At 40.0% G+C, this 288,358-nt stretch overlaps 3 protein-coding genes and 1 pseudogene across 18 annotated transcripts in view; all 4 read right to left on the bottom strand.

Annotated features, from left to right (window-relative positions):
- Positions 1–310: 310 nt before the first annotated feature.
- Positions 311–130,764, bottom strand: YAP1 (Yes1 associated transcriptional regulator). 13 transcript variants are annotated; one of them, XM_054725454.1, is made up of 9 exons: positions 129,950–130,764; positions 126,932–127,182; positions 68,062–68,177; positions 43,495–43,614; positions 23,177–23,370; positions 20,796–20,843; positions 9,431–9,561; positions 5,880–5,992; positions 311–4,113 (listed from the first exon to the last, which is right to left on the bottom strand). In XM_054725454.1, the coding sequence occupies exons 1-9, from the start codon at positions 130,268–130,270 to the stop codon at positions 3,875–3,877; spliced, it is 1,533 nt and encodes a 510-aa protein (XP_054581429.1). In that variant the 5' UTR covers positions 130,271–130,764; the 3' UTR covers positions 311–3,874. The 13 variants fall into 13 exon arrangements, with proteins under 13 accessions (XP_054581429.1, XP_054581432.1, XP_054581430.1 ...); XM_054725457.1 differs by having other exon boundaries at positions 23,189–23,370; positions 43,501–43,614; positions 129,950–130,763; XM_054725455.1 differs by having other exon boundaries at positions 43,501–43,614; positions 129,950–130,763.
- A 22,175-nt stretch (positions 130,765–152,939) lies between these two features.
- Positions 152,940–197,668, bottom strand: CFAP300 (cilia and flagella associated protein 300). Its single transcript, XM_054725468.1, has 7 exons — positions 197,265–197,668; positions 196,964–197,045; positions 185,494–185,566; positions 176,905–177,071; positions 173,103–173,275; positions 153,941–154,007; positions 152,940–153,115 (listed from the first exon to the last, which is right to left on the bottom strand). Exons 1-7 carry the CDS (start codon positions 197,372–197,374, stop codon positions 152,987–152,989), a joined length of 801 nt encoding a protein of 266 aa, XP_054581443.1. The 5' UTR covers positions 197,375–197,668; the 3' UTR covers positions 152,940–152,986.
- Positions 197,669–204,422: 6,754 nt separating this feature from the next.
- Positions 204,423–204,598, bottom strand: LOC114234361 (U4 spliceosomal RNA; annotated as a pseudogene).
- Positions 204,599–249,414: 44,816 nt separating this feature from the next.
- CEP126 (centrosomal protein 126) overlaps positions 249,415–288,358 on the bottom strand; it is a 75,040-nt gene continuing 36,096 nt past the window's right edge. Inside the window, exons 5-11 of one of the 4 annotated variants that reach the window (XM_028157009.2) lie at positions 284,181–284,370; positions 278,749–280,867; positions 269,605–269,717; positions 266,997–267,072; positions 262,891–263,100; positions 257,114–257,178; positions 249,415–249,527 (exon numbers count right to left, since the gene is read on the bottom strand). In XM_028157009.2, coding sequence (XP_028012810.2) covers positions 249,465–249,527; positions 257,114–257,178; positions 262,891–263,100; positions 266,997–267,072; positions 269,605–269,717; positions 278,749–280,867; positions 284,181–284,370 — 2,836 coding nt within the window. In that variant the 3' untranslated portion in view covers positions 249,415–249,464. Of the gene's footprint in view, positions 249,528–257,113; positions 257,179–262,890; positions 263,101–265,296; positions 265,307–266,996; positions 267,073–267,695; positions 267,921–269,604; positions 269,718–278,748; positions 280,868–284,180; positions 284,371–288,358 lie in introns of those variants that run through there. The other 3 variants (XR_008557987.1, XM_028157010.2, XM_054725480.1) reach the window with 3 other exon arrangements.

Here is a 288,358-nt window from a genome sequence, read left to right on the forward strand (position 1 = left end):
TGTTTCTTCTGTGCTGTTACATGTAGCAAAGCTACTAAGAATGAAGGTGGCAATTCTGCTTACACACTACCATTGATGGGGATGGTCTACATGACGAGTGCAGAGCAGAAAGCTCAGAGAATTCAATCTGTATTTCACAAGTTCAAATGACAAGCTTACCTTACGTTCACCTCTGTACCAGTTACTACTGGAATCACCTTTTATATTTTTATCACCAAAAAAATAATGGACTTCCAATATACTTGTTATATTGGAAGTCCATTAAGAAGCCAAAAAGTTTAAATATATTAATTGTTAAAAACAACAAAAGTAGAGTTTAAAGAATATATTTGAACCACATAAACAAACAAAAAGGTATTACATAAGAAAAAATAATGTAACAATTTATGTAAGTACCTAACATATGATAAGCATGCTCTTACATCTAAAACGAAAAAGGTAACATTGGTACTATATATATATATTTGACAAGTGTGCATTAAAGAATTCTCTAGTATAAAACATTTAAAATGTGGAGGATACTTTTTCAAGATACAGAAACAATTGTTAAGATAGACACACCCACAATTCTTATAAAAACATGCTGGCTGAAGATAAAATTCATCTGAGCACTCACTTCTCAGATGTGCAAAAGCTATGAAGTTGTTAATCACTGGATATTGGCTTCCACTTTGCACGGTTTAAGTTTCAACACTGATTGGTATGAATTATGAATTACACAATTAATTACTGTTACTTTCAGTGTTTTTGTCAAAGTTCCATACAGAATGCATCTATTTAATATGAATACTTAAAACAGCAACATTATTTATTTATAAAAGTCATTTCCTTTGTTCTTTTTTTTTTTCTTTCAAAAAAGGCACTATATTTAGAAAATAGTTATTATAGAAAATAGTGCTTTGGAAAATGTGAAACACTAAATCAATGTGCTCCATCAACCATAAGTAGATCTTAGCCCTAATTGAAAAGAACACAAATGTAAAAAGCTGATAAAATTTAAAGATTATAAAAACTGGTTTATTGTAAAAGCATTTCAAGAATACCCAGTTAAAAATCTTATCCCAATGCCACCCATAACAACCAAGAAGCAGTTAAACACTTTTACATTAGGAACAAGGACATAAAACAAGAAAGACCATACTGAGGCTGTGAAAGAGAAAGGACTCAGGTCTCCCTCAGGTCAGTGCAGAGGGAGACAAGGTCAGAGCTCTGTGCCTGTCTCGGACCACAGTGCTGCCATGACATTGAGGTATCACTGGGCAAATGAAAGTCGAGGGGAAATGAAGAACTCCATAGTCTCATTTTGTGGGTGCACTTAAGTGATTGAAATTTTAGGAACAGCTGCCTTCAATGACAGCAAGATGCAAGATAAAGTCCTTACTGAAGAAAAAGGTTATAAAGTTCTCTATCAAAGTCCCACTAAGTCTTCACAACCCCCTCCCCGCCCCTCCCTTACCTAGAGCTACTCTGCTGATATATAAGATACGATCTTGACTTGCCGCTTACTAGCAAACTGTAGGCACTCCTTCCAAATAGCTTTATTTTCTACACATTAAAAACCCAACATGCTATATCATCCATATACTCAATTATGCATTCTAAGTAGAATTTCATTATTGCTCTAAAAAAAAAAATCAATGTATTTGCACAGTGGCCACTTTCCCCCAGACTTATTTCAAGATTTAATCTTTCTGGTGTTTTCTTAATAAAAAGCCTTAGAGTCAATTATTATGAGTGATTGACCTATTAATCCTTATATACAACACAGAGATTGCATTGTTTTTGAGCACTGAAAATACTTAATACGAAACTTCCAACTTTTGTACTTCTCTAAACTGAAGGGTCAAATACTTATGTTTTGTAATTAGAAAAAAAACAACAAAAAACTATCTTCCCAAGCTGAGGCTTTTCATAACAGGTTTAGCCAGGAAAAGAGATTTTATGCCTGTTATAAACCCTTGAAAATAAGGGTTTCTCTAGGAACACTGAAAGACCCTTAATCACAGAGGTGCTAGCTGGTGCCACTATAATTCACACCCAACTATTCCTTCATAGCTTATACTGAAGAGTGGATTCATGCTCATTTTTTTCCTTTAAAAAATACTCTTTGGAAACCATTATTACTCCTGTAGACACATACTCTAGTAATATCTCTTCCTGTAAAAATAAAAGTATACTCACGATTATCACTATTTCTTTGCTAAAGTCAACTACCAATATACATTTGTTAATCTGACTACTTTATCAGCTAAGGCATGACCGTACAGTATGATACTGTCCAGGGTCAATTATCAGTATACAGAAGTAGGAGCAAGTCTTATATGAATAGTCTTGTAGGCAATATTTCAATGTAGTTAATGATCATTAACAAATGACAACTAAAATAACTAGAATTTACTTCCAAAACTAAGGTGAAGGTAAAACTTCCAAAACTAAAGGCAGGTGCATGACCACATAAAGCTTACTTCTGTCATGTACATTATGAACCTACTCAGTGATTGCCCATCAAGACTTAAAATTAGTCCAAGGGAGTAAGAAGGGGAAAATATAGCCATTTCCTGTTTGCTACTTTCAAATTCATCAGATAATATTCACTGTGTGCCCGGAGGGCATTATCCTTAAGGCATTATCCACAACAACAGCCTTTCTAGAACATGAAACTTCCTCAAACATCTGTAGACTGCCCCAACCAGATTTAAACTACCTGTGAAATATAAACTATCAGTCATGTATTCTAAATGCATATATTCAAAACTACCACTTTAAAATAAATTGGAAAGTAGGGAAACCTAAAAAAAAAAAAAAAAAATACATTCTGCTATCACACTATCATATAAAATTATAAGTGTGTCAGGGTGTGTATGTGTATATGTATGTGTGTATATAGATATATGCATATATATCTATATACACACACACACACACACACACATATGTATATATATGTAGAGAGCAGATAATCAAGATTTAAATAAAAATGTAAAAAATCAGGAAATGTAGATTTTACCAAAGAAACTATAATAACCATCCCAGCTACAACTATAAACAGATTCACTACTATGGTCATTTGCCTCGGTTCCAGGAAAAAACACACACCCACAAAAACAAAAAAACAAAAACAAAAACCCAATCAACCAAAACAAAACGAACCCACAATAAAAAACCCATCAAAACCTATACTAGAGTATGTGGCAATAATTAATATATTTCTATGGAAATTGTCTCATGCCTTATAAGCTCCTAAAATAAAATCAAAGTCACTAAGTGACTAATGATATAGCACTAGGAGGAAAAAACAAACAAAACAAAACAAAACCCACTGAAAGTAAAACAGTCTTCAGCCTTGGTTTCAGCTCTCTCTCCAAATCATCATTAAGTACTTAATATCAGACACAACATATTTGGTTTATCAGACCAGTAAGTCATGTTTTTCCACTGGCCAAAAGCAGCTGAAGAAATAATTGCTTAAACAAACTAAATGTGGTGACATGAAGCATCTGACTTCCAGGTCTGTCTATTTAGTTAAAATAATGGGTGAACATCTAACTGGGCAAAAGGAATGGCATCCATCATCAAAACAGGTTCACTTCCCCTAGCCCCCAAAACAAACAGTAGTTATAATAGCAAAAGAAACACAAAGTTTTGTGGCTTTTTTTGATTCTTTAGGGCCAACTATGAAAGAGGTCAGCAATATAGTAACAGCAGCAATGGACAAGGAAGAGCAAAATAGTGGATGAAAGAATCTTGCTGGACGTTTGTTCATCTTTTCTGTATTAGCCAGGAGATCGCAACTGGCTTATTTGGAAATTTCTGGTATGTGTGTCTTATCTCCTTAGATCCTTCACAGATTTAGAATTCAGTCTACCTGAGGGCTCTATAACCATGTAAGGAAGCTTTCTTTATCTAGCTTGGTGGCAGCCAAAACGGACTCCATGTCATTTAGGATGTCAGAACTCAGAGCTTCCTGCAGACTTGGCATCAATTCCTCTCCTTCTATGTTCATTCCATCTCCCTCCAGTGTTCCAAGGTCCACATTTGTCCCAGGAATGGCTTCAAGGTAGTCTGGAAAACGATTCTGCTGTGAGGGCAGCGTGCTTTGGTTGATCGTATCACCTAGTTGGAACAGAGAAAGAGACAGAATAAGGTTCGCGGAAAAGATAAGAACAGAGCTGTATCATGTGAGAGCACACAGAAATGCATAAAGAAAAGCACTCCTGACTGACCTGAAATGATGCACAGCTTATTTTAGACCAAACAACTCATAAATAACAATGCCAAGATTGCTTCTGCTTAAACATTTGTCCACACATTTAACCAACAATTTGACTGCTTGCGTATCACTATGTGCTGAGCACTAAAGGAGGGGGAGAGCTATGATAAAAGTAAAAATCCCCTGAAAAACTATATATAGCAAGGAAGAGGGAGCAAGCACACCACGCAAGAGCGTCACCACCTGATTCTCTTCCAGATAGCACACCAGCGTAAGAGGAAATAGGAAAATGAATGGTACAGTCCCATCTTTCCCTAAATACACTTTGGGAAACACTAAAATAAAAGGACTGGATGAAAACTCTATTCCACTCTTGGAGATTCACATTTCATAATACAGCAAAGCAAGTCTCCCAAGAAGTCCTTGAATAAATAAATCCTCCTTGCTTTGCTTCTGGGTTTCCCAAATTTGCCTGGCCACAAAACCCTTTTAGGGGGCACATGACAAAGTTAACATTCCTTAGAGCTCCAATTTTCAGAAAAGTTAACAGGAACCATTAAGTGTTATAGTGACTTGGAGAAAAGACAAATGGGGACCAGGAGTAAGGAATGTGTTTGAATGAGAGGGTCTGAAATGACTCCTAAGGACGACTGAAGATTTAGATAAGCTGAGACAAAGGGGGACAGGGGATTCTAGGAAGCGTCACCGCCATGAGCTGGATGAGCACAGGCTTTTACAAAAGACTGGCCAAACACTGTCAGCTGAGAACCCGCCAGCTGGAGAATGGCTGCACGTTCCTGCCAGTTCCTGCCCTCTGACAGTTGCCAAGTCCAGGGCAACCAGGTGAGCCACAGGAGAAAGGGTTCCTCGATGACTCTGTGAGGCAGGTATTTCTCAGCACCTGCAAGACTCCTGTAACTATTCTAACAATAAAGTAGGTGAACCCCATCACCAAGCCTTCCCCACTTGGTTTCCTGAGCCCCGTAACACCTAAGTTGGACCAAAAGCCCTCAGAGAAAAGAGAGAGGCAGACACTGAATCACATATAGAAATCTCTCTTCAAAATTACAACTATAAATCTCCATTAAGAGAGAATTCTAATAAGGTCCTGAATTCCCCTGCCAACTATTCACTATTTTAAATGCTAAAATAAGTCATGTCTTTGCCCTAGCAGGTTTAGCTCGGTGGATAGAGCGTTGGCCTGCAGACCTGACGGTCAGAGTTTCGATTTGGGTCAAGGGCACCTTCCTCAGCTGCAGGCTCCTCACCGGCCTGAGCCCTGGTCAGGCCTTGTGCATGAGGCAACCAATCGATGTGTTTCTTTCACATCGATAACCAATCGATGTGTTTCTTTCACATCGATGTTTCTCTCTGTCTTTCCCTCTCTCTAAAATCAATGCAAAAATATCCTCAGGTAAGGGTTAAAAAATAAATAAAACAAGTCATGTCCTCATTTTGTTCAAATAGAGCTAAGATTCCATCACATTTAAAAACTGAGAAAAGACTTAAATTACAAATTGCCATAGAAGAAGGCACAATTTGAATTGAAGTTGATAGAATTTTAATGGCTTTCTTCTGAATAATCGTTGCTCATAGCTTATTAGCCCTGATGATAAAATGATGGTACTTGCCTGGCAGTCAATTCTTCAGAGGGATAAGGAATACCAACCTGTATCCATTTCATCAACACTGTTCAAGAAGTCATCTGGGGTTCGAGGGACACTGTAGCTGCTCATGCTCAGTCCACTGTCTGTACTCTCATCTCGAGAGTGATAGGTGCCACTACAAAGAGAGTTAAAGACCAATACAAAAATTAAAATGATTTCAAGTAAAAATAAACACCTGCTGAGCACTAACAGGATTCTCAAAGAGGATTAGTGAAAATTGCTGCTCTCCAACATCTGAAACCAGCTCCCTCCCTTCAGGGCCCATGTACAGCCCTTGGTCAGTGTAGTGAAATAGAAAAGGTCATCCTAATCGAAGCTGCAGTTCTAAGGGGCCAAGATTTCTCTTAAATGTCTGGGCCTGATGGTTATAGGGAATAAAAAAGATCTATTCAGTTCCCAGCTGACAGAAATTCTCTGTCTAGGTCTTCTCTTTGTAATTCCATTTTGAATTTGGGAGATCCACATACTTATTTCAAGGTCTCCATTCCCCAAATAGTGGTAGCACAGGTGTAGGTGGCAACACAGACTTTAGGTGGGCGGTGAGACATGTCTGTACTAGAATCACATTAAACTCCCAGTTCTTCTGCAGAGAGTTTAAGCCAAGGGGGAAAAAATCAATGCAAAAATAAAGAACCAGAATTCCTGTTTGGACTAGACCAGAAGAGATAAGTCACTGCCGATTCTATAAGAACTCCCATAGCTTGATCTTCTTGCTTCTGTTTAGAGGGGAAAACCCAAATGCCTCAGAAGCTAGTGGCTCTGCAGACAGCAGCTGGCATTGACTGTAAAATGTGGGATTCTACCAAATCTAGGACATTTTATGGCAAAGTGTGAAATAAAGGCAACTGTTGTTCATGGGTCTGTGACCATGATGTAAACTTTAACTTACCTCACAGCTTGGACATGTAAGCAGCTATTTAGTTTACACAAATGTTAAAAAACAAACACAGTCCCAGACGGTTTGGCTCAGTGGATAGAGCATCGGCCCATGGACCAAAGGGTCCCGGGTTCGATTCTGGTCAAGGGCACGTACCTCAGTTGCAGGCTCCTCCCTGGCCTGGGCCCTGGTTGGGGCTTATGCAGGAGGCAACCAATTGATGTGTTTCTCTCACATCAATGTTTCTCTCTTCTACTCTCTCTAAAAATCAATGGGAAAATATCCTTGGGTGAGAATTAACAAAAACAAACCAACTAACAAATAAAAACAACAACTAAGCTTTATAAAGGAGCTTTAATAGTTGCTCAAGGTTGAAAGCTCGGTTCCCCCAAATTTCTTCCCCCACTCTGTATATTGTGACCACTGGTTTGCTCTAACGCTTCTGCCAGATTTCGGCAAGATTCAAAAGCCTCACACAGACCCAAGAAAACACAATTTTGCCTCTGAGATCATTTGTATACAATGCAGCCGCACAGGAGAAGGCCTTAGGATGTGGTTTGTTTTTATTTTGCCTGCCCTGATCCAGGACAAGGCCTGATCCTAGTTGTCACTGTTCCCACTGCTAAGCATGGGCACACACCAAACTCTCTGGACTCTGCTATGGAACAGCTGGACTTACACAGTTGTGCAGCTCTCTCCAAGCCACAGGGAAGCACATGGCATTCCTGAGGATGGAGTTACAGAGCCACTTCCCTGACAAGGAGATGCTTGCTCCCTGCAGAACCCCATCGCCATGCCATAAACATACATGAGCATCTGCTACTACAACAGGCATTAGACTAGGCTCAGATGCAGAGGAGGTTAAAAGCAATAACCACCACCACCGGGTGCTTTCTGAGAGGCTCACACTTCAGGGCGGGAGATGAGCAAATAAAAACAGGAATGAATCACACAAATGAATAGAACAAAGAGGAGGGAGCTTAAAAAGTACAGTGGGAAGGTTTCGTGGACAGGACACCTTGGCCCTGAAGGCTCTCAGGGTAAAAGGGAGATAAGGGGATGTTGCACCACTGCTAAGAGTCAACTCCATGGCAAGTTAGGGAAGTGTTTAGAGCTTAAGAAATCTGTATGAACTGAGTAACAGGCAATGGGGAAACCACCATAAGTTTTTGACAGAGAAATGGTATAGTCAGCTGCGTGTTTTAGAAATGGGGGTAGAGGCACTATAGAGTGGACACAGCATTTTGCCTTTGGACTAATATCACTGACGATCTGCCACGCTGAGATCTGTACCAGAAATCACAATCTCCAACCGCAGCCCAGCTTTCAGAGGTTTTAAGAAAGAATCTTCACCAGTGACTAAGAAAGATATATATTCTGTCCATTTTTCTAAATAGCCTAATTTTATCTCTGGATCAATACAGGCCTTCAATAGATGGGTACTGGAATTATACTGATCTGAAATTTCCCTTGTGGGGGGAACAAATATTCTGTGGCTATGACCTTTCTTAACTAGCTTCAGTTGAAGTTCAGAACTATAGTCTTATATAAATACACTCAGTTTTTGGCAGAACTTTAAACTGTAAGTGTCAACGTGAGGTTAAAACACTGCTGAATGAGGTGAATGTTTTGTTACATAACTAGCACATTAAATTCCTGTGTATTTCATGTAGGCCTGTTCTATATTTAGCAGTCTTTCTACCCATGTTTTTGTATCCCACCCCACCTTCCCTGAAATTAAATTTACTTAATAAACTCCCCCAAAATAAAATAAAGTAGACTATATGTTGTCAAAAGAGCAAAGTTTGTTTTTCTTAAGATCATAACGTTTTCAACTCAGTTGGTGAGAACTGAATGAGTAGCATAATAGCTTTCCTAAACTAAGGGACCTGTAAGTCTCTTAAAACTTGTGTTGTTTAAAATTAGTTAAAAAAAAAAAAAAAATCAAAAGCACAAAGACCAGAAAGTATTTGTTCCTTAACTTTAAAAACGAAAACTCTAAAATATCTTTTAACTTAAAAGAATGAACTCTAGTCCAATCTTAATTTTAAATGGTTTTCTAGGCAACAAATACGACCTGTTCCAGCTTGCAGTTTTCGACTAGGCACTATACATAACATCACAGGCTTCCTGATCACAGGCTGGTGGTAACCCACTCCTTTGACTGCATTTCAAATGCTGCCTTAAATATTAATGCATTTTTTAAAAAGCACAATTTACATTTTATCTCCTTTATGAGCACAAGGCCTTGCAGTGCTGCTGCGTGAAGCACTCAGGGTGAACACTTATGTGGAAAATTCCTTCCAATCTTCCTTATAGTGCAGCCTACAGCCCTAAGCAGGTTTAAGATGCAGTTCATTTGCTTTCATAGAAAGGCATTCACATGTTTCTCCACGATTCTGTAATTTTAAGTAAGGGTTAGTCAACAGTATAGGCAGGAGCAACACATGACTGTGAATTAAGTATCCCCTCTACAAGTCTGAACAGCTCACTTCCTCTCTCAGGAGCCAGCTTTTAATCCTCGTTTTATTATACCTGCCATTTATGGAAAGATTCCTTTACAACTATGATTTTTGGCCCACACAGATGTTCAAACAGCTTATTACAAGTACTAAGGAGAATAATCTCAAAGCTATGATCTTTTTCAGATACTGGCCAGTAGTAACTCTCACCAACCTGTTCAGAAAGGGATCTGAGCTATTGGTCGTCATTGTTCTCAATTCCTGAGACATCCCAGGAGAAGACACTGGATTCTGAGTCCCACCATCCGGCTCCAGTGTTGGTAACTGGCTCCGGAGAGCTAATTCCTAGAAAAAAACAAACACAAACAGAATCAGTCTACAGATGAACAAATTTATTGTTAGGTTAAAAAAATACAATGCACATTAGGGTAACCATGTGCATATAAATTAAAGTATTAACATCTATTTTAAAGTAAGTTTCCCAGTCAGAAAGACCAAGTTCTTCTATCCATTTCAGGTGGATATGGATTAAAAATTAAATCATATAAATTGAAAGTTTTTCTAGTTTTATTAACCCCAAAACATATGTACCTTATTACCCAATTTCACTGTTATGTTCCTTACTTTGGCAGACACTCCCAAATCCTTCCTTGGGGTAGGATGGCAAATCTGGTCTTTTAAAAGGTAATTCTTCTTATGTGCATTTTTACTCATTAACCTTCAATATGGTTTTGTGTGTTTTGCATCAGTAATAAAAATAAAGTCAGAAGAACACTTCGTAATTTATTGTAAGACACCCTCTCCACGCCTCCTGTACTGTTTTACACTTTGTATCAGGTGTCTCTCTTTTTTATTTTTTTGTTAATCCTCACCTGAGGATATTTTTCCACTGGTTTTTACAGAGTGGAGGGAGGGGTAGAGACAGAGAGAGAAACATGATGTGAGAGAGACACATTGATTGGTTACCTTCTATACTCGCCAGGGATCAAGCCTGCAACCCAGGTCCGTGCCCTTGACCGGAATCAAACCCGGTATCCACGGAGCCAAACCAGCTGGGGCTGGGTGTCTCATTGTGATTTCAGGTTTTTCTGTCTTAAACAGGGGCACCAAACAACAGAATGCCACCTGGAACCTGAGCCAAAGCTATGGGTCACCACCCTGAGGCTCCAGGCCTGCCTCAACAGCCTCCAAGCATCCCAGCCCCTGCCCAGGACCGTGGGCTAGTTTACCGCTGCTCTGTCCCTTTTCTCACTTGAGTTTCCACGGTGCCTCCCAAGCTCTTACAAGCATTATCTCTACTGGAGAATTTGCTTTCTCTCCCTTCAACTTTTTTGTTTTGGCTTGAAGTATGGCTTTTTATCACAAAGGACCTGCTCTCCCCGGCAGCCTTCCTGAGCTCAGAGCCAAGCCTGCACGGAGGCACCTGCCCACCGAGCACCTGCCCACCATCTCCAGCCCCGCATGCCCTCCGTTGTCACTGGGTCCTGAGGTGGCAGAGATATTCTGAGCTCTGCACCATCACTTCTAAACTATGAATTCTTCCTCATGCAAAAACCACCTTTTTAAATTCAGGTTTATGCCTTTTGTGATGTAGCATCCCTCAAAACGGGTTTTCTTAACCACAGAATCATGACAGAATAAAGAGGGCCTCTGAACTTGGATGGAGGAAATAAAATTACACATTTTCACTAACTTCTGACTGAAACGTAGCATTTCCTTTAATTACAAATATAGGCAACAGACAGTAGTATTTAGCATATTGTCTTTTCATCAATAGAAGGCATTTTTATATTACGCTGTAGCTGTGTCAAGTATGTTGAAATACCATTCACCTCATTACCATTTCAATGTTCTGGTACATACGAGACATAACGCTCTATCATTAGGTGGATGACTCACTCACTCACTCAACATGACAGCTTCTTGACCTTCGGATTTCAATGATCATCATCTCCACCTACCTCAACCATCCACTTGCACAGCTAAGACCTTGCTATTTAAATGAAGCCTACTACTAAAACCTTTAGTCATGTTTGGTTCACTTCACTGCAACTGCATCCGTCACCCCAGACTTGTCAACATCCGTGCACAAAACCTAGATCCCTATCATGGACGTTTCTGGGTCTCTAAATTGCAATGCTACTGACCCCTTCACCATTATTCATTCATTCCCTCAGTCATGCACTGGAACTGGCTTAGAAATCCTACCCCCCCACACCCCTTGGGGAAATCTTACATGCACTCATCCCACTCACTGGGACCGTGATTTTCTTGCCACCCAGTTCCTGCATGATGTGGTTCCTACTCTACCAGAACTACAGACCTACGACCTCAGGACTCCAGTATCTTCTCTCTACCACTATTCTAGTGTACAGGCTTCCTTTCAGTTCTTTTTTATTTTCCTTTTTAAAAAAATTGAGGTATAATTGACATATAATATTATATTAGTTTCAAGTGTGAACATAATGATACAATATTTGCTTACACTGTGAAATAATCACCACAATAAGTCTAGTTACCAGCCGTACCCATACATAGTTACCAATATTTTCTTTTTCTTGTGATGAAGACTTTTAAATACAGTTTTATTGATTTCAGAGAGGGAGAGGGAGAGACAGACAGAAACATCAGTGAGAGAATCAGTGATTGGCTGCCTCCTGTATGCCCCACACTGAGGATTGAGTCTATAACCCAGGCATGTACCCTGACCGGGAATTGAATCATAACCTTCGGGTTCAAAGGCTGCCACTCAACCACTGAGCCACGCCAGCTGGGCATAATGAAGATTTATAAGATTTACTCTTGGCAACTTTCAAACTTATAATACAGTATTATTAACTATAATCACCATGCTGTACATTATACCCCCACAACTTATTTTAAAACTAGAATTTAGGCCCTAGTATGTTTGGCTCAGTGGATAGAGCATTGGCCCACAGACTGAAGGGTCCAGGAATCGATTCCGGTCAAGTGCACATACCTTGGTTGCTGGCTTGATCCCTGGCCCTGGTTGGGCAATGCAGGAGGCAACCAATTTATGTGTCTCTCCCACATCAATGTTTTTCTCTCTGTCTCTCCCCCTCCCTTTTACTCGCTCTAAAAATCAATGGAAAAATATCCTTCGGTGAGGATTAAAAAAAAAAATTAAAAACATACTGGAATTTTGTACCTTTTGACTCCTTTCACACAGTTAACCCACCCTCCACCCCACCACTCTGGCAAGCACCAATCTGTTTTCTTAATCTGTAAACTTGGTTTTTCATTTTGTTTTTTTAGATTCTACTTATAGGTGGAATTTAACAGTATTTGGCTTTCTCTGACTTATTTCACTTAGCATAATGCCATCAAGATCCATCCATGATGTCATAAATGGAAAGATTCTATTCTTTTTTATGAATGAACTAGAGGCCCGGTGCATGAAATTTGTGCACAGGGGGAGGGTGGGGGGGGGGGCAGGAAGGGAGGGTGTGTCCCTCAGCCCAGCCTGCACTCTCTCCAATCTGGGACATCCCTCTCACAATCCAGGACTGCTGGCTCCCAACTGCTCGCCTGCCTGCCTTCCTGATTGCCCCTAACCACTCCCCTGCCAGCCTGATTGATGCCTAACTGCTCCCCTGCCAGCCTGATTGCCCCTAACTGCCCTCCCCTGAAGGCCTGGTCCCCCCTAACTGCCCTCCTCTGCAGGCCGGTCCCCCCAACTGCCCTCCCCTGCAGGCCTGGTCCCCCCCAACTGCTCTCCCCTGCAGGCCTGGGTCCCCCCCAACTGCCCTTCCCTGCAGGCCTGGTCGCCCCCAGCTTCCCTCCTCTGCCTGCCTGGTCACCCCTAACTGCCCTCCCCTACAGACTTGATTGCCCCCAACTGCCCTCCCTCCTAACTGCCCTCCCCTGCTGGCCATCTTGTGTATTGGAATGATGGTCAATTTGCATATTATTCTTTTATTAGATAGGATAGAGGCCTGGTGCATGGGTGGCGGCTGGCTGGTTTGCCCTGAAGGGTGTCCCGGATCAGGGTGGGGGTTCCCTTGGGGCGTGGGGTGGCCTGGGCGAGGGGCCTGTGGTGGTTTCAGGCTGGCCACACCCCCGGCGACCCAAGTGGAAGCCCTGGTATCTGGGATTTATTTATCTTCTGTAATTGAAACTTTGTAGCCTTGAGCAGAGGCCAGGGCTGGCCAGGGTGGGCAGGAAGCTTGGCTTCCTCCATCACCAGGGGCACCCCAAGCCTCCTGCTCTCTCCAGCTCCGTGGCTGCTGCCATTTTTGTTGAGATTTATTTATCTTCTATAATTGAAACTTTGTAGCCTTGAGCGGAGGCCAGGGCTGGCAGGAAGCTTGGCTTCATTTGCCGGGGCAACCTAAGCCTCCTGCTTGCTCCAGCTCTGTGGCCGGCCGCCATCTTGGTTGGATTAATTTGCGTACTCACTCCTGATTGGCTGGTGGGCGTAGCTTGGTGTAGCGGAGTGATGGCTAATTTGCATGTTACTCTTTTATTAGTGTAGATAGTATTCTATTGTACACATACATATACCACATCTTTATTCATGGATAGACACTTAGGTTGTTTCCATATCCTGGCTATTATGAATAATGTTGCAATGAACATGAGGGTGCAAATTATCTTTTCAAATTTGTGATTAAAAAATTTTTAAATGATTTATTTCTTAAATTTATTGAGGTGACATTGGTTAATAAAATTATGTAGGCCACTTTGCTTGTTCAAAGCTGTCAAAGCTTTACTTTCTGCTGCCTTTAACAATCAAATTTCTGTTGTCAGCAGACACTGCAGAACCAACTTACCCAAATTTACCAAGAAAGGTAATTTAGAGATGCAAATAAGAAGGGAAAGCATTCCAAGTTGCCTAACAAGATATCCAACTCCCTGAAGGGCTATGGAACATACTTTTCATCAAATCTATACTTGAGCCATGCATGACTAAGAGTAACTAACCTAGGGATTCATCTGTACTGAACTTGAAAGGCTCAAGGAAAAAACGCCACTTTATTTTTACTGGTGGTGGTAGGAGGGTATTGGCATCATCAATCAAACAGGGAACAATTTGGCATGCAAATACAATGTTATAAGGCCAATGTTAAGAAATTAATATATACAGATTATAAAAACCATATTTCAAGGTATAAATATTCAACTCACTTTTGACACTTCTAGTTTATAGCAAAAAGTGTTGATTAGATGCCCTTAGTAATTTTCTGAACAGCTTGAGGTATAAATTGATGTATAATAACTTACACACATGTTACCCCAAAAAGGATACATTCTTATATAGCTCAGTATTTGTTAACAACAAAATAGCTTTATATAATGAAAGTTGACTTGTAGTCCCCTTCCCAAGTCATTAATTCTTATGTTAATATTTTCACCTGCTGTGAATATGATTTATTTCACAGGATTCAATAAAGATAATCAATTTCTGTTGCTATTTTAAAGAAATTGTCAAAAATGGGAAAGGGAAACTTCTGTATTTAGATAGGAAAACAAGCCAACCTTTCCCCTCCTTCTTAGTCTATGACTTTGGAATTCAAAAACAGTTAACTTCTACTTCCCACATAAACAGACACACACACACACACACACACACACACACCGCCCATAAAAGTTAGTTTTAAAAGGCAGATCTTAGAAGTGAAATGGAAATTTGGAGAAGTGTCTTACTATATATGCTTTACCTACTCAGATTTTGTAGGAGTAAGCATGGAATCAGAGCTGGCTGAAAGAGTTCTTCTGTAGCTGACCTTTTCCAGTAGGAAGAAATTGCAGATTTTCTTGGGAGTGAGCTTTATTTGTAACCAAGGATTATAAAGATGAACGAGAACACGCATATAAAATTAAGAATTTTAGAAGTAAAATATTGAAAATTAGTTTCAGAGCTGTAGAGACATTTTGCTAGTGACTCCAGAGAAAAGTAATTATTTTAATGTGGATAAGTATGAAATGAACTTGCATAATCTGAATTTTTTGATCAAAAATGTATTTCATATAAACTTTTCCCATTATACTGCATTAAAAAGTAAGCCTGTATGTATTTATATATATGTAAAATAAGCCCATTTTATTGCAATAAAGTACATTATATCAAAACAGATTCTGGATGAATATGAACATTATTTTGTAATTGGGTAAATCTGGCCTGGCTGTTTAAAAATAAGCCTCTGGGACATAACTGGATTGTCTACAAAAACTGATTTCAGCTGAAACATGTTATGTTGAAAGTTACGTTCATCTCTAACGAGGTTTTTTATCCTGAACAAATGCCTAAAATTAGAATACTGAGCTAAAAATATGTTTGTTAAGCTTCTCTTTTCCCCAAGGTAGTTAGAAAAAATAGTTTGTTAGACTCAAAAATGGAGAAGTAAGCAAGTTGATAGGAAATTTGGCCAAAATCTAATCATGCTTCTGTATTTCAAAGGTCAAATAGCTTTTCTGGAGTAGTATTTGACTTTTTGTAAGTGAAGCAAGTATTTTTAGCTCATTTTATTCTGTAATAATGCAAAAATGTGGTGGCTTTTCCCATTGAGCTTGTAAATCTTTGCTAATTTGGGACGCACTTAGTCAGAGCTCTCTGCTCTAAGTAAAACCAATGGTTCCAGCTGGGTCTGGAGGGAACTTTCCAGGATGGTTGATAAAGAAAAGCACGTTTGCCTGCTTTACAGAGCAGACTTCTATGGACTCAGGACCTAGCCATAAGCCACTGACCTTTTTCATACTGCCCTTGTTTCATTTAAAGAGTGGTATTACTTCCCATATAGTAAAAAGACACTTTAAGATAGTATAACTGTTAGTTATAGTATTTTGGCGCCATATAAAATGGATGTTTTGGTTCATATCATTTAGAAAATGAGAAAAGCAATAGAAATAGTCAGTAGTCTAGGAACATTTAGAATGTGTCTAGGTTATTAAGTTCTTTGGGTATCTAAGATAAATGAAAGCATCTAACTACACAAAGTCACATAATTCAGAACCACCCAAATGGATAAAATAATTGTAGTATATCCCTATAATGGAATGCTAGTTAGCAATAAAAAGGAATGGACTATAAATACAACATGAATGAGTCTCAAAATAATAATGCTAGGTGAAAAAGTTATTATTCCACTGCCAGAAAATTTGAAAAATACAATGTCAACTTTACTTTCTTAAATCATTTTGTCTTTAGCAAATTCTAAGCTATGTAATAGTATATCCATTTTTAAATAGTACAAGGCACATAAATGAAGGTCCTCTCCACCCCATAATCAAAGGAAGATTACTTTAGTAAACTAGAAATCCAAATTTAGAAATGGAGAATAACTCTAAAAATATACATTTTATAAATAGCTTGGCTTAGTGATAGAAGTTTATGTTGACAATTCCAAAAATAGAGGGGGGAAAAAGCCATTTCTTCAACTATGCAAGATAGGCCCCATTTTCCAACACAACTCTCAACAGTCAAAGATATTTCATTATGTTTGAAGTTATTAAAATGTTTAGGCAAGGTTTAGAATGTTTTTTAAAAAAACATTACATTTAAAAAATATTTTTAAAATTTATTTCAGAGAGGAAGGGATAGGGAAAGAGAGAGATAGAAACATCAATGATGAGAATCACTGATCGGCTGCCTCTTGCACACCCCACACTGGAGATCGAGCCCACAACCCCGACATAAGCCCTGACCAGAATCCAACTGTGACCTCCTGGTTCATAGGTCGATGCTCGACCACTGATCCATGCCAGCCAGGCTGCTTTATGTTTTTTAATGTTGTGCCTTTACCAAAATATCTTCAACTTCAAAAACATTTCTGACTAAAAAGTGTGTATATATGGATTTGGGGATAGTTATAACTGTAGATAATCCTAACTTCTGAAAAGTAATATCCAAAATAGATTTACAGTTTGGTGTGCCCAGCATTATCTTGAGGTTCACACTCTTTCCGACAGAGCTCTGGAGTTAGGTCTTTTGTAATTTGTATTACTTAGTAAAGTAATAGAAGTCATTATAGCATTCTTCAAATGATGGGATCTTAATGAAAAAAAAAAAAAAAGTAACCTATTAGCATATGCAAGGTGTGAGGCTAAATCTCCCTGACCCCTTTTACACAAAGAATGTCAACATGCCCATTAAAAATAAAATATAAAATATTCACAGGAAAATACATAAATGAATCTATGGTTTATGTTCAATATTAGGACTTTGAAAAGAAGCGAGATAATCTTAGAAGTAGGAGAAGTGTTCATTGGATTCTGAAACAGCTTTTCCAGCATCTATTGACAAGAAAGACAGTGGGGTGGGGTGGGGGAGTGCCAAATTCTTTGCTATTAGGGGGACAAAAGGTTGATTGCTATTTTTTCACAGGGCTGAACAGTATTATTTTAGTCCAATTGACTAAAACTATGGACATCTGAACTTCTTTACCATTGTGGGTAATGGTGTAGTACATACAATATCTTCAACAATAATACTGCGGGTTTTATCACTCATTAAACCCATGACTGACCCTGATGTATATTTATTACTACTCGTAAGAAATGGCAAACACAACATTCTTTAGTTGCAAAAACATTTATAGCTATAATTTCTATGAAGATTAAAGCAATTATTTACTCACAAAAAAAGGTATCTAATTACAACAGTCATATCTATTTCCTGGGCAGTTTCAAGAATCCAGATGAAGCAACTTGGGGATGAGTCTTGACCTATGTCTTATAAGGCTACAAGGAGAATCTTAATTGGTAAGAGGAAGAAAAGCTCCCGGCAGAATCGTGGTAACAATACAGGAGGGTACACTTAGCAGAAGAAGAGCAATTGGCTTAACCAGGCTACTGACCACAGACCATGAGCCAGGTTGCAGAGTTTACATTGATCTCACAGGTATTAGGAACCACATTCTTAAGCACAAGAAAAGTTAAAAACTCTCATACACAGGGCAGACTATCTTCCCTTAAAATGTTTTTTTAAAAGGCCTTGAAACAGAAGCTGGGATGCATTCCTTTACAAAGAAGCAATTCATGTATTAGAAAAAGACATATCTAGAAAATTAAGCATTACGTGCTCAATCTTACAGAGCAAAGACAATGTTTGTAGCTTTCAAGTTTTTTCTGAGAATAAAAATTGCTTTTGAAAAATAAAATAATGAATAATCAAAATGAAACTAACAATTTTAAGCTCTCTGAGGTCAAGTTTCTCTCAAATTCTCCAAATAAATTAAGGTGATCATGTCCATATTTAACTAAGAAGATATACTACTGCCTTTAAAGTTAAGGTGTCTTAATTTTTCAGAATTCTGTGTTAACCTTAACTATACTGACATTAGTTTACCTGACCAGAGAATCCTATAATATAGACATGTTTTGTTAATCTTATTAGAAAGTACTTCAAGGAAGCCTTTGAAATGAGTGATTTGTAAACATTTTGAAATTTGGTACCTTCCCATATCCCAAAGCATGTGAGGTGTCTATATATATAAAAGGCTAATATGCAAATTGTCCCCTTGGGAGTTCAATCACTTGCTATGACAGGCGCTGACCACCAGCGGGTGGTGCGGGATGAAGGAAGGCCCCGGCCAGCAGCCAGCAGCCGGGGAAGTGAGGCCCCGGTTGGCAGCTGGAAGGCCCCGATTGGCCCTGATCACTGGCCAGGCCTAAGGGACCCTACCTGTGTATGAATTTCATACACCGGGCCTCTAGTAGGATTATAAAATAATGACACCAATTTCACGTTACTTGTTAACTCACCTGCACTAATTTGTATTAGAATAGTAAAAAATAAACTTTGGACAACAGAGCCTAACGCTCTTCCTGACTTTCTTGATTACCCTGCTGACCCTTATCTAAAGCCATCTTCACTAAAAACATGACCCTTCTTTGTGAAATCTTTCCTGACGTCTACCTTAAGGTCATTTACAAAATATGTAGGATGAGAAAAACACAAATGCTTGCTTGACACAAACACTACCAGATTCAACATTTTCACAATTGTGCCAGGTAAATACACTGACAACTAAAACTTATATAACAAATCAATATCTTATTTTCCAGCATATGCAAAGTTGATTTTTTTTAAAAAATGTATCTTTTGTAGGTTGCTTGCTCTTAGACAAATCTAAGAAATCAACTCTGCATTTTTAATACCATATAAATTGAATATAATTCTTATTACTTACAAGGCTCACCTTTTCTAAAGTTTTAGTAGTAAAAAAGTAACTAAGAACTCCTGGTAAGAATTTTAATAAGAGTTATGATTTACTTATACTCAAGTTTGATATAAAAACTTAGAAGTACTTTGTTGATCAGATTTGAGGTTTAAAATCTCAGATTGGAAAAAAGAAAAACAATTTCCCCAAACACTTTGGCATAGAAGACTTTTGGTTCAAATTTGAGTTAATTTCTGATCCTATGTTAGTTTCCACTTCATTTAGCACAAATAGAAGTCTTGTTTCAGAAACACTTCAGAGAAAAAGCAAGAGAAAAATGTCTTCACCACATAAAGACCCAATGCTACGTGCTCTTTCCAGACAAGTGTGGTGTCAGTGGCCCTCATCGCAAGAATGCATGTGCTCTCTGCTTTAGCAAAGACAACGTCTATGAGTTATTCCCTAACTTGATCTATTGATTAAAGGAGGCATTAATGAGATAAAGAACAGAGTTTCTTCCCTCACAAAGTTAACTGGTCTCTATGAAGACAACATCTGACTTTATCAGCACAGTGCCCTAAATGGACAAGTTAACAGTATCCAAAATGAGTGACATTCTGCCGACTCCCACTTCCACAGCTGATTCTAACACAATGCACTTAGCCTAATGCAAGAGAGCTACATATCATCTGAGGGGTTTCATGGTTGCTTCTGCCCACCTGAGAAAAGTGCAATGACCCTCTACCTCCCAATTCCTTCAAACCCTAGGAACCCTGAACACAGAGAATCCCTTTGGTTTCAGGAATGAGTTTCTGCCCACGAGTCAGATAAGTAGCTGTGCCAGAAGAAAGTATGGCCACAGTCTTTCCCTCTAAGTAAGATACCTTCACAACCAGTGCTCCCTGGGGTTCATCAAGGAAAAATGTGCTGATAAAAGCCAACAAAGAAACTCAAAACACTCCCTGGGGAAGATCCTTCTCTTCTAGTGATTTTGATATTGTTCCTTTGGAATGTTCACTAGAAAGAATTTTTCCTTTTCTAACAGTATCATTATGACTATTAATAAACTTTCCTATAGTAGCCTCCCCAAGTCAATATTCCTGTTGTTACTTTTCAAATTATCAATTTAATACTTTTTAAAGCTACACAATATAAAAATTAGGCAGACTTCAAGACTGATAGAATGTACACTGGAGACATAATACATTTCAAATGTGGACTAAAAGAAGACCTCTATGGAATAAAAATGAATACTAGCAGCAATACGGGAGGAGCAGGAAGGGAACAGATAGTAGACTTTCTGGGAAGAGCAACATTAACTGAAGCATCTTGCTAGAAAGACAGCTCGAAGTTACACTGTGGGCTACTCTTCAGTGAGGACAGCCCTGGGAGCACAAGTTTCTCTCTTTCCTAATATCTTTGTCATTTTTAATGCTAAAACATCAGATAAGAGCCTACCTGACATTTTGGAGAATTTGCTGTGCTGGGATTGATATTCCGCATTGCCTAAGAGTAAAAAATAAGATGGATAAAAATTACTTCAAGCCACATGGTTTGGCTATGTAGGCCGACTTACAAATTGTATCCAGACACATCACCATCGCACAGAATTCCCAAGCTAGCCCGAAGCAGCAGACTGAGGAAGACAGGAGCCAACGGAGTCACCACACAAACAAACTGAAACCTCTCAAGCATTGCACAGCATTGAGGACAGGACAGCAAGACTAGGTGTCAGGACCCAGATCAGATTTGCTATTGGTCAGGTAGGTTCTTTGCTTCTGAGTATTAGGTGAAGCAGGAAAAATATAATTTGATGTTTTAGTGATAAGAGAAACTGTCAATGGAAGAAGTTCACAGGAAGCCAAAAGACTTAAGACATACGTTATTTATGCCGATTGCTAAAAAACAAAAACACCCTAAAAATATAGACTATTAGTATAAGAATAGAGCAGTTCTGTCATTTCAATGCAAGAAAAGATAACGCAGTTGGAAGTAAAGAAGAAACAGAGCAAGAAGTTACCCAAGAAGTTACCTTCCAAGGAAATGAAGCTATTCTGCCAGGACCCATCACCCAGAGTAAAAGTGAAAATAGAAAAATTCTTTGGAAGGAAGCGTTTTACAAGGAGCAGCATTCTGCCCACCAAAATACCACCAAAAAGACACCAAAAACAAGCCAGGCTGGTCTATAGCATACACCAAAATGACGAATAGCCCATTTCTAGACTTTTATATATAAAAATTATAAACAGTAAGACTTTGACATAAGTAATTAAATCACTTTCTTAACAAGATTCCTTGGTTTTCAGAGTCTCCCATTCATATGTGAAACTAAGACTTGTATTTACTTAGACCATCTAGTACTCAGTAACAACAAAATAAAAAGCAAGCATGAAGAAAGGCTGGGTAAAGGGTACTCTTAAATTACTTTATTTCTCCTAATAGGTACATGATGGCTCTACCTTGTTCTGATGATAAAGTGTTATTTAAATGAGAAATCTTTCCTTTAGAGTAATTTATTAGAAAGTCATTAGAGATACAGTAAACGGGTTAATATGCTTCCTGTCCCCACCTTCTTAATGGCAGATGAAGAAATATTTCTTGCAAGACCACTTCCTGACACCACCTGCTGGCACAGACTCTCCTACCCTCTGGGGCCCACCTTGGTGCCAGCCACACTATCATTACACTGAGAGATTACTGACAGCGCAAACAGTTTAAAGGTGAGTCTTTCTGGGATTTCATGGCTTATTTTAATTCCTCAGCTTCCAGGTCCTCAAATCCCAAATCAGAGTTCAATTTAGTTCATGCATTTCCATTAACACTCCAGTGACACTTTTTAAATATAGCCCTCATTACAAAAAAAAAGTACCTTGTTTAAACGCCCACTTCCTGTAACAGACATGTAGAATATTATTTTTTAATATCTATACTTAGCATGCTATGATTTAGGTGGGGGAGGGAGAGTATGGACACATGTATTTAATGTTTATAAACAGAGTGTCTCTGAAAAAAAACACAAAAAAAACCACACACACAAGCAAGAAACTGACAGCTTTTACCGTTTATACACTTATTTTTATTACCCCCAAAATTTATATAAAACTTAAAAAATAAACTGCTTTGATAAGATCACACCCCCATTATCTAGACTTTATCCCTCTCAATCAAGATAAAGTAAATATTGGTTTTTAGATGAGGGATTATCCATTCTTATGGACCAACAGTACTTTCTGAAAGAAAACTAATGGAAAGGTCATAAATGATTTTAAGATCTCTAATGTCCTTTCCTTCCCAACATAAAAAAAACAAAAAAAAAAACACCCCATAAGCAGGTAATTTTTACAGAATTTTGGCACCTTCCAAACTTAGGATAACGTGTATTATGTTTTAAAAATCTTAGATTAAACAATACTGAAAGATAGTTGTCATATGAGAAATATCCTGGAGTACTTCCCCAGATCAATAACTCATTTAAAGTAAAAGGTGTTCTTCCCTAAGTGGTGTCCCCGAGTTCCCCGTCAGTGAATGTGTGGAAGTAATCTGCAGCAGCACAGTGATCTACAATTCCGTGGACGTGTGAAGAAGCACCTTCGCTTCCTTCAATTTTCGCGTGGCTGCAATGACCATAGCCCGAACCTTTCTTTGTGATCTGGTTTTACATGTTACAGTCCATGTGATCAAAGCCCAGTCAAGAAACTAAACTAAGACAAGGACAGAGCTGGATAGAGTGTTTCTGTGTCACTCTAGTTTTAGAGACACATTCCTCTAACTAAAAAATGAAATACATCCAACTTCAAGTAGGAAAACAGACCCCAAAAAGTGGAAGGCTGGTTTCTAACCTGAGGCCTCACCTGCCGAAGCAGTTCTTGCTGCTTCAGTCGCAGTCTCTCTTTCTCCATCTGCAGTTGCTGCAGCCGCATCTGTTGCTGCTGGTTAGAGTTGCCGCCACCCAGGACTCCTCCCTGAGGGCTCTGTGGAGCCAGGGGTGGTGGCTGTTTCACTGGAGCACTTTGACTGATTCTCTGGTTCATGGCTGAAATGAAACAAAAGATGCGTCCTAAAAAACTAGCAAAGGAAAGATATTTATTCAAAGCAACTGGGAATACTTAACTGAGGATATTAGTTCTTTTCTGTAGTAAATCTGGAAATAACCTAAAAACCCATCGGTAGTGAAATGGTTATGTTGTTTATTACTGCTGTTAGTCATGTTGTTACAAGCTGCGAGGCAGCCACAGAGAAAAGAAACAAGGGGCCGCTCCAACGGGCAATGAATGACAAGGAGCAGTCTAGGACACATGAAGTTAAAAGCAAAGTGCAGAGCAGAGAGTATAAAAAACAGGGGGGGAAATGTACACTACATGCCTATCCAGAGAATATGAATTGAACAGCAGCCAAGAAACAACCAATACATGTTGGCTCTGGAGCTGGGAAACTGTCTGACTAAAGAACTGAGTAGAAGAGAGACATTTTTGGTAACTTTTTGAAGTTTGAATGGTATGACTGCATTGCTTATTACAAAACAGAAATACATATTTAATTTAAAAATACATCTCCCGCGCTGGCCAGGTAGCTCAGTTGGTTAGAGCATCTTCTATATATGCCAAGGTTGTGGGTTCGATCCTTGGTCAGGGCACATACAAGAAACAACTAATGAATGCATAAAAAGTGGAACAAATCGACGTTTCCCTCTCTCTCTCAAATCAAAAAAACCCCCAAAACTAAAAAACCATAAACATCACCCAAAGCAAGTGAGACAAAAGATTCTGAGCAGTAAAGCCCATCAAAATTATCCTTGCCCCAGGTGGAGTGTTGTCCCATACACCATAAAGGTTGCAGTTTCAACCCTTGGTGAGGGCACATACAGAAAGCAACTGATGTTTCTCTCTCTCTTCCTTCCTCTCTGTCAAAAGTCAATAAACATATCCTCAAGTGAGGATTAAAAAATATTACCAATCTGTAATACATCCTAAAATATATAACTCCTAGAGGCACGATGCACGAAATTTGTGCAAGGGGCTTGGCCCTTGCAGCCCCAGCTTCATCCGGGAGGTCGTCCGGAAGGATGTCCAGAAGGTTGTTCAGCTGTCCAGTCTAATTAGCATATTATGCTTTTATTATTATCCTATATAATAAAAGGCTAATATGCAAATCGACCAAATAGCAGAACGACCGGTTGCTATGACACACACTGACCACCAGGGGGCAGATGCTCAATGCAGGAGCTGTCCCCTGGTGATCAGTGTGCTCTGACAGGGGGAGTGCTGCTCAGCCAGAAGCCAGGCTCATGGATGGCTAGCGCAGCAGCAGTGGTGGAAGCCTCTCCCTTCTTGCCTCTGCAGCATCCCCTGAGGGCTCCCAGATTGTGAGAGGGTGCAGTCCGGGCTGCAGGACCCCGCCCCCGCCAAATGCACGAATTTCGTGCACCGGGCCTCTAGTAGACCATATAAAACCCCAATATGCAAATCGACTGAACCATGGAATGACAGGTCGCTATGATGCTCACTGACCACCAGGGGGCAGATGCTCAACATAGGAGCTGCCCCAGCCCCCAACTGGCAGCGGCGGCAGGGGGCGGGGCAGCGCCAGGCTAGTCAAGGTGGGTGCGAGCAGGGGCCCCGACCACCCCGCCGGTCATCCCACAGATCGACCCTGATCGCCAGCCAGGCCTAGCGACCCTACCTGTGCATGAATTTTGTGCACCGGGCCTCTAGTACATCTATAATAAAGTATATTACAATGATCTGATGCATGCTAAAAATAAAATAAGCCTACAAACATCTGGGTGGCAGAGATCTGTCTCATTCAGCACCATGATACCCCCAATACAGCCAAGTAGTCACAATTTTTTTAGTTGAACCTACATTACACCATCTAACAATTAGAAATGGACTGGATTCTTATGCTAGTGAGTTTTAGTCACTGATACAACCACACTGTGAATTGTGGTAATCTCGGTAAGCAGATGCAAGTTTTATTATGTGAAAATGTTAAGAACGATGTACCACCTTTTCAGACATTAAAATTAAATTAAAAAATTTTTTAGCCTTTATTGTTGAGAGTATTACAGATGTCCCTCTTTCTTTCCCAATAGTCCCCCTCCACCTGGTTCCCGCCTCACCCTAGGCATTCACCGCTCTATTATCTGTGTCCATAGGTAATGCATATATGCAGAAGACCTTTGGTTAATCTCTTCCTGGCCCCCTTTCCTTTAAGACTTGTCAGTGTGTTCCATGTTTCCATGCCTCTGATTCTATTTTATTTATCAGTTTATTTTGTTCATTACATTTTTTGTTTAGATTTTTAGGTTCAATTGCTGATAGATATGTATTGCCATTTTATTGTTCATATTTAAAAATTACATTTTACTGATTTCAGAGAAGAGAGGGGGTAGAGAGAGAGAGAAACATCAATGATAAGAGAGAATCATTGATTGGCTGCCTCCTGCGTGCCCCCTATTGAGGATCGAGCCCACAATCCAGGCATGTGCCCTTGTGACTGGAATCGAATCTGGGACACTTCAGTCCGCAGGCTGACATTCTACCCACTGAGCCAAACCAGCTAGGGATATATATATATATATATATATATATATATATATATATATATATTTTATCATTTTCTTCTTCTTCCTCTTCTTAAAGAATACCCTTCAACATTTCATATAATACTGATTTGGTGATGAACTTCTTTAGCTTTTTCTTATCTGTGAAGCTCTTCATCTGATCTTCGATTCTAAATGAGAGCTTTGCTGGGTAGAGTAATCTTGGTTATAGGTCCTTGCTTTTCATCACTTTCAATATTTCTTGCCACTCCCTTCTGGCCTGCAAAGTTTCTGTTGAGAAATCAGCTGGTCATATGGGTGCTCCTTGTAGATGACTAATGGCTTTTCTTTTGCTGCTTTTAAGATTCTTTGTCTTTGCCCTAGCCGGTGTGGCTCAGTGGATGGAGCGTTGGCCTGCGGACTGAAGGGTCCCAGGTTCGATTCCGGTCAAGGGCATGTACCTTGGTTGCGGGCACATCCCCGGTGTGGGCACATCCCCAGGAGGCAGCTTGTACCTTGGTTGCGGGCACATCCCCAGGAGGCAGCTGATCAATGTTTCTCTCTCACCCATGTTTCTAACTCTCTATCCCTCTCCCTTCCTTCCTCTCTGTAAAAAATCAATAAAATATTAAAAAAAAAAATTCTTTGTCTTTAACCCTTGGCATTTTAATTATGATGTGTCTTGGTATGGGTCTCTTTAGGTTTCTCTTGTTTGGGACTCTCTATGCTTCCTGCACCTGTAAGTCTATCTTTCACCAGGTAGGAAAAGTTTTCTGTCATTTCTTCAAATAAGTTTTCAATATCTTGCTCTCTCTCTTCTCTTTTTGGTATCCCCATAATGCGAATGTTGGTACACTTGAAGTTGTCCCAGAGGCTCCTTACGCTATCTTCATATTTTTGGATTCTTCTTTTCTTTTTGCTCTTCTGATTGGGTGTTTTTTGCTTCCTCATATAACAAATCATTTATTTGAGTCTCGGAATCCTCTACTCTATTGCTGAATTCCTGTAAATTATTCTTTATTTCAGCTCCACAGAAGCCACTTGGTAAACACTACGTCTTTCTCCTCAGTCTTTCCCAGAGTCCGTTATGAACAATAAGAACTGTCTTACCTCAGGACTTTTCCATTTGATATTTCTCACCGGACTGTAATTTTTTATTTACAAATTTGTGTATACACTCTCTTAGACTGGAGTGCCACAGGAGTGAGGAAATAACCACATATATACAGTAAGTCCTCAGGTTACGTTGGAGATCTGTTCCTATGGCGTGACGTAACGCGATTTTCGCCGTAAGTCAGAACCAAGCTACATAAGCACCTACGTCACTCACAAGGAGCACATACACAGCAGTAATGAAGTGAAACAGTAAAAAAAAAAGTGAAAGATAGATAACAATTCCTGAACTTTACTCGTGGTAAATAAATAATAAAAAACATAAAGCACATATGTACATATGTCGAAATGATGGAACTTTTATTTAAAATAAATAAATGGGAGATGGCAACGTAACCACGAAACGACGTACATCAAGTCCGACATAACCCAAGGACTGCCTGAATCCTTAATGCCTAGCACACGGTCTGGCACAGAGTTTGTGCTAAAAAACCACTAAAATGTTCCTAAGTTGAGTATTCACCGAGGCAGAAATTTAACTATTTAAGACACAACAATACAGAAATCCTACCCATTTCCCTTTAGACTGACCAACTCTTTTGAGTCCAGCAAGACAGTAAGAACCAAGGATACTAGAAGAAAAATTATAGAGCAACCTCCCTCAGATGCCTTAGTTAAAATTCAACCTACTGATTCATAAAAGTTTCCCATTTTTTTGAGTCATTTTTTTGTCCTTCAGATATTTCTTTTGGTGTAAATAGTAAGATCACTGTGATTAAAAGTCACCTGAAATAATGCCTCTCTGGGTGACTCAGCCAACAACTCTATATGTGGTTCACTTGAGTTTGCTTTTGAATTTTAGAGACTTATTTTCCTTCCCACCCACCATCCTCCCACCCCCAAGAGATAACTGTTACCATTTTGCTTATTAAATAGAAAAAGGCAAAGTGGAGTCAAGTATTCATAGGATACTAGCTGTGTATTTGCTTAGATTTTTAAGAATAGAATAATATATATATGTGAGTTCACTCCAAAGCAATATATAGAGGTTTTCCCATTTTCTTTTTTAAACAGTTGATTAGTGTTCCATCCAACCAATCCTCTATTAGGTCTTCACTATCACTAAAGAGTACCATACAAAAGAAGCTCAGACATAAATATTTTGTATTTCTACTACTGTATCTTTGGGGTAGAGTCCTAGATTGGAGAGATTGCTGAGTCACTGGTTAAAAACTAAGTAACATTGCCAAGTCACCCCCCTCTTCCCCGTACACACAGAGGTTGTACTCTGTTGTAGCTCTATAAGTAATATATGAAGACTATCTTTTTATCCATCACAGCCTTATAAAACTTTTGGATTTTTACCATTCTGAAAGATGAGAAATGGTTTCATAATATTTTGCTTTGCCTTATTATAGAAGCTTGGTCACCTTCCACATTTTAAAGGGCCACTTGCATTTTTATATGAATTGTTTATCTTTTCCTTTTTTAGACAACCTTTATATACCAGGGATAAAAAAAAAAACCAACAACACACATTTGTCATATATAAGTAAAAAATAATTTCCCTCAGCTTATTATATCTTTTTAGTTTATTTTTCCCTTAAGTTTATTTTTTAAGTTCATCAATATATTTTGAAATTTGAGCTATAGTTTCTCCACTCCCAGGTGAAAGAGGAATTCATCAATCTTTAAATTAAAAACTATATGGTTCCACTTTATAAAATGTAATTCTTTGGCAATTAGCCCTGCCCTGGCTTACTGCTGCTTTGTGTAGTTTTATTTTTCTGACCTACAGAGATTGTGACCCCAGTTATGTCTTTTTGGTTATCTCCTTCAAATATTTTGTCTGGCAGAACAGAGAAGCATGTCAAAATATGACAGACATACTGCTCCATACTGTTCAAAGCCTTAATCTTTTATGTGGAAAAAAGGCCAGACTTATTTATGAAATGTCTTTACAAAGAACAAATTGCTAAAACTTTCATAACTATGGTTTATAGTTTAGTATTTTAGAGGGGAATACATAGGAAAAAAGCCAAAAAAATTGAGAGCTAACATTTGTCAGGCACCAATCAATAATCTCATTCAATACAATTGCTTGTATCTATCTACCAGTCACCAACATTAGACGCACAACTGACAGGCATCATAGTATGATATAAAAAACACAGCCTGTAGAGTCAAACAAACCACAACTAGAATTGAGTACACCAATTTAGTAATTCATCTAATTTTCGGTTTCCTCAACTGCAGGGGTGGGCAAAAGTAGGCTTACAGTTGTGAATATGCAAAGCAGAGTTTATTCTTGTATTATTTAATTATTGAATAATTTTCCATGAACCTACTTTTGCCAACCCTTGGATAGCAAGGGATATTAACATTTCCCTTTTGGAGTCATGGTGGGGATTAAGTAATATATGTAAGGCATCCTATATAACAAAAGACTAATATGCAAATTGACTGAACGGCAGAATGACTGGTCGCTATGATGCATACTGACCACCAGGAGGCAGACACTCAATGCAGGAGCTGCCCCCTGGTGGTCAGTGTGCTCCCACACGGGGAGTGCTGCTCATCCAGAAGCTGGGCTCAAAGCTGGTGAGCGCAGTGGCAGTTGGCGGAAGCCTCCCCACCTCCGCAGCAGCGCTAAGAACGTCTGACTGCCAGCTTAGGCCCACTCCCCTCAACTGCTGGGGAGCGGGCCTAAGCCGTCAGTCAGATATCCCACGAGGGCTCCCGGACTGCAAGAAGGCGCAGGCCAGGCTGAGGGACACCGCCCCCCCCCCCCCCACCGTGCACGAATTTTGTCCACCGGGCCTTCTGTCCTGAATATAGTAGATACTCTACAAATGTTAGTCTCCTCCCTTCTCCAGAATAGTTCTTCTTAAACTTTAAGATTAGTATGCCTACAGATAATCATCCTGGCTTGAATTCCCTAGCTCCCTTCCCCTCTTCCCACTTTACCATGCAACTCATTGTTTCAAAGTATTCTATGATTCACAAAGATATGTATAACATATCTCCTAGAAGATCTAACTGGAAAAAAATGGGTGGTGGAGATTGAGCCTTAGCTCAACCCCCTTAGGAATCCTTCTCTTTTGATGAAACATGTTCCTGGCATTCCAGGACATTCAACATATTTCCCCAGAGAGATGTTTTCTACATTGTGCTATGTCAAGTTTGATAATATGAATTAAATATGAATCAGGGGCTGATCTGAGAATCTACCACATACATTGAATGTCTCATAGATTGAGGCCTAGAGCAAAAAAATATATTGGGGGGGGAAAATGTTTCCACTTGTAAGCAATTAAATATATAAAAACTTACAAAATAACTGCTAGGAAATAGCTCATTAGTAAGTTGAGGATTGTTGGAATTGTAAAACATGATTTCAAAACAGGTTCTAGATCTACACACTCTCAAACATTTCATGTCTTAAACATTTTCAGCTTTCCCACTAGGTTTTTATTAAGTAATACAGCATTTAATAAGTTAATAAAAGTCATATATATTCCTTGTGAAATCTAACTGGACAATAACAAAACTGCATGAAGACAAAGAGGTAAATGTCCTCTGCTTCCCACCATAAGCAGTAATCATTAATGACAATGATCACATAATGAAGCGGTTGGTAAAATCTGGTGCAAATCTAAGCTTATCGGGCGATTCAAAACCACATAAAAGGAAACACAGGACATTACAAGATGGAGGAGGAACAACTCTGCAGAATTAAACAGAAATTTCCACAAAATATGCAACAGAAACAGCCTCTCTGGCTGATAATGGTGAGCACTTTAAGTTGTGTTTACCTACATGCTGTTACCTATGGATACAAGCAGTGCCCAGGTTTCCATATAAAGAGCTCACTTAAACGACCAATTCAAACAGCCTGTTTATCTCCTGAGCAGACGTATCCCTCTCCGGAAGCACCCTGCTCTTTACCTTCTGAGTGTCTCCAGCCTTCCCACAAAGCGCAGAGCGGGGCACCCACGGGGGTGCAGACCTCACACGCAGGCATGAAACAAGACAGGCTTTGTTTCCTGGGGGAGGGGAGGGGAGGGCAGCCAGAAAGAACAGCATCACCCACCTCTTCCCCTCCATGATCAAGTGCTGAAATCCCAATGTTTCCAGTTTTAATAACATTTCTAAAAGGTAAAGAGAAAAAAAAAATCCCTCAAGTATGAGAGAATTTTTTAAATTTCCATATGCTTTGTTTTAAAGTTCAGATTCTGTGCTGCCTGGACTATGAAATAGGAACTGTTTCAAGTTTTACTTAACAAATCAATCCTGACAGCTTTATGGTAGCAAACCATCCACTCAGCAATTACTGAAAAATAAGAGACCACCTTTCTCAACAACAAAGGAGGTCATCACCATGGGTCTCTTCTAAAACTTCACTCTAAACATCTGAGTTTTGAAACTTCAGACAATTTTCACATTTATATAATTTGTAACCTCAAATGTGGAATACTGCAAAGAACTACAGATCTGGTAATCCACTAGTATAAACTTTGGGATAAGAAATTAAATCCTGGTCACCTCATTAAGTATAAATTTAAAATTAGAAATAATTTTTGAACTTTTAAAACATTATCTTATAACAAATCTCCCACAACAAAAGAAAGCATTTTTTTACTGTCTAATACAGTGATTTTCAACCTTTTTCATCTCATGGCAAAAATTACTAAAATTCTACTGCACACCAAAAAATGTGGTTTTTTTGGTCAATCTCACAAAAAAATAGGTAGAATTTTTATTCATCCCTACCAATGTCTATTGTTGTGCTGGCTGTTATAATTCTTTTACTTGACAATCTAAGGGAAAATAGGTCAGTGCTTCTGACTAAATAGTCAGGTATGGCATGCTTTAAAAATTCTTGTGGCACACCGGTCGCTGGTCTATGTTATCAAGTCTCAGACACTGCATTTTAACATATTAACATGGCTATATTAGTTTATTCATAACATTTAGAAACAAATTTTAGATTTTCCCATACCTACAAGGGTACTTAAGACTATAAAATAAGTAGACTTGTTAAAAGAAATGAAAGCTTTTCTAAAAACACAAACTATATAGACCATCTATCAGTCTTAAAATAGTAAAAAAAATAAAATAAAATAAAAAAGCACCTACTACTAGCTAAGTATTTACTACATGATCTAAGGGACTATATCATCAACTATCTGGATAACTTATATACATATTTAGATATAAAATGATGGTTTTCCAGTAAAAGTTCTTACTATTTGATTCACAATAAAAATCTCTCTCTTACAAAAGGAGCAAAAGATCAATGTGTAAAAGATGTTTACCAACATTTGATAAAGCTATATATTTAAATGACAATACCATGCCCAAGAATGATTTTTTAAATAATACATTTACTGAGACTGAGATATTTCACATACTATAAAATTCACTTTTGTTTTTATGTATCCATAGACTCCTATAATCTTCATCATTGTCTAATTTCTGAACATTCTTATCACCCTAAAAAGAACCCCATATCCTTAGCAGTACAACTCCAATTTCCCCTGCCCCAGTCCCTGGCAACCACTAATTACTTTGTTTCTATGGATTTGCCTATTTGGACATGTTATAAGTGGAATAAAACAATATATGGCCTTCTGTGACTGGCTTGTTTCACAGAGCACAACGTTTTCAAGATTCATCCATGTTGTGGTATCAGCATTTCATTCCTTTTTAATGCCAAATAACATTTCATTTTATGGATATACCACGTTTTGTTAGACCATTCATAGATTGATGGTCATTTGTGTTTTTACTTTTTGCTGTTATGAATAATGCTGCTATGAATATTCACGTACAGGTTTTTGTGTAGACATGTTTCAATTTTTTGGCATATATATCTAGGGATGGAATTTGCTGGTATTGCTATGTTTAACTTTTTGAGGAACTGCCAAATCATTTTCCAAAGTGGCTGCATCCTTTTTCTATACCATCAGCAATGTATGAGGGTTCTAGTTTCTTCACAGTCTAGTCAACACTTGTTATTGTCTCTTTGATTTTAGCCATCCCACTGGGAATAAAGTGGTACAGTATCTTGTTTTGTTTTGCATTATGTGGTAACCTAATCCTAACCTCCTCTATGACTTTAAGTCTTGTCACATTTTGCACTTCTCTCCCTTCCGAAGCACCAACCTCCAGGGCCCTAAAATTGGGTTAAAAGTACAGCAGGTCCTTGAATAACCAATGTCATTTTGTTACACTGTTGATGAGATGCCGTAGAAACTTAACTCTTGTTTATATCAATTAGCCTATCCATGACTTACTTATCTAAATTCTTTAAATTCTTGAAAAAATATAAATAACATCATTATTTCGGTCAATTTCTTCTTTCTTCAATTCTCTATCAAAAGACTGGCGTGAAAATTCATTATAATGGTATTTCTTCAAACAATACAATTATGGATAGAGCTTAAAAAAAAATTCAAGAGAACATTTTCTCCTCATCACCTCATTAAGCATTTTGGGGCAGGACTCAGGGGTTGCTAAATGAGGTGATGAGGAGAAGGGAGAAAGTGTTCTAACTAGCTTTCAAGCTCTCTCTGTCCCCAGAGTACAGCCATGTTTTCCCCTGTACTATGAAAATAAAGTTTAAAGACTAGTTTGGAGAGAAAGTTCAGATAATGAGACTACTGGTCTAAGAAGAGGTATTTATTATATTTTAAAATAAACCTGCCATCATGAATTCATGTTAGATTAGTGAGTAAACAGTTCCATTAATAACAGCTTTATTTATGACTACATGTAATCTATTACTATTAATGCTTTCATAGTAAGTTATAATTTAGAAGAGATGCATATCTTCGTTTTTACAGATAAGCACAAAAATGGTCCTTTTTTTACAGCTAGAGCATGACTGGCTCTCTCTCATCCTTTCATGTCCCTCTTTGAAATAGCCTTCCCTCACCACACATGCTCCAGCAGTTTCCCTCCAGCCCACATTATTCCCTTACAAGACACCTTGCTTATTATCCTTCATTGTATTTAACACATTTTTTAAATGATTTATTTGTTTGGTAGCGTGCAACCCCCTCCCTGATGGCTAGTTTAGTGCCTGGTACACAAATGGCACTCACATGTTTGTTGAGTGAGTAAATAAGTACTGAAATAGTTTCTATCCTTAGTAGGATACTATTAGTAATGCACAGGAGAATCTCCAAGTTGAAGCAAATCCAGAATGAGTTCTAAAATGACCTCAGCAACCAGGGTAGCAGAACAAAATGAGTCTAAAACAAAACAAAAAATATGAGCCGGTCTACTCCCAGCAGAAATCTATTTGACTTAACTCTCGGGAAGTCTATAAATGGCTTTCTCTGCTTCTTGCATCCGAATCTCTGGGTTGCCACCAAAGTGGCATCACCAAATGGTACTTCAGCACATTTTATAAGATACTTGCTATTAAATATATTTTGCAACTTGTTTTTAAAAGAAAACTATGTTAAGGTTTTAGTAACACAAATAAACCATTAATGTAAATGATCATTCAGTGACTTTGGTGATCTTACCCTTTTAGGTTTAAAAAAATTCTATATGAATAAATTTTATAAACAAATACAAAAATATTTCTTTGTTATACAATTGCTTGCATCAATGAACCATTGTCAAGTAGAAACTAGATATTAATTTAACTTCATTAACATATCTACTCACCCTAGGCAATTAGTGGAGAGATTGCTTACCACGATTGATAAACTATTTTTGCACCATCCTCCTGAATTTAATAAAATAAAAAGAATAAACCTCAAGTGTTAAACTAATTTTGATATTCTATAATCTTAAGCAATAAAATATTCATTTTGGTAAGTGCCTGTTTTACAAGTTAAAAAAAATGTAGAGAGCAACAATTAAAAATAATCTCTAAAAGTATGTTTTAAATCTGGCTTCAAGTAAGCCCATTCATTGCCTAGAACTATACTTCAAATCAGCTTACACCAGGCTATTATGCAACTATATAGAGCGTACCAAAACACACCATCTTTAAGGCAGTCAAGCTGAACTGTAAGCATGTCTAAACTCCTATGTGCTTCCTTCCGAGAGTTTGAGAGCACAGATAAACTATTCCAGCCAGCTCTGCCCTTCCCCCATCAGATGTTTGCCTGGGCATACTCACCATGTGATAAGGCTTATCTTTAGATTAAAGGTTGCAAGATTTCCCTGTCTCCTCTTCAAAAGTAATTCCCAGCTGCGACCAGAGAACCAAAAGCTAAACTTAAAATGGTACAATAAGTAGTTCAAAAGTATCTCTGAAACCTCAATGAACTCAAATCCGTAGACTATTGAGAAGTAACTTCAAGCCAGGATCCAAAGCAGTCACTGAAGAATTCATAATTTAGCATATTGTATTAAATTAAGGACTGGAAATATCCTTAAAAGCATCCAGTATAATCCAGTCACATTTTACAGATGAGTCCAATTAAATCAAGAGAAGTCAGGTATCTTTCTGAATAAGCTGGTTAGTAGGAGAACTTGAGTGTCTAACTCCCAATTGAGTAGGTAAATTTTTCTACATCATGGTTTAATTCTTTTGAATTCAGTACATTACGAGGTGAGCAAAAGTAGGTATACAGTCGTTCTTATGAAAAATAACAATAAATAATAATACAAGAATAAACTCTTTCAAGTACTCACAACTGTAAACCCACTTTTGCCCCACCCTGTATATAACTACCATGTAGAAAACAGGATGCTAGTTAACTTCTAACTGTAAATGTAAAAAAATAGATTTTTGGAGGGGGCACAAAATAAAATGCCAGGTCAAAGAAATGCCCTAACTATTTTTCTCATTAGATAATGTACATTTAGAACACTATTTGAACGGCATTCAGAGAAGAGTGAACTGTGAACTGGTACAGTACTCAGAACTTTTAACACATGAAAAAAATGGAGAAATCACACTTAGAAAAGAATTTTTGGGATTAGAACTATATCCACAAATTTGAAGGGAAGTGAATTTCTGGGTAATAAAGGAGCACATATGTTCTGGTCATCAGAAGTTCCCTTAAGTAGAATGAACTGCCTTATAATGTGGTAAGCTCCCAGTCAAGGAAGAGGTCAAAGCTGAGGTTGGAAGACAATCTCTTAAAACTATGATAGAGGTAAGGCATCACAGTCTGCTCTAATCACACACCGTATAATTCTCTTTTGTAATTAGAAACTCATTATTTTTGAGTAATATCCTCAAGATGAGTCACAATATAGTATATAAGTAAATACATTAACCAGTCATCTTTTTCCATCTGAAATTTCCATATATTAGTATTGGTGAGTTGGGTGTATTTCTGAAATATTAACTAAGTTTAATTTCTTAAAATGTCTAGGTACAAAAGATCAAGTTCAGATTTTAGTTTTGTCACTTAACTATATAACCTTGGATTGGTCATAATTTCCCTAGATCTTAGAGGAGCTCGGATTTGGGGCAATATTCTCTACTTCTCCCAGCATTAAAAAAAAACGCACACACACGAAAACATTATCGGGGAGTCACAATGACTGGCTGGCACTACAGCGTTTAGTGGGCCAGGGATGCTGACTGTCCTGCAGTGCCCAGGATACACCCCTCCTCTTTTGAGAAACACTGATTAGAGGAATTATAAATTCCTCTTCAGGGCCAAATTTTGTGAGGTTTTTCTGTTAAAAATGTTTAGTTAGCAACAGCTCTTCTTACCTAAATCATAGTGAAACATCTCCCCCCCAATCCTCCTGCATTGTAAGTAGTTAATAATATAGTCCACAACCAAATACTGTACTGACAATAACTAGGAAAGATTATAAGAGGGTAAGGAAAACAAAAAAACACAAAACACCCTTGTTTTTAATGCATGGATATTAAGAAATTTACTTTAATAAAATTCAAATGATTAGATGTTGACATTCTATCTACACAAGGCTCCATTAATAGAGTTACAAGTTTAATTCCTATAGCCTTTAGTGTTTTTCTTTTCCACACCTCTAACAGAACAGACTTAGATATTTAATGGTCATTAGGAGCACTTTCATCAAAAGTAAAATATTACTCATAACAACTATCAGAAATATTTGGTCTTGAAGAGATAGGTTAATGAATGCCTAAACAGTTAAAAATTATAATAAACCTCTAGTTATTTATGGAAAATATTTAATTTTGATAAGATATGCTGAACAACTTTTGGGTTTAGAACTTAAATTATATATAGACATATATTTACTTATACATATACATATATTTACTATATATTCTAATTTCATTTCTTAATATTTTAGGAAACAATCTCTCTCTCTCTCTCTCTCTCTCACACACACACACGCAGACCCACACAGAACATATGAAGTTTGAGGAAATTAAAACAAAGGACCAAAATCAACATCTGGATTTTAATCACCTTTGACATTTCCATGAACAGAATTTCTAGGCACAGAATTGTTATTAGGAATTAAAGGATATTTTGTTTTTGCCATACTAGATTGTTCATTACTTCCTTTAAAATGCAAAAGATATGCTTTTAGTCTAAACTCTGGTTCCAATATTTTATTTACACCAAAAATGTCTTTATCCCAGTGGTATTATCAGTACTTATTTCCAGAAACAGAGATTGCTAACACTATTAATGTCATTTTATATAGACAACCGGAACAACAACATTACATTAAAGATCAGTTCATTGACTATCAGTGTTTTGGAGTAGATCTTTTATTCTGAAGAACAGAAATTCTAATATTTTTGTGTTTTCATTAGCGCTTTTACTGAAAAATATTCATGACTATATCATAAAAAACAGTAATTCTACAACATACAAGGAAATGTTTATATCTGAGACTCCATGTTTACAAGTATAAAATCTCTAGGAAAAGAGTGTTTATATGAAATAATGTAATGGCCTGCATAATACTTAAGCATCAATTTTTTTAATACAAGTTTAAAAACATTCCTAATATAATTCCTTAAAAACAAACAACAAAAACCACAAAAAAACAAGCAAACAAAAAGCCCTCCTTTTTCACCCAAAGCCAGTAAGTATCAGTGAGTCCTTATTGCCACTTTATGATTTGTTATTAATTACTAATAAATTCTCTAAAATAATATAAATGTTGAAGATAATATTGGTTTTAAATGTTAAACAAGAAAATCAGATTAAAAAGAACCAATCCAGTCTCCTTTAAATAATCAGGGGTAGCACAGATACATAGCTAAAAAGAGGTAGAGAATAAATCAAAATCTGGTTTACCAACTTCTAGTCCAATTCCTTTTCCACTTGATAGCCAATATTCAGTTAAAGCTGCAGAAAAGGAGACTAATGGTGAGGAAAAGTGAATTCCAAAATCAGAATCAGTCCTGGAAGACCCCAAGGCTTCCCATATCAACCTTACTGATGTGCTCAAAATTCCTTTTACTTGACTTCTCTTAAATTTCCTTGCAGCTAAATGCCTAGGGTTTCTACCCATGCATAAGGCTTAGCCCTCCTGGCAAGATAATGCAGAGAATGATCACTCTAAATAGACAAATGGACCTTATTTGGGGAGATGTATTTCCTATTAAGTCACCAGCTTCATATTTTGCTTTTTTATAAAATTTCTGACTTGCTGAGAGTGAAATGAGAGCAAGGACAACTTCAATAGAGGGGTAACGTTTACCTATGATAAAGAAATTTCTCCCTGTTGTCTACTGGCTCTCCTATGGGTGTGACCCTCTCCTAGAGAATATTACTTTTAAAATTCTAATAAAATTTAAAATTTTTAACAAAAAATAAAAATAACCAATCCACAAGTTACTATTTAATTTCCTGAGATATATGGATTATTAACTTCATGTGAAATATGAAGAACTGATCAATTGTTCCAACATAATCTAAAGCATCTGATAAAGAATCCTAACTAATAAGAGTAATATGCAAATTGACTGTCACTCCAACACACAAGATGGCCGCCACCACGTGGTCAAAGATGGCTGCCTCCATATGGACACAAGATGGCTGGCAGGTGAGGACAGTTATGGGCAATCAGACCTGCAGGGGAGGGCAGTTGGGGGGTACCAGGCTGGCAGGGGAGGGCAGTTGGGGGGACCAGGCCTGCAGAGGAGGGCAGTTGGGGGGGACCCAGGCCTGCAGGGGAGGGCAGTTGGGGGGGGACCAGGCCTTCAGGGGAGGGCAGTTGGGAGCAACCAGACCAGCAGGGGAGGGCAGTTGGGGGTGACCAAGTCAGGAGGGGAGGGCTGTTAGGGGTAACCTGGCCTGCATGGGAGGGCAGTTGGGGGCAACCAGGCCGGCAGGGGGGGCAGTCAGGCATCGATCAGGCTGGCAGGGAGTGGTTAGGGGGTGATCAGGCTGGCAGGCAAAAGTGGTTAGGGGCAATCAGGCAGGCAGGCAGGCAAGCAGCTGGGAGCCAGCAGTCCTGGATTGTGAGAGGGATCGGGCCTAAATGGGCAGTCGGACATCCCTCGAGGGATCCCAGATTGGAGAGGGTGCAGGCTGGGCTGAGGGACACACACATATCCTGTGCACTAATTTCGTGCACCGGGACTCTAGTCCTATCTAATAAAAGAGTAATATGCAAATTGACCATCACTCCAACACACAAGATGGCTGCCCCCATGTGGACAGATTGCCGCCACAACATGGCCAGCAGGGGAGGGCAATTGTGGGCGATCAGGCCAGCAGGGGAGGGCAGTTGGGAGGGACCAGGCCTGCAAAAGAGGGCGGTTGGGGGCGATCAAGCCTGCAGGGGAGGGCAGTTAAGCCGGCAGATGAGGGAAGTTGGGGGCGACCGGGCCTGCAGGGAAGGGCAGTTCGGGGGGGGGGACCCAGGCCTGCAGGGGAGAACAGTTGGGGGGGACCAGGCCTGCAGGGGAGGGCAGTTAGGGTCAATCAGGCCTTCAAAGAAGCAGGCATCAATTAGGCTGGCAGGGGAGTGGTTAGTGGGTGATCAGGCTGGCAGGCAGAAGTGGTTAGGGGCAATCAGGAAGGCAGGCAGGCGAGCAGTTGGGAGCCAGCAGTCCTGGATTGTGAGAGGGATCCCAGATTGGAGAGGGTGCAGGCTGGGCTGAGGGACACACCTCCCGTGCACAAATTTTGTGCACTGAGCCTCTAATGGTAGAAATATAAAAGAGACCAGTATTTGAAGGAGCCGAGTCAATTCATCTGGCCAAACATATCATAAGGTACAGATGACAGTGGATGAAGGAGGAAAACATATAATTAGCTTAATAAAAAATTATGATAATACATGTAAAGGGTTTTTCGGTTGGCTGGGATGCTTGTTCCCCTTACTTTTCCTTGTCCAGTATTAGACATTTTCTGTTCCTAATTGGTCTTATTGGTTTAGTATTGTTACTTTTGTTCCTGATATGTAAATGTTATACTAGATGCAGAAAAACAAAACTTGACAAACAGCAAAAAGACTCGGATCATGGTGGTTCAAAAATTAGAAATGATCCGAATACTTTTTAACAAGGACATATAGGATTTGACTGCCTCCCATTTACCTGTCCTTTTTGAATAATAATAATTTCATCTTAAATGCCATCTAAGGTTATGGTCTTGTCCCATCCCCAGTGGTCCACCTGTTCAGCAAGACATGTTGACACTGAGACATCCTAGGAATGAGCCTTCCTAGCACCAGGACTCCATTATCCAACCAAAAGGTTGGTCATCAATGCATTCTTTGGATTGATTTATGACCAAAAGGGGGATGTGTGGACGAAAGGGGCCACATGCTGACCTGACAAGCTCAGGGGAAGCCTGCATGGCAGTCTTACAAACTCAGAAACCTAAAGTAACCATAAAGGATGGTCTGAAATTAAAACTTTAACTAAAAGCAGTTATGGTGGGCAGTTACATCCTAGGCTGGTATCTTCACTGACAAGGTCAACCTTTACCTTAACTGAGCCTATCTTAACTGAGATGTCTTTTTGCATCTATGATAACATACCCTTGAAGTGTCTGGGTAACTTGTAACTTCCCTTTTTCTGGACCCCCTGGGGCACAACCAAAAGTGCTGGGTGCCAGGACAGATACTACAAATTCCTTCATTATCCTATTAATTATTCCTGCACCCATCTAAGTATGTGTCCATCATTTTACTTTTTATCCAATCCCAGGAGTTTCCCAGCTTTGCTTTATCCCACCTCCTTAATCTATCACCAATGAATTTCATGTAACCCACCTACGTCCCTCCTTTGATTGCAATGTATAAATACAGATGTAAACCGCCATTCTCTGGAGCATTATCTCAATTCATTGAGGTTCTGCTTCCAGGCATAGTCAACAGTTTGGCTCAAATAAACACACAAAATTCTTTACAGGTTTAAAAAAAAAAAAAAAGCCACAGGTCAACTTAATTTAAGCTAAGAATTGGCAAATAGTTTAATACAGATTTGGGGTATATAGGAAAGCAAACTCCCAAACCATAAAACAATATCGTACTATTTGTTTGTGTCTGCATGGCTCAAAAGGTCAGAAAGGGGATAGTTTATATTTTTTTGGCAGAGATAAAACACACTCCACTATAGAACCTCAGATTTCAAGGAAAACTCCTTCAAATTCAGCAGCTAACAGCTTGTCTCTATTCCCTGTCACTCTAGATAAGAAAAACCCACACTTTTTTTTCTTTCCTGCCCCCTTCCAGTTATACTTGAGCTCTCTTGACTGAAAAGGTCTGGAACAGATTAAAAGTTGGACTACAAAATAAAAAGCTTTTGGCATGTTGTCAAGCCTGTCTGGAATACACATACACAGTGGGCCCAAAAAGGGAAACTAAAGGCACTAAGATAATTTTATGAAACTCTTTTTGGCATATCTAACTGTATGATTGTGTGTACGTATGTGTTGGAGGTAGGGAAGAAGCATTTTTTTTTATACTTTCTCTGATTAAAACAAAAGACTATGCTGTGTGTGTAATTAATGGATCTACTTTAAGCTCACAGCCAAGTTGTTTTATTTCACTGTTTAACTGAAAATACTTTAAAAAACAACTTTGTTCCAATTTCTGATTCTGCAGTTAGCTAAGAGTTAATCATCATCTTTCATAACTGTATGTTGGGGATGGGGTGGAGGGTAAAAAAAACCCCACAGTACCATTTTATAAAGTTTCCAAAATGTGGACAAGTTGAATTCATTAAAGATGATTTAAGGAAACATGGCTGCTATCGTTCCAGTCCATACAAATGGCAACATTTATTAAATTCTCTACCTTACTCGGTTTCCTGTTTCAACCACAAGGGCTTATTCAAGTATTAAACAGAATCTGAAGTTGCAAATTATTAACATGCCACGTAACTTTTTTAACACCCAAGTAGGTCTTGAAGCTCATGAGGGTAGCATTTAAGGCAAGCCGGATATCTGTCAAAATGACAGTCTCTGCCCTGATCCCACCTCTGACATTACTTGAATAGGGGGTGCAATCCACAAAGCTGACCAGTTTAGGGCAAACCCCAATGTTGGGGTTGCTTAAAGGTATACATAAAGACATAGGAGAACAGTTCATAACATTCCTGACAGGGAAGTTAATTTTACCCAACCAGCTCCGGGCTGTTCACCGCCCCTCCAACCCCCCATTGTGTTTTGATGGCATTCACAGAGTTAATTCCTCTTTCCCATAAGGGCCCCACAGTTGTTGTTAGGTCAACCCCTGTAAAGCTTCAAAGGTTCTGTGTCCCCTCAGTCTGACCTACTTGGTGATCTACACATTGTTTTCATTTAGCTGCATTCAGTCCAAGACAAAAACTTCGAAACCACAATGATCTGCTGCTTTTGAGAGTCATTTTTCCATGGCTTTGGAAAAATATCTCAGAAACCTAACTGAAGAAACTGAAAACAGTGACAAAAACAATTGGATGAAAAGGCAAGAAAGCGCTTATACTATTATCAAAATGTACACATTTGGGAGAGAAGTTTTCCTTTGTGCAAATTAGTGCTCCTGTCATGTGACTTGGAGAGGAATATGGCTTTGCTTTTTGTTTCCTAAATGTAAAACAAAGGACCATTACTTACAAAAAAAAAAAAAGAAAGAAAAAGCCAGAAGCGAAGGGAAAAATGCTGTCATTGGTCTTATTTCTAGGGCAACAGGGTATCCCAACCCCTCATTTATGATAGAAAAGATTACAATACTCAGGCCACAAAATGATACTGATTACTCTCTGAAATTAGGCATAAGCAGACACCAGGTCACTGACAAAATCTGGCATCTCAGATTTTAGATGCAGTAAGATAGCCTGATTATTACTGTAGAAAGATAATTTTAAACAAATCACTGTCTCCCAAAAATGTGAAAGGAACAATGATTCTAGTTAGTCAGCCACCACAACATTCCCTCAATCCCCTAAAAAGCTTAGACCTGAATTTCTCAAGTTTAAAGTGAAAGGTATAAAATAGTACTGGAAAACTTGGGTGAGCAGTCATTTTTTAGTACTATAAAGCAGTGCAATTTTATTTAAATGTACCTTCCCAAATTCACATACAAAAAATTATAATCAAAAATATCTAGAAAGGTTTTGAGATGAACCTTTACCAAAACGAGGGTCAAGCCTTGGGTCTAGCCAAGAGGTGGTCTTGTTCTTATGGTTTATATAGTAAATTTCTCCATCCTGAGTCATGGCTTGTTCCCATCCATCAGGAAGAGTACCTATAAATACAGAAAAAAAATCATGGTTGGTTTTTATTTGGTGCACCTAAAAAAAGTGGGAGGAGTACTAATTAAAAAAGAAAATACATCTTGAATAAAACAATTCATTAAAACAACCTATATAGCAGATTCTTCTCCACTAAAAAGAAACTACCAAATAATAAAATCTACATCCCCAAAGACACAGGTGGGAAAAAAAAATTAGATTTTCAAAAAAATCCCTTTGGAAGGCACAACCCAAATAATTATTATTACTGTTAATACAAGACACAGAGTGTTATAGCTCAGGTACTACCTGCCCAATCCAGTTTTGTGACAGTACCTCCCTAGGGACTCCAAGGTTCTTTTTAGCAAGGAATACATGTGAGTGTTTTCAGAACATCTTAAATATTATAAACAGTCTGTTTAACATAAAGCACACTTTAGATAAGCCTGCCAAGCTTCATTTATTTCCATTATTTATGTGATGGGCTCACACCAAGGAAACTATAATAGAGAAAACTATAGTTTTTTTTTTTTTTTAAAAGCTTATTTTTAAGCAGCTCAAAAGTTGCTCCGAGGTGAGAGTTGTGGTTGGGAGTTTAAGTTTGTCAGTTTTGAAACAGGGTAGGTTAAGTGCTAAAACTGTTGGAAGGCAAATTTCTCAGAAGCAGCTGTGGAGTGAGTAAAAACGTCTGGGAGATAAGACTAAAGAACACAGCCAATCTAAGATTATTTTATCTTTGTGAGGGTATGGAAGCTAGACAATTGCTTTTGGTACGTAATGGTATGAAAAAAGCTATTAAACTACTAAATTCAAGCATATTTCCTCCTCAATTCCTTTTCCCCCCAAAGCTACTAAACTACTAAATTCAAGCATATTTCCTCCTCAATTCCTTTTTCCCCCTTCCACTTTCCTTCCCCACCAGGCGTCTGGAGAGGAGTGTAAATTGGAAATAGAGTAAATGCCTAATTTTTTTTCTATCAATGGACCCACATGAATTGAGTGCTTATTGTGTGCCGGTTGCTGTTCTAAATACATTAACTCATTTAATCCTTACAACAACCAATGACATAAACAGCAGTATTATCTACATTTTAATGAGGAAACTGAGGCACAGAGTGGTTCAATCTGGTACACCTCACAAAGCTAGTTAGTGTTAAAGTGATACTCAAACCCAGCAGCCTAATTCCTGAGCTGTTGTTCTTTATAACTACACTAGTGGCCCGATGCATGGATTCGTGCACATTGCAAGAAAATTAGAAGAAATATTTTAATATCACTATTCACCCTTTCTCTATAATACAAGTGTCAGAGATTAAAGAAAATTAATAAAATGTATATGAAAATATATAAATTGATTAATAAGCAATAACATGATATAACAATAAAGATATAAAAACAACAAAAACATGATATAAAAATGACATTGATAAAAATAATGACTGATAAATTGATTAAACTTATTCTAATATCTCCCTGAATACCGCATTAAGAGTAAAAACACTTTCGGAGTGCTTGACTAATTTCCCTTGTGATGAAGTATTTACAAGTTTAACGTCACACGCTCTTCAACTTTGATGGCTTGGTTCTTATTGAATAGAGAAGATTCCAACACGAGTAATTATTATTATTGTTGGGAGATTCCACATTATGTGTTTAACAATTCTTCGTGGAGAAAACACCAAAAGGGCAGGAATAAAGTATCAGGTAGACTGTTCACAGTGAGCTTCAGAGAACCAGAATGATATTACATTGTGCCAATAGTTGGTCTTCAGATATATTCTGTCGATGATGCCGCTTTCTTTCACCTTCAGAATGTCAACAAAAACAACCAAATTCACGATCGACAATGACAGATCAAAACACATGCGACTGGAGTCAGCAAGAGCTTTATATGCATCGCGCATGCACGAGTCAACGTTTATTTTTAAATTGCCAGGGCACGTCATATGTACCAGCCAGTTGGTTGGTCGTACGGTCGATCACTTAGCTTTATATATATATATATATATAGATTTCTTTTTATTCATGTCCCACATCTAAGACCATGGTTCTTGTGCAAAAACACAGTTCCTTCTTTCTACATTGATAGTCCAAGACAGACTTATGAGTGATGCTGAATAATTAACTTTGGTAAAACAGACTATTCATAGAAGCCCATGGGACCCAAAGCCCTAATTCTGGACCTGTTTCATATGTATCAGGAACAGACCCATTTGTTACTAGACTGTTATCAAAAGATTTGCTTTGACGAGGGGCAAAATCCAGTTAGGAAACACAGACGCGTGAAATCCTAGAGAAGCCACTGGCGGAAGACAAGACCCGCCCCCAGGCCCGGATGTAGAGTTCTGTACATAATGCTAACCATGCCCAGAGTTGGAATTTGCTGAAAGACATCCCTTGTTTACTAAAAGGTGAATAAAAGCAAACGTGTCTTACACGTTCAAATAAAACCACTTTTCTCAGTAGCTTTCACTCTGGGTTCTATTTGCCCGCAAGAAGGTAGAACCTCCCAAACTGACTACTAGTGGTTTGTTACCACTTTTAATTATGAAGATGGCTCAAATGCAAAATCTTTTGAAAAGAAGTAATTAAAATTCTAAGTTCCTAAAATATGCTGATGAACAAGTCACTGGATGCTTTTGGAAGCCTCAACTCAATTCCAGTAGACATCATTACAGCCTCCAAACCTGACTGAATACATGGTGATTCTCTACCTTTTTAAAAAATGCCATCACCCCTATCTGCTCACCCACTCCAGCCTGTAGATGCACTTACATTCTCTCTGATCTGTTTTCTAGTCCATCTCTAAGAACTCAGCCATCAATAGATAGCAGCTCTTTTACCTTACCCTATACAGCTTCCTTCCTTGGCACCTGAGTTCTCAGCTCCTGCCCCATCCCAGTGTCTTCTATCCAACACCACCACGGTTTTCTTCTTATAATATTACCTAATCAACTTTTATACGTCACTCAATGCCTTTAAAAACATTTCCCTTGCTCTCTCCCATTAAAAGGAAAAATGCCAGCTGGATTCATTTTTCTTAGTAAGTCTTCACACACCCAATTCCCACCACCACTCCAACTTATCCCAAAATTATGGCACCTCCTTGTATGTACTGCTGTGGTTATCACAGTCTGCCCTGCCCCTTATGAATGTACTCATCTTGCAAGAGAAAGAGCTCAAGTGTCACCATTTCAATTTAGTCCTCCCTGATTACCTCACACAAAATTATTACTTTCCTCTTCTACTCTGTATTAACATTTAACAGATAACACAGTAATTACTTGTTTACATGTCTGTCCTCCTGGCAATGACCAAGTCACTCATATTTTAAGTTGTAGGCTAGTATCTGAGTAATTGCTCAATAAATATTTAATGGAAGAATGAATGTCCTGCCTTGCAATACTCAGAACTTTCTATAAATGAGCTTAAAATCATGTAGTACAGCCGAAACCAGTTTGGCTCAGTGGATAGAGTGTCAGCCTGCGGAATGAAAGGTCCCAGGTTTGATTCCGATCAAGGGCAAGTACCTTGGTTGCGGGCACATCCCCAGTAGGGGGTGTGCAAGAGGCAGCTGATCGATGTTACTCTCTCATTGATGTTTCTAACTCTCTATCTCTCTCCCTTCCTCTCTGTAAGAAATCAATAAAAAATATTAAAAAAAAATCATGTAGTACATATACTATTTTCAATTAATGTTTATGAACAGAATATGTGAATGTTATTAATCCAGTACCTTTACTCCTTAAACTCTGTGTTCATAAATGTATTCATTTTTACAACATGTAAATTTAAAAAATGTTAAAAATTGCAGAAATGCACAATAAAAAAAGCAAAAATGTCTTACAGTTTACTCCCTGGGGGGAAACTAAGCAGCTTCAATTTTGTGATAGGTTCTGGATTTTTTTTTGTGCACATTCCACAACATATGCACACCCATTGACGTCATGCTCTACCTGTACCATACTGCTTTATGCACTTGAGATAGTATGGGCATCTCTTCTTCATAGAACACATAGGTCTCTCATTCTTTTTAATGGTTTTATAGATCTTAACTGTATGGAGATATTAGAATTCATTTATCCCTTTCCACAGTATTGGATATCAGAGTTGTTTCTAAATTTTTTTGCTGTTATAGTAGTGCAAGGCACAACTCCTGGGGGTACCGAGGGCAGCAGCACCTCTATCACTCCTGGCTCCATTACTACCATCCACAATGGTGACATTATCACATCTAAATCTTCCAAATGGCTCTCTAAGCTAGGCACTGTTCTTATCCCTAACATACAGATGGAGCACAGGGACTCAGAGAGGTCACTTGCCCAAGGAGAGAAAAGATTTGATACAGAGCTTCTGATTTTAAACCAAAGAATACACTGCTTCCCAAAGATATAAATACATTTCTAAAATCTTATGCATTAAATTCAAAGTGGAATAGTGACTTTATCCCTTTATACACAAGTTTAAATCATTAAATATTTATATGTCATATATCAAGTATTTATCACATACAAACCAGTAAGTATTTAGTATTTTACTAAAATTAGAGGACTTTAAGTCCTGGCCCTGTGGCTCAGTTGGTGGGAGAGTCATCCCGTATACCAAAAGTTGGCGGGCTTGATCCCTGGTTGGGCGCATACGGGAGGCAACCGATAGATGTTTCTCAGTTGGTTGGAGAGTCATCCCGTATACCAAAAGTTGGCGGGCTTGATCCCTGGTTGGGTGCATACGGGAGGCAACCAATAGATGTTTCTCTATCACATCAATATCTCTGCCTCTTTCCCTTCTCCTCCCTTTCCTCTCTCCAAAAATCAATAAACATATCCTTGGGTCAGAATTTAAAAAAAATTAAACTCAGGAAATTTATTACCAATACTACTTTTATAGACCATAAACAATAAAAAACAAACCTCTAAATGCATTCATTTTAGAAATGAAGATGGAAAGACAAGCCCAGTACAAATAAACAGTGTAGTAATTGCTGCCCATTTCCCACATTTCTAACTGAAGAATTAAATTATATGCATATAAAATAGATTACCATACAATTAATTTTATAATCACTCACATTTAAAGCAAAATATATATGCTAAACAGAAAAGAATGCTTTATATATTCATTTATGCCTTTCATTTACCACTCTGGCAAAAATACAAAGTGGGCAAAAGTAGGTTTGGTTGTAATACAAGTAAATAATACAATAATTAATAAATTACAAGAATAAATTTTTTTATACCCACAACTATAAACCAACTTTTGCCCACCCGTGTATAATGTTATGTGGAAAGAAAGGTTCAAAATTGGATGTTTTCTCTATATAAAAGGAAACGTATGGACAAAAGGCAAAAGAATAAATAAGATTACTATTTAACAGCTTTGAACCACAAATGAATCCTTAGTATTAGAAAAAGGAAACTAAAAAGAAATCTTCAACCTTAAATGTGAATTAAGTAAAATACAGATCTGGGCTTTATTTATTAGGGGAAAATTAAAAAAAAAAATTTAAACAGTCCTTAGAAATTCAATGACTAAATTAACATGTTAAACTAAGGTAACTGTTGAATAACCATGAAAAGCAGGAAAAGCAAGAATTTTCTGAATTGGGCTGGAGTTAGAATGGAGTGAGGTCAGTAAGTTCAAGGGGGAATGCTGGGCTTCCCACAAAACTAAATTTATAAGAGGAGACATCACAGGGATTGATGCCTTTGAGTTCAATCTATATCCTGATGTTAGTGCATCATAAATATAATTTCTCCGATATGGAGTATATAAAATGAAGCAAATGTAAGTAGCAACTTTTTATTTACAAAAGATGGTCTAAAACAGTGGCTCTTAAACTTAAGTATCAGAAACACGTGGAAGGCTTGTTAAAACAGATACCCCAACTGAATTTCTAATTCAGTCAGTAGGTTAGGGGTTGGGCCTGAGTATTCTAAGATGCTGCTGCTGCTGGCCTAAGGAGCTCACTCTGAGAACACTGACCAAAAATACCAACTTAATATTCTCTAGCTGGTAACAGAACTGTTTTTGAATCTACCTAACTTACAGTGTTTTCTTCCAGGCTAGACTGTGAAATATCTGAACACAGGAGTATATATTATGCATTTTTCTGTTTTATTGTCTAGTAGAGTGCCTACTACTCAGAAAGGGTGGATTATAATAAATGTTGGCTGAAATAAATGCAATCAAAATGAAATTCAATTAAAATCCTTTATTTATTTATGTTTATGAAACAAACTAATCTGTTTTATTCTTTTCTTGTAAATTCAGTTTCTCTATTATTTGGTACCACTTAAACAGAAGGCATCGGATATAGCAAATCCTTTTCATTCAGGAAATATTTATTGAGCCCCTACTATATTCAAGCACCTATTTAGGCCCTTTAGATAGCAATAGCAAAATAGTGCCCGTTTCATGGAACTTATGTCCTAGCCAGTAAGACAAACAGATACATACAATACAACATTAGCTAAGGATAAGTGCAGTAAAAAGGGGGGGAAAGCAGCATGAATGCAAAGAATAAAAATATTTAAAACCAGTCTTTAGAAATGTGGACCTAGAATGGGTGCACTGAGAATGGGACCTTAAAGCTAAGAGCCAACACAATCCAAGTCCAAGGATGTGATGATCTGGGGCATGAGCATTCTAGTCAGGTGAAACACTGAGGCCAGTATGGAGTGGACAGATACAAGGAATGAGGTACAGTGGTCCATTTTGTTTTCATCATTCAAACTCGATCAGAAAAGAATGGGTAATACCTAAAGGGAATTGCCAATACTAAAGGGCAATACCAATTTCTCCAAACTCATGGACAAGTCAAAGCAGGCAATAAACATTTTCATCCCATATCACATCCACACACACTAAAGGTAGGCCTTTAGAAATGGGAAATATATGGGAGTTTTTCCAGGCTGGAATATCGTGCCTGGCCACCACGTATCAAAGTCTTTTTGGGAAAGAGGAAGAAATAAAAAATAGGCTCTGAATAAAGTAGGCAGTGAGAGCCTGGCCGGCATGGTTCAGTGGTTGAGTGTCAACCTATGAGCCAGGAGGGCACGGTTGGATTTCCTGTCAGGGCACATGCCCGGGTTTCAGGCTCGATCCCCAGTAAGGGGTGTACAGGAGGCAGCCAATTGATGATTCTCTCTCATCATTAATGTATCTATCTCTCTTTCCCTCTCTGAAATCAATATATATATATATATATATATATATATATATATTTTAAAACACAGAAGGTAGTAAGAAAGAGGTCAGCATTTCAATGAGATGTAAGAGGGAAAGACATCTGAATTAGGATAAGCAAGAGTGGTATGCTATAACTAAAGCAATTCGTAAATCAGAATTACCTATTCTTGAAAAAATAAATTTTTATATAGGATTTACTACTACTGGTTGTATAACTTATCTACTAAAGAAAATACTAACTTCCTGCACTATTTATTATTTATCTTTATTGTTTAAAGTATTACAGATGTTCCTCCCCTTCCCCCACTGATTCCGGCAATATTTTAAAAACAAATAAAATACTCCAGGTCATAACAGTGAAGGTGACTCAACTTCCTGCTCTTGCCTAAGGACACTCTTGCATTAGTAATGACTAATAACCATCTGCAATATCTAATCAAACAAGAAAGTCTCGATTACACCACAAGTTAGATGATCAATCTCTCTCTCTCACCTGTCCCACAATTCAGGAATAAAGAAGTCACCTTCGGGACGCTGAAAGTTTACTAAACACACTGTGATGAGTGGTTCAAAGTATAGGATTATGAAGTGGTTTCCTTAGAATGCAATGAGCTGGAAAAATAGATGCAATGATCTTGTGAAGGTATCTAATTCTGATCAATTTCAGTTTTTTTGACATTCTGGTCTCTTGGTATTTATGCTGATTCATAAACTGTCCTTACTATACGCAAGACAATGTTCGAAGGTCTTTGTAAACAAATATTAACTTATTTAACAGCCCCATGGCTCAGGAACTATTATTATCCTCACTTTACAGATGAGGAAACCAAGGCACAGAAAAGCTGCCCAAGATTACTTTCCCAGGGTATTAAGTGGCAGAGTTGGAATTCAACCCTAGACAGATCTAGTTCTCCAGAAACCATGTTCTTAAAGTACCACACTGCAAATATGACAAACATTAGTCAAAAGTAGTGTTTTTAAAAATGTTTTCTCTTCCTAGAACTTTCATGAAATCCCATAGCTTCAGTCATGATTCCTACATCTTTAATGCTTCTCACAGCGTCAACAATCGTCTTTCTTCTCTACCTACCTAGACATCACAAAGTATGTCCAATATTTTAGTGGATCATACTTCAAAATAGCAATTGCATCTGTTCCTCAAATAAAACTTTAACGTGGACTTGCACATTTTCATGACTAATTTTTAACAGCAGTCCCCAAATTGGTCTTAATCAATTGCAAATTAAACATTGTAAGTGTGGCAAGATCATCTTGCCGCACCTCCTCTGAGAAAGTAGCTCTCTGACTTAGGGCTCTCCAGAGCCCACAGGAAAAAATTTTCAGATCTTTATTGGGTCATTCAAGGTCCTCTATAGTCAGGCATTACATAGACCTGCGTAGGTCCTGAAAGCATTCATTACTATTATTCAAACCCCTCCTCAGGACTCTGTCTTCTTTTGGTCCTTCAAACTTCTCCTCGCCTCTCTCTAGGACTTCCCTGCAGGAAATCTACCCACCCTTCTTGCTTTGCTAACTTCTACTCATCCCTCCCCAATGTGAATGCCACTTCCTCAAGAGGGCTTTGCCTAAAGTAATTTAGTAATTCATTCCATGTTAGTTCTCCCACCTGCATGGCTTGTTCACTCCTGTGTGTCCAGTACAGGCACTTTACTGCACTTCACGTTACTGGACTTCACAGATGTGTTGTTGGGTTTGTTGTTGTTTTTTTTTTACAAATTGAAGGCAAGGCCCTAGACCAGCAAATAGATTAGGACTTGCTTTACTGAAACACACCTCACTGCAGTGGTGTGGAACCAAACACATAGTATATCCAAGGTCTGCCTGTACTTAGCAGTGTCATGGACTTTTACCTCCACAGACATCCCCAATGCACCCCAGCCCCAGACTGTCTCCTCCTGGCCTCCACTGTTTCTACCCACTGAACTTCAATTCTATTCTCATGGTACTTCTGTGTAGCTTTTCTCAACTCTATCCTACCAGTAAAACTCTTCTCCACCTGTCAACTGAAATTGCACTTTTGATTTTTTTGGATGCTTACTGCAGATTGTCTTTGTTTTTCCACACTGAGTTAAATATATAGACCAGGTAGTATTATAGGAAGAATTTATCATTCTGCCCTAGAATAGAGAAAAAGAGTTCTTTTATTTCAAGAATGGAAATATTCAATTTCGCAAGGTTGCTCAGGACAAAATGGCAACATTAGAAACTATCACCAGCTCAGATTGTGATACTTTGATCTGAAGAATTATGCTTTTCAAAATATCATATATAGAAACAAAAATATATTCAACCCTGACTCCTAAATGCTGTCATGTACAACAATTAAATATTATTGTCACCAAGCATGGGACAAGTGTGTATAAATGCATTTATTGAAGAAAAGCAGTTTATAAAACCTGCTTCGGAGTGATGGCCAGCTCATCCCCTCTCCCGCACCTTGAGTTCAGGTGTTCTCCCATGTCTTAGGTAGCTAGAAGATTCTTCTGCCAAACTACTAGAACATGCTGATGAGCCAAAACTCCCTGTAGACCACAATGAACAGTGTAGCAGATGAAGATTACTCTGGCCCATACATATGAGGGCTTTAGGTGGGTATCCTGGCACTGCTACTTAACTGCACTCTGCTCACTAGCATACTGTGCCCCCAACCACTGTGCTCATGTCCCCTTCATAGCAGATGCTTCACTGTACCCTAATCATTTACCTACACACATATATCCACCCCCCAAATCAGGCTCTAAGGCTTGCAATAAGCACCTTGACTTGTTTTGTCTTGGTATCTCTGGAGCTCAGCACTGCTACCAAATACAACCAAAGTTTGTTGAGCTGAAATAATGAAGAAATTAGCCCACCTGGCATGGCTCAACGGTTGAGCATCAACCTATGAACCAGGAGGTCATGGTTCAATTCCGGGTCAGGCACATGCCCTGGTTGCAGGCTTGATCCCCAGTGTGGGACTTGCGGTCGGCAGCCGATCAGTGCTTCTCTCTCATCATTCATGTTTCTATCTCTCTCTCCCTCTCCCTTCTTCTCTGAAATCAATAAAAATACATTTTTTAAAAATAATGAAGAAATATGTGGCAAGAATACTGATTGATCTTGGTCTAGTCACAATCTTTCAGATCCTCAGTTTGTGCTTTTATAAATCACAATTTTTTTTTTAAGTTTCTAAAATTTTATAGGATTTTAATATTAAACTAGAGGCCATTGCAGGAAGATTCGTGCAATAGGCCTTCCTTCCCCTGGCTGCTGGCACTGGTTTTCCTCCGGCACCAGGGACCCAGGCCTTCGCTCCGGCTGCAGCAGAGAAGCCAAGCCTCTTCAGTTTTCAGTCTTCGCTCTGCACATGCAAATTAACCCAACATCTTTGTTGGGTTAATTTGCATACTCACTCCTGACTGGCTGGAGGGTGTAGCGGAGGTATGGTCAATTTGCATATCTCTTTTATTAGTGTAGATAAGCTCTCATTAAATGATAAAGTGATTCACATGTATTGGGCACTTAGAAAGGTTATTTCAACAGAGAATAGGAATAAAGTAAAAATAGGAATAGTAAAGTGATCATTAACGTTTGTATGGGTTTAAATTTAGCATTCTAGAGTTTTCTATCTGTGCAGTCCATGAACCAGCAGTATCAGCACCATGTGAAAACTTATTAGAAATGCAGATTTCTCAGGTTCCACCCCAGACTAATTAACCAGAATCTGCATTTTACAAATCCCCAGGCTATTCCTCCACACATCACAAATTGAGAATCACTGACCTAGAATACAGAAAACTAATAAGGTTCACTTGTTTTATTAAACTCCTTTATAGAACTACCTACCATTAATTCAATCTTTACCAATATAGCAAAAGACCATTCAATAGATTACTTGGTTAAAAAAAGATCACCTTTGATACATTAAATTAAATATAATTTTAGCCTTATTTTAAACTCTAGCATAGTTAAAGAGAAAACTGTAAAAGGTTTAGATTCAGACAGACCTTGGTTCAAAGCTTGGATCCATTATTTATTAGCCTTCTAACCTTGAGCAAACTCCTTAATCTGCTTGATGCTCACTTTCCTTGTCTAGAAAATGGAGATGAACACTCAAATTAATTGTTGAGAGGGTTAAAGTAGAAAGTGCTTGACGTAGGGCAGGCCTTACAGTAGGTACTTTTTTATTTTTATTTTTTTAAAATCCTCACCTGAGGATATTTTTTCCATTATTTTTAGAAAAAGTGGAAGGGAGGGAGGGAGGAAGGGAGGGAGAGAAAGGAAAGAGAGAGAAACATTGATGTAAGAGATACACATTAATTGGTTGCCTCCTGCACGTACCCTGACTGAGGCCGGGGATCAAACCTACAGCCCAGGTACGTGCCCTTGACCGGGAATCAAACTCATGACCATCCAGTGTGGAAGCTGATGCCCTAACCACTGACCCATGCTGGCCAGGACCAGTAGGCACTTTTTTAAAAAGTCCGTTGCCTACTCTTTCCTGGAATAGTTCTGCCATTTTGTTGCAATAACATATTTAACTTACAAAACTCGTATATAAGAAGGCAGGTTTGTGAGAAAATATACCCGGGCCTCAAACATGAAATGATCAGCTAATAAAAACAGAGAATCATAGAAGGTTTTCCCTTCCATAAAAAAAGGACTCTAGAGAAGATTCATATTTTTAATGGTCTCCCAAATTTTTCAGGATAAAATGCAAATTTCTTAGTTGATCACACAAAAATTTTTTGTGCATATCTTCAGTCTCATCTTTCCACCATTCCACTAGTCATACAGTGATGGGGGTTTCAGACCTCAGTGATCTCTCACATACTGACTGTTCCCTTTCCCTCAGCAAATTTAACTCCTATTTATCTATTAAAATTCAGATCCTGAATCCAAACCACTTCTCACCACTTCCATCTCCACCACACTGGTCCATCCTTTCCCGAGTTATTGCAACAGCCCTCTAATTTCCCTACTTTTATTTTATTTTTTAAAAATATTTTTATTGATTTCAGAGAGGAAAGGGAGGGATAGAAACATCAATGATGAGAGGGAATCATTAATTGGCTGCCTCCTGCACACCCCCTACTGGGGATTCGAGCCTGCAACCCAGGCATATGCCCTGACTGGGAATCGAACTGGTGACCTCTTGGTTCCTGGGTTGATGCTCAACTGCCAAACTACACCAGACTGGGCTAATCTCCCCACTTTAAAAAAAACAACTAACTCAGATTATATCACTTCTGTGTTCAAAACGTACAAGTCCCCGTGTCATATGGTTTCCGAGCTACCTTTCACCAACTCTGTTCTAGTTGCAGTGGACTCTTTGCTATTCCCCAAACATGCCTCAGCACCTTTGAATGGCCTGTTGTGTTATGTATGACACATTCCTCCCCTTTCCCCCAGATATCTGCATGATAGTTCATTCAGATCTCTGCTCGAAAGACATCAATTACAGAGGCCTTCACTGGAGAATCTATCTAAAATATCTCCCTTTAACAAGTTAGGTTTATTTTCCTCTTCCCATTTTAACTATCTGACACATATATTTGTTTATATTCTGTATTCTTAGGATTTAGAATAGTGCCTAGCATATATTAAGTATTCAATATTTGTTGAAGAAATAAATAATCCTTTGGCTTTTTAAAGATGTCTTCTCTACTCTCCTGACTATTGATTCACATGTTCATCTATTTCCTCAGCACTTGGTACATATGTCTGTCATAACATTTAGTGTTATAATTATATGGAAAAACTGTTTTAACTTGACTCTTCAATGCCCCTGGCATACAATGCATAGTAACAAAGCAGGCATTTTTGTGAAACCAATGTTTTAGAAAGGAAATGATTCAATTGTCTCAAGATGAAACTATGAGACTTTGTGAAAAATCATTTTCCTGTTTGTCTGTTACAGCTGAATGAACTTCCTAGAGAAAAAGGCCAAGTATAAGCTCTGAGAACTTTCTAATACACAACTCTTCAGACTTTCTTCAGTGCAACTTGATACTTCTTGATTTTAAGTTAATAGCTTAGAATTTCAGTAAATACATTTATAAAAGATTAGCTTTCTGTTAAGCTCATTTAGGCTTTAGAATGTGCAAACACAGCAATGACCTTTTGTTAAAATTTTAACCTAAAAGAAGTTTTACTACCTTCTTACCTTATTGAGATCAAAAGAAAATATTATTTTGGAGAATTCTTGTCTATTGTTACAGGATTTTTTTCATTGCACTGATGCTGCCTATATATGGTAGTCTATGGATATCATTTTTAAAGAATTAGCATCTTAATCTTTCACACAAATATTCTTCTTATGAGTCATAGTTATTGTAGCAATAGAGAAACTAGAAGGATTTAGAAATCAGTGGGGAAGACAAAAATAATATTCCAACATTTATCAAGAAAAGAAATAAAATAGGCATTTATTTGGTCCATAAATGTAAATAATTTGTAATCTCTTTCTCATCCTCTCTACTCCAAAGCAAAATTTGCAAAATTCTACAAATAATCACAGAAAAAAAGTTGAATGGGGACAGTTCTATTTTTAAGCATCACTATCTAAGAGGGCTGGTGGCAATGCTACTAATATATGAAACATTTTTTCTTTATACTCTTTAAATAATGTCTAAGTTAGTTTGTTGGTTAAAATAAAAGAAGTTTATAACCTTTCTTCATTAGGTTCAGATATTTACACTAAAACCTTAGTAACTTTCAGAATTCAAATGAACTTACCAAATAATTACTTCAAATACTTCTAATAAATTTCTAAAAATATTTATTCTTTAAGGTCATTCTATATATCTTTTCTTATGTTAGAATATAATTTCTAAAATAAGCTAAAAGGGCATGTTATAATCAAGCAAATAATAATCTGAAATAAGCAAGCAAATAACTAAGTATATGAACATCATACTCCCTAACACATTTGACATTTAAATAATTATTTTAGACATTATAATTCTCAAATTGAAATGATCTTTTCAAAAATGGAACAGCATAAAAAATACTGCTATGAAGCTACTGAAAAACCAAGTAACTTTATACATCCACCTTTCAATTAATTTGGGTTTCTTCATTAAAGGAATGAAAAATGTAATAGATTGTACAAGCCAATTGTTTTCCTGTATATTAAGAGGAGGAGAGGTGCTTATTTTAGAAGCCCAGCTGAACAGACTCAGCATAAGAATAGCAATTTATCAGCCAACAACTATTGTTCCATTTGCCAAATGTTGCTGCTTTGCCCAGGTAATCTGAGTTTTTTTTAATCCTCACCAGAGGATATTTTTCCATTGATTTTTTAGAGAGTAGAAGGGGAATAGGAGGGGTAGAGAGAGACACATCAACGTGAGAGAGGCACATCGACTGGCTGCTTCCCACACACAAGCCTGCAAATGAGGTATGTGCCCTTGACCAGGAATGGAACCCACAACCTTTCAGTCCTCGGGCCAATGCTCTAACCACTGAGCAACCGGCCAGGACTGAGTTTTAATATTATTTAGAAAATATTAAGTTAAAAATCATGACCAAATCACTTAACATCAAGTGATCCCCAGCCCGGCTGGTGTGGCTCAGTAGTTGAGAGCTGACCCATGAACCAGGAGGACACAGTTCAATTCCCGGTCAGGGCATATACTGGGGCTGTGGGCTCAATCCCCAGTTGGGGGCATGTAAGAGGCAGCCGATTGATGATTATCTCTCATCATTAATGCTTCTGTCTCTCCCTCTCCCTTCCTCTCTCTGAAAACAATAAAAACTTTTTTTTAAAGTGATCCCCAGTGGAGAGGGCATGAAATGCTCTCATAATCAGAATAAAACAGGCCATTAGCTGCCCTGACATGAGTGGCATGCTTCATTAAGCAGCAAAGTCAAGAATCCATCAATATTAGAAGTTGCCACTTAGTTTATGAAATACTTCAGAAGAACTACAGTACTAAAGAAGATATAATAATTGCAAGCTAACGTCATTTGCAACTTGATTGGGCATTCTCACTGAACTATTTTTTTCCATTTCACAAATAAATATTTTTATTTTCATAGTCCTTACATTTTATTTACAACTTTTATTAAAATGAAATGTGCTGGTGGTATTTTTAAGCAACAAAAATGGTTCTTGTTTCCGTATTACTAATCATTTTTCAGAAACTTAATCATCAAACAAATTAAGAGAAACTATATAAAACAACCGAATTTCTTAAGAATTAGTTATGCCCAGCTGGTGTGGCTCAGAGGTTGAGCATCGACCTATGAACCAGAAGGTCAGGGTTCAATCCTGGTGAGGGCATATGCCGGGGTTTCAGGCTCAATCCCCAGTGTGGGGCATACAGGAGGCAAGCTGATGAATGATTCTCTCATCATTAATGTTTCTATCTCTCTCTCCCTCTTCCTTTCTCTCTGAAATCAAGAATTTAAAAAAAAAAAAAATAATAATTAGTTATATTAATTCTAGATTATTATGCTTTTGCTTTTTACTATTATCCCCTTTCCTTTGGCTACCTTTTCGTAATTTATCTAAATTTCCAAATGAGAAAAAGGAAACCAATTTTGGTTGAAAAAAGATATTTAGGATAAGGAGCTTGAGAGTAACTAATAAATACAAGTCTCTTACTGCTTGGCTGGAATGGCTCAGTTGGTTGAGTATCATCCCGTTCACCGAATAATTGCCTGTTTGATTCCCAGTCAGGGCACATACCCGGGTTGTGGGTTTGATAATGGTCTGGGAACATATGGAAGGCAACTGATGTCTGCCTCTCTCTCTTCTCAGTGTCCTTGGATGAAAAAACTCATTAAAAAAAAAAATACAGTCTCTTACTACATTCATTGCTCTCATGTTGGGCTTTGTTATAATTTTATTCCTGTAAGTACTGTTGATATATTTCAGTAGAGCCTCATTCTATATACTCTGACTTCAGATTGACAATTTCTATTTTATAATATTCAAGAACTTTTAGAATAATCAAAAACATCTTGACTCATGTAAATTCATGTAAATGTAGCCCTAAAGACAGTGTACAAATAGATTTTAAAATTATCCTATATAATAAAAGGCTAATATGCAAATACACTGAATGGTGGAACAACCAAAACAACCGAACAAATGGTTGCTATGATGTGCGCTGACCACCAGGGGGCATGTGAGGAACATGGTGGGCATGGCTGTGGCGGGAGGGTGGAGCAGGTGAGGGGGGGGCACCAGACCAAGGCACCAGTTGCTGTCATTGGGGCGAGCCTCTGGTGGTTACTGAAAAGTCTTTGCTTCTGCGCACCATGGTCACGACCGGTGCTTGCACCTGCTGCCGGCGCCAGCCCCACTTGCACCCACAGCTGGCACCGGAGCGGCTGCTCGCACCCGCTGCCCGTGCCTGGCACCAGTCCCAATCACTCAGCACCACCACGGGTGCAAGAAGCGGCTGCCGGCCCTGATCACCCTGAGGGCTTCTCCACCTCCCTCTGCTCCTGATGGGCAATCGGCGCAGCAGCCGCTGCTTGCACCCGCTGACATTCGTACCGCTGCTGACACTGGCCCCAATCACTCTGCACCATCAGCATGTGGGAGCAGTGGTGGCGGGAGCGGGGCCACGGGGGGAGGGGCTGGGTGGGGATGCGGAGGATGGACCAAGACCCACTCCTGTGCCTACCGCAGCCTCGTGGCCCACAGTTCTTTTCAAGGTGCACGAATTCGTGCACTGGGCTCCTAGTTTTAAATAAACAGTGGCTACCAGTTCATACAAACTGATTAAATTGTAAACTATCAAATCAGATCAGTTACTTATCTACTGTATATGCAATATATTATACCAAGCATTGTAAATTGTTAATAAGTTCTAACTATGTGCCAATTACCTTAAATAGTGTCATGTAATCTTCACAATAGCCCTGTAAGTTCAGTGTAATATTATTGTTATCCCCATTTTCCAGGTGAAGAAACTGAGGTACAGTTAGGAAGAGTAAGTGTAATTTGTCCAAAAATTTTATAGGCAGTAAGTGACAAATGTGGGATTCAAATCCATGCCCACCAGACTCTCAGAACCCTTGATCTTATCCCCTATTCTTGATTCCATTTCAGTTTACTCCAAAAATGAAAAGTAGAACTTCAAAGTTTGTGAACTATAACACATGAAGTAGGAATTATCAAATTCCTAAAACCTGCTGTCAACTTTCCAACTTCTCACACATCCTTATCCTTTATTGTGCTTTTTAAAGTGAAAAACCCTATACTTTTGTCATTTTTACTTTTCACATCTATTCTGTCATTTTCCCTGGTAAAAAATTCTCTTTCCCATCAGGTCTTCTGTGCTGACAGAGATTACACAAAGCAGGAGTAATACAGCAGGAAACATGAAGGCAGTTCTGCACTACTCTGGCTTCCTCAGCATTTCATCCACTGCAATGAAAGTGTTTAGCACATTCCTCTAACGTGTATCATCTGTCTGCATCAAGAAAGCATTTTCTACACCCACCTTGGGGTATTTCCTAGGGATCCCATGCAGGTTTATCGGGAAATCTGAAAGTGCTACATTGGTAGGATTTGGGCCTTGATTTTAAAAAATGACTTTAAAACATAAATATAATGAATCCTTTAAAATGTACAGTAATAATGACCTTTGACTTTAGACTATTATCAAAGTTACATTTTTAAAAAGCATACATAACTGGGTTAATTGATTTTGCTTAATTTAAATCAAGTAAAAGAGCTTGTGATTTTTAATTTTCCTAAACACTCTTTGGTGTCAAGTTATTTTTGAATTATCACAGAGTATACTTTCCTGACTTTATTGTTGCTTTAAGATTCAGCAATCTTGTGGGTCACTGTTAACAAGCTACTACTAAAAAACTTAATATCTTCATATAAATAAATCTGGTTAAAGGAGAAATACCACTTTTCTATCCCCAAGTCCTTATTTTCTAATGTCTAACAAAAATCACTAATATTTAACTAACAGTCAGTATGTAGATCTATTTTACATAGACCCACGCATACATCAAAAGGCTGTTAAATCAATACTCTATAAGCATTAACACTTAAAAAAATTTTTTTAAATATATTTTTATTGATTTCAGAGAGGAAGGGAGAGGGAGAGAGAGATAGAAACATCAATGATGAGAGAGAATCATTGATCGGCTGCCTCTGGCATGCCCCCAACCGGGAATGGAGCCCACAACCCAGGCATGTGCCCTTGAAAGGAATTGAACCCGGGACCCTTCAGTCTGCAGCCGATGCTCTATCCACTGAGTCAAACTGGCTAGGGCAAGCATAACACATTTAATAGAACTTCTAAAGGGAAATCATCTCAAATAATTTAATAAAATAGGGTTTATACACATATCATTACATATTTTAATGGAAAGTAAAATAGAACCATTATCTTACTGAATTATTCAAAATTCCTTCTATTTAATTTTCTTTCAAATTCTTTTCACAAAGTTTAGTCATTTATTTGACAATAAAATGGACAGAGAATATAAATTAATCGTCTTTAAAGGATCTAGTTAAGTCTTGTCTCTAGAATCCTTTCCAGTGCACCTTTATTTGTACTTACTAGTAGAATTGGGGCAATCACAAACTACAGGTCTCCAGTCCAGCAATAAAATCCATCCTTTCAACCTCTTGTCTTAAAAAATGGCTAATAAAACCAAAGTATACTGATTATTTTGGCTAAACAGAATTATCAGACTGAATAAAAGAAATAGGATTTCTTAAAATCTTAGATTTGGAGTAAAACTTGAGAGATCATTCAGTCGAGCCAAACATTAAAAAGTAGGTCTGGAGAGTCTACAGAAAAATGACAGTATTTTATTCCTATGACATTCATTCGAAAGCATTTCAACACCATGTAGAAATCTATTATTTATTTTTAAATTTAAATGTTTACTGAAATGAAAGACAACAATCTCATGCATGTAATTCAGAGTAAAATGAGGTATTTACTATATCGATCTTATCAATAGCCTCAACTTGATTTGGTAGTTAAGCCATTTGTATTTGTGAACATACTTAGAATCCACACTTGAATTTTCACATATACTTAATTTAACACCTTACTCTCATTTTAAAACTTTTGCTGACTCATTTTCTTTTTTACACTGTTTCAGTTTTATTTTTTAAAAACCTTTTTGGTTTCACTAAACCTTTAATGGTTTTATTGATTTCAGAAAGAGAGGAAGAGGAGGGAGAGAGAAACATCGATGGATTGCCTCCTAAGCACCCGACCCAAATGTGCCCTACCTGGATGGAATCGACTGGTAACCTTTTGGTGAATGGGACAATGTTCAACCGAGTCACACAGGCCAGGGCTCTTCCTTTCCTAACTGATCATACTGTCTGACCTTCCCATTAAAGAAAATGACCTCTAGTGTCCTTGTTAAATATTCTTTCTTCTTTAAGGTACAGGGCCCATTTTATCATACACAAAATCTCTTTAAGCAAACAACATCCCCACACCCATCACCTTCTGTAGAAAGAGTTCTCCAGTATGTCTACTGATATTTTAAAACTAAAGTCCTGGTGCCTGAAATTCGTGCATGGCGGGGGGGGTGGAGTGCCCTAGGCCTAGCCTGCACCCTATCCAATCCGGGACCCCTTGGGGGATGTCCAACAGCCAGTTTAGGCCCAGCAGTCGGACATCCCTCTCACAATCCGGGACTGCTGGCTCCTAACTGCTCACCTGCCTGCCTGCCTGATCGCACCTGCCCCCGCCCCCTGCCAGTATGATCACCCCTAACCACCTCTGCCTGCCAGCCTGATTGCCCCTAACTGCCCCCCTGCCGGCCTGGTTGCCCCCAACTGCCCCCCCCCCGACAGCCTGGTCGCGCCCAACTGCCCCCTGCTGGCCTGGTCACCCCCAACTGGCCCCTGCTGGCCTGGTCACCCCCAACTCCCCCCCACCGGCCTGGTTGCCCCAACTGCCCCCCCGCCAGCCTGGTCGCCCCCAACTGTCCCCCCTAGCCAGCCTGGTCGCCCCCAACTGCCCCCCCCCCCTGACAGCCTGGTCGCGCCCAACTGCCCTGCTGGCCTGGTCACCCCCAACTGCACCCCCCACCGGCCTGGTCGCCCCCACTGCCCCAACAGCCAGCCTGGTCGCCCCCAACTGCCCCCCTGCCGGCCTGGTCACCCCCAACTGCCCCCTTGCTGGCCTGGTCACCCCATGCAGCCTGCTGTCCGGTTGTTACTGTTACTGTGACGGCATCCCGGGTAATTGGCATATTCCTCTATTATTAGTATAGATAGTGCCTCCAGTGCATTAACAGATCCTATATCCCATCTGTTTTCTGAGGCTTTACTCTCTATCACTTATCCTAACCCTAGTCACATGCAGACTAAGAGCACCATCTCTGGAACCCCACTACCAGAGTTTGAATCCTGGCCTCTACCATTTAAAAGTTGTGTTATTTGGGGAAAGTTACTCAAGTTTTCTCATATATAAAGTGAGCCTAACAACAACACTTAACTTAAATAGCCATTATGAGAATTAAATGAGATAGTACAAAATAAACTTAGAATGCCGGGCATATAAATACGCTTATTATTTAATTAGAGGCCCGGTGCACGAAATTCATGCACTGGGGGGGGGGGGGGGCGCGCGGGTGGAGGGGGTCCCTCAGCCTGGCCTGCACCCTCTAGCAGTCCAGGACCCCTCGCTCCTTACTGATCGGCTCACTGCTCCTTAGTGCTGCCGTGGAGGCAGGAGAAGCTCCTACTACCGCCGCTGTGCTCACTAACCATGAGCCTGGCTTCTGGCTGAGCAGCGCTCTCCCCTGTGGGAGCGCAATGACCACCAGGGGGCAGCTCCTGCATTGAGCGTCTGTCCCCTGGTGGCCAGTGCACGTCATAGTGACCAGTCGTTCCTCTGTTCGATTTGCATATTACCCTTTTATTATATAGAATTTAAAAGCCCAAGTGACCGTTACAACTGGTCGACTAAACGACCAGTTGCTATGATGCGCACTGACCACCAGGGGGCAGACGCTCAACACAGCAGCTTCCCCCTGGTTGTCAGTGCACTCCCATAGCCAACCTCCCGCGGTCCCTCCCCCCTGCCGGCTGGCCCCAATTGGCCCCGATCACCGGCTAGGCTGAGGATCCCCACCCGTGCACGAATTCGTGCACCGGTCCTCTAGTCAGGTATATAAATGTCTAATCACTCTATTGTACACTTGAAACTAATATAACATTGTATGCCATCTGTAAATAAATTAATTTTTAAAAATGCACCTGTTAAGCATGCCTACTAATTTATATGCAGTATATAATAAACACATTTCATATTTTACAATTAAAATTTAGAGCTGAAATAAAATATACAAATATTCTAAAACCAATTTGATATATACTTTTGATTTTTAACATGAATTTGATTACAGATTTCCATTTCCATTGACCATTACTGTTAGAAAATTTAATAAAAAAACAACAACAACACACCAATGTTCCAAAAGAATAATAATTAATCATTCTAGATGCAAAATGCCTACTCTTCCAGTAGGAGAGTAGGAGTTATTTGTTACTAATTTCTTAGGTATAATTTTAGATGGAACGTGACAAAAATGAATAATCTCAATCATCTTCTTTGAACTATAACTACAAGGCAGTTTTTACAACTTGTATTTGGAAATCTGATAATTAAAAAGAAAAGCTGCCAAGTAAAAATATTAGTCAATAAATACTTGCATAATTTTTGCTTTTAAATTTTTAAAATTTAAATTAAATGTCACACATAAAACAGATTCTGAGAATAAGTAAATTAATTCTTATTAAAATAAATTAAAATGGAAGATTTAAGGAATGAATCTTATTTCAAGAGTTTATATAAACAAAGTTTATAGTAAGAAAATCTCATTCACAAACCCTGTCTACATTTACATTTTCAGATTTTAACTCTTTTTAAAATATATATATTTTTATTGATTTTAGAGAGGAAGGGAGAGGGAGAGAAATAGAAACATCACTGATGAGAGAGAATCACTGATCAGCTGCCTCCTGCATGCCCTACACTGGGGATCGAGTCCACAACCTGGGCATGTGCCCCAACAAGAATCGAACCGTGATCTCCTGGTTCATAGGTCGACACTCAACCACTGAGCCAGGCTGGCTGGGCTGTTTTTTTTAACTCATTAAAAACGTGTTTAACCCACCAAAAGAAGGGGAGAGTGTGACAGAACGGTAAAAACATTCTAGCACACTGGCATCATCTTCAGGGGCAAAGACATTTCAAATTCTTCACACTCTCAAGTCAAGGAATCCTCCTGGTCAACCAACTGCACCACCCTCCCCACTTCCATCAATCCCTTTCCAAAGGCTGCTGCTGCTAAGAAAATCTATAGTGCAGCTATAATATTATGTTGGTCAGTTTGTTGGATAGGGAAGATGTATGAGCTATGAAGAAGAAAGCCTTGATGAAGGCAAGAACTGCCAATTACTGTTGCCATCTGTGCCTTAAACCAGGGCACTAAGCAAAGGGGACAAAGTGTGGGAGGCAGAGGAGTGGTCAGAAATCCAGCTCAAATGCCTCAGTCCCTGATGCCAGGCATGGGGTTGCATCTGCCCAGAGGAAGGGCCACCTTTTTCTAATACGCACAAAGATGCATAATGGAGTAGCTATGAACTTGGGCCCATATAACAGAGAAGAAAAAAACTAACAGTATCTAATTTACTAGGTTAGAAGGAAATAAGCCTTTACTTACTTCCTACTATCTATACTAATAAAAGGGTAATATGCTAATTAAACCATATGACTTCCTTCTGGACAAAGCTATTGTGGTGGGGGCTGAGGCAGAGGTGGTTAGGGGCGATCAGGCCAGCAGGAGAGGGCAGTTGGGGCCCATGAGGCCAGCCGGGGAGGGCAGTTGGGGGCCATGAGGCTGGCAGGTGAGCTGTTAGGCGGCGATCCGGTAGGCAGGAAAGTGGTTAGGAGCCAGCAGTCATGGACTTCGAGAGGGATGTCTGATTGCCGGTTTAGGATGGGACCTAAACCAGCAGTCAGACATTCCCCAAGGAGTCCTGGATTGGAGAGGGTGCAGCCGGGCTGAGGGACCCCCCCCCCCCCGCACTGTGCACAAATTTCGTGCACTGGGCCTCTAGAGTGTTGTAATAAAAGCTTTATATGTATTGTATCATTTCCTTTAATAACTTCCTCTCTATAAGAAGGGGCAATGTCATTCCTCATTATGGAAATGAGAAAAACAGCAGATTTAAGTAACTTGCCAAATAAAAGGCAAAAAAAACGAAACTAAGATTTATACTCAGATTTATCTCCTATGAAAAAGATGGAAACATGCTCAATAACACGTACTAGACCTAAGAAAAATGCCTTGGGGTTTATAAGTTTCTATCGTCCAGTTAATCTCAAGATAGAATATCTGCTTTAAAAGGTAGGGCGTTAGGAACACCATAGCTTGGTTTCCAATCCAAACCACAAAAGGAAGGGGGAAACCTTCAACTTTAAGACCACAGTCACAAACATGTCAAAGTTAACAAATACAGGAATTTGAGATACTCCAGAATTAAAACTTTAAAATCTGTTGCCTTTTAGACATCAGCCCCTTTATGTATAGAGGCCCAGTGCATGAATTTGTGCATGGATGGGTCTGGCCAGCCCAGTCCCAATTGGGGCCTGACTGGGGCCAGGCAGGCTTGGGGGCGGCTGCAGGCGATTGGCCAGTGGGCCCCGTCCCCGATTGGGGTTGAGGGGCCAATCTGGGGTGGGGCTGACCAGGAAGAGTGGCTGCGGGCGGATCAGGGTGGTGGGGGCCCATCGGTGTGGGGGCTGCAGGAGGTTGGCCGGCCAGCCCCACCTCCTATTGGGGTGGGAGGTGTGATCAGGGGTGGGACCAGATGGGGAGGGGGGAGGAAGTGGTTGCAGGCCTATGGTGGTGGGGTGTGGCTGGCCAGGGGGAAGGGCGGGGGGGGGGGGGGGGGCGGTGTTTGGCCAGCCGGCCCCGCCCTTGATCAGGGTGGGAGAGTCTGATCAGGGGCCGCAGGAGTTTGGCTGGCCAGCTGCACCCTCTGATCAGGCGGTTCACTGGCCACAGTGGGCTTCATAGCAACTGGTTGTTATGATGTTAATGGCTTTTTATATATATAGATGGCTAAACAATGCTTTGGCATATAGTATGTTACCTTGAAATAAGTAAGTCTCCCCTGTGAAACTAGATAGAAAATAACCATCACCTAGGATCCAGTTTTCTTAGAAGAATAATTACTGTTTTCCACAGAAAGTTTTACCAATGCACAAGCATTATTCAGTGTGATCTAATTACAGCGTCTCACTCACCTGAGGCCGAGTTCATCATATTCTGCTGCACTGGTGGACTTGTGGGGGCTGTAACATTTATCTGGGTGAGCATAGCCTTCCTGGGATCCTGCCATGTTGTTGTCTGATCGATGTGACTGAGATAAAAAACAACAACACACCAGTGCATTAGATAACAAATACCAGGTCCTAAAAAACAACAATCCCACTTATCAAAATAGGGTACATTACATGGGCTAATAGGCAAAGATTCTAAACTAGCTCTGCAAAAGCATATATCATGACATCTCACTGCTCCTACCGTTCCTCTGCAACCTTTTTTATCCTTGTATCACTCAACTTTCACTTCTTAGATCTTACAAGTGCAGGATTGGAAAAAATCTATGCCTGAAACTTAAAGTGAAAGGAAACCATTTCACTTTGTAGACAATTATTACCCACTTCTAATTTAAACATAAAATGTCATTTATAAAGTAATAACCTGTAACAGTGGTCATATGACTAAAATCCAACATTTTCAAGGGACTCATCCACGTTTCTTTCCTAAGCTAAGAATGCCAATTAATTTTTAGACCTAAAACCTTTTAGGTAAAACACAAAGATATTAAGTCTTATTGTAATATATATCAAAGCCAAAAATAAATTAAAACATCGTATGTAAATTAAAACATCATTAGATTTCTTCACCTATAAAACTGGGATGAAACCTAAAGATTCCATGAAATATAATACTCCAAGGCATTTGGCACAGTATTTGGTAAATGAGCATTCAATAAATATTAGTTTCCTTCTTCTAGCAAATGTTTCAGTGAAACAACTAAAAATACTACACACATGAAACTACTGTTATCCTGGAAACCCGCCCCCCCCCCCCAAAAAAAAAAAAAAACAAAAACAGAGAAGTACTCGAAAGAAGTATGCAGGGTTCTCTTCTGTGTAATTTATAAAAGCAAAAACTTGAAAGCCAGCTAGCATCTAATGATTGGGATTGGTAAAACAAATATTGTTTAATACAACAGATTATAATGCAGCTATTGAAAATATTTTAGAATATTTAATAACATGGAAACTATTCATACAGCTTTTTAAATTAGTCTGTAAAACAGTACATATAGCATGAGGCTTATTGTTTAAATATATGTGTGTAGTGAAAACATATGGGAAGGATAGTCATCAAAATGTAGCAGTGTTTATTTCTAGATGACAAAATTACAGAACTCTGCTTTGCTAGGTTTTCCTATTATTAAACAACTATGAACTCTTATTATTTTTGAAACTGGTCAGGGGAGAATGGCTAGAAATAAGGCATTTTTAAAAAGTAACCCTCCCAAATCGTTTTTTGTATGGGTTCTCTCTTCTTGAATAATCCCATGACAAATTCCCATGTAAATGGTTAGGAAATGACACTCTTTCATTTACTTTCCTGACTTGGAATTAGGACGCTATCTTCATCAATAACATTATCAATAGCACAATAAAAAAGAATCATAGACTCTGGCTGGAATGGACCAAAAATATTATCTACTGGAGATATGAAAATTCCTTTAGGTCCTAAGCAGGCAGGAAGGGGATGAAATCAGGGAGATAACAATATGGGAGATGTGTACACTCAGGAATAAGATTGATACCTGTCAATTTAGCACTTCCTTTTGTCCACTGGTCACACATGCTTTTTAGCAGTAGCACTAGCATTTGTTCAGGTCTAGACAATACATGCAAAACCTTATTCAAGTCTTGCTATGTAAGCACCTCATTCCAAAAGATCGAGCCCTTATCAAGCCCAGTAAGAACTTATTCCTCTTCCTTTTCAATTCTCCATATGAGCTGCCATACAAATTAAACCATAAAATGTTCTCTAGATCTATAGTGTTTCCTTCTCCTGCTTATAGATGATAAGCAATACATATGTGGTAATTAATATAGTAATGCTCAAGGAAAGAAATTTAAAATCCACAAAATTCAGAGAAATGTTTCTCACTGCCCCTTAGGGGCTCTTAAATTTCAATGAACCTTATGCCACTGCCTATTCTTTGTCTCCAGTACTTTTAAAAATCCCTAATATCTGTGAGTGGTAAAGAAGAAGAGGGAGGTGTACTACAAGCAAGTTTATGATCTGAATGCTGAAGATTTTTGAGCTGGGTTTCTCGAAAAACTAACCAGGTATAGAAATCATATTAATCTACACAAATAAAAGAGAAAGATGCAAATTGACCGCACCTTCATGACATCCACCAGCCAATCAGGAGTGAGTATGCAAATTAACCCAACAAAGATGGCAGGTTAATTTGCATACACAGGCGCCGAGCGGCCAGGGGCAGGATGCAGGCATTCCACACCACCCCAATCGCTCCAGGCCTCTGGGCAGCGTGGGAAGGCGGAAAGGTGGCTTCGGGCCGGAGCAAAGGCGGTGCCGGCATCCAGGGGAAGGAAGGCCCATTCTTACACGAATCTTCGCGCATCGAGCCTCTAGGTTATTTATAACTAGACTGAACTCCATCCGAGTTAGGAAGACCCCTTCTGAATCACACGCGACTTCCCAAATTTTGGAGCCATCCCATAAAGCTGTTCTTAAGGCTTCTTTCTCATTTAAATAAATTAGGGTTTTTAATATAATGCATAGTATACAGTGAATGTATAGTTTTACTGCTCTCGAAAGATCAATCACTTTGCTGAAATGATATAAGTACAAATGGTAAAATTCCTCCTCCTGAAAAAGCTGTTGAACCTCACTAAGCTAAGAGTCTCCTAGGACAGTGGTCGGCAAACTGCGGCTCGTGAGCCACATGCGGCTCTTTGGCCCCTTGAGTGTGGCTCTTCCACAAAATACCATGTGCAGGCGTGCATGTACAGTGCAATTGAAACTTCGTGGCCCATGTGCAGAATTTGGTTTTTGGCTCTCAAAAGAAATTTCAATCGTTGTACTGTTGATATCTGGCTCTGTTGACTAATGAGTTTGCCAACCACTGTCCTAGGAGAAACCAAGATGGCGGCATAGGTAAACACCTGAAATTGCGGCCTTGCACAACAACTTCAAAACTACAACTAGATGGATGGGGGTGTCAGAAACAGACCCAGGGGAGGAACCAAGATGGCGGCAAAGTTAAACAACTAAACTGCCGCCTCACACAACAATTTCAAAAATACAACTAAAAGACAAAACGTCTACCACCCAGAACCACGGGAAAGCTGGCGGAGTGGAAGATTTACAACTAAGAAGAGAAAGGAGCGCAAACGCTGGAGAGCTGAGGTACGGAGGCGCGCGAAGTGGGCTGGCGGCGGGCGACTGGGAGCGCGGCTTTTCTTCAAACCGAAGGGAGACAAGATCCCGATCACAATGAAATCCAGTTTCTGGGGACACGCGGGGGACGCCTACGGAGAGAAGCTGGACTCTCGGCCATCGGGTCGGAAAGTGAGAGTGACTTTTTTGCAGAGGTGCGCCCAGCAATCAGTGTTTACTGTGCTGGAGCGCAGGACACGGGGACTTGGAAACGCGGAAAGGCAGAGACGGCTGACGGCAGCCATCACCGTTTGCCACGACCTAGCCTAGTGACGCCCTGAGACCCCACCCCACCCAGAGACCCCGCCCCACACATTCTACAAACCCGCCCAGGCTCCACACAGTGGCTTTTGCATATAAATGGCCTGTTCTGTGGCAGCTAAACCAAATTAACTGCAGCTCCAGTCAGACTGCTCCAAAACCGCCCAAACAAAGAGGAGAAAACTGTAGTTCTTGCTGTAGCTCCTGCTGGGGGGCTTCAGTCAGTAGCTGATCTGAACCCCATTGGAGATCCAGACACTAGTGTATCTAGTGGTTGGTGTGAGACGACACCAGATTTCAACCACTCTCATAAGGGACACATTCAAGAGGCAGACTCAGTGAGCACCAAAGCCCTACTGGAACAAGTCCTGCCCCATAAACGTGTCTCCAGCACAGCAATTCTTCCGTTATAGACACAGCGGGTCCTCACAGCCAATTGGCCTGGAGGTCAATTCTGCCCAGTGACACCAACAACAATGAAGACTTAACTACAACAAGGCTGTACACACAGTCCACAAAGGGGTACACCAAGAGTTTCCACCTCAGGTAACTGGGAGGCTGACCTGTTGAACCAATAGGACACCTAGTACACAAAGCTACCCAACCAACTCAGGAAAGCAGCGAAAATGAGGAGGCAAGGAAACAGATCCCAAATGAAAGAAATAGAGGAGAACAAACGAATGGACATAGAGTTCAAAACCACGGTTATAAGGTTTTTCAAGAATTTCATGGAAAAGGCAGATAAATTTAATGAGACCCTCGAGGATATGAAAAAGGACCAACTAGAAATTAAACATACACTGACTGAAATAAAAAATATTATACAGAGACCCAACAGCAGACTAGAGGAACGCAAGAATCAACTCAAAGATTTGGAATACAAAGAGGCAAAGGGCACTCCTCCAGAGAAGCAAGAGAGAAGAGAATTCAGAAAGTTGAAGATAGTGTAAGAAGCCTCTGGGACAACTTCAAGCGTACCAACTTCAGAATTATGGGGGTGCCAGAAGAAGCGAGAGAACAAGACGCTGAAAACCTATTTGAAGAAATAATGACCGAAAACTTCCCCCACCAGATGAAAGAAACAGACTTTCAAGTCCAGGAAGCACACAGAACCCCAAACAAAATGAATCCAAAGAGGACCACACCAAGACACATCATAATTAAAATGCCAAGGGCAAAAGACAATGAGAGAACCTTACAAGCAGCAAGAGAAAAACAGTTAGTTACCTACAAGGGAGTACCCACACGATTATCAGCTGATTTCTCAACAGAAACTATGCAGGCCAGACGGGAGTGGCAAGAAATATTCAAAGTGATGAATAGCAAGAACCTACAACCCAGACTACTCTACCCAGCAAAGTTTTCATTCAGAATTGAAGGGCAGATAAAGAGCTTCACAGAGAAGAAAAAGCTAAAGGAGCTCATCACCACCAAACCAGTATTATATGAAATGCTGAAAGGTATTCTTTAAAAAGAGGAAAAAGAAGAAAAAAGTAAAGATAAAAATTATGAACAACAAATACATATCTATCAACAAGTGAATCTAAAAGTCAAGTGAATAAAAAATCTGATGAAGAGAATAAACTGGTGAACATAATAGAATCAGAGGCATAGAATGGGAGTGGATTGATAATTCTCAGGGGGAAAGGGGTGACTGTGTGGGGGGCACGGGAAGAGACTGGACAAAAATCATACACCTATGGATAAGAACAGCGGGGGGGAGGTATAGACAGAGGGGGGGGGAACCGGGTGGTGGGGAGATATGGGGGAAAAAAAGGAGAAACAATTGTAATAATCTGAACAATAAAGATTAAAAATTAAAAAAAAACTACTACTAAAAGACAAAACTAACATCATCCAATACCACAGGAAGGCTGGCTAAGTGGAAATTCTACAACTAGAAGGGAAGAGAAAAGCACACTGAGACTCAGAGGAGCTGCGGAAGTAAAGTGCAGAGGTACGGAGGTGTGCGCATGAAGAGGGCTGGCAACTGAGTATGCGGCTGGCTTTTTCAATCCGGAGGGAGACACAAGCTCCTGACTGCTCTGAACTCCAGTTTGGGGAGAGACTCTGGGGATCCAGACATACGGGGAGAAACTTGACTGTCTGGCAGCGGGCGGAACTTGAGGGTGGCTTTCTCTCAGAGGTGCTTGCAGCGATAACCAAGGGACATTGAGACCCGGGGGCCTCTTAGGGCAGGGCTGACGGAAAGCCACTGCTGTTTGCTCCACCCTGAGACTCTGCCCCACCCCAGCTATGCGCAGAGGCTTTTGCATATGAATGGCCTGGTCCTTTGAAAACTAAACTTACTAACAAACTGCAGCTGAGCCAGAGAGACCTAGAACATCCAAAAGAAGGCCCAAGGCCGCACAGAAGCTTGCATTGCTTCACAGCTGGGCCTCATCTGGGCACCTCCAAAACCCAAACAAAGAAGAGGAATCTGCAGATCTCTCCGTAGCTCCTGCTGGGTGGCCTCAGGCAGAGGCTAAATTAGCACCTCCTTGGAGATCCAAGAGCCAGTGTACCCAGGGGTCAGAGTAGGACCATCCAGATTACAACTCCTCAGATCCATAAGGGACACACTCTGGGGGAAGACTCAGTGAGCACCAAAGCCCCACTGAAGCAAGTCTTGCCTCATAAGGGTGTCTCCAGCACAGAAGTTCTCCCATCGTAGACACAGCTTATCCTCACAGCCAATTGGCCTGGAAGTCAATTCCTCCCAGGGATACCAACAACAATCAAGGCTTACCTACAACAAGACTGTGCACACAGCCCACAAAGGGGTGCACCAAGAGTGTCCACCTCAAGTAACTGGGGAGGCTGAGCCACTGGGCCCTATAGGACGCCTAGAACACAAAGCCACTTTATCAACTCAGGGAAGCAGCCAAAATGCAGAGACAAAGAAACAGGTCACAAATGAAAGAAATGGAGGAAAGAAAACTAGTGGATATAGAGTTCAAAACCACGGTTATAAGGTTTTTTCAAGAATTTCTAGAAAAGGTCAATAAATTTAGCAAGACCCTCAAGGATATGAAAAGGGACCAACTAGAAATTAAGCAATCACTGACTGAAATAAAAAATAATGTACAGAGATCCAACAGCAGACTAGAGGATCGCAAGAATCAAGTCAAAGATTTGAAATATAAAGAAGCAAAAAACACCCAACCAGAAAAGCAAAAAGAAAAAATAATCCAAAAATATGAAGATAGTGTAAGGAGCCTCTGGGACAACTTCAAGCGTACCAACTTCAGAATTATGGGGGTGCCAGAAGAAGAGAGAGAGCAAGATACTGAAAACCTATTTGAAGAAATAATGACAGAAAACTTCCCCCACCTGGTGAAAGAAATAGACTTACAAGTCCAGGAAGCGCAGAGAATCCCATACAAAAGGAATCCAAAGAGGGCCACACCAAGACACATCATAATTAAAATGCCAAGAGCAAAAGACAAAGAGAGAATATTAAAAGCAGCAAGAGAAAAACAGTTAGTTACCCTACAAGGGAGTACACATACGACTATCAGCTCATTTCTCAACATAAACTATGCAGGCCAGACGGGAGTGGCAAAAAATATTCAAAGTGATGAATAGCAAGAACCTACAACCAAGATTACTCTACCCAGCAAAGTTATCATTCAGAATTGAAGGTCAGATAAAGAGTTTCACAGGTAAGAAAAAGCTAAAGGAGTTTATCAGCACCAAACCAGTATTATATGTAATGCTGAAAGGTATTCTTTAAGAAGAGGAAGAAGAAGAAAAAGGTAAAGATAAAAATTATGAACAACAAATACATATCTATCAACAAGTGAATCTAAAAATCAAGTGAATAAAAAATCTGATGAACAGAATAAACTGGTGAATATAATAGAATCAGGGGCATAGAAAGGGAGTGGACTGACAATTCTCAGGGGGAAAGGGGTGTGGGGGGTGCGGGAAGAGACTGCACAAAAATCGTACACCTATGGATGAGGACAGTGTGTGGGGGGGGTAAGGGCAGAGGTTGGGGTGGGAACCTGGTGGAGGGGAGCTATGGGGGGAAAAAGAGGAACAATTGTAATAATCTGAATAAAGATTTATTAAAAAAAAAAAAGAGTCTCCTAGAGCTGTACTATGTTACCTCAGCCAATGTTCCACTTATTTTAAAAAATCCACAACTCTCTATGGAATAAAGATGTCATTATCTAAATTGCCCATCTACAAAAGGATGTGACTATTTAGATTCTAAGAAAATGTGAAATAAAATTAACTTTAGTATTTTTGTCTTTATACTTAATCTATGAAATTAAATTATGAAAAATACTATTTTATCCTAATGTAAGTCAATTTTTAACAGCATACCCCAAAATACCCAGCTTTCCATTTTACCACAGAACAAGAATCTTTATAAAAACATTTCATGCCACAAAAAAGTATTTTTGCTAAGACCAAATAAACAGTTTGCCAGGCCTTCTCTTCCCCAGATATCTGCATGTAACCTTCCCTTACCTCCTTCTGGTCTTTACTCGAAAGTCATGTTCTTAGTGGGCCTTCCCTGGTCATTTTATCTAAAACCCATCCTATCTGAAGTTCCAAGAATATATGAACTTTTATTCATATTATTAGCTACTGTATCTTCAACGATTATAGGAGTGCTTGACATATTTGTCAATGAATTAATGAATTTTTTTGTCCTAAGAACACCAAACTTTCTCGTTAAGTCATTGTAGCTCTACTCACCTTAAAAATAATAATAATAAAATGAAATTACAGGTAAGGATTATAGATCCACTAGAATTAGCAATAAGGCGTTTATTGATGACACTGGCAAGGTAGAGTGGGCATAATGAGGGTATAGTGAATTACAAGGTGAGGAAGCAAACAACTTAAGTGTACAGGGAGGAAAGCAAAAATGCAACTGGATGAATATGAGTTTTTGCTTTTTCAAGAGGAGAGACACACATGTTTAAATGTAAATAGAAACAGAATAGCTGAAGATGTGCTAAGGGATCACTGAAGAATTACAGTCATACATCCACTGGTGGGAAGAAACATAATGTAGACATTGCTTCCATTGTAAAAGGAGGTGAGAAAGGATAGGACAAAAGCAAATAATTTCACTGGGTAGTGAAAACTGAGTGATTTCTGATATAATTTCTACTCTTAACAAGGGGTATAACATTATGATTATTGAGGTTGGCATTATTGGTACCCCCCCCTTATGCACACAGAAAATTGAGGAATTTGCACGAGGACATATATACATCCAGTACAAAAAAAGAACTGCATCTGGTACCCAAGAATTCTGAAAACAGTTTCTGTACAAGACATATCTGAAAAGCATGATACTAAAACATATATAGTCTTTGTAATATATATTGAATAACAAATATATTTCTTAAGTACTAAAAAGGGCACGGCCAGCGTGGCTCAGTGGTTGAGCACTGACCTATGAACAAGGAGGTCATGGTTCAATTCCCAGGCAGGACACATGCTGGGGTTTCAAGCTCGATCCTTAGTTGGGGGCATGCAGGAGGCAACCAATTGATAATTCTCTCTCCTCTTTGATGTTCCTATCCCTATCTCCTTCTCCCTTTGTCTCTGAAATCAATAAAAAATATATTTTTTTTAAATACTAAGAGGGAACAGAGTTAAAGGTATTGAACATTTAATAAAAGATAAAGAATATTATAAAATACTATTTCTATTCCCACTAGAATATAAGCTTCTTGAAGGATGTGCACCTGGGAGAGTGTCTGGTACATAGTAGGGCTCAACAAATATGTGCTGAAATGAATGAAGATTAAAGCAGTGTGCATTATTTAATAATGTGATGACTAACAGTTCCAATACCAGTAAATGCTAATCTGGAAAAGCATTAAAAATTTTTTTTATCACTTTGATTCTTAGAAATGTCAAATTATAGATAACAGAATAGAAATATAATGACCAAAAAGATAAAATGAAGGAAAACTCATAAAACAGTAATTTTAGAGTTAAAGCATGAGTGGTTATAATGTAACATAGAAAATAATTAAAGATTTAGTTTATCTTGTTCCTAAGAAGAGTGTAGCTGGTGAACTTACTACAGGAAAATAAATGTGAAATTCTACAGCTACTTTAATACATGTAACTAAATTATTTTTGCTATTATTTTGGGAAAGAAAAGGTGCTTGGATTTATGACCAATGTAAACTCTATGACCTCACCCTGGAGCTGCTATGGATGGGAAACAATGAACTTGTGGAAGTTTAGATTGATGAAAGATAAGCAGCTGTACTTTGACCAAGGCCCATGTCTTGCAGCAGTTTCTGCTGTGTACACAGGGCCACCTCTGCTGTTGATTTTTGTCTCTCTTATTTTACACTGCAGAATCAGGTCTTACATATTGGATGACTTAGTAAAGCACTGACTTTTTCATAATACCACATGTTAACTCAGGCTCTGATAGCAATATTTAAAGAGCTTTATATCCTCCTATGAAATGTAAATCTTATGCAACTCAAACCTGGGCCTTGAACATGCAGGGATTCTGACCTTATAAAGAATAATAATATTACTGCTACAATCTTCAAATTACATAAAAATACTAAATGCTATCTGAAGCTACCATGGAGAGACCCAAAGATCTTATCTCCCTAGGAACAACATTCAGAGAGAATAAAAATGTGCCATTGTTTCATAAGTCTCTTGCAAAAAAAAAAAAAATCAGTTAAAAAAGAAAAGACCTACAATTTATTAACATTAAGTGATATGTCCAAAAGCAACTGACCAGTACATAGCTGTGCTAAGATTTAAACTCGGAACTGACAAAAAATCTGTACTCTTTCTCCTACATGAGACTTCCCTCATATGTTGTAAGTGCATTTCATGTGTTGTTTAGATTTCTTAAGACTAATCCCTACATCACCGCCTCCCCTCCAAACTTTGCAATAATCTTTAATAATAAAAGCGTAATATGCTAATTAGACCGGATATCTAGTCGAAGCGGGGGCTGCAAGGGAAGCCTGGGTCCCGGGTGCCAGAGGGAAGGCCTACTCTTGCACGAATTTTGTGCATCGGGCTTCTAGTCTTATCTAATAATAGAGTAATATGTAAATTACCATCACTCCACTACGCCCATGATTGGGCGGCGGGAGGCTGGGGGGCGGGACTCGGGGTGGCCTATCCGGCCATTGAGAGGCATGGATCCGCTGCCACTGAGGGTGGCTACCCTGCTGTTGAGAGGCGCAGGGGGCAGGACTCCTGCCCCCTGTGCCTCTCAACGGCCAGATCCGCAGCCGCTGAGGGGGCCTGCCGCGGACACCCAACTGCGCCTCTCAACGGCAGGGTAGCCAGGTGTCCGCGGCAGCCCCCCACAGCAGCCGTTGAGAGGCGCAGGAGGTGGGAGTCCCGCCCCCTGCACCTCTCAACAGCAGGGTAGCCCCCCTCAGCGGCCGCAGACCATCAAAAGTGGGGGAGCTGGGTGCCTGTCTGCTCCGGCACCAGCGGTCAGGCACCCAGCTCCACCGCAAAAATCATGCACTGGGCCTCTAGTTAAGTATAAGGAGACAAAAATCTCCTGTGCAGTAACACCTAGTAGACCAAAATCCAGGCTCTCAGTTGGTGGCTCCGTTGGTTGGGGCTCAGAATCCTTATTTTAAATGCTTTCTTTTTCAATTCATTAACTATTAAAACTAATACGGGATGAGCAAATGAGCCAAGACTAACAAATCAGATGGAAAGCTATTTATCATACAAAATCCACAATCATTAGAAAATGTTAATGATTAGTTAATTGATGGCACTGGTAAAGAGACATTGGTTATGGGGATATTATGCTTACTATTTCTTTTCCTTTAAATTGGTGGTTTGCAGCTCTAAAAAGTTATGCTGACTTTTATTCTTTTTACTTTCTTTCTTCAGAAACAACATTTCTGGCACTGATACAAATTAAGATATAGTTGTGATAACCTACAAGTTGCTTTCCTATCTATATACTGACTTCTAGTTATACTTCAGTGTCAATCTCATATAAAAGTTGGTTTCAGCCTGGCCGGTGTGGCTCAGTGGTTGAGCATCGACCCATGCACCAAGAGGTCACTGGTTCAATTCCCCATTAAGGCACGTGCCCAGGTTGCAGGCTCAATCCCCAGTAGGGGATGTGCAGGAGGCAGCCCACTGATGTTTCTCTCTTATCAAAGTTTCTATCTCTCTTCTGCCCCTTCCTCTCTTTCTAAAATCAATAAAAGTATATATGTTTTTTAAAGTTGGTTTCAAAGACTCCTGGTAAACCATCTCTCAGAATCTCCCAAAAGTAACTCTTCCTATTATTTACTTCAACATATATTGCCACAAGGCAACATAAACAAATGTTTGTTAAAGAGTGGTAATGGGTCCATTTTGGAAGTAGGTCATAGAGAAATGATTTAGACAAAGTATATTACTTAAAAAAAAAAGACTTTTGCAAATCAAGTATTATCAACACTATAAAATCAACAGCTATATAAGCTTGGATGAACCTCTGATTCTTTTAAAACATCTGCTACATTTCTTGAGACTCCTGTTCTTCCTCAGGTAATCTTTTCCCCAACTGGCCCACAAAACACCTAATTTCTACCTAATCTTTCAAAACCCAGATCTCTGCCTTTTAGAAGCCTCCTTTGTGGAATAGTAAGAAAAGTAAGGAAGACATGGATTCAAATCCCAGTTCTGCCAATGATAATCTGGGTTGTACAGGCAGGTCATTTTATCAGTCTGTTTTATCTTTAGTAAAATTGGATTCATTTATTTACTTCCTTCCTAGATTTGTGAGGATTAAATTCGGTAACATTTATAAAAGCAACTATAGTTCCTGGTACACACAAAATGCCCTCAAATATTTTTCCTGACATCTTTCCTGTACCAAGTCCAATATTTTAAATAGGAAACACACAAATAAAAAGTAAAATAAAATAATAATAAAATAAATAAAATAAAACAGGAATCACTACCTGGTGAACGGCTGGGCCAAGTCAAGAAAATGTTTTAAGAATGAGATTTGAGTTCAGCTTTCACCTTATAGGTGAAAAAGAGATACAGTAGGTAGACACTACAGGTGGAAACTGAAATGATAAAAAAATGTTCCTTCTGGGCCATTAGATCAACTTTCACAGAACTATCAGCTTAGAGTAAGAATGAACTAGAAGAGGAATCATGCAAGTATAGAGATACTGGCTCTTAGGGAAAGCACAGCCAAAGAATTTAGGAATAAAAGAATAATCTCATTCCTATAACAAAATTCTTAAAATATTCATTATTGAAAATCTCTTCATACAAATATTTTTTTTAATTAAGCCATAAGACAATCAACTCTGTCAATTTAAACCAAGGCAAAGAAATAGCAGTATTTCTTATGTACCAGTCAAGGTCCATCCCAACAAATTCAAACATGCTCTTCAAATTCTTGGCTATATATTGTATTACTAAATACTGAATTCATTACCCTTATTTAAAAAAAAACACCTGAATAACATAATGGGAAATGGGTTTTATAATGATAGAAAAATATTGATGACTTTCTTATATCTATCCTCAACATTTAAGATTAACTTTATGCTGCTCATTAGTGAAAGCATTAGAGAATAAGCTAATGTCATTTAGTAAAATAATTTTAATGATTAACATTCTCACTGATGCTGTGATAAAGTTTAGAAACCTCAAAGAATAAATAACAATTCCCTTATACCTTGTTCCTCAAGAGTGTGGCCTCCAGCCACATTAACTCCTGGGAGGGAGTTGGTTAGAAATGCAGAGCCTCGGGTTCCAACCCAACCCACTGACAGGGAATCTGCAGCTTAATAAGATCCACAGAGATCTGTAGGAACATTCAGGTTTGAGAAGCCCTGCCTACTGCTGTGAGACTTGACCTCCAACACTGAGTTTTAAGGATGACTAATGCCTGGAGGGTAAATATTTTATTTAGATGTCAGACTTAAAGAAAGCAAAACCATTAACCTGCAGTAAATATTCAAAGTTTAATCTGCATCATTACTGCAGAAGAGTACACTGAAATCCACCAGCTACCGACTGTACTACAGTAAGTACCACTTATATCGCAATGACACGGCCTTCTCACTCCTTGTTACATCACTGGCCGCACTGGCGACCGTTTACTCCTTTCTACTTACTTTTAATTAAAAAATAAAGAGCACTGCAGTCTTTCAAAAATTGATTTGATATTGTACTACCACACATTTTTATTCAGAGCAGCGATTTTCAACCTTTTTCATCTCATGGCACACATAAACTAATTAGTAAAATTCTGCGGCACACCAAAAAATATATTTTTTGCCAATCTGGAAAAAAAAGGGATAATTTTGATTCACTCACACCGGAGGCTATTGTTATGTTAGCGGTTGTCATTTGTTTACTTGACAACCTAAGGGAAAAGAGCTCAGTGCCCCTGACTAAATAGTCAGGTATGGCATGTTTTAAAAATACTAGCGGCACACCAGTTGAAAATCGCTGATTTAGATCAATGCTTATTAATTTAGAACCTGGGTAGGAGGACGCATTTATGGTCATTACAGTCCTAGAAACATTTAATAAGGAGGCAGTACTGAATGCTAGATTTCTGGCAATGCAGTACATGACTTCCACAACTCTGGAATGTCTTGCCAGATATCCATGTAGGAAAAAGCCATTATTTACACACAAAACTCCACAAAGTGTGTTTTGCACAATTTTAATTATTTAAAATTTTTTTCTGGAAGGCAATCAATTATACTTGGTTTTGTTTGGAAATCTGTTAATAATAAATTCTTTTTTGATAATCACATCAATTTTAGTTACCAGCTCAACACACTTGATCTTTATTTAAAACTGTCATGTTAAAAAAAACTAAACAAAAAAAAAAACCTGTCATGTTCATGGCAATTATAGGTATAGATACAGGCAGGTAACTATTACAGCTTATAATACAGTCACACTCAAGCATTTATATATAATACTTGAGGCCCAGTGAGCAGTAAATCGTGCAAGTAGCTCTCTTCCCCTTGCCTCAGCTGGCCGCCCCGCCCATCACCGCTCTTAGCTCTCCGCCGCTAGTAGCTTGCGCCTGCCCCATCGAGAGCCACTGCTCGTTTGGTCATCACACCACAGGCCTTTTATGATATAGATACATATTATTTTACCACAAACTATTTCTCCTCCACATTACACAGACTGATATAATGATTTTTAAAATTATGTATGTAGTTATATTATATATGAATTTCATTTTGGAATAAACACTTTCCAAAATGTTTCTTACTAAAAGGGGCTGATGGGACTGACAAGGTTAAAAACCATTGCGTTAAGTAACCATAAACTACGAATAGAGAGGGTTTTTTTAAAAGTACAAATCTAACGTCTCCCATTAGATCACGAGGTTAAAGATCTTACGCTCTCCCTTCTTATCTTTTCTATATTTAATACATGAACAAAATAAACTTTATAAGTAACTGCTTTATAAGTAACTGCTCAATAACCATTTGGTAAGTCAAAAGCTTATTCTACTGGGTTATCACAAGTTGTTATAAACTTAAGCCTAACCATATTATATATCATACCCCTTTTGAAAATGTTCTTCTAAACTAAAATCTACTTCTCACAAAAACCCAGCAGTGCGGTCTTAAATTGTTTGTACCTGTGCACAGCTACCTAACAACTGGTGCTTTCCAACTCTGCCAAGATTTTGTTGTCAGAATGCACAAATTACCTGTTGGCAAGGATGTGGGGAAAAGGGAACCCTTGTACACTGCTGGTGGGAATGCAGCCACTGTGGAAAATATGGAGTTTCCTCAAAAAGTAAAAATGGAACTCCCGTTTGACCCAGTAATCCCGCTTCTAGGAATATAGCCTAAGAAATCAGAAACACCAGTAAGAAAGAATATATACACCCCTATGTTCATAGCAACACAATTTACAATAGCTAACATTTGGAAACAGCCCAAGTGCCCATCAGCAGATGAGTGGATAAAAAAGCTGTTGTACATTTACGCAATGGAATCTATGCAGCTATAAAAAAGAAAGAACTCTTACCATTGGCGAAAGCACGGGTGGACCTGGAGAGTATCATGCTAAGCGAAATAAGCCAGAGAAAGACAAGAATCACATGATCTCATTCATATGTGCAATCTAATGAACAAAATAAACTGATAAACAAAATGGATCCAGAGACTATGGAACAGGCTGTGGGATTTCAGAGGAAAGGCTGGGGAGGGCAGGTGGGTGGGAAGAGAGCAACCAAAGAACATGTATGCATATATGCATAACTCATGGACACAGACAATAGAGTGGTAAAGAGCTAGGGTAGGGAGCGGGGGTGGGCTAGAAAGGGTAAATGGGGGGAAAAGATGGACATATGTAATACTTTCAACAATAAAGATTCTTTTAAAAAATATATATATATTATTGATTTTTTTACAGAGAGGAAGAGAGAGGGATAGAGAGTTAGAAACATCGATGAGAGAGAAACATCGATCAGCTGCCTCCTGCACACTCCCCAATGGGGATGTGCCCGCAACCAAGGTACGTGCCCTTGACCGGAATCGAACCTGGGACCCTTGAGTCCGCATGCCGACGCTCCATCCACTGAGCCAAACCGATTAGGGCAATAAAGATGCTTTTTAAAAAAGAATGTAATAATATAATCTAAAAACTATATAAACAGAAACTTTAAAAAAATACATCTGACAAGTGTTTAATCTAACACACCTTTTAGACTTTCTTCATTGTGCTATGGTAAGAGAAAACCAAAAACAAAACAAATGTTTTGGCAAGAGTGACCTGCTTAGACTCTGATAAAATGTATCACTGTGAACTCATCTTTTGTAATATAGCTATTAAGGAAATTGTTAGAAATCCCCAATTTCCTCCAATCAAGGTGAACAAAGATGACTGCTTTTAAGCTAGAGACATCTTGGCAACCAAATCACCACCATGCCTGAAGAAAGTTAGAAAATGTGTACTTAAGTATATGTAAGATCACTAACGCTAACTAAAGGATTGCTTTATTTTAAAAAGTTGTCTTTAGAAACAACGAAATAAGCTTAAAACTGGAAAACCAGGAATAATACAAAATAGATGTCTGGAACATTTTAATTTAAAAACTTCTGTTACTGCTGTCAGGTCCTCAAAACATTATGATGGCAGGGCTTGTTCTAAAATTTAGAAGAGTGGGCAGTCAGCCCAGATTTATTGCTTACTTATCAAGCCCATGTTTGTTGTGCAAGTGTTATTTATAGAGTCACATGCTAGAGGCTGTACCCTGTCTAGCTGAACCTACACGCCTAATTGACTCTAGGAACAATGATACATTGTTCAATCTAATCCTTCTATGAGCTGCAGTTCCTAAGCCACAAACATATGCTTTTTATGTTTGTATATATCTACACTGGACTATTTTTTGAATCCTCAAAAGTTGCACATACTGTAATTTCTTGATAAGGATGAGAACACTCACAAACGTTGCCTCTATGAAAACAGTTTTAATATTACCAGAAATCTAAATCTTAAATTGGAATTTAAATAATTGGGCTATCACTCAAAGCTATTAAAATATGGGTTAAAATTATGAACCAACAAGTATGGGCAGAAACACATAAAAGCAAAGGTGACAACTGATTATACTCTACAAACTGTACACCCCACTGCAATTTGACCCTACATCACTCTTAGGTTGAATAAAATTAACATTTGCCCACAAGAATGAAATCAATTTAAACACAATTTTACCATGTTGCCAAACAAGAGTGACATGCTTATACTATACATCTCCCCTTGGAAATGCTTATTCCCTAGGGAAGGGGTGAGGATGCAGCAATTATGAGAATAATGCCAAAGCTCAAGTGGAGGCTTCCCGAAACAAGCACACAGGTCTCTCAATCTAGATCCCAGGTGGCTTGTATCTGTAGTTGTGCTTAGCAACATTCTTTGCCATAATGACTAAGAACATTCTCCCCAAAGTTAAAAAATAATTTATTTGTCCTTATTTCTTGATACAGAAAATAATGATGTCATCACAGTATGAACTGAGACTCATGGTTGTATTACTAGAATAAGGATTGGAATTCCAGTCTCTTGATTCTCAATTATAAAGTCTACCTGGCTCCTTTCATAAGAGTAACCTTAAACACACACACACACACACACACACACACACACACACACACACACCAAACATCAGAACTATGACCAAAAAAAAAGAAAAGAGCTCTGAGAAATTTTAAGACACAGAAAAATCCCATATAATAAAAGGCTAATATCCAAATTGTCTCCTTGGGCAGGAGTTCGACTGACCGGGAGTTCAACCAGGGAGTTCAACCAGGGGGCGGGGCTGGCCAGCCAACCGCCCGTGGCCTCGCTCCCCCAGCCCTTGGCCTGGCCCCCAAGCGGCCCCCTCACCCCAATTGGGGGCGGGACCAGCCGGCCAACCTTCTGCATCCTCTCCCCCCAGCCAGCCCGGCCTGATTGAGGCAGGCTGGCTGGACCCCACCTGTGCACGAATTTGTGCACCGGCCTCTAGTCTATAAATATTATTCAAAATGTGATCCTTAAAGCACTGGCATCAGAAATACCTGGCTTATTAGCTTCTCTGTATTTCTAAACATAGTAAGATTGGAGAGTAATTAATCTAACAATTTTACATATCCTTCCACAATCTGAGATACTAACATACAATAAGACATTTATGTACTCAGAAGAGCCAGATAAAAAATGCCATCTCTCTTTTCTTGAATGTTGTTTTCATTGATTTTTAGAGAGAGAAGGGAGAGGGAGGGATGTGAAAGAGAAACATTAATCAGATGCCTCCTGCATACACCATGGGGAACAGACCCACAACCTGGGCATGTGCCCTGACCAGGAATAGAACCTGAGACCTTTCAGTGCACGTGACGATGCTCAACCACATCAGCCAGGGCTTTAAAAGATGGTTATTTTTCTCATATTTCACTGTTTTGTTTAAATTGATACTCCTGAGCAAATAACTATTTTAAATGAAACTATTACATAACAGATGTCAAAGAGAAGTGAACCTTTTTTTATACATGTTGTGACACCTTGGTAGGTAGTATTAGTCTTTCATTTTATAACTGCTGTTCTAGCAGTAGGAAATAAAATATGTGTGTGTTGGGGGGGGGGGGGGGAAATAAGGAACAAATGTGTTCAGTACCAACTCTGACCTCATATGCCATGACATGATTTAGGCCTGAGGCCCTCAACCAAGCACAAAGAAGGGAGACAGGTTTAGGCAGCCACACAAAGCTATAATCAACTTTCTGTGTCTCATCAGACACCAGCAGCTTCCAAATAAGGATCTGTTGAGTGTGTTGGCTCATATGTCTATACTGTGAGGAAATCACATTTAGTTCAAAACCTGGAACCATATTCATTGCGTATTTATGGCTACATTCAAGTTTTCAACTGTTATCAATGCAACAAGGCTTCAGTCACCCAAAATATTAATATAGGACAAGTCTAACAGCCTGGGAAACAGTTCCCAAATGGCAAATCACCAGGAAGGCGTTGAGAAAATCCACAATAAACACTTTTAAGCAAAGTAGGCAAATGGCCCTACTAGAACAAAACACATATAGAACTTCTGTCATCATCCTCTATCCCTGCCACTTTGATTAAATTAATACTTAAATTAGTTAAAGAATCTTATATTTTCTCTTTAATTATCACTTTAAACAATAGTTTGATAACACTATAGAATGTCTTCAATTATCTAAAAATATTCATATTGAAATTAGCAAAATAACTTGAGGGAATACCTCAAAATCTATAACAGTTAACTTTTATATATTCTATACCGCATTTTCTGAATGAATGTGGCAAAGGGGGTGCAGGGTTCTTTCATCATAGCCAAGTAGTCATTTACCTTTCTTCCATCCATTAAAAGTTATTTTTGAATGGTCATGCCATGATGGTAATTGGTTTTTTTTTTTGTTTTTGTGTGTGTGTGTGTGTGTGTGTGTGTGTTTAAGAAAAATGAATACTACATACTCATCCAAAACAAGCTTACCTTATTAGGTAGGGATGGCTTACATAGAATACTCTCAGTAGTCTACCAAAATTAAATTATAACATACGCATTAAATGTCTCCCTCCCTCTGTCTCCTCTGGACTTAACACTCATTAAGAGAGATGTATGTACACCTGAAACTTATATACCAAAAAAAGTCATTTTGCAGATCCTGCAGTTCACTAGAATCAGAACAGTTGTTCAGGCTGAAAACTAGGATTTAAATTGCTTCTTGTAAGTTGTAACTGAAATGTGATCCTGTAAGTGAAAATACAGTTTTCTTCTTTGAATCTTTCAAGTTAAATAACTATGAAATTCAATTATACTATGAAATATATCAACACCTTTTTGAAGGAGTTTTTTATGGATATGGATAGAAAATGTGACAAATGGTCATAGGCATGGTCATTAAAAGGAAATTAATAAAAGGTTATACTATAAACACTAAGTAACATGATCACTTAGGACATCTTTGAGACCAAGCTAGAAGGTTAGATCCTCAATTTTACAGGAGATTTTCCCCAAGGAGTAGTTTCATAAGTTTCTGAGGGTTTGTTTTGTTTATTTTTAAGGAATTCTTAAGTATGAAGAGGACATTCATACTTAATGTCTGATTAAAAGGCCAATATCCACCAGCTCACTGAGAACAAATCCAAGCCCTAGGAACCTAAAACATTAATGAAGAGCCAGGCTGTTCACTAGATTGGGAGTTTCCCTGAAAGTTTCTATGAAATTCTATTTTGATAAATAAAATTATTAGTAACTGTAAAAGGTTTCCCACAGCTGAAACTTAATTTTATTATCTATGGAACTAATTTTGTTAATCTTCTAATTCACTTATAATGTACATATAGAAAATAACTGATTCTTTAAAGTAGTATTAAGAATACACTATTGGGTTTTAAGATGAGAAGGCTGAAATACCCGAACTATAAAATAAAGATTATTTCTTTGTATCTTAAAAAAACAACAATTCCATATAAGAATTTTCATAAAATATTGTGTCCATTACAACTTTGGTGGGAAGGAGCAGTGGCTGAATGGCAATAATGTCTGCCTATTATGAATTACTCATATCTGTGAAATTGTGGAAAGTTTTTGTCACTATTGCTCAAGAATGACATAATGGAGCTGCTGGACAAAGACAAATTAGTAAAATGGCTTAAGGGACAGACCAGACTAGGCTTAACTGGAATGCCTAAGTCTATAAGGGTGAAGTCCAAGTGGAGATGTGGAAGGAAGATTCTGAAATTCTCAAAACATGAAAATCACTTCACACCCAAAGGTAAACTTTGGCCATCAATGAGTATTTCATGTCTCTACGTACGACCTTGCTCACATAGTATCCTGGCTTCAATTTCTTTTCCCCTCTCTCCTGTCAAAAGCCTTTGAGGCCAGCCAGCTCAAATGTCTGTTTATAGGAAGAGTTCCTGAGATCTCCCCCCACCTCCACTCAGCTCCTAAAGATCCAACTGCCCCCTCCTGTTTTCATGAAAATGTCTTTAGAGTTACCACTATACTATGTCTTTAAACCCACTCTAGATTATGAGTTCATTTAGGCTCAGTACTCTCCAAACATAGTATACATTCATAATGTTTTAAGGAACAAGAGGACATTCATGGAATCTTGTAGATTTATGAAGCTCTATGGAAGTGTGAGGCATTGTGGGGCGTGGGGCGTGGGGCGTGGGGCATGAATACTATACCACCATAACAAATATTAAGGCAGAGAATAAATCTAAGAATCTGAGTCAGTAGTATGCCAAACTCTGATTCTATCATATGAATCATTTCAGATGTATAAATTAAAGTGGAAACACCTGTGTTAAGAGTTTTTATGTGATCAGCCAACTGGCAGCAGGCAGAAGATCTAGTATTAGAAGAGCTCAAGATCTCAGAATTACTTGATCCATCATACTCATGTTACAGATTAGGAAAATGGCAAACACAAAGTAAAACTGACTTTTTCTTCTATAATCAAAGAAGTCCACATAAGCAATATATGATGGATTCTGTGGATGGGGGAAGGTGAGAAAGAATAGTTAAAAAACAAACAGACAACCCCTGCCTCTCAATTCAAGCAATCTCCAAACCATAATAAAGCACTAGAAAACCATCAACAGAAGGCCACATAAAAGATCCAAATCTGCACAGCAAAAGAAACAAAATGAAAAGACAACTTATGGAATAGAAAAAAAATATTTGCAAACTATATATTTAGTAAGTTAATATCCAAAATATAAAGGAAACCTCTAGCCGGCTTGGCTCAGTGGATAGAGCATCAGCCTGCGGACTGAAGGGTCCCAGGTTCGATTCCGGCCAAGGGCACATGCCTGGGTTGCGGGCTCGATCCCCAGTAGGGGGTGTGTAGGAGGCAGCCGATCAATGATTCTCTCTCATCATTGATGTTTCTATCTCTCTCTCCTTTTCCCTTCCTCTCTGAAATCAATGAAGATATATATATGTGTGTGTATGTGTGTGTGTGTGTGTGTGTATGAAACTCGTACAACCCAATAGCAAAAAATCAAATAATCCAATTTTTAAAATGGGCGAAGGACCTAAACAGACATTTGTCCCAAGAATATATACAAATGTCTAACAGGTACATGAAAAGTTGCTCAACATCACTAATTATCAAGGAAATGAAAGTGAAAATCACCTCACACTTGTTAGAATGTCTAGCATAAAAAAGGTAAGGAATAAATACTGCCCAGGATATGGAAAAAAGGAACCCTTGTTTGTTTGGACACTGGTGGGATTGTGAGTTAGTGCAACCATTAAAAAAAAACAGTATGGAGGTTCCTCAAGAAATTAAAAATAGAACACCATATGACCCACCAATTCCACTTCTGGGTATTTATCCAAAGAAAACTAAAACAATAATTAGAAAAGATATATGCATCTCACCCCCCTGTTCATGGCAACATTATTTACAATAACCAAGATATGGAAACAACCTAAGAGTCCATCTTTGTAAAAAATGGATAAAGAAGTTGTGGTACAGGTTTCTCCAACTATCCAAAGTGCAATGTTTCCACAAAATCTTCTGTAAGCTGAAATGGCCCCAAGTGAAGAATATACTACTGTGCAAACGTAGGTCTTACCTGTGAGACCTGAAGATGTGAAATGTGAACGGTCAGAAAGCAGGGTATAGTCAATGAAATATTATTCACCCATTAAAAACAAACAAACCGAGGAAACCTTGCCCTTGAGACAACACTGGATGAACCGTGAGGGCATAATGCTAACTGAAATATGTCATAGGCGAAAAAGACAAATACTGTGTGATCTCACTTATATGAGGAATCTTAAAAAGAAAATAAGAAATAAAGCCGAACTCCTAGTAAAAGATCGGTGGAAAAAGATCAGATTTGTGGTAATCAGGGGCAGGGGTAGGGGGAGAGAGCAACTGTATGAATGTGGTCAAAAGGTACAAACTTCCAGTTATAAGATACATGAGTACTAGGAATGGAATGTACAGCATGATGCCTATAGTTAACACTGCTGTATGATACATATGAAAGCTGTTGAGAGTACATTCTAAGAGTTCTCATCACAAGGATATAAAATCTGTATTTAAATAATATAGAATATGCATTATATATTCCCAGATGGGCTGTTAAACTCTCCTTTCAATCACCCAAATACAGTACAACTTATTACTTCTACTTATTGAAGAACTAGAGGCCGGTGCATGAAAATTCATGCACTGGAGGGGGGGGTCCCTCAGCCTGGCCTGCCCACTCTCACAGTTCAGGAGCCCTCAGGGGCGGGAGGCGACCTGGTGATCAGGGGAAGGCGAAAGCCTCGGCCAGCCCTGGTAACCTGAGCCTCGGGCCGGCCCTGGGCGGGTGAGCAGCCGCCACCAGAGCCTTGCCTGAGTCTCAGTCAGTGGGGGGTGCAGGAGGACCCAAGGCCCCCGGCGGGGCTGAGGGGACTCCGGCAGCAGGTGCGCGGAGCAGCCGGCCCTGCCCCCGTTGTGGGCGTCACCATCTTGTGACAGCATGACGGTCAATTTGCGTATTACCTCTTTATTATATAGGATACCCTAAAATTATATTCAGATCATTCAGTTATGTTCCAGGCATTACCTGAATCTTTTCCATCAATAACTGGTGGTTAAGTTAACACAAAAAAGCGATTTGCTAAAATCAAAGGGCAAATTTACACAATACTAATATAGTACCATGTTTGCACTAGAAATAAAATTGTAGACCATCTGACCAATTGTGTCCTTTCATAGATAAGAATGGACAGTCATTTAAGTAAGTGCTTGCAATGAGACTATAACATTTTCTGACTCACAAAGTAGCATGACTTCCTTAGACAACACTCAAACTGATCTCTTAAATCAAGGAGCTTGGTCTAGAGAGGCCAGAATGAAAGGTACCCAGGCAGTGCCTACCTGTCAAACAACTGCTAACATTGAGGTCACTGGTAAAAGCAGTATCTACAACTGCTTTTGATGCTAATGACTCAGAGGTTGAAAAACAACTCACCACAAAGCCATTTCATCAGCATCTTGCAGCTCTTCTTCAGCCAGGTGCGGATGTTTACTGAACACTGATTGTGAACCAGATTAAATGAGAATACTTCCCTTATTCAGGACATCAATAAGGATGTACCCTCCAAGATACTTCACAGATAAATGAAGAAACCTCTTCATTTGGACTCAGTGTTTGGTGTTTATTTACTATTAACTATTATTTGTAATCCCCTGCCTTAAATTACAGGGAAAATATCTAGAAGTTACACTATCGTCTCTTCTTTTTAGTCCTGAACACACAGCTGTGTTCAGTAAGACTCCAGTTACGTGTGTTGTGATACACTGCTTATACAGGGTGAATGCTACTCTTGATCCTGTAAATTCGACAGAACTGAGACTCATGATGGTCACTCCATCACCTGCCTAAGATCATGACATTTAAGTGGCTGGTAGAGGCAGAATTAGAATTCGGATCTCCTGTCAATCAGCTTCTCTTTCCACAACTCCAACTCCCTCCCATACCAACCCCCTTGCCCAAGGCAAACAATATTATCTGAGCTACAGTCCATTTAAAACACTTACTGTACATCTACTAAGTACCAAGTGCTGCTGACATCAAAATAAGTAAGACATAGTCCCTGACCTGGAGAAGTTCCTTTTTAATAGAGAATATCCACAAAGATAAAAATTTAACAAAAAATGATATGGGTCCTAGCCAGTTTGCTCAGTGGGTAGAGCGTCAGCGCATGGACTTAAGGATCCCGGGTTTGAGTCCAGTCAAGGGAACGTACCTCGGTTGCAAGCTTGATCTCTGGCCCTGGTCGGCACGTGTGGGAGGCAAACCAATCGATGTGTCTCTCTCACATTGATATTCCCTCTCTCCGACTCTCCCCCTTCCTTCCATTCTCTCTAAATATCAATGGAAAAAAATATCCTCGGGCGAGAATTATCAAAACAAAACAAAAAAAGATAAGGGAGGCTCACAATGTTTATGGAAAAGTTCTTTCTTGGTCCAACCTATGAATACAGAGAACACACAGAAGAGATAACCTCTGACCCTAGTGCTGAAGAATCCATAAAATTAGCTAGCTGAAGAGAATGGAAAAGCATTCCACAACATGGGGGAAGCATGGACTAACTAAATCACACAGGTGGGATTTTTGTCCAATTAGAGCTGAAGTAGATTTCAATTAAACAAACCCCTCTGGCTGAAAACGATTTCATGTGGTTCTAGCAATCAAATTATATCTCCAAACATTATCAAATGCCCCAGGAAGAGAGAGAGGACAAACTAACCCTGGCTAAAAAGTACTGCTGTAATCTTAAGAATAAAGATCATGTTCTATTCATCGTTGCACCTCTAGCTTTTAAGCATTCCTTATATGTGCAATAATGTTACTTCGACTAAGCTATCTTTCTTAATTGAATTACTAACATGTTATCACTTAATAGATATCAGGCATAATATGTATGTGTAAAACAAATATACATTAGTGCTTTATAATATACTAGCAGCCCTGCATACGAATCCATGCGCCAGTAGCTCTCTGCTGGGCCTGGCTGCTCAGCGCCCGCTGCCCAGAGGCTCTCCACGGCCCAGAGGCCCATTTATTTTATCTGTTATACAGTCTTGGTTCTGGCATTTGCATGCTCGGTGTAGCAGGAACGGGAAGAAAACACCCCATTCACTTGTGAAGTGACCAGAGTGGCTGTGCCTCCATGAGCCATGTCTTTTGGATTTCCCCAAGTGGAGTTCTGTGCGTCTCCTTGAGCCTCCAGCACTGCTAGCTTGCACACCTCTTTCCCTCCAATTAAAATGAGTAAGTCACAGGGATGACATGCTCCTGTCAGCACTCACTCAGGTAAATTGAGTGAGTGCTGACAGTAGCCCATCCGCGGCTGGGCGCGGAACACTGCCTGCTCCCCAGGACTAGGGGACTACTGCGGGGCTGAGAGGACTGGGCGCCGCCATCTGTGGCTATGGGTGCCGCCATCTTTGTGACAGAGTGACAGTTAATTTGCATATTGCCCTTTTATTAGATAGGCTAGTTATACGTAAATATATATAAAAAATGCTAGGCATATATATGGAAGAATTAAAAATATAAGAATTGATCTAGGAATACATGAATCACCAGAATAAGGATGGCTACATGTCTCTAAAGAGAGACACGTAATAGCAAGAACCGACATGCTTCAATTTCCATTACTTCAGGAGATTAGAAAACACTAATGATCTTAATACTTACTTATAAAAATGACATGCTACAACTTCAATTCCAAATTTAGAAGTCCCTGTTATCTCTATGTGGCAGAAACACTTACTGATCACCAAAAAGATCCCCAAACACTTCCCCACACTTCCTATGCCCCTTCCAGTGAGAAGGGATCTAGTGACTCAATCTTGCCAAAGGGCTATGAGAAGTTCTGTTTCATTTTCAGACCAAAGCATAGAACGATATGTAGTTCCCATATTTCTCTTCCCTTTGTATGATGACAACAAAAGAAATGTTTGGCAGGTCCTCAAAAACTTAAAGCATAAAATTACCATATGATCCAGCAATTTCACTTCCAGATATATACCCAAAGGAACTGAGTCCAGGGACTCAAACAGATACATGTATATCAACATTCATAGCAGTATTATCTACAATAGCCTAAAGGTGGAAAAAACCCGTGTCCATCAACATATGAATAGGTAAATAAAATGTGATATACAAATACAACAGAATAGTATCCTACCTAATAGACAAATATGCAAATTGACCATACCTCCGACACACCCACAAGCCACGCCAAGCCATGCCCACCGTCCAATCAGAGCGAGCATGCAAATTAACCCAAACCAAGATGGCTACAGCCACAGAGAGCAAGGTTTCCTAGGTAACAGAGGAAGCCAAGCTTTCCGCCTGCCTTTGCCAGGCCTAAGCCTCCACTCAAGCTACAAAGTTTCAATTATAGAAGGTAAACAAATTCAAACAAATGGCGGCAGAATGGAGCTTGAGAGAGCAGGCCAGGGTTGCCGCCGGGAACAGGGGAAACAAAGCTTTCCGCACACCCTGGCCGGGCCCAACTGCTTAAGGCAACAAAGTTTCAATTATAACCCCAACACAAATGGCTGCCGGCCTCGGAGGGAGCCCCAGGCTTGGCTCCGCTCCAGGCTACAAAGTTTCAATTGTAGAAGGAAAAGAAGTTCCAGATACTAGGGTCTCTGCTTGGGTTGCCAGGGGGCGTGGCCGGCCTGCAAACCACCACAGGTCCCTCGCTCAGGCCGCCCCACGCCCCAAGGGAACCCCACCCTGATCCGGGACACCCTTCAGGGCAAACCAGCTGGCCCCCACCCCTGTACCAGGCCTCTATCCTAGCTAATAAAAGAGTAATATACAGATTGATCATCACTGCAACACACAATATAGCTGCCCCCATGTGGTCAAAGATCCTGCCCCCATGTGGACACAAGATGGCCACCACAAGATGGCCAGCAGGAGAGGGCAGTTGGGAGGCACCCGGCTTGCAAGGGAGGGCAGTTGAGAAGGACCAGGCCTGCAAGGGAGGGCAGTTGGAGGTGATCAACCCTGCAGGAGAGGGCAGTTAGGGGTGACCAGGCCGACAGAGGAGGGAAGTTGGGGGCAAACAGGCTGGCAGCAGAGTGGTTAGGGGGTGATCAGGCTGGCAGGCAGAAGTGGTTAGGGGTAATCAGGAAGGCAGGCAGTAAGCAGTTGGGAGCCAGCAGTCCTGGATTGTGAGAGGGATGTCCGACTGCCCGTTTAGGCCCGATCCCGAACGGGCAGTCGGATATCCCTTGAGGGGTCCCATATTGGAGAGGGTACAAGCTGGGCTGAGGGACAACCCCCCTCCGTGCACGAATTTCGTGCACCGGGCCTCTAGTTAAGCCATAACAGGAATGAAAGTCTGATATATAAAAGGATATTGTAATACTAGTGCCCCGGTGCACAGATTCATGCACATTGAAAGGATATTAATTAGAAGGTGGCCATGGGTGGGACTAGGCGAGACAGGCTGGACACGCCCTGGAGCCAACCTCCCAGAGTCCCTACTCCTGGCTGGCCACACCTGGGGTGGCACCTCAGCTTGAAGGGCATCTGCGAAGTGAATGGGGTCCTTCTGGCAGGTGGGGTCTCTCGGCCTGGCCAGTGGGGATTGGGCCAAAACCAGCTCTCTTGACATCCCACCGAGGGGTCCTGAATTGTGAGGGCAGTCCTTAGGTGACGCACCCCGGAATCAGGCTCCCTCCTCTCTGGTTCTGGGGTGCGTGACCCAAGAACCACCGCTGCCAAGTCACTGCAGCTTGGCAGCTCCTGTGTTGAGTGTCTGGCCCCAGTGGTCAGTGAGCATCATACCTACCAGCCGGTCAGACAGTCCCTTAGCCTTTTATATGTATAGAAGATTCTAATTTTATTAAGTACCTAAAAAGGCAAATTCATACAGACAGAAAGCTGAATAAAGAGTTACTGTCCCATGTAATAAAGAATTTCTATTTGGGATGACAAATTCTGGAAATGGATATTGTTGATGGCTGTATAACACTGAAAATGTACTTACTGCCATTAAATTGTATATTTAAAAATGGTTAAAATGGTAAATTTCATGGTATGTATGAATCTTATGTATCACAATTTTAAAAAATTTAAGGTAAAAAGTTAATTATGTAGACTATTTGATGTTACTTTTTCTTCACAGCCTATGACCAGGTGAAAAACCTTCTAAATGTGTTATTGAACCACATTTTCAATCCTATCTTCCAAGAACTGTAGACATCTTGAACTGCAAGTAACCTACCTACCCGGAAAAATGAAAAGAAAATCAAGATGACTTAACAAATCCACTTGATACCACTGGCAGATCTAGGCCTTGGCAGCTACAAACAAGTATGGCAAGCAAGTAAGGCAGGAGAAATTCTCTAGCTACAAAATTAAAAAGGCAGAACAATGAGATATATTCTATTTAGGTAAAAGTTTCAGGCTCATTAAACACCCCCAAAGAGGCATACTTTTAACTGACTATGAAAATAGATTTAGTTGTGCAGGGTGAAAGATTGGGTATATTGTTCTATAACAATCTCACGTAATCATAAAAATCAAGTAAACAGCTCCTAAATGGAATCCTAAGCCCGTGGTCGGCAAACTGCGGCTCGCGAGCCACATGCGGCTCTTTGGCCCCTTGAGTGTGGCTCTTCCACAAAATACCACAGCCTGGGCGAGTCTATTTTGAAGAAGTGGCGTTAGAAGAAGTTTAAGTTTAAAACATTTGGCTCTCAAAAGAAATTTTAATCATTGAACTGTTGATATTTGGCTCTGTTGACTCATGAGTTTGCCGACCACTGTCCTAAGCCATTAATAGGGGCAAACATTAACGAGTCTATGTAGATTAAAAATGTTTGATAATTTCAGCAAGGTAAAGAAAATGAAAATTTACACTGTGATTACAACCACACAACCACTGTTTTCATAAGGAAATGTTGAACTCCCTCCTTCCCGCAAACTCTGCATGTGTAAGAATTTTTCATCTTTTAAGTTTTGTTAACATGCTTAATGTTATGAAATAAAAATATTGCAGAGATTAAAACAACCATGCAAAATTATACAGACATCGTGGGCACTACAAAATAAATATGACAGAACCCCTGCTCTCTTGAGGATGCCATCTAAAGGGAGAAAGAGTTAGATAAACTATTAAATAATCAAATAAATTATTTAACTCGGGCTTAACTTGGTAACTAAAGCTATTTGTCATTAGTTTATATCTCAACAACCTGCCACTAAGTCATCATTTAAAAAATTCCCAAAATACTGGCTGGCGATATTTCAGCTAGCCAAAGATCAAAAAATCCTGGGACTTCTTGTTAGACAAAAGACAAGGGACACTAAAATGACACTCCTAATTTCAGCAGAAAGAAGTAAGCACACTGCTTGCGATCTCTTTCTTAGAAAATAACAGTAAAGGGTTAAAAAAATGAAATGTAAAGAAAATGAGCATGTGTTCTCAGATCTATGAGCTTTTTGGAAAGATTCAAGAGTTCTCTCTGGCACTGACCAGCTGGTCCCATGGCTATCTTCTCACTTCATTTATGACAACTTGCCCTGTTTATTTAGCCTTGAGAAATTGTATGCACGCATGTTCTCCTCAGGACCATCTTGATATTGAAATATCCAAACCGCCCCCCCCTCCCAATAATGTATATTCTTTCATTTATACAATTAGTCAATGAATGTTCCTGAGCACCAACTATGGGTGAAGTCATCATGCATGGTGACGGGGTACAAAAGGAGACCCAACCCCTAATCAGAGTCCCATGTCTCAGTAGAACAAGGGCTAGGATGGAAATAAATTTAGTATTTTAAATCCTATATAATAATAGCCTAATATGCTAAGTATCTGGTCGAATAGTCAGCCGTTCAACCAATCAAAGCATAATATGCTAATGATATGCTAAGGTCACTCAACCACTTGCTATGACGTGCACTGACCACCAGGGGGCAGACAGTTGACCGGTTGACCAGTCACTATGATGTGCACCGACACCAGGAGGCAGGTGCTCTGACCGGTAGGTTAGTTTGCTGCTGGGGTCTGGCCAATTGGGACTGAGCGAGCTGGGCCAGACACACCCTAAAGCCCTCCTGCAGACCTTCCCTGGCTGGCCAACCTCCCACGTCCCTACCCGACCCTGATCATGCACCGGTGGGGTCCCTCGGCCTGGCCTGCGCCCTCTCGCAATCCAGGATCCCTCAGGGGATGTCAGAGAGCCGGTTTTGGCCCGATCCTGCAGGCCAGGCTGAAGGACCCCACTGGTGCATTGGGCCTCTAGTACTGCAAATAAAAGTAGTAATTTTAATTTTCCCAAACAAATTCTTCCCACTTTCCATGATCATAAAAGTAATATTAAATCATTTACATACCCTTACATACTCAGCAATAACAAGTCTAGTTAATAATTTCACATCTAGTGGAAAACAGTATGAAGTTTCCTCAAAAAATTCAAAATGGAATTCCCAGTGATTTTTTTGACCCAGTGATCCCACTTCTAGGAATATATCCCAAGAAATCAGAAACACCAATCAGAAAAGATATATGCACCCCTATGTTCATAGCAGCACAATTTACAATAGCTAAGATTTGGAAACAGCCCAAATGCCCATCAGCAAATGAGTGGATTAGAAGACTGTGGTACATCTACACAATGGAATACTATTTTGCTGTAAAAAAGAAGGAATTCTTACCATTTGCAACAGCATGGATGGACCTGGAGAGCATTATGCTAAGTGAAATAAGCCAATTGGAGAAAGATAAATATCACATGATCTCACTCATTTGTGGAATATAATGAATATAAACTGATGAACAAAAATAGAGGCAGGGGGGAAAAATATTTTAGAATAGAAGTAATCATGTTATTTGCAGATTTTTAATATTTCCTACAACTTTTGTGATATTATACTATGTTCGTACAGTATTGGTATTATTATATTTAACATTGTTTTTCTTGAAAAAAATAATTTCACATCTATCTTAAAAGATTTAAACTCTGCCCTGGCTGGTTTGGCTCATGGGATAGAGCATCGGCCTGCGTACTAAAAGGTCCCAGGTTCGATTCCAGTCAAGGACACATGGCTGGGTTGGGTTGTGAGCTCAATCTCCAGTGTGGGTGTGCAGGAGGTAGCCAATCGATGATTTTCTCTCATTATTGATGTTTCTCTCTCTCTCTCTCTCTCTCTCTTCTCTCTGAAATCAATAAAATATATTTTAAAAAATTTAAACTCAACTACCTGCCTCATGGGCCAGCTTCTCTGAAACACAATTCATTATCTAGTCTCTTCTCTTCCTTTACAATAATAAATCTGGCTTCCCCTTTTATCCATCCCTTAGGTTAACACTCAATTTGACATTCTCCTCCTGCCCCCATCTCCCCAACTTCCTCTCTCTCTTGCAGACAGATTGTCTATGTTGTCTATTCCTTATCCAGCACACAGGTCATCTTACATTCCATTCCCCTGTACAAAACATGCCTCTTCTTTTTCTTATCCTATAGACACTTCAAATCAGCTCGTTCAGGAAAGTGTACACGACTCCACTGGCTGGTGATCATCCTATCTGTATGTGCTCAAACTGCATAGCATTAATATTCCTTTAACTTGTTGCTTTACTGAGGCAATCTCAAGTTTTCCTCCATATCCTCCAGTATGGTGTTTTGCCCAGAGTGGTCACTTTAATAACCTAAAGAACTCATACTTCAAAATGTAATTAAATAAAAACTACACAGCAACACCTGAAGAGGTAAAAGGTAATAGTAACAAAATTCTAACTCCATCTTTGTTACTAGTGGGAAGGCAAATAGCTATAACTTTACTGAAGAGTTGTTTGGCAATATCCAAAACTATAGTGCAAGTAGTCTGAAAATATATAGTCGAATTGTAACAATGTGTAGTGAGATTATGGGTAATTTATTTGTTCTTTTGGCATTTCTGTATTTTCTAATACCCAGTCCACATTAAATCTCCATTACTTGTGCAATAAAAAATGTAATTTGTATTTGTTTTAAAAAATGGATTGATATGATGATCAGGAAATGCAGAAGATGAGTAAAGACATTTAAGATGTTCATGTGCTATCCAGAGAACAGTATAAGATAGTACTTTAAAATGACTATCAAATAAATATTCTATAATGGTTCTAGTGCTGCATAGCCACCCCAAATTTGACACCAACACTGAATAGGTATCATTAATTCTTATGGAGTCCTTAAACTTGGCACATTAATGCCATCCAGAATCAATCAGTGTGTGGCACACAATGAGCAAACATGATTTACTGAACTGAATGAACTACTGCTGAACTAGCTGTAGGTCTTATTTTTTCAATTCTCTATTGAGACCGATAAACTGAATCCGAACCTACTCTCCTTTTACAGAAATACAGGCTGTCATAAATGTATACTCATCTCCGCTTTCAAATCAATGGTCTTCTTAGGCTCCCCAAAGCCCTGAAGCCAGGTATTTACAGACAAGTCAGATATTTATTTACTTGCAGTTTTATAGATCAAAGCTGCAACTAAGAAACAAAGATTCCTGGGTTAAGCATGTTGTTATTTTCATGTTAAGAAATGAGCTAGGCTTTAAAACAGACTAAAATCATTCCAAATTCTTGATTCCAATACAAACTGTACTCTATTATTCTAAACTAGAGGCCCAGTGCACGAATTCGTGCACGGGTGGGGTCCCTCAGCCTGGCCGGCAATTGGGGCCGATCCAGGCAGGCCAGCTGGGGGGAGGGACCAAGGGAGGTTGGCTGTGGGAGCGCACTGATCATCAGGGGGCAGCTCCATTGAGTGTCTGCCCCCTGGTGGTCAGTGTATGTCATAGCTACCGGCCGGTCGTCCAGTCTTAATGGTCGCTTAGGCATATGTGTGTGTGTGTGTGTGTGTGTGTGTATGTATAAATATATATATATAAAATCAAGGATAGTCAACGTTAGCACAGACTTAGGAAATTCACAAGGATGCCTTTTAAAGACTTTTCTGAAGCTTTATTTTACCAAAATTCCACAATATACTAACTTTAAAAGCCTAGATAGTAAACTTCTCCTTTTTCATGACTATCATTCTAATTTTTTTTAAAAATATCAGTTTTCAAAGTCTATGGTATGGCTGACAGAAAAACTATGTGGCTAATAGTAAATATAAATACAAGATTATAAAAATTTTGGTAACAGTGGTTGAATGAGTTTTATGATAATTCTTTGGTGGAATAAAGGATGGTGGGAAAAGACTTCCTAAAAACCCTAAAGTAAAAGACCACCACAGAGGACCTGAGATCTAATGGTGAAACTGAATTCTGCCTGCACTTCTTGTTCAATCAGTTGGTTAAGTTATTTAATCTCTTTGAACCTTAATTTCCTCCTTTGTAAACAGGGATGATGTCCACCTTCCGTAAATGTAGAAGGTGCTCAATATACTTTGTATTTGTTTTAAAAAGTGGATTGATATAGTGATCAGGTTATATCAGTTAGGGTCTGGATTTATTTTAATAATTTTAAAAGGTGAAAGAGAGCTAGAAAGATCATTTTATTAACTCCTATACTCTAGTATGTACACTTCTTAGTGGTAGAAAATTATTTTGTTTATCTCTTTATAACGTCAAAGAGGAACTAGAACTTACATCTAGAGATGGTTAGTGTGAATGTTCTATTCCAGTGGTCGGCAAACTCATTAGTCAACAGAGCCAAATATCAACAGTACAACGATTGAAATTTCTTTTGAGAGCCAAATTTTTTAAACTTAAACTTCTTCTAATGCCACTTCTTCAAAATAGACTCGCCCAGGCCATGGTGTTTTGTGGAAGAGCCACACTCAAGGGGCCAAAGAGCTGCATGTGGCTCGCGAGCCACAGTTTGCCGACCACGGTTCTATTCTATTACATTACTAGAGGCCCAGTGCACGGATTCGTGCACCGGTGGGGTCCCTCAGCCTGGCCTGCGCCCTCTCACAATCTGGGACCCCTGAGGGATGTAGTAATGTCCGAAGCGGCAGGCGGCCAGGGAGGAGCCTGAGCCTGAGCCTGGGCCAGGTGCTGCACTGCTCCTGTTCATCCCGGCCCCACTGCGCCTGCCACTGTTGCCACTCGGTAGCACTGCCGCAGAGGTGGGAGAGACTCATGCCACCACAGCTGCACTTGACAGCTGTGAGCCCAGCGTCTGGCGTCCAGCAGTCAGCTGAGCGACGCTCCTGTTGTGGGAGCGTACTGACCACCAGGGGGCAGCTCCTGCATTGAGCGTCTGCCCCTGGTGGTCAGTGCTCATCATAGCGACTGGTTGGTCGTTGGGTTATTCGGTCACTTAGGCTTTTGTATATATAGATAAATCCTCATGGGGCTGTAATGAGGGGTCTATGAGAAATACAGCTAAGCACATAGCATAGTGCCTAGTTAAACAAAGATTCAATTACATTTAAGTAGAGAATAGTAGTTAGGGTTGTGGACTTGAGAGCCAGACTGACAGAGTTGGAATTCTGGCTCTGCATCTATTAGCTATATCATCTTGGATGAACTGTGCCTTAATTTCCTCATCAATAACAGAGTTGTGAAGATTAGATGAGTTACTCCATATAAAGGACTCAAGCCAGTATCAGCACATAATAAACATTTAGCAAATGCTAGTCATTATTATTATGATTGATATATTTTAGAACAAATAATGCCCTTGAAATGTAACAATATAGTAAAAGCCAAGTAAAGTATTTCAATTCCATTCAACAACATCTGAGCAGAAACGATTGGGTATTGTGCTGGCAGAGGAATTAAAGATATGGCCCCAACAAGGAGTGCAAGTTCCAGAACAGAGGCAACTACAGAACCTCAATTCTGTCTAGTAAGTACCAGAACAGAGAGGTACCTTATTTAATCAAATCTAAGGCCCTATGAATTATAAGAAGAACCCTATTTTCACAGGTTAAAATGTGAAAAATACACATATTAGAATCAAAGAAATGCTATAGGAATAAAAATGAGTGAAGTGAACATCACAAAAGTTGAGATGGGAAGTTCAAATACTGTCAATGAAAGCTACAGAACAATTTGAGCCAGTATCTGAGCTGAAGCTGAGCCTTAAATGGTAAAATAAAAATGGGGAGGTTGGGGAGACCTTCTTGGATACTTCTTGGATAAGCAGCCCAAATAGTGGGAACATGCCATGCAGTTACAAATGTGTGGCTATGCATGGTCACTGCAGTACAGGTGATTGGTGGTACATGCTGGGCAGGAAGAGGGTGAGGGGAAGAGGTGGTAGATAAGAGGCCAGAAAGAAGGTTTGAGTCTAGGCTATTGATCTTAATCTCTAGGTTAATGGTTCCACTGACTTGTACATTACATAAATGTGACTTAATTTACCTAACCAAACTAATACCCTGACATAAGTGACTCAACTAACTGAACAGAATTGCATTTTGATTAAGTGACCTACCCAACAACTATATGGGTCAGGTAATAGGGCTTCTCTTCTATATCTCTCTGGTGGACCACAACTTCACAAACACGTTTGTTCTGAAAAGACTCTAAACTATTGAGGTTTAATTACACTGCAAATTTTCAAAAGAATACAGAACAAGCAAAAGAGTAGGAAAAGTAGCCCTAACTGGTTTGGCTCAGTAGATAGAGCGTCGGCCTGCGGACTCAAGGGTCCCAGGTTCGATTCCGATCAAGGGCATGTACCTTGGTTGCGGGCACATCCCCAGTGGGGGGTGTGCAGGAGGCAGCTGGTAGATGTTTCTTTCTCATCGATGTTTCTAACTCTCTATCCCTCTCCCTTCCTCTCTATAAAAAAAAAAAAATCAATAAAATATATTTTTTTTAAAAAAAGAGTAGGAAAAGTAGAAATAAATATAAAGCAGCTTAAATCTGAGAACAAGAATTCTGAATTCATTAGGTATTAGTAATCTTGTTCACAAAATGGAGACCTCTGACCTGGCTGGTGTGGCTCAGTTGGTTGGGCATCATCCTGTGGACGGAAAGGTTGCTGGTTCAATTCCTGATCAGGGCACATGCCCAGGTTGCAGCTCGATCCCTGGTAGGGGGTGTGCAGGAGGAAGCCTATAGATACTCTGCTTTCACATTGATGTTTCTCTCCCTTCCTCTCTTTCTAAAAATCAATTTTAAAAATCTTTTTTTAAAAATGAAGACCTGCCGAAACCGGTTTGGCTCAGTGAATAGAGCGTCAGCCTGTGGACTGAAAGGGTCCCAGGTTCGATTCCGGTCAAGGGCACGTACCTTGGTTGCGGGCACATCCCCAGTGGGAGGTGTCCAGAAGGCAGCTGATCGATGTTTCTTTCTCATCGATGTTTCTAACTCTCTATCCCTCTCCCTTCCTCTCTGTAAAAAAATCAATAAAATATATTTAAAAAATTAAAAAAATAAAAATGAAGACCTGAGGCCTGTTGTGTTTTAATTTTGAATAGGTTGAAAAATATGGCCAACATTTTATAAATATTCCATGCCTCAAAGATGAACCTATTTCTTCATGCTTCCTAATAATCTTTCTTAACCTTCAATTTTTTTCCCCCTCAGTTCAATATTAATGGTTTCTAGGGCTTAAGTTTTCAAGGATGAAAGACTTTTATTGAAACATGAAATACATTTATTACATGTTTTTTTTCAAATTGCTTATAGTGAACATAAAAATGTATACTTCTTTTCATGCTTGAAGATAACTTCTATGGGGTGAGAGCAAAGGCAGGTCGTGGGTATCAGTGGTATTTCTGGTACATTAGAATTCCTTCCCAAACTCTCTGAAGAAATTATTCACATCTTGCCTCTTTTCTCCCTACAAAGAAATACTTGCTTGTCCACTCAAAAGACATACAAAACCAACATGTGTATCTGGGATTTAACCAATTATTGGAGAACACCGTAAGCATTGAGTCAAACACCCATCACTGAGCAGAGTACTTCTATTCTTAGGAAGCAGCAGGGTTCCGCTGGTAACACTCCTGGCCTTTAAATCAAGAGGTCACAGTCTCACATTTCACATAAGAACTCCAGTTTACAACCCTTGCTAACACTCCTACATAATAATTCAAGAGGCATTAAATGACAGACCTATCAAAAAAACAAGTATCCAGTAAAACTTCAAATCTAGAAATGTGGAAATAAACTGGACATACGAATCCTTCTTTTAAACAAAAGGCTGTGTGCTTCAAAATAGTAGCGGCGGTAGGGAACGGGGAATATGAGCGGGAGGTGGGGGGAGGAGGGAGGGGAAGTGGGCTCACCCACACATGTATGCACGTGTATTTTGGCCAAAGGTAGGATAAATGAATTATATTTAATAACTACATTGACATCTGCTCTTAAACACCACCCTGTTCCAAAAAGGCTAGGGCAACATCTGCAATAAAGATTTTATTAAAAGTAAACTCCTGGTCTCTAAATATTTCTATTAAATAATTTAGCTTCATACTAGGGTGGTGGGCTAAAAATATAAGAAACATTTTTGCAGAAATGAGAGGCCATATCAAGTGATTTCATGTAGACAATCCACAAGCACACAACTCAGACAGGGTGGCACCAAGTGATTAACAGCCCTTTACAAAAATAGATAAATAATGTTGCAATACATGAGTTCTCATTTGAAGCACTAGGCTGAATTCTTAAAAGCAGCTTATTCTGTACTTTAAAAATAAGCATCCTAGTTAAATTAATAAGCATCGTTTAAAAATTCATACAGCAGGTGTCATAATTTACAGAGGGTCCTAAAACATAAGCTAAATTTCCTTAAATAGAACTATTTTTCCCCTACTTAAAATTACACAATTAAATATTTTACTCCCCTGGACGTAATTCAGCCCTAATATCATAATAAAAATTATATAACTTGAACTAATTTTGTACATAATTGGGAAAAATTATCTGTGTGTGAGCATAAATAGCCTTTATATAATGCCATTAATTTTCAGTTTTCATTTAAATGGGCATGTGTGGCATTATTTTCAGTGTTCAAACAACTTTAGTTAAAAACTCCTGATCACAGGTCCGGAGTCAGAATATACCCAGGTGGTCACCCTCTTCTCACAATGGATTGCCGATGCTGAAATATCTTCTACCCACACCTGCCAGTCTGCACATTTGCTCAGTCTTCTTTATATGTTTAAGAAGGTCACTTTTTCTTAATCAGGTATATAAAAGAAATCATTCTTACTGCTTAACATTCGCAGAAGTAGAAATTCCAATTAGGACAGTTCCATTAAGGAAATTATAATCTGTTGATTTCAATTTGCTACTGTTTTCAGTGTTATATAAAAGCAGAGCAACGTGAGCCTACATGAAATCCTTTATCAAATCCTAATCCAATGCATAAGTGCTAACATAATTTATTCAACTGAAATGCTGGTTTACAGATAAAGCAAGATGTCGATGCAGCCTCTGTTCCCTTGGTGCCTATACCATGTGACCTACTCTTAGTAATAAACAAGGTCAGGTAAATCAAGGATGACATTTATATGGTCTTTTACCAAGTTTAGGTGATATTCTCACACACTAGCACAAATATATAAAATAATAAAAGGAACTTAAATTAGTGTGGGGGAAGGGGAGGAAGTGCTGGCTAAACTTTCACACCTGCAAAATGAGAATCCACCCATTTCATAGCTTGATGGATGTGTTTAATGATTTAGAATAGTATATGCTATGTTGAAACCGAAATCTTTTCAAGTCATTCAACAACTATTTGATAAGTGGATTATCAGAATCACCCGGGAAGCTTTTGAACAAGTAGATAATTCATCCTTACCGGTGTCATTTATTTTAAGGAACATAAAGAAATTAAAGCATTTATAGTTTAATTCAACAAGTATTTAATAATCACCAAATGAGTATGCATATTGGATGAGACTATGAGAAATACAGCACAGATTTAACTCAGTCTACAAAAAAACTTTATTGATGGTAAAGAGACAACCACAGATTTAATAGAAATAGCTAGTGCTATGGAGTTACGCAGGCATGGATGGGTATAAGTTTACTTCACCTCTTCAAAGCAGACTCCCAATCTATAAAACATGCAATATTTACATATTTAAGACTATGGACAAGATTAAAAGAGAACACATTGTAAGTATTCACACGGCAAGTATTCAAGACATGGTGACTCTAAGCAGTTATGTTAAATGCAGTACATAAAACAATTTTTACAGGTTCAAAGGAATTTTAAATATTTTTCTCTGAAATTAAATCTAAATATAAATCACTACCCTATTCACAAAATATTAACATTCTTTCATACATGGAATAATGAAGCAACTAAATAATCATCTGCAAATTGCATTATTGGCTACAATGGGTTAAAAAATTCTAAGTTGTATCTGACAATCAAAACATTCCAAAATTAAAACTGATTGTGAAGAAGAGATTCCAAAAGATATAAGAAGTGTCTGGGCCCTAGCTGGTTTGGCTCAGTGGATAGAATGTCGGCGTGCGGACTTAAGGGTCCTGGGTTTGATTCCGGTCAAGGGCACATGCCTGGGATGCAGGCTGGATCCCCAGTGGGGGGCATGCAGGAGGCAGCCGATCAATGATTCTCATCATTGATGTTTCTACCTCTCTCGCCCTCTCCCTTCCTGTCTCTGAAATCAATAAAAGTATATATATTTTAAAAAGTGTCTAGAACTGCTATGCTGTGGCTCTGACAACAACAAATAGTTCTTCTCTTGCCGAAACCGGTTTGGCTCAGTGGATAGAGCATCGGCCTGCGGACTGAGGGGTCCCAGGTTCGATTCCGGTCAAGGGCATGTACCTTGGTTGTGGGCACATCCCCAGTGGGGGGTGTGCAGGAGGCAGCTGATCGATGTTTCTTTCTCATCGATGTTTCTAACTCTCTATCCCTCTCCCTTCCTCTCTGTAAAAAAATCAATAAAATATATTTAAAAAACAAACAAACAAAAAACAACAACAAATAGTTCTTCTCTCAGAAGGCTAGAAAAAGCCTTTTTTGGCTCTTAGGAATGATGACTGCCTCTAAGTTTTTGTGCTAATAAAGAAAATATAAATGAGAAAGAGCTGGCACTTTAAATCTTGAATCCTCCCCCCTCCAATATCTTCTTTACAGTTCAATAGATAATAAACAAGTTTTGATATATTAGTATTTCCTCAAACAGAATCAATATTTCTTAAAATCAGTTTGCATTCTTGCCAAAATGATACTATTGATTCTGTAATCACTGATTCTGTATCTAGGAAGATCAGCCCTTTCTTTTCTAACTCTTTCAGCCCTTATCAATTCCATCTGATTTTCTACCTAGATCCCTTAATGTCACTGTTAGTGAACTTTTTTACTTTTCATTTTCTTTCAGTTAAGTCACAGAAGAAAAAAAATTCTTCTTCTAAAATACTCCTATTGCCAACATTACTAAGTGCTTTTGCTTAATGGTAGTACTTATATATTAAACTTAGTATGCTTTATGATAAATTGAAAGTACTGTAAATACAATGTCACATCAGAAAATAATTTTTTGATATTTATATGTAGACTTGGTAATCTGCGTGAATTGATTTTCACAGCATTTTAGAGCTAGAAAAGTTCTTAGAAATCATATATTTCAATCCACTGACTTTACAGATGAGGTCACCAAGGCTCCTGGAATTAAGTAAGAAAACCAGCTAGCCAGCTATTTAAGCAGTTATTATATATTAAGTGCTTAAGACGTAATGGTGAACTGAATGGGCCTTGCAATATCCAGTAGGGGTGACAAGCAACCAGGCAAGCAATCGCTTCTTCTTCAGGATTACTAACAGTCAACAAGATCTTTCCTCATGCTATTTCTAACTATTTCACACACCCTGCCTCCTGAGGACAGGGATGAGTGCTCTCAATCCTTATGTTCCATAGCTCTAAGCATGGTGCTGAAGCTTTCTGAAGGCACCAAGGCATGAAAATAACTCAATGCTTCTGAAATGACTGTACACCATGTCAAAGCAATTCCCAACAATTTTTGGTGAGCAGATAATATGTGCTGGCACTATGCCAGGTACAGGGTACACAGTACAGGTCTGTAAGTGAAAAATATCCCCAACGCAGCAAGGTTCATGTGAAGAAGAGGGGGCTAACTCTACAACAGACATGGGACTAGGAAAAATCTGGGAAGACCCACGCATGTCAAACACGCGGCCCGCCCGCTACAAGTTTGACATGTTGTTCTAGTGAGTTAAAATCTGAACTAAATCTTGAAGGAATTTATGTTATACATACAGTTGCTGGAGGGTGAGGGAGCAGTGTAAAAATATCCAAAAAGCAGTTTCCAGAGGCTATCATTTAGCTAAATACTATAGAAATGTCCTAAATCTCAATTTAAGTCACAGAACTAGGAAATTTCTCTCAATTATAATTGCCAGAGTTAAGAAACTCACTATTTCACCAAACCTGTGAAACTCAAAAGGATTATTTAGGCAATGGAAAAAATAAACAAATGGGAATACATCAAAATAAAACGCTTCTGCACGGCAAAAGAAACCATCAACAAAATAACAAGAAAGCCCACTGCATGGGAGAACATATTTGCCAATGTTATCTCCAATAAGCATTTAATTTCCAAAATTTATAGGGAACTCATACAACTTAACAAAAGGAAGATAAACAATCCAATCAAAAAATGGGCAAAGGACCTAAATAGACACTTTTTGAAAGAGGACATACAGAAGGCCAGGAGACATATGAAAACATGCTCAAAGTCACTAATCATCTGAGAGATGCAAATCAAAACAATGAGATACCACCTCACACCTGTCAGAATGGCTATCATCAACAAACGACAAGTGCTGGAGAGGATGTGGAGAAAAAGGAACCCTCGTGCACTGCTGGTGGGAATGCAGACTGGTGCAGCCACTGTGGAAGACAGTATGGCCTTTCCTCAAAAAATTAAAAATGGAACTTCCATTTGACCCACTGATCCCACTTCTAGGAATATATCACAAGAAAAGAGAAACACCAATCAGAAAGAATATATGTACCCCTATGTTCATAGCAGCACAATTTTACAAAAGCTAAGATTTGGAAACAGCCTAAGTGGCCATCAGCAGATGAGTGGATTAGAAGACTGTGGTACATCTACACAATGGAATACTACGTTGCTGTAAAAAAGAAGGAATTCTTACCATTTGCAACAGCATGGATGGAACTGGAGAGCGTTATGCTAAGTGAAATAAGCCAGTTGGAGAAAGATATCACATGATCTCACTCATTTGTAGAATATAATGAACAACATAAACTGATGAACAAAGAAGAGTCATAGAAGCACCAGACTGTCCAACCTATGAGGGAAGGTGGGGAGAGTGAGGGGGCAGGAGATAAGAGATCAACCAAAGGACTTGTATGCATGCATATGAGCACAACCAATGGACACAGACGAGGGGGCGGGGGTGGAGGGAAGGGCATGTGCAGGGGGGTGGGGGTGGGCGGGGAGGGGTCAAGTGGGGAAAAAGAAAACGTATGTAATACTTTAAACAATAGAATTTAAATTTTAAAAAAAGCATATTTCCATTTTTATAACATAATTACTGATTTTATCAATTGATGCTTTTTTGAAATTAAAATTACAGCTATAGCTAAAAGCTATTTTTCTCTCAGTCATTAAAAAATTTCCTGAAAATGAATCAATTTTAAAATTTTTTTTATTGATTTCCGAGAGAAAAGCGAGATAGAAACATTAATGATGAGAGAGAATCATTGATCAGCTGCCTCCTGCACAACCCCTACTAGGGATCTAACCTGCAATCCAGTGACCAGACCGTAACCACCTAGTTCATAGGTTGACGCTCAACCATTGAGCCACTCCAGCCAGGCATATCTAGATTTTTTTAATAGGATAGAGAAAATTCTGTAGAATAACGCCTAATTTTTCAAAGACACCTGACTATAACCTAGAAAAACTACTAAGTTTTAAAAGTTTGATACCAAAGAGTGGAAAGGTTGTAGAATTCACAGATCAGAAGTGTCCTGTTTAAAATAAAACTGCTACTAGTAATTTTATTCCTGAGCAGACTGAAGTTCATTGGTTTTCACGTCATCATATGCTGTTATAAAACACAAAAGTGACCACTTAATTGATTTTCTATAACTTGTTTTTTTTAAGCAACTCTCTAGAGAAATGGTGTTTTCATAGGTAGGCAACCAAGTTACCTAAAATCTGAAAATCAAACACCTCTCAAACATAGACTCCAGGTCTACAAAATGTATAGATTAAGCTGAAATCCCTTTGATAGACAACTCCTAACATCTGTTTTTGTGAACTTAAGCAAAACTGCTGGACAAGATCTGCATTTGATAAGATGACCAGATTTTGATTAACTAAAAGGGAGTGGGGGATGGGGAAAATCGTATTCTTGGATGCTGATTTCCTGAAACCTCAAAAACAAGCTTATATCCTATAACCTTTTAATAATGTAACTGTTAAGAAAGTGAGTTTAGAATGCATTTAAAGAGTAAGCAATTGACTAATTTAAGAGGGCAAACTGCACAGCAGTAGTCCAGAGCTCTTATCCACACAAGCTGCAGGGTGGGGGCCTCTGACTGCTGGCATGTAGTCACTTGCTCAGCAACTTTGCTGTAATGGCTTCAAATTGCAGGCCTGAGGAAATGCTCCATAAATAGCTGCTCTTTTTTCTTGTGAAGCCTCTTCATAGACCCAATACAACTCCACTACCAAAAATGGAGGAGTCGCCATGGACCATTTTAAAAAACAAAAATAAAAAAAGTCAAGAGAACAACTAGGGATGTCCTGCTAACCATATTACTGATTGTAGAAGTATGAATCACAGTGCTAAAATCTAATTCACTGTTTAAATTCAATTTTTAGGTAACAAATTACAAAGAACTAAATCAGTTTCTTATAATCATTAAATTTCATGAAGAGGAGGAAAAAACCACCTTGCTTTTATAGGCCTTTATTAAAAGAGGTAGATGCTTAGTTTTGAAATTAAAAAACTAAGAGAATGTTTGAGAATGTCTTCAATAACTCCCAGTGAAGCAGTGATCCTCAACTGTTCATTCATAAGTAACCTGGAAACCTAAACACTTGTGGTGTGGTCACGGAAAACACTTCTGGGACGCAGAAAGAACAAACGTTCTAAAATCACTGTGAGTTCTCACCAATTGCGTTACTTATATTTATATGTATGTTATACACATATACAGCTTAATAATTCAGATAATTTACTAGCCTGTAAATTAATAAAAATTCAATGAATAGCCAGTTAATAAAGTCAAATCTATGAGCAATAACAATACAGATTTTCCTCAACTTAATTGAATTCAGGCAGGGGGGAAAAAGCAATGTAATTAAATTGGTACCAGGAAATACCTGGTTCCATTTCTGCTATATGTTCCATGTGAGTTCATGCCTAAGTTAATCTAAAGACGATATAAAAAGAGGCAATTTTTTGATAAAATACCAGAGTCAAATTCTAGAGGATAGTTGCAACTAGATGTCAATTCAATTCACGGTCTTGAACCATAAATGTAAATTGTAATCCCAAAGTCCATATTTTATCTAACCTACTGAATGGTTTAAAAATAACTTGACTGATTTGATGGCATCACTTATCAACTTATATTACATTATTCACAAAAAATGAGATTTTACTTCTTAAGAGTACAAACTCTTTTCCAGTGACATTATGTTCTACCCCGAGTTTTTTAGGTCCCAGATGATCATTCACCTATTTTGAACATTATTCTTTAAAAACTTCCCGTTTAAGCGTGGTAGACTTAAAAACATGGCCACAATAGTTTGCAACTTGGAACACCAAGAAGCAGAGTTACTTCCCAAACAACCCCCCACCCCCAATCTGTGCTGATTCTCACCAACAGAATGCAGTAACATGTGACAGAAGGTAACTGTGCAGCTTTTGCATTCATCCCCTTAAAAGGCTCCCACCAATATGTAAGGAAACCTCTGTGCACACAAGAGGAGGACACAGCAAGAGACAGTCGCCTGCAAGCCAAGATAAGCCTCAGAATAAAACCTACTTTGCTGGCACCTTGATCTTGGACTTCGTAGCCTCCCTAACTGTGAGAAATACTGGGTGGCTGTTTAAGCCACCCGCTCTGTGGTTTGTTACGGCAGCCCCGCTTACAAGACAACCAGTAACAGTAAATGACCTCCATGTGACTTACTACAAAACAGTGCTGAAATCTTAACAGCCTAATATGTTTCTGTCAACTATATTCATTTCTTAATTACTAGCATTCCTGAAACTCCTCACTTCCTTCCAAAACCAAATTAAACAGAGTTTAGGTAAAGAATTCTGACTGCTCTGTGTCCCAGGAAAGTTTTGTTAATAAATTTAAAATCCTTGAGTGTTTTAAAAGACAAAATTTAGTTTCCACAGTAACTTCTAATGGTGATAAGCAGAGTACCAGATTTGCTTTACAATTTATTTTAATATAATTGATCAACAAACAAGCTCTCAAATACTTATCTGGTTTTGGTAATGTAAAATGGACTAAGCCATCTGATTATGCTTGCCTAAAACAAATTTAAAAGTTCAATTTTAAAAACTCTTTAAGCTCTGGAATGATTGTCATCAGCAGCTTTCACAAGCAACTTTAAAAATTAAAAAATTATAGCTTTTACACTTATTTTACTATTAATTCAATTTGTGCAATTGTATGCAAAACAAAAACAATGCATGTAGTTTTAATCACTTTGTGTAATTCTAATAAAATTTACTTGATAAACAAATGAACATTAAGCTAAATTTAAACAGTACCAGAAAAATTAAAAGAATTCAACTAGCATTTTCTGACAAAGTGTCAAAAAGTAGCAAACAAAAAATCTTTAATAGGCTGTAATATCAAAATAAACTTTTAAAATGCATACAGAATACAACTGTATTTGACAATGTTCACGTAATAGATGGTCCTCACTTATGAAACATTTTTTTCAAACAGTGAATAAAACCAAGTCATTAAATGGTTTTTCAAGTGTTTTGATATCAGAACTGTTGTTTTTTTTTGTTAAGGACATCTTTTCCATTGCTTTGAAAGAGTGTGGAAGGGAGGGAGAAGGGGAGAGAGAGAAAAATAGATATGACACACTGGTTGGCTGCCTCCCACACTTACTCCAACTCGGGGCAGGGGCGCGAACCCGCAACGGAGATACATGCCCTTGTCCGGGAATCGAATTGAACCCAAGACCCTTCAGTATGCAAGCCAACACTCTAATCAATAAGCAACATAAACCATTTAAAGAACTGGTTTTTTAAATGCCCAATGTGAGAGGGCAGATTTAACTACAATTAACAGCTCATTTTAATGAAGGGATGAGTCTCTTAAGATACAAATGTCATCCAGGTAGGAAGATCAAAGCCTTTGTTACCAGAAAACGTTTTTTTGCAGCTCAGTGTTTGCCACTGAACTGAAATGCTAATTCCATAAGCATAACTTGAGTACCATCTCTTCACCTCAACTCCCACAGTAGTCTACTGTGGTACCACTTCTACAAGAGAATTTTTTTTCTAAATATTCCCTTCCATGGTTACAATGCCCTCAGTAGAACTGTTATTCAATTATATCTACACAAGTATATATTTTAAAAATAGTTCTACTTATGAGTTTAAGAATAACCTCAAACTTATAAAATTAACTCTAGGATACACAAGGCAATACTCTAGTATCTTTTTAGCATGAAGTTGCATTGCATTAATTTCAGGGACTGAAGGCATTAATCAGGGTGACTATCAACCAACAGACTGAAATAAATCTGCCAATAAACACATCAAGAGCTACATACATAAAACCGAACAAAGAGGACAAAATCTATCTTTACTGAGCTTATAATGGCCTCAACAGGTTCTCCAGGGAGACCGCGATGAAAAGGCAAAGATGATTTGAATGAATGGAGTCTTGAGACCCAATTCAATCCATCAATCCACTCCACGGAGTAGGACCAAGTGAATCCTTAAAATAATATCTGTTACATAAAACCACTAGGTAGGTTTTTATGAAATCAAGACACCATTAAGCACATATAGTGAATTTTTAAAAAAATAACTAAAAAAAAAAAAAAAAAACAGGGAAAAAGAAACTATATCCACATCAATGCAAGTGACCAGAACCAAGTAGTTCTTTGAGAAAAATCACTGTGTTTGAGGGAGTAGAAATAGTAAGGACACTGATATATAAACTGTGCAAATTCTTATCTGTAATGTGATGGGCACTAACTGAAAACTTAAAAATAGGCAGGTACACAAAGGACACGCTTTGTCTTCAAACAGAGGACAATGATGATAATTTTATATATCGTTGTCTGAAAACAGTGATTATATTTTGTCACCCGTAAGAGGAGATTTGTACCAGTCCTAACAGGAAAGTCTGCACAACCCTCCAGCTGGGAGGGGATAAAAGTGATCCTATTACATCATCTGGAGCCCATCCAAACTACACAATTTCTGAAACATAACCTGTATCAGTCTGAACATGTGTAGAGGAAAAACAGAAACATCTGTATTTTGGCCAACTCTTCCCCAGAGGTGGTGGTGGTGGTTGTTTTTATCTCAAAAAAAAGTTATCCAGGTGAACTTGGTAAATTTTAACTGTGACCCTATCGCTGGTAAGTCTTAGTTCCAGGCAGGGTCTCAGAAATCTCCATTTATTTATTTAGTTCATTCACCTTAGCAATTGACTATTTTAACAAACTTCCTTACTCTATATAGTTAACTAAAATGTATGGATTTTATTCTACTCCTCCACATTATTCAACATTTCAATGCCTTTTACAACTCCAAAGTATCCTTTTTTACAGTACCATTTAACCCTTTTCACTGATGGCCCGGGTCTGGTTTTGCATTGGTCACTTAAGATTTTATGTGGTTTTAAAAAGGTTTGCTTCCTCTTTTCCACAAAACATTTCCACATATCTGCTTTTTAATCTAATCAAGGCATGGATTGATGAAAGTAAGTCTGAAGAAATTCAACTAGAGATCATCAACAACAAAGGGTCCTATCCTAACACATCTCAGCCACCCGCTCCGGGTAAATCTATTTCAACCTAAACCCAGTTTTCATGACATTCGTAACTACTTACATTTCCATGGTTAGGGTTAGTTTATAAAGAAAATACTCTCTCCAAAATAATACTGAATGTAAATAGTAATTGAGAAAATGTTAATTTTTTTTAAAAAAGTGAAAATAAAAGTAAAATTATTCTGTAAAGTAAAAAAAGAAAATTCCCTTTATTAATATTATCCTATGACATTGAAAGTGGCCTACTGAATACAGCACAGGCTACTTTTCTGAGGTATCTATTAAAAGAGCACTTGCCAGGGAAGCAACAATCTATACTAAAGTAAGTTATATACCTCGGGGGTTCAACTACACAAGTACACCAATGATAACTAAGTTTAGATATGCATATTTTCCTTATCTTATCATCATAAATGTTGATGAAAACTAGACAGAAGGAAGGAGTGTAGGAAGACACATACATGCCACTTTCATAAAGCTGTTTTTCTTTAAGTCCTACTTTTAAAAGCTATGTATACTAGAAAATGACGTACAGATTTGATTATCTCCATCATCATATATAAGAATAGGAAGTAAGTGTCCAGTCTGTCTCTACACACTTTTTCAGAATCCAAACTCTCTCAAAAAATTCTGTCCAATGCCAACTGCCCTGATGTCAAAGTATACAGATCCCCCTTAGGGAAATCTAACACATGAAGATGTAAACTAGCAAAACTGACATTAAATGGAACAAATGTGCTTGAATTTACCATCTGCCTGGTAAAAGCATTTACATTTACTTAAGTATTATTTAAAAAATGATCCTGTAATATTTAAGTCAAATCATATGAAACTGTCTAGCTACTGTTTGGGACTTAGAAAGCTGCAACTTTACATACCAAGTCAACCGAATAACCACAAATTGGATTTACTAGTACAAAAATTCAGCCTTCATACAACTTTTAAAAACCTATTGCACACTCCCCTCCCCGGCCCAAGGAGATGGGAAATTTTATGTTCCCAAGAAAGGGAGCCAGAGGCTCTGGATTCAGATACCTGGCGCAGCCAAGAGCATGGATGAAGCCCCACACTGGTCAGCCCTAAAACACCAGTGGTAAGTCTTAACACCCATCACCACTAATGCTCTCTAGAAAGAGGACTACAGTCCGGCCAGCGTGGCTCAGAGGTTGAGTGTTGACTTCTGAACCAGGAGGTCACAGTTCGATTCCCAGTCAGGGGATATGCCCAGGTTGCGGGCTGGATCCCCAGCAAGAATGTGCAGGAGACAGCCAGTCAATGATGCTCTCTAGATATCTTTATCTTTCTTTCTCTTTCTCTTTCTTTCCCTCTCTCCCTCTCTCTCTCTCTCTCTCTCTCTCTCTCTCTCTCTCTCTCTCTCTCTCTCTTCCTCTCTGAAGTCAATAAAAATATTTTTTTAAAAATTTTAAAAAAGAGGACTGCAGTTTTTTTCTGGAGGAACTGGCCACTGTAAGAGAACCTAACGAAGATACTGACAGTTAGGGCCCCCACAACTTCAGGGCCTGGTTGGTCCCTGACCTATCACTCCAGTGAAGCTCACTTGAGACACTGAAAGTAGAAAAAAATTTAAAAAGACACACCTGTTATATCCTCAGAGAAACATTTTATTACTACTTCCATGAAATAAGAAGAGCATGTCATTAAAAGTAACAGCCCTAACCTGTTTAGCTCAGTGGATAGAGCCATTGGTCTGCAGACCAAAGGGTTCTGGGTTCGATTCTTGTCAAGGGCACATACCTTGGTTGCAGGCTCCTCCCCGGCCCAGGCCCTGGTCAGGGGGCATGCAGGAGGCAACCAATCAATGTGTTTCCCTCTCTCTTCCACTCTCTCTAAAAATCAGTGGAGAAATATACTCGGGTATATTTAACAAAAAATAAACAAAAAAATAACAACCCAAAAAACGAACAAAATACACACACAAAGGAACAATGAGCTCAGAAAAGGGTCCTTGGAAATTATGAATGATAAACACCTTTGGGGGGAAAGGGGGAAGTCAACTAAAAAGTTAAAAATTAAAGTTAAATCTTCCAGAAAGCATACCAACATTCTAATAAGTTTAGGAAAAAACGGGGGTAAAGATAAGAAAATAAAAAAATTATTCTGACTAGTTATTCAGGTAAAGAGAGCAGATAAAACAGACTAGAAGAAATTATACAAGACCTAATAAAAAAAAAATCTTTCCCAGGACCAAAGGAGTTAGGGCAACTACACTGCAAAATGTTAAGAGGGCCCAGCCAGCATGGCTCAGTGGTTGAGCATCTACCTGAATGGGGTTTCGGGCTAGATCCCCAGTGTGGGACATGCAGGAGGCAGCCAATCAATGATTCTGCCATTATCACTGATGTTTTGATCTCTCGCTCCCTCTCCCTTCCTCTCTGAAATCAATACATTTTAAAAAATATTAAGAGCCACCATTCACATTGAAGAGTTTCCAAACCATGCAATCTTTACAATGAATAAAAAAAGGTACATACCAAGGCACACTATGAAATTTAAGACCACCACCTCCTGCCCAAAGATAAACAAACAAAAAAACTAAAATCCACAAGGAAGCCAAGTTGGGTTTAAATGCTCACTCAAGAAAACTGGAAGCTAGAATAAAATGATGCATTGATTTTCAAACGCCAAGGAAAAATAACTAAATTTAATTCTACAACCAGACTGCCCATCAAATGTTAACAGATAAAGATATTGTTAAACATAAAAGATCGCAATGACGTTACCTACCAATATATCTCTTTTCTCAGCCAATTCCTACGGGAGAAGCCTACTTAAGCCTACTCTAAGAATGTGCAAATCAAGAAAGAGAAAAGCAACAAACAGGGTAACCAACCAACAAGAGTGAAGCAGGACCTGCCAGGGTGAGAGTGAAGAAACGTCCCAGTGTGAACAATATAAACATGTTATTTTTGTAATAAAAAATGTACACTTTATTAAAAAGCCGTAAAATCTGATACAGAGGGGAGGAAAAAGAGGGAGGGCAGTTTCATTAACATAAAAAACAAAAGAATCTCCATTCATGCTTGTACATTAAAAAAAATCCACACTTTACCCTCATCTCCTAGATGGTAGGTAGGTTCCTTCCCAAAAGCCAACTCCATATTACAGTCACTTCTGAACACGTGAGGTTAAATTTCCAACAGCTTTCTAGTCTACATTTAATTTTGTGAAAGCACATAATAGCGCTCTGAAGAAAGTTGTCTTCACTAAAAACCCCAAATCAAGTAGTCTATAGTAAGTTTTCATGAATGTATCAAAAGCACATCTCTCTAAACATACTTACTGGTCAAATAAAGACCTTACTTTAAAAACAAACAAGAAACCTGCTCACTGTAGGATAAGTAAGCAATTGCGAGAGGAAGGAAGGAGCTCTTAACAAAAAGAACCTTTCCCACCCCCAAATCAGGACCCAGCTAAAGATTTGATAAGGCCAGTGAAGAGATAGAGAACCATTCTAAAAGTGAAGACAGATAAGTAATAGAGCTAGCTACAAAAAAAGCATTGTAAATATTTGGTGGAAATAAACAGCAGTATTTTAATAGATACCCCTATTTGCATTATTTTGTTAATTTGCAACATTATTCAGAAAAATATCATTTAATGTATTAAAGATTATGATTTGGGCGGTAGTAGTGCCTGGAGAGAGGTCAATGGGGGGAAAAGGAGACATATGTAATACTATATGTAATACTTTAAACAATAAATAAAAAAAGATAATTCTCCTCATGCTAAAAACCAAATGAGAATTAAACTACGGATCACTTTTCCTTGTCTAAAATACTAAAAGGAGGAGAAAAAAAAAGACCTTTGTGATTTATACCAAACTTCTTTGTTTGCTTTTAGAAGGGGTCAAGCCCTACCCAACAGAACTGTTTCCACTGTGGCAGTACTTGTTCCTAGGAAACTTGGTGCTACAATACTTGAGCAACCAGAACCATGAAGCAATTCTTCTTCATTAAAAACAGCAATGCCCCTTTCATGACTTGAAGTTCTGATTAATCCTAGAATCAGAAGCCCTTTTTGTAAGAACTGCATCACTTAGTAACCATAGTTATAGAACCACACGGTTCTTTCTACAATGCTACTCAACTATTATTAAACTTACAAGCCATAATTAATGGCTAAATTATGCTATTACTGAAGGTAGCAAATTAAGTTTGAATAATCTAAGTCATAATTACTGATTTTTTAAGTGATCTAACTTTGATTTGCCCTAAGCCTAAACTTCACTATGCATTTTGACAGCTAAAAGGTTAGGTTTAGATGTTCCCTCTTCCCCAAAGCCTTAAGGTAAAAGGCAATTCAGTTATTTGCATATCAGCATTACTATTTTAGGGTGCCAATTCGCATTATTTTTTCTAACTATAAAGTAAAATTTATTTTTCCACATTACTAGTGAGGACTGATCTCAGGATAACAATAACAATTTTTTAATGTTTCAATTATTCAAAAACTACTTAGGTTTTTCCCTTAATAGTTAACATGAGACTTGGAGGGAGGGATATTTTTTTGAATGTTATTTTTTGAAGAAAATTAGCCTACCATCTTGTAGCCCATTGAGAGTTTGCTGCATTTAAACATCCAGCTTGTTAACTAAACATCTTTCTTAGTTCACACTAAAAATACTCATTATTTTCCCCAGGAAATACATTAATCTCCATGTTCTATTTACTCTGTCACATCCACTATCTTCCAACTGTTTTTCTTCTGCCACTGTATTCAACAGTTCCTCCAGAGTTTCTCTGCCTAAACCATTGTGGCACTGCAGGCCATTCTTCCCTGAGATGCCCACCCACTGAGCAGAAGCAAGCATTTTTCCCTAGAGCTGAGGGCATACTTTCATCTTCCCTCCCCACTCAACCTCAACAGCAAGACAAACAGGCAGAGGCTGGCCGTCCCCTCAGATAGGGAAATATTTTGTGATTATAATTTGAATTGGGGTAGGTTTTTTTGTTTTTTTGTGTGTGTGTTTTTTTTGCGCAGCTTAATCAACATTTAATGACGACATTACAAGCTTTTCACTTTTAAAAGGAAATCATATCAAGTTAACTTGATATAGCAAGAAACAAAACCAACACCCCCCCCCCCAAATAACTTTATTCTTTTTGAAACTGTTCCTTTTAAAAACATCTAATCTTTATTGTAGTAACAATACACATTGCATTTGTGTATAGTCTTCTGCAGGGCAAGTGTTTAGGAGAAGCATAGATCAAATTGTAACAAGAAACAGTTTAATTCACCTTTAATTGATACATTTTAAGGTAGCTTTAATTAAAGCAGTGGAGCATTAACTTCTGAAATAACAAAGAGGAATCAAAGCATTTATAGTGATCAATAACATCTGTAAGGCAAGTTCACTTAATGTTGTAAAACGGCTAATTTATATTGCTGTGCAATGTTGAAAATCTCTAAACAAAATACTCTTGGATCAAGATACTCAATATAACTTTTAATCAGATCACAGCCACATGAAACCTTGAGTCTTCAAGCTTTGAAAACACTGGTCAGTACTCAGAAAGTGATAAATAGTAGAAATGAAACAACATGATCTTTTAAAAATTAGAACATTATTAAAACAATGCAAATTTATAAACTTTTAAAATCACTGGATCAGATTTCTTAAATCAAAGTATAAAATCCTATATGGTACATTATATACAAGAAGTTCTTTGTACATGGTAATAGTTACAAGGTATCAGATTCAATAAAATAAATCTGAGAAAAACATTCCTTGTAACCAGAGATATTACAGAATACTAATTCAGGAAGTTATTCAGCAGCTTATAAAGAAATAGGAAGTTGTTGACCAACTACTTGAAGAACTATTTCCTGTAGGAAAACTATAAGAAAGCTGAAGAAGGCAATACTTTTCAGAGTAATAAAGAAAAATGATTTTTAAAAAATAAAAGCTCAATATACAACTTTGAAGAACTTAGTTTTAAACAGTAAATTCAGTAGAACAAATATTATACATAATACACAGACTAAGCTTTTTTTTACATACTTCACAATTATATAAGAGCTTAAATATGTATCATTGATAAATGTAGGTAGAATCACCATAATTCACTTTATCACTTGTCAAGCTAAGGTACAAGTCTTTTCCAGAAGATCTCATTAACCTAGGAAGAGCTTTAAAAATACCAATGGTTGCCTGTCCATAATCCTTCTTCAGTAATTACTCTGCCTTGAAACAAGAGGATGGGCCAATTGACTTCAAAGTCATTCATCTGTGGTTACAAGGCAACAATTAGTTGCTTCCAAAGTCAACATTTATAAGTTTTCAAACACATCACATCACCTTCTAAGTTTGGACCTTTTATGATCAGATTTCTTCATGACAAGTATAAATCTCAATCAAGTATATACTTGGTGTTATTTTTTTAATCTTCACCTGAGGATATTTTTCCATTGATTTTTGGAGCGAGTGGAAGAGAGAGGGAAAGACGGAGAAAATATTGATGTGAGAAAATCAATTGGTTGCTTCTTGCATGCATGCACCCCGACCAAGGGCCCGGGCCGGGGAGGAGCCTGCAACTAAGGCCCGTGCCCTTGACTGGAATCGAACCCGGAACCCTTCGGTTGGCAGGCCGATGCTCTATCCACTGAACCAAACAGGCTAGGGCCAAATTATATACTTGTAAGTGAAAAGTTAGTTCCAACCTAAAAAGATATTAAGATATAATTTTTCACTAGTTGTAAAATATGCAACTAATTTTTCATTCTACATTTAGCTGGCAACAAGAATTTTCTTTAGCCACAAAAGGAAAATATATAAGTATGGATTGCAAAGAGAGCCTGACTTTGAAACATTAAGACTCGGATAAAAATGAACTTTGACAGAAGCAACTTGGCTCCAAAAGCTTCATTCATTATCATCTTTGACTCATAGGACAGATTATTAATCATTTACCCATGCAGTACACAAAAATAAGTTGTTTATGACAACTCAAAGAGCCAATAATTTCATGGAAGTAGCTAACAACTGCATGTGAACTAATCTTTTCATAACTTTTCTCCAAATTGCATATTGTTCATAAACAGACAATCTTTAGAAGAATAATACCCATCTTTCACTATAATTCCTGACAGATACCAGCTAACCCATGATTTTGCCTGCTTTTACTGACCAAGATCTCTCTCTCAGGAAAAACCTATTTCTGAAAGATATGATATGAGAAAATTATTCAACTGAGGCAAAAATCCTAATACTTTTTAACATATAATAAGCCTAATTTTACTTCCACAGGAGTCCCTCAAAAATATTTCCCTGTCCCATTTTTTTTATTGAGGTATACATACCTCATTACATACAACATTATTCAGGTGTACAACATGATTTGGCATCTATATATATATATAAAAGCCTAAGCGACCATCTAATTGTTTGACTGGTAGCTATGACATGCAATGACCACCAGGGGGCAGATGCTCAATGCAGGAGCTGCTGAGTTGTGGTGACTTGGCAGCTGCAGTTCTCAGGTGACGCACCAGAACCAGAGAGGAGGAAGCTCGATTCTGGGGTGCGTCAACTGAGAACCGCCCTCTTGCAATCCAGGACCCCTCGCGGAATTTCAAAGAGCTGGATTCAGCCTGATCCCCGCAGGCCAGGCAGAGGGACTCCACTGGTGCACAAATCCGTGTACCCGGCCTCTAGTTTATACATACATACACACACACACACACACACACCAAAATGATCACCACAATAGTCTAGTTAACATCTGTCACCATACATAGTTACAGAATTTTCTTTTTAATATATTTTTATTTATTTCAGAGAGTAAGGAAGAGGGGGAGAGAGAGAAACATCAATGATGAGAGAGAATCATTGATTGGCTCCCTCCTGCACACCCCCCACTGGGGATCACAACCTGGGCTTGTGCCCTTGACCAGAATCGAACCTGGGACCCTTCAGTCTGCAGGCCCACTCTCTATTCATTGAGCCAAACCGGCCAGGGCCAGAATTTTTTTTAACTTTTAAGATTTACTCACTTAGCAACTTGCAAATAATGAAATTCAAAACTTTTGAAGAACAATCATGTTTATCACTCTTTTTCACAGGTTTCTTTGTGGGTTTTTTTTTTTCTTTCCCAGGTGAGCTTCTCTCCTCTCCTGCAACCATTACTCTTGTGGCATAATTTTCATATTACTTGGCCTGGTGTACCCTCCCTGCGGGCCCCCTGGAGTGGGGTGCTCAGTGTAATGTGGTATATGTACACACTCTTCATTAATCCATCTTTATCAAATATCTTTAAGAGAAACACTTCTCAAAGGAAGAACCATTGGAGGTTTTAAAAAATTATGACATTTATTTCTGCTCAAAACAAAAGGATTACTCAAAATTAAAATATAGGCAGATGTCACCAATAAGCAATTATTACAAAAGACTGAAGAGAGCATAAATGTTGCTCTTTAACCTTATACTTTCAGCGACAGAATCAACCAAAGAAAGAAGGAAAGCAGGCTATTAAGCTGTTTAAAAATCTCCCCAGGTCAGCATGTGACCCAGCAGGGAGAGGTTCAAAAAAGTACAGCCTTTCTTTTTCCGCCTAACAACCTGGTTTGTTTCCACTCTTTTTCCCTTAAAGACACATCCTCACAGCTAGCAGCTCTTTCAATCATTTACTTTGGACGCCTGCTTGAGAAGAAATGATCTTGCTCATGCAGATGAGTTTGCCAGACTTGTGTGTACTTTCCAGTCTCAGGCCCTTTATTGTTCTGGTTGAAACTTGACCCTTTGAAATGGATACCAGGACATCAGAAAACGAATTAAAAGAAGAAAATAGTTGCAGTAAAGGGACCAAAAACTGTAGAAATTTGTCAAGATCAAACTTTTTCCTCTGCTCATCCCCTAAATAAGCCTGTCACAAAACTGTATCTTACGTTACAAAGTAACAACCTATCCTAAGAGTCAATTAATATAAAACTAGTAGCCCGTTTGCATGAAGATTCGTGCAATAGCCTTCATTCACCTGGCTGCCTGCACCAGTTTTCTGCCAGCACCGGGGACCCAGGCCTGGCTGTGGCCACCGCCTTCTACCTTCTTTCAGGGTCCCGGCTTGGCCCTGGGCGGTGGCCTTGGGCTCGGCTGCACCCAGCGTCCCTGCGACCTGATCGCAGGAGCGAGCCGACCCCCCAGGTCGGCTCGCTCCTGCCATCGGAGCAGGCAGCCGGCTGGCGCCCAAGGCCCGGAAAGCCCCGGGCGGCTTTCCGGGCCTTGGGCTCCGCCGCACCCAGCGTCCCTGCAACGGTTTCCTGGTGGGCGTGGTTGATGGGCGTGGCTTGGGCGTAGTGAAGGTGCGGTCAATTTGCATATTTGTCTCACACAATAAAACAGTATCATTAATTGTATTATCTAATCTAATAAATATATGTTACATTTGCCTTAGGAGTAGATTGTCAAGACAGATCTCAATCAAAACAGTTTTTTCACTCTATTATCTCAACCTGATTAAATAGTACTAAGTAAACTACTATTTTAAAACAACAATTTCAGTCTGTAATAATTACTTTTAGAAAACATTTTGTACACACTTAAACAAGCCAAGCCAAACAAAAATATTAAGGTCTTATTTATAATTTCAAAGTGAGAGGGGATGAAATTTTATTTTGATCTTTTCAGCTTTGATGAAATTTTACCATTTTGTTAAGCACAGAAAGTCTGATAAAAATAAATAACCCAATAGCCTTATTTTTACTTTTCCAAAGGAGGGATTCAATTTTGAAGACCTGTAGTAAGTTTGCCACTAAGAGGTTGTATATTAAACCTAAAAATTCTGTTTCTCTTTACATTCTGGGGGGAAAAACCCCTGATAAATCACATCAAACTGCAGCTACATGGTTTGTTATTTCACAATCTAAAATGCTGTAAAATTATACTCCCAAAGAAGTCCTACTATTTTGTAATTCTTCTTTACCAGTAAAATGTTTATTTAAAAAGATATTAGTACTACACATAACTCATAAGGCTACACCAGCCCTATAATTCTCACAATTTGAATTTTCTCATGGTATTCTTTCAGTTTTGAGCTAGATTAATTAATAGGTCTGGCGCAAACTCAAAATGAGAATACCCAAATTGCCACATGAGATTATTATAAATCTCTGAAACAAGAATCAATCAAGCTTTCAAAATTTACCCATGCTAAAGAAGGTATTTGGATAATGCCAAACTGGGAGAAAATAATTATGGAAGTTTAACTGAACTTGACAGAAATATTAAGTAAAATAAAAAATAAATGGCTTTTTAATTCTTGATACCATTGTACTGTGTTTTCCAAAATACACTTTCCTTAGAAAACTATCTCCCTCCATTATTTTCACTTACTTTAAGAAGTATCTCTGACCAGAAGATGTCTTCGCCATCTCCCAGCCTGCTGGCAGAGGTACATCATCAGGAATTTCAAAAGAAGACTGTCGAAGGTGTTGAGCAGTGGGGGTAGCTGCTGGGCCAGAGACTACTCCTGTGGGGGTCAGTGTCCCAGGAGACACAGCTCCCAGCTGCAGTGAGGCTGGAGAGGAATGAGCTCGAACATGCTGTGGAGTCAGGGCTCCGGCAGTGCCTGCATCAGTACTGGCCTATAGGAATATTAAAATGAAATTTTTAAAATTGTTTTTAAGTAGTCCCTTTAAATTTCCTAGATAGACTTTCATTGCAACCAAATATCTAAGTACCAAAGGCAAATTTCAACATTTAATGTGACAGAGGAATACAGGTATGCAGATGGATATTTTTAAAGGTTTTATGTAATTGTAATATGTACTTTTACATTTATAATTTTATTGATGAGCAATACATTTAAGTGAATTTTCTACCCACTACCCATTTGATGTGCTTTCTACATATTTTAAAGACAAGTTGTACAGAATGAATGGAACATCCCTAAATTAATAAATTTTGAATTTTAAAACCTAATTTCTATAAGGTCAATGAAGTATGGGTGCTTTCCCAAGTTTTAAAATGTTCCAGGTATAAATGTAAGCCAAGGAACATAACTGCAATTTTTTCACTAGCTAATATTTAAGTAGTTAATTTTTTTCCTAAGCTAAGCCCTAAACACATGACAACTGTCATTTTTCTTTTCTCATCATGGACAAAGGACATCAGTAAAACAACCATCACAAGTTATATAACTTATAATGAATGCAAAAGATTTAGAACTAGCCAAATGTTCTTAAAAGCCACGTAACGAATGAAAATCCAGCTATATTATTTGTACCTAGATAATAAAGATGTCAACAGTTCAATTACAATACAACTTACGAACTTACACACTTACACATACATATACATATGAATGAATTTACATCCAATAGTTTGTGGGTATTATTTACCACCCACACACTATTCATAATTCAGTTATTTGAATTCCATTATTAGAATTAGGGATTGATTATCAAAAAGTTAGAATTTCCTAGATTCATCTATGCAAGGAAGGGAGACTGGAAGCAATCAAGAGAGGCATTTATGCCTTAAAGTCATGTTCATTTCTGAGTTTCCAATCAGAATATATGTGAATTAGGAAATCATTAGCAAAAATAAAACTTACAGATGCACATCACTTAAGAAACTTACTAAAAACAAATCTATATTAGACAATCAATAGTACAAACCAATAAACTCCTGGATATAAATTCTTGTGCAATTAGAGTATACTTTTTAGCTGCAATTGCATATAGGTGCCACAAAATGGGGAATTCAATCTTCTCCTATGTGTATTATGCTTTCAAAACATATTAACTAGCAGCATAACCCTAGTGCAATGCCAACACACATTTTTCCCATGAGTCCAGAAACCCACTTCCAGGAGTAAAAGAAAAAAGCATAAAGTCTACTTCTTACAAACTGAAGTATTTAAGCAAACAGCTGAATTGTTTTTTCCTTTCTCCTTCTTAACCCAGGTTTTTGCCGGCAGGTTAAGTGAGTTTTTCTGAATCCCAAAATCCTTTGGTCTGAGGCAGGAGAACATACAACAACAGGCTTGCAAGTAGGTGGGGGAACGGGAATGGGGCGACACCTCTATACTTTTCCCTCAAGTTACAGCCCAAGTGAACTCACTGCATCGCAGTATTTGGAAAACCAATTAACTTTCGGGCAAAGTTCCTAAGCTGAAATTTAGCCTGAAGCAAGTTCTTTTTTTTTTTTTAAGATTAAGAAACAAAGGAAAAACCTAACCTAAGCAAAATCTTCTGGGACCTATCGGAATGTTAGCACTTTGATAACAGTTTCACTTCAATGCTGCATCAAGTTGACAAAGTAATCGAACGCTGTGTGGGTGAAAACAGCCCTGGTTCCTATCCTCAGTTAAGAAACTAAAAAGCAATGGCGAGCCTCGAATTAGTCATCGCTTCCCAAACAGTAACTTTTAATCACAGTTGAACCGGGCAGGGCCCGGCCTGTGAGTCAACCTGCAGTTGTATTATCAAAGGGCTTGTGCGAAAACCGAGGCACTGTAATGCGCCACTCGGGCCCTGCGCACCGTGCAGATGTGGCTAATTTAATCGCATTTCAGCAGACTGTAAATAATAGTCTGCAACTGGGAAACCAGCACGGGAGCCTTCCAAGTTGGAAGAGGGCGAGCCTGCCCGAGTGTCCAAGGAACAAGGGACGGCAAGGGGGTTGAAAGCACTGACTCCATCAACAACTTCCAGGAAAGTCTGGATCCTGTAACCAGAAAGGGCCGGGGCTGCGAGGGAAAGAAATGCTTTCGGGGGCGGGAGGGGGGAGGCACGGCCCGAAACCGAAGGGACGGGGGTCAACCCCCCGCCCCTCATCCACACCGGGAAACAAGAGAACAAATTATTTTGACTCCCCGGGAGGCTGAAGGGGACCGAGAGGCCCCAAGGAAAGGGGGGGATCGGGGCTCCACTTCACAAGCGCGGCCGCCGCTGGCAGCGCACCCGCACGGATGCCAGGGGCGCCCCCTCCCCCACGGCGGCGGCGGCGGCGGCGGCGGGAGCGAAGGTGCGGGCGCGGAGGCGGCGGCGCGCGCATTGTGCAGCCCACCGCGGCCGGCGGCTCTCCCCACCCCCTTCCTTCCTACCACCTCCCCCGCCATCCCGCCAACCTCCCGGGAACCCCAGGAAGAAAGAAAGAAAGAAAGGAAGAAGGGGAAAGCACGCCCCCCGCGGCTGCCACCGCAGAGACCAACTCCGAGCGGAAAAACAAATCTCGGCCCCGGACTCCGGGAGGAGCGGGCGCCGGGCAACCGCGGCCCAGCGGGCGCCTCCCGTTTCTCCGCTTCCCCGGGGGACCCCGCCGCCCCCATCCCCGCTCGAGCTCCCGGCCCCCTCCCGGCCCGGGCCCGCCGGCGGCGCAGGGGCAGCGGGGGGGCGGCGCGGTTACCTGTCGGGAGTGGGACTTGGGCTCCGGCGGCTTGAAGAAGGAGTCCGGCAGCTTCCGGAGCCTCATGGGCACCGTCTGGGGCACGTTGGCCGTCTTGGGGTTCATGACGGCGTTGAAAAGCGCCTCCAGGTCGGTCTCCGAGTCCCCTCGGACGTGCACGATCTGGTGTCCGGCCGGGGGGGCCTGCGGCGCCGCCTGGGACCCCGGGGGTGCCGGCTGCCCGGGCCCGGACGACGGGCCCTGCCCCTGCGGGGGCTGCGCGGGCGGCTGCCCCGGGCCCTGCGGGGCCGACTGAGGCGGCGGCTGCTGCCCGGGATCCATGGTTCCTGCTTCCCCGACGCGCACCCCGACCAGGCGGGCGAGGGCTCCGCCCGGCGCCCCGGACTCGACGGGCCCAGACGCGAGAAGCGGCGCGGGCGGCGGGCGGGCGGCGCTGGGCGGCGGAGCGACGCTCTCCTGCTCTCAGGGCCGGGGGGCTGCGCGGCGGCCCCGCATCCCCCGCCCCGGCGCCTCCGCCCCCGCCCCGCGCCCCGGCTCCACTGGTCTGGCGGCTGCGCCTCGGGAGGGGCTGCGAGGCCGGAGCCGCGGCGCCTGGGAACTGGCTCCCCTGCCCTCCCGGACGGACGCGGGACGGCTCGCGGCCTGTCCCCTCCCCTTTTCTCTCCTACTTCCTTTTCTTGTTCCTTCCTTCCTTCCTCCCTTTCTTTTCCCCGCGGCGGCTGCGCCCGACTGAGACAGAAACTCGCCTCCGACGCCAAAACTAAAGTTGAGAGAACCGCCCGCCCGCGCCGCTCCGCCGGCTCCGCCTCCTCGCGGCTCTTCCTTCCTCCGCGCGCCCGCCCGCACCGGATCCGGGGCCGAGGGAACTTTCCCCGGCGAGCCGCCGCATTCCTGCACACGCCGGCCTCCGCGCCCTCCGCCGCACGTGACCGCCGCCCGGCCCGGCCCGGCCCGGTGGGGCCCGGCGCCCTCGGCGGAGGCCGGGCTGGGTTGGAAGTCTGGTCGCCGCGGAGGACGCGGCCGCCCTGGGCCGCAGGAAGCGCAGCCCGGCCCCTCCCGGCCGGTCCTCGGGAAGTGCCCGCGGGGCCGCCAGCGCGCCCCGAGCTGCGAGTGGAGGACGGGCCGGGAGGTGCAAACGCACGGCCACCCTCCCGCACCCAGCGGAGGGCCGTGCGGGGTTCAAGCCTCAAGGAATAGGTCGGAGTTCATTTACAAACCCGTGAGCAGGCACTGATTTTGATAAGGGTCCATTCTTGGTAACGTCAACCTGATTTGTTCACTTTGTGCAAAAACCCCCCTGCAAAGGGGATGAACGGTCACTGTACTTTAAAGTTTTGAGACTAGATCTGTGACTGATGTGATTTACTTTTTGAAAAACCCCACCGATATTGCCTTTTTTTAAAAAAAGTTTTCACTTTTTTTTTTTTTAACACCGAAACTTGCGACATAGACATGAAACCTGAGCGAAAAGAAGTCAGTGCTTATGGGCTGCAAGGATTCCTCTGTGTACCTGCCTCTCGTCCTCAAGGGCACGGGAGTCCACCCCCTCTTTCTCATCCCTGTGCCTGGCACAGGGTGGACTTCAGTGAATGCCGGCTGAATAAGGAATGAGAGGAGCTCACCCCAGCCACCTGGTTCTCTATGTGAAATCATTAAAAGCAATGAAAAAAATATTTTTAACTCATACATTCTGATTTTTAAAATAAGCAACTTTGTTGAGATTATAAACAGACTATAGGGCTCATCCATTTAAGCAACTCGGTGTTTTTAGTATATTCACAGGATTGTGCAACATCACTCTGATTTTAAATCCACCAGCCCATTCTTAAAGAAGCCTAACTTGTTTTAATGATTTTGTCTGCCATGCTAGTGGAGCAGATGTATAAATAGGTTTAAGCAAGAAAAGGTTCCCTGAGCAAAAAGATAATCTCCCTCCAGCCAGGACATGCCCAGGAGAATTCTGAGGAAGGATCTGGATCACTTGGTGTGAGAGGGTGGGGTCCGGGGAAAGAGGCTGCGGGCCCTCAAGATTCTAAAGCAGGGTTCTGCTCAACTGCTCTGGACCCCAATTTCATCTGAAGAAGGATTCCCCTTAGTAAAGCCCCCAATGCTCCTTAGATTTACCTCCACCCCATACCAAACTGTTAAGTGTATTTAACCATACACGTGTAGGTTCTGGAGTTACAGCGATTTGAGTTCAGATCCCAGCTCCACCATTTTACTAGCTTGTGAGACATTGCACAAGTTACTTATTACCTGTTCTTTAATTTCTTTAATATTGTGGTCACCGATAATAACAGCCACTTCATATGTTGAGGCATTAAATGAGTCAGTGGACATAAAATAAGTACTTAGCTCAGGTTTTGGCCTATGAGTTCTGCATAAATGTCAGCTGTCATTGTCCAGGCTCACAGTTTACTTCACATGTAGTGACATGACCTCTCTTTTGCAGCAACTTCTCCCGATTCCCCCCGGATCCTGTTGGCAATCCCTTCCTCTCCTGTCCAGTAATCAACCCACACAAAGCCTTTGGACAGAAACTACGCATTAAAAACTTCAACTGAAAAACAAACTTTAAGAACCAAAGTGATTAAAAACCTGGGGTTGTAATGGAAGCTGCCCCTTAACTAGAGCATTTACAACTATGAACGCTATAATTAAAGGGCTTAGGGTACCGCAGAGGTTGCTTTGTTCAATATTGTTTCACCTGCCATTAAAATGAGAACAAAATTGCTTTGATAAGTGGATTAAAAGACTGTTTGGAGTGACTTTATGCTCTGTAAGCACTGCTGAAGCATCGACCAAGATTTTGGAACTTACTATGCCTCATCTATAAAATTTCAATCACAGGTTAGTGTGGAATAACAATGACACGTATTCAGTCCTTTGCCCCTCTCCTCCTTTCCAGCCCCACTTTGGGAGCCATTATCAATTTAAGGGACCTTGAAATAGGGAGTTGCCTTCTTCAGACAAAGACCCACCGTTTTCCGGGGTCATTTTCAATGTCCATGGAGATCACTGTCTCAAAACGCTGGTCTCGCAATGACTTGACTTCTCAGCTACAGTGGACCCTCATCTCCACTCCACTCCAGTCACCTACTCCTATGTCCACACCCCATCTTTGTCCAGAAATACTTCAGCTGTGAAATCAAGCTATGTTATACTATTCTCTCGATAACCATTCGGTTCTCTGGTTTCATTACTCACCCCTCATTTATTATTAACCTCTCTCTTTCCACCAACCTATCACTCCTGTTTTCCTTTCTTTCCCAATTCAGTTTAGAAATCATAACATTGCTTCAACCTCTCTTAGTCATCTATGCCCTCAATTCCGTTGCCTCATGTATTTCAATGAATCTTTTAAACTGAATTAATCCAGTCATCTTGTCTTTTTCTATCCAACATCTAAGGTTTATGGGGGCCTGGGACCCACGTTTAGACATTTTGTCAAACTGAGGTTATACTATCATCCCAGAGATCTAGACCTGCACCATTCATTGTAGAACGTTAAACTTTGTCCTTTTACCAAATGACACTCTCTTTAATGCATTATGAATTAATGTTTTAAGTAAATTCTGTAATTATCTGGCGAATAGCACAGTTACATTGCATTGTAATTGTTGTGTGTTAAAAGCATTAATTTGCTAAGTGTAAACATTTGAAACATACCTTGGTTTTGTAACCCTCTCGACATTCCAGCATGCTGGAGTTGACTGGGGGCTTGAGAAGAGGAAGCCTCCAGCCCTCTCTCAACCTCTGAAAAGCCTGGCTAACACCCAGGTTCCTGGGGGGTGCTGGAGGGAATCTCTCAGGCGCGTGAATTGGTGTCTTTCTATATTTATAGTCTCCAGCCATCTTTCCTGTGTCTGCAATCAGCTTCTCACTCACGTGACATGGCTATTCTAAACTTTACTGCTCTCCTCGTCATGGTTATTCATCATCCACTTACCCTTTAGAAAATCACATCACCGCCAACTACTCAGAGAACGGAGACCACCATGCACCAAAGCCCTACAAATCTTCCCCCGAACCTACAGAAACACACGTACAAGACTTTGCTTGCACATGTACATTTTTTGGAAAGAGCAGTCCACATGCTTGCTTTTCACTTCCTCACCTTTTATTCATTTACCCTCTGACTCAACACATCCAAAATTGAACTCTTTACCTCTACCCTCTTCCACCTCCAACCACACACACGCCCTCCCAAGCCACATCCTCCTTCTGATTCACCATCTCAGTTAATAGCATCATGATCCACTCCCTTATTCAAGCCATAAGTGTCCTCTTAATCACTTCCCTTTACCATAAGTTACATACAGCCAGTTAATAATTTGTGTTATTCTTTCAGTCTCTGAAGGTCTGCTGCCCAGCTCCATGTCCATTTCTACTTGACTTCCCATCAATTTTTCCAGAGCTTCCGAAATCATGTCCCTGCTTCTAGTTTTATGTGGCTCCTTCTAGTTTTACGTGACTCCTAGTTTTACGTGGCTCCATCAGAATTCTACTCTGATATCAGAGTGATCTTTCTAACATGCGAGTCTGATCATGGTGTGAAACCATTCAGGACAAATTCATGGCATATAACCTTGACCATGGCATATAACCTTAACCATTCTAGTCCTTGCTTCTCTCCTCAACTAATCTCTTGCAACTCACCTATAAGTGTTATGTTTTCCGGGGTTATTGAACCACTTGTGATTCCTTGAATAAGCCATTTTCCCTCTCATCCTTTGCCTTCTGAAGATGCGGTCCCTGCTGTTTGGAACTCCCTTTTCACCTGGTTTCCCTTGTACTCAACCTCCAACCTATGTACCTACCTCTAACAAAAAGCCTCCTTGTCTTTCCCCTTCTCAGTGGTCCCCACCCCACACACTCGGTGAGAGGCTTCTTTTCGGGGCTCTCACATAATCCACCCACCTCCTCCATCATGGCATTTGCCGTAGTTTGTTGTGATTGTGTATGTGTCTGTGTCCCCAATGCCACTCTGGGTCTCCCATTTCTTTATCCCCATGCTAGCAATGTTGACAACAGGTACGCCGTAAACACAGAAGACAAGGAGGGGAGGAAGGTAAGGTGGTATCCCAGAGCCCAAGAACAGAGGTTATGGGTTTGAATGTCAAACAACTAACTTGCTGCCATGATTCCAATTTTGAAAAGTAATTCCGTTTCCATAGGCCACTCAGATGTTTCTCAGTCATATACCTCTAAGACTTCACAACATTTAATACATACTAATGAATTCGCTTGAGTTTTCGAAGGTTCTCGATGGAATAAAACTAACAGTTAACATTGTGTCAGACGTTGTGCTGAGTGCTCTAAATGGAATATCCCATTTAATCCTTATAACAATTCTTTAAAGTTAAAATTAAAAACAACCTCTTATAGCCCTGCAGTGTGGCTCAGTGGGTGAGCGTCAACCATGCACCAAGAGGTCGCCTGTTCAATTCCTGGTCAGGGCACATGCCCCACATGCTCAGGTTGTGGGCTCAATCCCCAGCAGGAGGCAGCCGATCGATGTTGATGTTTCTCTCTCAATGATGTTTCTCTCCCTTTCCCTCTCTCTCTCGCAAGTAAATAAAAATACATTTTTAAAAACAACAACAAAAACCTCTTATAGATGAGGAAACTGAGGCAGAGAGAGTTAAATAACTTGCCCAAAGTTGTACCACTAGTATGTGATAGAACTGAATTTGAATCTACATTTCTGATTCCAGAGCTCAAATGCCCCATCAGGAATATTATATTTAATTTCATCAGACAGTTCAAAAAGGTTATTCACAAATTTATGAATGTAGGATATAGGGGTGTAGAAACCCTGTCATTTAAAGAGCATTTTATTTTTTATCAACCAATAAATGCTGGTTTAGAGTTATGAAGTCTTAATGTTAAACATTAAGGACAAAGCTAGGTTGCTCTCTGGAAAGTCAGATTGAAAGTGTGAAGAGACTTTCATTCCAAAGGAGTTTAGAAAAAAATTAATGGACAATATACTTATTAGGGGTTTTCATACTGCAGGGACATACGTTACTGGAGCCCAGCTGGTGTGGCTCAATGGTTGAGTGTCAACTTAAAAACCAGGAGGTCACCGTTTCAGTCAGAGCACATGCCTGGGTTGCAGGTTTGATCCCCAGTGGGGGGCGTGCAGGAAGCAGCTGATCAATGATTCTCTCAACATCATTGGTGTTTCTTTTTTTCTCCCTTCCTCTCTGAAATATAGATATGTATATATATATGTGTAAATATATATACATACATACATATCTATCTATCTATACTAGAGGCCTGGTGCACAAAATTTGTGCACTCCGGGGGAAGGTCCCTTAACCTGGCCTGTACCCTCTTGCAGTCCGGGAGCTCTTGGGGGATGTCTGACTGATGGCTTAGGCCCGCTCCATGGGAAGTGGGCCTAAGCCGTCAGTTGGACATCCTTAGCACTGCTGCAGAGACTGGAGAGGCTCCCGCCACCACCACTGCGCTCACCAGCCATGAGTCCAGCTTCTGGCTGAGCGCACTGACCACCAGGGGGCAGCTACTGCATTGAGCGTCTGCCCCATGGTGGTAGGTACACATCATAGCGACTGGTCGTTCCGCAATCGGGCTGAAACCAGCTCTCCAACATCCATCGAGGGGTCCCGGACTGTGAGAGGGTGCAGGCCAGGCCGAGGGACTACACCAGTGCACAATCAGGGCTGGGGAGGGACACGGGAGGTTGGCTAGCTGAGGAGGGACCACAGGAGGGCTCCAGGGCATGTCTAGCCCTTCTCACCCAGTCCCAATTGGCCGAACTCCAGCAGCAAGCTAAGCTATCGATTGGAGTGTCTGCCCCCTGGTGGTCAGTGCATGTCATAGCAACTGGTCGACCAGTCAACTGTCTGCCCCTGGTGGTCAGTGCACATCATAATGAGCAGTTGAGCGGCTTTAGTATATCATTAGCATATTATACTTTGATTGGTTGAACGGCCAACTGGATGACTGGACACTTTGCATTTTAGGCTTTTATTATATAGAATAAAAGGCTAATATGCAAAGTGTCCCCTCGGGAGTTCGACTGGGAGACCAGGAATTTGATCACTCGCTATGACATGCGCTGACCAGTAGTGGGCAGTGTGGAACAAAGGAAGGCCCCAGCCGGCAGCTGGCAGCTGGGGAAGGTAGGTCCCGGCCAGCAGCCAAAAGGCCCTGATCGGCCCTGATTACCAGCCAGGCCTAGGGATCCTACCCATGCACGAATTTTGTGCACCAGGCCACACACACACACACACACACACACACACACACACACACACACACACACATTCACAGATAAGGAGAAACAGTCCTAGCACGTGGAGCTGGGCTTCGTGGATCTCTATGTCTTGCTCAGGATTCACTGTACTTCTAACCACATTGGTGGTGATCTCCCAAACCCCTAGAATCAATTACTCTCTGTAAGTTCCCTGTCAGAGTGATCCATTACTGGGACTCAACTTCCCTTCCTGCTAAAACTGGAGAAGTCCCTGTCTCTCTTGCTCATGATTTTATTCACTCATGGCTTCAATAGCCTCAAAGCTTCTGCTTATTCCCTTCTGTTTCTGGATCTTCCTACCCTCTGCTAGCTATATGTCTGGCACTGAATGGATGAAATTAAGATGAAACATTTATATAAGCACTTCTAAAGTGCTGATTATGTGCCAAGAATTGGCAGTAATTGATATAATTATGCTTATTTCACAGGATAATCATGAGGATTAAATAAGAAGTGTGAATGAGTTTTATTATTGTATTATGTAGATTAAGAAAGCCTGATTTGAATTGACTTGGTATAATTGTGTGATGAGAAATTAAGGAACAGTTTGCTAAAGAAAGTTCTCCTAGGCCTGATAGGACTTGACTATTCAACTCAGAGATATTATTTCAGAGTTCTCCACTTTAATATTTAGAAGATATTTTGTGTGTACCTGAGAATTAACATTGCCCTGAAATTATTTTTATTCTAATTCATGTTCTGAATTCTCAAATATAAAATGTTTATTACTACAGCCTTTAGCAATTATTATGCATATTCCACATTAGATACTAATCAATAATTATGAGCTAGACTCTGGCTTGAAGGAGATCCTTCTGAAGTAGCTAGAAACTACTGTGAACAATAAATGCATAAGGTAATGATCAAGAGCTTTGTTGGTTTTAAAAACTGCTTTTCATTCTAGTTATAGGGAGAAGGGAATCTCAAACCTCATAGCTGCACCTCTAATTTATAGACGGAAAATACCCACTTTTTAAAAAAATTAAAAAATAGTACAAATTATTGTTCATACTATTTAACAGATATTATCAGAATTGAAAAATAAATTTAGCACACAGATAGATATTTGATGTCAGGTTCCCTGCAAAGCTATATATGCAACTAAAGAGTAGGTTCTGCAACTCCCAGGGTAGTTTACTTATTCAGAACCCATTACTTTGAGTTATGTTACAAAAGGTGTTGTTAGACTGGAACTTTTTTACATTTTCTTTATTGATTAAGGTGTTACATATGTGTCCTCCCCCCCCCCTTCTTCCTCTATCCCCCACACCCCCCCTCATGCCCTCACCCTCCTGGTGTCGGTGTCCATTGGTGATGCTTATATGCATGCATACAAGTCCTTTGGTTGATCTCTCCCCCTTACCAAAATAAGTCAGTCAGAGAAAGATAAATATCACACGATGTCACTCATTTGTAGACTGGAATTTTTTTCCTAGGCCATAGCTATAGGTCTAAGTAAGAAAGAAAGACAAAGTCTCATCTATTTACCAATTTTAGAGAATAAGCAATTTTAAAGCACTTTAGAAATGAACATTTACATGTAATTATTTAAAAATAACAAGATCATGTTCATCCCTGTTTAGTTACACAATATCAGTTGGGGTGGGGAACTGGGATTAGAAGAGAGATAAGCTACAATCTATGATAATATTTCTTTGTAAAAAAAAAAAATTATGCCAACTCTTCACTCATTTAAGTTGGCTTCTCTGATATTTTTCCCTGATAGCAGAAAAAATATTTATGAGCAACTCTACTCAGATTACTATCCGGGTGAGCTAGTTGCCTAAACTGATAAGCATACACCAGGTTATGACAACCTTCCAGAAAGGATTGGGGGCACAGGTAAATTGCTCAAGCCTGTTTTTTTTTTTTCTTTTTTCTTTTTTTTGCATCTTGGAGGACCTGTCAGACCTATTACAGAAAGACACACTCAATTCAAATATTATATGTATTTTTCATATTATACCGCAATAGATGCATTTTGGTTAATAGGCTTCTCTTTTTTAAATAAAATGTTATATATACTGCAGTAAAAAATCATTTTAAATCAGATTTATTTTTCTTCTACAATCTAGCTAAAGTTGTCCATATGGGAGAAATTAGTTTGTTCTAGAGCTGGAAGTGAAGAATGTCAAAGTATGAAGCCCTTCAGGCTTAGGGCAGAACCAAGTGCAGCAAGTAATGGAGACCCCAAAGAGCCACTCCCGCGCAGTGAGCAATACAGACTGTCACATTCAGGCTTGTGCTTTCTACATCGAGGCTTGAACGTAAAGGCCCGTAGGTCTCATCATTAACCACACTTTACTAAGTTACACAAAAAATGAAAAGGTTATCTTCTAAAAATACTAAACATATTATGTTACCTACCAGTGTTTCTCAAGGTATAGTCTCCAAACCAACATCAGCGTCAATGAAAATTTGTTAGAAATGTAGCTTCTCAGGCCATAAGCCGGACCTACTGAATCAGAAACTCTGGAGGGAGACAGGGCAATCTGGGTTTTAACAAGTCCCTGTAGGAGATTCTGATGCTAGCCAATGTTTGAGAACACTACTCTATATTATGTTCCACAACCTGTTTTTGTTCTATAAATATTGCTTTGGAAACATCATGCATTAGACAAAATCCCTTTACAATTTTATAGATAAACTGGAGGCCCAGTGCATGAAATTTGTGCACGGGAGGGGAGGGGGTCCCTGAGCCCGGCCTGCACCCTCTCCAATCCGGGACCCCTAGGGGGCTATCGGACTGCGTCTTGCAATCTGGGACCACTGGCTCCTAACCGCTTGCCTACCTGCCTGCCTGATTGCCCCTAACTGCACCCCTGCTGGCCTGATTGCCCCTAACAACCTCTACCTCACCCCGCACCTGGGATCCAGGATTCCCTCCTCCAGCTGGTTGCAGGCACCTGGGACCCAGCCTCCCCTTCCTCTGGCCAGCCCAAGGCACCCAGGACCCGGGCTGGCTTCACCTGGGCCAGCCACAGCCACAGGGGATCGTGGGTGGGTGGCTTTGCCTGGGCCGCAGCTGCAGGCGCCCAGGACCGCAGGGCAGGCGGCTTGTCCCTCTCCTGGACTGCAGCCTGGCAGTTCCCCATTCCTCTCTCGCAAGCTCATTTGTGCCTGGCTGGTCCCATTCTTCTCTCCCCAGTGTTAAGTGTCTGAGCCATTATGGTGTGATGGTGTGAAGGCATATTTGCATATTAGCTCTTTATTATATAGGATATCCCTTTAATCTCATTATTTATTCCATATATATATATATATATATATATATATATATATATTATAATGTTTTTGACAATTGAAAAAAATCTATTTATTTGATAACATTCATGTTGTAATGAATCTCAAAAAGCAATGTCTTGAATCTTACATGAAAGGTAACAATGAATTCTATTTTCAAAGGTCTCTTAAGCAGTGATTCCAATATGTTTGCAGTTTTAACATTCTGTGACTATTCTTTCAACATATGCATATCTTCAACTAGACATGTGGCACAAAAATGTTTTTAAAACCATTAAAGAGGAAATAAGTAGATAATAAGAGACCATCAGAGAGGTTGATGTATTCTTCAAAGATAGTTTTTAATGTAATGGTTTTGAAAACATTTTTTGTGTTCAGTGGGTGTGGCTAAGTGGTTGAGCAAGGACCCATGAACCTGGTCAGGGCACATGCCTGGGTTCCCGGCTCAATCCCCAGTAGGGGACATGCAGGAGGCAGCCAATTGATTATTCTCTCTCATCATTGATGTTTCTCTCTCTCCCTCTCCCTTCCTATCTCTGAAATCAATAAAAAAACATCCTAACTAATAGACAGAATATATAAATTGACCGTCACTCCGTGACAAAAGATGGTGGCGCCCACAGCCAATAAAGAGGGAATATGAAAATTGACGCGACAAAGATGGTGGCCTTCTGGCCCGCCCCAGCCACTCTGGGCCTCTGGGCAGTGTGTGCACGTGCAGGCACAGAGCATCCGGGGTGCGGTGGGATGCCTGCTATGAGGGGGGGTGCGGGGGGTAGAGGGAGCTACAGGAGGGCAGCAGGGCCGGAGCAAAGGCGGATGGCGGCTCCTGGCCGGAGCAAAGGCGGAAGGTGGCGGCCAGAGCGAAGGCCTGGGTCTCGGGTGCCAGCGACCAGGGGAAGGAAGGCCTATTCTTGCACGAATCTTCGTGCATTGGGCCTCTAGTTAAAAATAATAATAAAAACAAAGAAAAAATGTTTTGTGTGCCACATGTCATGTTAAAAATGTGAATATGTTACCAAATTACTTTAAGTGGGTTGGTGCCTATATAGATTGTGGCAGGTGTTTTAGTTACATCTCCCTTCTGGCCTCCAGTTACTTAATGCATATATGTATGTAAATGTGTGTGTGTATGTGTGTGTGTGTGTGTGTGTGTGTGTGTGAGGGGGGATGGGTTTGTTTACTGAAATGTCTCCAGTCCTTCTGACCTTCCCAGAGGCATCAGACACTTTTCAGCTCACACCTCAATTCCTGGCTGGTCTCCCAGGCTCTATCCAGTCTTTCCCACTCCCATCAATCTTCTATGATTCTACACCCATTTCCCTCAAGTGCCATTTCCACCCTTGCTCTCCAACTCAAAACTGCAGGAATTTCTATATAGGCAGCAACCCACCTAAAGTAATTTTCTTAAAACCTTGTTGGGGTCAGGATCCATGCCTAGCACAATGCTTTGTACAAAAACTTAAATGTTGCAGATAGGGTAAGTAATCTATCATATTTTGCCTTTTATAAAAGGTATGGTGGGATCTTTGGACCAGGAACTGGAAGTTCTGGTTTTAAGAGCTTTATGGCTTTGGGCAAGTCATTTAACCCCGTGCTGCCCAATAAAACTTTCTGTGATGGGGGAAGGAATGATCTATATCTGTGCTGTTTAAAACCAGAACTTCTAGCCACATGTGTAGCTACTGAGCACTTGAAATATGGCTAGTGTGACTAAGGAATAGAATTTTCTGTTTCATATATGGCTAGTGACTGTCATATTAGACAGAGCAGAAAAACCTCTCAGGACCTCAGGTTCTTGTGTAAAAAAGAGAGTTGAGCTAAGTGATCGCCTGTGCCTTTTAATTCTAAAATGCTGTTATTCTAATTCAGCACAACAAATTCATATGCACATTTTGAGAGTTTAACTTTTAACCTCCTAAAACAAAATACAGTTCTAATGAATGTTAAATTATACACTTTGACACATAGAAATTATGTAAATAATGGTCATCACAAATTGTAATCAATTGTGTATAAATGACTTTTTGGACAGTAGGTAGCATATATTGTGACACTGACAACCGGAGAACATGCAGTACTTGGAGAGGACTTATCAGACTGAAAGATGATTCAAGAACCGAGAAACAAGACATTGAGTAAAGGCTAAAGATGTGGGATTGCTTAGAAAAATGACTGTGGGAAGACTTAATAATTATATCCAAGTATATATGAAGGGTTATTAGACAGAGATGATGTCCAGATGTTCTCCATTTACTAGACGCAATAGACATTAGTTGAACGATCTACTTTTCTAGGCCTATCTGCTGCTGTATTCAAGACAGTTTGTAATACCACATGTATTTTCTACCTCTTCACTATTAGTGAGGAACATTCTGCCTGAAAATCTTTCCTCCCCTAAGCCAATCCGTGACTGCTCTTTCTTTTAAGGTGTACTTTAATTCCCTTCTCTAGGAAACCTTTCACTGTGGATCATCCTTGACTGATCACTCTGGGTCCCTCAGAACGGCAGTGCTATATTTAACCTTATTTTATATATATGAAGTATTTTAAGAATAAGTGTTTTATTCTACAATATGTTAAGGGCATAGAAGGGTGTCAGTTGATAAAAAATTGATTGAATAAAAGTCTATTTATATTGTTATAGATGTTTTCCATTTTACTATTTCTCTCACACACCTTTCTAGTAATGAAAAAGAAAAATAATTTAGATTCTTGGTGTTTGCTAAAGCTCAGTGACATTTTCTCTTTACAAAAGAAAAAAGATAAGATAAACAGGAATGGTAAGTTTCAGCCTTATTTAAACCCAGGTTAGCCAGCCTATTCGAATGAACTTTAACATGTGTGCCAAGTCAGGAGATTGAAGGCTTACATTAGAGGGTATCAGGTATACCGGCTGCTAGAGTTTGCCAGTTGGACACAGCTAAATGTGGCCCTAAATGCAGCTTTTAGTACTAATTAATGCAGCTTTTACAGTGACAGCATACTTCCCTGTCTTTTATTCTTTCCTTTGTTTTTTTTGCTTTTCCTGTATTCTTTCTCCCCTCTCCTTTTTATTTAAACTAGAAAAAAAGTAGAGTAGAGCAGTGGTTCCAAACGCTGAAATTGCCCATCAGAATCAATACACATTTGTAAAAATACATAAAATAATGCTCTATTTTACCTAAAAAGTCAGAGCAATTAAAAAAGTATTATTTCACATCCACCAGATTGAAAAATATTTAAAAATGTGTGTCATGTTTTCAATAAAACTTCAAGTTTCATTAGGAGTAATTGGGTATTTCTCTCATTGAACCTAACACTGTTATGAGCACTAGAATGTAAACTTCCAAATATAGAAAGTTTAGTCTGTTTTGTTCATTGCTGTATGTGCAGTGCCTAGAAAGTGCCCAGCACACAGTAGGTAATCAATAAACATCTGTGGGAGAATGAATGATTAATTGGATGACTAAGAAGCCTTCAGGATCAATAGTTTTCCTAAGAAACCTCCAGTCAGTTTTTAGAAACTTCAGACCTAGGTTTTCAAAGTTGTAAGGACCAAGGTTGGTTGAGCATGGCCTGGGGCAGGAACGAAAGGCAGGACGAGGGATTTCCCCACTCTGACCACATCTTCCTACCACAGTTCCCACTTCCCCGTCCTCACTACCTCAAACACCCAGCACTTCATAACTCACCCAGCTGCTAGCCTTTTGGGGCCCATATTTCATTTTTTTCTAATCTGCATTCCATTGTCACATACTTCATGATCCCAAAAAGGGTTTCCATTGCTATTAACTTAGATCAGTCAATTCTGTGCTTTGACAACTACTATAATCTTCTGTTTGATCTTTGGACTTTGGACTTTCCTTACCCCAATTCATCACTGCCAGACTAATCTTTCCAGAGTATCACTTTCATGATGCTACTACCCTGCTCCAAAGTCTTTAATGACTGCTATATGTCATCTATTTAAAAGATTTACATTTCTTAGCTTTGTACCCACAGCCCTCAGTGACCAGTTACCCATTAATCTGTCTTCTCTGTGTTATTACCCAGAACTCCTGAACAGGACTCCTCAGTTCCAACTCATCAGATATGCTCATGTCCCCCCACAATCACCTTGTGTTCTTCTATTTTTTTTTTTTTTTTTTTGCTCAGGAGACAGACCTAAGTGTCCCAAGTTCTCCAGTCTTTACTCTGAATCCATTTTTTGAATGTCCAAATTATAATTCCGTAAGCCTTCTCTTCTTAAGTCATTTTCAGAATTTCTGAAGAAATGCTGTCAAATCCCAGAAAACCATTGTGTTGCCACATGTCACCATGGTCAGTTTCTCACTCCAGTGTAATACTTGATCCTCAGTTGATCACAGCTTGCTCTTCAAAGCTGGCTTCTAAGGCCTGCTGTTCTCCAAGGATGATTCGTCCCAGGCTGCTTGTCTGATTCCACACAGTACAGCTACATCCAGTTTATACCAGTGTGCGCAATTTTACACAGGCTTAGGGATAACGAGTGGACCTACTGTACTCCTGATGTCCTGTGACCATACTCACCCACCCTTCCCTGCTCCCTCACTCTCCACACCTGAGTCACACGCCCATCACATGGACTGAGTTGGTCAGAAAACACAGATGAAGTGTCAGTTAAGTGCCAGGCAATATGCTAGGCATTGAGGATACAAAGGGGAACCAAAGAGACACAATTGCTGTTTTCATGACAGACATTAAATGATTACAAATAGTTGAGCAAATAATTCTAAGTGTGCATAATGCTGCCAAAGAAACACCTAGAATCCGAACTTAGGTCCTCTACAGAGAAAGGGGAAAAAGTGCTCCCATCTCTTATACTCTATCTAGTCCAATCAATAATAAAATAAGCCCGGCCTGTGTGGCTCCGTGTTTTAACATTGACTATGAACCAGGAGGTCACTGTTTGATTCCTGGTCAGGGCACATGTCTGGATTGTGGCTTGATCCCCAGTGGCAGTGGGGGGGGGGGGGGGGGGGGGGGGAGGGCTTGTGGGAGGCAGCCAATGAATGATTCTCTTTCATCATTAATGTTTCTCTCTCTCTCCCATTCTCCCTTCCTCTCTGAAATCAATAAAATTATATTTAAAAATAATAATCTTGCCCTGGCTGTCATGACTCAGTGATTAGAGCTTCAGTCTGCCCACGGAGGGGTCTTGGATTGGATTCCCAGTCAAGGGCAAGGGTTGCAGGTTTGATCCCTGGCCCCAGTGAAGCAGGGGGGAGTGGGAACATGTGGGAGCAACCAATAAATGAATGTCTTTCACATTGATGTTTCTCTCTCCCTCCCTTCCACCCCTCCTCTCTCTCTAAAAATCAATGGAAAAAATATCCTTGGGTGAGGATTAATCAATAATAATAATAATAATCTTAAGAAAAGCAATCCTGACCTTAAGGAAGACAGCTTTTCACATTATTTTTCTGTTTAGCTCTAGATTTTTTTTTAATATTTCCTCAACAGAGAACGAAAAAAGCCACAATTCATGAACACTTAAACTATGTGCTTGGCACCATCCTAAGCCATTTATATATATACTAGAGGCCCGGTGCATGAAATTCGTGCACTGGGGAGGGTGTCCCTCAGCCCAGCCTGCACCCTCTCCAATATGGGACCCCTCGGGGGATGTCCCACTGCAGGTTTACGCCTGATCCCTGTGAAATCAGACCTAAACCTGCAGTTGGACATCCCTCTCACAATCCGGGACCTCTGGCTCCTAACTGCTCACCTACCTGCCTGATTGCCCCCTAACTGTTCCCTTGCTGGCCTGATTGACACCTAACTGCTCCTCTGCAGGCCTGATTGCCCCCAAATACCCTCCCCTGCTGGCCTGATCACCCCCAAGGCTTTTATTGGCATAGATATGACCCTGCACAGAAAATTTTACTAACCCTGCTGTACAATAAGGGCTTGACGATTGAATCATTAGGACCAGACACCAAGATTTCCTTTCTTTGAATAGTGGATGGAATAATTATCTTGTGTTTAAGTTGCCTGGAAATTAAAATGAGATAATGACTTAGAAAAGTATAAAAGTATAAAAGCACCATATAAAGACAACTGTCTTTTTAATGAAGTGGTAAAATGAAAAACATTATTTTTATTCTCCCCTTCCTTCCTTTATAGCTTTTATTTAAACTTTGAAATTTATAAAAATTTCACTCCAATTTTCATTTCTTTACATTCAATATTATTTTGTATTGGTTTCAGGTTTTATATTAGTTACAGAATAGTGGTTAGACAATCATATACTTTACAAAGTGTTCCCCGATATTTCTAGTACCCACCTGGCATCATACCATCATTACAACACTATTGACTATATTCCCTATTTAAGTGACAATGGGTTTACAGGTTCCTTTCAGTCTTTCTTTTGTGTTGCTCGTCCTTCCTTTTCTTTCTCACTTCTTCCCTCATTTTCTTTATATAGTATCTCAATTGGCCATCAGAGCTCAGTGAAGGCACTGGGACACGCTTCATCCATTTTACAGACCAGGAAACTGAGGCCAATTCCAGTTGGCTGTGGAACTTGACTCAGCACACAGGAAGCCCTCAGAGCCATGCTCTTTGCGCTTCCTAAGGGGCAGCCGCCCAGCAAACAGAACAAACCTTCCAGTCAGGCTTCTGAGCCTCTTTCTCAAGCACCTCTTCATTGCGGATGCTCCACATTATTTCCTCTCCCCGTCCCCTGCCCCCCATTCTTTACTGCCCCCCCTTCTCCGAAGCAGGTGGAAGGCTTCGCACTCACTGCCTAGGCATGCTCTGCCATGGGGGAGAGTGTCCCGGGCTTGCTTTTGGGTGAAGGCAGGAGCAGTAGTCACTGCCTCTGAAGTGTGAAGGCCACCTGAGCGAGGCCCATTAGCACTGGGAGCTTCTCTGAATCACATCAGTCAGTCCAGTACCCTGCAGTGCAGCACCCCTCCACTGAGGTGGCACCACACCTGAACCCCCACCTCAGGGGTGAGGGTCCTTGCCCCTCTGCCCAGGAATCCTTCCATGCCCCTTGATCCCTGGCTGGGCCCACCCACGTCTTGGGGCCACTGCAAAACCTCTGTCTCTCTGCAGATGAGGCAGATCCCTGCCCTCGGTCTCCGCGAAGCTATGAATCTGTGGCCAGAGGCCTGGTCTCAGCAAGCCCATGCCTGCAATGTCCCCAGGGACCCCCAGGAGCGGCTAGGCGGGTCCGGCCTCGCCTCCCCGGGCCCCGATCTTCCCAGGGACCCTGGGGAGAGGCTACGCAGGCCGCTGCCCCTCCTGGGGCCTGCGATGGACCCGGACCCCTCCTGTGCCGTCTGGTGCTGCCCACCCCACTGCCTCCCCAGCCGATGGACTGGTACCTTGTGGGCCATGTCTGGCACTGCTTGTAGGGCCTCCTCCGCCCCCGATGGACCCATACCCCCCGAAGCAGGCCATGATGCTGCCTGCCCTGCCTTCATATGCAAATTAACTGCCATCTTTGGTGGGTTAATTTGCATACGCACTCACTCTGGTTGGCTGTGGGCATAGCGAAGGTACGGTCAATTTACATATTTGTCTATTATTAGGTAAGATATATATGTGTGTGTGTGTATGTAATTTTCACAATAATCTATGAAGGAGTACTATTAATTTCCCCTTTTATAGAAGAGGCAACTAAGGCACAGAAAGGTTTAACTAGCTCGGTCACACAGCAAGTAATGGCAGAAGAATCTAGGCCAGTGGTCGGCAAGCTCATTAGTCAACAGAGCCAAATATCAACAGTACAACGATTGAAATTTCTTTTGAGAGCCAAATTTTTTAAACTTAAACTTCTTCTAATGCCACTTCTTCAAAATAGACTCGCCCAGGCCATGGTATTTTGTGCAAGAGCCACACTCAAGGTGTTGGAGAGTGGGAATTTTTGAACATGCTTCCAGAGAGGCCGTGGACTATGCCCCAGATAGAGTTGTCAGTGCTGACATCAGGCCAGGCCTTGAGATAGGGTCTCATGGCCCCTTCCCAGCACGTAGCCTTCTTTCACAGAACACTGTCAGCTTTCTGAAGAACAGGATGACCCTGTGAATAACATGGTCGTCATTGCCATGATCCTGATGTTGCTTGGGAGAAACTGTTTTGTCTTGGGTTACTTGTTCTGTAAAAACCGGATGTGGTTAATGTGCTTAAAAGCGGTCCTACACAAAGGGTCGCTGCTGCTCTCTGGTCTCCCTGTGTGGAGAATGGCAAAGCAGTCGCCGGGTCGCCCGACTGCCCGGCTAATAAAGGCTCCCTAAATTTTAATTTGGTCTGGCCTCCAGTGGTCGTTCACTCGCATCCGCTCCACAACAAAGGGGCCAAAGAGCCACATGTGGCTCGCGAGCCACAGTTTGCTGACCACAGATCTAGGCAATTTGACTGGCTACCCCAAAGTCTCTATTATTACCTCTTACTACAAAAATCTGCATAATCACAGATAGGTCATTAAAATGATTTTCCCAAAACAATGGATTGATCTTCCTTCAAAGGTGTATTCTACCTCCACCTTTAAAGCAGAGAGAAAATATTGGCAGCTCCTCCGAATCAGTCCCAATCTTCTGCCTCCGAACTTTCATTCCAGAGCGAGGCTCAGGGCACTCTGCCACATCATGCTTCTCTACTCAGCTGGCCTGCTCTCCTTTCCAGGTGTTGGAACCCCATTCATTCTTTTATTTTTTATTTTATTTTTTAAATCTTTATTGTTCAGATTATTACAGATGTTCCTCTTTTTTTCCCCCATAGCTCCCCTCCACCTGATTCACCACCCCACCCCATGCCCTTACCCACCGCCACTGTCTTCATCCATAGGTGTAAGATTTTTGTCCAGTCCCTTCCCGCACCCCTCACACCCTTTCCCCTCTGAGAATTGTCAGTCCACTCACTTTCTATGCCCCTGATTCTATTATATCCATCAGTTTATTCTGTTCATCAGATTTTTTATTCACTTGATTTTTAGATTCACTTGTTGATAGGCATGTATTTGTTGTCATTTTGTAGTTCATAATTTTTATCTTTACCTTTTTCTTCTTCTTTCTCTTCTTAAAGAATACCCTTCAGCATTTCATATAATACTGGTTTGGTGGTGAACTCCTTTAGCTTTTTCTTATCTGTGAAGCTCTATATCTGACCTTCAATTCTAAATGATAGCTTTGCTGGGTAATCTTGGTTATAGGTCCTTGCTGTTCATCACTTTGAATATTTTTTGCCACTCCCTTCTGGCCTGCATAGTTTCTGTTGAGAAACCAGCTGACGGTTGTATGGGTACTCCCTTGTAGGTAACTAACTCTTTTTCTCTTGCTGCTTGTAAGATTGTCTTTTGCCCTTGGCATTTTAATTATGGTGTGTCTTGGTGTGGTCCTCTTTGGATTCCTCTTGTTTGGGGTTCTCTGAGCTTCCTGGACTTGTAAGTCTATTTCTTTCACCAGGTAGGGAAAGTTTTCTGTAATTATTTCTTCTAATAGGTTATCAATATTTTGCTCTCTCTCTTCTTCTGGCACCCCCATAATTCAGATGTTGGTACGCTTAAAGTTGTCCCAGGGGCTCCTTACACTATCTTCATATTTTTGGGTTCTTTTTTCTTTTTGTTTTTCTGGTTGGGTGTGTTTTATTTCCTCATATTTCAAATCTTTGGTTTGATTCTTGGGGTCCTTTGGTCTACTGTTGAATTTATGTGTATTCTTTATTTCAGACAGTGTATGCTTAATTTCTGACTGGTCCTTTTCCATTTTTTTGGCATTCTCATTAAGATCCTTAAAAGTCTCACTAAGTTCCTCAGAGGTTTTTAGAAGATTGAGTAACCTTATGTGGTTTTGAACTCTATGTCCAGTAGTTTGCTTTCCTCCATTTCTTTCATTCGTGACATGTTTGTCTCCGCATTTTGGCTGCTTCCCTGTGTTGATGGGGTGGTTTTCTGTGGTAGGTGACCTATAGGGCCCAGTGGTTCAGCTTCCCCTATCACCTGAGGTGGACACTCTTGGTGCACCCCTTTGTGGGCTGGGTGCACAGTCTTGTTGTAGTTAAGCCTTGATTGCTATTGGTACAATGGGAGGAATTGACCTCCAGGCCAATTGGCTGTGAGGACCCGCTGTGTCTATAATGAAAAACTGCTGTGCTGGAGACACCCTTATGGAGCAGGACTTGTTTCAGTGGGGCTTTGGTGCTCACTGAGTCTGCCTCTTGAATGTGTCACTTATAGATGTGAGGAGTTGAAATCTGGTGTCGTTTCACACTGACCACCAGGTACACTGGCTCTGGACCTCCAATGGGGTGCAGGTCAGCTACTGTCTGAGGCCACCCAGCAGGAGCTACAGCGAGATCTGCAGATTTCTCCTCTTTGCTTGGGGTTTGGAGGTTTTAGAACTGTCTGACCAGAGGTGCAGTTTGTTAGGTTAAGCTGCGATAGGGCAGCCCATTTATATGCAAAAGCTGCATAGAGCTTGGGTGGGTTTGTAAATTGTGTGGGGCGGGGTCTTGGGGAATCACTAGGCTAGGGTGTGGCAAACAGTGATGGCTGCCAGTCAGCCATTTCTGAGTCTCTGAGTTTTCACGTCTCCGAGTTTCCGTGTCCCCGTGTCCCGCGCCCCAGTGCAGTAAACAATGATTCCTGCGCGCACCTCTGCAAGAAAGCCACCCTCACTTTCCGACCCGATGGCAGACAGTCCAGCTTCTCCCCGTAGGGGTCTGGGTCCCCAGAGTCTCGCTGGAAACTGGAGTTCAGAGTAATCAGGAGCTTGTGTCTCCCTTTGGGTTGAAAAAAACAGCGTACCCAGTCACCAGCCACCAGCCTGATCACGCGCCTTCTTTCCTCAGCTTTTCCATGCTTGTGCACGTCTCAATGCTCTTTTCTCTTTCCTTCTAGTTGTAGAACTTCTACTCATCTAGCTTTCCCATGGTTCTGGGTGATAGACGTTTTCTTTTAGTTGTAGTTTTGGTGTGGTTGTGAGAGGCAGCACGTACAGGTGTATACCTTATGCCGCCATCTTGGTTTCCTCCTCATCCATTCTTTTGTAGAAGCCAGACCAAGCCCTTCCCAGGCCTAGTTCATAGTGATCTCTTCCATCTCTGAATTCGTGTAACAGTAACAGTTCATAGACATACTCTTATAGATGACCTTCTCTACAAAGTTTATAGGGAGTGTATATTTCCCCAAAGTAAATAGTACAGTGACTTGCATGAAATTGGTACTCAAAAATAACTGATTGACAAACTGATTGATAAAGAGAGGGTCCCCAGATTGTAGGGGGTCTGTGTGGCAGGCAGCCAGACTTGTAGCAAGTAGGCATTTTAGTTCTTGATTTTGTTTTTTATATGATTTTTAAAAAAAACTATGGATATTATGAACGTATCTGGAAAATACTCACTCAATAAATTATTAATGTACCAAGCCACTGTGCTAGGTATTAAAAGTTAAACTCTCTTTCCTGACCTCTATACCCAGCTTGCCAGTTGCCTTCCAGATATATCCACAAGTTCAAATCCAAGATTATCATCCTTATCCCTACAACACAGAAACAAATATTACAAACTTGCCTCTCCTTAAAGTCTCAACATTTCTTGTCAATTACTTTTTCCATTAAAAAACATCTAATTTAGATATTCATTTTATGAATGTAATGAGGAAACAGTACTGAGAGACCTGTTCTTTATTCTTTTGCCAACTTAATAATACCATCAGGGCAACTCTCTATGTTTACATGCAGATCTTGTACTAGCTGTGGGCAGCTGCAATTTTAATTATTATGTGCTAAAAGAGTTTACAATTACTTTCAGAACATTCTTTTTTAATTGAGGATTTTAAGTGGGACAAATGAAACAAAGAAACTGTTATACTTTTCACAGCCCTTGAGATATAAATCTTTATACAATGTAGAAGTATAATTAAATAAAATTCAAGTTTAAAAAGCTAATAATTCATATTAATGATACGTGGTAGAGATGTTTAAGTTTCTTCCACAATTTCAATCAGGAATTAATTAGCTTCTAAAATAAAATAAATGGAAAATTAAGGACTCACTAGAATTCTAATGCAACAAATATTAACTAGAGCTTTAGTTCTTTGTAACTACTGTAAAAATTCTTCAAATGTATTGGTATAGACTATGTTAGGGATAGAGTCTATTTCCTATGTTAGCTTTTTAAAAGATAAATTTAAAGAAAGGCACGATGGCCCTGGCTCAGTTGGTCGAGTGTTGTCCCATGCACAGAGAGGTGGCCGGTTTGATTCCTGGTCAGGGCACATGCCCGGATTATGGCTCAATCCCCAGTAGGGGATGTGCAGGAGGCAGCCAATGTTTCTATTTCCCCCTTTCCCTTTCTCTCTCTAAAATCAATAAAAACATACTTTAAAAAAAAAAGAAAAAAGAGAAAAGCATCTTGGCATTTGCTTCTGCTCTAAGTGGGTTCTTTACATTTTACTTGAATTAACTTGCGAAGTAGTTGCTTATCTATAAATAAGTATTAAAATAAAAATTGGTAAATAAAAACATAGTAAATATAGGTTATCTGAAAGAATACTGCTAAGACATTTCTCCCACGCCATAACAGTGGTATAAAACATGAACATGACGCATGATAGGATCCACAATAAAGTAAGAAAATGTCTGTTCGTGACTTTTTCTTGAAGGGTAGCACACACCAACAGAATCCTGAAAAAGATAAACTTAAATTATTTAGTATACAACAGTATTCAAATAATAGTCAACATATTTAACTCATATATTTTCTGTTAAAATGTCATGAAACATACATCAAATCTTTGACAATAAATTGGCAGTTAAGTAATTTTTAAAAAATATTGATAGTCTACTATGCTAATAATACATATGTTCATTACTACACAAACATGCATAAGTTTTTACCTTAAGGAGTTTGTAGTCTAAAAGGAAATCCATCTTTTGAAAAAAAGTGCTTATAAAGTGCTAATATTGCTAAAATTTCCATTTTGCAATTTTCTTCTATCTTTGCTTTCTTTTAAAACATGGTCCATATGTACTTTCTTTTAAAACATGGTCCATATAATAATGAGGGACTATATTTCTTTTGTTTATCAATAAAAAGCACCTAGCCCAGCACAGTAAATATTCAATAAACATTGAACTGATTGAATGAAGACACTTTTGTATGCTACTAAAATTCAAGCATCCGATTCTGTGGCACAAAGACATCTATGGCATTCTTACTTATTTAACCTATAAGTTGTAGTTTGACAGAGAACTATGATTTACTTCCCATGAGTCACAGATTTAGCTCTTACTAAGGACTATTATTAGACATGTACAACAGAAAGGAAGGTAGGAGGAAAAGTTCATACTGTTCTCCAAATAAAAGCATACCTTAAAATTAACAAAAAGCTAAATATCATCATCTTTTTTCATAGGCATAACATAGCCCTACCTGCTAATTCCAGTTGTAACAACCCTATTAATAGCAAGTAATTAAGTTCATTGGTAGTAAATTTCCTCTCCACTTACATATGCTGTAACTTTAAAGATGAAAGAGGTAATTTGTATTTCCTTGGTTTGAGGATGCTTTCGAACACTAAAATAAGGGAGAAAGATACATTTTAAATATAATGAGCATTGGCATAATACATTTAGTATTCAGATGTTCTTAATCATATGTAATATGGAAATATATAACATCCAACTACAGTGATTTTAAAAAGGGTGGCAGCTGTGGTTTCATTCAAGGGTGATGCAAAGTCAACTGAGTTGGAATAGCAAAAATCTGAATTTTAGAAGGTTGGGGTCAATCTGAGATTCAAATGGCATGACTCCAAGGCCAGAGACAAGTATTGGAAAAACGAGAATTGGTAAAAGTCAGATTGAAGTGTAGTGAACTGGAAGGGTAGATAAATACACGTTAACTAAAGAACTACACAACTTAAACTCAAATGCCAGTTCTGCCACTGATGTTATTTTACTTTGGTCAAGATTAATTGTCAGGAACCAAGAGTCGGTCAAAGGATTAACTCTGACCTTCAGTAAGTTACTGAAACTAGGCCCACTTCCTCTTGCCTGAGGACAAAGCATTTCTTCTGTAGCCGCCCTTCAACTGCCACACCCTTTATCTATAGTTACGACTTTAGCCGATTATCTAGGTCAGCCCCCACCCCTCCTAGGCATCCACCCTTCTAGAAATCACATATAAAGAACGCTGTAAAAAATAAAGTTTTGAGGCTTGATCAGAAACCCTTTTGTCTTGCCTCCATTCTTTGCGTCCCTTGTCTGTTTCTCATTCTCTTAGGTGCGCCGCCTCGGTACCCCCGTTAGAAGACCCCGCAGGACGGGGAAATAATGGCGCCCAGACGTGGGGCACGAGAGTTGGCTCTCCGGGGAACATCTGCACATCGGTCCGGCCGGACACCCTCTTGAGTCGCCGCGGAACGCACCGTGAGTGAAGACTCGCCTCTTGAGTCGCCACGGAACTCCCGTGAGTGAAGACTCGCCTCTTGAGTCGCCACGGAACTCCCGTGAGTGAAGACTCGCCTCTTGAGTCGCCACGGAACTCCCGTGAGTGAAGACTCGCCTCTTGAGTCGCCACGGAACTCCCGTGAGTGAAGACTCGCCTCTTGAGTCGCCACGGAACTCCCGTGAGTGAAGACTCGCCTCTTGAGTCGCCACGGAACTCCCGTGAGTGAAGACTCGCCTCTTGAGTCGCCGCGGAACGCCGCGAGTGAAGACTCTGTCCCTTGATCGCCGCGGAGCTGCCCGTCCGTGAGTATGATCGCAGTTGAGTTTTGCAGATGATTTTTTTCAGACAAGATTTAAGAGTGAATTCCTTGTGAGAATGAGTTTTTGTGCCCTTTGACGGATTTCCTACACTTTGAGCTTCTCGATTCAACCTCCAGTCCGCTAATAAGCACTCGTCTCGCCGATCCGGGAAGGGTTAAGGGTACCGCGATCTGGCTGAGCGAGAACTCTGAATCACCCTGAGGAGTAACTTGTCTCTGGTTGGTTCCTCGTCATGTCTCTCGCAAACCCTGAGCTCACTCTGTCTTAGTGGTCGCTAACCTGGCATGGGGCTTATACATCCCGACCTATGATACGTGAGCAGGGGCCTTTGGGCAAACAGAGATTGTTGATGAGACAACTGTCCTAGGCAACGGAAACTCAGGGCTGACCTGGCACGGGGTTTATACGTCCCAGAGGCTTACGCGGAGGAGGCAAAAAATTGAGAAGCTCCCACATCAACATGGGCACCTCTCTCAGTTCTCACGAGGAATTCCTCGGTGGGCTCAAGGAGTCCCTCAGGACGCGAGGAGTAAGGGTAAAAAGAAAGGATCTTAGACATTTCTTCTCTTTTATTCATGAAACATGTCCCTGGTTTCCACTAGTGGGCACCATCGATTCAAAGCGATGGAAAAGAGTAGACTTTTGACCCAGAGAAAATCCCTAAAGGTTTAAAAAGACCCCCTTAGATGATAAACTCTCCCCGGAAGATCAGCAACTGCCAATCTTTTTCTTTCCTTAATAATAAATAAAGAAATAAAAATTGAAAAATAAATAAAATAAAAAAAGATGCCAGACCATTACTGAATCTTCCCCCTAAGAAGGAGGTGGGGGAAGGGAGACACGTGGCGATCCAATATGGACGCCACTCCCCAAGAAAGCCACTTTGAAAGGCCTCATCTTCGCCATCTTTATTTATTTTCCAGCTAATGACTTAAAGCTTTTACGAATTCATAAATGCATCCGGGATTTCTGTGCACATGTAAGGGGAAAAGGCCAGTTTAAAAACGAGTGCGCATAGTTTTGAGCTGAACTTGACCTTTTGCTGTGTACAGAATAAAAACCCGAGACTATTTTGGCCTTAAAAATGGCGGAGATGAACCAGGGAAAGAGATATAGGCAGGCTTCCCAAGGCTCTCTTGAAATTTCCCGCCCAGAGGCAGGTAACCACCAGGAAGTAGAAAGCAAGTTTACATGTGAATAGCTATGGGTTTGTTTCTTGACTTCCTCAGCAGGAAAAATTCTTTAAAAAATTTAGTGGCTGTGCCAAGCCTATTGGCTGGAAATTTAAAACTTTTAAGTTCAAATGATCTAAATGTATTGAAATTTAAAATAATGAAATGTTGATCTGAGTATGCCTAGTATGAAGTCTAGATGATATAAGTTAATTAATTGAATATGCCTTATATTTTATTTGAAATGTATCCTTAAAAATGTAAAAAGTATTATTGATTTGAGAAATACTAAGTATTTAATTTTGCTACCTGAAAAATTGAAGCTCTGAAAGTTTAAGTCTTTTTTCTAACCATGAAAAGGCTACAAAAATGAAAAACCCAGAACCTTTTTTCCTAAGAAAAATGGCGGATTTGACCAAAAGGAAAAAACAAGCTAGTTCCAGCAGCAGATTGGCATTTCCATAAAGTAATTTTTTTTTTTTTTTTTTTTTAATTTCTTTATTGATTAAGGTGTCACATATTTGTCCTCATCCCCCCATTCCCATCCCACCCCTCTCCCCACGCATGCCCCAATCCCCTGTTGAACTTAACCGTTGGATAGGCTTATATGCATGCATACAGGTCCTTTGGTTGAACTCTCCCCCTCCCCCCCACCCTCCCCCTACCCTGCCGTATCCTCCCTCTGAGGCCCGATAGTCCGATCGATGCCTCCTTGCTTCTGGTTCTGTTCTTGTTCCTCAGTCTATGTTGTTCATCATTTCCTCTAGATGAACGAGATCAAATGTCACTAGATATATACTAATAAGAACTGAATGTGAGACGAGCAATAATATTTATGCTGACAGGCAAATGAATCAATCTGTAGCGAGCTTCCCCCTGGACCAACAGTTCTTTTGAGACCCAATTTCGATGTCCAGTAGTTCCTTATGTGTACATGTCAGCACTGACCCCTCAGCTCTGGATGGTGGACAAATGGTGGTAATGGAGGTCTGACTCCCTCTGGTTTGGTCTCGGCCGATCCCAGGGGCACGGCGTCACCTGGACTAAGGGGCACGTGGCCTCACCCATAGCCCAAGGGGCGCGTGGTCTCACCCGGGCCTGGGACCCAGCCTCACCCGGATGGATCCAGGGGCGCACGGCCTCACCCGGACCCAGGATCTGGCTTCACCCGTACCCAAGGACACTTGGCCTCTCCCAGACCCAGGGGCACGTGGCCTCACCCGGGCTTAGTTGCACAAGGCCTCACCTGGATCCAGGGACACATGGTCTCTCCCGGACCCAGGGAGGCTTGGCCTCTCCCAGACCCAGGGCCACTTGGGCTCGCCCGGGCCTAGGTGCACGAGGCCTCATCCGGATCCAGGGACGCATGGTCTCACCCGGACCCAGGGACGCTTGGCCTCTCCCAGACCCAGGGGCACGTGGCCTCACCCGGGCCTAGGTTCACGAGGCCTCACTCGGATCCAGGGACACATGGTCACACCCAGACCCAGGAACGTTTGGCCACTCCCAGACCCAGGGCCACTTGGGCTCACCCGGGCCTAGGTGCACGAGGCCTCATCCGGATCCAGGGACACATGGTCTCACCCGGACCCAGGGACGCATGGCCTCTCCCAGACCCAGGGCCTCTTGGGCTCACCCGGGCCTAGGTGCACGAGGCCTCATCCGGATCCAGGGACGCATGGTCTCACCCGGACCCAGGGACACTTGGCCTCTCCCAGACCCAGGGCCACTTGGGCTCACCCGGGCCTAGGTGCACGAGGCCTCACCCAGATCCTGGGACACATGGTCTCACCCGGACCCAGGGATGCTTGGCCTCTCCCAGACCCAGGGCCACTTGGGCTCACCCGGGCCTAGGTGCACGAGGCCTCACCCGGATCCAGGGACACCTGGTCTCACCCGGACCCAGGGACGCTTGGCCTCTCCCAGACCCAGGGCCACTTGGGCTCACCCGGGCCTAGGTGCACGAGGCCTCACCCGGATCCAGGGACACATGGTCTCACCCGGACCCAGGGACGCTTGGCCTCTCCCCGACCCAGGGCCACTTGGGCTCACCCGGGCCTAGGTGCACGAGGCCTCACCCGGATCCAGGGACACATGGTCTCACCCGGACCCAGGGACGCTTGGCCTCTCCCAGACCCAGGGCCACTTGGGCTCACCCGGGCCTAGGTGCACGAGGCCTCACCCGGATCCAGGGACACATGGTCTCACCCGGACCCAGGGACGCTTGGCCTCTCCCCGACCCAGGGCCACTTGGGCTCACCCGGGCCTAGGTGCACGAGGCCTCACCCGGATCCAGGGACACATGGTCTCACCCGGACCCAGGGACGCTTGGCCTCTCCCAGACCCAGGGCCACTTGGGCTCACCCGGGCCTAGGTGCACGAGGCCTCACCCGGATCCAGGGACACATGGTCTCACCCGGACCCAGGGACGCTTGGCCTCTCCCAGACCCAGGGCCACTTGGGCTCACCCGGGCCTAGGTGCACGAGGGCTCACCCAGATCCTGGGACACATGGGCTCACCCGGACCCAGGGATGCGTGGCCTCTCCCAGACCCAGGGCCACTTGGGCTCACCCGGGCCTAGGTGCACGAGCCTCACCCGGATCCAGGGACACATGGTCTCACCCGGACCCAGGGACGCTTGGCCTCTCCCCGACCCAGGGCCACTTGGGCTCACCCGGGCCTAGGTGCATGAGGCCTCACCCAGATCCTGGGACACATGGTCTCACCCGGACCCAGGGACGCTTGGCCTCTCCCCGACCCAGGGCCACTTGGGCTCACCCGGGCCTAGGTGCACTAGGCCTCATCCGGATCCAGGGACGCATGGTCTCACCCGGACCCAGGGACGCTTGGCCTCTCCCAGACCCAGGGCCACTTGGGCTCACCCGGGCCTAGGTGCACGAGGCCTCACCCGGATCCAGGGACACATGGTCTCACCCGGACCCAGGGACGCTTGGCCTCTCCCAGACCCAGGGCCACTTGGGCTCACCCGGGCCTAGGTACACAAGGCATCACCCGGATCCAGGGACACATGGTCTCACCCGGACCCAGGGACGCTTGGCCTCTCCCAGACCCAGGGCCACTTGGGCTCACCCGGGCCTAGGTGCACGAGGCCGCATCCGGATCCAGGGACGCATGGTCTCGCCCGGACCCAGGGACGCTTGGCCTCTCCCAGACTCAGGGGCACGTGGCCTCACCCGGGCCTAGGTGCACGAGGCCTCACCCGGATCCAGGGACACATGGTCTCACCCGCACCCAGGGACGCTTGGCCTCTCCCAGACCCAGGGCCACTTGGGCTCACCCGGGCCTAGGTGCACGCAGCCTCACCCGGGTCCAGGGACACATGGTCTCGCCTGGACCCAGGGGTGTGTGGGCTCTCCCAGACCCAGGGGCGCTTGGCCTCGCCCGGGCATGGGGTCCAGCGTCATCCGGGTCCAGGGGCACTTGGCCTCACCCGGACCCGGAGTCCGGCCTCACCTGGACCCAGGGGCATGTGGCCTCACCTAGACCCAGGGACGTGAGGCCTCACTTATACCCAGAGGCGTGTGACCACACCCGAGTCCAGAGGCGCGCAACCCCGCCTGCACCCGGGTCTCAGCGGGGCCCCGTCTTCCCGATCCCAATTCCTGCCGGTCAATCCCCCCTCAGCAATTCCCCTGGCCATCCTTCCAGAGCTCCAGTATGGCTGCTGCAGAACTCGTCGGGCGGCGGCTCGGCGAAGTTCCGGTGCACCCGGTGCATGGCGGTGGGCCGGTCTGGCGTCGCTGCGTCGGCCCTTGGGTCTGCATAGGTGGCCGGTCGCCGAGCATGCGCACCTGGCCGCTTCCGGGGCGTTGAGATTCTTGACGGACTCAGAGGTCAGCAAGCGCGGAGTCTCCCACCCCATGTCTCATAGGGGCTCGTCTGTCCGTGCTTGGCTGCCAGTGGAGCGGTCCCCTCAGCCGGAGACCGCCGGGGGAACTGCGCCGAGCACGTTCCAGGCCGCTGTTGTATCGCCTGAGCCATAGTTCTTTTGTGTCGCCTGAGCTGTAGTTCTTAAAGTGTGGTCTTTGGGTCACCGGCATCAGCATCATCCCACATACCCCTCTTTTATTCTAGTTGTAGAGCATCTACTCAGCCAGCCCTGTGGTGGTCTTGGATGGTGTCTGCTCTGCTCTCTTGTCGTAGTCTCAAAGTTGTTGTGGAAGGCAACAATCAGGCTTCCGCCCTATGCCTCCATCTTGGTCCTCCTTTGTATAGTTAAGTCTTGATTGTTGTTGGTGTCACTGGGGGGGCTCTCTTTGTCTATAAAGGAAGAGTTGCTGTGCAGGAGACACGTTTATGGGCCGGGTCTTGGTGCAGCAAAGCTTTGGCGCTCACTGAATATTCCCGTTGAATGTGTCCCTTATGCACGTGGTTGAAATCTGGTGTCATCTCCCACAGACCACTAGATGCCCTCATTTCTGGGTCTCCAATGGGGTGTAGATCAGCTACTGCCTTAGGCACTCAGCAAGGATTACAGCAAAAACTGTAGTTTCTTCCTCCTGTCTGAGTGGCCCTGGAGCAGTCCGACTAGAACAGCAGATCATCTGGTCCGCTGCCAGAGGGCAGGTCACCCACATGCATAAGCCGTTGCTTGGGGCGCAGGTGTGCCTGCAAGACTTGCGGGGCAGGTCTTCAAAACATGGGGGGCGGGTCCCAGGGGGGGGCGGGGTCTCAGGGCGCCAACAGGCCATGGTGCGGCGAGCCTCGATGGCTGTGAGTCTGGTCCTTCTGCCTTCCATGTATCTAAGTCCCCTCGTTCCGCACTCCAGCGCAGCAAACACTGATTGCTGGGCGCACCTCTGCAAGAGTCCCGCCTCTCCCCGCAGGCATCTGGGTCTCCCGGGGTTCGCCAGAAGATGGGTTTCAGGGTGATGGAGAGCTAATCTCCCTTAGGTTTGGAACAAAAGCCCCTTTCCCCCGCCACCAGCCAGACCCACGCACCTCCACACCTCATCCCCTCCGATTTCGCTGGGTGCGAGGCAACAGAACAGCCTTTAACCTCCGCCGCCATCTTTTTCAAACTTCTCAATTTATACTTCTTAATCCCTTCATTTCAGTCAACTCTACTGAAGTCTAGCGCCGCCGGGAGGTGCACGGAGAGGGCGCCCGGGCCTCCGTCCGGTGCGCGGTGCGCGCGTCCCGCGGAACCAGGCGCGCGAGGGCTGCGCGGCTGGGACGGGCGCTGGGCGGCCGCCGAGCTCCAGGCACCGCCATCACCGTGTTCCGGACGTCGCCGCCACGGCGTCCCCCCAATTTATACTTTTTAATCCCTTGAATTCAGTCAACTCTACTGATGTCTAGCGCCGCCGGGAGGTGCACGGAGAGGGCGCCCGGGCCTCCGTCCGGTGTGCGGGGCGCACGGCCCGCGGGACCAGGCGCGCGGGGGCTGCGCGGCGGGGACGGGTGCTGGGAGGCCGCCGGGCTCCGGGCGCCGCCGCTGCGGCGGCGTCCCCAGCGTCCCGGGCCGGGCGGCCTGCGGGGGCGGCGGAGTTGCGAAAGTGAGTGAGTTTCCCAGGGTTTCGCCCGGAGTGGGGTTCAGTGCAATCGGAGCCGGTGCTCAGCGCACTCCGGAGCCTTTATCTCCTTCCTGCCAGTGAACTCCGGCCAGGTCATCAGCCGCCCCCTCCTCTCTGGTTCCATCCTCCCCGCAGGCGCGTGTGCTAGTGTCTCCGCCCGTTTCTCCATACCTCAGGCTTTTACGGCTTCCCCGACTGTCCCCGTGGCCTTCTCCTCCCCCCCAGCTGTGGGCATTTCAGTCCGCCAGCTCTCCTGTGGTTCTGGACGATGTCCGTTCTGACCTCTAGTTGTATTTTTGAAATTGTTGTGCCCGGCTGCAGGTTAGGTGTTTAACCTATGCCGCCATCTTGGTTTCTCCCGAGAAATTGTTTTCCATAAAGTAATTTTTAAAATGCTAATGGAAAGTATTAAAAATTTAACCTTAAGGTCTTCAAGACAAAATTTATTCAAAGTAAATGCCTTAAAACAATTGTAATTGGATTTGAAACTCAAAATTGTTGAAAAATATAAAAATAAAGTAGCCCAGATAAAGACTGGCTATGCCCTTGTTAATGCAGGAAGGTGTAGTCGCCCTTCCCCCAGCATTCTGGGAGGCAAGTTCCCGCCAATAGCCATTTTTAAGAATGTAAAGTAATTGAATCCTGACTCGTAGCCGCCTGCATTCTTAATTAAGCTAGAGGAGGAGCAACATTTGCAGCTTGTGAGATAGCCGCCATCTTGCCTGCCCCTCTGGCCATGTGGTTACTGCCCGCCATCTTGAAATAACAAAGGCCAACCCCTTTCTTTGAATAAGCCAATGTCTTTAAATAAGTTTTGTAAGGAAGTTACTGAAGCCTTCCCATGATCCCTCTGTATATGCAAATAAGCCTAAGAGGATACTTTAAAAATATAATTATGAATTTAATAAAAAGGAGAAATTTAAAATTTTAAATTCTCTTTCACTAGTATTTACAGTGTAAACTAAGATTATTGTTAAAATGTTAAATCTGAAAGTAAATTAGTAGTCAGCCTTACTGTAAAGAGTACTTGTAATGTAGCTAGCTAGTCGCTTGAGGCTTGCCTTTCAAGCTGTAACCATACAGATTGCTTGTTATAAAAAGAAAGACAAAGATTCTTAAATGAAACTCTGTAGCCTGAAAATTATTTTGGAAGGAAATAGAGAGGCTTCCTTCAAATATCTTACAGATTGTAATTGATAACCAATGCATTAGGCCTCAGAAGGTGTAGAAATGACTTTTAGAAATTATTAGGAGGCTTTAACTGGTTAAAACCGTTTCTATACAAAAAGAAATTGATAGCCAGTTTGAGATTGAATTGCCATGGCCTAGAACAAAGAATATTCTTACATGATATTTTATAATTTCATTATAATTTTTGATATTTTACAACAGCATATTGTACAGTTATCACAAACTTACAAATTAATTCTTTGAATGTTTGGCAGCAATTTATAAGTACATGAAAGGATTTAATCCCTTCCACTGTGTGGAAGGCCCCCAAGGAAAGCATTTGAGGGTTAGATTTGCTCACGGCAGAACAGGGAGGGATATGTTTGGCTCTACAGGAACCATGCTGCTTCTACGCCAACAAGTCTGGCATCGTCCGAGACAAGATCAAGAAGCTACAAGAAGACCTCGTCAAGAATGGACTCCTCCCCTACCTCCTCCCCATCCTTGGTCCCCTTGTTGGTTTTCTCCTTATTCTTACATTTGGCCCTTGGGCATTTAGAAAAATAACCGACCTCGTAAAACAGCAAATAGATTCAGCTTTAGCAAAACCCATTCAGATTCATTATCAACGCCTGGAAATGGCTGATAGGTGGGGCTCGGTTTACCAAGAGCACGAGCACCTCCAGACCCAGACTCGCTCCTTCCCTATGGGGACAGCATCTTAACCAGAGGGATGCTTACCTACGCTCTAGCCAGAGCCAGAGGTATGGGTATCGAACCGGGTGCAGAGCAAAGCATTGCAAGGGAAGGTTGGGATATTTTTCCAACCTCCTCTGGATTTCCCTGAGAGTATACCTGGTTTGCATAGAGGTTGACATCGATAAAAATAATGGCTCTGCCTCTCCTCCCCAAAAGATGTCAAGAGCCACACACGGTGGGTATGCAAAGCCCACGGGAGGAACCAGGTCAATGTCTCCTCGGTCGATTAATGCCCACTCCCGTTTCTTAAACAGAGAGGGAGGAGATGTCAGGAACCAAGAGTCGGTCAAAGGATTAACTCTGACCTTCAGTAAGTTACTGAAACTAGGCCCACTTCCTCTTGCCTGAGGACAAAGCATTTCTTCTGTAGCCGCCCTTCAACTGCCACACCCTTTATCTATAGTTACGACTTTAGCCGATTATCTAGGTCAGCCCCCACCCCTCCTAGGCATCCACCCTTCTAGAAATCACATATAAAGAACGCTGTAAAAAATAAAGTTTTGAGGCTTGATCAGAATCCCTTTTGTCTTGCCTCCATTCTTTGCGTCCCTTGTCTGTTTCTCATTCTCTTAGGTGCGCCGCCTCGGTACCCCCCGTTAGAAGACCCCGCAGGACGGGGAAAATTAATATTTCTGAACCTCAGTTTTCTCATATGTAAATGAGGCATACTATGGCTCCTTTTAGGATTATAGGAGAATTAAGGGGGATAATGTATATGGAAGCTATTTGTTAAATTTTGTATTACTAAATTATATAATATTAAAAGCATGTCCTCTCAGTAGCTGTCTTTCAATTACACTTTCCACAAAACATTACCAGTATAGACCCCGAATAGCCAAAACAATCCTGAGAAAGAAGAACCAAGTTGGAGGGATCACAATACCAGATATCAAGCTATATTACCAAGCCACGGTTCTCAAAACTGCCTGGTACTGGCACAAGAACAGACATAGACCAATGGAACAGAACAGAGAACCCAGATATTGACCCAAGCCATTATGCTCAGTTAATATTTGACAAAGGAGGCAAGAGCATACAATGAAGTCAAGATAGTCTCTTCAATAAATGGTGCTGGAAATTTGGTCAGATACATGCAAAAAAATGAAACTAGACCAACAACTTACACCATACACAAAAACAAACTCAAAATGATTAAAGGACTTGAATGTAAGATGGGAAACCATAAAAATCCTACAAGACTCCATAAGCAGCAAAATAGCAGACATATATCGTAGCAATATCTTTACAGATACAGCTCCTAAGGCAATGGAGACTAAGGAGAAAATAAACAAATGGGTCTACATCAAAATAAAAAGCTTCTGCACAGCAAAAGAAATAATCAACAAAACAACAAGAAAGCCCACTGCATGGGAGAACATATTTGCCAATGATATTTCAGATAAGGTTTTAATCTCCAAAATTACAGAGAACTCATACAACTTAACAAAAGGAAGATAAACAATCCAATCAAAAAATGGGCAAAGGACCTAAATAGACACTTTTAGAAAGAGGACATACAGAAGGCCAGGAGACATGCTCAAAGTCACTAATCATCTGAGAGATGCAAATCAAAACAACAATGAGATACCATCTCACACCTGTCAGAATGGCTATCATCAACAAATCAACAAACGACAAGTGCTGGTGAGGATGTGGAGAAAAAGGAACCCTCGTGAACTGCTGGTGGGAATGCAGACTGGTGCAGCCAATGTGGAGGACAGTACGGCGTTTCTTCAAAAAATTAAAAATGGAACTCCCATTTGACCCAGTAATTCCACTTCTAGGACTATATTCCAAGACACCAGAAACACCAATCAGAAAGGATATATGCACCCCTATGTTCATAGCAGCACAATTTACAATAGCTAAGATTTGGAAACAGCCTAAGTGCCCATGAGCAGATGAGTGGATTAGAAAACTATGGTACATCTGCACAGTGGAATACTATGCCGCTGTAAAAAAGAAGGAACTTTTATCATTTGCAAGAGCATGGATGGAACCAGAGAGCATTATGCTAAGTGAAATAAGCCAGTCGGAGAAAGAAAAATATCATGTGATCTCACTCATATGTGGGATATAATTATCAACATAATTTGATGAACGAGAATAGATCCAGAGCCCTAGCTGGTTTGGCTTAGTGGATAGAGCATCAGCCTATGGACTGAAGGGTCCCAGGTTTGATTCTGGTCAAGGGCACATGCCCGGGTTGCAGGCTTGATCCCTAGTGTGGGGCATGTAGGAGGCAGCCCATCAATGATTCTCTCTCATCATTGATGTTTCTATCTCTCTCTCCCTCTCCCTCTCCCTTCCCTTTCTCTCTGAAATCAATAAAAATATATTAAAAAAAAAAAAAGAATAGATCCAGAGACAAATGGCAGAGGAGGGGGGGTTAGAGAGCAACCAAAGGACTTGTATGCATGCATATTAGCATAACCAACGGACACAGGCAGTGGGGGCTTGCCCCGGGGTGGGAATGGCTGGGGGGCGGGGTCAATTGGGGAAAAAGAAGACATATGTAGAACTTTAGACAATAAAAAAATTATAAACAAACAAACAAAAAAACATTACCAATATACAGTCAGAAAGCAAACTGAGGATAGAGGAAATAAACTACAGATAGATATCTACATGTAAATATATATGAGTTATATTTATAATGTTTTATAATCTGCAAATACCTTTATATAATTTACCTCATAAAGATCAGACAACTCAGTGAGGTAGGCATCATTTAACCAATTTTATAAACAACTAGAGGCCCAACACATGAAATTCGTGCAAGAGTAGGCCTTCCTTCCCCCAGCTGCTGGCACCGGCTTCCCTCTAGCACCTGGGACCCAGGCTCCCCTCTGGCCACTTCCCTCGCAGCCCCAGCTTTGTCTGGAAGGTCAGTCGGAAGGACATCTGGTCTAATTAGCATATTATGCTTTTATTATTATAGACTAGTGGCCCGGTGCACGAAATTAGTGCATGGAGGGGGGGTGTCCCTCAGCCCAGCCTGCACCCTCTCCAATCTGGGACCTCTCAGGGGATGTCCGACTGCCGGTTTATGTGGGATCGGGCCTAAACCGGCAGTCGGACATCCCTCTCGCAATCTGGGACCACTGGCTCCTAACCACTCACCTGCCTGCTCCTAATCACTCTTCCTGCTGGCCTGCTTGCCCCCAACTGTCCCCTCCTTGGCCAGCCTTCTCACCCCCAACTGTCCTCCCAGGCCGGCCTGATCACCCCCAACTGCGACCCTCCCAGCCAGCCTGCTCGCCCCCAACTGCCCCCCACTGCTGGCATGCTCGCCCCCAATTGTCCCTCCTGCCAGCCTGCTCGCTCCCAACTGGCCCTCCCTGCCAGCTTGCTCGCTCCCAACTGCTCCCCTGCTGGTCTGATCACTCCCAACTGCCCTCCCTTCCTGGCCTGATCTCCCCTAACCGCCTCTGCCTCAGCCCTACCACCATGGCTTTGTCCGGAAGGATGTCTGGAAGGTCTCCTGGTCTGATTAGCATATTACCCTTTTATTAGTATAGAAGATAGAGGCCTGGTGCATGAGTTGGGGCTGGCTGGTCTGCCCTGGAGGGGGTTCTGGATCAGGGTGGGGGTCCTCTTGGGGGGTGGGGCTGACTTGGGCGAGGGGCTAGAGGTGGTTTGCAGGCTGGCCATGCCCTCATCGGGGTGGGGGTCCCCGCTGGGGGGCATGGACAGCCTGGGCGAGAGGCTGAGGGCCATTTTCAGGCTGGCCACGCCCCCTTCAGGGTGAGGGTCCCCACTGGGGGGCATGGTCGGCCTGACCAAGGGCCATTTGGGGGCGGTTTGCAGGCCGGCCAAGCCCCCGGCTTTGTCCGGAAGGACATCCAGAAGGTCTCTGGAAGGTCTCCTGGTCTAATTAGCATATTGCTCTTTTATTAGTATAGATAGTACTAGAAAAGTTAAATGATGTATTTAAGACATTCCAACTAAAAGTGATATTTCTGGGAATAGAACCTAGTTGACACAGAGTCCAGTTCTCTTTTCCTACACCTCACCTGTTTATCCTGTACCTACATACGCATTAAGGGTATTACTCAGATGTGATGTTTAGGTTAAATTTAAAGGAGATATCCCTCCTCTTCACTTTATCAGGTGAAAGCACTCTTCTCCTTTGCTGCTTATGTAAAAGTAATGGGAGAAGAGAGAAAGGGTGGACGTTGTGGGAGGGAGGGAGAGAGGGTGTGTGTGTGTGTGTGTGTGTGTGTGTGTGTGTGTGTGTGTGTGTGTTGTGTTTGAGCCTGTGCAGCTATTGGGAATGGCCAGACCTAAGCCATTTCAGGGTTCAAGATTCTTAGGCTGTTTTCGTTTCTAAAACATTTCATTCTGATTTAAACCCAGGATTCATGTAATTAAACCAATTTCCATATATTTATATGACATGGATTGAGGTAATTTTCTTTTATTTATCTAAAGCCCAAGATATATTTTTTAAAAGTTGAAGAGTATATTTAAAATTCTGTGCTATAACAACTACATTTTAAACACTTGTATATGCATACACAACCAACCAGATCAAAACACAGAACTTATCTACAGTTACATCTAATTTTATTTTTTTAATTTTAAATATTGATCTGAAGGTGTTTATATGAATGTAAACATATATAAAAAGTCACCAACCTATACGTACATTATGATTGTTCACTTTAGGGTATGGAAATTACCCCTCAATTTAAAAAAATCTTAAAAAAAACCCACCTTATAAAAGTTTGTGCTTATCAAATAAACTTAGAGGAAAATTTAGTATTTGATATTCATTTAACAACTACTTAACACATATTAACATGTACCATAAGTGTATTTTTAAAAAGTCCACATTTCTTTTTAAAAAATAATTATTGATTTTAGAGAGGGGGAAGGAGAAGTGAGAGAGAAAAAAACATTAATTTGTTGTTCCACTTATTTATTTTTTAAAATATATTTTTATTGATTTCAGAGAGGAAGGGAGAGGGAGAGAGAGAGAGAAACATCCATGATGCGAGAGAATCATGGATTGGCTGCCTCCTGCAAGTCCCCCACTAGGGATCAAGCCCACAACCTGGGCATGTGCCCTTGACTGGACTCAAACCCACGACCCTTCAGTCCACAGGCCGACGCTCTATCCACTGAGCCAAACCAGTGAGGGCTGTTGTTTCACTTATTTATGCACTCACTGGTTGATTCTTGTATGTGCCCTGACCAGGGACTGAACTCACAACCTTGGCGTATCAGGACAATGCTCTAACCAACTGAGCTACTTGGCCAGGACCCATAAGTGTATTATTTAAAAAAGAAACTACGATTTATACATTAAAAGTTGGTTCCTAACAGAAATAAATTATATTACTCCATTTTATTACCTCTAATCCTATATTGCTATTACTTTAAAATATCTCATCAGATAATTTTCTAATTTTATAGGTCAAGTACAGTACCATCCATCTGATGTCTCTTAAGAAAAAAATAAAAGGAAATGTAAAGTGATATTAATTAGTGATTTCAGGTATGCCACTAATATTGCATTGTATCATATGTTAGCCATTGCTAACTCACTCTCCAGATAACAATGGTTTTCACGGATGCTGGGACATAATTTCCATATTGCTCTTTTCATTTTTTTTTAAATGGTAGGAGAGTTTTCTAAACATTCTTAATTAATTAATTTTATTTTATTATCTTTAAAATTTATCCTTATTGTTGAAAGTATTACAGATACTCCTTTTACTCCCACTGACCCCCCTCCACCCTGCTCCCTTCCCCTCCCCAGACTTCTCAGCATTATTGTCTGGCCATGGGCTATGCATATATGCATATAAGTTCAAGAGAGGAAGGGAGAGGGAGAGAGAGAGAGAAAAAGGGAGGAAGAGAGAAACATCCATTTGTTGTTTCACTTAATTATGCATTATATGTGCCCTGACCAGGGGTTGAACCTGCAAACTTGGTGTATTGGGATGATGCTCTATCAACTGAGCTACCATGCCAGGGCACATAAAGTTCGTTTAAAAAGTGTGTAAGGGTCTAGAAATAAAATAACATAATAAATGATTTCTTATTGATATCATTTATGCTAGTTTCTGAGGATCAGCCCTGTATTGGCTCTAATTGGGCTGGGCTCCTTCCCCACCTCCCCCCGCATGAGGACTTGTGTGCCCCTCCCCTGCACTGGGAATAGGCTGCCCTCCTCTTTGCTGGCTCTCATGGACTCGATTTGATTCAAGGCTTCCCTGACTGCTGACAATGACAATTTCCTCTTTTGAATTTCTGGAGCATGTATAAAAAGCTATAAACATTTGCCTATAATTAATTGAACATTTGATTATATAAAAATATTACTTATAAAAGATTTTAAACAATTTACATTACTATTATTTAATGTTCGTTTGTTGTAATTTCCTTAAAGTCAAGACTATCTGATGCTCCTTTTGTAGTCTCTTTAGGCTCTAAGGACTCTGAAGCTTAGAGTTTGGCAGAGTTCTGTGCACAATATTAACACTTATTGGTTGCCTGGTTAAGTGATTCCACGGACACAATTTGTATTTGTCTGTAAGATGTCTGGTTAAGTGATTCCACGGACACAATTTGTATTTGTCTGTAAGATGTCCTGAATTTTGGCTACTCATTTCATTAGTCTTTGAGGCATACTTTTTCTTAGCACCCAAAGAATGTAGAAGAGAATCACAAATAAGAATCCAGGAAAGGGAATGTTGGGGAAAACAGAAGTTTCTTCAATGTTTAGGTTCTAAAGTTACTTCTATTTCAAATATCTCCAATAGAATTTCCTCCTCCACAGGGCATGGTAGTGAGGAATTCCACAGGTTCATGTGGCTGATGAGAAACAACACACTGTGGTGGCAGAGGGGTGTGTGTATGTCTAGGTATAAGGAGAAGTGTCCACAGGGAGTGCTACAAGTGGTCTTGTAAGTTTTCATGAGCTGCAAATGGTAAGAACAGAATGTTTAATGTAGGTATGTGTGTGCTTTTTCTGAAATTGTTTCGAATATATCTCTTCCAGCAACCTTTAATAACTTTTTCATAAAAATCAGAGATCACATATAGAAATATTTTTGTTTTTAAAACCAAAATTAACTAAAATAAAGTAGCTAAATCATGTAGTTTTTTTGTATAGCTATATGATACATGAAATAGATAAGAAAACTGAGGTGTTGAATTTAAGTAACAATCAGGAGTTTGATAGAAGTAAATTCTGTTGTTTTCCTGGTAAAAGTAAATTTTGTAGCTAAACTCTGGGGCCCTTTGTTTCACTTGTTCCTATCCCCTTTGCCTATAAAGATGGTCCAATATCTTTATCATTGAAAAACCCAACCAAAGAACTTTCATTTTATTTAAAACTAGAGGCCTGGTGCACGAAATTCGTGCACGGAGGGGGGTTGTCCCTCAGCCCAGCCTGTACCCTCTCCAATATGGGACCCCTCAAGGGATGTCCGACTGCCCATTTAGGCCCGATCCCGGTGGGCAGTCGGATCCCTAAACGGGCAGTCGGACATCCCTCTCACAATCCAGGACTGCTGGCTTCCAACTGCTTGCCTGCCTGCCTTCCTGATTGCCCCTAACCACTTCTGCCTGCCAGCCTGATCACCCCCTAACCACTCTGCTGCCAGCCTGTTTGCCCCCAACTTCCCTCTTCTGCCGGCCTGGTCACCCCTAACTGCCCTCTCCTGCAGGGTTGATCACCTCCAACTGCCCTCCCTTGCAGGCTTGGTCCCTCTCAACTGCCCTCCCTTGCAGGCCAGGTGCCTCCCAACTGCCCTCTCCTGCTGGCCATCTTGTGGTGGCCATCCTGTGTCCACATGGGGGCAGGATCTTTGACCACATGGGGGCAGCTATATTGTGTGTTGCAGTGATGATCAATCTGCATAGTACTCTTTTATTAGATAGGATAGAGGCCTGGTACAGGGGTGGGGGCCAGCTGGTTTGCCCTGAAGGGTGTCCCTGATCAGGGTGGGGTACCTTTGGGGTGTGGGGCGGCCTGAGCGAGGGGCCTGTGGTGGTTTGCAGGCCGGCCACGCCCCCTGGCAACCCAAGCGAGGCCCTGGTATCTGGAATTTATTTTCCTTCTACAATTGAAACTTTGTAGCCTGGAGCGGAGCCAAGCCTGGGGCTCCCTCTGAGGCCCAAAGCCATTTGTGTTGGGGTTATAATTGAAACTTTGTTGCCTTAAGCGGGTGGGCCCGGCCAGGGTGTGCGGACAGGGTGTGCGGAAAGCTTTGCTTCCTCTGTTGCCGGCGGCAACCCTGGCCTACTCTCTCAAGCTCCATTCTGCCGTCATTTGTTTGAATTTGTTTACCTTCTATAATTGAAACTTTGTAGCTTGAGTGGAGGCTTAGGCCTGTCAAGGGCCTGCGGAAAGCTTGGCTTCCTCTGTTACCTGGGAAACCTTGCTCTCTGTGGCTGTAGCCATCTTGGTTTGGGTTAATTTGCATACTCACTCTGATAGGATGGTGGGTGTGGCTTGTGGGTGTGTCGGAGGTATGGTCAATTTGAATATTTGTCTATTATTAGATAGGATTAAAGTATAAATAAAAGATATGAAGTTTTTATCCTCATTTGATCTTCATAAAGAAAAATAAAACCTAGTAGAATACTTAAAACAAATTGGGATTTGGGATTAGTTTAAAAAGTAAAGATTACACTTAGATGAAAATTCTTCCAAAAATTACAAAGGTAAATTTTTTTTTTTTAACTATTAGTCAAGCAAATTCAAACATCCTGAGGGATCACCAGTTCTCTTGAGATTTAATAGGAGGCCTGGGGTAAAGGAGACCTGGAAGATGGCAGTTGCTAATGAGGAATGGAGCAGGTAACAGGTCTGAATGAGGAAAAAAGAGGCAGGTGAAAAATGAGGGGACTGAGCACTAAAAGAGGGACAGGGAGCCCTAGCTAGTTTGGCTCAGTGGATAGAGCATCAGCCTGCGGACTCAAGGGTGCTGGATTCAATTCCAGTAGAGGCAGCCAATCAATGATTCTCTCATCACTGATGTTTCTCTCTCTCTCCTCTTCCTTCCTCTCTGAAATGAATAAAAATATATTTTTAAAAAAAAAGGGGTGGGGGAGAACAGAGAAATCGAGACATTTTCTAGCCTGGAAGAGGAGGAGGTTATGAGGAGGTTAGGGTGGTGCCATTTTTATTTACTTTGGTTGCTAATAGAACCACAAACAGATGCTGGGTAATCCCACCATAGTTTAACAAATAATTTACTCTATTAACTAGAGGTTTACATATTGTAATCTAGCAACATTACCTTACTAGATCCTTATAGATAAGCTTTGTTGTTTCCAGATATGGATTAATCACATCCTCATATTGACAAAGGGCTCCACCAAGGCAAAGATGTTTGAAAAGACAAAACAGGAACTCTTCTCTATCTGGTTGGCTGAATATTTCATATTTTTCTGAGTCTTCCACTAGCAAAACCTATGTAAGATGAGAAATTCATCTTAATGTAACATAATTCCAGGTTCTAATTTTTATGTTTTTGCAAATTTCAATTTATATAATCTTAGTCCTATTTTAATAACCAATCCTGGTGAGAGTGATCTGTGAGACTTGCAGCTGGTTTTCACCCCCATTTTATCCTTAGGTACTGAATCTTCAATGAAAGAAACAAATCTAAATCTAAACCTAAACCTTCTCTTCTACTTTATTTCTTTGTTCTAGTTTGTATCTTCAGTAATTGTTTTAGTGCTGTTGCAATTTAGTGTTGAGTCACCTTAAATCTTATTTGGAAACAACTGGAGCACAAATAAAAGGAGAAGTTTCTCCATCGAATTAGGTCTATAGTCTTTGCTTCTATGGAGGCTAAACACAATGGTCATTTTCTATGTCCTCTCATCTTCCGGTGTTTGGGTCACTATTTTCCTTACCCCCCCCCCCCCCCCCAGTTACCCCATTTTGAACTATTCAGGTAATTAGAGCCTCATAACCACCTCTCCCTTTCCTGCTCTCTTTCAGAAAATAGTTTGACTAGGTCTGATGTTGGGAATTTTCTTATATCATTGGGCATTACAGGCAATTAATTTATTGACTGTGGTGGACATGAACAAGGTGATGAATGTATGCTATAACATATATTTATTTTATTAAATTGTTTATATCCCACATACTTTTTAAAGTATGGTAAATAACTAACAATAAAATATAGATAAAATAAGATAAACATAATAAAGGATTTTAAAAACTCTTACCAAGAAATAAAATGGGAAGAGAAAACAAATACACATAAAGAACTCTAAATGGAGAAAAGCTATAAATATCATACATACACTTAACATCACCATACAGATAAAAGAGGGAAACATGTTATACAATAATCACTGTCTAGTAGCAAGAAGTACACTTAATTAGGAAAAATGATTAAGCTTAACATTTTATTGGCCCCAATCTCAAATGAAAATTCATCACAATGTCATTATATGAGGCATTTAAAAAAATAATAAACTATGGTGCTGTCTATATAAAGTTTACTTATAATGACTTGATGAAAGCCAAAGTATATACCGTATAGTAAGATAGATAAGGGGAAGTGGTCCCTAGTTCACTGCTCTCTGGGTGTGCCACTTGTACATCTCCCTTCCCTCCCTTCCTCCCCTTCTGTAAGGAATGATGTGATACTAAAGCCCAAGGTTGTAGCTACCTAAAGATCTGGCTTAATACAAGGGTAACTAAAGCCCTTAAGAATGAACAGTTTAAATATATGGTGATGGAAGATGATTTGACTTTGGGTGGTGGGCACACAATGCAATACACAGCTCATGTACCATAGAAAGGTACACTTGAAACCTATATAATCTTATTAACCAATGTAACCCTGATATATTTAATTTTTAAAAAGAATTAATTGTTAACACATTCCTTACGAGCACTCTCATATGTTGAGTTGACTAGGTTATGCAATTTAAAAATTACAATAATTAGAAATTGTTTTTGGAATGAATGTTAAACAATAACATTCCATGGTTGATCTTTCTCTCCATTCACATGTAGATCTGTTTAGTGATTTGGTATGCAACTGTTAAGGAGCCAACTTCCGAGCTGCAGCCAGAAAGGAGGTTATTATTATCAGTACTTATGTTACACAGTATTGCCAATAGAATCCGTATTGCTGTACAATGGGGGGCCCTTTATATTTCATGCTAAATCTGGAAGTTATTTATTTTTCAGCTGGAAAGCAATCAAATTAAAAGAACAGAGTAACAAAGAACACAGGAGCAAAACTACAGGCAACTATCAGAAAAACACTGAGTCCCAGCACTTCCTGAATAAAGGTGCGCTATTCATGGCATAACTAAGACAAGCCACAGCAGGCAGTTTTAAACAGAGTACTCTATTGGAAATAAAATCCTCTTTTTAAAAAAGTCCATTGCTGAGGCTCTCTGTAGAAGTGTTGGTAAAACTCTCCAAAATTAGGGGTAAGGGCCTTGAGACAAAAAAAGTTAACACAGATCAGTGACAGAGAGAAGAGCTGAGATTAACTGTACCCAAAAGGAGAGGAACCCAGACTAGACACTTTTTAAATGATAATTTCCAATACATAGCAAGAAGGAGTAGAAATTAATATCAGATCCTCACTGTATAGTATTTATATTCTTATTATATATAAATATATTTCACTTAAGACCAAACTATATAGTCTCATTCAATTGGATGAGTTTGGTTATTCTCAGTTAGTTCATTTTATTTTCTTAAACTAAGAGTTCTCTTAGGTATTGTACTAGTGTAGATCAATGTATAGACTAGCTGGATGCCTCCTGGTCTCCTACAGACAGGATTGCTGTGTCTATTATGGTACATCAGTAGCTTCCCTAGTTCATTTCTATACGGATTTGCAACACATTAGACTTGCACATCTCCCCTTTCGCTTAATGTAGAATAAGAATAGTAATTATTATCATCAAAAGCTTACTAAGTGCCAAGCATTGTGCTAAGCACTTTAAATGCATTATCTTATATAATTCGTACATTATTCCCATTTTATAAAGAAACTGAGGCTTATAGACATTAAGTATCAATTATTAAGTGGCAGAGCCTGGATTTGAACTTATGTCTATTTGATAACAAAGCCCTAATTTGTAACCACTTTGTAAATACTCTTTCTCAATAATTAAAATAATGATAATATTTCAACAGCATTTAATACCTTTTAAAAAGCGTATTTAAATGCTTTGTCCACTAATTTTTCTCAATGATTTCAGGAAGAAGGTAGAATGGACATTATAAAAAATTTATTGATTTTAGAGAGAGAGGAATGGAGAGGGAAGGGGAAAATGGGAGAGGGAGAGAGAGACAGAGAGAGGGAGAGAGAGAGAGAGACAGAGAGATTTGTTGTTCCCTTATTTATGCTTTCATTGGTTGATTCTTGTATGGGCCCTGACCCGAGATCAAACCCGCAACCTTAGCATATCGGGATGACGCTCTAACCGAGCTACCTGCCCAAAGCCTAGAATGGACATTTTAATCTCTACAGGTAAGATCTTGAGGCTCAACATATTGAATGATTTACCTATGGTTATTATCTTGTACATAACTCAGAAATTAGGTAAAATCATCCATGTCTTCTGATTCCAGGTTTAATATCCCACACTAAAACAAAAATTAACTTAATCAAATGGCTTTTAAAAAAATCTCAGAGAGGAGATAAAAATATTATTTTACTCCAGGTATGTTTTTAAATACTCATTTGGAATGTGAAGAGCCCCACATTGAAGAAAAATAGCCACCTATTACATAGGTCAGGGTTTTGTTACCTTACACTACTCAACATTTTGGGCCAGATAACTTTGTTGTGAGGGGCTGTCCTGTGTATTGTATGATGTTTCGCAGCATCCTTGGCCTCAACCCATTAGATGCCAGTAGCACCCAGTTGAGAACTATTGAAATACACAAATAATTAAGTTGATAGTAAAAGTGTCACCCAAACCTACCAATGTACTGATCATTATTCATTGCTAAGAGGTATTTGTGGGTTTTAGACAGGCAAAAGTTTTTGACATGAAGCATTTTCTGAAATAAAATTTTATTGTGAAGTTTAAAAATTCTGTACTTACCTTTCGTAACTCATCAGAAATATGAAAGGGATCACAAAAAGAATCTAAACATTTAACAATATGTCCACTGTCTCGTACAATATCTTCATTGTATAACCGTTTAAAAAATGACATTGAAAGCTGTGTGCAAGGAACATTTATAGCTTCAATTTTTTTCACTTCAGTTTCTGAAAAAAGGTATTTTTAGACATATAAAAATTAGTTTAATATTTGCAATTATTTCCAAAATAAGCATAACTATGCAGAGGTTCAAAGTAATGACATCAGGCATGTTTTGATATATTTAAAAGATACATTGAAGAATTTTATTAAATTATTATTTTACAGCTTTTAATTTTTATTAATCATTAAAAGTTTATGCCCTAGCCAGTTTGGCTCAGTGGATAGAGCGTCAGCTTGCCAACTGAAGGGTCCTGGGTTCGATTCCAGTCAAGGGCACGCACCTAGGTTGCAGGCTCCTCCCCAGCCCAAGCCCTGGTTGGGGGCACGTATAGGAGGCAACCAATCTATGTGTTTCTCTCTGTCTTTCCCTCTCTCACCCACTCTCTAAAATCAATGGAAAAATATCTCTTGGTGAGGATTAAAAAAAAAATCATTAAAAGTTTATGATAAAATTTCACCATTTCAGGCCTAGATGAAGGATATGTAAATTAGAAGTGCTTTAAAATATTTTTTTGTGTGTAGTAGGTTTTTACATCAGTTTTAATGCACATATCAGAATTGCCTATAAAAACACAGGAATTACTTAATGACTTTGGACTTATATTATGCTTAATGCATATTACAAAATTTTAATTGATATAACTAATGGGTATTTCTAAAGTCATTGAGGATGTCTCATAAATGTCCCTTTCCATTTTAAAATTTCTTCATTGTGATCTCATTTACAGTGTTTATTGCAAAAAAAAAATTTCCTTTTTAAGGTATATTTCAAACCAGGCCCCAATCAAGTTATCACAAGTTTGAGATTAGAGAAATGTGAAATCATGGTGTTTTGTCTATTTTTCTCTTGTAGTTCTAGCTCTTCTCCCTCCCCACTTATTTCCTGAATATGTCTTTCAGGGATGGATTTTCTGTTATTAGAAGTTCTACTAAATTACAGAAATACATAAAGGTTAAAGTATTTTTATGATTTCCTTAATGAATCATTCAATACCCCCTTGTATGCATCCACATATACACATGCTCTCACTGAGATATAGAGGGATGTTGGTCTTCTTTCTTCAAAGTTCTATGGAGATTGTAGACTGAAGTATGGTGGTTTTTGGTGTGTCCTCTCCTCATACATTTGCCAGATCTTTCACCCAAGAAGCTTGAGATTCAGAGGAATAGTACTGGCAATTATTTGCACTTCCTCCCTCTGGCTGTCTACCTAGAATCCTGCTAGGACCTGAGCTGGGCTAGTATAAAGGCAAGAAGGATGCCCAGAGCCAGAAACTATAGATACTCAGTAATTTAAAAAGCAATGCTGCTAAGAAAAGCTCCTTTTGTTTTAGAGGCAAAATCTTCTGGGGGAACAAAGGAAAAAGCCCACAGAAAATGATAGAGTAGGTCTAAGCAATATTAAAAGGTCAAAGAACAAGAGTAGTGGAGAGCAAGACAGTCTTCAAAAATGCGTTGGTGGCCACAGAATGAGAGATAAACATTGGGCAACCTACCATTTTAACAAATGTACCCGAGCTCTGATCTGAGGAGTGACAGGAGGGTTTGGATGATGGGAGAAGGTTATTAAATACAAACTACTTAATCCGAGGCATATAAATAGCATTTGTTATAGACTGAATTGTGTCCCTCTAAAATTACTATGTTGAAACCCCAACCCCCAATGTAACAGTATTTGGACATTAGGCCCTTGGAAAGTAATTAGGGTTAGATGAGGCAATGGGTAAGTTTAGGACTTCAACATATGAATTTTGAAGGGACACAATTCAGTCCATAGCATTCTGTCTCTGGACCCCAAAATTCATGTCCTTCTTTTATGCAAAATACATTTATTCTATTCCAACAGCACTAGAAGTTTTAATCATTCCAGCATAAACTCTAAAAGTCCAAAGTCTCACCTAAATACCATCTAAATTCGGTCTGGGTGAAACTAGAGGTATGATTTATCCTGAGGCAAAATTCCTCTCCAGCTATGAACCTGTGAAACCAGACAAGTTATGTGCTTCTAAAATACAATGGTGAGACAGGCACAGGGATAGACATTTCCATTTCAAAAGTGAGAAGTAGGAAAGAAGGAAGGAATGATGGTTCTAAGCAAGCTTAAAATTTATCAAGGCAAATTCCATTAGATTTTAAGCCCCAAGACTAATCCTTTTGGTTCAATGCAGTGCCTTCCAGATCCATAGGGCAGTGGCTCCACCTCTGTGATTCCTCAAGGTGAAGTATGTTATTGAAACTGAGGGGGTGGCTCTGATGATCTCTGAATTGCATTCTCAGTTCTTTTCTTTTATTGAGAAACTAGAGGCCTGATGCACGAAATTCGTACAAGAGTAGGCCTTCCTTCCCCCGGCTGCCGGCACTGGCTTCCCTCTGACACCTGGGACCCGGGCTTCCCTCCAGCTGCCAGCAGGCACCCAGGACCCAGGCTTCCCTTGCAGCCCCAGCTTCATCCAGAAGGTCATCTGGAAGGATGTTCAGTATAATTAGCATATTATGCTTTTATTATTATAGGTTATTATAGATAGAGCATATTTGCAGCCGAATGGCTCTATGGTATGTTCCTGTAGGATCTAAGATGCTAGACAGTCTTCATTTCGTCTTTTGTTCAAACTGGCAGTGTCTTTGCTAGTACAATCCCCATCTCATTTTCTGGCTTCCGTTGAAATGGCCAGTTAAGTCCATAAATTGAATCCGTGATCTCTTTATCAAATGGTAGCTCAGTCACATTCTTAGAGTTCTCTTTAGAACAAGATTTCTCATTTTTTGCAATATGAATATGCTGAGAATTTTCCAAATCTTCAAGTTCTGTTTCCTTTCTGCTTAACAATTACTTGTTCAATTCATTGCTCTCATTTCATATCCTATATAATAAAAGGCTAATATGCAAATAGACCAAACAGCATAACAACCAGAACAACCGAACCAGTTGCTATGACATGCACTGACCACCAGGGGGCGTGTGTGGAACATGGCAGGCGTTGGCCGTGGCGGGATGGTGGAGCAGGTGAGTGGGGGCACCAGACCAAGGCGAGGTGCTGGTCACTGTCATCGGGGTGAGCCTCTGGTGGTTACTGAAAATACTTTGCTCCTGCGCGCCGCGGTCCTGCCCGGCACTTGCACCTGCTGCCGGTGCCAGCCCTGCTTGCACCCACTGCCAGTGCTGGAGCCACCACTCACACCCACAGCTGGTGCCTCCACTCACACTCACTGCCGGTGTCCTGCCCGGTGCCTGTCCTGATCACTCGGTGCCATCAGCAGTTGTGAGCAGCGGCTATCGGTCCTGATTGCCCCTGAGGCTTCTCCACCTCCCCCTGCTCCTGAGGGACGATCGGGGCAGCAGCTGCCACTCACACCCACTGATGGTGCCAGCCCCACTTGCATCTATTGCTGGCGCTGGTCCCAATCACTCTGTGCCATCAGCGGGTGCAAGTGGGGCCGGCGCCATTAGCACGTGGGAGCGGCAACAGTGGAAGAGGGGCTGCCAGCAGACAGGGGATGGGGTGGGTGGTGGGGGATGGGGTGGGTGGTGGGAGGGGCTGGTCAGGGGTGCAGAGGATGGGCCAAGACCTGCCCCTGTGCCTATCCCAGCCTCGTGGCCCATAGTTCCTTTCAAGGTGCACGAATTCATGCACTGGGCCCCTAGTTTTACTATAAGATTCTAGAGGAACTAAGTTGACACTTTGCTTAGAAGTTTCCTCAGTTAAATATCCAATTTTATCACTTGTAAGTTCTACTATCTGAAGCATAGCAACCTCCACCTTGTATAAAAAAACTGCTGTTTGAATTCTCTGCTATTGTTAGATAGTCCCTAGTCCTGTAAACTCTGTCATTATAAACTCTGTCACTTTAAGACAGTCTGTTATTCTGTAAAATGACTTTGTTTTTAGTTCAAATAATAGAAAAAGATAAACTTAACTGTCTGACCTTGCAAGCTAGCCATCCAATGTAATAGACTAAAACAGACTAATACTGATAATAATTATGCCAAGTACAAACTCATTATGTATTCAAGGTTACAACTGTCTGTAACAATAACTCACACAGAGCCCTTTGTAATATCTGCAAACAAAGAGGCTCGAAAAGTATAAATACGGAAAAACTTCCTGTATGGGTTGCTCAGAGATATGGAAAAAGACACTTCCCTCTGGGCCTCGAGCAATAAACGACTCCTAATTAATTGGCTCATTAAGGCGTCTTATATCTCATTCAATGATTTATGATACAACATATCCACAAAAGACTAAAAAAGTTCAACCAAGTTCTCTGCCATTTTATGACAAGGATTGCTTTCCCACCAGTTTCCAATAACATGTTCCTCATTTCCATCAGAAACCTCACTAGAATCAACTCTAACATCCATATTTCCAGCATGCACCTCAAAACTCGTCCAGCTTATACCCATTTCCATTACACAGTTTCAAAGCTACTTCCACATTTTTAGGTATTTGCTACAGCAGCACTCCACTTTCAAAGTCTGTATTAGTTAGATCGGGCTGCTATCACAAAATACCATAAACTGGGTGGTATAACAACAGACATTTATTTCTCACAGCTCTGGAGGCTGAGATGCCCAAGATCAAGGTGCTGGCTGATTTGATTCCAGATCCATAGGGCAAGTGGCTCCACCTCTGTGATTCTCTCTTCTTGGTTTGCAGATGACTTTGTCCACACATTGCAGAGAGCTCTGCTATTTCCTCCTCCTTTTACAAGGGCACTAATCCCATAATGAGGACCCTTCAGACCTGATATAAACCTAATTATATCCTAATGGCCTATCTCCAAATACCATCACATTAAAGGTTAAGGTTTCAGTATAAGAATTTTGGAGGCACACAATTCAGTCCATAGGACATGCTATCTGTTATGTAGGAATTTGGTTACACTGTGTCTCTAGCATTTATAAGATATATAATGCATCACTATGATCATACAGAAAGTTAAAAATGTACTATTTTTCACCTGGCATTATAATACACTGTGTGTCTTGTTTTTGTGTCCAAGTTGGCGCTTTTCTGGCAACCTCATTAATGTGGAAGTAGCAGAGGTAGGAGGGTGCAGTGGTCAAGGTTTTGGATTCTGGAGCCTGGATTTGAATCTCAAGTCTACGCAGCCAGCTGGGCAAAACTGCGAATTACTTAGCTCATGCCTCTGACTCCTTATTTGTGAAATAAAAACATATGATAATACCTCCCTCGGAGCTGTTTTGAGAATTAATAATGTATATGATGCTCTGAGCTGAGCACATAGAAAGCACCCATTATATGTAAGTAAAGAAAGGCAAACTGTCTAAATGAAGGGGCCATGGCAGCTGGCTGAGAGGATGAAACAACACTCCCTGGCAATCAAGCAGTGCAGCCAGTGGTGAAGGAGGTTCCATCTCACTTCTTTAACATTGGTTCACTTGCTAGAAGAATGTTCTCTCTCACTTTAAAAAGCTGTTTCTTCGTTTAGCAAGGCCCCCAGAGGAAAATTAGAGAGAAGACCATATTTCAGAAGAAGAAAAGTAAGTAGGGGGAGATAAAAACAAGCTAATGGAAGAATACTAGCAATCCACTGGAAACGTCTGCTTCTGAAATGAGGGCCACCTACTCTGCCCTGTTTTTCAAAGTACTTCTAATTGATTCTGTCAGGAGCATGTGGAGTTTTAGAACCTCTCCTTTTGCAATGCCTTTTTTAAAATTTAGAAAAAAGTGAGTGTTTTGTCCTGCAGGAGGCAGCTGATCAGTTAAAAAAAAAGAAAAAAAAAGGTGAGTGTTTTGTGACGTACGTACCAACACGGGGGAAGGTTGAACACTTTTCTCAACGAACCTTATTTTTGTAAATGAATTGACTGGTTACTGTAAACATGCTTTATAAACACAGTGATACATGGCTCTAATTATTTCCTTTTGAAGATTTTGAATTGGTAAATACATTTGGTCAGATACTGTTTAACTTTGTAAGTAATCTGAAGTTCATGCTGTACCAGCTTTTTACTCTATAAATTTTGCAGTAGTACTTTAGCCAAAAGCAATAAAATCTGACCCACTAAGTCTAACATCATGAACTGTTTGTAATCTTGTTTTTGACTAATACCAAGAAAAGTTATTTTAGTGCAAGGCTAATAGAATTCCATAAAAATGCAATGTAAGAATTCACCGAAACAACCCCATCCAATTTAAAATCAACTTGCTTGTTCTTGAGCACAAATTCACATTATCAACCAGATTTTCCTCCTAAATGGAATGATGATTGTTAAGAGGCCTCAATCTAAAATTTAAAATATAGTGTTCATGTACAAATTGATGGTTGCCAGATGAGAGGGGGTTAGGGGATAGGTGAAAAAGGAGAAGGGATTAAGAAGTACAGATTGCTAGTTATAAAAACAGTCATGGGGCTGTAAAGTACAGCATTAGGAATACAGTCAATAATGCTGTAATAACTATGTTTGGTGTCACATGGGTACGAGACTTACCAGGAGGATCACTTCATAAGTTATATAAATGGCTAATCAACTAAAACTAAAATAATGTACACCTAAAACTAAAATAATATTGTATGTCAACTTTAATTTTAAAATTAAAAATAAAATAGTATTTTTAAAAATATGTATTTCTCAGGTTTTTGTTTTCAAAATGGTCTTCTATTAACACTCTTAGTCCTTGACCTGAGAGTTATTTAGAGATTTGAATGTTCCTAAGTGTCTTGGTAATTTTCTTTAAAGTTTTCTAGCTGTATTTCAATGTACCATGAAAACATTAGCTATATAAAGTTCTTCTTTTGAGAATTTAAGACTCTTCCAAGATTTAACATATTATTATTTTTTAAATTCAATTTATTATGGTTACTGAATTATTATTTTTTATTTTTAAAATATATTTTTATCATTGATTTCAGAGAGGAAGGGAGAGGGAGAGACAGAAATTGCAATGATGAGAGAGAGAATCATTAATTGGCTGCATTTTGCATGCCCCCCACTGGGGATTGAGCCCACAACCTAGGCATGTGCCCTGACTGGTAATAGAACCACTGAGCCATGTCAGCCAGGCTGGTATTATTATTTTTCAATGAATGATCCATAGCCCGGCTGGCGTGGCTCAGTGGTTGAGCGTTGACCTATGAACCAGGTGGTCATGATTAGATTCCTGGTCAGGGCACATGCCTGGGTTGCGAGCTCGATCCCCAGTGTGGGGCATGCAGGAGGCAGCTGATCAATGATTCTCTCTCATCATTGATGTTTCACTCTCTCTCTCTCTCCCCCTCTCCCTTCCTCTCTGAAATTATATATATATATATATATATATATATATATATATATATATATATATATATATACACACACACACACACACACACATACATACACACATACACACACACACACACACACACATACTAGAGGCCCAGTGCATGATTGAATCATGCACGTGTAGGGTGCCCTACACACTTTCACTTTTCGCGGTGGAGCTGGGTGCCTGTCCGCTGGTGCTCCAGGCCTTTCAGAAGCCTCCGGCTCAGCGGAGGCTTCTGAAAGGCCTGGTGCTGGAGCAGACAGGCACCCAGCTCCCACGCTTTTGATGGTCCGTGGCCACTGAGGGGGGCTATCCTGCTGTTGAGAGGCGCAGGGGGCGGGACTCCCGCCTCTCAACGGCCGCTGAGGGGGCCTGCCCCGGACACCTGGCTACCCTGCCATTGAGAGGCACAGCTGGGTGTCCGCGGCAGGCCCCCTCAGCGGCCGTGGATCTGGCCATTGAGAGGCACAGGGTGCGGGAGTCCCGTCCCCTGCGCCTCTCAACAGCAGGGTAGCCCCCCTCAGTGGCAGCGGATCCATGCCTCTCAATGGCCGGATAGGCCACCCCGAGTCCCGCCCCCCAGCCTCCCGCCGCCCAGCCCAATCGTGGGCGTAGCGGAGTGATGGTAATTTACATGTTACTCTATTATTAGATAGGATATATATATAAATGATCCATAGTGGCTAATTCCTTTCAGATATCCATTACCCTGCCACAAATGAGATTTTGCCTAAGCATCCTCAAACCAGTGGCATCTTACCTGACCCTTTCTTCCTGTGCAGAATTGACCATTTCCCTCCTTTTGCTCCCACTGCTTTGGTAGCCCCAGTGATAGATTATTGCACATATTTTTCCACATATCAAATTTTTGAGTACAGGTTTTCTTTTGTTCATCTTAATGTTCCCTGCATCTGGCAGAGTCCATGGAAAGTGCAAAATAAATACTTTCTAAATTAATGAAAAGAGAAAAACTGCTCTTATGTGCTAAGCCAGGAAAAGATGCAGGTCAGGCCTGGCAGAGCTGTTCATACTTGACTTTGATGTTACCAAACAAATGACTATTCACAGTCTGTATTTTAATAAAAATTCCTGGGAAAAAATTTTGTTATGACAGTAAAATAGTCATCTGAAAATATAAAAATAAATTTTTATTTACCTAATGTAATCCACTGTCCAGAATCTGAAAGTAACTTCAAATTGGGAATAACATTTGGGTCTTTGAAAAAAGCCTAAAATACAAATTTGAGTAAAAAACAAGTTAGATACTTTATTATAAACAATAATAAGAATTAACTTCTAAAATAACTACAGTAAAATCTCACTTAATTCAATTGAGGAAAGACAATTTTAAATCAGTATAATGTCTAAGTAATAAATGCCTTATAAAGAAGTGCAGTTTTGTTACCTTCAAGTTGGAACAGTATGAACAACACTATGTCAAAGTATAGGTATCTTTGACACTCAATTTAATAAATAGAAAATAACAATTTATAGTGAAAAGGAGGCTACATAATATTTGAAATTTGGTTTTCCTTCTATCTTGCTTTCCCAATTAATTGTTTTGGTAATCACCACCACCCCTTCCCAACTAGATCTAAATCTAAAAGTGATTGTCAATTTAAATCTATGCAGGGAGCACCATAAGTAAGTCATAGATTTGACGTCCTAAAAAAGGAAGTTTTCTATATGGCAAAAGAAAATAAAGTGGTCGAGTTTTAGTTTCAAGCACCAGCAGCTGACTCAGGCTGAAAAGTTGAGAAACTTCATCAGGCAGTCCACATAATTTTCAGGAGGTGGAGAGAATCAGCTAAAGGCCGGGCTGGGAACAATCCATTACGCTGTGTAGAACTGCCTGATGAAGAAACAGTCATCCTTGCTGCAACCCCATTAAGCATTAAAAGAAGCTATCACCGTCCCTTCTCCTCACTAAGGCCACACCTGCCAGGACTGCCCTGCCTGAAACCTGGATGCCTCTGCCACTGCTGTTGCCAGTGAAATGGATTCTCTGTGCACCTCGTTCCTTAAGTCGCTCACTTTGAAATCTCACGTCTTCACTGATAAGTCTGGTTGGAAAACCTGGACCCCAGGTTTGTGCCTTGAGTGCAAAGGAGACAAGTGTTTTGGGTTCCACTTTGGACTTCCTAAAAATAAAATTTCCCCCAGATCACATGTATGTTCAAAAGGTACTGGACAGTCAGTAAAAATAATGATATCTATGATAAGCAATAAAAGAAAAACAATAGATTGGGAGAAAATATTTGCAACAAATATGATTTTTTTAAAAAAATCTTTGGCTGACATCCCCAATGGTTAAGATTTTCTTAAAAGGGGCTGATTGCCTGGCCAGCACGGCTCAGTGGTTGAGTATTGACCTATGAACCAGGAGGTCACAATTTGATTCCCTGTCAGGGCACGTGCCCAGGTTACAGGCTTGATCCCGTGTGGGGAGTGCAGGAGGCAGCTGATCAATGATTCTCTCTCATCACTGATGTTTCTAACTCCCTCTCCCTTCCTCTCTGAAATCAATAAAAATATATTTAAGAAATAATAAATAAATAAAAAGGGGCTTATTTAAATCTGCCCAAAGGGCCTAGCCTGTGTAGCTCAGTTGGTTGGAGCTTCATCCTGTAGACCAAAAGGTTACGGGATCCCTGGTCGGGGTGTGTGCAGGAGGCAACTGGTCAACGTTTCTCTCTCTCCTCGCTGTTTCTCTGCTCTTCTCTGTCTCCCTCAAATCAATAAGTATATAAAAATTAAAGCCTTAGCCGGTTTGGCTCAGTGGATAGAGCGTCGGCCTGCGACCGAAGGGTCCCAGGTTCCATTCCACTCAAGGGTACGTACCTCAGTTGCAGGCTCCTCCCTGGCCCTGGCCCTGGCCCTGATCGGGACTCATGCAGGCAGCAACCAATCGATGTGTTTTTCTCACATCAATGTTTCTCTCTGTCTTTCCCTTTCTCTTCCACTCTCCCTAAAAATCAATGGAAATAAATATCCTTGGGTGAGGATTAAAAAAAAAAAATTAAAATTAAAATAGCCCTGGCTCGTGTGGCTCAATTGGTTGGGCTTCCTCCTGTGCACCAAAAGGTCAGGGCACATGTCCAGTTTTGGGCTTGATCCCCAGTACGGGGTAGCCAATTGATGTTTTGCTATCACATCAATGTTTCTCTCTCTCTCCCTTCTTCTCTCATGAAAAAAAAAAAAAAAATTATAAAAACTAAACATGGAGAAAGGCTATAAAAAGTCATATAAACATACAAATAGCCAATAAACTTATAAAACGATGCTCAACTTAAAAGAATAGTTAGAGAAATGAAAATAAATACAAGGAGACATCACTTTTACCCATTACACTGGCAAGATTTAAAGACTGGTAACTTTGGCAGAAGTATCAGGAACTATGTTCTCTCACACACTGCTGGTAGAGAAGAATGGCTTTTTATAACCTTTTGAGAAGGAACTGGATATTAATCTTGAACATTAAAAACATGCATATCTTATGATCCTACAAATTCCACTTTGGGGTATGTGTCCTGCATAAATAAAATCACCAATAAATTAAGATTAATGTATAAAAATTTTTAAAAATATTTTTATTGATTTCAGAGAGGAAGGGAGTGGGAAAGAGAGAAACATCAATGATGAGAGAGAATCATTGATCAGCTGCCTCCTGCACACCCCCCACTGGGGATAGAGCCCGCAACCCTGGCATGTGCCCTTGATCAGAATTGAACCTGGGGCCCTTCAGTCCACCGGTCGACGCTCTATCCATGGAGCCAAACCGGGTAGGGTTATGTATAAAAATTTTTATAGTATTGTTTGTAGTGTCAAAACTTAGAAACAGGTTCAATGTCCATCAATATAAGGTGGAATAACATACAGTACATTTACACTAGGTGGCATGCAGTTACTGGAAAGAGAGTCCATATTAGAATGTAAGCTCCACAGGAGTAGAAGCCTTGTCTTTCTTACTGCTATATATTCCTAGGGCCTAGGGTGGGGCCTGGCACAGAGCAATTACTCAATAAACATCTGCTGCATTGACTCTGAAGGAAAACCATGAGCGTTTTGAGTAGAAAAAGAATAGTTTAAGAATAATATGTATGATAAAAAACAAAAAACAAGATAAAGCCTCTATTTATATGAACATAAAGAAAAGTATGAAAGAACACATACCAAAACATTAATAGTTACCTCAGAAGTGGTGGTTGTAGTGTTGTGCGGGAGCGGGGGTGGGGATGGCGGTAGGGATGGGCGTGGGAAGGGGGTGCGGGCGCTGCGTCGAGAAGGTAGGGTAGGAGATAGAGACTGTTGACTCCATGAATGGTTCTTAGTGCTTAGACTGTTGCAATAAATATTCCTCTTATTTCAACATTCCTTTCAGGCCATCACTCTTTTCCTAAATAGCTTCTTGTTTCCCTTCTCTTCCAGTTATTCTTCTGTATCTGGCTCCCACTACTCAACTAAAAGTATACTTCACTTCCTAATTCCAAAATCAAATGGACACAGTCCCTGCCATGAGTATTATGAAGTGTTATAAAAGTACATAATAGGCAGACCTAATCTAATAATGTTGGGAAGAAAGGTTAATACAGAAAGAACATTTAGGTTTAGATGAGAAAGGTGAGTAGCAGGTTGGTAAATGTTTGACATCTGACATCCCCTCCTCACCCAAAACCCTGATTTGTAACATCTGCTGATTTCCATGGTGGATTCTATGATCCAATAGTTTAGCAATCAGCAAAGATTCCTGAAAATTTAGCAGTTAAGCTGTCCTGATATGGTTCTAGCACGACACTGGATATATATAAAAATGGCAAGTTTAAACTCCATAATGTGAGAAGGGAGGGAGCATCCCATTCAAGGAAATGAAGTTCAGTGTGACCAGAGTCCAAGGGGCAATGGCCAGATGAGCTTAGGGAGTTACACTAGACTAGACCAAGCACGTCAAGCCCACAACGAATATTTCTGCGGCCCAGCCAATGTAACAGTATGTAAGAAACGTTTTAATAAAAATTTTGTAACTTAATTTTTACAATATCCTGTTATATATTATTATTAATATCGAACTACAACGTTCGCTAATGACTGATTGCTATAATCGTGTTGCATTCATTTCTCTTAAGCGCCTTACGCGCAGGCGCACCATTTCTCTCCACTAATACCAGCAGTGAATATTTTAGCAGCCGACTGCCACGTCATTAGTCTTGTACTGACTTGTTTGGTGTGCACAACAGGAAATATTTCGCTTTCGGAGAACAAGAAAAATAGGTTTATTTGTGTTACGTTTATTAATTTGTGCAGTTATTCAGTGTCTGGTAAGTTAATGTTCAAGAAAAAAGATTTTTTACTTAAATGTTCTATTATGTTAACGATTACTCATTTATTTCAGCCCTTTGTATTCAGAATGTCTCTATCAAAATAAACCTACGTTTCTATGAAAATTGAAACTTTTTTTTTGGTGGTCCACATAAACTTAAACCTTGTTTATTTGGCCTGTGTTAGCTTTTGAGATGCTTGCACTAGACCTTGTAGATCAGGTAAAAAAAAAATTGTTTTAAATAATATAATTTTTTCTTTTTTAAATCCTCACCTGAGGATATTTTTCCATTGATTTTTAGAGAGAGTGGAAGACAGAGGGAAAGACAGAAATATTGATGTGAGAGAAACACATCGATTGGTTGCCACCTGCAGGAGCCTGGGCCAGGGAGGAGCCTGCAACCGTGCCCTTGACTGGACTCGAACCCGGGACCCTTCAGTCTGCAGGCTGATGCTCTATCCACTGAGCCAAATCAGCTAAGGCCAGGTCAAAAATTTTGATGTTGATCTAAGATCTATCAAGATTGATCAGTATTTTGAATTAAGGGTAAGAGGAAGACACTGAAGGATTTAAGCAGAGGAAAGGTGATTAGAGTCATTTTTTTTTAAGAGTTAATTTTGGATGCAGTGTAGAGAATGAATTGAAGGGTATAGAGACTAGTTAGGAGAGAGGATTATGCTATAATTTGGAATATTTGATATTCACATCAGTCAAGCCCATAGCAAGTAGGGAAATAGAGAAGTGAATGGATTCAAAGCATATTTAGGAGGAGCAAAGGGAGCCAGAAGAATCAAAAGTGACTCCTGGAAATCTTGTATGAAAAAACAAGGCAGAATGCCGGTCATTTAATGAGAAAGGGACCAGGTATGTGGGGTGAAGATGAACACATTCAACAAGTATTTGTGAATGTCAGTCTATATTATAACAAGCAAAACAAAGTCCCCGTTCCCATGGAGTTTACCTTTAGTGGTGGAGGACAAAGGTAAACATGTTACAGGTATCATACATGCCCAATTACAAAAAGTAAGTTTTCCCCAAAGTTATTCCTCAGAAAAAAAGGAAGTTGTTGCCTTACAAAGTTTCAAAGTAGAGTGTTTGCACATCTATTTTAGTATATATAACATACATGTTTGAAAAGAAACAAGCTACACCCTGGCCATGGTTGTTGGTTGGGGTGTACGGGAGGCAGCTTACAGATGTTGCCATCCTGGGCACCAGGTGGTTGGCCTTTCAATTCCCAGTCAGGGGCACATGCCGGGTTACAGGCTTGGTCCCCGGTGGGGGTGTGTACAGGAGGCAGCTTATAGATGCCGCACCATTGATGTTTCTCTCTCTAAAAATCTATGGACAAGTCCTTTTTTTTTTTAAATTCTTACCCGAGGATATTTTTTTCATTGATTTTTAGAGAGAATGGAAGGGAGAGAGGGAGGGCAGAGAGACATCAATGTGAGAGAGACACATCAATTAGTTGCCTCCCGCACGCGTTCCCACTGGGCCTGGGATGGAACCTGCAACCCAGGTACATGCCCTTGACTGGGAATTGAACCCACAACCCTTCAGTGCACAGGCCAGTGCTCTAACCATTAAGCCCACTGGCCAGGGCATGAATTCTTAAAAAAAAAAAAAAAAAGTAACAAGCTGGAATGAATCTCAATCAATACTGGTTTTGAACGCTTTTTAGATATCTTCTGAACAAATCACTAAAGCAGGGGATTTAATTAAGATTTAGTCATTTTGTAACCTACAAATTACATTTAAGTCATTATAAATGGAAGTAGGCTAAATGGCCTGCAATGAATTGATGTGGAGCTAATGGAAGTAAGTCTTCATAAAGGCTACTTAAAGAAAGCAATATGATAATTGTCATTGGGATTAAAATTATACATCTAACGAATTAATAAAAAAAAAAAACCTACCTTAATGTATGCAAATATATTTCGAGTTTGTTAGAGAATTTCCAGTGAGGCATTAGAAGGGATTCTCTGTATCTCAAATAACTTTAGGAAAGCTGATGTGTTTTGGAAAAATATTAGATGACTCATAAACTATTTACAGTGATAACAAAGATACTGATGATAAAATGCATGTGAAGATTTGAATAAACTTATTTTATAGAATGTGAGTTTAAAAAATACTTATAAAATTAATACATATTTCCTATATAATTCTTTTTTAAAAATATATTTGATTGATTTTTACAGAGAGGAAGGGAGATAGAGTAAGAAACATCGATGAGAGAGAAACATCATATCAGCTGTCTTCTGCACACCCCCTACTGGGGATCAATCCCACAACCAAGGTACATGCCCTTGACCAGAAGCAAACCCAGGACCCTTCAGTCCGCAGGCCAACACGCTACCCACTGAGCCAAACCAGTTAGGGCTCTATATAATTCTTAATGTATGTCTACTGCATGCCACACATGTGAAATATAAGTAAATATTTGATATTTTTATCTATATGACACTGCTGGTTTCTAATCCAATGTCAATTCTCTCCTCTCCCTTAAGAAATCACAACTTATTTAACCGTGTACGTGCTCAGCTAAAAGTCTGCACTTCTAGTCACGGTGGCATGTGGCGATGAGATGCATGCAGCCTGGTCATGAAATGTAAGCAGACGTATTGTGCAGACCTTCAGGAGAGCCCTGTAAATTAAGGAACTTCCTTGCCGTTTATGTGAAAGATTCCTCTCCCATTAGCCCCAGACCCATGGTGAGAATGCCAACACTGTATACTGAGCCCGGTGCTCTCCTAGGACTCAAAGCGAGATCTTATATTCAACTATCTAGGATATTGCCACTTAGATACACCTCAAATTTAGCATGACTAAAACTGAACTCATTTGTTTACATCATCTGCCACTCCAGTCAACCAAATCTGAAACTTAGTGCCTTACTCTGAATATTTTATCAGTCCTTGTGTATTGCCTTTTTCATAAATATCTCTCAAGGCCATCATGGTGTTTTGTTTTGAACTTGGTGCCATTGTCTTAATTGAGAACATCATCATAATTGAGAAGCAGTTCAAAATTTGGTCTCATTGCTTCCAGACTCAGTCCTAACAATCCACTCTCCACACTTCTACCACACTGATCTCAGTATTTTACATTTTACTGTCTTGCTGAAGACCTTTCAGTTGCTCATTAGCTAGTAAAACTCAAACTCCTTTGCATGGCTCAAGAGGTCTTATAAAATATTGCCCCACCCATCTGTCTAACATGGTTTCCTCACTCTGTCCACCTGACAAACTTCTCCACTTCTTTCAAGTGACTTCTGTAAACCCTCCTCTGACCACTGCAGTGAGAAACAGTCACTTTCTCTTTTGTGCCACCACAGTACCTTGTGCACACGCTTTGTTTGATATCACTGTTCACTCTGCAATGCAATCTTTGGTGTTCCCCGCTCCTTAACTATCTTGTTCATCAGCACAGACCTAGGAACTAAAGAAATGTTTGCTGGATGAATGTTCCCTTCCTTCTTTCCATCCATTTACTACCTCACAAATGAACTTGGAACAGAATTCATTTTTAAATTGAAAAGAAAAATCCAGAATCTGGAATTCTAGTTTAAGTAATATCCTTTGTTCAGTTATGAGGTTTTGTAGTAGAAATGACATGGATGTTTATGTTAGAAGGCCTGGATTCTGCCATTTGCTGGGCATTGTTGCACAAATTATCTAACTATTCTGAGCTTTAGTTTCCTAAGCTATAAAATGGGGATCGAAACACCAAACTTACCAGATTGTTGGGAAGATTAGTGACAAATGTATAAAAAGTGCTGAAAGCTAATCTGGCAAACAGTAGTCACTATTGCTATAGAAAAACACTGTGGCCCTAGCTGGTTTGTCTCAGTGGATATAATGTCGGCGGGCGTACCAAAGGGTCCCGGGTTCGATTCCTCGGGCCGGGCCCCAGGGCCCATGCAGGAGCCAACCAATTGATATGTTTCTCTCACATAGATATTTCTCTCTGTCTTCCTCTCTTTCTTCCACTCTTTCTAAAAACCAATGGAAAAATATTCTCAGGTGAGGATTAACAAAAAAGAAAAAAGAAAAACACTTTGTAAAGTAGTATACAAATGTTAACAATATGAGCCAGGTATTTGTGAAATATTTTTCTATATTATTTTCTTTAATCTTCATAACAATTCTCTCAGCAACTCAGCATTATTTTAATATTAGAAAAATACTTGCAAGCATATGATCATTTTGCTGAAAAGTAAATGGAGGCTGAGGAAGGTTAAGTAATTTGCCCCATGTCGTATAGCTTATAAGTGGCAGAGTTGAAATTTGAACACAACTAACTAGAGGACAAATCGAAAGAATCCAGGTTTTATAGGGCTTAAGTTATACAATTTTAGGGGCTCTAAGAATACAAAAACATCTGTTTTTGAAAAGTTTCAAAAGCATATGACCATGTGACCATATTTGTAGTCTCTTAGAGTTCCTTGGAAAGGATTTTTGCAACTGAGGAGCTTGAGCCAGTGAGGGGCCCTGAAGATTCAAATCCCCTCCTGGGCCATGCTCTTAGCCACAATGCTTTACTTCCTCCAAATTAGTTACACAAGTAACAATGATGATTGTATGAGTACATCTCTTTGAATTGAAATCTATATATAAAAAGCCTAAGCGACTGTTACCACAGGACGACCGGCTGGTAGCTATGACACACACTGACCACCAGGGGTCAGACACTCAATGCAGGAGCTGCCCCCTGGTGGTGGTCAGTGTGCTCCTACAGCCAACCTCCCACAGCCGGCCAACCTCCCGGGGTCCCTCCCCCGAGCTGGCCAGCCCTGATAGGCCCCGATTGGCCCTGATTGCTGGTCAGGCTGAGGGACCCCACATGTGCACGAATTTGTGCACCAGGCCTCTAGAATGGAAATAATAGTGTCTACCTCACAGGAAAACTAAATTAGGATTAACAAACATGAAAAAAAATCGCTTGGTATTAAGAAAATTGGTTGTGCTTTATGAATGAGTCTTGAATCTATTGATGAATTCTATGTCTAATGCACAACCCATATGAATTCTACACTCTCCTCCATGAAATTTTTCCCAACACAAATGCCCTTCTCCATGGAGTGGTCTTTTTTCCTTGCCTAGGATACCTGATATATCTTCCATTATAGCAATTATTTTATTGTGTTTTAGAGAGTATTTTACATTTCTAGCTTCCAAACTGTATATGCTTTGCAAGCTGGGATCAAATCTTTTTAACAACCCTGAGCAGGGACATAGTAAGTATTCAATAAATATTTATTGAGTAAGTGACTTACATTAAAAATTTTATGCCCTCGTTGGTTTGGTGCAGTGGATAGAGCATCAGCCTGCGGACTGAAGGGTCCCAAGTTCGATTCTGGTCATGGGCACATGCCCGGATTGTGGGCTCAATCCCCAGTAGGGGGTGTGTAGGAGGCAGCCAATCAATGAATCTCTCTCATCATTGATGTTTCTCTCTCCTCCTCTCCCTTCCTCTCTGAACTCTAACCATGAATATTTGAGAAATATCATTAATGTCATCATCAGTAGCATTATATTAGCATATTATATTAACATTATAACACTATCTTAGGGAAAGAGAAATAGACATTTAACCCATTTACCCTCTGTTAAGGGTTGAATTAGTGTACCCACCAAAATTCATGTCCTTCCTAGAACCTCAGAAAGTGATCTTAGTTGGAAACAGGGTTGTTGCAGATGTAATTAGTGCAGGATGGGCCCTTAATATTCACTGGTGTTCTTATAAAAAGAGACACAGACATAGACACATGAAGACAGACGGCTAAGTGATGCTGACATGGGTAGAGATGAAAGTTCTGCAGTGGCAAGCCAAGGCATGCCAAGGATTGCTGGCAACCACTGGAAGGGAGGAAGAGGTAAGGAATTCCGGTCATGGGCACATGCCCAGATTGTGGGCTCAATCCCCAGTAGGGGGTGTGTAGGAGGCAGCCAATCAATGAATCTCTCTCATCATTGATGTTTCTCTTTCCCTCTCCCTTCCTCTCCCTTACCTCTCTCTTCCTCTCCTTCCTGGTGCACAAATTCGGAGATTGAGCCCACAATCCGGGCATGTGCCCATGACCAGAAGAGGTAAGGATTCTTCTCTACAGATTTCAGAGGGAGCATCACTCTGCCGACACCTTGATTTTGGACTTGAGCTTCTAAAACTGCGAGATAATATATTTCTGTTGTATTTAGCCACTTATTTTGTGATACTTTGGTGCAACAGTCCTGGGAAACTAATATACCCTCACAGTAGACGACACATTGATTTATTCATTAGGCTACTATTTTCTTCACTCTTCATGAGAGGATCGGATTTTTGTTTATTGACAGTCTTGCCACAGGCCCGTGGGATCCCTGAAAGCCAGGCTCCTGTGGGTCTTGTTGGGTCTTGTATTCCCAGCACTTGACAACATTTCTAGCACAAGGTAGGCCCTCAGGAAGTGCTGGTGAATGAGTGAATAAATCAGTGCCCCAAGGACAAGAATAGCAAAGATAGTATCACACACCATAACAGTTTTTTCCATTTGACTGAGGAGAAAAAAACACCCCAGGAATTAAAAGTAATGTGACTTAGCCCTAACCGGTTTGGTTCATTGGATAGAGCGTCCGCCTGCGGACTCAAGGGTCCCAGGTTCGATTCTGGTCAAGGGCATGTACCTTGGTTGCGGGCACATCCCCAGTGGGGGGTGTGCAGGAGGCAGCTGATCGATGTTTCTCTCTCATCGATGTTTCTAACTCTCTATCCCTCTCCCTTCCTCTCTGTAAAAAATCAATAAAATATATTAAAAAAAATAAAAGTAATGTGACTTAATTTTAAGGAACACACCAGAACTTGTTTCAAGTGAGCTTTTTCCTTTTCAAACCACTTGCTTCTAGTAGCTAAAGACTTCTTATTATTTTTTGATTCCTCATTTGGGACTGCTCTTCGAGCCTGTTCTCTCAAAGACAGATTGGATTTCCACAAACAAAAGTAATTTGAAGCTCAGCCTTGCGGTTCAAGCGGGTGATAAAGTTGGGTAACAAATACTCAAACATGAGGTGTGCCTATTAAAAATAGAGGCTGATTTTCCAAAATTGTAGGTATCTCTATGGAAGGATACTGACGAGGAGCTAATCACTACATTAGCTGCTAAGGTACGGTGATGGGAAACGTAAAAGTTCTTTTAAAAATGTATCATGTGCTTTTCTCCAACTCCAAGAAACAAGGTCCCTACGTGGTGGAGTGTTCACAACAACCTCTGCCGAAGAGGGGGGATTTCAAGTCAGTGGAGACCCCGAACCTCTCCAGCCCCCATACCAACCATCACGAAGTCATCCTTCCGATAGGCCCGGAACACCTGGTCAAACCCGAACGCCTGGGCCTTGACTCTGCCCAGCATGGACCTGGAGCACAGGAGGGGACAGTCAGCTGGGGGCCCGCACCCCCCGAGAGCACGGCGGCCAGTCCCACCCCCGGGTCCGCCCCCGTGCGCGTCTCCGGCCTTCGGGGTCCCACTGGGGATGGGGCCGCCCCGCCCGCCGCCCCCCGCCGCCCCGCCGCCGGCCCGCGTCTCCGCGGCCGCCGAGGCCCAGGCTTTCCCCTCCTCGCCGCCGGCCCCTCACCACTGGCGGAGCCGGCTGGTGCTCTCCTGCGTGCTCAGAGACGCGAAGGTTTTCTGAGGCAGAAACCTGAAGTCGTAGCCGCCCAAGTCCCCCGGCTCCCCCGCCGCCATCGCGGTCCCCGCGGCGCCGAAGTGGGCGCCGTTTCCATAGAGACGCGGAGGCCGACGCCGTGGGGGCGGGGCGTGGCGTGGCGGGGGCGGGGCCACGCGTCTTCCCCCGTCGGGTCCTGCGTCCGAGCTCAGGGCGGGCGGGGCCCCCAGGAGACCGCCTGGGTTTTCGGGGAGCGGGTGCCCACGCTCCTCCCGCGCCCCGGCATCCTCACTCCTCCACCCCCAGCCCAGCGGCTGTGAGAACTAGAAACATTGCCAGTGCAATTCCTGTAGAAATGAACGCTGGGTCATAGTAACGGTGCGTGGGCTGGTTTCCTAGTCTCGGTGGTTGTCATCTCGGATTTACAGTGATCGAGGTGTGATGACTCAAACACTTCTGAAGGAAAACTATTCTGAGCTCCTCAGGTTTATCTGTTTTGGAAGACAAACGTCTACGACTGCGTGACTCCTTGGGAAACGATGGTGTGACATCTGGCTCTTTTTTTTGTAGAGGGACATCTGAAGGCCAAAACAACGTTGACACACACACCACAGTCCCAGAGGCTGAGTAATAGAAACACATTTCTTTTTTTTTTTTATTTTTATTTATTTATTTATATTTTTATTTATTTATTTATTTTTTTTTTAATGAATCTTTATTGTTCAGATTACAATTGTTTCTCCTTTTCTCCCCCATATCTCCCCACCACCCAGTTCCCACACTCCTCTCCCCTTACCTCCCCCCACCCTGCTGTCCTTATCCACAGGTGTATGATTTTTGTCCAGTCTCTTCCCATACCCCCCACACAGACACCCCTTTCCCCCTGAGAATTATCAATCCACTACCATTCTATGCCTCTGATTCTATTAAGTTCACCAGTTTATTCTGTTCCTCAGATTTTTAATTCACTTGACTTTTAGATTCACTTGTTGATAGATATGTATTTGTTGTTCATAATTTTTTATCTTTTTTCTTTTTCCTCTTTTTAAAGAATACCTTTCAGCATTTCATATAATAAGGAGCTCCAGTGGCGCAATCGGTTAGCGCGCGGTACTTATAAGAAACACATTCCTTACTCTGTATTGAAAATTACCTTCTGTCTCTATACTTCCTGTTTTGTTTTCTGTAATTGCAGCGGATCTGGCTTCGGAATGTGGGGACCGCTTTCCCCCCCCCCCCCAGATTCCCAAGCCAGATCCTTTGCTCATTCCCTTTCCTTTCCCCCTCGTCTTCAAGAACTGATCTTGATTACGCCTGTCCACAACAGCAGGAGGGATGGAGAGATCAACACACACACCGAGAATATATATTGTATTCGCGTTGATTAGTACTTCATTGTGTTACTAAACCACAGTTTATCCTTTCGGGCTGTTTACAGTTTGAGGGTATTCTGGAAGCAGTCACAAACATCGGGGACATGCCTTTTTTCTTTTCTTTTTTTTTTTTTTTTTTTTACATCTTCATCTGAGGATATGTTTTGAGAGATGGAGGAAGGTAGAGGGGGGGGGGGGAGAGAGACGAGAGAGAGAGAGAGAGAGGAGAGAAACACCGATGGGTTGCCTCCAGTACGCACCCCACCTGGGGATCAAACCCAAAACCCAGGTGTGTGCCCTGACTGGGAATAGAACCCGCAACCTTTGGGTGTATGGGAAGACACTCCATCCAACTAAGCAGTGGGGCCAGAGCAGGGTGCATGTCTTTCGATGGACTTAGGCGCTCATTCCCGTTGGAAATATATCCAAGAGTGGAGGTGCTTAGCCACAGGGCGTGCTGGTTTTGCCAGACACTGCCAGAAGCTTTCTAAAGTAGATCGACTTACACACCAACTAGCAATGTGAGATTTCCAGTTGTCCTACATTTTTGCAGACAGCCCATGCTGGGGAGGGTGTGTTAGTTTCTCATTGTGATTGTTAAGTTTGCGTTTCCTTGATAGTTAATGTTGTCGAGCAATTTTTGATATGCCTAGTGACCGTTTGGATATCTTCTTCAGTGAAGTGCTTATTCAAGTGTTTTGCCCACGAAAGGTTGTCAGTCTTTTCCTATTTATGGGAAGTTTATAATAGTCTGGATATAATTCCAGTGCCAGATATACAGGGTGCCCCCCCCGCCGCCCCCAAACATTCATACACACTATAAAGGCAGTGTTTGTTAAAATACACTTAATTTTCAAACTGTAATAGAATCTGCAGCCATCAGCTGTTAAAGGTGTATACATTTTTTGGGGGGACACCCTATATGTGTTGCAAATATTTTCCTTTTTGTCTGTATCTTGTTTGTAGCTTTGTGCTCAGAAATTCTGAATTTTAATGAAGCACAATTAAGTTTACTTTATGTGCCATGTTTGCTTTTTTGCCTACCTAGACTCATGGAAATAGTCTCACATTTATGTCCATGATTCAGCTCAAAATAATTTTTTAAGCTCATTCAATTTTTCTCCACATGGTTTTCCATTTAACCTAGCTCTGTACATTGATAAGCAGACTGAACATTTCTAACCCACTGAATTGAAATGGCCCTTAAAAAAAAAATCCGGTGATTATTTCTGCTTAATACTTTATAAAAGCATTTTCCACAGGACCTAACCACATAGTAATTTTTCTAGGTTTTTCCAACTTTATTGAGATATAATTGATATACTGCACATACTTAAAATGTACAATGTGATGAAGTTTGATATATGTGCTCTTTGTATTTTATTTTAAATCCCAAAATAAAAATATAGGTATAGTTATTTTCATTTTGGGTTTAAGATACTAATTTAAGTTTAGGAACTTCTTTGCTTATTTTTTCCATTATTCAAAAGTAAGTCATGTTATTATGTTGATGAAATTCATCATCTTTTTTTCAACCTTATAATCAGTGATTATATTTTGAGTGCATAGTCTTAAAGTTCAGTGTTTACTTGGAAATTGATAGTTTTCTAATTGTTAGTTGTCACTTAAATATGCATGACTGGTATATATTCTATCTATACAACCTTTATTAATTCAGGCTTGAGAATCTTTTTTTTTTTTTTAGTATCTCCCAATGATCTCTAAATTTTAAAAAATCACAGAAACAACACATGTTTAATAAAGAAAAAAACAACAAAGAAGCAAAAAGAATACAAATACCCATTATTACAGAGATTAATTTTTTCTAGTTTTCAGAGCAATAAAGAATATTTTTCACAGGGAGATTTACCAGATAAAGATGTCTTCAGCCTAAATTTCACTTTAACAAACTTTGTCCAGACAAGTATATATGGGGAGAAAAAAACCTTTCATATTTATAGCAGTTCTCATATTGTGTTTAGTTTCACACATGTTTGTGGTTTCTTTTATCTTTATTAATTTTTATGATCAGTTTTGGTATTTTCATAGTATAACTATGTTTAATAGCATGGAAATGAAGTCAGATCAGAAACCCAATTCCAGCTCTAGTGTCTCTAGGTTGCCTCATCTGTAAATTAAAGATAATTTTTTTTTAACCACCTGAGGTTATCATGAAGATTAAATTAATTACTTGTTATGAAGTGCTTATCACAATGACCAACACTAAAAATTAGAATGTATGGCAGTCATTAATATTAATGGCTATTTTCATATGGGCTTCTAAGAACAGAATCTCAATATATAGTGTGTATATAGGAAATAAGGTTTGAGTTGACATATCTCAATTTATGGTTATTCTCTAGAGCAACGATTTTCAACTGGAGTGCTGCAAGAATTTTTAAGACATGTCATACCTGACTATTTAGTAAATGGCACTGACCTATTTCCCCTTAGATTGTCAAATTAAAAATGACAGCAGCCAACAAAACAATAGCCATCTAGTGTGAATGAATCAAAATTATACCTATTTTTTTGTCAGATTGGCAAAAAAATCTATTTTTTGGTGTGCTGCAGAAATTTAGAAATTAGTTTATGTGTGCCATGAGATGGAAAAGGTTGAAAATCGCTGCTCTAGAGACATTGAGTTAGAAACGATTGTTCCAATAATGAATTTTCAGAAAGAGAAACTAAACAAATACCACTTACCATTGCAACAAAAAAAACTAAGATACTTAGGAATAAACTTAACCAAGGAGGCAAAACACCTGTGCTCGGAAAACTACAGGACATTGAAAATAGAGATAGAAGAAGATATAAACAAGTGGAAAAATATACCATGTTCATCGATTGGTAGAATCAACATCATTAAAATGTCCATACTACCCAAAGCAATCTACAGATTCAGTGCAATCCCTATTAAAATACCAATGGCATATTTCACAGAGCTAGAAAAAAATACTCCACAAATTTATATGGAATAAAAAAAGACCCTGAATAGCTGCAGCAATTTTGAGAAAGAAAAACAAAGTTGGAAGAATCACAATATCAGATTTCAAGTTATACTACAAAGCCAACGTAATCAAAACAGCCTGGTACTGGCACAAGAACAGGCATATAGACCAGTGGAACAGAGCAGAGAACCCAGAAATTGACTCAAGCCATTATGCTCAATTAATATTTGACAAAGGAGGCAAGAGCATACAATGGAGTTGAGACAGTCTCTTCAATAAATGGTGTTGGGAAAATTGGACAGATACATGCAAAAAAAAAAAAAAAAGAAAAGAAAGAAACTAGTCCACCAACTTACACCATACACAAGAATAAACTAAAAATGGATAAAAGCCTTAAATGTAAGTAATGAAACCATAAAAATCCTAGAAGGAACCATAGGCAGCAAAATCTCAGACATCTCTCGTAGCAATATGTTTACAGATACATCTCCTAAGGCAAAGGAAACTAAGGAGAAAATAAATAAATGGGACTACATCAAAATAAAAAGCTTCTGCACAGCAACAGAAACCATCAACAAAACAAAAAGAGAGCCCACTGTATGGGAGAACATATTTGGCAATGATACATCTGAAAAAGGGTTAATATCCAAAATATATAAGGAACTCATACAACTTAACAAAAGGAAGACAAACAATCCTATCAAAAAATGGGCAAAGGACCTAAATAGATACTTCTCCAAAGAGGGCATACAGATGGCCAAGAGACATACGAAAAAATACTCAAAGTCACTGATCATCAAAGAAATGCAAATTAAAATGACAATGAGGTATCACCTCACACCTGTCAGAATGGCTACCATCAACAAATCAACAAATGACAAGTGCTGGCCAGGATGTGGAGAAAAGGGAACTCTCAGTACACTGCTGGTGGGAGTGCAGATTAATGCAACCATTATGGAAAACAGTATGAAGTTTCCTCAAAAAAATTAAAGATGGAACTGCCATTTGACCCAGTGATCCCACTTCTAGGAATATATCCTAAGAAACCTGAAGCACCAGTCAGAAAGAACGTATGCACCCCTATGTTCATAGCAGCACAATTTACAATAGCTAAGATCTGGAAACAGCCCAAATGCCCATCAGTAGATGAGTGGATAAAAACGCTGTGGTACATTTATACCTTGGAATACTATGCAGCAGTAAAAAGAATCTCTTACCCTTTGAGAGAGCATAGAAGGACCTGGAGAGTATCATCCTAAGTGTAATAAGTCAGTTAGAGAAAGACTATCCCATGATCGCACTTATATGTGAAATCTAAGTAACAAAATAAACTGATGAACAGAGTGGATTCAGATGCATGGAAGCATGGAACAGGAAGTGGAATCTCAGAGGGAAGGTGGGGGAGGGTGGGAGAGTGGGAGGTAATCAACCGAGGATCTTTTATGCTATATGCATAACCCATGGCGCGGACATGGGTGCTGAAGGCCTGGGGTGGGTTGGAGGGGGTCAGTTGGGGAACAAGGGGGAATATGTAATACTTTCAACAATCCTATATAATAAAGAGGTAATATGCAAATTGACACCCTCACACAAGATGGCCGCCACAAGATGGCCGGCAGTGGAGGGTAGTTGTGGGCAAACAGGCCAGCAGGGGAGGGCAGTTAGGGGTGACCAGGCCAGCAGGAGAGGGCAGTTGTGGGGGACTGGGCCTGCAGGGGAGGGCAGTTGGGGTCGACCAGGCCTGCAGGGAAGGGCAGTTAGGGGCAACCAGGCCGGCAGGGGAGGGCAGTTGGGGGGCACCAGGCCTGCAGGGGAGGGCAGTTGGGGGGGACCAGGCCTGCAGGGGAAGGCAGTTGGGGGGACCAGGCCTGCAGGGGAGGGCAGTTGGGGGCAATCAGGCTGGCAGGGGAGCAGCTAGGCGTCAATCAGGCTGGCAGGGAGTGGTTAGGGGCGATCAGGCAGCCAGGCAGGCGAGCAGTTGGGAGCCAGCAGTCCCGGATTGTGAGAGGGATGTCCGACTGCCGATTTAGGCCCTCTCCTGCAGGCCTGGTCCCCCCCACAGGGATCGGGCCTAAACTGGCAGTTGGACATCCCCCGAGGGATCCCCAGATTGGAGAGGGTGTAGGCTGGGCTGAGGGATACCCTTCCCCCTGTGCATGAATTTCATGCACTGGGCCTCTAGTTAAAAAATTATAAAAAAAGAAAAGATTGTTTTCTCTACGAACCTCAGTTTAGCATCTTTAAAACATACACACTAATATTGACTGCCTCATTAAATTGTAAATTGGCACAAGATAAATGTATTAATTATTTGTGTTGGCTTCTCTTCACTTCATCTAACTGTAAAATTTTACCAAGTGAAACATCTTTTTGTCATTAGCTGCTATTATTCCTTCAGGTTTTACATTCCTTTCTTCTGGCCAATGAGCATATACCCTACATAATACTAGGCATTATGGAAACTACAAAATGTATAAAATATTGATTCTGCCTGCAAAGCCCTTACAAATCAGTCGGAATTTATTGAACAATTTTTGTCACCTTCTTATTTCATGTATTTAAAATCTGCTTGCTCCTTTTCATCTTTCTAAAATTTAATACTACTGTTCTCACTGACCATGTACTTGCTTTCTAGTCACTATTTAAAGTTGCCAAGCTACTAGCTTTTATCTGATTAATTTAGAATACACACATATTTGACCTAAAACATTTAATAAAATGAAGAGGGAGCTAATTGTAATATCAAATTATATCAATGTTCCAAAACAGCACTTTCTGTGGTTCTACTTGGTGTAAACTTTCTATGATTTTAATGATTTGGAAAAGATTTACCAAACAGACTTAGAAGCCAAGAACAATATTAGATTGATTCTGGTGGTTGTATGTTCCTGATAAATAATGATAGATTTTTATTTCCAATTAGAAATAATCGCGCCTCGTATAAACCTCATTGGCTACGATACTGCCACTGCGCAAAGCTGATGATGGATTTTTTACTTTTATAGAAGAATGAAACAGTGACTGTGATCATAGCTATTTGAAACTTGAAAAATGTTCATCAATAAGTTGTTTTATTTAGATCAGTGGCTATTGAAAGTCAGCTCATAATAAAAATTTCACTTCATCTCTGGCCAAATGAAAAATAAGAGTGATGTACTTTTTCTAAAATTAAAACTTTATTAAAGTACTTTTTCTAAAATTAAAACTTTATTAAAGCACTATATTTTAAAATTATTCTCACCTTTTTGTAGTTAAAATAGCCTTTCTTTAGGAAATAATTATAATTGAATAAAAAAGGGTTTGTGTGTGTGTGTGTGTGTGTGTGTGTGTGTGTGTGTTTTAATGTGGCACAAAGTTTACAAACCTGTGTGTTGCTAGAGTAGAACCTTGCTACTCAAAATGTGGTTGATGGACCAACTGCATTATCACTTGGGAACTTATAGAAATGCAGTGTCTCTGGTCTCATCCCAGACCTACTCAATCAGAATCTTCACGTTAACAAGATTCCTCAGGTGATTCACATACCCATAAAAAGAGAAGTGGCGGTCTATACAATAGTCATCGATTATACCTACTAGTCCCACCCACTACACTATGCCTCCATCAGCTTATTGCTCAATTTAGAAACCTGAAACTTATCTTTGATCCCACCTTGCCCCACCCACTTCCTAGCCTCTCCTATATCAAATTCATCATTAAATGTTATAATCTTCCTAATGTGTATGCAATCTGTCCACCTCTCTCCAGGTTCCACTGTTGCCACTTTTGTCCGAGCCACTATCTTTTGTCTTGGATGACTGTAAGTAAAATTTCCTAACTGGTCTCTCTCTTCCAACTCTTGTACTCCTGACAGCCATTCTGCACACAGCAGCCAGACTGAGCTTTTAAAAACGATAAATCAGATTCTGAAACTACACTGTTGAGAATTCTTTAATGGGTTTTCATTGCATGAAGGTAAAATCCAAACTCCTGCTACTCTACATTCTCCCTTTCCAGCCTCATTTCCTATCTCCCTCCCATGTTCCCTATTCAGGGATCACTGGTCTGGAAAGAGCCAAACTCTTTTCTTGCTCAGAGCCTTGGTAGAAAGTCTTCCCGGAGCACCTTCCTCCCCTCTACTTTTAGCCCAACTACTTTTTGTGCAACCTACAGGTTTCAGTTTAGAGAACTTCCTGACCACGCAATCAATAATGGTTTTCCTGGTTATTCTCTCATAACACATACTTGTCCCTCAGAGCACTTACAACAATGCGCAATTATTTAAATATTTGCGTTTTTCTGTGGTTAATGTTTAGCTCCACTAGCCCGTAAACTTCAAGAGATCGGAGAAGGATAATTCGATTTAACATTGCATTCTTGGTGACTGGTACATAGGAGGAAATTAAAAAAAAAATTGTTGAGTAAATAAATCAATGATTCTGATTTTACTGATCTATGTTATATATTCTGTGTGAAAAAGACAATTTGATGAGGTTAACTAGTTATATTTTTGTTGTAAGCATTAAGTTTAGCCAGAGGCACACTTTCTGTCTGGATATACTTAATTTCAAACAATTTGAGCTATGAAGGATTGGGAAGTCCATTTACCAATAACATTTTATAATTTTAATTTGTAGGTAGTGTGGCACTGTGGCTAAAGCATAGATTTTAAGGTCAATCAAGCCAATCTGCTCTTCACTCTGTCACTTGCTAATTGTGTGAAGGTAACTTGGCAAGCTAGCTCCTCTAAGCCTCAGTTTTCTCAACTGGGTTGTTGCAAGAATTTATTGAGGAAATGTATGTATGTGCTTATCACAGTTCCTGGTCTGTGCCGACTAAAGGATATTATTATTATTTGCTTGTTGACTTTGACTACGTTTAGTAGAGCAGCAGCCTGTCAATCATCATCATGTCACATTTCTGCTGGCAGTTAAAAGGCCTTGCGGTAAAGGAAAGGGTTAAATCTGACCGCCTTCTGTTTCTGGAAGATGTCTCCCGAGGGGACGGTGTGGAGGGGGGATGGGTGGGGTGGAGTTATGGCCCCAGGAAGATATAAACAAGTAGGAGCTGGAACGTCTCTGTTCGGTGACAGAGCTCCTGTCTCTGACATTATCGTAAAGCTTTTTACGGCTGCCGGGAAAAGCGGTCCCTTTGCCTTCCTAGTCTTGTTTGATTTCTACAAAAATGCTTTTTATTGCAAAATCCTGGTTACGCTGGTTTAAACGAAGTTTATGAAATGGTATAAAGCAAGGGACCCCAGTTTCCTCTTCAGATCAGTCCACCCTGCCTTCAGCACTGAGAGGGAGATACGGCTGGCCGGGGAGAAGCTAGAGACAAGTCGGAGTTGAATCTTAGGGAAATTGGTGCTCTAAGCTCAAGTGGGGGAGGGTGGGCTCTTGATTATTATTTATACATTTTTCTATATGGGTAAACCTATACCTAAACCTATACTTAATCCAAGAACTGACTGCTTTGGATTGCTTGCAGGAAAGGACCTCTACGCTGTTTTGTATTAAAATGGAATTCTGGTCAAAGATCCTCCATATTGAGACGATTAACTTGAAAAGCACGCAGATAGGGCAGGGGTCCAGTGGAAAACAAAGGCAGGTGGAACATAGGCAGGGGCAGAGACACAGCAGTTTGAGCCAGCCTAATCACAGGAACCAACCAAGCAGAAATCCTATATAATAAAAGCCTAATATGCAAATCAACTGAATGCAGGAACGACTGGCAGAATGACCAGTCACTATGACATGAACTGATCATCAGGGGGCAGACACTCAATGCAGGAGCTGCCCCAGCCTGCAGGCCCCAGGCCAGCCAAGCCGGGTGTGAGGGGGGGCCCTTGATCGCCCTGCAGGTCACCCCACAGATTGGCCCCGATCACCGGCTAGGCCTAGGGACCCTACTCATGCACAAATTTTGTGCACCGGGCCTCTAGTAATACAATTTTCTGGACTCAAAGCATGAGGCATGGGAAACCAAGGTGTAGGAACACATAGAAACAGGGAAAGTTCAGGTCAGTTGCTGGGCCTAAAAACAATTGAGGGAATCAATCAGGCGATGACAGGGATAAATATAGAAGCAGGCTTGTAGCAAACATATACCCCTGGACTACAGGGCTTTAACGGGCAGTCCATTATTGAGTCCCCCTCCCCTTGTGGGGAGTCTGAATCTGCTTGTAATAAATTTCCCACACTTTTGCTTAAATCTTCTGGTCCTCAGAGCTCATTCATCAGACCCGGGGAAAACACCTCAGCTCACCGTTCCAGTTATCAGTTTAACTGGGACCGGGACGCCCTTCACCCCACAGCCACGTCTTCACACCTTCGCTGCTTTTCCTCATCTTCTGAGATGCTCTGGCTCATTGTGTTTCTCGTTTGGAAACAGGACTATACTTGGGAGGCTCAGTCTGTGACTGTAGGTTGGTGCCTCTTTGTAAGTGTGATATCTAACTTCTCAGGCGGGCACAACCCCTCTTTCCAGGCCACAGGGGAGTCTTTCTTTTGTGTGTTGCAATGTCAGGGCGTGTTGGGGTGAGGGGGAGGGGTCTCCAGTCAGGCAGGTCTCTTTACAGATCCCAGGTGACACATTCTGGAGATTTAAAAAAATGTATATATTTTTTGGGGGGAGGGATAGTCTATTGTTGATATTTCATGAGATTGTAATGTTTGTAATAAATGGCTCCTCAGGAAGCAGTCATTTTGATAAACCAGCTCATCAGGTTCTATTGACATACACTTCAGTAATTATTAACACAGATGATATGATGAGGGTTTCAAAGATGTGCAAATGTGCATACCAGTCTTTCTTGACTATCGGATCAAGTCATTTTCATGTCTATGTATTTTAAAAAATATTTTCTTAAAATTTTTTTATTTTTTAAAATATGTTTTTATTGATTTCAGAGAGAGAAAGAGAGAGGGAGAAAGAAACATCAATGATGAGAGAGAATCACCGATGTGCTGCCTCCTGAACACCTGCTGGGGATCGAGGCTGAAACCTAGGCATGTACCCTGTCAGGGAATTGAACTGAAACCCCCTAGTTCATGGATCAATGCTCAACCACTGAGCTACACCAGCCAGGCATGTCCATGTATTTTTTTTTTTTTTAATCTTGGTAGTTCCCTATGAATGTTTTAGTTTGAATAAGATATGAATAAGAAAGCATATGGAGCTGAACATATGGCATTTTGATTTTTTCCCCCTGCTCCTCCCCTCTCCCTCTACCATGCACATAGAGTCACTCTGTAGAGTCTCCGGTGTGTCCAGGTCCCAGTGCTTCAAATGAATAAGCAGACTTCCTCCCATTCAGACAGTCAACTGAGATGGTGGGGTGTGAGGATTAATGAACGTGTTTAGACCAGTCTCCTGCACATAGAAAACAATCAAGTGTTAGCCATTGTTATTATTTATTGGGTGCCCATTATTTACAAAGGGGTCTATATGCTTATTAGCTACAGAGCAATATTCTGAAAGTTTACAATATAGTAGGGGGACAGGACATGTATACTATAGTCAGAGTGATTATTTAAAAAGCAATATGAGTACAGCATAAGGCAGTGGTTGGCAAACCGCGGCTCGTGAGCCACATGCGGCTCTTTGGCCCCTTGAGTGTGGCTCTTCCACAACATACCATGGCCTGGGCGAGTCTATTTTGAAGAAGTGGCATTAGAAGAAGTTTAAGTTTAAAAAATTTGGTTCTCAAAAGAAATTTCAATCATTGTACTGTTGATATTTGGCTCTGTGGACTAATGAGTTTGCCGACCACTGGCATAGGGAATACAGTCAATAATATTGCAATAACTATGCATGGTGCAGGTGGGTACTGGAAATATCGGGGGGCGGGGGGGGACACTTCGTAAGGTATATGATTGTCTAACTACTATGATGTACACCTGAAACCAATACAAAATAATATTGAAAGTAAACTGTAACTGAAAAAAAAAAGCAATCTGATCAGATCCTATGATATGAACATCTTCAAATTCATAACAAGCCACTAGTAGTGATCTGCTTCTACCTACTTATAGCCCATCTTGTCCCATCTTGCACCCCTTTTTCCTTTGTTCTCTAAACACTAGCTATATTGGATTCTTTTGTTTTCTAGGAAGAATGTAAGCTAAATAGAGGGGGGGGGGATTTTTTTGTTTTGTTTTGCTTAGTGATGGAACTCTACCCAGACCTGAGATAATGTCTGGCACACCGGAAGAGATCAATATATTTATATTTGCTGCATAAATGTCAATGTTAGCATTTGCAGCTTTCTCTTATGTAAATGCAACCCACTCCTTATCCTACCACTTCCTTTCACTGAGCTACTCTATTTATTATTTTGCATTTGCTATCACTTCTTCAGAGTCAGTCCCTGATGCCTTTGTTTTAATTAAATTCTGTTCCACATGCTCTTTGACTACTCTAAACTCTTTAACTTCCAGTTATATAGTATGAAGAGGATTATAGCTCTTTTATTCATTCTATGTTCTCAGGTCCTAGTTGATTACCTGTATCACTGAAAGTTTTCAACTTATTAAAATAAGAAATAGTTTCTAATGGAAGGTAAATGAAAATAAATGCCATAGAAGCATAAGAGGAATATAGTTAGAGTGCTTGAAATTTAGAGGAGAAAAATATTATTTACAATGACAAGAACCAGGCAATATTTAATAGAGGATATAGTATTTGAGGGAGGCTTAATGAATGGGTAGGATTGGGAGGTGGTGAGAAATGTTATCCTTGATAAAAATAGCCTGAGTCAATGGATAGAAGTGCATTTGCTATGTGTGCCATCCGGAACCCCTTGCAGAAATGAGGCACTCATTTCCCTAACTGATGGAATTGTGGTCTGTAGATGGTTTACATCTCTGAGTATCTCTCCAGGAAATGCTCTCAACCAAAGAGAGCTCTTTGTCCAAGTTTACACTAATTGTCAGGGCAGCCACAATCCAATGATCGGACAATGCTGCCCCCTGACCTCAATTTGGGACATCTCATCCAAGCTTCAGTTCCTTCTAATTGACTGGACTCTGTGTAACTGCCTCCTAGTTCCAACACCTCGGTTTAGTCTTACTTCCTTTACTCCTGTACAGGGTACACGCCTCAATACATCTCTTATACATAGACATCTGCCTCAAAGTCTGTTTCCTATGGAACTTGATTTATGATAAGCAGACATGATGAGACTTGCATAGAAGGATTAATTGGTCTAGAAAAGAGAGATTTAAAAAAATATATATATTTTATTGATTTTTTTTTTCTTACAGAGAGGAAGGAAGAGGGATAGAGAGTCAGAAACATCGATGAGAGAGAAACATCGATCAGCCGCCTCCCGCATACTCCCTACTGGGTATGTGCCAGCAACCAAGGTACATGCCCTTGACCTGGAATCAAACCTGGGACCCTTCAGTCCACAGGCCGACACTCTATCCACTGAGCCAAACTGGTGAAGGCTGATTTTTTTTTCTTATAAAGCATTTGAATCTCCAATAAAATTATCTGAAAGAATCAACATGTAAATGAGGTGAAAGGGGAGTTTCTGTGCTTGAAGTGGGAGTGAGTGCTTACCTGTTTGGCTCCCTTATGCTATGCCAAAATGGTTCTCAGAGGGCTTCACACACTCCCTAGGTCTCATCTGAGTACAGTTCGAAAACCAGTAGGAAAATCAGAATCCATGAAATAGGGCAGGAAAGAAATAGGGCCAGGCCATTGAGTGCATTAGATGCCAGGACAGGAAATCTGGACATATTTTGGAGTTACGGTTAGGAGAGTAAAGGCAGTTCTGACAGTATTTAATTAAAGGTCTAACATCATCAGGGCTGCATTGAGGTAAATGACTAAACACCTAGAAAAAAAATCAAATCTACCTCACACTACATAACAATTTCCAGGCGGATTAAAGACACACACAAAATAAAATCCTAAACTTACTATAAAAATATGTAAATATTTGTAGATATTTGGGGTTGTCCCTCAAAGCATGACACCACCGGAGTTATCTGGAGACATTCTTTTTAGACATGGCATTAAAGAGAGAAAAAGATTGACAGATTTAGATGAAAATAGAAATCTGCCCATGTAAAACACCATAACCAAAAAAGAAAGCCAAATGACAATTGGAAAACGTATTTTGAAATGAATAAAATGGATTAAGGATTGCTATTCTGAATACAGGAAAGGCTCATAAAAATCGATTTAAAAATAGAAAGTTGGGTAAAGTACATACACATCCAATTCACAAGAGAAAAAACATTAAGAAAACCAATCAAATGGAAAAAACCCCACCCCACCAGTATTTCTAATTATCAAAGAAATAAGTGCAAATTAAAATAATGATGTCCTTTTTCTTCACTTAGCAACTTGGCAAAGTATGGCAGATACTGTTGGTTGCCTACCCAGGCTTCTTCCTTAGTAAGAGTTATACATTTTCACATTAGATAGAGGTGAATATTCTCAATGCAGGGAGTTCTAGTCCCTGGTTTAGGGGTACATCTGAAGTTCATTTGAAATAGAAGGCAAGTCAGCTGGAAGCCTTTTAGGGAAGACTTTTCTCCCTGGACTATCATATGAGATTTCTCTAGTATGTTCACTTTTCCACTTTCAAAAACAACTATACCATACCTTCTCCTATAACCTCTAAATTATACATTCCCATTCCCATCTTAGCTGGTGACCTTGCCTCATATTTGAATGTGAAAAATAGAAACATTTAGAGCCAATCCCTTCATTTTCACACCATCAACTTTGCCAAACATCAAACCCTTCACCTAGATTCCCCCTCCTCTGCTTCTTCAAGAACTTACCTTCTGTATTTACGTTCCTTTCACCTGCATTAGATCTTTCTACTTGATTCTCTACTTAATTTTCTTTACTTGATCATTCACACAAACACATCCACTGTTACCTCCCATCATAAAAACAAAACAAACAATAACAAGTCCATGAAAACTTCTTTGCTCTACATATCACCTTCTGTTTATTAGCCCATTTATTATTCCCCTTCACAGCAAAGCATCTTGAAGACTTGTTTAGTCACCATCTGATTTCACATGTTCTCCTCCTTCTGCTCCAGTAAAACTTCTATCTGCATCAGTCCACTAAGACCGCTCTTGTCAAGGTCATAAGTAAGCTCCAATGTTTCTAAATCGTATTGTTTCTTCTTTATTTTCCTTTTACTTGACCTTTCAGGGGTTTTGTACTGGTGCCTCTCCCTCTCCTTATAAGGATACCAGTTCTTCTGGATTAGAGCCCCACCTTTATGACCTCATTTATCCTTAATTACTTCCTTAAGGACTCTATCTTCACATACAATCACATAGGCGGGGCGGGGGCGGTGAATAGGACTTCAACTTACAAATTTTGGAGGGGAGGACACACAATTTCATACATACATAACAAGTTATCTTAGTTTTAAATACCATCTACTTGCCATGTTTTTTTTAAAAAAGAAATCCCTGGCTCTAACCTCTTCCTGAAATTCCAGACTTGTATCTCCCAATGCCGCCTCAACATCTGGCACCTCCATTTAACATGGCCCAAAGAGGCTGCCTCCCACTCCTGCTTCTTCCACCACTTTCTAGTCTTTCCCATCCTAGTAAACAGCCTTTCCATCTCTTTGCAGTTTAAGTCTCAAATATGAGAATTACCCAAGGTTTTGCATCTTTCCCTTATCTTCCACAGATAATCTACCAGCAGCTGCTATCAACTCTACTTCTAAAACCTATTTCAAACCCATCCATTTTCTTAGTCTCACCCACTCCCACTCCCACTCCCACTCCCACTCCTCCATTTTTTTCACTTGGACTGCAGGTAGTCTCCTAATTGATCTTTCTGATTCTACTTGCATTTCATTATAATCCACTAGAGGCCCAATGCATGAAAATTTGTGCATTCAGGTGGGGTGGGGTGGGGGGGTCTCTCAGCACAGCCTGCACACTCTCACAACCCGGGACCCCTCGGGTAGGGTCCAGTCCCATCGCAGCATGGCTCTGATTCCCCGGGCCTGCGGGCTGTGGGGGAGGGACCAAGAGGCCAGTCTGATGGCAGCATGGCTCTGGTTCCCCGGAGTGGGTGGCCGGGACCCAGGACTGATCAATTGGACTACATCAAAATTAAAAAAATTTTTTCTTCAAAAGACATCACACACAGCCTGGCTGGCATGGCTCAGTAATGCCCAGGTTGCGGGGCTCCATCCCCAACAGGAACAACAATAAAGACAGCAACAACCAGAGATTAGGTCTCCCTCATTGATGTTTCTCTTTCTCTCTCCCTCTCCCTTCCTCTCTGAAATCAATACTAAAAAATATATGTATATGTAAAAGAGACATCACACAAAGACTTGTATTTGAATGTTCACAGCAGTTTATTCATAATAGCTCCAAACTGAAAACAACACCAATGTCCATCCATCGGTAGATAAGTAAATAGTGTCCAATAGAATACTACTCGGTAATAAAAGAGGACAAACTACAGAAACATGCAACATGAACAAATCTCCTTGCTAGGTGAGAGAACCAGACACAAAAACTGCATATTGAATGTAGGTCCGGCTTCATGGTTGTGCGATCTGTGCAGTCACACAGGGACTTGTGGTTGGTTTGTGCTCTGTTTTTTGCTGCTGTGAAATTCTCAATCACTTTTTAAGAAGGAGCTTCACATTTTTTTTTGTTTTGCTCTGGGCCCTGCAAATGGTGTAGCTGTCTTGACCTTATGATTCCACTGAAAAGACATTCTAGAGAAGTTGAAATTCTTGTGGCAGCTCAGTGGTTGTTAGGGGAGAGGAGATTGACTACAAAGAGGCAGGAAGAAACTTTCATTACTTATTTAATTTTTAAGCCTCACCTAAGGATATGCTGTTGTTTTTTTTAAGAGAGAGAGAAAGAAACATTAATCAGTTACCTCCCATATGTGCCCCAACCAGGGATCAAACCCACAGCCTAAGTATGTGCCCTGCCTGGGAATCGAACCAAAGACCCTTTGGTGCACAGAACAATGCTCCAACCAACTGAGCCTCCTGGCCAGGGCAGAAGGAAACTTCTTTTTTTTTTTTTTTTAAATATATTTTATTGATTTTTTTTTTACAGAGAGGAAGGGAGAGAGATAGAGAGCCAGAAACATAGATGAGAGAGATACATAGATCAGCTGCCTCCTGCACAACCCCTACTGGGGATGTGCCCGCAACCAAGGTACATGCCCCTGACCGGAATCGAACCCGGGACCTTTCAGTCCGCAGGCCGACGCTCTATCCACTGAGCCAAACCGGTTTCGGCAGAAGGAAACTTCTTAAAGCGCTTAAAATGTTTTACATCATAGATCATGGCGTTGATTACACAACCATACACACTTACTGCAATGAATGAAATTATAGACTTAAAATTGGGGAAATTTTATTGTATATAAATTATACCTTAATAAAACTGATACACACACATATACTTTGATAGGCAATAATCTCCAATGGCTTCCCTTCACATTTGGGACAGAACTCCACACGCTTCTCTTCTCTAGTCGGGGACCCAGGCCTTTTTAATCTCTGCAACCTCATCTCCCTTCCCCGCTGTATCTTCTCACTGCCTTAGGCCTTTGCCCCAGCTTTCTATTTTTCTGGAATTCTCTCAGCCTAATCTTTCCATGGATGGCTCTTGTCATAAGATTTCAATAATACCTCCCCAGTGAAGCCTTCTCTGAATATCAATTGAAAATAGTCTCAGATACAATCACATCACCTTGTTTCAGTCCTTTACATAGTACCTGTCAGCCCTGGCATTTTTCATTTTCTCTTTATTATATACTTATTTTCTCCCCCACCAGGCTGAGATCTCTGTGAGACTGGGAACCTCATCTGTCATATCCTTAGGGCCTAAGACAACACTTGACTCAGAGTGTGTGCTCAGTAAATATTTGTTGAATGAATAAAACATTTGATTAAGCACTGTTTAATGATATAGAAAGAGCTTCTTGCTATTGTTAGGTAAAAAAGAGCAGCTAAGCAAAAGGTATGTGATGATGAACCCATTATTTGTAAAAGCACATGATACATAAGAAAGAAGACTAGAATATACTGCAAATCCTGGTCCAGCTGCTCCTTAAACCCAATTTGGTCTGGGAGAGGTCGTCTTTGTTGGTGGACACTTTCTGCTAAGGGCCATGGGATTGGATTACGAGGATTGATAGGTTTCCTCATTTGTTGCTCTCTAGCTCTTTAGTCTTTCCTTCCTGGAAACCCACACTGCATTTCATTTACACTTGAATGCTGCCAATAACATTATCTATAAACCCTCATACAACCTCCCTTTCCATCAGCTTCCCAACCCACATGGGCCTTGAATCCTGAGCAATGGTCACTTACCAAAGGATATTTTCAGACTCTGGCTGGGAATGAAAGTGATCCCCTAAATTGGGGTCATTCAAAACCGAGCTGGTGGTCAGGGTGTGAGTTGTATAGTCCCTATTCAAGTTCAAAACAAAGTATATCCCTACTTGTCTAGTTGCAAACTTGTAACGATTTCATCACTCTACTTTCCTAGTGCCCTTTTTGTGCTACCATTATTTAGATACTAGTTTAATGAGCATCCTAGATCATTCCTTGCTCTTACTCTGCTCTCCAACCTAGACAAACTCCCTAGAGCCTAGGCCTACAGGAAGCAGCACCACTCATTTGGTCCAGACAGGGCAATTCATAGATGACACACCTTAGGCAGTTGAAATCAATTTTTAAGTTGGCATTCATATACGTTCTAGACCTAGCCTTGCCCTTATCCCAGACCTGGGCTGAAACACTCCCATTTCACGGTGCATGATCTCTCTGAATCCCAGTAGCTGGCCAGTAACTTAAGAATTTAGAGGCAGGAACAAGACAGAGATGCCCTCTCTCACCACTCCTGTTTAACATAGTACTAGAAGTATTAGCCATTGCAATTAGACAAGAAATAAGAGGCATCCAAATTGGAAAAGAAGAAGTAAAGCTGTCCTTATTTGCAGATGACATGATATTGTACATAAAAAACCCAAAAGACTCCATAAAAAAACTAGTAGACTTAATAAATGAATTTGGCAATGTAGCAGGATACAAAATTAACGCCAAGAAATCTATGGCATTTCTATACACCAATAGTGAACTTACAGAAAGAGAGACTAAAAAAGCAACCCCATTTACCATCACACCAAAAAAACTAAGATACCTAGGAATAAACTTAACGAAGGAGGTAAAAGACCTATACACGGAAAACTACAGGACACTGAAAAAAGAGATAGAGGAAGATGTAAACCGATGGAAGAACATATCATGTTCATGGATTGGTAGAATCAACATCATTAAAATGTCCATACTACCCAAAGCAATCTACAGATTCAATGCACTCCCCATTAAAATACCAATAGCATATTTCACAGACCTAGAAAGAACTCTCCAAAAATTCATCTGGAATAAAAAAAGACCCCGAATAGCCACAGCAATCCTGAGAAAGAAGAATAAAGTAGGAGGGATCTCAATACCAGACCTCAAGATATATTACAAAGCCACAGTTCTCAAAACAGCCTGGTACTGGCACAAGAACAGACATATAGATCAGTGGAACAGAATAGAGAATCCAGATATCGACCCAAACCACTATGCTCAATTAATATTTGACAAAGGAGGCATGAACATACAATGGAGTCAAGACAGTCTCTTCAATAAATGGTGTTGGGAAAATTGGACACACACATGCAAAAAAATGAAACTAGATCACCAACTTACACCATACACAAAAATAAACTCAAAATGGATACAGGACTTAAACATAAGACGGGAAACCATAAAAATACTAGAGAAATCCACAGGCAACAAAATCTCAGACATATGCCAAAAGAACTTCTTCACTGACACTGCCCCTAGGGCAATGGAAGCTAAAGAGAAAATAAACAAATGGGACTACATCAAAATAAAAAGCTTTTTTTACAGCAAAAGAAACCATCAACAAAACAACAAGAAAGCCCACTCTATGGGAGAACATATTTGCAAATGCTATCACTGATAAAGGTTTAATCTCCAACATCTACAGGCAGCTTATGCAACTTAATAAAAGGAAGATAAATGATCCAATAAAAAAATGGGCAACGAACCTAAATAGAAACTTTTCAAAAGAAGACAGAAGGAAGGCCAAGAGACACATGAAAACATGCTCAAAGTCACTAATTATCCGAGAGATGCAAATCAAAACAACAATGCGGTACCATCTCACACCTGTGAGAATGGCTATCATCAACAAATCAACAAACGACAAGTGTTGGCGAGGATGCGGAGAAAAAGGAACCCTCGTGCACTGCTGGTGGGAATGCAGACTGGTGCAGCCACTGTGGAGAACAGTATGGAGTTTCCTCAAAAAACTGAAAATGGAACTCCCATTTGACCCAGTAATCCCACTCCTGGGAATATATCCGAAGAAACTAGAATCACCAATCAGAAAGGATATATGCACCCCTATGTTCATAGCAGCACAATTCACCATAGCTAAGATTTGGAAACAGCCTAGGTGCCCGTCAGCAGATGACTGGATCAGAAAACTGTGGTACATCTACACAATGGAATACTATGCTGCCATAAAAAGAAGGAATTCTCATCATTTGCAGCAACCTGGATGGAATTGGAGAACATTATGCTAAGTGAAATAAGCCAGTCAATGAAAGAAAAATACCACATGATCTCACTCATTTATGGATAATAAAGAACATTATAAACTGATGAACAAAAATATAGATACTGAGATAGTAAAGCATCAAACAGACTGTCAAATTACAGGGGGAAGGTTAGGGAGAGGTGGGGGAGATAAGAGATCAACTGAAGGACTTGTATGCATGCATATAAGCATAACCAATGGACACAAAACTCTGGGGGGTGAGGGCATGTATGGGTGTGGGGTGGGGGGGGGGACAATGGTAAGATATGTACACATATAATACCTAAATTAAAAAAAGTGAAAAAAAATTTAGAGGCTGTTGAAGAGGATAGATAGGTGCCAAGATGATAATCATAGTGACGATAATCTATATATATAAAAGACTAAGTGACCGACCATACATTCGTCTGACCGTCCGCCTGACCAGCCAGTACATATGACGTGCACTGGCAATTTAAAAATAAATGTTGACTAGCGCACGCGCGATACATATAAAGCTCTCACAGGCGCCAATTGCACACATGCTTTAATTTTATAGTACTATATTATATATACTATTTTGACATGTAATTTTTTCCAGTAACGTAATTGCCACACAAATCTTTCTTCTAATTAATTTCCTTTCAATGTGCACAGGGCCACTAGTAATAATAATAAAACAATAGCTAATATTTTTGAGCATGTACTGTGTTTGCTAGGCATTATTCTAAACATTTTCCATGGGTTATCACTTAGTTCTCTCAAAAAACACTGTTATGTGGGTATTACTAATAGTACAAAGCACAGACCTATTGTTACTGGGCAACAAGGGAGATACTGTTTATCTCTCCTTCCGACATGTAGCATTGCTTTCCCATAAAAAACAACAAAGACAGCAACAGCCAGAGATTAGGCCTTTCATCTTTGTGGAATTTCACGAATGCTACGATATTCCCACTGTAATTCCTCTCCTCCATGGTTATTTGCCCCATCTTTCACCACCACCTTGCTTCACCCAGCCAGCTGAAACCCTGCCCTTACCCTGCACTCTGTTAATTTGAGATGGGGAACCAAATTGCAGAATGGAAAAGCATTGGATGGCTTTGGGCACTAACTCAGTAAAGTAGTTAGTACATTTATCACAGTGATTGGGGGGTTGAAAGAGGTCATATAGATATGCATTCACCTCAAGAATAGCCTGGGACTTATCACCACTCCCCATTGGGAAAACTAGGAAAATGCCGATTCCACCCTACGTTGGGGAGAATGGTGTCTATTTTTTTTTAAAAATATATTTTATTGATTTTTTACAGAGAGGAAGAGAGAGGGATAGAGAGTTAGAAACATCGATGAGAGAGAAACATCAATCAGCTGCCTCTTGCACACCCCCTACTGGGGATGTGCCCGCAACCAAGGTACATGCCCTTGACCGGAATCGAACCTGGGACCCTTGAGTCCGCAGGCCGACGCTCTATCCACTGAGCCAAACCGGTTTCGGCTATTTTTAAAAATTGATTTTAGAGAGAGGAAGGGAGGCAGAGAGATACGAGAGAGAAACATTGATCAGCTGCCTCCTGCTTGGGATGGAACCCGCAACCTGGGTATGTGCCCTGACCCAGAACCGACCCCACCACCTTTAGGTGTCCTGGAGGATGCTCCAACCCACTGAACCACACAGGCCAGGGCAGAATGGTGTCTATTTTCACTCTGGACAGTTTATATAAGCAAAACAAAAGAGCAACATTTGACCCAGACCTCTCTTTGTATCCATGGATCAGTTATTGCCTGTTTCCCTGTTTTTTTGTATTCTTCTTGGCGCTTTACACTGGTTTTAGTATCTGCTTCTAAACCATTTAATTTGTAGTTCACTCTGGCTTCTTGAAGTTTAGATTTTTTTTTTTTTTTTTTTTTTTTACTTTGGCATTCCCTGTGGTCTTGTGAGCAATCCATTCCTGCAGCCTGGGAAGGAGGGCAGGGATTCACACAAACTGGAAAGTTAACTCTGTGTAAGGAAGGAGGTGAGTGAGCTTTCCGGGTTATTAAGATGAAGATGAAATCTTGAGTGCTTTGACCCCTTCAGGGGTCTACTCTGCTGCACACTAAGTCTCACCAAAAAAGATTTCTGTGGAGAATACTCAGCAAATTAAAATGTGTATTCCTGAACTGTTTGCAGCTCACACTTTCTTTGATTATGTTTGTTGATAATTTACAAGTGTTTTCCGTTTTGTTTCAAAGGCATACCTCTTATGACTTCATCCAAGTTATTGATGAAAAATGTTGATGGGACCAGATACAAAGTCGTCTGACACTGAAGACCTTCCATTAGATGGGCAGCTGGACTGTTGCCAGTGACTGTACTATCTTACCACTCACATTTATCTACCTTGTCTACCTGAACATCATTAAGAGCCACTGGGTCTTTGGCAATCTCTCTGTCTACTTCAATCTTCTTCAGTCTGTCTCCCTCGAAACCCTGAATTTTTGGTATCTTAGGCTCTATTTTGGGGAATGGAGAAAGGAGAGTATGGCCTTTGCTTTCCCAATTCAGTTAAAACAGCCCTACTCTTATCTGTTTTAGAAATCAAAGTACTGGGTAACATTTTACTCGCAAAGGGGATTCTTTGGCTTTAAAATGTTTCAAATTTCTTTTTTTCAAGTAATGACCATTGCTAAATATAGAGATAAAAATACTCTTTCTTGCTACCAATTTCTTCTGTGTCTGAACTGGCTCACTCGTCATTAAAGTTCGGTTACGTGTGTATGGTCTGTTGTCTAGACATGTTTCTTGGCTTTTGCAGACTAGCTGGTGAAACTAATTACAGTTACAATATGGTTCCAAAGGAAAATTCATTCTGAATTTCAAGAGGTAGTATAATATAGGTCCTGGGGTCAGATCGCCTGAATTAGAATTCTAGCTTGTCATACTTTCCGTGTGGCTCTGGGCAAGTTTCTTAATTTCTGTTTCACAGTTTCCATCTGTTAAAAGAGGGGAGACTGTCCCACCTACATGGTAAGGTTCTGAGAGCATCAAATGAGATTATCATGTACTGCGCCTATAAACACTTGGTAAGTGTTCAGTAAATTGTCATTAAAGTATCACTGTTAATATTAATTGGCATCAATTATAAATACCAATAAATTATCATTACTGTAACTTGTTCAAATCTGCCCATGACTGCACACCACTGTTTACTTCTGAAAAATTATCTCGAGTATCTTAATTTATGATGGCTTAATATAAAGTTGGTTCTTAATAAAAGCTGACTAAAATTTAGTTGGATCTTTCTTGCCTTTCTGCCTATGGGGTACTTGAATCTATTGTCAGGTTATATATGTTAAAACAACTGTTCTTAAGTTCTTTTTATTGATTGCTTTCATCTTTAAAAAAAGGCATATCAAAATATGTCAATAATAGGAAGTTTGAATTTTTACGTTAAAATTAAATGTATTCTGGAAATTGTAGAATATAAAGAAGGTCATTCTTTTTAAAAGTAGAAAATTCTTTAAATACTAAAGGTGAATAGAAACATTAAAAATTATATTAACAAAAGTTTGGACATAATATACAAATTTTAATATTGCTATCACATTTCTGATTTATAACAATAAAAATAGTCTCAAGAGATAAATGTACTAGTATTAGCTAGGCTTAGAGGCTTACAAACAGTCTTGACTTCCAAACATCTGAAATGCAAATGCTTCAGTACCCTGTGCTTTAAAAGAATTCCTTTCAAAAAATTTTCTTTTCTTAAATTAAAAAATAAGTATTTGTGTTTATTTGATGTTTATTTAGGTACCCAAGCCGAAAGATAGATTACATGCACTATTTAAGAATTGATTTGACTGAGAAAATGTGTCAATGAAAGCTCCATGTCGGAGAAACACTCTAGCAGATGCTTCGAGGAGATTACCCTTTGTTTATATCTGACTAATAAATATGACTTAAATTATTAAAAAGCTAACCTTGCCAATTAAATTACAGATAATTTCTAGCTTGTCATGAAAATAAACTGGAAATTGAGGAGATGGTTTTATGGAAGAGGCTGATTTCATTCTCTCCCATTTAAAATGATGTTTTTGGCTCATGATTCATTTGAATTCATGGTTCTCTTGGCTTTCTAGCCAAGCACACCTTCCAAGTCTTTTCTTGTAATGCTCTGATAGCATCTCTGGGTCTTTGATGATATTTTTGCCTTCCCAATCCATTTGGCAAAAAGCCACTTGAAAACCTTACTCTCTTCAGGTAATACACACATTTGGAAAGAAACCTAAATAAATACAATGGGATATTTTTCATTGGGTAGATCAGCTAGATTATCTTAGAAATGTGGTCTCTGCTTGCTTAAGCCTGTGGCTTTAATAGTTCATTTTTTAAAAAATCCCACTATTTTTTTTTTTTTTCTCAAGCCAAGGAGAAACAACCCTACTTTCTTTGTTGGTGAAATAGATTCTGTGATATGTTTTTATTCTAATCCCTAGCCCATAAAAAAAAAAAAAAAAAGCTATCGAGCTATTTGAACATTTTTGGTGGTAATTGGTATGTAAATAAAATATTTTGTATACAGCAATGACACATTAAAAGGAATATGACTGCTGGTTTGACTCAGTGGATAGAGCGTTGGCCTGTGGACTGAAGGGTCCTGGGTTCGATTCTGGTCATGGGCATATGCCTGGGTTGTGGGCTCGATCCCCAGTAGGGGGCATACAGGAGGCAGCCAATCAATGATTCTCATCATTGATGTTTCTATCTCTCTCTTCCTCTCCCTTCCACTCTGAAATCAATAAAAATATATTAAAAACACACACCAAAAATAAATCAACATCCAGAAATTGATAGCATTAAAAAGAAAGGGAATATGACCCTTATACTTAATGTGTGCAAATCTAAGACATAAATTTCAATGTGTGACCCCTTGAGTGAGGATCTATAATTTATCACTCATTTATTTAACCATGAAATACCTTTGCTTGAATTGTGTTTTTTGCTGTTCTTCTTTTTCTTCCTCTTTTAATCTTACTATTTTCTTCTACTCTACATTTCTCATTACTTTTAACGTTTTTTCTTTATTTTTTTTCTCTCATTGCTTTTTTTGGTGTTTTTAATTTTTTGTGGTTTTATTTTTTACCACAGCTTTATTAAGATATAATTCACATACCATAATATTTACCCTTATAAAGTATACAATTCAGTGATTTTTAAAACATTAATAGAGTTGTGTAGTCATCGCCACTATCTAATTTTAGACTGTTTTTATAACCCTACTAAAAAAACGCCATACCCATAAGTAGTCACTCTTGTTTCTCCTTTCACCAGCCTCGGGCAACCGCTAAGCTATTTTCTGCTTCTGTGGATTTGCCTATTCTGGACATTTTATATTAATGGAATCATATAACATATGGCCTTTTGACTGGCTTATTTCATTTAGCATAATGTTTTCAAGAGTCACCTATTTTATAGCATGTATCAGAACTTCATTCTTTTTTATTGCTGGGTAATAGTTCATTATGTGGTATACCATGTTTTATTTTCCATTCATTAGTTGACAAACATTTGGGTCCATAAACTTTTTTTAGCTATTATAAATACTGCTGATATGAACATTGTGTACAAGTTTTTGCATGGACATATATGTTCAATTCTGTTGGCCATATATCTAGTGGTCTCATTTTTTTTTCTTTTAACTTTCACTTAATTCTGAAATGAAGTGTTTTTATATTCTTATTCACATTTTTAGTTTTTTAAAAATGAATTGCCTATGTTTACAATATGGTGTTTGCCTTTTATTCATTTCTAAGAACTCTTTATATATTTTCCATATGATTGTCAAATTGTTGCAACCTCATTGATTTTTAAATAATTATTTTAAATCTCAACTTTACCAAAGTTAGTCAGAACTTAAAAATCTACATGTTATCATGAAACAGTTAGCAGGGTCCATCTTCATTTCTTCTCCCCAGATTAACAACTTTTAATTCTTTTAGCTTTTTCTTTTAGTATTTACCTGCATATTTCTAAACAACATGCTTATGCTGTCATTTTTGATATTTCAGTTTAACATGTGATATATTAACCTCATACTATATACTATTTCTTATACCATTCTCTACTCTTCTCCCCACACTTCCCTTTCAGCCTACTAAAGTACTTACCACTATATTATTATATTTTTTGTTGTGCTAATATTTAATAATTATTTACATAGTCAATGTAAATATAATTTTTTACTGTTGTCATCTAGTATTCTATGGATATATTTCCTTTGCTCAACTTTTTGTTTTAATTATTAAAAATTATGATTTTTCAGTTTTAATATGATTTATTGCTAATTCCCACTCTGCCAGGGTGCAGAGTAAGCAATGACATTCAAACATACTAGGTTTCCTATCATTTTTATCTCCTTGTAGCCATCCCTTCTGTATATGTCTTGGATGGTTGCTTTCTAGACTTAGTGGTTAGAATATTCCTTTACCATCATACTGGGCTTTTTTTTTTTTTTTTTTAAGCCTTTTCCTGTGTTGGTGCTGGGTCCTCTAAGAACCAGATACCAAGATGGGGCTAAATGAGGAAAGGTGTTATTCCCTAATCCATTCACATATTGCCTGTGAGCAAAAATGGAGAGGGAGCTAGGAGAGGCTAAGGGATCCATGAGACCACAAGGCAAGTCTGACGCCGTGGGTAGGATGGTTGAATGGAAGTGTATTAGGCCACTGTGCAGTCTGATGAAAATTAAGCAAGTCTTCAAGTGGCCCATCAGAAGAATTCTGTGTCTCCCAGGAATAAACCTGTCTTGGTAACAGTCATTCCCTGGGACCAATGCATGGGAAGTGCGGACTTGGCTGGATTTCAGAGCACAGTATCTAGGGTCCTTGGTCATTTCTACTCCTGTAATTGGAGGGCTGCAAGATATATTCTAATGGCCACCACAGAGACCTGGTTTCTTAGATTTTATATCGCTGTTGTCTCAGTTATTCCCTTGTTTTGGTAGATCACATCCTCTAGTAGCTTAAGATCACTGTGCGTTAAGAGCCTGTGTCCAATATTCCTTAAATATTTGGTTATTCCTGTTTCCTCAGTGTAAATTCACTGAAATGGCCGTAGTTTCCTTTAGGCAAGAACTGAAAAAAATCTTTATAATACACATTTGTTGAAGGTATTTCAGGGTCCTTCTTACTGGGACCTGGTCATCTCTTCATTCAATGGGTTCCAGATCTAAAAAATTGGCTTGGCTGAGCATAGCATTGTGACTTTTTATTGGGACCACAGTCATCCGCTTCCTGCTCCTCCTTTCTTACCCTTTTCGGATTACAGATGTCACATAGTACCCTTCAAGGGAGACTGGCTGTGTTGCCATTAGAAACCTCCAATTCTATTCATCATCCCAATCAAGTTCTCTTGGCTGCCTCTTTAACCTTGCCGGTTGTGGTGGTAAACTATGGCTCCCTGGCTTCTGGCAGTTAAGTGCTGCTACCAGGTCTCTCTTAATGTGGGGACTCGTCATGTCCATCACTGTTAATGAGACCTGCTCTGTGACCGTCTCATACCTTCAGCCTTGGTCTACAGAGGAGAACCAACAGAAGTTCTTAGTGATACCACCCCTCACTTACCCCATATGCGAGGGCCCTACTGAGGCTTCTCTACCACAAGATAGGTACCCCTCAGAGTTATCCCCACTTTCTCTCCTGGTGGACAGGAAGATAACGATGGTTAAGTCCAGCACAACACAGCTAGGGGAGGGCTGGGCCAGGAGGATCTGGAAGAAGGATCTGTATGGTGGGAGAGGCAGGCACCAGCATCTCTGAGAACTTCAGTGGCGGCCCTCTGCAGGCTGGGGCTGATGGTAGGAGCGTGGGCACAGAGCTTGGGATCTGTTGAACCCAAATTCTGCGTAGATGTTCCCGTGCCATATTTCAGTGCTCTGACTTTAATCTAACAGGGCATTGAATTGCCTCTGCTGCTCCACATTCTGACTCTCAAGTCCCGGGATTGCTCCTCAGCTATGTTCTCTTCCACTGCGGGGATGAAAGGATCCCTTTGTAGGCTACCCCACCACAAGTATTGACTGGCTCTCACACTTAGCCTTTAGTTGTTTGCTAACTGCCCTTAGTTTGTCATTATCCCCTCTGAAGGGCTTCAATTCACTTAGTAATAACCAGTCGCTGTCCTTGCAAGGCACTGTCACTCCTGTGTCTTTTAAAAGCCTGAATTATTGCGTTGGTCAGCCTTCTCCACTGGAATGCTTCCCCAGGCCATTACCTGGGAAGTATTCAGCAGTTGAGCCACCACCTTGTGCCAGAGACAACCCACTCAGTTGGGGTTCTCCTTGCCAGCTGGGGCGTGATCCAATCTCTGCCCTACAGGCTGCATTCTTGGGGGCCTTCCCAGCACCAATGATGTCAGGTCACTTTCTGAGAAGCAGATTCCTTGATGGAATCAGAGTTGTGTGAAATGTACTGGTGGATTCGTCTAGGGCCGTGGTCGGCAAACTCATGAGTCAACGGAGCCAAATATCAACAGTACAACGATTGAAATTTCTTTGGAGAGCCACATTTATTTTTTTATATATATTTTATTGATTTTTCACAGAGAGGAAGAGAGAGGGATAGTTAGAAACATCGATGAGAGAGAAACATCGACCAGCTGCCTCTTGCACACCCCCTACTGGGGATGTGCCCGCAACCAAGGTACATGCCCTTGACCGGAATCGAACCTGGGACCTTTCAGTCTGAAGGCCGACGCTCTATCCACTGAGCCAAACCGGTTTCGGCAAGAGAGCCACATTTTTAAAACTTAAACTTCTTCCAACGCCACTTCTTCAGAATAGACTCGCCCGGGCCGTGGTATTTTGTGGAAGAGCCACACTCAAGGGGCCAAAGAGCCGCGTGTGGCTCGCGAGCCGCAGTTTGCCCACCACGGCTCTAGGAAAACGATATTATAATGTGGGTCTGACACCTGAGAAAGGAGAGAGTGAAGGAGGAAGCAGCTCGGAGACAATGTCTTGCTTAGGCCAAGGAGGCACCTGTGAGAAGAGACTGCTCCCTAGAGGAGTAGCCCACTGGGCGAGAACGGTCTGTTTCTGGTGCATTCGCTACAGTCAGGCGTCACTTAATGACAGAGATAGGTTCCTGAGGAATCCGTCACGAGGGGATTTCAATTTCATGATTGTGTGAACATCATAGAGTGTGCTCACACAAAGCTAGATGGTATAGCCTACTATACCATCTCCAAAAATGTATACACCCTTTGAATGATTATAAAGTCAGTGTTTATTTTATTTATTTATTTATTTTTTAAAATATATTTTATTGATTTTTTACAGAGAGGAAGGGAGAGAGAGAGTTAGAAACATCAATCAGCTGCCTCCTGCACACCCCCCACTGGGGATGTGCCCGCAACCAAGGTACATGCCCTTGACCGGAATCGAACCTGGGACCCTTCAGTCCGCAGGCCGACGCTCCATCCACTGAGCCAAACCAGTTTCGGCAAGTCAGTGTTTATTAACATATCTTTTTAAAACGTTTATCATTGATACTTAAAATTTCTGCCATTGATGTAAATGGTATCTTTTCTTTAAAAGAATTACATTTTCTGTTTCTTGCTGGTGTACAGTCATGCTGAATTTTCAGAATTGTGCTAGCTTGAGGCAAATGGGCCTGGCCTGTGTACCCCATGCAAACCAGGCACTGGAGAAGGACCAAGTGAAGAGGTTTTGGCCTGAGGGCAATGCCTGGGGAGTGACTCAGTTGAGAACTGTCAGCTGCCGACCTTTCCTCAGCCTGCAGACCCCTCAGTCCTGAAGGGGGAATCTTGGCAGTGTATCACAGCAACCACCAAACGCCCCTTTAACGGGTTCAAGACGTTCTCTTTTAGTCTTCGTTTTGTTAAACGCTCCTGTTTTGGTAAAAGAAAGGGAGTTGCCCGGCTGTTTTATGTGGGAAATGGGATCTGTTGTCTAACTGCTTCTTAAACAGACTGTCAACGAATCCTGTTTCAGTCTCACCTTTACCCCAGTTTCCCTCAAACCTGGGCTTTCCTGTGGCTCGGCAGGACAGACCTGCTTGCTTTTAGGCTCCCCCCACTGCCAGCAAAGTTGTCAGCTTTCTTTGGTCATCTAAGTCACTTACCACTTGACTGCCCGCTTTCTAAACTTGGAGGTTTGGTGCTGTCTTCTCTCCGGGTCTTTTTTCCTTGTATCTCTCCTCTTTATCGTTCAGCTGCTTAAGTCGGGTTCAAGAAGGAGCAGGGGTGAAAGTGTGTGTTCAGTTGCTCTCCTTGTTTGGAAGCTCTCCCAGTGTTCTGATTTGACGACTTATGAAGCAAACGTAAAGCAGGTGGAGTTTGACAAATGCTGTTTCTGATGCCTTGAAATCACCCCTCCTTCCTTATCCACCTTTGCTTGTCTAACCCACCTTTCTGGGCCCGGTTCAGTAGTTACAGTCTCCAGGAAGCGTGCCTTCACAGCCCAGACCTGGTTCAGATGTGTGATTGCCTTATGATCTTCGTTACTTGTAACATTTATCACGCTCTGCTGTAATTGCTTGTTTACCAGCCTTAAAGAACTCATAGGCTATACATTTATGGACAGGGGCCTGGGTTTGTTTTCTATTGGAGATGATTAAGAAGAGGCACTCAATAATATACACGTAAATAAACAAGTCACAGAACTTTGAATAGATTTTTAAAAATGCAGTAACTTATAAAGCTCTCATTTTTCTGTAGATAAATATATTTTTTTCTTGCCTTTCTTTGCTCGACTATAGAAAGCAAAAAAGCAAATTACTAGTTTTATTTCCATGGACATCAGAATTATAGATGTTAATGCTTTAATAACCAAAGCCATTTAAAAAGTACTTAGATTTCATCACTAATATGAGGAGTGTGGAGTAGATGATGTGTAAAGTTATTTCTTACTTTAAAATTCTTTGAATGTTTACTACTTAAACATCTAATATCTAGGCATTATAAAAACTCTATAGAGGAAAGGCATTATGACAATTACTACATAAGAAATAAACTATGAGGATAAAATATTAAAAATGGAGAGATTTAGCCCTAGTCAGTTTGGCTCAGTGGATTGAACGTTGGCCTGTGGACTGACCAGATTTGATTCTGGTCAAGGGCACATGTCCAGGTTGTGGGCTCCATCCCCAGTGGGGAGTGTGCAGGAGGCAGCTGATCAACGATTCTCTCTCATTGATGTTTCTCTCTCTCTCCCTCTCTGTCATCCTCTCTGAAATCAATAAACATAAATTTAAAAAATGGAGAGATTTAAAAAATGTTTTGAAAAAATATTTAGGTGTCTCATAAACATTTTTGGGTCATAATCCAAATTTTAGGAAACATAAGCATTAACAATCATAAGGCAGCCCTTTAATATTATATTTTTGCTTATCTAGTTTATTGTTTTATGGTGCAATGTTCTAATAGTGCTTTATTTTTTAATTTATTGATTAAAGAGGGGGAGAGAGAGAGAAAGAAACAATGACTTATTGTTCCACCTATTTATGCATTCATTGGTTGCTTCTTATATGTGCTCTGGACCAGAGATCAAACCCGCAACCTTGGCGTATCAGGACAAAGCTCTAACCAACTTAGCCACAGGCCAGGACCTCTAATAGCGTTTTATTATGCTTTGTTTTCGAGAGCACCAACCCCTGGGACAAAAGTCGGCTGAGGTAACCATTCCAAAGGAAGTTCTTGGGGAGTTTTTCACGGATATTTGCATACAGGAGGAAGTAAAGCAAGTTTATGCTGAGCTACTCATCTTCTAATTCTGAAGGTGCAGAAGCCCCTTTTAGAAATACTTTGTTTAAAGAATGTCCTGGAAAATGCTTTTGTGACACGCAAACTCAAACCTCCATTACGGAAACCTGTCACAGGAAATCGGAACGCCTGACTCTGAGGAGCATTCTTTCTCCTTTCATCTGTATACTTTTATCAAACAGTGCTCTTAGGTTTTTGGACGTATCTGATAAAAAAAATAATAAATGCATGAAGTAGTGTGAAAAATATAAAAACTTATTAAGCAGTAAAACTCCTGCATTAATTTCCTGTTTTCTCTATCTTTGTTTCCTCTCGGAGTTAAGACACTAAAAGTGCAGCCCCATAGCCCTCCTCTTCCACTTAGCAATGAATTATTGCTGTTTTTCTATTTCATTAGGTACTCTGTAAAAACATGATTTTAATGGTTATCATATGAATGTACCCAATGTAACAAATTTCCTATTGTCACGTAGAGTGCTTTATTAATATTCCTATTATAAAAATAAGTTTTAGTACATTTATTTGCCTTGTTATCCTTGAAGACATTCAGTCTTTAATGCTGAAGAATAAAAGCAGAGTTTTATAGTAGAGACTTGTTTGAGATGATACATGTGAAATGTATATAAAGGAGAAAAGGACATATTTACTCTTTTTAATCATTTGTATTAGTGTATTAGGAATTTTATTTACATCACTGTATTATTAAACTTAACCAACTTACTATTTGAGGAAAAAGTTAAATCATATCTACTTTCAGAATGAGTTATATCATGAACCATAGTCTATGTGTTATATACATAAACATATACTCATATATAAATACAAAACAATATTTTAAAATAAAACAAGTGTCAGAGACCACTGATTTTCAAGTAGGGTGGCAAGCTATTAGTGAGTAAAGCTATCTTATTAATTGTCACCAGCATTAAAAAAATTGAGATATAATTGATATATATTTTTAGGTATACAACATAATTTGATATATGTATATATTGTGAAATGATTACCATAAGCAACTTTCAAATTCCTTAAAAATAGAACTATCAGTCCTGGCCTGTGTGGCTCAGTTGGTTGGAGCGTCGTCCTGTACACCAAAAGGTGGTGGATTTGATTCCTTGTCAGGAATCACATACCCCCCAGATTTCAGTTTGATACCCAGTCGGGGTACATGTGGGAAACAACTGATTGATGTTTCTCTCTCACATCAATGTTTCTCTCTCTAAAATACAAAATCCATTAAAAAATAGAACTATCAGATGATCCAGCAATTCCACTTCTGCGTATTTATCAGAAGGAAATGAAATTGTATCTCAAAAAGATGTTTGCATCCCCATGCTCATTGCAGCATTATTTACAATAGCCAAGGTACAGAAACAATCAGTATTTAAAGGGTGAAAGCGACTTGCGTTGACTGTGATAGGAAAGGCCACTAGAGGGCAATATACTACATTCGATTTTTAAAAAAATAGACATTAGCTTAATACATATTGACCTAGTTTTGCAACTGATTAGGTTAGACTTAAAATGACACTTAGAAACATGTTGGACTATTAATTTAATGTTATTTGAGGACCTACTATGTGGCATACACTGAGTTAGCAATGATTTGATGAATTAAAATGTCATACAATTCAGTAAGAAAAAAACCATGATAATAGAAGGCAGTTATCCATGTGTTTTTGCCTTACATCTGCCTTTCAGATCTCATATCCTGACACTACTCAACTTGCAACATGAGCTGAAGTCATGCTGAACTACTTGTAGTTGCCTTGCGCATATTGTCTTCTCTTCCTGGAATAATGTTCGTGCTTCTCTCTGCCTGGTGAACCCCAACTTACACATTAAGCCCCAATGCCCTGCCTTTCCCAAGATAGTCTGTTGAGTGAATCAATAAAGCTGAAGACAAAATGGCAGAGATAAATGCAGGTACTGCTTTCTCACTCCACTCGGTTGGGGCCAAGTGTAACCCTATTACAGTTGATTACTTATGTCTCTTTTCTCCAGAAAACTGAGCTACTGGAAGGCAGAGGATGCATTACTTTTGTTTCTCTAGCTGTGGTAGAGAAGTGCTATGAACAGATGATGTAATGAGATCATTTTCTACCTAATCTCTTCATTGATCCTCCCATCCTCTCCTTCCATACATACTACTGTAAAGCAGCTAACAACCTCCAAAGCAAACCAAAGACAGACTGTTTTGATTTGCTGATGGTGAGAGAGAGTTAGGCTTCGGCAAATAAGAAAGAGAAAGGAAATTTTGGACAATAATTGAGGTTTCCATTACATTTTCCCCATAACACCTTGGGGGATGACACACACTTTAGAAATGTATGACTGAGACTAAATAACCCTTGTTCTTTCATCCCTTTCTTACACTAGTATTGATTACTTGGCCCAAAGTGGTTTTGTTTGCCATTTGGCTAACAGGTTTTATTCTAGAATTCTCCCTTTCTTAAAAAGGTAGTCATAAGAACAAAAAAAAATGAATCAATAGTTGGTCAGGGCTACACAAGATAAATTTTGGCTCAATGGAGCCATTCTTCATGGTACAGTGAGTGGTAAAGGAAACATAACTCTATGTGTAAGTAAAAAAATCAGTCAAGATGTTGGACTCAACATGGAATGCAGATTATGATGACTACATCTAACTGTATTAAAGTTGATGACATAACCACACTGAAGAGGTTGGGGAAGAAAGGAGCTGACCTAAGTAACTTTGGAAGATACTCGGTTGAGTGAATCAATAAAGCTGAAGACAAAATGGCATAAACACTGTACTTTAGTTGGTGAATTTGTTTGTCATAGGTGTACGAGTTAGTAATTCTGAAAGTACTTTTCATTGTATACTAGGTTTAAATAAATTAGTGAATACGTTGTGAATAATGAGAGCCAGGTTTCTCAATGTAAAGAAAAAAAGGAAAATAAACATTTTTGGAAAAAATTTTGGAATTTTTATATAAAAGGGTTATAGAGCTATAAAAACCTAAATTATAGTTATATATTTAAAGAATTATTTTTGAGGATCCTAACATGGTGGCTGGCAGGAGGGCAGTGAGGAAGAGAGTGTGAGTGAGTAAAGGCATGAGAGGTGTGTGGTGTGTGTGTGTGGGTGAGAAAGGGACAGTTAGATCTCATAGGTGTCTTGGGGATTGGCAGATCAGGCTCGCCTGGTTGGGTAGTCCCTGCTACCGCCATAGGCACTCCCAGACCAAGTGTGACTTTGGTGTGGAGCCCACGCCATCTTGAAGGGAGGAGCAGCAGAGGCCACGAGTGCAGCCATACCAACACCCAGATGGGCCTCAGACACCATCACAGACCTGCGCAGTGAGCCACTTGCCAGCCATAACTTGCAAGGGACCACTGCCGTGCCCTTGCAGTGAGTGCACACTACCTTGTTGCGGGCTCCCAGATGTCTGCAGTGACTGCCCGTCAGAGAGACTTCCTGTGCCTGCCCACCCAGGCTCCTGGACCCCACAATCTGGGATCCTGTGCTCCAGGACCCTGCACTCCAGGACCCCATGATGTGAGTGCAAGCCAGGGAACCCTGTGCCCTGCCTCACCTAGGCCCCAGGACTGCGCTGCAACTGCACTGCACTGGGGCACCATCCTGCTGTGGGTGCCAGGGCCGCACAGTGAATTGCATGCCAGAGGGCTCTGGGACCTCACAGGGAGTCACACAACAGAGGAACTGTGCACGTGCCCCCACTGACCCTAAGCATCTGCAGTGGACAAGTGAGGGACCAGATCATGGGGTCAGGGAGTACAACTCAGAGCATAGACAATAAAGGCATGAGGCTCAAGGAAGACCCAGCCTCTGGGCTAAGGAACCCTGGACCATTGGACTGCTAGGGGCTTCAATTTCTCAGACCTCAAGCAGGTTGTCCAGGGCCAGAAAGAGACAGTAACTCTCATCACATAGAAACAAATACAAAGGGACACCAAAAATGGGGAGACAAAGAAACAACCCCCAAAAGAAAGAAAAGGAGGAATCACCAGAAAAGGAACTAAGTGAAATGGAGGCAATTTGTCAGAGTAATGGTTATAAGAATGCTCAAACATCTGGATGAGAAATTCACCAACATGTATAAGAATCAGGAGGAAATGAAGAATGACATAGCTGCAATAAGGAACACAATGGAAGGTTTCAACTGTAGACTAGAAGAAGCTGAGGACCAAATTGGTGAGTTAGAAGACAGGGTAGAAAAAACACCCAATCTGAACAGCAATTGGAAAAAAATTAAAAAGCAGGAGGAGAGTTTAAGGGAGCTTTGGGACAACATAAAATGAAGCAACATCTGCATCATAGGAATGCCAGAAGGACAAGAATAGGAGCAAGGAATAGAAAATCTATTTGAAGAAATAATGACAGTAAACTTCCCTGACTTGGGGAAGAAAAAAGTCACACAAGCACAGAGAGTCCCAAACAAGATGAACCTAAAAAGACCCACATCAAGACACGTTGTAATTACAATGGCAAACGTTAATGATAAAGAAAGAATTTTAAGGGCTGTGAGAGAGAGACAGAAAGTTACGTACAAGGGATCTCCCTTTAGACCATTAAATGATTTCTGAACAGAAACACATCAGGCCAGAAGGTACTGGAATGAAGTATACAAAGTAATGAAAAGCAAGGGACTGAATCCAAGAATACTCTATCCAGCAAAGCAATCATTCAAAATTGAAGGTGAAATCAGGAGCTTTGTAGAAAAAAATAGGCTAAGGGAATTTATCGCCACCAAACCAGCAATGCAAGAAATCCTAAAGGGAGTGGAATAATAAGAAGGAATAGAAAGAGTGGGAGAAATACAGACATAAAGAATAAAAATGGCAACAAACAAGTACCTATCAATAATAACCTTACATGTAAATGGATTAAATGCTCCAATCAAAAGACTTAGGGTAGCTGAATGGATAAGAAAACATGGTCCATGTATATGCTGTTTACAAGAGACTCACCTCAGAACAAAGGACTCACACAGACTGATAGTGAAGGAATGGAAAAAATTTTTCAGGCAAACAGAAATGAAAAAAAAAAAAAAAAAAAAGCTGGGGTAGCAATACTTACATCTGACAAAACAGACTTCAAAAGTGAAGGCCATAACAAGAGATAAGGAAGGCCACTTCATAATACTAAAGGGATGGATACAACAAGAGGATATAACTCTGGTAAACATATATGCACCCAATACAGGAGCACCCAAATACATAAAAACACTTCTGGAATATATCAAGAGAGAGATTGACAGTAACACAATCATAGTAGGGGACTTTCATAGCGATTGAAATAACTGTATAAGTCTTCTAGACAAAAAATCAACAAAGAAACAGTAATCCTAAACAACTCACTAGATCAGATGGAACTAATTAACATCCTCAGAACATTTCTCTTCAAAGCTATGGACTGTACCTTCTTCCCAAGTGCACAGGGGACATTTTCAAAGATAGACCACATATTAGGACATAGGCTAAATCTCTACAAATTCAAGAAGATTTAAATCATACTAAGAATCTTCTCAGATCACAATGGCATAATATTAGAAATCAACTACAATAAAAACAATTAAAAACAATCAAACACATGGAGGCTAAATAGAATGCTATTAAACAATGAATGGGTGACCAAAGAGATCAAAGAAGAAATAAAAAACATCCTGGAAACAAATGACAATGAAAACAAACAATCCAAAAATTTATGGGACACAGTGAAAGCAATCCTGAGAGGGAAGTTTATAGCACTATAGTCCTACCTCAAAAAACAAGAAAAACTGGTAATAAGTTAACTAACCCTACAACTTAAAGAATTAGAGCGTGACAAGAAAGCCCATGGTAAGGAAATAATAAAGGTCAGAGCAGAAATAAATGACATAAGAGACCAAAAAAAATCCCCAAACCAAACCAAACCAACCAACCAAACAACAACAACAAAAACACAGTACAAAAGATCAATAGAACCATGAACTGGTTCTTTGAAAGGATAAACAAGATTGATGAACCTCTAGTCAGGCCCACTAAGAAACAAAAAGAGAGGACCCAAATAAACAAAATCAGAAATGAAAGTGGTGAATTAACAACTGACCCTACAGAAATACAAAGGATTGTAAAAAAAAAATACTACAAACATCTCTATTTCAACAAACTGAACAACCTAGAAAAAATGGACACATTCCTAGGAAAATAAAATCTTCCAATACCCAATCAGGAAGAATTAGATAATCTGAATAGGCTAATAACTACTGATGAAATTGAAGCAGTAACACAAAAACATCCAGCAAACAAAAGCCCTGGTCCTGGCTTCACAGGGGAGTTTTACCAAATATTTAAAGAAGTACTAACACCTACCATCCTCAGCCTATTCTAAAAATTGCAAGAGGAAGGAACACTTCCAAGTTCTTTCTATGAAGCCAGCATTATCCCAATTCCCAAACCAGAGAAAGACATTACAAAGAAAAAGAATTACAGGCCAATATCCCTGATAAATATAGAAGCTAAAATCCTCAACAAAATATTAGCAAATCACATCCAGCAACACATTAAAAAGATCATACACCATGACCAAGTAGGATTTTATCCTGGTGATGCAAGGCTGGTACAATATCTGCAAAACCATAAATGTGATACATGACATAAAGAAATTGAAAGACAAAAATCACATGATCAATCAATTGATGCAGAAAAAGCATTTGACAAAATCCAACATCCTTTTTTGATAAAAACTCTCAGCAAAGTGGGAATAGAGGGATCATACCTCAACATAATAAAAGTCTTATATAACAAACCTATAGCCAACATCATTAAAACCATGTCCCCAAAGAACTGGAAAAAGATAGGGATGCACACTTTCACCACTCCTGTTCAACATAGTACTGGAAATGCTAGCCATAGCAATCAGACAAGAAGAAATAAAAGGCATCCAAATTGGAAAAGAAGTAAAACCGTCATTATTCGTAGATGACATGATATTGTACATAGAAAACCCTAAAGATTCCATAAAAAAACTACTAGATTTAATAAATGAATTCAGCAACATAGCAGGATACAAAATTAACACCCAGAAAACTATGGCATTTTTATACACCAATAATGAACCCACAGAAAGAGAAACTGAAAAACAATACCCCTTTATAATTGGAACAAAAACATGAAGATACCTAAGAATAAACTTAACTAAGGAGGTAAAAGACCTGTACTCAGAAAACTACAGGACATTGAAAAAAATGATAGAGGAAGATATAAACAAGTGGAAGAATATACCGTGTTCATGGATTGGTAGAATCAACATCATTAAACTGTCCATACTACTCAAAGCAATCTATAGATCCAATGCACTCCCCATTAAAATACCAAGGCATATTTCACAGACCTAGAACGTACTCTCCAAAAATTTATATGGAATAAAAAAGACCCTGAATAGCCACAGCAATCCTGAGAAAGAAGAACAAAGTTGGAGGGATCACAATACCAGATATCACGTTATATCACAAAGCCACTGTTCCCAAAACAGCCTGGTCCTGGCACAAGAACAGACATATAGATCAGAATGGAGTAGAACAGAGAACCCAGAAATCAACCCAAGCCATTATGCCCCTTTAATACTTGACAAAGGAGGCAAGAGCATACAATGGAGTTGAGACAGTCTCTTCAATAAATGGTGTTGGGAAAATTGGACAGGTACATGCAAAAAATTAAACTAGACCACCAATTTTCACCATACACAAAAATAAACTCAAAAATGGATGAGACTTAAATGTAAGACAGGAAACCAGAAAAATCTTAGAAGAATCTGTAGGCAGCAAAATATCAGACATATCTCGTAGCAATATCTTTACCCATACAGCTTTTAGCACAATGGAAACTAAGGATAAAGTAAACAAAATAAAAAGTTCTGCACAGCAAAAGAAACATCAACAAAATAGCAAGAAAGCCCACTGCAGGGAAGAACATATTTGGCAATGTTACATCCGATAAGGGGTTAATCTCCAAAATCTATAGGGAACTCATGCAATTTAACAAAAGGAAGATTAAATAATCCAATAAAAAATGGGCAAAGGACCTAAATAGACACTTCTTGAAAGTGGACATACAGAAGGCCAAGAGGCATATGAAAAAATACTCAGAGTCACTTGTGAATCAAAACTACAATGAGGTACCACTTCACTCCTGTCAGAATGGCTATCATCAACAAATCAACAAACGACAAGTGCTGGTGAGGATGTGGAAAAAGGGAACCCTTGTACACTGCTGGTGGGAATGCAGACTGGTGTAACCTCTGTGGAAAACAGTATGGAGTTTCCTCAAAAAATTAAAAATGGAACTCCCATTTGACCCAGTAATCCCACGTCTAGGAATATATCCCAAGAAATCAGAAACACCAATCAGAAAGAATATATGCACCCCTATGTTTATAGCAGCGCAATTTACAATAGCTACAATTTGTAAACAGCCTAATGCCCATCAGCAGATAAATGATTAAAAATCTGTGGTACATCTCCACAATGAAATACTATGCTGCTGTAAAAAAGAAAGAACGCTTACCATTCGCAATAGCATGGAGGGACCTGGAGAGCATTATGCTAAGCAAAATAAGCCAGTCAGAGAAAGTTAAGTATCACATGATCTCACCCATTTGTGTTATATAATGAACAACATAAACTGATGAACAAAAATACATCCAGAGACATAGAAGCATGGAACAGACCATCCAACCTCAGAGGGAAGGCACGGGAGGGTGGGCCGGGGTGGGGAGGAGGTAAGAGATCAACCAAAGAATTTGTATGCATATAAGACACAGACAATAGGGGGGTGAAAGCCTAGGCTGGGGGGTAGGGACAAGCTGGGAGAGGTTAATGGGGGAAAAAGAGGGACATATGTAATACTTTCAACAATAAAGAATTAAAGCTATAATTTAAATTAAAAGAGAATTATTTTTGTTGAAAAAGTTGAAGTTACATGACATTGAGAAAATATAGTACATGTAATAATTTATCAAAATATATAAATGTGTATACACACACTTTTATTTACTTGTACATATGTATTCAATGTAGTTTTCCCTATAAGTGTCAATAGTTACAGGAACACAGGCATTGGAATTCTGGTTCAAACTAATGAGGTCTTAAAAAATTAGCTCTTTTATTGAGTGGTGGTGGTGCATTTTATTGTCAACATGGATTTAAAATGAGGTCATGGTAATCTTCTCTGATGCCTATTTTATTTTTTTACTAGAGGTCTGGTGCATAAAATTCATGCATGGGGCGGTCCCTCATCCCGGCCTGCACCCTCTTACAATCTGGGACCCCTTGGATGATGTCAGACAGCGGTTTAGGCCCCATACCGCAGCAGGATTGGGCCTGAACCGGCAGTCGGACATCCCTCTCACAATCCAGGACCTCTAGCTCCTAACCGCTCGCCTGCCTGCCTGCCTGATCGCCCCTAACTGCTTGCCTGCCTGTTTGATCGCCCCTAACCACTCACCTGCCTGCCTGATTGCCCCTAACCACTCTGCCTGCCTGCCTGATCGCCCCTAACCGCCTCTGCCTTGGCCCCTGCCACAGCAGCTTCATCCAGAAGGATGTCCGGAACAACGTCCGGAAGGTCATTCGGCTGTCCACTCTAATTAGTATATTATGCTTTTATTGTTATAGATTATATATTTTTCCCAGTATGATTTCATTTATACAAAGGACCAAAGTGGACAATCAAACTTCTGGTGATGGAAGTCAGAATAGCACTTATTTTTGGGGAGTAACGTGCAATACTTCTGAGGTGCTAGTAATGTTCCCTATCCTGATCTGGATGTTGGTTACACAGGTGTGTCAACTTCATAAAATTTTATCAAGTTATATATGCATATTATTTGTTCACACTTTATATATATGATATTTAATGTAAAAATTTCCAGGACACATCCTTAGATAGTTCTAATATCCAAATGTGTTTTAATGTTCTCTTCTTGTAAGCAGGTGATCCTCCCAGATTCCAGTTTTAAAGATAAGCCTTCCTAAATTTCTCTTATAAGTTATTAGAAGCTCTGCCTCTCACAGATGTATCTAAATGTTTCTTTTGATTTTTTAGTATCTTTTTTCCAAGAGATTAATATCACTTGTAATGAGTTTTATAATTATATTCATTAAGCAAAGTGATACATTCTTTGATTTCCTCTAAACTTAACTTCTCAATTTGAAAGGGAATTCTTTTTTTCTAAAACTTAAAACTGGTTGTATTTTTCTTTCTTATGGTATTTAAAACTGTTATAAATGCACTTTATCACATTCTCAGTTAGTCTTCACTTTTATAGTATGCAAAATGCTATTCTCTTCCACTTTCATTCACAAGAAATCTTTACTCTTCATTTATCTTTCTACTTTCGTCACTTTTAATGAACCCACTTTGGAATTACTAAAATTCTAACACCTCTTTCTGGAGGAGTTACAGCCAATATTGTACAGGGATTCTCATCATACCATACTTTCATAAAAGGACAGTGTCATCACGTACCAGTCCTAGTAAAATACAGATCTTGTCCTGCTTTACCAGTTCACTAGTCAAGCTTTTTTTTTTTTTTCCTAGCCTGATTTGGATTTTAACTTTTTTTTAAGGGATTTTTTTTTTTTTGTTTGAGAGAGAGAAAGAGTGCTGCTTCCTACACGTCCCCTACCAGGGATTGAGTCTACAACCTAGGCATATGCCCGGACTGGGAATTGTACCAGCAACCTTTCTGTGTTTCTGTGCATGGGACAATGCCAGCCCGTTTAGGCCCGATCGCCGGGATCGGGCCTAAAACGGGCAGTCGGACATCCCTCAAGGGGTCCCCTATTGGAGAGGGTACAGGCTGGGCTGAGGGGACAACCCCCCTCCGTGCACAAATTTCGTACACCGGGCCTCTAGTTATAAATATAAGATAATTAAAAAAAATAAATAAATATAAATAATTAAAAAAATAAAGGTTAGTTTTAATTTGAGGTGCTTGGGATGCCTCACAAACATTATGGCACACCCCTCCAACCTGTTTACCCACTGGGATGTCACTGGATAAATGTATAAATGAAATCCACAGTCATGCTGTTAGGGTCCTTCAGAGGGAAATCTAGTCCTTTAGCCCCTGCTTCCCCTTCCAGTTTCTTCTCTTACTCTTCCCTGGCCCTGTGTCTCATCTAGGACTGGGACGTTCTTTCCTCCTTTTCATTTTCTGAAGCAATACTCATTTGGCGAGCTCTAAAGCTCTTCTTCAGATGTTGGAATGTCATTCATCTCTCATGTGTTCGTATCGCTTGTGAGGTTAGCACTTTTTACACGGATTTAAAAGTGCCTGCTTATTTGTGTGTCTCCCCCAACAGACTGCATCAGTCAAGAAAACAAAGTCATTGTAAGAATTGTGGGACTAAGGGGTTGATTACAGGAATAACATTTTACTAAGTATGTGAGGAGCTAGGAAAATGGTCTGGAAGGGGAGAATTGGAGGGCCCGACTACAGGGGCCAGGGGATCAAAATCTAGCCTGCATTAGTGAGGAATGCCAGTGAGGATCAGAGAAACAGGATTCAGGCTGCTTGAAGAACTGGTGTCAGTAGGCAAGTTGAAGCTTGCAGGAACATCTGATCATCCATGCATGTCCAGGGTGGAAACATGAAGAGGGAGCTTGGAGAAATCTACGGAAACTGCCTCAGGCGGGAAAACTGCTGAGCACCATGGTCGGGCAAACCGCGGCTCGCGAGCCACATGCGGCTCTTTGGCCCCTTGAGTGTGGTTCTTCCACAAAATACCACGGCCTAGGCGAGTCTATTTTGAAGAAGTGGCGTTAGAAGAAGTATAAGTTTAAAAAATTTGGCTCTCAAAAGAAATTTCAATCGTTGTACTGTTGATATTTGGCCCTGTTGACTAATGAGTTTGCCGACCACTGGCTTAGCAGAAGCTGTCTCTGTGGGGGTGCAGCCAGCGCCGGAGGGTGGGCTGGGGCTACTGCGGGTCAGCAGGGTCGGTAGCTGGAAGAGTGAAGACACGCTGGGACCTGTTGGACTCTGAGTCCTTCATTGTGACTGACCATGGCAACTTCCTAAGAATGATAGCTTCTGGTCACTCCCACTTTCCTCTTTTGGCCAATTCTAACCCGGGAATGTGTGTGTGGCTGTAATAAATACCTAAAACTGTGCAAGTGGCAATGGGCAGAGGCTGGAAGAATTTTTAGGGGCAAGGGAGAAAAAGCCTAGAGTGCCGTGAGCAGGCTGTTAGAAGAAATATGGATGTTAATGACTCTGCCAGTGAGGACTCAGAAGGAAGTGAAGAGCATGACAGAGGAAGCTTAGCGTTTTGGAGAACACCTAAATCATCACGAACAGACTGTTGGTAGAAATGTGGAATGTTAAAGGAGCTTCTGGTAAAGACTCAGAATGAAACATGTTATTGAAAACTTGAGGAAAGGGCATCCTTGTTATAGAGTGGCAGAAAGCTTAGTAAATTATGTCCTGCAGTTAAATGGAAAAATGTGTGTGTGTGTGTGTGTGTGTGTGTGTGTGTGTGTGTGTGTGTGTGACATGCTGTTGAATGGGCTCTGACTCCTGCAACCCTATGATGGAGTGATGTCCACAATGTCCTGTCCTCACCAAGCCTGCTCAGCTCCTGTCGACTCGAGTCTATGGCTTCTTTTATGGAGTCAATCCATCTTATATTTGGTCTTCCTCTTTTCCTTCTGCTTTTCCAGCATGATTGTCTTGTCCAAAGAACCCTGCCTTCTCATGATGTGCCTGAAGTAGGACAGCTTCAATTTTTTTTTTTTCAGTGCTCACCCGAGGACATGTTTCTTTGATTTGAGAGAGAGAGAGAGAGAGAGAGAGAGAGAGAGAGAGAGGAGAGAGAGAGAGAGAGAGAGAGAGAGAGAGAGAGAGAGAGAGAGATGGGTTGCCTTCCATATGCACGCTGAGCAGGGATTGAACCTGAAACCTATGGGCCCTGATGGAATTGAACTGGCAATCTTTTAGCGTATGGGACGATGCTGCCGTCAACTGAGCCACCTGGCTAGGGCTCAATTTTGTAATGTTTGCTTTGGAACCCACTTGTTTCTTGTGGCCAAGGATATCTGTAGGGCTCTCCTCCAACACAACATTTCAAATGAATCAATGTTTTCCCTATCAGCCTCTTCACTGTCTCAACATTCCCAGCTGTACTTAGTAATTAGGAATATGAGGGTGTGGATGATCTTAGCCTTGGTCTCTAATGATACATCTTCTTTGTTGCCTCTGCAAGTCTCAGAGTTCTCTTGATTTCTTGGCTGCAGTGTCCATTTGATGGGAATTTTTACCAATTCCAATGTTTTCATTGGTTATGTTAAAGTTGTGTATTTCTTCTGTTGTCATGATTTTTGTCTTCTTGATGTTCAAATGCAGTAACTTTCACACTTTCTTCTCTCACTTTTATCAGAAGTCATTTCAAATCATTGCTACTTTCTTCCAGTAAAATGGTGTCACTGCATATCTTATATTATTGAAATTTCTTACATCAGTTTTCAATCCTACTTCCTCTGAGTCATTTTTTTGTATGAAATGTTCTGTGTACAGATTAAACAAACAGGGAGCTAAAATGCACCCTTGTCTGACACCTTTGCCCTTCTGCTGAGGAGATTTCTAAGTGTTAAATAATGGTGTAGCCCGATTTCTTCTTGCTGCTTATAGTAAAACTAGAGGCCTGGTGCACGAGATTTGTGCATTGGTGGGGGAAGGGGGGGTTCCCTCAGCCCAGCCTGCACCCACTAGCAGTCTGGGAGCCCTTGGGGGATGTCCTACTGACAGCTTAGACCATCAGTAGGACATCCTTAGCACTGCTGTGGAGGTGGGAGAGGCTCCCACCACCGCTACTGTGCTGGCCAGCTGTGAGCCTGGCTTCCGGGCTTCTGAGTGGTGCTCCCCCTGTGGGAGCGCACTGACCACCAGAGGGCAGCTCCTGCATTGAGCGTCTGTCCCCTGGTGGTCAGTGCGCATCATAGCGACCGGTCATTCCACCGTTTGGTCAATTTGCATGTTACCCTTTTATTATAAAGGATGCTTGTGGAAAGAGACAGATTTAGGGAAGAACTATTAAAGAACAAAGAAATGTGACTTGGTAATTTGAGAATTTTCAGTGTAACCAGATTTTGAAAGAGACTCAAAAATTTACTGTCAGAACAGAAAAAGCAAAGGATGTGACTATACAATCTTTCTCTAATGTCATGGGAGGATAAAACGATTACAGTATTTAGTCACAAAAATGCTTCTGTAAAGAGATTAAGTCTTGCAGGAGCCTATTGTTTAATGAAGTCAGTTCCTATAGCATACCCAGGAGACCCACAGGGTTTTTGAGAATTTTATATTGGCAAAAATAATGTCAACTTGGACCAAAAAAGACAGAGAGGATATGAAAGAAGGCTGTTTGATACCCAAAACTCCAGAAGCATAAAATGGGCTGATAGGAGTTGGCTTTTATATATATAGATGGGTTCTGGGGAACATCTTTGGGGGATCATTATTCTGTCTACCATAACCCACATTCTGGCCCCCAAAGGTACACATCCATCCCACATGCAAAATATATTCATCCCAAGGTCCCCAAAGGTCTCATTAGATTAAAACATTAACTCAAAGTCAAACTTCATAACTGTAATTTTGCTACTGTTAATGAACCGTAATGTAAATATCTGTGTTTTCCGATGGTCTTAGGCGACCCTGCTAGCGGTTCTCAACCTGTGGGTTGTGACACACAGGTTGAGAACCGCTGCTGTAGAGCCTAAGACCATCGGAAAACACAGATATTTACATTATGATTCATTAACAGTAGCAAAATTACAGTTATGAAGTAGCAAGGAAAATAATTTTATGGTTGGGGGTCACCACAACATGAGGAACTGTATTAAAGGGTCGTGGCATTAAAAAGGTTGAGAACCACTGCTCTAGGGGAAAACATGTTTCCTGCCCTTTCCCACTTCAAGGCCACCTGCATTCATTGCCTCTGGCCCCTTCTCCATCTTCAAAACCAGCAACTCACTCACTCACTCATTCATTAATTCATTCATTTTTAGGTGCAATTTTTCTTTATTCTAGGACCAAAAAGAAATGACACCTGATTCCAGTCCCACAAAACTCACTCCTTTGTATGACAATACTTTCTTTTCCAGTTTCCCATTGAGCTTTTAAAAAAAAGAGTTTAAAATATGTTTTTATTTATTGATTTTAGAGAGAGAGGAAAGGAGAGGGAGAGATAGAAACATCAGTTAGCTGCTTCCTGCATGCCCCTACTGGGGACTGAGCCCACAACCTGGGCATGTGCCCTGAATGGGAATGGAACTGGTGATTTCTTGGTTCAGGGTTGATGCCCAATCACGGAGCCATACTGGCCGGGCTCCACTGAGCTTTTAAAAAAAATTGACTTTATTGAGGTGATATTGGTTAATAAAGTTATATAGGCTTAAGGTATACACCTCTATAATACACCATCTGTATATTGCATTGTGTGTTCACCACCCCAAGTCATGTCTTTTCCATCACTATCTTCAAAGCCAACAACTTAGCATATTCAAATCTTGCTCTGACTCTGATACTGATTCTCCTGCCTTCCTCTTTCACTTACAAGGATTCTTATGATTACATTGGACAAACTCTGATAATTCGGGAAAAAATCCCTATCTCAAGATCCTTAATTTAGTCATATCTGCAAATTTCCTTTTGCCATGTAAAGTAATATATTCACAAGTCCTGAGGAAAAACACATGGACATCTTGGGGGACCATTATTCTGCTTACCACTTCTATTTTGTCTAACTTTTTAGTTTATTACCATAAAGTTGTTAGTGATATCCTATTATCTCTTTTCTACTCTCTCTTGAACCCATTTCAATTATGTTTTTATCCCAAAAGGCCACTGAAATAGTTTTTGTCAAAGCCACTAGTGACCTGCAGGCTGTCAAATCCAATGGGAGTTTCTCAGTCTTAATCTAGCTCCAACTTCCTTTCAGCCTCTCTCTTCTTTGCTGGGCTCCTTAGATCTCTTATAAACTCTCTCTCTCCAGGTGTTCATGGCTGTAAATACCTCCCCCACACTGATAATTCCCAAATTATGTGTAGAGCCAGGACCTCATCCCTGAATTCCAGGCTTGTGATTTAATTGTCCATTCAAATATCACCACCTGCATAGCTAATAGGCATATTAAATCTAAAAAACTGATTTTCAACCCAAACCTGCTTCTCCCCTTAGATTCTCCATCATTTACACAGCTATTCAGGCTGAAAAAAAAAAAAAAACAAAAAACAACACACTGGAATTATCTTTGATTCCTCCTTTCCTTCTATCCTTCACATCCAATCCATCATAAGCATTTCAAAATATACCCTGAATCTGACCTCTTATTACCACCACTGTTTCTAACCTGATTCAAGCTATACACTTCTCTCATTTAGGTTACCACAAAAGCTCTTTAATTGATCCCACTTCTTAAATACTTGCCACCTCCTTCCCTCCCCTAAGTGTATTCTCTAGACGCCAGAGTGATCCTTTTAAGAGAATCACATCCCTCCCTTACTCTAAATCAGGGGACATCTGGCCTGAGGGCTGTATACTAGTAAGGCCTGTGAAATCATTTGGTCTGGCCCTGCCGAGGCATTAGGGGTGAGTTAATGAAATGTTTGACCAAATATAGCAGGCTCATTTTTAATTGGTAATTTTGTATGGCCCTCAAATTATGTTATAAATATTCAAATGGCCTTTGGCAGAAAAAAATTTTCCCCACCCCTGCTCTAAACCCTGCAAAGGATTCATTCATATTACTTCAAAACAGCTCCTATGGTTTATAAGCTGTACATGATCCTGCTTGTGGCTATTTCTATAACCTCATTCCCACTAATTTTGCCTTGCTCCCTGCTCTCTAGCCACACTAGCTTTTCTATTTATTTTTTTAAAAAAGAATTTTAAATTTTAAATAGATTTTTAGAAAGAGAAGAAGGGAGGAGAGAGAGAAACATCGATGTGAGAGCAAAACATCAATTGGCTGCCTCCTTCATGTATTCTACCGGGGATGGAGCCCACAACCTGGACATGTGCCCTGACCGGGAATTGAACTGGCAACCTTTCGGTGCATGGGATGATGCCCAACCTACTGAGCCACACCAACCAGGCAGCCTTTCTATTTCTTAAACATAGTAAACATGCTCCTGTATAAGGTCCTTTGGACTTGTTCACTCTGTGTAGAATACTATTCTTCCACTGTCATCAAGGTTAGTTTTCTTACTTCACTAAGATATTTGATCAAATGTCACCTTCTCAGAGACCTTCTCTGACACTGTATCTCTCTATGTAAAATAGTACAGTCATCACTCTCTGTCGCCTTACCATTCTCTGGTTTTCATTCACTATACTTTATTTATTTAAATATACTTTTTGATGATTTCAGAGAGGAAGGGAGAGGGAGAGAGAGACAGAAACATCAGCAATGAGAGAGAATCATTGATTGGCTTCCTCCTGCACACCCTACTTAGGGATTGAGCCCGCAACCTGGGCATATACCCTGACCGGGAATCCAACCATGACCTCCTGGTTCATAAATCAACACTCAACCACTGAGCCATGCTGGTTAGGCTCATTCAGTATACTTTATAACTATTTGATGGTATATTCTTTTTTGATGGTATATTCTTATGTTTTAAAATCTGTATACCCAGATTTAAGCGCCATGATGGCAAATACTTTTATCTTTCATTGTATCCATAGCACATAGAGCAGTATCTAGCACATAATAGGGACTAGATAATTGAACAAATGAACTTTTTCCTTTATTCATTATTTTGATCTGCCACTATGTACCCTATTTTAATTCCGAAGGGCACAGAAATGAATGACAATCTCTACCTTCCAGGAGCCTTTCATTTAAAAGAACAGACTTATACACACACACACACAGAATTATGATTCAGCGTACAAAGGATGTAATTATAGAGAGGAGGTAGTAGAGAGGATTATTAGAAAAAAATAGAAAAGTTCAACCTGAGCAGAATTTAAAGTAATAAATAACAGTTTATCAGGCCCGTATAGGAAGGATGAGAGGGAAGGCATTCCAAGCTAAGGGTTTAGTGTATGTGCAGGCAGAGGCATGAAATAGCAGATGGCATTTGGGAACTGTAAAGACTTTGGTAACTGGACTGAGTGATGTGGTGGGAAAGGTGGGAAAGATGGTGCCAAGTAAGCAATGTGGACTCAGAATGTGAAGAACCTTAGATGTTATGATAAGGAATACACATTTCCTCCAGTCACTGAACGGGAAGCTCTGAAAACCTTTAAGAGGAGATTGATAAAACAGATTTTCACTCGGGCCATATTGCTCACATGTTAGAAATGCCAAAGTTAAGAAATTCAGCTTGGAAAAGTCTAGATTAGAGTCTGAAGTAGAAATAGTTGAGGGGAAATAAAAGGCTATATGAGACTGACATAATTCTATACATCTTTTTTAGTAATTCTATAACTTTTGTCTTTGTATCTATACTTTAAAAAACAACCTTCTAGATCCAGAGACATAGAAGCATGGAACAGACTGTCAAATCTCAGAGGGAAGGGGTGGGTGGGTGGGAAGAGCTTGTATGCATATTTGCATAACCCATGGACACTGACAATAGGGTGGTGAAGGCCTGGGGTGGGGGTAGGGGTGGGGCAGAGGCAGGCTAGAAGAAGTCAATCGGGGGAAAAAAGGGGACATATGTAATACTTTCAACAATAAAGATTAAAAACAATTTTGTGGCAAAAACCCCCACATAAAAACCAAAACCAAAAACCCAAAACAAACAAAAAAACCCACAACCTTCTAATGTAACTGGTTTCCCCAATAGACATTTCTCCTGGGAAAATAACATATTGATTAGGCAATTCAAGTAATCCAGTGGGGACTGCAGTTGATGTTTTATGTTTACCATTTACCCTGTGAGCCCTGCTAGCGAAGTCAGTTCTTTAGACACCAATCAAAATTAAAATGATAACTAATTTCTGACATGCAGAATTGAGAACAAGACCCCTTGGTAACATCTCCAAAGGATGGAGATCCTTCAAAGTCCTAAACAAATAGTTTTACTACTAATGACAAATATTATTAATCATAAACTTCGTATACCACTGTACACAAATTTAATAGGATTTATTGGAAATTTCAGAAAAACAAAGCTTTGCAACTGTAGCTAATAATTTGAATAACAAATTAGCCTTCATTTTCTTTTTAAATATAATGAATTTATTTCCAGTGCATGCTCATTAAAAATAATAAATATTTCCATTCATTAAAAATGTATTATCAATAAAAATACATAATAAAGTATAATTTGTAGCAAAAATGTAAACTAGTTAATTTATTTCTATTACCCATGTTATACTTTACCTTTATTTTATGGTTATAGTGTTTTAATCATTAACAAAATACATAAATAAATGATATATTTACAGATTTTAAAAAATGATTCCATTTAATAGTTACTGGTATATTTCATCAGTATTTTCTGTGCAATCTGGATCCAATGTTGGGGGACAGACTGGTCCTTGGCTGTATGTTCTGTAACATAATTTCAGAATATTCTTTTACTGTTGTATTATGGACTTTACAGTGGATCTCCTTATAGATTACAGATTTTAATAAGGTTAAATTCATAATTAAAACTCTCAAATGCTACATATGCATTAATCTCAACATAGAATACCACCTTATGTAAGACATCTGACTAATTACAATAATTCATAATCTTCACTCTTTGCTATTGGTAATAGTTGTTTAAGAGGTTTTTAAAATCATAATCTGATGTGTAAATGTTTAAAATTTAATAATTTTATTTTCTACAGGAAGCACTTGTAACTCATATAGTACCTTAGAAGTAGTTTAACAACATGCATTGGGCTAAAGAAGTTGCTTGGAAAGGTAATTGTTCAAAATTCATTAAATTTATTTTATTTAAAAAAGTAAGTAAAATATTCCAAATGAAAATTCTGCTAATAAGATTCATAGTTTTTACACTGAAAAGTCATGGCAGGTGTCCTGAGGATGCCCCGCAGTAACTCTATTATACTACATTGTTTGCATATTATCTCTATTAGAATATTAGCTACTTGAGAACAGGAAATGTTTTCCTCTTCCTAGTCCCAGTCCTAGCAGAGTGCCCGGCACATGGCAACATTTAGGCAATATCTATTCAATGAAGAGACCAATATGATAACTTAAAAAAAAAAATCATGCTGCTATGGTTGCCAAAAGGACAGGACAAAGTAATTTTGGACAGGACAAAGCTTGGGCTGAATAAGCTTTTCTAGAAGGGATGACACTAAAGTCAATTCTCAAAGAGTAAGAGAAAGGCTTTTACGAGAGCAATCCCTGTGAGGCAGTGGGAGCAGCATGGGCCCTGGAAGCGTGCAGAGAGTTCTGGGATCAGCCTGTACTCAGCAGTGTGCAAGTTCTGAGCTGAGAAGCAAATGGAGGTGAGAGTGGAAAGGTCTTCAATGCAGTTCTCCCGAGTTTTGTCTTTTTGGTAATGGGTAACCACTGAGGTTAGGTTTTAATCAGGAGAGTGATATGTTCATGTTTTAAAAAGAATTATTCTGGTAGTAAATGGGTGTAAGATGTACTGGAGAGAGCAAACCTGGAGGCTGTTGAAATGGTCCAGATGAGACATGATGAATTCTCAAACTAAGATACTATGAGTAAGAGTGGAGAGGAGTGAATGGATTTGAGATGCACTTAGTGTTATTAGAAGATTTACTGTCTAGGGCTATAAGAGAATGAGAAGCTTGGATGAGACTTCTAATTTTTATCTGGGAAATTTGGTGAATGATGGCATCATTAATTGAAATAAGAAATAAACTGATGAACAAAATAGATTCAGAGACATAGAAGCATGGAACAGACTGATGGATTTTGGAGGGAAGCCAGGGGTGGGTGTGGAGAGATTAACGGGAACTTATATGCATATATGCACACAGCCCATGGAAAACAGACAATAGTGCGGTGAAGGCCTGGGAGGGATGGGTGCAAAGTGGAGGGGGTCAATGGAAAAAAAAAGGGAGGGGACACACCTGTAATAGTTTCAACCATAAAGATAAATAAATAATTATAAAAAGTAGAACATAGTTTGGGGGGGTGGAGAGGCAGTGAGGGGAAAGTGTAAATCCTGGCTCTGCTATTGAACAGCTCTAAGATTTGAGGACATTATTTGATGTCCCTAGTTTAGAAGATTAAACAACAGAATATGTGTGACAACATTTGGCACAGTACTTTTCTTTTTTAAATATGTTTTTATTGATTTCAGAGAAAGGAAGGAAGAGGGAAGAGAGATAGAAATATCAACGATAAGAGAGGATCTTCGACTGGCTGCCTCCTACAAACCCCCTATTGGGGATTGAGCCTGCAACCTGGGCATTTGCCCTGACCGGGAATTGAACTGTGATCTCCTGGTTCATGGGTTGATGCTCAATCACTGAGCCACACTAACCGGGCAGCACAGTACATTTCTGTGGTAGGAATCCAGTGCTTTTCTGTGGTAGGAATCCAGTACTTTTCTGTGGTAGGAATTCTTGCTAAGCTGAGAAATTTAGTTCCTGAATTAACTACATAATACACTGTAAATTGTAAAGCTAGACGTCCTATATAATAAAAGCCTAATATGCTAAGTGTCCAACCATTCGTTCAACCCAGGCGTCCTCAAACTACGGCCCGCGGGCCACATGCAGGTGTTTTTGCCGTTTTGTTTTTTTACTTCAAAATAAAATATGTGCAGTGTGCATAGGAATTTGTTCATAGTTTTTTTTTAAACTATAGTCTGGCTCTCCAACGGTCTGAGGGACAGTGAACTGGCCCCCTGTTTAAAAAGTTTGAGGACCCCTGGTTCAACCGTTCGACCAGTCTCTATGACACACACTGACCACCAGAGGGCAGATGCTTAGCTTGCTGCTGGGGTCCGGCCAATTGGGACTGGGTGAGATGTGCCAGGCATGCCCTGGAGCCCTCTTGTGGTCCCTCCCCAGCCCTGATGGTGCACCAGTGGGGTCCCTCAGCCGGGCCTGCACCCTCTTGCAATCCGGGACAACTCAGGGGATGTCAGAGAGCTGGTTTTGGCCTGATCCCTGCAGGCCAGGCTGAGGGACCCCACCAGTGCACAAATCCATGCACCGGGCCTCTAGTATATTATATGACACATGTTAGAATTTAAAAACAAAATGTTTCTAAGTTCATATGGATATGAAAACATTGGAGCTGGATGTAAAAGAAAATAAAAACGTTAATAAAAAACTTACCTGCAACATCTCCAAAACAATAAATACTCCCAGATAGATATTTCTGCTATTGTATGGAGAGACGGAAATCTTTTTCTAGGGAACATCCCTATTGAAAAACTAGGCTAAACCACAATTGTCCTGGTAAATACAATATAGTTTTGGTGATCTCTTTTGTCATACATACAGAAAGTTTAAAATTAAAATTATATATTGCCTTTTGAGAACTTACATATTAAATAATTTTACGTATTGAAATGCAATGGGATCCAGGAACAAATTTTGAGAGCTTTTAAAAGACAAAAGTATATCTAAAGCCCATTTAGTTTATTTCCGGGAAAGGGGGGGGGGCACTAAGTGCCAATATATCCTTGCCTTAAATATAACTAAAAAGTTTGGACATATGTTTTCTGAACTTAAAGTAAATTACAAGCAGCTAAACAGAAGAATTGAAGGCAAGATAGAGGTACAGGTAATCCCAGGTGATAAAAAGAAAACAAAAAAGCTATACAAATATAAACTTTGAAACTATATATTCGTCATAAATGTTAATCTGAGTCTAATAATGAGAAAACAATCAGACAAATCCAGATGATGGGGTATTCAACAAGACAACTGGTTTGGTCTACAAAAGTGTCACTGTGCATGAAATATGAAAAAGACTTTTCTAGGTTAAGAGACATGACAATCAAATGCAATGTATAATCCTGGGTTGGATCCTGAGTTAGAGAAGTAAAATAGCTACAGAAGCCATTACTTTTCTGACAACTAAGGAGCTTTAAATATGGAGTGTGTATCAGAAAATACTGTGTCAATATTAAATTTCTTGGGTGTGATGATGGTATTGTGGTTATCTATCTAGAGGGAAAGTATCATTAGGTCTGTAATTTACTTTCAAACAGTTCATTATGTTTGTATGAGTGTGTATGTTTCTCCTGTTGTATTATATTTTATTCTTTTATTTTCTTTTCTATTCTTCCACCCATCCATCATCCATCCATCTATCAGATAAAGCAAGTGTGGCAAAATGTCGACAATAACCAAATAAAAATATCGCAAAAAAAGGGCAAACAAGAATAAAATGTTAAAATCCCCCTGTAGAATATGGCAAATGAATTTTGATGACAGCGGGGGACAGGGTAATTTTAATGTTGGCTGTTTAAACAAGCACTTAATAATTCTGTGATTTTATACTATTTTTCCTGAAAATAAATAGAAGGTTTCTGACTTATGTTAGTGATGTCAGAATAAGGAAGACTAACATGTTTGGAGATAAAGAGACTGAATAAAGCTAATGGTTACCACATGTCATAAAGAATGAAAAAAGATGAAAAACAAAAATTATTTCAAGTCTACTCCTGGTCCCTAATCCCCACCATTAACTTTTCAGTTATTTGTCATATACCCTAGCAATATAATAACACAGTATATCCATGTGTTCAGTAGAGTAATTTGCTGATTAGGTAACTTTCTCTTCCTATTGAGTATTTACAATTCATGACCAGGTAGTTGTCTGTGGTTAGTATACTGTTTTCAAGTTGAGCTGAGGTATATAGAAGAGTGATCTCAGTCACTGCAGGTCTTACCTCACTAAAGTGAGGTAAGAACCATAAATGCACTAAGATACAGAAAATTGTCACAGTTAAAATTCAGACACAGAAAAACTATCACTGCAAAAATTACTTAAATTGCTGAATTGATAGAAATGAAAATTTGGTAAAAAAATCCAAATTAGCATGTAAAAAGTAACTATGAAAAATAATATACCAGGAGTCAAAGTAACCATTGCAAATGAGTTGTGTCTAAAAATTACAGCATCGTAAATGCCACACCAGAAAGACCATTTCTAAGAAACATGTGCCCAGTGGTTAAATGAGCTTCAGGAGGCAGGGTAGTCTTTTCTACTTCCTATTATTCACCACTGCAACTCAGAGCATGCAGAAATCTGAAACGCAGGTAAGAAATGTATAACTTCATGTAAAAGTAAATAAGAAATGAAGTATACTGCATAATCTTATTTTTTCCTGTCAAGATTTCAGAATTGAGGGTACATAACGGAAAAACAATTGAACAAACATGCAATTAATTCTCTAACAAAACATTTCTTTGTTGAAGACCTAAATTGAGGATGTGCCTTTTATAAACCTGAATGTCTCCTATCACTTCTAGGCAGACATGATTTCTTCCTCCTGTTATTCCCTAAGACTATGCAGCACAGTCTTAGCTTACCTTGTATTATTTCCCTGGATATACTGTCCATGTGTGTCTTTCTCCTTTAGACTGAAAATACCTGAATCGCTGTTTTTCATATCTCTATCTCTATCTCTCTGTCTATCTATCTATCTATCTATCTATCTATCTATCTATCTATCCATCTATCTATCCATCTATCTATCTATCTATCTATCTATCTATCTATCTATCTATCTATCTATCTATATCTTTACCAGGATCCAATGCCAAGGCAAAAACAAAATTCAAAGCAGTAAGGTCTAGTTTTGTTTTTTTTTTTTTTTATTATTATTATTATTTTTTAATGAATCTTTATTGTTCAGATTACAATTGTTTCTCCTTTTTCCCCACATATCTCCCCACCACCCAGTTCCCACCCCCCCTCTGCCCTTACCTCCCCCCCCCGCTGTCCTTATCCCTAGGTGTATGATTTTTGTCCAGTCTCTTCCCGTACTCCCCCCACAGACACCCCGTTCCCCCTGAGAATTATCAATCCACTCCCATTCTATGCCTGATTCTATTAAGTTCACCAGTTTATTCTGTTCCTCAGATTTTTAATTCCCTTGACTTTTAGATTCACTTGTTGATAGATATGTATTTGTTGTTCATAATTTTTATCTTTCTTCTTCTTCTTTTTCCTCTTTTTAAAGAATACCTTTCAGCATTTCATATAATGCTGGTTTGGTGGTGATGAACTCCTTTAGCTTTTTCTTATCTGTGAAGCTCTTTATCTGCCCTTCAATTCTGAATGATAACTTTGCTGGGTAGAGTAGTCTTGGTTGTAGGTTCCTGCTATTCATCACTTTGAATATTTCTTGCCACTCCCGTCTGGCCTGCATGGTTTCTGTTGAGAAATTAGCTGATAATCGTATGGGAGCTCCCTTGTAGGTAACTAACTGTTTTTCTCTTGCTGCTTGTAAGATTCTCTCTTTGTCTTTTGCTCTTGGCATTTTAATTATGATGTGTCTTGGTGTGGTCCTCTTTGGATTCCTTTTGTTTGGGGTTCTGTGCGCTTCCTGGACTTGTAAGTCTATTTCTTTCATCAGGTGGGGGAAGTTTTCGTTCATTATTTCTTCAAATAGGTTTTCAGCATCTTGCTCTCTCTCTTCTTCTGGTACCCCCACAATTCTGATGTTGGTTCGCTTGAAGTTGTCCCAGAGGCTTCTTACACTATCTTCAACTTTCTGAATTCTCTTCTCTTCATGCTTCTCTGGAGGAGTGTCCTTGGCCTCTTTGTATTCCAAATCTTTGAGTTGATTCTTGCAATCCTCTAGTCTGCTTTTGGGTCTCTGTATAATATTTTTTATCTCAGTCAGTGTATGTTTCATTTCTAGTTGGTCCTCATTGAATTTATCGGCCTTTTCCATGAAATTCTTGAAAAACCTTATAACCGTGGTTTTGAACTCTATGTCCAGTCGCTTGTTCTCCTCCATTTCTTTGGTTTGTGATCTGTTTCCTTGCCTTCTCATATTCTCTGCTTCCCTGAGTTGGTAGGGTAGTTTTGTGTACAAGGTGTCCTATTGGTTCAACGGGTCAGCCTCCCAGTTACCTGAGGTGGACACTCTTGGTGTACCCTTGTGTACTGTGTGTCCCCCAGCAGGAGCTACAGCAAGGGCTAGTTTTCTCCTCCTTTGCTTGGGCGGTTTTGGAGCAGTCTGACTGGAGCTGCAGTTAATTTGGTTGCGCTGCCCCAGAACAGGCCATTTATATGCAAAAGCCGCTGTGTGGAGCCTGGGCGGGTTTGTAGAATGTGCGGGGCGGGGTCTCAGGGCTGGGTGGGGTCTCAGGGCGTCACTAGGCTGGGGCGTGGCCAACGGCGATGGCTGCCGTCAGCCGTCTCTGCCTTTCCACTTTTCCAAGTCCCTGCGCCCTGCGCTCCAGCGCAGTAAACAATGATTGCTGGGCGCACCTCTGCGAAAAAGTCACTCTCACTTTCCGACCCGATGGCCGAGAGTCCAGCTTCTCCCCGTAGGTGCCTGGGTCCCCCGAGTGTCCCCAGAAACTGGATTTCAGAGTGATCGGGAGCTTGTCTCCCTGCGGGTTGAAGAAAAGCCGCGCACCCAGCCGCCCGCCGCCGGCCCGATTCGCGTGCCTCCGTACCTCAGCTTTTTAGCGATTGTGCTTCTTTCTCTTCTTAGTTGTAAATCTTCCACTCAGCCAGCTTTCCCGTGGTTCTGGGTGGTAGACATTTTTGTCTTTTAGTTGTATTTTTGAAATTGTTGTGTGAGGCAGCAGATTAGTTGTTTAACTATGCCGCCATCTTGGTTCCTCCCCACGAGAGAAGGTCTAGTTTTGAACTCTGAAGACATGGAAAGGACATGGGCAATGATGGGATCATTGCCAATAAAATTTCTTAACAATTTTCCAATTAGGCTACATATCTAAAATTATTAGAAAACTAGCACACTGATACCTGTTTCTGTTCTTATGACTGATGAAACACTCTGGATATAAACATATTTACAGTTTTTTTTTAAATAAGAGGATATTTGCTTGATTCTAAGAGAACGTCTTATAATTGAAAGTTGATTGAGGAGAAAAACTCCCTAAAAACTAATCTCAAAAATTAATATCAATACAGGATTCTTATATATACAATCATGAAGTTTCATAAAAAGGAAAAAAACCCCACCTTCTTAAAATACTTACCAGAAATGGCATTATTTGTAAGGTATTTTTAATGGATGGATTTTTGCAAATGGTTGCTTGTACATCTGAAATAATTATAATAATACAAAATATAATTGCTATGTTTATTGAAAGAGAATGACTAAATCAAATACTAAATTAAATTCTGACATAACAAAATATTCAACATTGAGTAAGAGACTTTTTTCTTTTGTTCCCAGAAGTAGTCTTTAGACTTATATTAGAGTAGGGAATAGAATTTGATTAAAAATAATATGTAAAACTTATGTTGATAAAATGGAATTTCTAGTATTTTGACTATTCTATAACAATCTTATTCAAATGCTAGGTTTTCTTCATTTTTTTCATTTTATTCTTTAAAAAAACACACCAAAGAAATGAATTTCATTCTTGGAACATCTTAGAAAAGAGATGTTTATTTAGCTATAGAGGCACAAAAAAGTTTAACTCTTGCCTTTTCAATATTTAGGCCTCTGTCTATACAATAGCAAGGGTCTGGGCAAAAGAAAGAAAATTTCAGGCAGAATCTTTTGCAGGAAGCATTTAAATATATGGAAATATATAATAGGAAAAAACTCCTACATAAAAACTGACTTGAGGGTTTTTTACCTTTTTCTGCATAATTTTGCATTTTAAAGTTACAGCTTTAGTTCTATATTGCTTTTGTGTTGTAGCACCAATTTATTAATATACTTTAAATATTTAATTTTAGAATTAACAGAGTATATAGTACATGCACATTTTAATGAATACTATAGCTAATGTCTGTGTAACCACCTAGATTAATAAAATTGAACAATATCCCTTCTATAGTGCCCTGTGGATTGCACTCCTTTCCCTTGCTCACACAGAGGTAACCTAGTACTCTGACTTCCTTTATAGTTTTAACACATCTGTATACATCCACCAAAGAATATTGTTTAGTTTTGCCCGTTTCTGAACTTCATATAAATTAAATTGGACTGTCTTTATTCTCTTGTGATTTTCCTTAAAATTATATATTACCTAGATTCATCTATGATGATATTTATAGATGTAGTTTGTTCATTTTTCTTGCTGACTGGTATTCCCAGAACATTTAAAATTTTCAGTTTGGCTTTGATGGTCTCTATATACTTAACAAGTCTCCTGATGTACATGTGCAGGGTTCTATCTAGGATATGCATGTAGAAGTGAAATTGCTGGTTGTAGGGTATGTTCACGTTCAATTTATTAAGTGGTGGCAAAACATTTCCCAAACAGGTGCCCCAGTTTACACTTAAACCAGCATTACATGTGAGCTCCAATTGTTTGCATCTTTACCAACACTTAGCAATCCCAGGCTTTTAAATTTAGCTCTTTCTGATGAGGATATAACTATATCTCATTGTTTTAATTTGCATTTCCCTATTTCTAATGAAGGTAAATATCTATAAATGTTTATTGTCATTTGCATTTCCTTTGTTGTGAAATTCCTCTTCAAGTCTTTTTCCTCCTATTTAAAAAATATTTTTATGGATTTCAGAGAGGAAGGGAGAGGGAGAGAGATAGAAACATTAATGATGAGAAAGACTCATTGACTGGCTCCTCATGTACACCCCCCACTGGGGACTGAGCCCACAACCCAGGTATGTGCTCTGACTGGGACTTTGAACTATGATCTCCTGGTTCAGAGGTCGATGCTCAACCACTGAGCCATGTTGGCCAGGCTCTCCTATTTTTTGAGTTGTCTTTTATTTTTATTGAGTTATAATTCTTTACATATTTTGAATGAGTCCTTTATTGTATGTATTATAGTTTCTCTTATTTGTAAACTGTCTTTACATTCTTTTTTTTTTTTAAATATATTTTATTGAGTTTTTACAGAGAGGAAGAGAGAGCGATAGAGAGTTAGAAACATCGATGAGAGAGAAACATCGATGCACAACCCCTACTGGGGATGTGCCCGCAACCAAGGTACATGCCCTTGAACCCGGGACCTTTGAGTCTGCAGGCCGACGCTCTATCCACTGAGCCAAACCGGTTTTGGCTGTCTTTACATTCTTTTAATGACATTTGATATGAACAGAAGTTTGTGATTTTAATATAATCAAATTTATTTTCTCCTCTATGGATTATGTTCCTTTTGCTCTGTTTAAAAATTATTCCTTACCCTAAGGCTAGAAAATACTTATATTATCCCCTAAAAACTTTATATATTTTCTTTTACATTTAATCTTGGAACTTATTTTTATGTATGGTATTTGGTAGGGGTTCAATTTAATTTTCTATTTTGTATCCAATTATTTCAATATGGAGAGACAAACAGCTTGTCTCAAAATGACCCCATAAGTTCTTCAGAGCTAGGATCCAAAAACAGGATCCATGTGACAGTGGCTGTGCCTAAATCTAACTTCCTATGAAATCAGTAGCTCCTTCTCCCAGCAAACCGCTCCCCCCCCACCCACACACACAAACACAAACAAACAAACAAACCCAAAAAAACACAAACAAAAAGCAAAACTAAAAAAAGCTGCAATTTCTCACATTGGGATTCCAATAACATGTTTGTTAGACTAATTTCATTGTTCTACTGCTGTTAGATCATTTGCTCTTGATCCCCCCCTCCCTTTGTTTTCTTTCTGGGTGTTTCAGTTTGGAAAATTTCTATTGCTTTTCTTCAAATTCATTGATTCCTTCTTCAGCTATGTTGAGTCTATTGATTAGCCCATAGAAAATATTTTTCATTTGTTACAGTTTTTATTTATCACTTTTCTATTTAATTCTTTCTTCTAGTTTTCATCTCTCTGCTGATATTTTCCATCTGTTCATGCATGTTGTCTATCTGTCCCATAACTGTCCACTTTTTCCACTATAACCTGTTATTAGTCATAGTTATTTAAAACTAGTAGCTCTGCACATGAATCCATGCGCCAGTAGCTCTCTGCAGGGCCTGGCCGCTCAGTGCCCGCTGCCCAGAGGCTCTCCATGGCCCAGAGGCCCATCTGCGGCTGGGTGTGGAATGCTTGCCTCATCGCCATGCCAGGCCACTCACGCTGCCTGCTCTCAGTGGCCGCCCCCCCGGGACTGGGGGGCTCTGGTGGGGCTGAGAGGACTGAGCGCCGCCATCTTGTGGCTATGGGCGCCACCATCTTTGTGACAGAGTGATGATTAATTTGCACGTTACCCTTTTATTAGATAGGATTATCTGATAGTTTTAACTTCTGGGTCATCTCTGTCATAATCTGTTGACTGCTCTGTCCCTTGACAGTGTGTGTGTGTGTGTTTTTCCTCGTTTTTTTTTTTTTTTTTTTTTTGGTAGGTCTCATAATTTTTGATTAAATGCTGGACCTCATGTTTAGAATAGTAGATACTCAGGTAAATAGTTTTTACCCGAGTCAAAACTGGATATGGGCATGCATCTTCTGCTAGGTAATCATGTATATGTGTGTGTAGTTAATCACCTTAGGAACTGAGGTGTCTGCACAATATAAGGAGGTTTTTTCTGTGCTCTATGCTCTGCGCCTCTTTCTCAGACTTGCTGCCTCTGTTCCAGTATCATTGGCCTTTATTCTGTAGGAAAGAAGGTTCTGTATTGGGTTTCATCTTTTTCTACAGCAATGGCTGGTCCTCTCTTCCAGGCTGCACCACTGAGGAAGGATTTCTCTAACTTCCTGCTCTGCCCCCTCATTTTCTCATGAACACACCACACAGGCTCATGGAAAAAAATCTATAAGTGAGTGTAAACTCTTGTGTCTGTGACTCCCAGGGGTTTTATATTCTCACAATAGTTCACGTTTATCCTTTTGTAATTTGTTAAAAGTCTAAGCAGAATTCCTAATGTCTCCTATACTCTGCCACAGGTGAGCTAATAGTCATGTGCTGTGTCTCTTTGGAAATTCCTGTCTTTCCTTGGATGCCAGGCTACTTGTTTGTGCTGTGACTTCAGTTTTCTTTTTTCCTTCCTTCTTTCCTTCCTTCCTTCCTTCCTTCCTTCCTTCCTTCCTTCCTTCCTTCCTTCCTTCCTTCCTTCCTTCCTTCCTTCCTTCCTTCCTTCCTTCCTTCTTTGCTTTCCTTTCCTTTCCTTTCCTTTCCTTTCCTTTCCTTTCCTTTCCTTTCCTTTCCTTTCCTTTCCTTTCCTTTCCTTTCCTTTCCTTTCCTTTCCTTTCCTTTCCTTCCTTAAAAATGTTTTTTTTTATTTTATTGATTTCAGAGAAGGGAGAGGGAGAGAGATATAAACATCAATGATGAGAGAGAATCATTGATTGGCTGCCTCCTGCACACCCCAAACTGGGGATCAAACCTGCAACCCAGGCATCTGCCCTGACTGGTTTGGAATCAAACCATGACCTCCTGGTTCATAGGTCAACACTAAACCACTGAGCCACGCCAGCTGGGCTGTGACTTCAATTTTCTAATGCATTTAAAATAAGCTATACTGTTGTTGTTTATTTGCTTTTTCTTAGTCTTAGGGTGGGACTGACACATTATAGTTACATTTTAAGCAGAAGTGGAATACACACATAATACATACAGAAACATTTTTATATATGCCTTATGTAGGGAATGTATGTGTATATATTATGTTGGATTTTTTTCCCAGTGGTCCTCAACCATAGATGATTTTTGCTACCCAGGGAACATTTGTCAGGAGACACTTATCATGACTGGTGGTACTATATAGCATTCAGTGTGTAGAGAGGTCAGACATGTGGCTAAACATCTGACAATGCACAGGACAGCTCCTACAACAAAGAATTATCTTGCCCAAAATGTCAGTAGTGCCAAGATTGAGAGACCATGCTAAATACACTCACACATAAAATACTGTTATTATTGCTCATGTCTAAATATTTTGTAATTTCCACCCAGCCAGTGTGGCTCAGTGGTTGAGCATAGAGCTATGAACCAGGAAGTCATGTTTGAATTCCCAGTCAAGGCATATGTCCGGGTTGAGGGCTCAATCCCCAATAGGGGGCGAGCAGGAGGCAGCCAATCAACGATTCTCTCTCATCATTGATGTTTCTCTCTCTCCCTCTCCCTTCCTCTTTCTGAAATCAATAAAACTATATTTTAAAAAACACAGATATTTTGTAATTTCCATTATGGTAGTTTTTTCAGAACCATGGTTTATTTACAAATGTGTTTCTTAATGGTTATCATTTTGTTAATTCATGTTTAATTAAATTGGTGTCAGAGGATGTGCATAACTTCAATCCTTTGAAAAGTGTGAAGGCCTATTTTATGGTATAATATATGGTCCATTATTATTAATATTCTACATGTATTTTGATCAAGTTTTTTAATCATGTTTGATTCTTATATATCTATTTGATTTTTGGTCTATATCAATTACTAACAATGTAAAAAAAATCTCTCACAATGGCTAAATAATATTTTATATATTTTGAGGCTATGTTCTTAAATGCATACAAAGTGAAAATATGTATATATTTCTCCAGAACTACAACTTTTGACCATCACAAAGTTATTTTTTATGTGTACAGCCATGCTTTCTAGTCAAATTTGTTTGATAATAATACATCTAAACCAGTTTCCTTTGGTTAGAATTTATTTTGCACCTTTTTAAAGCTTTTCCATATCCTTATGTTTTAAATATCTTATTTATAAACAGGATATGAGTATGGTATAATAGTAGAGCATATTCTAATATATTTTTAATTGTTATTTACTTGATTTAAGAGGTGATAATCTGAATACATTTTGTATTTTTAATTCTTAAGCTAAATTAAATTTTAAATTAAAATAGTAAGTAGAAAATATAACCCTTCTTACAAAAGGTGTTCTTCCACACTTACAGAATAACCTTTCATTGAGACGATTAAGGGACTGCAGGATCTTCTGCTCTTCAGCTGATAGTGCACAGATGTCCAATTGCTGGGTCTTATTTAAAGCCAGATTTGGTTTCTGTAGCTGCTTGTTACTCATGACAGACAGAATGTCATCCTCAGCCACTGAAGATTTCACTAGGTTTTCAGCCATCAAAAACTCAGAAGTACTGTCTGAAACTAAAGAAACTTAACATTAACTACTCTTGGATCCCTATTTGTCTTTAGGATCAGCACTTATACATACTTAACTGACATGTCTATATGTATTCATTTCACTAACAAGAACCCAGTGAATCTTCTGTTCCTTTGCATTTTGTTTATCAGAACCCTCTATACCTAGCATTTCCCCATCCCTAACTAAAAAAAAAAAAAAAAAAGGATATCCAAATGATGGCATTGAGGTCATAACAATGCCTATAAAGTGTTACCTGAAGTAAAGAAAAAATACATTCTGTTAAAATTATTTTGTGTATTTTTGTCATTCATTGGTAGTACAAAGGGGAAATAAAGTAGACTGTCTTTGCAACAGCAATTAAGATGAGTTATAAATAAAAGAGTAAGAGAAAATAAACTTAAAGAAAGATTAGAAAATGAGATAATCAGCTGAACAGGACAACCTAGAAACAGATCAAATTAGTTATAAGAACTTAACACTTGATCAAAGATGAGATAAAAGAAAGATGACACAATAAGTTTGTTGTTTAAAAATAATCAACTTGGAGTTTCATTTCACATCATCCATTTAAACAAATTCCAAAGGAATTAAAGAATTAAATTTAATCTAAAGGAAAAACATTTTTTTCTAAATTTCTATATTGAAAAGGATTTTGAGCTAAAAAATAATGGAGAAATCACTAAAAAAGACTGAAAACATGTTTATTTAAGGCCAGTCTTCCCTAATAGACTTTAAATTTTTGAAGGGCAAGACTTTTGTATGTTTTGTTTATTATTGTATATCCAATATTTAGCTGCAGCTAGAAATTGGCTTTCATAATCATTTATTGCATGAAAAAAATAAAAATAAGACCTCTATATGTAATAATAAAACATAAGTGCAGGAGAAACCAAGATGGCGGCATAAAGTATACACCTGTATGTGCTGCTTCTCACAACCACACCAAAAATACAACTAAAAGATAAAATGACTATCACCCAGAACCACGGGAAAGCTGGCAGAGTAGAAGTTCTACAACTAGAAGGAAAGAAAGTATCTCATTGAGACTGTGTAAGAGGTGAAGAGGTGCAGAAAGACAGAGGTACAGAGGCATGCGTGAATTGGGCTGGAGACTGGGTGTGCTGTTTTTTCCAATTGGAAGGGAGATACAAGCTCCCGACTTCTCTGAACTCCAGTTTCCAGCGAGACTCTGGGGACCCAGACTCATACAGGGAGAAACTGGACTATCTGGCATTGGGTTGGAAAGTGAGGGTGGCTTTCTTGCAGAGGTGCTCGCAGGAATCATTGTTTACTGTGCTGGGGCGTGGGGCATGGGACGTGGAAAAGCGAAGATGCAGAGAGGGCTGACTGGCAGCCATTGCTGTTTGCCATGCCCTAGTGATTCCCTGAGACCCCGCCCCACCCAATTTTCAAACCTGCCTGAGGTGTGTGCAGTGGTTTTTGCATATGAATGGCCTGCCCTTTCTCAGCTTAACCTAACCAATTGCAGCTGGGTCAGACAGCTCTAAAACTTCCAAACCCCAAGCAAAGAGGAGAAATCTGCAGATCTCCCTATAGCTCCTGCTGGGTGGCCTCAGACAGTAGCTGACTTGTACCTCCTTGGAGATCCAAGAACCAGTGTACCTAGAGGTCAGTGTGAGATGACACCAGATTTCAACTCTTCACCTACATAAGTGACACACTCAAGAGGCCGACTCAGTGAGCACCAAAGCCCACTGAAGCAAGTCCTGCCCCATGAGGGTGTCTCCAGCACAGCAGTTCTTCCATTATAGACACAGCCGACCCTCACAGCCAATTGGCTTGGAGGTCAATTCCTCCCAGTGTACCAACAGCAATCAAGGCTTAACTACAACAAGACTGTGCACCCAGCCCCCAAAGGGGTGCACCAAGAGTGTCCACCTCAGGTGATTGGGGAGGCTGAGCCACTGGGCCCTATAGGTCACCTACCACACAAAGCCACTCCATCAAGGAAGCAGCAAAAATGCGGAGACAAAGAAACATGTCACGAATAAAAGAAATGGAGGAAAGCAAACTACTGGATATAGAGCTCAAAACCACAGTTCTAAAGGTTACTCAAGAATCTTCTAAAAACCACCAAGAAACTTAGTGAGATGTCTGAGGAACTTAATGAGACCTTCAAGGATCTTAATGAGAATGCCAAAAAAATGGAAAAGGACCAGTCAGAAATTAAGCATACACTGTCTGAAATAAAGAATAATATACAGAAATCCAACAGTAGACGAGAGGACCCCAAGAATCAAACCAAAGATTTGAAATATGAGGAAGCAAAAAACACCCAACCAGAAAAACAAAAAGAAAAATGAATAAAAAAATATGAAGATAGTATAAGGAGCCTCTGGGACAACTTCAAGCATACCAATATCCGAATTATGGGGGTTCCAGAGAAGAGAGAGAGCAAAATATTGAAAACCTATTAGAAGAAATAATGACAGTAAACTTTCCCTACCTGGTGAGAGAAATAAATTTACAAGTCTAGGAAGCGCAGAGAACCCCAAACAAAAGGAATCCAAGAGGACAACATCAAGACACATCATAATTAAAATGCCAAGGGCAAAAGACAAAGAGAGAGTCTTGAAAGCAGCAAGAGAAAAACAGTTAGCTACTTACAAGGGAGCACCCATATGACTGTCAGCTGATTTCTCAATAGAAGCTATGCAGGCCAGAAGGGAGTGATGAACAGTAAGAACCTACAACCAAGATTACTCTACCCAGCAAAGCTATCATTTAGAATTGAAGGTCAGATAAAGAGCTTCACAGATAAGAAAAAGCTAAAGGAGTTCATCACCATCAAACCAGGATTATATGAAATGTTGAAGGGTATTCTTCAGGGGAAGAAGAAGAAAAAGGTAAAGATAAAAATTATGAACAACAAAGTGACAACAAATACATATCTATCAACAAGTGAATCTAAAAATCAAGTGAATAAAAAATCTGATGAACAGAATAAACTGGTGAATATAATAGAATCAGGGGCATAGAAAGGGAATGGACTGACAATTCTCGGGGGGAAGGAGGCTTGAGGGGTGTGGGAAGAGATTGGACAAAATATCTTACACCTATGGATGAGGACAGTGGTGGGGGGTAAGGACATAGGGTAGGGGGAGAATCAGGAGGAGGGAGGCTATGGGGGGAAAAAAGAGGAATGTCTGTAATAATTTGACCAATAAAGATTTATTAAAAAAAACATAAGTGCAATAAAATACATATAATAAAGTAGTAAAAATATTTGCAATCAGTATAAGGATTAGAATCCTTGATATTTAAAGAATTTATAAAAGTTGGTAAGAAAATACAAAAACTCCAATATCCAGAGGGAAAAAGAATATAAAGAAACAATTCACCAAAAATAAATATACATACAAAAACAATTAAGTATATTCATAAACAATGTACAAATCAAAACCAACAAAACACCATATCTTTTCCTGTGATATAAGCAAATAATATAAGTGATATATCTCAAGTTAGTACATACCCCAAAATTGAATAATAATACACTCAGGAAAATACTTTAGTAACATATATATGAAAAGCCATAACAATACTTATATGCTTTGATCCAGAATTTATTTAATACAAACTTTTATTCAATAAATATTTATTAGGTGCCAATTACATGCCAATTACTATAATTTTAATTCTGAGAATCTAACTTATGAAAAGAATTGAAAAGTCAGAAAAAGACTTATGTAGAAAGATGTTCGGTACATTACAACTTAGAATAAAGAAAAAACTGGCAACAATCTAAATGAGCAGGGGGAGGAGAATTAAGTCCCAAGTGGTGCTTGAACACTCACATAGTATGTTAGTATTTGGGAAAATACATATAAGAAAAAAAATCCCCTGGTCAGGGGAAAATATTTAAGCTAAAACATACCTTCTTCAATATTAGAAGTATCCCTTGTAGCTTCTTTTGGCTCACTTGAACTTATTTTGACCCTTTGTCCAAAATTCTATAAAAATAGAATATTAAATCAACATAATTCTGTATTTAAATTTCATGATATATACATTGACTTTTAAAAAAGTGTTATTTGCAGTATATATTTCAGTTATCACTGTTCATGTAAATTGTATATATTTTCTTAAAGTATTAATGAAGAATTACTAAGACCTTTTTATAGTACCTAAATATTTTAAAAAATGTTTAATTTCAATTTTGAAAACTTTTCAGGTTGCAGTGTTGTCTTGGATATTTGGAAGGAAGAAGTAATTTGGGTGGTAATTTAAAATGCTAATTAAAGAAAAGTTAAAAACTACCTTAATGTTTATAATCTACTTGATTTATCATAGTACAGGTGAATCACTACTACCAGCCTAAAGCCTTGGATTATGGCTAATGACAAGGATAGGTTAAGTATTTTAGATGACAAAACTTAAAGCGGAAAGAGCTGCATAGAACCGGGAAATGGAAAATCTCAGAGCACTGGCCGTCAGTACACCTATTCAGCACTCCCAGGAATACCCACTCTCCTTCCCTGGATATACTCTACTTTGCTTCTTTACTCCTATTCCGTTCCACTTTAAGAAATGACTTTTTCACTGATAAAACTGCCCGACTATAGCCATACCTCACCTTTGATCGTTCTGTTCTGAAGAGTAGCCGATGCAGGTTTCCGCAACAGCCCTCCTTCAGTAGCTCTCAGAGCCTAGCCTCATCTTCATTATAGACTTGAGACACCCTGGACTGAGACCCTGGCACAAAGTGGTAATTGTGCTTTTTCTATCTTTCACTGATCTTTTAGATTCTCCACACAGGAGTGGTGGGCTGGGAAAAATCAGGGATGACAAAATACATTTCCTAACACAAGGTGACAGGAGTCAGTGCTATTGTAACTGAATTCCACACTTCAAGTAAAAACAAAATACACCCCCCCCCTCCACTCCCACAAAACCCCAAATCAAAGCAAAACAATAAAATTGAAAAATTAAATTTCAAACTTGATTTTGACTCGGACCTATATTCTAAAGCTAATTTCAGAACATGTGTAAAGTGGGTGTGTGAGTGAAGGTGGAAGTAAGGCTTCTGGAAAGAAGGACAAAAACAGAATTCTAAAGACTAATATAAAATGTAAAGGAGGAAGACAGAAGAACAGCATAAAACCAGAAAAATAAAGATGAATTTAGAGAGGGCACAAATAACAGCCATTTAAAATTTAGTTTGTGTTATTTTTTTTATAACAACTACATTTTAAATTTAAACTATATTAATAAAAATAAATACAAATTAAAAAATTTAGTTTATAGATTTTGAGATGTTTGATGTGAATAACATGGAAGTAAAAAAGGATTTAATATTTATAATCATGAAGTTAGGTTTATAATAAGTACTATGTTTGGTATTAAGCAGTAAGAATATATTCGTAATAGGACAACTTAATTTACTTAAATAAATGATTTTTTTGCTGATAAGATATATCATGGTTGATTGTTCTCCATATTAATAAATTTGTTCACATAAAAATCAATAGTTTCTACAACATAAAATAATAGGATCCTTAATCTATAACTTGAAATATAAATTCTTCATAAGGCACTATTCCAGTTTTATTAAAAAACATTAGAAGTGATATTTACAGTAGAAACTCCAAGTAAAATGCTATTCACTCACATATCTAGAATTTTTAATATTTTATATTCAATCTTTGGATCAAGTTAGACCCCTAGAAAATGTCATATCTAGGTCACATTTATTTAGCTCTCATAGAATTATCTTCACTAATTTTAAAATTAATAGTATTGTGCTTTTGACTTTTATTGAAGATGTCTATTTCAAACAGCCATATGAAACTTCCTATTTATTTGTTATTGATTGTTAATAGGGTTATGTCCATTATGAACTTCAAGGTTCACTATAGAAGATCCTCAATGGTAAGTGTCTTTTAAATAGTATAACTCAAACAAATTCATTATCAATATCTGCTGAGACCTGTATAACATCCCATTTTTCTTTTTACCATGTCTTTCAGGAAGCTCAGACCCCAAAAGGGCATTTAAACACAGGGAACTATATTAGTCTTTATGATTAGCATATTAGTACTTGCTTCCTCTACCCATGCATCTAATTTTGTAATGTATATTTAAATAACTTTGATGTGAATAACCTCAGTTTTTCCCCAGAGTTGACCACATCTATAATAATAAAAGTGTAATATGCTAACTAGACCGGACGTCCTTCCAGACAACTGGGGCTGCGAGGGAAGCCCAGGTCCTGGGTGCCAGAGGGAAGGCGATGCCGACCGCCGGGCGAAGGAAGGCCTACTCTTTTACGAATTTCATGCATCGGGCCTCTAGTAGCAAATAATTATAGTACAGCAAACTCCTAGCATACAGATTCCAAGGTTGCATGACAATGACTTTGGGTATACTTATATTTCTGTTGTGGGGCACAGTTTACAGCAAGAGCAGAGTCCTTGAACAGAACAGTCTGTTTTCCAAGCAATTTTCCACCATTCAATAGGGATTTTTACTAATAATGTACTTACATTCATTTGCTCACTGCACTTCTGTCCTACAGATCCAAGGTTTTGTTTTCTCTGCTCTAAAAGATTTCTTTGTTTATTTTCAACAATTCGTTTTCTTCTCATAATAGTAGAATCTTAAATAAATGCCAGCACAATATCAAATTTATACAAGTAAGTAGTATATCCACCACAAACTTCCAAATTACCTTCAAACATCACAGAAAACTCTGTTTCATCCAGTCAGCAAACTTTTATCGTTTTGCCTACTATTCTCTAACATGGCACAGTTACAATGATGAATTAAACAAAATCTCTGCTGGGTTCTGGCTGAGTAGCTCAGTTACTTACAGCGTCATCCCTATACGCCAAGGTTGTGGATTCATCCCAGTCAGGACACATACAGGATGCAACCAATGAATGCATCAACAAATCACTCCCTCTCCCTCTTCCTTTCCCTCTCCTCTTCCCTCTTCCCTCTCTCCCTCTCTTTCCTTTCTCTCTCTCTCAACTCAATAAATTAAAAAGATGATATAAAAAAGAATCAACCAATGAATGCAAAAACAAGTGGAACAACAAACTGATGTTTTTTCCTCTCCTTTACTCTTTAAAAAATTAATTAAAAAACTAAAATTAATCTCTGCTTTTGAGGTAGTTACAGTTTAGAGCAGTGACTTCCAAAGTGTGGTGCATCACCAAAATCAATCACTGTTGTGCATGAAGAACATATTAGAATTCTACTTTATATTAATGACCTAGAAGTAATATTAAACTTTATATTATGGTAATACAGTTGACTCTTGACACAGGGTGGGGGCTTTTAGTGGCACTGACCACCCATGCAGTGAAAAATCCTGTATAATTTAAGTTGGCCCTGGGCACACTTGGATTTCCAAATGTGGATGGGAAATTTGTATATGTTTAGCACTATCACCCTTGTCAGTTTGCAAGGTAAATGGTCACATATTGCACACAGAAACAGTTATCTTGGAGCAAGAGATTCTAAGTGTGTGAAGTTGGCAGTGTTATTCATATGTGCGCTTTTGCATTCTTCAATGTACTAAATTTTATATGTGCTTTAGTTAAGCAGATTATGGATATCTCGTATTATCTGAGTGAGTCCTCACAAAATAAGAGGTTAACAAGACTTTTGTAGAGTTTCCATTACGTGTGTAATGTTTTATTATTTAAAGTGAGTGGTGGGTACATGAGTATATTATTTTTCTATGTTTTTTGTATAACATTAAAATGTAAATTTGCATTAGCTGGTTTGGCTCAGTGGATAGAGTGTTGGCCTATGAACTAAAGGGTCCCAGGTTCGATTCCAAGCAAGAGTACGTGTCTGGGTTTCGGGCTCAATCCCCAGTGGGGGGGAGGGGGGCATGCAGGAGGCAGCTGATCCATGATTCTCTCTCATCATTGATGTTTCTCTCTCTCTCTCCCTCTCCCTTCCTCTCTGAAATCAATAAAAATGTATTTAAAAATATAAATTGCAAAATCAGAGATCAAAAGTAATACAAATAATGCAAGCATTGGCGAATAAGAAAGGCACACTGACACATCTCTTATTCTCACTGTAAACTCTTTGCCACATAATGATAATGACAGTATAATTATGTTTGTAACAAAGTTAGGATCACAATTAAATATTTATTAAAAAAAATAATAGAAACTTCACCCTAAATACATATTGCACCTGGAGGTATTAGCTAATGATGGCATATGAAGTGGAGTCATCTATATTGATAAGGCATTTGATAAAGATTAAAAGAAAAAAGATATTTGAAACTAAGTATTCAGAGGATTATTAATAATATATGATAGAAAAAAGTATTTTATCTATCAGAAATGAAAGAGGTGAAGTAACAACCGACCCCACAGATGTACACAGGATTATAAAAAAACACTATGAAAACTTTACTCCAACAAAGTGGACAACCTAGACAAAATGGACATATTACTAGAAAAATACAATCTTCCAAAATTCAATCAGGAAGAATAAAAAAACTGAATCGGCTGATAACTAACGAAGAAACTGAAGCAGTAATCAAAAAACTTCCAGCAAACAAAAGCCCTGGTCCAGACAGCTTCACAGGGGAGTTTTATCAAACATTCAAAGAAGGACTAAAACCTATCCTCTTCAGACTATTCCAAAAAATTCAAGAGGAAGGCACATTTCTAAGCTCTTTCTACCAAGCCAGCATTACCCTAATCCCAAAACAGGAGAAAGACACTACAAAGAAAGAGAATTACAGGCCAATATCCCTCATGAACATAGATGCTAAAATCCTCAACAAAGTTCTAGTGAATTGGATCCAGCATTATATTAGAAAGATCATACACCATGACCAAGTGGGATTTATTCCAGGGATGCAAGGCTGGTACAATATCCGCAAATCAATAAACGCGATACATCACTTAAACAAATTGAGAGACAAAAATCACATAATCATGTCAATTGATGCAAAAAGCAATTGATAAAATCCAATACCCTTTTTTGTTAAAAACTCTGAGCAAAGTGGGAATAGAGGGATCATATCTTCATAATAAAAGTCTTATATGACAAACTTTTAGCTAACATCATACTCAATGGGCAAAACCTAAAACCATTTTCCCTAAGAACAGGAACAAGACAGGGATGCTGACTTTCACCACTCCTGTTCAACATAGTACTGGAAGTGCTAGCCATAGTGATCAGACAAGAAGAAAAAATAAAAGGCATCCAAATTGGAAAAGAAGTAAAACTGCCATTATTCACAGATGACATATTGTACAGAGAAGACTGTTAAGACTCCATCAAAAAACTATTAGATTTAATAAGTCAATTTGGCAATGTAGCAGGATACAAAATTAATATCCAGAAATCTATGGCTTTTTTTATGCACCAACTTGTATATTTCTTGGGATATCCTTTGTGCACAGAGCGGGGTGGATTCCTCAGCCCGGCCTGTACCCTCTCCAATCTGGGACCCCTTGGGGGATGTCTGACTACCTGCCTGCCTAATCGCTCCTAACTGCCCCCCCCCCGCCAGCCTGATCACCCCTAACTGCCTCTGCCTGCCGGCCTGATCACCCCCATCTGCCCCCTCTGCTGGCCTGGTTGCCCCCAACTGCCCCCCCTGTCGGCCTGGTCACCCCTTACTGCCCCCTGTGCTGGCCTGGTTGCCCCCAACTGCCCCCCCTACAGGTCTGGTCACCCCTTACTGCCCCCCTGCTGGCCTGGTTGCCCTCAACTCCCCCTCCTCCCTTGCTGGCTTGGTAGCCTCTAACTACCCTTCCCCCACTGGCCTGGTCACCCATTACTGCCCCCCTGCTGGCCTGGTCGCCCCCAACTGCCCCTCTCTGCCGGCCTGGTTGCCACACGCAGCCTACTGTTCAGTCATTTGGTCATCTCTCACTAACCCCCTGCCAGTGTGGTCACCCCATGCAGCTTGCTGTTCAGTTGTTTGGTCGTTCCTCACTAACCCTCCTGCAGGCCTTGTCACCCGACACAGCCTGCTGTTTGGTTGTCAGTCTGGTTGTTTTGGTTGTGATGGCCCCTGGCCTTTTATATATTAGGATATTCCAAGAAATCAGAAACTCCAGTCAGTAAGGATATATGCACCCCTATGTTCATAGCAGCACAATTTACAATAGCTAAGATTTGGGAACAGCCTATGTGCCCATCAGCAGATGAGTGGATTAAAAACCAGTGGTACAGCTACACAATGGAATATTATGCTGCTGTAAAAATAAGGAATTCTTACTATTTACAACAGAATGGATGAGCCTGGAGAGCTTTATGCTAAGCGAAATAAGCCAGTCAGAGAAAGATAAATACCACATGATCTCACTCATTTGTAGAATATAATGAACAACATAAATTGATGAACAAAAATAGATCCAGAAACACAGAAGCATTGAACAGACTGAACTATCCTTGTTCGGTCCTAAATCTTCTAGAGGCAAGATCTACCAACACTTTTGTACTTCCTTGATTTGTAACATAATTATTATTTTTGTGCTTTACTGTTCTTTGTATAGATGTTTAGTTTTATGGATTGTACATTACTGATCCCAGGAATAGATACAATATGTGCTTCAATTGTTTATGTATTGTTCCATTCACATACACTGAAATACTATCCACCAATTATTTTACTAGCTGGAAAACATGGTATTTTTGCAAAAATAATATAGTTTGCACTGGCATATCTGGCCAAATTTCTAGATATGGTAGTTTTACTACCTGTATCTAATTGTTTTAATGCCAATTTTCCTGAGGACTGAGGCTGAGATATTTCATGTTTATTAACAATTTGGCTATCCTCTTTTATGAAAAGCTTATTCAAATATTTTGGCTTTAAAAAGAAATTGGCATAAAAATAAATAAAAAGAAATTGGTGTGATAGTTTTTTTGATGTGTCACCTAATCCAGAGTCCCCAGTTATTTAATCAAACACTAATGTGGGTGTTGCTGTGAAGGTATTTTGTAGTTTTATGCTATTAACACTCATAATCAGTTTGTTTCAAGTAAGGGAGATTACTGTAGATAATTTGTGTATACCTACTTCAGTCAGTTCAAAGGCCTTACAAACTGGACTGAGGCTTCCTTGAGAGAATAAAAAATTCTGCCTGTGAATAGCAATTTTAGTTCACCCCATGATTTCTGGCCTGTCCCTTCCCACATGGCCTGCTCTAAAAATTTCAGACTTGCCTAGACAGCCCTCATTTTCACATAAACTAATCCCTTGCAATGAATCTTAATATATCTTATTGGTCCTGCTTCTCTAGTTAAACTCTGACTGACATAACTGGGTTGTTTTTCCCTTATTAAGTAGTAGGGATTCTTTAAATATTTGGGATATGAGCTCTTTGTTAGTATTATACATTATAAATATATTCTGTCACTCTGTGGTTTGCCTTTTCAATATCTTAATGGTGTTTTTGGATGAAAAAGTTTCTAATTTTAAAGTACAATTTATCAATCTTTTCCTTAATGGTTGTATGTCTGGGTAAGAAATCTCTGTACATTCTAAAGTCTACATTATCTTCTAGAAACATTTTTTTCTTTTTTATATTTATATCTACAGTTTACCTGGAATTGATTTTTATGTATGGCGTGAATTAAGGGTCATTTTAGTAATGCCAGGTGATCACTGAAATTGATTCAGCACTATTTAATGAAAAGACAAGTCTTTTCTCCCTGCTATGCAGTACCACTTTTGCCAAAACTCAAACATGTGGGTCTCAAATATGTGGGTTTGTTTCTAGACTGTATTCTATTCCATTGGTCTAACTATCCTTGTGCGGATACCATACTGTAGTCTGAGAGGAGGATGTAAATTGAATTACTGATTTAATTAATAAATTATATATATATTTTTATTGATTTCAGAGACTAAGAGAGAGAGAGAGAGAGAGAGAGAGAGAGAGAGAGAGAGAAACATCAATGATGAGAGAGAATCATTGATTGGCTGCCTTCTGCACACCCCACACTGGGGATTGAGCCTGAAACCCAGGCACATGCCCTGACTGGGAATTGAACCATGACCTTCTGGCTCATAGGTCATTGCTCAACCACTGAGTCATGCCAGCTGGGCTGAATTACTGATTTTAGATGCAGAGGAGTTATGGGTATTGACAAGGTGCATGGTATGACAAAGGGAATAGGTACTTGAGGCAGAATAGCACTGAAAATCATAAGAGATGAGAAGTAATTGAGAGAGATTAGGGTATTGGATTGTTCATCCACATGAATGCTGAATCAGAATGTATAGAAAAGAAGACTGTGAACCAGTTGCCAAAGTCACCTTTGAGGGAAGAAATGACTTGAGAGGTAAGGAGGTGGTATACTTGAATGGCTTAGGCCTCAAGGGAATAGAGTTTTTACTGGAGAGTTTTGCTAGAGCGTTCTGGAAATGCAATGGAGAGGAAGATGCCATCCATATTATCAACACTGGGTACATTTAGTCTGAGAATAAAAATGATCTGGTAAATAGGAAAGTAGGAAAAAAAATGAATAGATGCTCATTGAACTATAATTCAGTATTAGCAAAGGGTTCATTTACAATGTTTAATATTTAAATAGTTTTGAAAAATAAGTTTGAGTGACTAAATATACAAAATATTTAGTATTGTTAGTGTTAGATTTTCTAAGAATAATCACTGTATTAAGAAGTATAGACATGCCCTAACCGGTTTGGCTCAGTGGATAGAGCATCAGACTGCAGACTGAAGGGTCCCAGGTTCGATTCTGGTCAAGGGTATGAACCTTGGTTGCGGGCACATTCCCAGTAGGGAGTGTGCAGGAGGCAGCTGAATCAATGTTTCTCTCTTATAGATGTTTCTAACTCTCTATCCCTCTCTCATTCCCTTCCTTTCTGTAAAAAAATATATAAAAATTGAATTTAAGTATTAAAAAAAAGTATAGACATATACAACAGTTTGAATATTTCTCTTTGAAAACATGGCTGAAAGTGTTAAATTCATTACATTTTCAGTGTCCTTATATAAATATCCATAAGAACTATTCCATTTGATTAACTATTGGTTTCTCCAGATAAACGTATATATTCTTTTACCAGAGAATGAGAACATAATTTTAATATGCTATCCTTTTATGCTTAAGCTACTGGGAAACTGTTTCTTAATATTTTCTCCTGATCAGCTTAGACTCTGATAAATGATATTTGCTTAATAACTATATATATTATACTAGAGGCCTGGTGCACGAAATTCGTGCATGGAGGGAGGGATGTCTTTCAGCCGGGCCTGCACCCTCTCCAATCTGGGACCCCTTGAAGGATGTCCTACTGCTGGTTTACAGGGATTGGACCTAAACTGGCAGCCGGACATCCCTCTCGCAATCTGGGACTGCTGGCTCCTAACCGCTTACCTGCCTGCCTGCCTGCCTGATTGCCCCTAACCACTCTGCCTGCTGGCCTGCTCGCCCCCAACTGCCCCCTGCTGCTGGCCTGCTCACCTCCAACTGACCCCCTGCCAGCCTGATCATCCTCAACTGCCCCCCTGTGCCAGTGTGCTTGCCCTCAACTGCCTCCCCTGCTGGCCTGTTCACCCCCAACTGCCCCCCCTGCTGGCCTGCTTGCTCCCACCCTCCCTCCCCACTGGCGTGCTCGCCCCCAACTTCCCCCTGCTCACTCCAAACTGCCCCTCCCCCCGCTGTCCTGATCACCTCCAATGACTCCCACTGATGGGGTGAGGGACTGAGGGCTGTTTTCAGGCTGGCCACACCCCCTTCAGGTGGGGGTCCCCACTGGGTTGCCTGGCCAGCCTGGGTGAGGGGCTGATGGCTGTTTGCAGGCTGGCCAAGCCCCCCAGCAGGGACCCTCACCGCATGGGAGTGTGGCCAGCCTGGGTGAGGAGCTAAAGGCTGTTTTCAGGCTGGCCACACCCCCCCGGTGATCCATGCTCCCAGCCCACCCTTTTTTTCAGCACCTCCTTGAGTGGAGGCCAGGGCTGGCTGGAAGCAGGTATCTGGGATTTATTTATCTTCTACAATTGAAACTTTGTAGCCTTGAGCAGAGGCCAGGGATGGCCAGGGCGGGCGGGAAGCTTGGCTTCCTCCATTGCCAGAGGCAACCCAAGCCTCCTGCTCACTCCAGCTCCACAGCCGCCGCCATCTTGGTTGGGCTAATTTGCATACTCGCTCCTGATTGGCTGTGGGTGTAGGGGAGTGATGGTTAATTTGCATGTTTCTCTTTTATTAGTGTAGATAATTTTAGTAGAAAAAGCATGGAACTTGGAGTCATAGATATTTAAATTAAAATACCAATTTTGTTATTTACTTGCTCTTGACCTTGGGCAATTCTATTTCCTCCTTTGCAAGTGGTGTTACAAAAAATACTTATTTCTCAGGATTGTTGTGAGGTTTAAGTGAGACAATAACTATAAAGCACCTGGCATTGTTAGTGGCACAGAGTAGGAACTCATAATTTATTTATCATTATTACTTTAGAGTGTCAAATCTGTATGATGCTTTCATCTTTTGGAAGCAGTGTGAAAACTAAAGTTACATTGTAAAATGGTTGGATAAAAAGAGATGGCATCATAGAGAGTAAGTCAGAACAAACATGTGAGAGTAGAGGACTATTTTTTTTTTTTATTCCACTCTAGTGAGAGATATAATTTTTTTTAAATCTAGGTTTTGTAGATATGTACTGAAGATTTTGAGATTATAGTCTTTGCATTTAGCTTTCCATCTGCCAATATGGCTTGTGTCTGTCCAATTCAAGAAAGTCTGGGTGTCTAAATTAAGTACCAGGCACAGTTAGGACCTGATAAATTACAAAAAAAGTTCCTTGTTCTTAAAATCTCATGGTCTAACTGAAGAAGACTTTAAAAAGTCAATTTTAAAGTAACTCCCTTCTTTATATCTTCTTAATATTTATTCATACCTTTGGGAAAAGGAAAGCATTGCCTTGCTGACTGCCCTCCCTTCCCCCTCCAAGTCCTATCTACCTGGTACTTCTCAATAGGGAACTGATTCCCAGTGGTAGGAAAATTTATGGTCACCTAGTCCATTCTTCAGAGGAAAGTAGCTTCATGAATCATCAACCAGCTACAAAGGGCAATGACATTCTGTAGAGAAATACTTTTCAAAAATGTTTAAAGGAACGCTATTATTATTTCTCTTCATATGGAAACCAACATATATAACAGATAACAGTAGAGCTGCCACTCTTTTGGAAAGGGGATGGAAGAGTTTAGCATGCCTATTATTAGTTTATAACAATTCAATTTCACAAACATTTAAAACAAAAATAAAGAAAAGTATTATAACATCATTTATTTATCTGGAATAATTTAAACATTATTTTTACTGATATTATTTTACAGACATTTTGACTATAATATTGGGGTAATGACAGAGTGAAATAGTATAACAATTAGGTCCTATTCTCTGTCCTCCCTCTTTTAAATTAACAAAAGTAATGAAAAAAATGGAGGCTAGCAAAAGTTTCTAATTTTAGTTGAGCAATGGTTGGGTAATTCTCTTAACTTCAGCCAGTAGATAGTTAAGGGTGCAATTTTAAAGAAGGTAAGTTATTTCTATAAGGTTATTAACATTAATATATATGGTCTACATTACTGTACAATAAGAAAAATGTCACATGAATTTCAAGAAGTTATACATTTTATCTATAAAATATATAAATTTATTCTTACCAGCAGCCTTTTCATTTTGACCCAGACTATTATGCCGTCTTTTCCACGAGGGAACAGATTCTTCTTTAGTAGGTCTAAAAGCCACTGAGTGATGACTTTCTTCATAAACAGGACATCTTTGTGTGCAATATAATGTTCCATCCTGCTGGGCAATGATTTGAGTGCCATTTGAATGATTTGTTTTTGCTGAAGTTTGGCACTCAGAACAATATGGTAGAGATGGCATCACAGGGACCGAGTTGGAACAAACATGTGAGAGTGGAAGACTACATACTTTATTCCACTGATTCACCTTGTGTTCTGCTGGAAGCACATGTTTCGAAGTAAAATAGTTATTTGTAATAATGTTTTGAGAATTTTCAGGCATTTGTGATTGACACTGAAATACTTGTATATTTTTATCACTCCTAATATTTGGTGGAGTTTTAGGAGGATGAGGTACAAGTAATTTATCCTGAGCTTGTAAAAATGTGTTAGCTTTGTTTGCAGACTGTGCTCGAATAACAGTGCCTTTTCTGTTTGTATATAGAAATCCTGATTGGACTTGAGCAGATTTTGTTCTAATTACCTTTTCTCTACCTCTTTGTATATTAGCTTTCTGAGTTTTAGAATCACTATTATGTATAGGAGATTTACTTTCCTCTTTTTCTGAGGCTGGCCAGGCTTGTTTAGCAATATTAAAAGCTGAAGGTATAAAACAGTTCAAAGACACATGGTTTGTTCTAGATCCTCCTGAAGCAGCCAGATTTTCAGAGATAGAATCATCCTTGGGCTTTTTTCTATTAGCAGAATTTACAGCACAAGCAGGAACACTAATTATGTTGTTGGAAACACCATTATTAGTTTGAGTGTGGAATGATTGAGACCGCTGTTGAGATATTTCTAGTCCATTCTTCAGTGAATGATTGTATTCAGTTTCATCAACCCATCTGAGTTTTTTAATAGTCTTTGGAATTTCTGCATTTTCCCCTTTTTCTTTTGTTAATTCGATACTATCTCTGATAGCTTCTGCTTTTTGATTTCTTAACTTAAAGCCTTGATTTATAACTAGTGCCTTAAAAGAATCATGTTCATATTTAGATTCTTTTTTTAAAATACTTTTAAGAAACCTCACACTGCTTCTTCCATCAATATTGTATTTTCTTTTCTTTTGCTGACCAACTAAGTCATAATTAGAAATTACATTAGACAATAATGTTGGTGTTTCAGTTATTTTCTGTTTTTTATCTTTTGAATCAGAGTTGTGAGGTATGTAGGCAGCTGGAAAATTGTCTGAAAACAAAGGCAACTCTTCCTTTTTAGAATTAAAATATTTTATCTTTTTATCATCTTTCAATTCTCCTAAATTATCAGAACACTGCACTGGGTCAATTTCCTTCATATGTATAATGTTCTTTGGTAAAGGTTCAGTTGATTGTGTATTAGATGGCAAAATTAAAGATGTTGCCACAGGTACAAATGAAGTAGGAACTGAAGTAGTTCTATTTTCTTGAGTTAATTCAGAATATTTCACTTGGTCTGAAATTGTAGCCATTTCTTGAGTTAGAGAATCTGGAGTGTCCCAGGCTTTGCTGCATTTAAATGTTGGGCTCTCAGTAACTGATGGTCTCTCTCTTTTGAATGCCCCAGAACAGGAGTCAGCTGCCCTCATAGTGCTGGTTTCAGAGGTCTTTTTGTTTTTTTTATTGGGCATAAATATGGGCGAACTACATATAAACTCTAATAAATTATTAGCATTTGTGGTTCCTTCCATAGCTCTACATAGAGCAGATGGATTTTGTTCTTTACTATTAAAACATTCACCTGAAGGTTGAACATTAGGTTTACTTAAAATATCTGAGAAAGGTATGTCAGTTTGAGTATTTGGATCATCTAAATTTTTTAGCCAATTATTTATATGTTGAGTTTTAGAGAATGACAGTTTATCTTTATCAAAGCAATCTAGGTTAGCTGACTGTAGATTTGCTGATTTGAGGAAAACAGAATTCTGCTGAACTGACGTGGGAGACTCCTTATTAATAAGCGTTAAATAGATTTGTTCATGTTCTCCAGCCTCAAGACTATCTATACTTGAGAGGGTTTCAGAATTTGTTATCTCATTAACTTCATCACAAAATTTCTGAAAGAAAAAAGAACAAAGTTTTATAGCTTAGACATTTTGTAAATGCCAACATTTATGATTCAACACATCATTATTACTGAGCCCAATTCTTCTTGGCATATAAAATACAGTAAAGTAATCATAAACAGTGTAGGCATATCCATAATCTATATGTCTGGAGCAGTCCTCAGAGTGAAAAAAGAGGGAGCTAAAAAAGACTTTGATAATAGAGTTGTAGCCTTAATTTCTATGCCTAAAGTAACTACCCAATTATTCTAGGCATAGTTATAGCTTGGAAAATAATTTTGCTATTGCTATTCCATTTAGAATATGAAGTTTCTTGAAGGTTTCATAACAGCATGTGAAAGTTATTTAAAAATGGTATTTTTTTTTGAAACATTCACTAGACTTGAATGAAGCTCCTAAAAGCTCTATGACCCTAATATGAATTTCCTGTTGGAAGGGCTATATTCTATATAATAAAAGCCTAATATGCAAATTGTCCCCTCAGCAGTTGTTCGACCAGGAGTTTGACCACTCACTATGATGGACGCTGACCACCAACAGGCCAGGCCAAGGGACCCCACCAGTGCACGACTGGGGCCGGGGAGGTATGCAGGAGGTTAGCCATCTGGGGAGGAGCCACAGGAGGGCTCCAGGGCATGTCTGGTCCATCACGCTCAGTACTGATCGGCTGGACCCCAGCAGCAAGCTAACCTACTGGTTGAGGCATCTTCCCCCTGGTGGTCAATGCACATCATAGCAAGCGGTTGAGCAGCCTTCACATATCATTAGCATATTACACTTTTATTGCTTGAATGGCTGACTGGACGACCAAACACTTAGCATATTAAGCTTTTATTATATAGGATAATGAGGAAACCAGGCCTGGGGACTTCCTAATGAGATGTAGAAATCTGTATTAGAAGGTCTGTTTGAATAGTTCTGTAATGGCCTCATCTCCCTAAGCACCTCAAAAGAAGTTCATTAACTTCTGATTTCCCTAGATTATACATTCCCTACCCCCAGAATTTTTCTCACCACTCAACAATGAAACATTATGATCAGCTTCAAGTTTTGCTTGTAAGTTACTGATATGAACTGTACTAGAATTACCATGCTTTGTGTTTAAGTTTTTTGTATGTTTTAGTTTTTAAATCAATTTTATTGAGAATACTTATCTACAATAAAATGCACCTACTTTAAATGTGTAGTTTAATGAGTTTTGACAAATTATTCACCCATAAGCACCATACCAAACAATATATATAGAACCTTTCCATTTGCCAAAAGTTCTCTCATGCTTCTTTGTAGTAAATCCCTAACCACCATAACCACCACTAATCTTCTGCCACTATAGATCTGAGTTTTCATCTCATATAATTTTCCTTCTGTCTGAAAAATTTCCTGTAGCATTTATTGTAGTGCAGATGCTGGGGTAGTGCAGTGTTCAGTTGTTGTTTATTTGAAAATGCCTATTTTGCCTTTATTTCAGAAGGATATTTCAGTTGGATACAGGATTCTAGGTTGATCATCTTTTCCTCTTTCACTGTCATTTGTCTTGAAGCTAGTGTTGCACCTTAGATTTGTTTGCATCCATGTAACATATCTTTTCCTCTTCTGGCCTGATTTGATTTTGATGTGCCTTCATGGAGTATGCATATGTCTGTGTATGTGTGTGTGCACACATGTGTACATATGTACATGCTTATCCTTTTCTTAAAAAATGTTATTTCAGAGAGAAGGACAGAAACATCAATGATGAGAGAAAATTATTGCTCAACTGCCTCCTGTATGCCCCCACTGGGGATTGAACCTGTAACCTGGGCATGTGCTCTGACCGGGAATCGAAACATGACCTCCTGGTTCATAGGTTGACGCTCAACCACTGAGCTCCTCTGGCTGGTTATCCTTCATGGAGTTTGTTGAGCTTTTTGGATCTGTGGACTTATAGTTTGATCAAATTTGAAATGTTTTAGTCATTGTTTCTTTAAATATTCCTCTCTTCTTTTTGGGATTTTAATTAAATTGTATGCTTGATATTGTCTCACATGCCAATAATGTTCTTTTCATTTATTTCTAGTCTTTTTCTCTCAGTGATTCAATTGAATAATTTTTATTGCCATGTCTTCAAGTCCATTAATCTTTTTGCCTATCCAGTAAAATTTTCATTTGAAATATGCTTTTCAGATGTAGGCTTATTTAGTTCATTTAAAATATCCTTTTTCATTATGTTCATTTTTACTCTAATTCCTTGAAAATATTTATAAAAATGGTTTTAAATTCCTTCCTGTTGATTCCATCATTTCTGTCATTTTTGCATTTGATTATATTGCATAGTTTTTCCTAGTTATCTATTATATTTTCCTGCTTTTTCACATGTCTAGTAAGTTGTGATTAAATGTTGGACATTGTGAGCATTATGCTGTGTATCAAGATTTCAGTCTTCTTTAAGAGAGTGTTAAGGATTTTTTGACAGGCAGTTGAGTAACTTGTGGATTTTTTTTTTTGAGGCTTATCCAGAGAGTATGTCTAGGTAAAAAGTCTATGTAATCATAGGACTTATCCCATTTGTTTCTCATTTTCCCCAATATTATATCCTGTACTGCCTAATGTGTAATGTCTAAAAACATTTGTTTCAGAATTATAGTAGTTTATAGCAGGAAGATACTTTATCATAGCCAGAAGTCTCCCTCTTTGCTTTTTAAACCTTGCCACTATTGCTTAGTTATTAAATTAATCAGGCCAAGTTTATGAATTTAATCTTGGTACCAGCCTTTAGGAATTGAAAAATAAAGCACATGAATATTTCAGGAAAATCAGCTTAAATCCCACTCACTGGTGGGAAAATAACAAAGTAAGTGCCCTAAGAGATACAATATAAGCACTATTTTGCTAATTGTACCCTATTTTCATTAAGAACCTAATGTCCGCATGCAGTATAATTTTCAGGTTGCATTTTATCATCCAGTCTCTAATAGTGACACCTATTACATTCTACTTTCTACATAATGGAATACTACGCTGCTATAAAAAAGAAGGAATTCAAATAGCTTTCTTGTTAGTCAGTAAATATAATTCATATAGCATATTTTTTCTAAATATAAGATGGAAAAAGTAGAATAGAGGAGGGGAAAATGAATAAAATGTAAGGAAAAAACCAAGAAATTATTTTTCTAGAATCTGTGATGAATTTGTGTTGATTCATCCACATTCTTATTCATGGCTATCATTGACAAATGGCATAAATTTCTTTAATGGAGAAAACTGCAATAAACATAGAATTGTTACTAGAGCATAAAATATTAATACTATATCTATAGTTTCATACTTGCAAACTCCTTAGATGTTGATCTTCTAGGAGTTTCTGAGTTTCCATTAGTTTAAGCTGGAATGCATCTTTGTTAGTAGCCAAGTGTGTCCTGCTGTTTTCCTTCACTTCTTTATCACAATTAATTTTGGATAAGAGATGTTTCTGATCATTTTTTGATAGTGATGAAGGCAAGGCATTACCTATAGCTCTGTGAACCATACATAAAAATGCTTAGTACATTTAAATAAGTTAACTTTTTACATACATATAAATGACACATTCATGTAATGTTTGCATGTGTGTGTGTCCAGATAATTACATATAAGGATATTGGAGAAATATATAGATATATTAGCATGGGAATTTAAGGCAGTCAACAACAGAATAAAAATGGTTGTAGCATTATAGTTCTAATAAAGCACTCCACCTTCATGTAGGAATGTCCAATTATTTATGACTTTGATTATTAAATCCTATTCCTCTATTGTTTAGGATAGATACAGAAGGAATTCCTACAGATGTGAAGAGTCAGTCCTCAGTTCTTTAAGAGCATTCCTATCTGGATAATAATTTGCATTACCCTTAATTCTAAGTTGGTTTCATGGCTAGTAGATAGTCCTATCACTCTAATAGAGTTGGTTGAAGATTCAGGTAGGTAAAAAATATAAAAATTGCTTGTCAGGGTAGGCAGGAATTTCCATTCTAACTTACTAGGCTTGGGTGCTTGCATCTTATTCCATGGAGAAGAGTGCACACACTTGTTTTTGGTTGAATCACATATATAAGCATGGTTTTTATGCCACAGAAAGGTATCTTTAATGTAGACTCTACTTTTAGTGTGCCAAAATGGCACCCCAAAATCATCAGGGGATGACATCATCTTCTACTAGAATTTTGCATCTTCTAGAAACTTACAGCATGCTACATTTTAGCATAAGTACAAAGTGCAAAACAAAGAACAAAGGAAGATTTTGGGTGGAGGTGGGATCAGGATGAGGTATATAAAAAAAGCTGACTGCTGCTGCACTAGAGACATTAGTGTGAATCCAAAGGCATTTACTCCAAATTCATTTGAATTCAATTATTCAAGTCAATGAAGATAAAAAAATTTTAGAAGGTGATGTTTGTACATATACCTATCTCCAATACCCAAATATATTTTTATTTGGACAAACTGAAATAGTCTGGGTCAACAAGTACTAGATTCCTGACTATCTTTTTGTGACCACAGGGAAATCAGGGAGAGCAAGAAGTTATTTAACACAAATTTCTGAACTTTGAAAGTATGTTTCTCTCTCTTCCTTTTAGGTCTTTCTACTCTAACATATTCCTTCCCCTTCAATTACCCTTCCCAAACAAAATATTGCTAAATCTGAAAAGTATTCAATAAACTCAATTTATTTACCTTTAAAGTTGTTGTCTCTCAACTCTTTCTTCTCTATTTTCTTCTCTACTCCACTTGCTTTTCTTCTCTTCTCTACATTCTTCCCCCAGTCAGGAGTATTGAAGGGATGGATAGGAATAAAAGGAGATGGGGAGGTAGAAAGAAAGGGAGAGTGAAGCATGGGGGGAAAGGAAGAAGAAATCATAAAGGAAGAAGAATCAGGAGGAATTGGAGAGGGAAAATCTAAATAAGTTGGAAGCAAACATGGAGAGGGAGTTAAATGCAAAGATGAGGAAGAAAGAGGGATAGATGAGGGAGGGGAGGATGGAGAGATAGGAGAGGAAGGTGAAGGAGAAGCAGGAAGGGATGAAGAGGAAGAAAACTGTACAGAGGGTGAAGAAGAGGATGTGGAATTAGAAGGAGATGAAGACAAAGAAGAGGATGGAGAATGATGGGGAGGCAGATAGGAGAGAAGAGAAGCAGGCGGAGGGTCTGCAATAGCCTGGGGCAGATTTGACAATGTGGTTTGTGGAACAGATTGCTGGACTGACTGAAAAGAATCTAAGCTAGCAGAATGTTCTGGCAATGGAGCAACATAAGAAAGGGTGGGGACAGATTGATGAGGGGGATGACTGGATAAACTGGAAGGCTTCAAAGGTGGGAAAGCTTCAGAAGGGATTGGGGAAACAACCAGTTGAGCTGGAAGGGAACGGCGAACAAGGGGAGGCATTCGAGTGGCTGAGGTAGAATGTTGTGCTGGAAGGAAATGCTTACACCTGAAAGTTTTGTAAAATAACTTGCTATGTGAGTCAGAATCAGGAATGGTTGGGGAACTTCGGGGTGGCTGTGGTAAATGGTCAGGTGGGCCACAATGAATTGGGGCTGGTAGAAAAGGGAAACTGCTAGAAAAGCTGGGAGTTACTGGGGCTGGAGGGCGAGGACGATATTTAGTTGGGTAGGACAATAACGGGCCTGGTAAAAAGGTCTTCGGAAGAGTAGAGGGAACAGATGGATGGATAGGCAGGGTATAGGGCTGGCGAGTGGGAGAAACAGTAGGATAGCTTGGAAGAATTTGGGATTGGTGGGATAGCAATGGGGCCCGTGAGGGAGACAGCTGATCAGGTAAGTAGGGATCAGATGTGGAGACAGCTGGACAGGCAGGAATGGATCTGCACAGGTGGAAAATTATTTGGACAGGCAGGTAGAGAGACAGTCTTATTAAGATGGTTTTTAGTTTATTTTTATTTTTAGTTTATGGGTTGCCTATAGGCTTTTGATTAATAATATTTTTCTGTCCTTAGGATCCATGTATAATCTTCTTTGTTCAATCATGTGCTCTCACATGGGCTGAGAAATGTACATAGCTTATTCAGATTCCCTTTTTCTCATTCCTTGCTCTTAGAATATTTTCACCTCTCAGAAGTCTGATAGTCATATGGATAATGAATATAGGCTAGATCAGTGGTCGGCAAACTCATTAGTCAACAGAGCCAAATATCAACAGTACAATGATTGAAATTTCTTTTGAGAGCCAAATTTTTTAAACTTAAACTATATAGGTAGGTAGATTGTTATTAAATTAATTAGGGTACTCCTAAGCTGGCCTTTGCTAAAAACTCAAGGGGCCAAAGAGCCGCATGTGGCTCGCGAGCTGCAGTTTGCCGACCACTGGGCTAGATGATCTGGTTTAAAGCATTAGTACAAAGGGCAAATAGAGGTCAAATAGACCACTGCTCAGTTCTGGCCAGATTTCTCAGGATAGCATGTGGTTTAGAATTTATGGTCTAACCACAAATACATGGATATTGGAGATAGATATCTAACAACATCTTTTAAAGTATAAAAATTTAATATGAGAGTAAAATATAGCTTCTTTTACCATACATCTACCAGAAGAGTCAAGTATATTATCTTTGTGATAAGGATTTTGAATGTGCTGGAAGGTTGATTAGTTATATGTTAAATGTTAGTCCCATATTAACATTTTGGTATCTCATTATTTCCTGAGGCAGCTTCAATTGTCATATGAACACATTCTCTTTTTCTTGAGGCTTAAGCTTTGAATACCTTTCATTTTGTCATATAAAATTTTTCTCCTTTAGAAGACCACATTCCCAACATCTTAAATTTTTTTATCTACTATTAATATTTTCCATATTAGAACAATTGTTTATGGGTACTGATATATCTCCATTTCTTTGGAAACTCCCTATTTCTTGGCAGTACAGTGATTTGCTGCATAATGACATTCTGGTCAATGACAAACCATATATATGACTGTAGTCCTGTAAGATTATTAGGGAAATAAAATATTTCTACTGTCTAGTGATGTCATAGCCATCATATCATCTTAGCCAAACACATTCCTTACATGTTTCTGGTGATGCTGGTATAAACAAATCTATAGCACATACAATTATGTACAGTACATCATCCTTGATAATGATAATAAGCAACTATGTTACCTATGTATTTACTATACTATACTTTCTATTGTTATTTTAGAGCGTACTTGTTTATAAAAAACATTTGCTGTAAAACGGTGTGCTGTGTTACACTGGCAGCAGGCTCATACATCTCGCGTTCACTATCTCTTGATTGCCTAATTTTCTCTTGTGTTTGATTTAATCTGCTGTTGTTTTGTACAGTAACATGCTTCACAGCCTAGATGTGTAGTAGGCTATACTATCTAGGTTTGTGTATGGACCCTCTATGATTTTGTACAATGATGAAATTGTTTAATTACACATTTCTCCGAATGTATCCCAGTCATTAACTGGCGCATGACTGTGCTTTATTCATTAATGCATTT

The sequence above is a fragment of the Eptesicus fuscus genome, chromosome 13 (genome assembly GCF_027574615.1).
Source record: "Eptesicus fuscus isolate TK198812 chromosome 13, DD_ASM_mEF_20220401, whole genome shotgun sequence".
Classification (NCBI taxonomy): Eukaryota; Metazoa; Chordata; class Mammalia; order Chiroptera; family Vespertilionidae; genus Eptesicus; species Eptesicus fuscus.

Bases quoted from the DNA above. Each gene is read 5' to 3' on its own strand.
- YAP1 (XM_054725454.1), bottom strand. From the start codon at position 130,270: ATGGATCCCGGGCAGCAGCCGCCGCCTCAGTCGGCCCCGCAGGGCCCG. The intron at 23,371-43,494 runs GTTCATCTCAAA...GTTTCATTTCAG, and splicing joins TGACCCTCGTTTTGGTAAAG to CCATGAACCAGAGAATCAGT. The intron at 5,993-9,430 runs GTTGGTGAGAGT...CTCTCTTTGTAG, and splicing joins TCAGATCCCTTTCTGAACAG to TGGCACCTATCACTCTCGAG.
- CFAP300 (XM_054725468.1), bottom strand. From the start codon at position 197,374: ATGGCGGCGGGGGAGCCGGGGGACTTGGGCGGCTACGACTTCAGGTTT. The intron at 185,567-196,963 runs GTTGGTATGGGG...TTTGTATTTTAG, and splicing joins GGAAGGATGACTTCGTGATG to GCTTTTTTCAAAGACCCAAA. The intron at 154,008-173,102 runs GTAATGTTGCTA...CCCTTATTTTAG, and splicing joins ATCTATAAGGATCTAGTAAG to TGTTCGAAAGCATCCTCAAA.